Source organism: Salvelinus fontinalis, chromosome 20, assembly GCF_029448725.1.
Source record: "Salvelinus fontinalis isolate EN_2023a chromosome 20, ASM2944872v1, whole genome shotgun sequence".
Lineage (NCBI taxonomy): Eukaryota > Metazoa > Chordata > Actinopteri > Salmoniformes > Salmonidae > Salvelinus > Salvelinus fontinalis.
In genome coordinates, this window is record NC_074684.1 from 15987527 (window position 1) to 16255994 (window position 268468).

General features: G+C 43.1%; 12 protein-coding genes and 1 pseudogene across 27 annotated transcripts; 4 read left to right on the plus strand and 9 right to left on the minus strand.

Moving 5' to 3' along the window:
• Positions 1-379: 379 nt before the first annotated feature.
• LOC129817380 (alpha-N-acetylgalactosaminidase-like) lies at positions 380-4392 on the minus strand. The gene is made up of 9 exons (XM_055872543.1): positions 4283-4392; positions 3277-3433; positions 2962-3102; positions 2429-2640; positions 2197-2291; positions 1898-2059; positions 1560-1757; positions 1282-1422; positions 380-1157 (listed from the first exon to the last, which is right to left on the minus strand). The coding sequence occupies exons 2-9, from the start codon at positions 3429-3431 to the stop codon at positions 960-962; spliced, it is 1302 nt and encodes a 433-aa protein (XP_055728518.1). The 5' UTR covers positions 3432-3433; positions 4283-4392; the 3' UTR covers positions 380-959.
• A 427-nt stretch (positions 4393-4819) lies between these two features.
• Positions 4820-7152, plus strand: LOC129817919 (uncharacterized). Its single transcript, XM_055873518.1, has 2 exons — positions 4820-4885; positions 5624-7152. Exons 1-2 carry the CDS (start codon positions 4867-4869, stop codon positions 6973-6975), a joined length of 1371 nt encoding a protein of 456 aa, XP_055729493.1. The 5' UTR covers positions 4820-4866; the 3' UTR covers positions 6976-7152.
• A 1316-nt stretch (positions 7153-8468) lies between these two features.
• On the plus strand, positions 8469-30274 carry LOC129817106 (adenylate cyclase type 3-like; annotated as a pseudogene).
• A 1166-nt stretch (positions 30275-31440) lies between these two features.
• Positions 31441-47291, plus strand: LOC129817381 (WD repeat-containing protein 26). 2 transcript variants are annotated; one of them, XM_055872545.1, is made up of 14 exons: positions 31441-32166; positions 34354-34453; positions 35008-35064; positions 39136-39272; positions 40057-40154; positions 40357-40531; positions 41165-41303; positions 41476-41616; positions 42382-42501; positions 42877-43022; positions 43374-43452; positions 43658-43787; positions 44069-44263; positions 44378-47291. In XM_055872545.1, the coding sequence occupies exons 1-14, from the start codon at positions 31880-31882 to the stop codon at positions 44401-44403; spliced, it is 1830 nt and encodes a 609-aa protein (XP_055728520.1). In that variant the 5' UTR covers positions 31441-31879; the 3' UTR covers positions 44404-47291. The 2 variants fall into 2 exon arrangements, with proteins under 2 accessions (XP_055728520.1, XP_055728521.1); XM_055872546.1 differs by having other exon boundaries at positions 40357-40513.
• An 885-nt stretch (positions 47292-48176) lies between these two features.
• On the plus strand, positions 48177-62364 carry LOC129817382 (fasciculation and elongation protein zeta-2-like). 2 transcript variants are annotated; one of them, XM_055872547.1, is made up of 9 exons: positions 48177-48628; positions 51323-51431; positions 52839-52955; positions 53084-53225; positions 53511-53776; positions 54333-54413; positions 58548-58623; positions 58756-58821; positions 59637-62364. In XM_055872547.1, exons 1-9 carry the CDS (start codon positions 48324-48326, stop codon positions 59651-59653), a joined length of 1179 nt encoding a protein of 392 aa, XP_055728522.1. In that variant the 5' UTR covers positions 48177-48323; the 3' UTR covers positions 59654-62364. The 2 variants fall into 2 exon arrangements, with proteins under 2 accessions (XP_055728522.1, XP_055728523.1); XM_055872548.1 differs by lacking the exon at positions 54333-54413.
• Positions 62365-71463: 9099 nt separating this feature from the next.
• Positions 71464-120090, minus strand: LOC129817384 (estrogen-related receptor gamma-like). Of its 2 annotated transcripts, none has more exons than XM_055872552.1 (8): positions 119765-120090; positions 96981-97226; positions 96726-96883; positions 95927-96043; positions 88161-88271; positions 87073-87255; positions 73934-74203; positions 71464-73724 (listed from the first exon to the last, which is right to left on the minus strand). In XM_055872552.1, the coding sequence occupies exons 2-8, from the start codon at positions 97211-97213 to the stop codon at positions 73480-73482; spliced, it is 1317 nt and encodes a 438-aa protein (XP_055728527.1). In that variant the 5' UTR covers positions 97214-97226; positions 119765-120090; the 3' UTR covers positions 71464-73479. The 2 variants fall into 2 exon arrangements, with proteins under 2 accessions (XP_055728527.1, XP_055728526.1); XM_055872551.1 differs by lacking the exon at positions 119765-120090 and adding an exon at positions 110829-111134.
• A 1426-nt stretch (positions 120091-121516) lies between these two features.
• On the minus strand, positions 121517-128794 carry LOC129817383 (G patch domain-containing protein 2-like). 2 transcript variants are annotated; one of them, XM_055872550.1, is made up of 10 exons: positions 128586-128794; positions 127768-128011; positions 127034-127569; positions 126742-126806; positions 125437-125613; positions 125062-125182; positions 124881-124920; positions 124694-124758; positions 124463-124551; positions 121517-123883 (listed from the first exon to the last, which is right to left on the minus strand). In XM_055872550.1, exons 1-10 carry the CDS (start codon positions 128633-128635, stop codon positions 123714-123716), a joined length of 1557 nt encoding a protein of 518 aa, XP_055728525.1. In that variant the 5' UTR covers positions 128636-128794; the 3' UTR covers positions 121517-123713. The 2 variants fall into 2 exon arrangements, with proteins under 2 accessions (XP_055728525.1, XP_055728524.1); XM_055872549.1 differs by having other exon boundaries at positions 127031-127569.
• Positions 128795-129324: 530 nt separating this feature from the next.
• Positions 129325-155617, minus strand: LOC129817385 (centrosomal protein of 170 kDa protein B-like). Of its 8 annotated transcripts, none has more exons than XM_055872554.1 (20): positions 155175-155616; positions 152713-152850; positions 149189-149278; positions 146376-146456; positions 146185-146241; positions 145899-146016; positions 144557-144673; positions 143906-144424; positions 142544-143781; positions 141998-142186; positions 141668-141809; positions 139791-141572; positions 134318-134573; positions 134018-134189; positions 133706-133744; positions 132990-133127; positions 132670-132758; positions 132437-132530; positions 132287-132338; positions 129325-132075 (listed from the first exon to the last, which is right to left on the minus strand). In XM_055872554.1, the coding sequence occupies exons 2-20, from the start codon at positions 152815-152817 to the stop codon at positions 131819-131821; spliced, it is 5535 nt and encodes a 1844-aa protein (XP_055728529.1). In that variant the 5' UTR covers positions 152818-152850; positions 155175-155616; the 3' UTR covers positions 129325-131818. The 8 variants fall into 8 exon arrangements, with proteins under 8 accessions (XP_055728529.1, XP_055728530.1, XP_055728535.1 ...); XM_055872555.1 differs by having other exon boundaries at positions 141668-141791; positions 155175-155615; XM_055872560.1 differs by lacking the exon at positions 155175-155616 and adding an exon at positions 152492-152616 and having other exon boundaries at positions 152713-152802.
• A 948-nt stretch (positions 155618-156565) lies between these two features.
• Positions 156566-199674, minus strand: LOC129817386 (RAC-alpha serine/threonine-protein kinase-like). 2 transcript variants are annotated; one of them, XM_055872564.1, is made up of 14 exons: positions 199517-199674; positions 186021-186206; positions 167921-168049; positions 167568-167679; positions 164310-164436; positions 164043-164174; positions 163875-163940; positions 163689-163757; positions 162952-163077; positions 162735-162863; positions 162361-162575; positions 161604-161691; positions 161214-161316; positions 156566-160348 (listed from the first exon to the last, which is right to left on the minus strand). In XM_055872564.1, exons 2-14 carry the CDS (start codon positions 186064-186066, stop codon positions 160269-160271), a joined length of 1422 nt encoding a protein of 473 aa, XP_055728539.1. In that variant the 5' UTR covers positions 186067-186206; positions 199517-199674; the 3' UTR covers positions 156566-160268. The 2 variants fall into 2 exon arrangements, with proteins under 2 accessions (XP_055728539.1, XP_055728537.1); XM_055872562.1 differs by having other exon boundaries at positions 167568-167682.
• Positions 199675-205834: 6160 nt separating this feature from the next.
• LOC129817388 (adenylosuccinate synthetase isozyme 1 A) lies at positions 205835-212699 on the minus strand. Its single transcript, XM_055872569.1, has 12 exons — positions 212248-212699; positions 210410-210472; positions 210205-210255; positions 209813-209879; positions 208849-208956; positions 208659-208740; positions 208256-208382; positions 207801-207955; positions 207511-207635; positions 207187-207284; positions 206888-207037; positions 205835-206785 (listed from the first exon to the last, which is right to left on the minus strand). Exons 1-12 carry the CDS (start codon positions 212252-212254, stop codon positions 206733-206735), a joined length of 1086 nt encoding a protein of 361 aa, XP_055728544.1. The 5' UTR covers positions 212255-212699; the 3' UTR covers positions 205835-206732.
• Positions 212700-212799: 100 nt separating this feature from the next.
• LOC129817387 (inverted formin-2-like) lies at positions 212800-241581 on the minus strand. Of its 4 annotated transcripts, XM_055872566.1 has the most exons (22): positions 241398-241581; positions 230151-230566; positions 229936-230051; positions 229513-229672; positions 228131-228164; positions 227819-227960; positions 227600-227732; positions 226557-227375; positions 226261-226400; positions 226044-226105; positions 220111-220213; positions 219853-219938; positions 219660-219760; positions 219479-219549; positions 217771-217949; positions 217551-217674; positions 217232-217396; positions 216908-217010; positions 216290-216442; positions 215526-216068; positions 215353-215409; positions 212800-213699 (listed from the first exon to the last, which is right to left on the minus strand). In XM_055872566.1, exons 2-21 carry the CDS (start codon positions 230545-230547, stop codon positions 215354-215356), a joined length of 3687 nt encoding a protein of 1228 aa, XP_055728541.1. In that variant the 5' UTR covers positions 230548-230566; positions 241398-241581; the 3' UTR covers positions 212800-213699; position 215353. The 4 variants fall into 4 exon arrangements, with proteins under 4 accessions (XP_055728541.1, XP_055728542.1, XP_055728540.1 ...); XM_055872567.1 differs by lacking the exon at positions 215353-215409; XM_055872565.1 differs by lacking the exon at positions 215353-215409 and having other exon boundaries at positions 212800-215332.
• Positions 241582-254787: 13206 nt separating this feature from the next.
• Positions 254788-257416, minus strand: LOC129817389 (cdc42 effector protein 3-like). Its single transcript, XM_055872570.1, has 2 exons — positions 257086-257416; positions 254788-255730 (listed from the first exon to the last, which is right to left on the minus strand). The coding sequence occupies exon 2, from the start codon at positions 255632-255634 to the stop codon at positions 255002-255004; it is 633 nt and encodes a 210-aa protein (XP_055728545.1). The 5' UTR covers positions 255635-255730; positions 257086-257416; the 3' UTR covers positions 254788-255001.
• A 3191-nt stretch (positions 257417-260607) lies between these two features.
• Positions 260608-262028, minus strand: LOC129817920 (GTP cyclohydrolase 1 feedback regulatory protein-like). Its single transcript, XM_055873519.1, has 3 exons — positions 261856-262028; positions 261489-261583; positions 260608-261174 (listed from the first exon to the last, which is right to left on the minus strand). Exons 1-3 carry the CDS (start codon positions 261889-261891, stop codon positions 261042-261044), a joined length of 264 nt encoding a protein of 87 aa, XP_055729494.1. The 5' UTR covers positions 261892-262028; the 3' UTR covers positions 260608-261041.
• Positions 262029-268468: the final 6440 nt, after the last annotated feature.

Consider the following 268468-nt stretch of genomic DNA (forward strand, 5'->3'; position numbering starts at 1 on the left):
CTTCACAGTGGCGGTTGCATAGAAATAGAATCTCATTTTAGTTCTATGTGCAATTGGTCTGTGACATCATCCACTGTCAGAGCTAGATGGAAGGATGACTAGTAGTAGGACTGTACACAACTTTAATGTGACCTTGTATTTCTGTGTCCTCTACAAACAAACTGCCCAGTCACTGTCTCCGTACCTTTCAATTTTGTGTAGACCTTAATTATTATTACTACTGCATGTAGGCCGTACTTGGCAGCTCTCTCCGTTCCAATCTCTCTCTGTACTTGGCAGATGAATTACAGTACACAAGTAAAACAAGTGTAAAATAATCTAAAGAAAGTCAGGACTGCTTCAGTGAGTAGACTAAAGGAACAAAGAAAAAGACAACACACACTGGAAAAAAAGTGTTTATTGGTTTTTGAACACTTAAGAAAATACAAAAACCATTCACAGCATCAATCATTTAAAATTAGCTATCTGATATTTATCTAATCATTTCCTGATATTCATTGAAAACATTTCCCACCAGAGCCCTTAAATCCAGAACATTAAAAACTAGTGCAATGAAAATAAGAATACCTTTTAAATTAAAACTTGTAAACATAAGAAACTACAGTGCAGTGGCAGTGACCAGCATCATCATGGTTACTGTCAATTGCATAATCAGAACATTCCTGAGTATTGAGTGATGTCATCTCAGGGAGACAACTGTCATCTTTGTGGGACAACATTAAAATAGCATTTGCTCTGTCCATTCTGGAAAGATCTACTTTCCTCCCTTCCTTGAGGTATTCATTGATGAGAATGTTCCCGGGACTACCCATACGTAAAATGTATGCACGCATGACTAAGTCGCTTTGGATTAAAAAGTCTGCTAAATGGCATATATTATAATGTTGGATTAGTGAAAAAGTAGAGCTGAGAGAAAGCAAGTATCATCTTAAGGAGACATCAAAGACAATGGGGGAAGGTTACAGTACGATGGGTGAGATACCGTTGGCGTGGCGCTGGAAGGCAGGTCCCCTGAGCTTTCCCCCGATGTGGGTGTTCTCCTGGTCAGCAGGGGCTGAGATATACCACATGACCACACCCGAGGGGTTGATGGACACAACAAAGTGTGTGGAGTCCTTCAGTGTGGGCATTTCCCGCTCCGCAAACACATCATAGATCTGGAGAAAGGGATGGGAAAGGAAGGAGAGACAGTACAGGACATGAAGGAAAAAAGGAGATATGAAATGGCATGATTGAGGCAACGCCAGCAATATGACTTAGAGAAACCGGGACCAGACTGACCTTATAGCTGCCAGTGGTGTAGTTGAGTTGTCCCAGGGAGGCCTGGTAGCGGTAAGGCATGTCAGTACGACGACTGAAGAACACTAGAGCACTGGCCTTATCAGACAGAGGGCGCCAGAACACCTCAATACCGCTCTTCTCCTGAGAATAAGACAGGAAGCAAGGTACAGAGAGAGAGAGAGAATAATAAGATTGAGGACATTTAGATTCAGCTCAACAACACAACTCAGGAGGAGTATTTGACCCTGATAAAACTATAGAATATATGTGGGTCTTACCTTGATCAGGCGTCTACCCTGGATGCCCATGGGGTCCTGGCTGATGCCGATGGCCACCTTGTTCTGCAGGATGGTGCGTGCCCCGCTGCTAATGGTCCTCAGGTCGTTGGACATGAAGAGAGGAGCAGCCATGATGGCCCACAGAGCCATCTGAGACCGAGACTGATCCATGCTCAGCCCGAAGTCCCCGACCACCAGCTAGAATACACAGTCAGTTCAGCCAGAAGCTAAAACATACTCGGTAATCTCCTCACGCTGAATATGCACGACAAATTGGTTATTTCATTGCATAGCAACGTTTCCTCTACAGTGAAATGGAGAGTTTGACAAAGACAGACCATGTCAGGGTCATTCCACCGGCCAGGTCCAGCTGCAGGCTGCAGGACGTCTTGGTTGTTGAAGAACCAATCAGCAATGCTCAGCACACTATTCCACGAGTCCTCTATGTCACCATAGTTACGCCACAGGTTACAGATCTCTCCCAGTTGGGTGTAGTTCACCTGAGAAACAAATGTAGAAGAGGTCAACTTAGAAAATATTTAAATATGATCTGTATATAAACTGGATTGACCTACAGCAAATATTAACCCCTCTTTATTACAAAAATATGTAATCATTTAAATGAAATTTGATTAACCTTGGGTGGGAGTCCACCCTGGTAGGCTGGCCAACTGCAAGAGTAGCCAATGGGGCGTCCGGTAGCGTTCAGAGCCTTCGACATGGCAGGGTAGCCTATAAGAAAGAACAGTGTCTGTGTCAAGCAAGCAGCTGAGGGTTGAGTAAACCACTTATCTCCTGTTTCAACCTTCAGTATGTCCATCCACAACTCTCCCCTTACTCATGCCTCCAAATCTCCCCCCCTTCCTCACCCTGCTCCTGCTCCGTAGCGTTGGAGTAGCAGCCGTCAAACTTCAGCATGTCCACTTTCCAGTCAGCGAAAGTCTGAGCGTCTATAGTGATCTTGTCCAGGGGGGTCCCAGGATACCCTCCACATGTGAGTGTGCCCATGTCCCCGTAGATACCCAGCTTCAGCCCCCGGTCATGGATGTAGCTCGCCAGGTTGGGGATCCCACTTGGGAACCTGAGAGAGGAGGGTATAGATACACAGGTTAGACAGACATGTAACACATATTCATACAGACACAATAGTTTGAGCACAATAATGCCAATATACCCCACCTGAGAGAATGGGCTATATGAGTATCATATGACTGACAAGTCAGTGACCTCAATATATTGGTACAATATATGTCAACAACCTCAATATAGATATATTCCACCTGACAGTAGACAATATGGCAATACATAGATAAGATACATGAGATACAAGTGCAATAAAGTTGTAAACATTAACAGTGCTTGTGAGAACAAAACATGTGTGTTACTCCGTTCAGCAGCCTACCGCTTAGGGTCAGCCTGCAGGCGTCCATTACTGTCTCTGTCCTTGGAGGCCCAGCAATCGTCTATGTTGACGTAGACATATCCCAGCTCCCTCCAGCCGTCCTCAGCCAGCCTGTCTGCCATGTCCCGGAACAGAACCTCACTGTGGGAGGACGACGCAGAGGAAGAGAGGAAAATGTCAGGAGTTCTTATGGCCTATATTATAAAAAAGTGTCAATGTTGGCTCTGAAATCTCTTCCTCACCTTGTCTCCTTTCCTTGTTATGAAAAGGCATTCCCAAGAATGGGAAGAGTTCAGAATCATATTTTTGTTTTACCTGATGCAGTTCTTGGGGTCGTTCTGACAGTCGATGTCACAGCGGAAGCGTTCCCATGCCAACCAGCCCATAGGAGGGGTCCTCATCAGACCATTGTCCAGGGCAAGGGTGGCCACAAAGAGCGCCAGCACACACAATGCTACTGCAAATCGCATTCCTGAAAGAGACAGACGTTTGTTACAGTACAAAGTCACTAAAACTGGGATGTAGCATCCAGATGTGCCCAAACACAAGGAATGCACGTAAATCGCTTTAATTTTAAAGTATCTGCTTCTGTACAGGCATAATGAACATGACCCTGGTGGACATTCTGCATAACTGAATAGAGTCAATGTGCAGTGTGTATTGATACACCTGAGTGTCACATGACTGACTGGGTGTGCCAACTGCCAAAGGAGGTGGGAGAGGAGGAGGGGTGGGAAAACAAAGAAGGCGTGACAACACTAACCTGTTTAACCTTTTACCATTATAAGACAAACACTACACATGAATAATACCTGAACTGTACAAGTCACCTGACCATAACTGAACTCAAGGAATGATTACCTTGTGCATATGCACAGTGCATACATTGAAACACAAGCAAATACCAGGATACAAAATAAACCAGGAAACAAAATAAAACTTAAATGACACAATATGGCCCAGAGCTAGGCAGAAAAGACAGATAAATAATAGTAATGCCATGATAATCTGACCATTAGCCTACATGAGAAAATGTTAGCTGGTTTGACGTATTTATATACATTTCAAGTAACGTACAGTAAGTATAAAGTCATTGGATAGGAAACAGCGACTTGAATTGCTACTGTAGCTACGCATCACTTAGCAGAACACCGCAGGAGTGATACATTGTAACAATTGACTGGTTCTTCAAAGGGAGTCTAGTAACTTTAGCCTGATACAGATACTATGCAACTTTAGATGCAAATATATTTAACAAGAGTCGACTTTCAATGAGCACAAGTCCTGTATCAAAATATGCAAGAATGAATTCAATACTCACTGGGTTATTTTTTTTACAGCTTGTAAAGCAGCGTTCGGTTAGTGCCTCAAGGGTGTCGCCTATGCTCTGCTTTGAAAATAATACAAACCACATCTGATCACACATTTGAGGAAGCGGTTATCACATGATCCAGCGCGTTGTTGTCAGCTGACAATAGAGGGGTGGGGACAGAGTGAGAAGGAAAGGAAGCAATGACGGTTATGAAGGAACCTAAACCCTGTTAGAGTATTATTCAAATAAATGTATCCTTCCCTCCTTTCCTTGAAATACAGATGTGACACGTGACATACTCACTGCTCCACACAAAATCTTGAGAAATGAATTTTGAAAAACATATCCTAGACATACTTGCATTGCAAGTTCTAGGATGTTAAGAGAGTCTAAGAATGAGTTGTAGTAAAACAAATGTGTCAACTTGTCATACATTAATAACAAGAATGACAGTAATAAGGTCACTAAGAAAAACGATATATATATATATTTTTTATGGGTTAGTTACTGGAAAAACTGCAGTGCTTGTCACATGTCATGAGAATCCTAGAGGTGGAGCTAAAGACAGGAAGTCAGTGGATCCACTTGCTGTTATGGCAGGAACAGCCCATGGTAAGATACTCGTCTGTAGTAGTTTAACACTCAAAGTAACTTGGATTTGTAATTTTACTATGTATGTTTTCTGTCTCCGTGTACCTGTTAGCACATATTCTATCCAATAGGTTTAGTAAGAACCTGCTTTTTTAATATCCTAGGGAGCTTGCAGGCATGACAGAGTTGAGATAAGAGCAATAAACTCTTGAGTAGAAACACCATTGAATATTGCAGCCAAAAATTTGTGCGTCATAACGTTACACTATGGACAGAAATGGTCTGTTGAGTTTAGTTTGTTGACTTTTCGGGTAATTCAGTCACTCTTTCAGGTTTGAATTTCAGCGTGTTAAGAGACCGGGTGCATTGTGGTTTCAGTTTCCATATACCGTGACAGAGTGACTAGTCTTGACAAGGAAGGAAGAGTGCATTACTGACAGTTTTGTTGTCTGGCCTGTTTATTAACAAGTTTCCCACACGTCACTGCATTCCATAGTGATACAATATCTATTCACATTATAGCTGTAACATCTGCTAACCATGTGTATGTGACCAATTTGATTTGATTTGACTGAGCTTTTTCATCTGTGACAGTTCGTTCTCGTCTTGGTTGTTCTACTCTTGTCCTTCACTGACACCTGGTGGACAATATGAGTGTTCTCTGTCTAGACTCGAGGTCTATTCACAGTGGGTATAGATCTTCCAGAACTGTTCATACTCACAGTGGTAAAGTAGAGAATCATGTTCTGTCTCTCCTAGGTGTGGTTGGAATGGTGGAGGTGGTCCTGAGGAGCGTAGCGGCTGGGTTCGCCATCGGAGAGACAGCTCTGGCTGCAGCCGAACCCTACTTGACCACAACTGGACCACTTATGATCACCGCCGCCCGAGCAGCAGGAGAGGTTGGCGTGGCGGGGGTGGGAGCGGTAGCCACGTGCCTGGTGTTCACTACGGCGTTGGTATCCATGGGAACCGGACTTCTCCTCGCCTCCATGGTGATGCGACTGATAGGGAGGGAAGGAGGAGGTGGAGCTAGAGCGAAGGCGGCGGAGGTGGCTGGAGGGGTCACCATCACGGTGGGAGCCGTGGCAACTGGAACACTAGTGGGCGCACTCCCCGTGTGGGGCCACTTCCTGGTCCAGTGCATCATGGTCCTGCTAGTGTACCCTTACACTTACGTGAATGAGATGACCGCGGTCCTCTCTGTTTTTTTCTCTACTCTCTACCTCAGTGTGGCGATGGGCCGTATGGGCGTCATCACAGGACTATTTACTATGGCCATTGCTATCTCGTCCCTCTGTGTCCTACTGAAGGCCCTATCAGAGAGAAGAACACAGCAGAGAGCCGAAGGAAACAGCAAATGGTCAGAGAGGTTACTGCTATACTCAGTTGTTGTGGCAATAGTAGGTTTCCCTATGGGTGTGGGGGATGCAGGTGGGTCAGGGTCAGAGGTGACTGTGATGCTGGGGTCGGTGCTGTGGGTGGGGACCCTGGCTGCAGGACTGCTAGGAGCTGCTCTGGGAACAGTGGCTGTGGTGAGTTTGGGACCAGAGGGGGCAGCGAGGGTGGCGGTGGGGGCGGCAGTGACATCTTCTTGTACCCTGAGACTCATTCTCCCAGTATGCTCTTTGCTGGGGTCGGGGGGCAGCATAGGGGGTCTGTTAGGGGGAGCCACGGCTGCAGGGGTGTCACTGGGGGCCGCGAGTGTTGCTGCTGGACCGGAATTTAGAACCAGAGCGACGACACTAGTAGTTCTAGGCTCTGTAGCAGTAGGTGCGGTGCTAGGCTTCTGGGGTTTAACACTGGGAACTGTCATTCTGGGACCAGCAGAAATAATAACAGTGACCTTTGTTGCAGTGGGGGCCTTTATACTGGGTGCACCAAAGAGTCCGTTCCACACTCAGATTAAACTGAGGGGTGAGGTCCTTACAGGGACCAGCCTGATAGGAGGAATCGGCATGGAAACAGTAACCGCGGCTGCTGCACCTCTCGGAGCTGGGGCACTGGGAACAGCAGCGCTAGGAACTGCTGCACTGGGAAGACTGGGGACAGTAGGAGTACTGGTGGCAGCAGTAGTGGCACTGGGAAAAACGACATGTGGATTGGGAGCCTGAGACAGTCTGCTGCTGGAAGCCACTATCTCTGCTAATTCTCTGTGTGTGTGTGTGTGTGTGTGTGTGTGTGCACGTATTTGTACGTTACTGAGACTTTACAGAATACATTGACATTATTTGCTGACAATGGCAGGTTATTGACCTAACAAATCCCAATAAACTTGAAGTATAAATCAAGGTGTGTATCATTTGTCTTTGATTATGAGGATGGTCATCAGGAGGCTGCAGGACTGGGTTTGGGTTTAATTAGGGATGTATGAGAACTACCACCCTCTCCCTTCTCTCCATTCCCTGCTCCATCCCTTCCCCAAGACACAGATGACTCAGGAGAATGTTCAGCAACAGTCACGTCGGGCATGGGGCAGGTCATACGCCTGGCTGCTGCGTGTGCCTGCCAAGTGTCATTCGTCTCACCTTTGCGCTGAGTCCCTCGAACAGCTCTGCCAGGTCTTCTTCTGACGGCAGCAACAGCAGTGGTGGAAAAAGTACCCAACTGTCATACTTGAGTAAAAGTAAAGATACCTTAATAGAAAATGACTCAAGTAAAAGTAACACAGTAAAATTCTACTTGAGTAAAAGTATGATTTAAAATATACTTAAGTATCAAAAGTAAATGTAATTGCTAAAATATACTTAAGTATCAAAAGTAAAACAATTTAAAATTCCTTATATTAAGCAAACCAGACGGCACAACATTTTTCCCCCCTCAATTTACGAATAGCCAGGGGCAGACTCAAATACTCAGACAATTTACAAACGAAGCATGTGTGTTTAGTGAGTCCACCAGATCAGAGGCAGTAGGGATGACCAGGGATGTTCTCTCGATAAGTATGTGAATTGGACCATTTTCCTGTCCTGCTAAGCATTCAAAATGTAACGAGTACTTTTGGGTGTCAGGGAAAATGTATGGAGTAAAAAGTACAATATTTTCTTAAGGAATGTAGTGAAGTAAAAGTAGTCAAATGTAAATAGTAAAGTACAGATACCCCCAAAAAACTACTTAAGTAGTACTTTAAAGTATTTTTACTTAAGTACTTTACACCACTGAGCAACAGGAAACTATTTTTGTGCTGGTGGTGTTTTCCGCGCTTCTCAACTGCTGACCTCGTCATGTGTGCGACGGACAAACTTGCAATGGTCGTGGTACTGGCAGTTGGCCTTGCGGGGGATATTGTACTCTACACGCTGTGCTGGCTGCGCAAGCTCCCTGCGGCATCTGTTGCTTGCGCTAAGGTACCATACCTACTCCTGCTGATGATAGCCGTGCTATCTGGGGCTGAACTACCAGACCCTGGTTCCTTTCACTGACCCTGGTCCATCTCCTGCTGCTCACACACACTGGTGCTGGGGGTCATCATCGTCGCACAGAGGCAGCCTGCAGGGAACCATGCTGCTCAGACAGGGAGAGGTGGATGTGGGTAGAGATTGGGAGGGGTGGGCAGAATGGGAGGTGGGTGCTGGTGTAGGTGAAACACTGGCCGGTAAGAGAAGGCATGATACAGGTGAGAAGACCTGAAACATCACACAACACTCTCCTCTTTGGTACTCTGGGAATTCTCTCTCTCTATAGGGCCCATACTGTTTGCTCCACAATAGTAGCAGTCAGGGACAAGCGTAAGAGAGGATAGAGGATGGAGGGCACGATAATTGTCTCATCAGCTGCAGTGACTTCAGACTGTAATTCGAGCAGCACTGAGTGTTCCAGCACATTGCTAACAGCAATAGGTGACAGCACACCTGTAAAGTGGTAACAGGTCAGTGGGGAATCAGGCCACACACACACACCTGCTGGGTACATAGCTGCGGGAAGTAGTTTGGGGGTGGGGCTGCTGCGATTTCTTTCCGTAGATGAGGGGAGGACAGTGACTGCACACAGGTACAACACCCAGTTAATCAGGAGCTGGGGGAGAGGGGCAGATAGGGGGAGGGATGAACATATCAACATGCTGCTGAAAAGGAAGTCGTGACTGACAGGTTGTGAGGGGTGCTGTGGGAGCATTGTGATGCTCAAAACCAATTTATGATTGACCCGAAAATGTGGCCAGAGTCATATGTTAACATTGCCTAAGCAAGTGAAGTCTCCTTGTGTTGTTCTCTCCCTCTCCTCATCTCTCACGCCAATATGATGTTATGAGACTTTCACACTCATCCGACTTCCTTGTGCTGTTTTTAAAATACAGTTTATTTCTCTCACAAACACACACAGCTCATGACATACTGTACATTCATATGTCTGTCGTTGATTCTCTCCACCATCCCCCTCCATGCAGCAATACAACCAGTTGTGTATCAAGATCCTGGGAGACTGTTACTACTGTATCTGTGGCCTGCCTGGTTACCGTGACGACCACACAGCTTGCTCCATCATAATGGGCCTGGCCATGGTGGAAGCCGCCTTGTTAGTTAGGGGAAGGACAAGAGTGCGTGCGTGCACGTGTTCTTCATACGTGTCCACATCTCCCAGAGGACCATGGAGAGTTTGACCTAGAGCTGGGATACTGAGGGAGAGGTATAAGTACCTGCTGGAGAAAGGCATAGACACATACCTGTTGCTGGTACCCAAGGAAACCACCAAAGGTCAACGGACTCAACGGGGTGGTGAGAGATGACCTTTTTCTGTCTGGCATGGTTCTGTAAATGAAATGTTTTATATTCCTCTCCCTCTGCCTCCCCCCTCGTTTTTCAGAACGGAAACTCTCCCCAGTTGATTAACACCACATAGACCAATGGGAGCATTGGCTCTGTCCGGGCCACGCCCATAGAGTGCAAACAGGAAGACACACAGGTACACCTAAGCCGTAGCCCTTTCCTGCAGTCAAATGACTAGTGACCTCATGGGTGGAATGTTATTCATATTTTTCATAATTTTATAATAAACATTATTTAAAAAAAACTGCCAAAAATCCGGTGTTTCTATGTCAAACGGTTTGGTTATATTTCAGTCTTCTGTGATGTACATAACTCAAAATGTAATACATTTCAACATTTTTAATCCCATAACCATGTGTGTGAGGTGTATACTTCTGTTTCAAAGTAGATTTGTTTAAGTCTACCAAGAAACACTCTGTGTGACCCTGATTTTTAAATTTTTCAGTTTAAGATTTCCTTTAGATTTGACTAAATGTGTGAATTTCACTGTGAGCCTATTTATGACCTTTGACCTGTGATGCCTAAGTGACGAGCCCTCAGCGTCAGATAAACAAGAAGACGGACGCCAGGGAGTGTGAACAGGAGCTGAACAGACTACTGAACCTGGAGCTGCTGGAGAGAGAACGAAGAGACGTAAGTGAGGAGGAGAAGAGGAAAGAGTGGATAGAATAGGGGGTTGCTCCGAGAACCCCAAACACTACAGCTACATGGCGGTGCTGTCGCTCGTGGCGACCACCATATACTGGTGCGGGTCAGCCAGCTGGTCAAGCTGGGGCTCATGCTGCTGGTAGTTGTGACAACGGGTGTCGTCAACATCTACAGCTGGAGGGACATTACGAACTATATGACTTCATACGATTTACTAGCTACAGGTGAGGAACAATAACCCCTCAAGTGGTGCTAAAAACATGCACTGAAATGGTAGGTAGGTAAAGTGTAAATCTGTGGATACTCAATATGTCCCCTCTCGCTCTCCCCCATCTTCTCTCTGTCCTCAGGACATCTGTAGTCCCTTCCAAGTCCCTGATGACAGTGATGGTCATTATCATGAGGATAAGCTTCTACTACTTTGCCAGACATGTGAGTCACCTCCTCCTGACCATCCTCACAATCACACCTCAGAACCAGATTAAGTCAGACCTCAATGAGCCTCAGCCTGTAACTCGTAAATAATAAGAATAATAATCTTGTTACTGATTCCCCCAACAACAATAGTCTGTAGGAGCTTCCCCCACACTCTCCTCTTCCTCACCTCTCTCTTTCTCACAGACATACACCTAGGTGGAGAGGCAGTCAAATAAGCTGTTCTTGTGAAAGATTGAGGTGCATGACCAGAAGGTTAGGGTGTTTGAGATGAATCACTGGTCACCAACATGCTGCCTGAACATGTCGCCCAACACTTCCAGGGCTCTAAGAGAGGCGAGGTGAGAGAAGGAATGGAGAGTAAAAAGATAGAGGGAAAATGAAAATACAAACAAGAAGGGAGAAAGGGTATGGGAAACAAATACAGCGAGTTGTAAACGTTTTTCTTCCCTATCAGTTTTGTTTCTCCTCTGTAGGAGCTGTACAGCCAGTCAAATTATGAGAAGACTACATAGCTGTGGGAAGTAGTTTAGAGGTGGGGCTGCTGCGATTTTTTTCCGTAGATGAGGGGGAGTCGGCGACTGCACACAAGTAGACACACTTGACAGTGTGAGTCATCTTAACCCACTGTGTGTGTGTGCGTGTGCGTGTGTGTGTGTGTGTGTGTGTGTGTTTTAGTACAGTAACTGAATAATTGGATAACATGTGGCTTTCTCATGGCTTAGTTTAGGAAAATAAATATGAATTAACTGACTTATTTTGGAAAGAATTTTCAACATATAATATCACATGTACAGTTGAAATCGGAAGTTTCCATACACCTTAGCCAAATACATTTAAACTCAGTTTCACAATTCCTGACATTTAATCCTAGTAAAAATTCTCTGTCTTAGGTCAGTTAGGATCACCACTTTATTTTAAGAATGTGAAATGTCAGAATAATAGTAGAGAGAATTATATATTTCAGCTTGTATTTCTTTCATCACATTCCCAGTGGGTCAGAAGTTTACATACACTCAATTAGTATTTGGTAGCATTGCCTTTAAATTGTTTCACTTGGGTCAAATGTATCAGGTAGCCTTCCACAAGCTTTCCACAATAAGTTGAGTGAATTTTGGCCCATTCCTCCTGACAGAGCTGGTGTAACTGAGTCAGGTTTGTAGGCCTCCTTGCTCGCACACGCTTTTTCAGTTCTGCCCACAAATTTTCTATAGGATTGAGGTCAGGGCTTTGTGATGGCCACTCCAATACCTTGACTTTGTTGTCCTTAAGCCATTTTACCACAACTTTGGAAGTATGCTTGGGGTCATTGTCCATTTGGAAGACCCATTTGTGACCAAGCTTTAACTTCCTGACTGTTGTCTTGAGATGTTGATTCAATATATCCACATACTTTTCCTTTCTCATGAAGCCATCTATTTTGTTTAGTGCACCAGTCCCTCCTGCAGCAAAGCACTCCACAACATGATGCTGCCACCCCCATGCTTCACAGTTGGGATGGTGTTCTTCGGCTTGCGAGCTTCCCCATTTTTCGGCCAATGTGAAAAAGGGGTGACTCCATGACCTGGACACAGCGCGAACTAAGCTAAGGGGAAATCAATCTCCTAAAAAAGAAAACACAATCACTCGAAAATCATTCCCGTGAATTCAATGTGCGGGTCATATGACTTGAAACTGGTGTGGAAGTGGGCAACCCAACTTCCTTCATGACCAATCATTTCTATGAACTGTTTTGTCAGGAGAAGCAAGGCGCACGGGTCCCCTCCGGAACAGATCCCAGTGTATGATCGTTGGAATCCACAGTTTTTAAGTCAAACGGCAAATTGTTCGCCTCAAAGCGGAACCGGGAGCTCTTACTTATGTGGAGAAGAGGACCAGCATCTACCCAGATCTGAGTGCCGAACTGCTGAAACAGATGACGACCTACAGTATAATGAGGTGAGATCAGAGCTATGCAAGCTAAACCTGAGATGCGGCTTTATCCACCCGGCAAAACTCATCATAACCTTCCAGCATACAACACACGTTTTCCACTGCCAAGGAGGCTCAATACTTCCTTAAGAAACACATCAAGCCCAACACACAAAAGGGACGAGCCGACAGATATATTCAGATATTCTGTCCATGCACAATCATGCAGCCTAGCCTATGGCTGTGATGCTGCCCTCAGCATAAAACAACGAGGACACCCTTCAATTGGGTAAAAGGAACACTTATTATTATTATTGTTATTGCTGAGCATTGGACTTCATTCTCATTATATTGCCTATGGTCCAGGACATTTAGATAATGATAACTTCACACCAATTAATGAACAATGGACAATATATTAGTGTCATACAGACTGGGGCTGCTTCCTTGTGGGGCTACAGCGCATTACATGGGCTAAACTGTTTAGAATAGATGGCCAGTCCCAAATACTTTATGTTTAAAGTCATTTAGACCATATTGCTAATAATAATGAAGATAATGGATCAATTATCAATCAAAGCTATTACTCCTACAGCCATCCTATTTGACTCTTTAGCCTTGCAAATCTGTTGTTATATCTAGGCTACTTATTTTCTCTTCTTCTTTTCATCAAGTCTGCAAACTTACATTTAAAGGTCTGAAGGGGTACATGTTTACTTATTTCATGTTTTAGTTTCTTTCTCTCTCAATACCTTAAGATCCCCCCAAAAAACGCTGCTTAAGAGAGTTAATATTTAAGGAAGTGGGGGAATGGTTCACAGGGGGGTTCTGGGTGGGGAACAACCAATGGGTGGGTGTCCCTGTGGGTCATGCTTTTTGTTTCACATAAATGGGCTTATTAACACTAAAGATAACAATTACATCATTAATAATACATGAAAAAATGGTTTAACAATGGCAACGCTAGCTATTCTCTCTTAGAATTTGAAAGGCCTAAACTGTCCTATTAAACGTTCCAGCTGTCTTGATATTCTAGAAAGAAACCATGTTGATATAGCAATGCTCCAAGAAATACACCTGCTCCAAGAAACACACGTGCTCCAAAAGAACTCACAAAGAATAGAGAACCATTTGTACAAACTGGATGCTTTTTCATCAGCCCCAAACAAAACTAAAGGTGTAATCATAATGATACATAAGGAACAAAACATCACCATCTTCGGTAAAGACCAAGAAGGCAGAATCACTTTCCTGAAAGTTAACCATAATGAAAAGAAAATTGCCTTTATTAATATGTACGCTCCAAATTCATAAATATCTGCAATTCCATCTGGTTATTGGGACAGACATGAATGCCATTTTGTACATGCGAGACAAATCTAATAAGAACAACAATAATCCACAAGCAACCAAGGCTCTCCAGCATATACTCTCTGATTACAACCTCATTGAAGCCTGGTGAGCTCATCACTAAAGCAAAATAGTACACTTTCTACGCAAACAGGCATAAATCATTCTCACAAATCGATTACATACTATTATCTACAAGTCTATTTTCTTTAATCAAGCAAATAGAAATTCGACCAACGCGCTTTACTGACCACCACACTTACTACTGCCAACTTCAAATTTCAGAATCTCCTGAAAGAGCCACAAGATGGCATTTCAATGTTTCATTACTACAAAATCCTACATTCTGTGATCAATTTGAAATTGAACTAAATAAATTAATAATGATCAATAAAAAGTCAGTGGATGACCCTCGGATTCTATGAGATGCCACCAAAGGTTTTATTTAAAAAAAACTTGTATAAATCACAATTAAAGAAGATCAGATTTGGAAATGTTTGTTAAGTGCATTGTTAAGTTCACAACGAACACTGTTTTCAGACCTGGTAGCTATTACTCTTTCCAAAGTCAAGACAGAACTTAATTTATCGATAAGACAGAGAGCAGAATTTGCCGTCCATCGAGTTAGACTCAACCATTATGTCCATGGTAATCGTCCCAGTCGTTTACTGGCCAACAAGGTATGCAGTAATGATCAATTAGCTGATATAGCAACTATTGAATCTGAAACAGGGAACTACGATCAGAACCCAAATGAATCAAAGATTCTCCCGCTTCTATAAAGAACTGTACACCTCTGATTTTAAATCCACACCAAGCCAGACTAAGTCCTTTCTAAAATAATTAAGAACTCCTCTTCTCTCAACAGAGGAAGACACCTCGCTGGGAGCCCAAATCTCTTTAAATGAACTCAAAAGGGCATTGGATAGCATGAATAAAGGCAAATCACCTGGATGGGCCGGTATTCCTCCTAAGGTCTATTTACAATTAGGTCCACTATTGCTCAAAATGATTAATACAGCTGTTCACAAGGTTCATTTGGGAGAGATGTGGGAGAGATTTGGGAGAGATTATAAAAATTAAAAAAAGGTAAGATGCTACCCAGTGTTCTCACTATTGCCCCCTATCTTTGATAAACACAGACATTCATTTGTTTTCCAACATATTTTTGTCCAGTCTGGAAGACTTACTTACTCAAATTAGTCCACACGGCCCAGCGCAGGTTTAAAAAAAAAAAAAAAACTTATTCTCTGTTGACTGTCACACTCTGATCTGTTTCACTTGTCTTTGTGCTTGTCTCCACCACCCCTCCAGGTGTTGCCAATCTTCCCCATTATATTTATACCTGTGTTCTATGTTTGTCTGTTGCCAGTTTGTTTTGTGAAACCTACCAGCGTTTTCCCCCTTGCTCCTGTCTATTCTAGTTCCTGTTTTCTAGTCGTTTACGGTTTTGACCTTTCTGCCTACCCTGACCCTGACTGCCGTTCTGTACCTTGCCTCACCACACTGGATTATTGACCCCTGCCTGTTTTTACATATCTTGCATTACTCATCTCATTTGTATATAGTGTATTCTATACTATCTATTGCATCTTAGCCCATGCTGCGCTGACATCAATATATTTATATTTATATATTCTTATTCCATTCCTTACTTAGATTTGTGTGTGTTAGTTATTTGTTGTGGAATTGTTAGATATTACTTGTTAGATATTGCTGCACTGTCGGAACTAGAAGCACAAGCATTTCGCTACACTCACAATAAATAACATCTGCTAACCATGTGTATGTGACCAATACGATTTGATTTGATTTTGATTTGATCCAAAGGGAGAAGACGCATGTTTCTGAGGACTTTTTATTGTCAACAGTAACACGAATGTCTGAATGTCATCAAAATGTCATCAAAAATGTCATCAAAAAATGTCATCAATGTCAATGTCATCAATGTCAATGTCATCAATGTCAATGTCATCAAAAAAAAGAAGGGTTTTTTTTGTTAAAGTTTTACATACTGTGTAGGGTACTAGGGTGTAACTATCCCCCTGGGTAACTGCCCCACGCCCCCTGTATTTCACATAAAAACCACAATATGTCACCAAATTATTTTTCCAACACTTTCCCTGGCTGCCACTGCTCTTGCTCAACGAAAGATTTCCTTTGTGTCATCACAACTTTGGGAGATATTTCAACAAAACTATTTTGTGGTAAGTTTATCAATTTAAAAAAAAATGTTTTTAGTTGTAGATATAATCCAATGAAGTTATATCTATAATTGTTTTTTAAATATACAAGTTGTCACGTCTGCTCCCGCTCTTCCCCCCCCCCCCCCCCCCTGGCGCTTGAGGGCGCCAGAATGCCTTGCATCACTCACTCCTGCTATCCATCACGTACACCTGCCTTTCCTCGTCACGCGCATCAGCGTTATTGGACTGACCTGGACTCTCTTATCATCTGTTCATTTTCTCCCCTATATGTGTCAGTTCCCCAGCTCTGTTCCCCGCTTCTGCATTGATTGTTTTCTGTTTGCTAACGCTGTTTATGTCTCGTTCCATGTCCGTTATTTATTAAATGTTACTCCCCGTACCTGCTTCGTCTCTCCAGCGTCATCATTGTGACAGAATGCAGAAGCCATCACACGAAGCATCGGGGAGTACTGGCGTTCTGGTTGGTTTAGTGGCATCGGCTCTGGGTCACCACCGATGGAACCGGGGGTGCCTAGCCTGCTCGTCGGGCTTCCACGCCCTAGCAGGCTCGAGAGGTTTCCTTGCCCCGGTTGGCTCGGATGGCGCCCATCCCACGTCGGGCCTCAGCTGGATCGTCAGTTCTTGTCTGCCCAGCCGGTCCAGGAGTTTTTTGTTTGTTTGTTTTTTGTTTTGTCGGTGACGTCGGGGGTGGATTCTGCTGCCGATGGAACCGGGGGTGCCTAAGCCAGCCCGTCGAGCTTTCATGCCCTGGCTGGCTCGAGAGGTTTCATTGCCTCGGTTGGCTCGGTGGCTTCCCATCCCACGTCACACTTCACCGGATCATCGGGTTTCCTCAGCGCGATCGACAGGCGTCTTGACTCAGCCGGATCGTCAGGCTCCCATGCCTCAGCCGGCTCGCCAGGCTCTCACGCTCCTGCCGGTTCGTCGGGCTTCCACGCCTCAACCGGCTTGCCCAGCGCCCATGTCTCGGCCGGTTCGCCCAGGTGGGACGCCGGGTGGCGCCCCTAGAGGGGGGTACTGTCACGTCTGCTCCCGCTCTTCCCCCCCCCTGGCGCTTGAGGTCGCCAGAATGCCTTGCATCACTCACTCCTGCCATCCATCACGTACACCTGCCTTTCCTCGTCACGCGCATCAGCGTTATTGGACTCACCTGGACTCTCTTATCACCTGTTCATTTTCTGCCCTATATGTGTCAGTTCCCCAGCTCTGTTCCCCGCTTCTGCATTGATTGTTTTCTGTTTGCTAACGCTGTTTATGTCTCGTTCCATGTCCGTTATTTATTAAATGTTACTCCCCGTACCTGCTTCGTCTCTCCAGCGTCATCATTGTGACACAAGTAGGAAAGCCTTAAGATAAATAATCCACTAATGCCCAGTTAGCGCCAGTTTATGTTAATTTGCTAGCTAGCAACCTCACTAGCAGTAAATGCTAGCCAGCTAGCCAGCTGCAAGGAGTGCTAGCTAACAACCTTACTACCAGATCATCTGAGGTAAAATACATTAAAAAGATAATGTAACTAATTGAAGTGGTAAATGTTTCCACTAGTGACTGATAGCTTTACAGTTAATGTTACTTTAGAGTCTTTATGCTATTTTACACAGCATTTTATGTCATATTGCTGGATAGCTAGCTAGGTTTTTAAGAGACAGCTTTTCAATTGGCATACATCTTCAAAAAACATCCGGCGCCGACAGAGATGGCCGCCTCGCTTCGCGTTCCTAGGAAACTATGCAGTATTTTGTTTTTTTATGTGTTATTACATTGTTACCCCAGGAAATCTTAGGTTTTATTACATACAGTCGGGGAGGAACTATTGGATTTAAGAGCATTGTCAACTCACCAACATTACGACCAGGAATACGACTTTCCTGAAGCGGATCCTCTCTTTGGCGCACCACCCAGGACAATGGATCGGATTCCAGCCGGCGACCCAAAACAACGGCGCTGCAGAAGGGGCAGACGGAGCGGTCTTCTGGTCAGGCTCCGTAGACGGGCACATCGCCCACCGCTCCCGAGCATAGTATTCGCCAATGTCCAGTCTCTTGACAACAAGGTAGACAAAATCCGAGCAAGGGTTGCCTTCCTGGAGAGACATCAGAGACTGTAACGTTCTTTGTTTCACGGAAACATGGCTCACTCGAGACACGCTATCGGAGTCGGTACAGCCACCTGGTTTCTTCACGCATCGCGCCGACAGAAACAAACATCTCTCTGGTAAAAAGAAGGGCGGGGGTGTATGCCTTATGATTAACGAGACGTGGTGTGATCATAACAACATACAGAAACTCAAGTCCTTTTGTTCACCTGACTTAGAATTCCTCACAATCAAATGCCGACCGCATTATCTACCAAGAGAATTCTCTTCGATCATAATCACAGTCGTGTATATTCCCCCCAAGCAGACACATCGACGGCCCTGAACGAACTTCATTTGACTCTATGTAAACTGGAAACCACATATCCTGAGGCTGCATTTATTGTAGCTGGGGATTTTAACAAGACTAATCTGAAAACAAGGCTCCCTAAGCATAGCATATCGATTGCGCGACCCGGGCTGGCAAAACCCTGGATCATTGTTATTCTAACTTCCGCGACGCATATAAGGCCCGCCCCCGCCTTCCGTTCGGAAAAGCTGACCACGACTCCATTTTGTTGATCCCAGCCTATAGACAGAAACTAAAACAGGAAGCACCCGTGCTCAAGTCTGTTCAACGCTGGTCCGACCAATCGGATACCACGCTTCAAGATTGCTTCGATCGCGTGGACTGGGATATGTTCAGCATAGCGTCAAACAACAACATTGATGAATACGCTGATTTGGTGAGCGAGTTCATTAGCAAGTGCATCGGTGATGTTGTACCCACAGCGTCTTTTAAAACATTCCCAAACCAGAAACTGTGGATTGATGGCAGCATTCGCGCAAAACTGAAAGCACGAACCACTGCTTTTAATCAGGGCAAGGTGACCGGAAACATAACCAAATAAAAAACAGTGTAGCTATTCCCTCCGCAAGGCAATCAAACAAGCTAAGCGTCAGTATAGAGACAAAGTAGAGTTGCAATTCAACGGCTCAGACACGAGAGGTATGTTGCAGGATCTACAGTCAATCACTACAGACTACAAAAGAAAAACCTGCCCCGTCGCGGACCACGATGTCTTGCTCCCAGACAAACTAAACAACTTCTTTGCTCGCTTTGAGGACAATACAGTGCCACTGACACAGCCCGCTACCAAAACCTGCGGGCTCTCCTTCACTGCAGCCAACGTGAGTAAAACATTTAAACGTGTTAACCCTCGCAAGGCTGCAGGCCCAGACGGCATCCCCAGCCGCGTCCTCAGAGCATGCGCAGACCAGCTGGCTGGTGTGTTTACGGACATATTCAATCAATCCTTATCCCAGTCTGCTGTTCCCACATGCTTCAAGAGGGCCACCATTGTTCCTGTTCCCAAGAAAGCTAATGTAACTGAGCTAAACGACTACCGCCCCGTAGCACTCACTTCCGTCATCATGAAGTGCTTTGAGAGACTAGTCAAGGACCATGTCACCTCCACCCTACCTGACACCCTAAACCCACTCCAATTTGCTTACCGCCCCAATAGGTCCACAGACGACGCAATCGCAATCACACTGGACACTGCCCTAACCCATCTGGACAAGTGGAATACCTATGTAAGAATGCTGTTCATCGACTACAGCTCAGCATTTGACACCATTATACCCTCCAAACTCGTCATTAAGCTCGAGACCCTGGGTCTCGACCCCGCCCTGTGCAACTGGGTCCTGGACTTCCTGACGGGGCGCCCCCAGGTAGTGAGGGTAGGTAACAACATCTCCACCCCGCTGATCCTCAACACTGGGGCCCCACAAGGGTGCGTTCTCAGCCCTTTCCTGTACTCCCTGTTCACCCATGACTGCGTGGCCATGCACGCCTCCAACTCAATCATCAAGTTTGCAGACGACACTACAGTGGTAGGCTTGATTACTAACAGCGACGAGATGGCCTACAGGGAGGAGGTGAGGGCCCTCGGAGTGTGGTGTCAGGAAAATAACCTCACACTCAATGTCAACAAAACAAAGGAGATGATTGTGGACTTCAGGAAACAGCAGAGGGAGCAGCCCCCTATCCACATCGACGGGACAATAGTGGAGAGGGTGGAAAGTTTTAAGTTCCTCGGCGTACACATCATGGACAAATTGAAATGGTCCACCCACACAGACAGCGTGGTGAAGAAGGCTCAGCATCGCCTCTTCAGCCTCCTGAGGTTCAGCCTCAGCCTCCACCAAAAACACTAACAAACTTTTACAGATGCACAATCGAGAGCATCCCGTCGGGCTGTATCACCGCCTGATACGGCAACTGCTCCGCCCACAACCGTAAGGCTCTCCAGAGGGTAGTGAGGTCTGCACAACACATCACCGGGGGCAAACTACCTGCCCTCCAGGACACCTACACCACCCGATGTCACAGGAAGGCTAAAAAGATCATCAAGGACAACAATCACCCGAGCCACTGCCTGTTCACCCTGCTATCATCCAGAAGGCGAGGTCAGTACAGGTGCATCAGAGCGGGGACCGAGAGACTGAAAAACAGCTTCTATCTCAAGGCCATCAGACTGTTAAACAGCCATCACTAACATTGAGTGGCTGCTGCCAACATACTGACTCAACTCTAGCCACTTTAATAATGGAAAAATGTATGTAATAAATGTATCACTAGCCACTTTAAACAATGCCACTTTATATAATGTTTACATACCCTACATTACTCATCTCATATGTATATACTGTACTCTATACCACCTACTGCATCTTGCCTATGCCCTTCGGCCATCACTTATTCATATATTTTTATGTACATATTCTTATTCATTCCTTTACACTTGTGTGTATAAGGTAGTTGTGAAATTGTTAGGTTAGATTACTTGTTAGATATTACTGCATGGTCAGAACTAGAAGCACAAGCATTTCGCTACACTCGCATTAACATCTGCTAACCATGTGTATGTGACAAATAAAATTTGATTTGAGTGTAATGCCATTTTCCATTTATTCATGTACATATATATACACATTGCATAGTTATAACCCTTATCTAATACTTTTTAAATGTGTGCATATCTTTGTCTTATAAAACTGCAGCAATTCCAAGTCGTCATTCGGATTACCAAAATCATATAAACATCTTCAAATGGAAACGTGTGTGTGTGTGTGTGTGTGTGTGTGTGGTGGTGACTATCAAGAGTACAGTGATGGGCCTCAACATCATCTTATAACCGGACAGCACTATAGAAGGCAAAACCAAACCAATCAGTTATAAGTATATAGCGGGTGAGGGTATTCACAGCCGACCGCTCAGAAAAGGTGAGGGCATACCAGCCAACCGTTTTTACATGGTCCTTCTAGCTGGATTTAGTGACCAACAGTTTTTTACATGGTCCATCATTTCTCCAGATTTAATAGTTTTTACAAAAATACTGTATACAAATCCCTCAGCCATAGTTATAACAGGCAATCCAACCTCAGTAGGTGGAATAATATCCCAGTTGCTTTGTCACGATCGTCTAATGAATTAACGGGCCAAGGCGCAGCGTACGTAGAGTTCCACATGTTTAATAAAATGAAACTAACAAAAACAACAAATAAGAACAAACAATACGTGAAGCTCAAGCAGTGCTCGCAGGCAACTACACAGAAACAAGATCCCACAAAAACCACCCACCCACCACCCACTTGGGAGCTAGGCCCACCCACCACCCACTGGGGAGCCAGGCCCAGCCAATCAGAATTCGTTTTTTTCCCCACAAACGGGCTTCATTATGGTCAGAAATACTTCCCAGTTTCGGTCTTAGACAATCCTGCCAGTGAAGAAGCCGGATGTGGAGGTTCTGGGTTGGCATGGTTACACGTGGTTTGCGGTTGTGATGGATGTACTGCCAAATTCTCTAAAACAACGTTGAAGGTGGCTTGTGGTAAAGAAATTAACATTACATTCTCTGGCAACAGCTCTGATGGACATTCTTGCAGTCAGCATGCCAATTGCACTCTCCCTCAAAACTTGTGGCATCGTGTTGTGTTTGACAAAACTGCACATTTTAGAGTGGCCTTTTGTCCCCAGCACAAGGTGCACTTGTGTAATGATGCTGTTTAATCAGCTTCTTGCTATTCCACACCTGCCAGGTATATGGAATATCTTGGCAAAGGAGAAACGCTCACTAACAGAGATGTAAACAAATGTGTACACAACATTTTAGAGAAATACACTTTTTGTGCGTGTGGAAAATTTCTGGGATCTTTTATTTCAGCTCATGAAACATGGGACCAGCATTTTACATGTTGCGTTTATATTTTAGTGTAGTATGCAAAGAGGGAAAGACGTAGGAGGACTATTCGTACCGAACTTTAAAATTGTATTTCCAGTCACTAGCATTTCGCCCCATCTTAAATTGGTTTAGACTCTGATTATTCTGCTCCCTTGCTGAGTATAGAGAGAAATATGATGTCTCCTATTGCCCTGGAAGAGGTGGTCATCACTGATATCCCTTAATCACCTTTAAAACAATAATTGCCTAAAATGACACACCCAAATCTAACTGCCTGTAATGATGTACACTGAGAGTCGGGAAGCGAGTTCAGGGAGTGAATACATTTAAATAATAAATGAACAAAACAAGAAATACGAACAGCGCACCGACATGAAACAGCAACAGAAACAATGACGACTGGTGTGCGCCATAACGAGCAGCCTGGTGACCTAGAGGCCGGAAAGGGAGCACACGTGACACTGCCTGTAGCTCAGGATATGCGTATTCTTGATACCACTTGAATGGAAAAAGTTTGTGGAAATCTGAAATTAATGTAGGAGAATATAACACATTAGATCTGGTAAAAGATAATACGAAACAAAAAACATGCGTTTTCTATAAATAAATCAAATAATCTTTGAAATGCAAGAGGCCATAAAATCACATAGGAGTTTAAGCGCAATATAGATTTTGGCCACCAGATGACAGCAGTGTGTGTGCAAAGTTTCAGACTGATCCAGTTTACACTATGCCCTAAACGGACTTGCGCATGCGCCATCGTGTGCAAATTGATTTTGTCCCCACACACCAAACGCAGGTTGAAATATCAAAACGAACTCTGAACCAATTATATTAATTTGGGGACAGGTCGAAAAGCATTAAACATTTATGCCAATGTAGCTCGCTAGCTTGTAGTTTCTAACTAATTTGTCCTATTTAGCTAGCTAGCTTGCATCTAGATGGCAGGGTGGGTGTGGGGCCAGAAAAATCAGTTGTTCAAACTGTAGAACCCAGTTCCTACATTTTAATTTAATTTACCTTCAGAGGTGAATGTATCAAACCAGTTGCCGTGATAAAAGTTATTTATTGTTGTGCACTCTCCTCAAACAATAGCATGGTATTTTTTCAATGTAATAGCTACTGTAAATTGGATAGTGTAGTTAGATTAACAAGAATTTCAGCTTTCTGCACATATAAGACTTGTCTATGTCCTGGAAAGTTGGCTGTTACTTACGTCATTCTAGTGACATTAGTGTACGTTAGTAACAACCTTCCCGGTATAGGGACACCGATCCCGTAGAGGTTATTAAAGCTGAAATATGTAACTTTTTGGGCGACCCAACCAAATTTACATATAAATGTGAATTATAGATCTGTCATTCTCATTGAAAGCAAGTCTAAGAAGCTGTATATCTGTTCTATGTGCGCTATTTTTATGTGTCTTGTGCATAGGTTTAGTTTTTGCATCTTTCACTTTTGGTTTTGTACACCAGCTGAAAATACAATATTTTGGGTTATTGAAAATGTTTTTCACAGTGGTTTCGATGGTACAATGGTTCTCTACACTGTACATTGCATGTTTTGTCACATAAACAGAAATTAGGCAAAACTATTAGAATTTTTGCAACCTGGAAATGGCAGAGCTATTTCTGCATATTGCTTTAGTCCTATTATTATTGCTAACACGATTTCTATTTGGCTCAAAATGAAAAAATAAAAAATTTAACTGAGAATCAACATGGCAAGCCCATACTCCAATATTTCACAATAATGCTTTGTGATCTGGAGGGCGGCCTTTTGCATCCCTCCCATTGGTCCAAATGTGGAATCGGTACCCTTACCGATGTCATGGACAGTCATGGTTGCAGAACATTCCATGATTTGAAAGATACACATTACCAGGCAACTCCTTTTTTCTATATTTACAACTTAGGTCAGCTATGCTGGCCTATGGAGTCCCTTGCGAAACCCAACTACCGAACCATCCAATGATGGTATTTATAAATAAATTATCTGGGTTCACAAAAGGACTGATCTACATTTAAAAAAAGTATGGTCCTCAGATCTAATTGAATCTGAACAACCCCTTCAACTGGAACAAAATAATGAAAAATATGACCTTTGCATCCCAAAATCCAAACCATAAATTTATACATTTTAAGTTTGTTCACAGATGGTATTTAACAACAAGGAAACATTTTAGGATGAAATTGGCCCCAACTCCCAACAGTTCACTATGTCCCCTAAATCAGGTAGGCACATTCCTTCATATAATGTGGGAGTGCCCTGCAGATAAATGCTTTTGGGGCAAAGTTACAAAATGTATTTCAAAGTGCATGAATTTAATTATGAAATGCTTTGCATCTATTATGTTACTTAACGATGATAGCCCCTTGAATCTCTCAATTAATCAGAGAAGATTACTACTGGCAGGCAGTACTGCTGCGAGAAAAAAATAAATGTTGGCTCTAAGATGGCAATCACCTCACTCTCTCCCATTTAATCAGTGGATACAGTTACTATTACAAGTTATAACATTAGAATTATCTCCAGTGAGAATGAATGGTTCTAGTCAAGGAACAATTGAGGGCTGGACAAATACTGTATACTTGACTCTGTAAAGAACAGTCTCTGCTGAAGCCCCACACATACAAACCAATAATATATATTTATTTCGACTTTTGTTACTTTCTTTGCATTCAGGCCCACGAGGAAGGGGTGGTACTTGGGGTCTCTGGTCTTTGTGGGGGATGGTGGGGGTTGTAAGGGGAGACTCAGGGGATGGATGGTTGGGAGAGGGACTGATAAACAACCTTGGTTGCTGGGTGGGATGGGAAGGGGTGGGAGGAATGGTTTCTTTGGGTCGGGTTGGGGGGGTCTCTGTTCTTTGTATGGAGTCACACTCGAGAGCAATACAAACAGATCCGGTAACCACAGCAACTGATAACACTGAGCTCAATATATAGCATGTCTCATCAAGCTCAATGTAGGATCGGACCCCTTTTTTCAATTTTCACCTAAAATGACATACATAAATCTAACTGCCTGTAGCTCAGGACCTGAAGCAATGATATGCATATTCTTGAAACCATTTGAAAGGAAACACATTGAAGTTGTGGAAAAGTGAAATTAATATAGGAGAATATAATACATTAAATCTGGTCAAAGATAACACAAAGAAAAAAACATGCCTTTAAAAAAAGAGTATTTGAAACGGAAGAGAAAGGCCATTATTGTAACGGTATTCCTCCTCCTCTTCAACCGAAGAGGAGGAGTAGTGAATGAACCAAGGCGCAGCGGGTTGTGATGACATATTTATTTACAGAAAAGACGAAAACACGAACTTGACTATAAACTAACAAAACAACAAAACGGAGTAGACAAACCTGGACATGCGAACTTACATAAACACGAAGAACGCACGAACAGGGAAATGACTACACAAAAGACCGAACTTACAAACAAACCGAACAGTCCCGTATGGTGCGACAAACACTGACACAGGAGACAACCATCCACCACGAACACTGTGCAACAACCTACCTAAATATGACTCTCAATTAGAGGAACGCCAAACACCTGCCTCTAATTAAGAGCCATACCAGGCAACCCTTAAACCAACATAGAAACAGAAAACATAGAATGCCCACCCAAACTCACGTCCTGACCAACTAACACATACAACAAACTAACAGAAATAGGTCAGGAACATGACAATTATATGACTTTGGACTCTAAGCACAATTTAGATTTTGGCCACTAGATGGCAGCAGTGTATGTGCAAAGTTTTAGACTGATACAATGATCCATTGCGTTAAAATCAAAATGTTGTATCAAGTCTGCCCAAATGTGCCTAATTGGTTTATTGATACATTTTCAAGTTCATAACTGGGCACTCTCCTCAAACAACAGCATGGTATTCTTTCACTGTAATGGCTACTGTAAATTGGACAGTACAGTTAGATTAACAAGAATTTAAGCTTTCTGCCCATATCAGATATGTCTATGTCCTGGGAAATTTTCTTGTTGCTTACAGTGTCGTGCTAATCACATTAGCGCACGTTAGCTCAACCGACACGCGGGGGGGACACAGATCCTGTAGAGGATAACAGCATTGCTAATGGTGTTGGTGGTGTTGATGATGATGGTGTTGATGATGATTGTGATGAGGATACTGATGAAGGCTCTATTGCTCCTCTAGGCATTGTTAGAGCTTTGGCAGCACTTAGCTGACCTGGCAGACATTGCTCTGGCCATGAAGGTCATTCTCACCAAACTCAACAACCAGTCTTTCAACAGCTTCATGCTTCGCATCTAAATGTGTGTGTGTGTGTGTATGTGTGTGTGTGTGTGTGTGTGTGTGTGTGTGTGTGTGTGTGTGTGTGTGTGTGTGTGTGTGTGTGTGTGTGTGTGTGTGTGTGTGTGTGTGTGTGTGTGTGTGTGTGTGTGTGTGTGTGTGTGTGTGTGCCATAACACACCTCTCCCCCTTAGGTCTGAATAAGGGCTCTGTGTTGACTGTAGTGATCTGTGCTCGTAGACCTCACTATGACGTCTGGGGCAACACAGTCAACATAGCCAGCAGAATGGAGTCTACAGGGGTGATGGGCAACATTCAGGTAACACACATTGTCCCATTTCCTCTCTCTCTCTTTCCCCCTTCTTTCTTCTCCTTATTATCCTATCTTCTTCTCTCTTTTATCTTGATATACAGTGTGTCACGTTCGTCGTTTGGATGGAGAGGAGGACCAAGGCGCAGCGTGATAAGAATACATTCTTCTATTTATTTAACGAAACGAAGAACACTTAAACAAACTATGCAAAACAACAAACGAACGTGAAGCTAATTATTAAACAAGTGCAGACACAGGCAACTTACATATAGACAATAACCCACAAAATCCCTTAAGAATATGGCTGCCTAAATATGGTTCCCAATCAGAGACAATGATAAACAGCTGCCTCTAATTGAGAACCAATCTAGGCAACCATAGACATACAAACACCTAGACTAGAAAACACCCCATAAACATACAAAACCCCTAGACAAGACAAAACACATAAATCCCCCATGTCACACCCTGACCTAACCAAAATAATAAAGAAAACAAAGATAACTAAGGCCAGGGCGTGACACAGTGTTTTCATTCTAACCCTTCTAAAACCTTATCATGGAGTGACGTCACATGGGTCGTACTGGTACAGATTTTAAGATCCCCAAAAATCTGCTGTTGGCGCCCATTCAAATTAGCCCCACGGCTGTCTTGTTAGATCTTAAATTAAATATCATGACTGTTTTCTCATTAGCTGGGAATTTTGTTAGGAAGGTGTTCGATTCTCCATTATCCGGGAGAGAGGCTGCTAAGAACCTACTCCAACTGCGTCGAAACCGCGGAGTACCTGGACCTCTGGGAGGCCTTCAACATGGTCCCTTTACTCCATGTCGGGTCCGGAGACCAAGGCTATGGAGGAGTACATTGAGAACTCTCTCGCTGCAGGGAGTGTTCGTCCATCTGCCTCTCCCGCCGACGCAGGGTTCTTCTTTGTGGAGAAGGACAAAACCCTGCACCTGTATATCGACTAACGGAGCCTAGGCTTTCGACCCTCTTCAGGGAGCGACCCTATTCTCAAAGTTGGACCTTCGGGAACGCCTACAATCTGGCTGGGATACGGGAAGGAGATGAGTGGAATACAGCGTTAAACATGCAAGCAGGCACAATGAGTACTTGCTTATGCCAATTGGACTGACCAACGCTCCCGCTGTGTTCCAGGCCCTGGTGAATGATGTGCTCCGGGACATGCTGATCCGGTTCGTGTTTGTCTACCTCAACGACATCCTTGTCTTCTCCTGTTAAGCTCAAGAGCACGTCCTCCATGTCTGACAGGTCCTTCAGCGTCTCCTGAAGAAACAGCTTTTCGTTAAAGCAGAGAAGTGTGAATTCCATCGCTCCACCCTCGCCTTCCTAGGATACGTCATCGCTGCAGGACATATACAGATGGAACCAGACAAGGTGAGAGCGGTGGTGGATTGGCCTCAACCCACATCCATAGTGCAGCTGCAAAATTTTCTGGGATTTGCTAACTTCTACAGCCACTTCATCTGGGGTTAAAGCACCCTGGCTTCCCCCCTCTCAGCACTCCCCTCTCCCAAGGTTCCATTCACGTGGTCTCCAGACCAGGTGTTCTCGGACCTCAAGCATTGATTCACTACAGACCCCATCTTAATCCATCGACGACCTGTCCCCTCTGTTTGTGGTGGAGGTCGACGCCTTGGATGTCGAAGTCGGGGCTGTCCTGTCCCAGCGTTCTGCCCAGGACCAAAGGCTGCACCCCTGCGCTTTTCTCTCCCATCGTCCTACCCCTGTTGAAAGGAACTATGATGTGGGTAATCGAGAACTCCTCGTCATCAAGATGGTGTTGGAGGAGTGGAGGCACTGGTTGGAGGGGGCGGAACACCCATTCTTAGTGTGGACTGACCATAACAACCTGGAATATCTCCACACCGCCAAGTGCCTCAACTTTAGGCAGGCTCGTTGGGTCCTGTTATTCACCCGTTTCACCCATTTTATTCCGCTTCCCACGTTACCCTCAGCCAAGGATTCATGGACTTCCGGTCGACATGGTCTCCGATCGTAGTCCTCAGTTCTCGTCCCGGTTCTGGAAGACGTTCTGCACCCTCATAGGGTCGTCGGCCTGCCTATCCTCTGGTTATCACCCCCAATCTAATGGCCAGTTGGAGTGAGCCAATCAGAACCTGGAGACGGCTCTTTGTTGCTTCATCTCTGCAAACCTCACCACCTGGAGCCAGCAACTTGTGTGGTTGGTATACGCCAGTAACGCCCTTCCCTACTCGGCCACTGGTCTCTCGCCCTTCGAGTGTTCCTTGGGATACCCTCTGCCCAGATGATCGTCTGCCGCTGTCGCCGTACCTGGAAGAGAGCCCGGGTCGCTCTTCTAAAGACCATATCCAGGTATCGGCGACAGGCGGATTGCCACAGGGCCCCTGCTCCCCGCTATCGGCTCGGGCAGAGGGTATGGTTTTCCACTCCGGACCTGCCCCTCCGGGTGGAGTTGCGTAAACTTCCCCCCCGTTTCATCGGCCCTTTCCCCATCTCTGAAATCCTTAGCCCCTCTGCTTTCTTTTGTTGCCCCGCACCCTCCGTATTCATTCCACTTTTCATGTGTCTAGGATTAAACCTCTGCCTCACAGCCCTTTGTCTCCTGTTTCCTGCCTGCCGTCCTGTACCAACTATGAAATAACACACATGGAATAATGTAGTAACCAAAAAAGTGTTAAACGAATCAAAATATATTTTGCATTTGAGATTCTTCAAAGCAGCCACCCTTTGCCTTGATGACAGCTTTGCACACTCTTGGCATTTCTACAATGTAGAAAACAGTAAAAAAATAAAGAAAAACCCTTGAATGAGTAGGTGTGTCCAAACTTTTGACTGGAACTGTATGTGTGTTGTTATTGCTGGAATTCAGGATTTACTGAACAGTTTTAGGCTGAACTGCTTTCAATGGGGAGAGATTGCTTCCGTGGTTTTCATTGAAAGCGTAACTTTCTCATATAGACCCGTGGACAATTTTTATCTGTCATTACCCTATGATGTACTGCCCCTAGGTGGTGGAGGACTGCTATAACATCATGAAGGAGTATGGATTCCGCTTCGTCCGGAGAGGGCTATCTTTGTCAAAGGGAAGGGGGAGCTACTAACCTTTTTCATGAAAGTAGCAACAGCACTGGTCCCACCACCACTACAGCCCTGCCTCACCAAGTAGTGGACCATTCCTGATCCACACAAACATAGTACAGATTACACATGGAGTCATCATTCTTATGTACATGAACACACTGGAGACATGCTTTAACAGCTTAAATTTAAATGCCATGGGCAAGCGTACAGTTAAAGCATAGGCAAGCATACCATTTAAGCATGTTAAGAAAAACAAAAACACTCACTTTTGTACTCCAATAGCCGCATCTGGATTCTCTGGCAACTGATAGTCCAAGTGAAAAAGTAGAGAAACTAGGCCTATTAACTAATACACCTTTATAATCAGCAGCACAGCTTGCTCTCTGAAAGATGAAATCATACATTTTTTACATTGATGGGTACATGTACAATATGTTAGCTACTGTGTGTATATTCAGATATAGGCAACTACTTCATAGAACAACATATGTCACTCCACCCAAAGTCCATATTATGACTCCAACTAAACTAGTGTGACAGGACTTGTTTTGCCTTGAGTATGATTATCCTTTATGTTCTATTATTGTTTTCAAACAGTTGAGCTCAGGTTTTGTAAGATAATGCCACTTGAAATATTAGGTATGTATAATGTGTTAATTAAAAATGTTTTAATTTCCTTTTATTAGGTCTGTGTGTATTTGAACCTAGTACAGAACAGTATTTCCAGCAATCCTCAGCACAGTGAAATGACTGTGAGTTGCAGTATTATTTCTGGTCTGGTTTCTGGTGTATAAAACTCAAGTTCTGCCACTGAGTGCAAGTGATCATCTCCTCTGAATATGGATAGTGACTTTACAAATTACCTCGACTAACCTATACCGCCGCAGGTAGCCCCTACATAGCCTCGTTATTGTTATGTAATTTTCTTGTGTTACTTTTTGATTTGATATTTTTTTAACTTTAGTTTATTTAGTAAATGTTTTCTTAACTCTATTTTTTTTAACTGCATTGTTAGTTAAGGTCTTGTAAGTAAGCATTTCATGATAAGGTCTGCACCTGTTGTATTCGGCGCATATGACAAATACAATTTTATTTTATTTGAATATAAGCCATTGCGACGCCTCCAATAAAAAAAAAAAAATTTGCCTGGCATTTTAATATAAATTCTTTAAAGCTATCATAAAACCATGATCAATATGCAAAATTGGTCCCAATGCACCAACCATGGATTATATAATTCTACCGGAAGCAGGGTAGTATAGGAATTTCCGGTTACGTCAGCGTGTCTGGACTCCATTAGGGGGTTGCAGCTGTTGAGAGAAACAACAACAAAAACGGAGCGATTGACGGAACTATCACGGAGTCAGTGCGTTCTCAGCCGGGTTACGAAGTCTAAATTCTGGGAGCTAAAACCTCCTTTCCCACCCTGGGCTTCGCCGGCTTCTAACCACGGCCGCTCTCGGTGAGGAAACTCTGGCCTCCGCTTCCTCCTCCTCCGACTCGGACACCGGCGGAGCGTCGCCGCCCCCACGGAAGAAACACCGAGCCTCGGCGGCGGAGGGAGCAGGAGAGTCCGGGGATTCAACAGTTGCGACAGGCCTTTCTGGAGTTGTTTTGGGAATTGCTACTACTTCTCCACATCACCAAGCCACCTCTGCTATTCACTTTAACCGGACCCTTGTCAACAATCTCAGCGGCAATAACATGCAGTCAAACGGGGCAGGACAGGGACAGGATTCAGAGCTTTCCTGCCTGAACAGCGCGCAAAACGGGGAGTCATCCTCGGCTGGGGGAACGCACTTCAACGGGCTTCTGGTCAGCACAAACAATGGGAATAGTGTCGGTACCAATAACGGAGCCGGACCGGGCTCAGGGACTTCCACAGCCTCTGGTTCGGAGGTCAGCTCCATGAAAAAGAAGAAACGTCTTTCGCAGTCGGAGGAAGATGTCATCCGATTAATAGGACAACATCTCCACGGGTTAGGGCTAAAGTAAGTTTACACGACGTGTCATTGGAAGGAAAAAACCCTAACATGTCAAAGCACATGATTCATGACATATAATTTATTTTTGAGTTTTTTTCAAATAGCGAACTGTGTGGTGGCGGTTGATAAAAACGGAATTCTGCGTTTGACAGACAAACATGGGGGAGGGGGTAGTTAGCAAGCTAACGTTAGTCGGAGGAAGAAGGGGTCCATTTTGCACAATACGGAGTGGCTAGGTCGATAGAACCACTGGTCTTCGTTACGATTGTTATTCTGACCTTTTATACAGAATAAAAACTCAAGACAGTTCACAATTTGGTTGGCTACCTTGACCCCACACAATAACTTTTTTTCAGAGTAACCTTATAGGGCTAGTTGAATTGCGTGTTGTGAGTTGTATATATATTTTGTTACACGGATGGAAATCGCATTACATCACCTTGAAATCCAGCGAAAGATGCTGCAAAATATATATTGACTTGTGGCTACTAAGGATGTAAATGGCCATAGCTTGTTGTTTGAAATGACCTTATAGATTTCGCCTATTTTATACTATGGCGGCACCGTGTTACGTTAGAATAGTTGTCAGAAATGAAATGCCTGCGTTTTTAGAGGATTGCGCAAAAGTGCGTAGGGAGAACAACTATACCCTGTTTGACAGCGTCAATTTGTTTTCATTCTCCCATGTTTCCCATATTTGGCCCTTTCGATGGCTTGCGTGTTTTCATGACATTGACATTTGGTGTTTACAAAGATAACGTCGATAAAGGAGTTTGCTTGATACATTGCTGTTAACTAGAAAAACAGACTGGGTCAGTGTTTCTTTTGAATCCTTTTGAGCGGCAGGCGTCTTGAACAACAACCATGGTACAGCCTCTTAAACCAGTGGTTATATCTTTCTAACCGCTTATATTATTCTGACGTTGCTATTTGCAGACAAATAAATATGACAGTCTGTCATCCATGTCAACAATGGCAGTAGTGTAAATATGGACACAATCACCATTTATAGCCCCATATGCAAAGTCAGATCACCATTTATAGCCCCAGATGCAAAGTCAGAGCGATGTTTAACTCGTATCATTATTGGTGGTAGTGAAGAAAAAAATATTGGTGGTAATGGTGGCTCGTGAAGTAATCAGAATGACTTCCCCACTAGGGTATGATTTCATGGCGGCTGTGGAATGCGCGTCTATTCAGCTGTTATAGATTAGAAACGTTGATTGACTCTAATAATAGATAGGAGGAACACAATATTTTGAGCCCTCCATGGCTAAATTGGCCCATGTCACCATCATAATGGACTGTTAATGCAGTGTTTGATAGACCCAGCCTGCTACTGTTCGCCAGTGGAACTGCCATTACAGGAGCTGCTAAGAGAGCCTGTTTGGGTATGTTTATATGGGGGATAAATGCATGCATTGTCTGCTATGGAACTGACGCCCCTACATTTCAAATGTGGAATGGTGTCCGAACTCAGCAGGGTGACGCTGTAAACACTGCTGCACCACTCTCTTCTTTGATACATGAGGATGATGTCATCATGCTATGTTGTCAGTACAGCCCCACTCCATTTTATCACAGACACCTTTTCAGCACACTTATAGAGATTTACAGAAAAGGTACTCGCAGTTGACAGGTCTAGTTTATAATTATAACTGATTATTACTAATGCATTATAACTTATTGCTGGATATGGTTTAGATTATGTTATGCCTGTCTCTCCCTGTCTGTCGGTCCGGTATAACATATCAGTTCCATTGGCTGTCTTCTTGGCCAATGTTAATCTGTTTGCTATGAACGTTTAGGCAATTCATGTTTAATTCGTCTCTCCGTGGTCAATTGATTTTGGGCTGACATTTCAGTTCCTTTACATCTGTACGTTAATGTCCGTCTCGTTCAAATGTTCAGCTAACGTTTGCTGTGAACATTGAGGTAATATTTTTATGGCTCCCGAGTGGTGCAGCGGTCTAAGAGGTGTCACTACAGACCCTGGTTCGATCCCGGTGTTGTATCACATCTGGCCATGATCGTGGGACCCATAAGGCTGCTCACAATTGGCCCTGTGTCGTCCTGTTTAGGGTTTGGCCGGTGTAGGCTGTCATTGTAAATACTAATTTGTTCTTAACTGATTTGCCTAGTTAAATAAAGGTCAACAAAAATAAAAATGTTTCCCCACTCTCTTCTCTACAGTCAAACAGTGGACCTGCTAATGCAGGAGTCGGGCTGCAGACTGGAACATACCTCAGCCACAAAGTTCCGCAACAACGTCATGGACGGGGAGTGGGAAAAGGTGGGTCCCACCTTACCATAGTTACACCTCACCTTTAATGTTAGGCATAGCCTGCACACATCTACTTCAAGAGAGTACCTTTAACATGGTTCTGTTACTAAGTATCAATCACATGTACAACACCAACATTAAGCTACATATGGAATACATAAACAGTGCTGTTAATAATCATTTGTGCCAATCAATAAAATATTGGAACTTGTTGATGAAATATAGGTTGCTAAGTTCCTAGTAGGGATCTTAAAGAGTTAGTGTAATTACTTTCTCTTCTACATTGCCACAATACTCCCTTTCCAAGAGCCTTGGGCTAATAAGGCTTGTAAAAAATATCTTAATATTTTTTAAATTCCATAAATGTACAGATATTACTGTGCATTATCTGAACTGTAGCCACAAAATGGCTTCACACACCATGACAATGACAGTTATTGACTTCCTCCACTGAGAAAGAGTGTACTTATTGTAGTGGTCAACTGTTTTGATTTGTCGTTTTTGTGGCTTGAAAGTGCTGAGCCAACTATTTGTCTCCCCTCTCTCTCTTTGTTTTGGTCCAGGCTGAGAATGATCTCAACGAGCTGAGGGCACTGATGCATTCTCCCAACGCTATTGTGGTAAGCCCAAACCTGACCTGAATGACAGTCATCAACGCAGTGAAAGGGGACCACGGGTTCTAGAACGGTTCCGTCCCCAACCTGACTGTTCTAGATTAGAAAGTCCCTCCTTTGTGAGGCGGATCCATTCTGACTGGAATTTCAAGTGTTCCGGAATACCTTGGACGGACTGAATGGAATGTTTACAACAGATATCCTCATATATGGGGGTATAGTATCCTGCATTTAATAATTTGCTGGTCAGATGCTAAGTGTATGGAATGATTATCAGTAAAATGTTCCACCAATATTATTATTCAACAAAAACACAGTTGTATAATCACATTGTTGGTGTTTAAAGAATTTTGCATTATTAGTAGCTAGGCTTCATCTAATTGGTGACAGATTTTCATGCAACTATTCAAAAATCTGCATAAAGAAAATATGTGAATTTCCCCACTAGTAGTGTGTTTCCATCGAACTGACTTGTTGCAGATAAAAATCAGTGCGTGATGACTTAGTGCTCACAAAATGTACTTTTTCGCTTAATTTTCATGTACGGAATAAAAATCTAATGTTCAATGTGTTTCCATCACATTTTCAACTCTAACGATAGTTTTGTCACAAACTGTTGCGTTAGATAGCAAATGTGCCTACTCTGGTCTTGGCATGTGCACTGTAGCCAACAACTCGCAGATACAGTGCAGGTAGGCTAGTCTACATAATGAGATTATGGATAAGAGCTACAATATTTTTTATTTGTCAAAGCGGCAGTTAAGCATTCATCATCATGTCACCAGAATAAGACCTGTGACATTTTATTGGAAGGGAGCATTGAACTCATACCATGCACTTTCACTACCCTGTGAAGTTCATAACTTTTTTCATCTGTAGCCTAATTTAAACTGCATGTTTTCCCGAGTCGTAGTGGGAGAACACCATGCCATGGCGTGACGCTGAGTTTACTTCGATATGATGGTTATATCAACATCAATATTTGCTCATAAAGGTGTTTCCACTGCATTTTCTTGAATAATTAATTTTAGACAAAGATCCCACCATATCGAACAAATAAATTATGTTGGAATTTATACAATTTTAACGTAACTTCCTATTTCCACAGCTGTCGTGATATTTGTTAATACGGTATGAGTTTTGTTGCATAAAGACTGTAGATGGAAATGTGGTTAGTGAGTTCATTGTAGATTTTCAGTCAACTGTATGTCTTGTACATTTTATTGTTTTTCTATATATCATCTAATATCCATACATATTCTGGTGGAGCCCTGAGATGGAGCTCATTTGTCATTCGGCTATTCTTCTGAGATGGTAAATGAGGGGAGTCGCCTCTACCACGGGTACAGAGCGTTCAGATGTCATCTAAAGAACACGGAGGACTGCAGCTAGGCTAAATTATGATGATTAGACCTTGCTAGCTCATTAGGAGACAGGATACATTTGAGTCAGACACTCTTATCCAGAGCGAATTAAGTTAGTGCATTCATTTTAAGGTGGTTAGGTGGGACAACCACATCTCAATCATAGTAAGTACATTTTTCTCAATGTAGAATGAAAAGGATAGATCTCAAAATGGTCTCCTGTAGCTTAGTCAAGCGCCTGTGGAGTTTTATTCTTGTGAACCAAAGGCTTGTTATTGCACAATTCATTTTAAATCGAGGTAAACTATATCCTGTTTTATGAATGTCTAAAAATGAATAGTCGTTTTCTGCCCTGCCATATAGCAAGAAGGTATGCAAGTTATGTCAAGCTGATTATGGTGGACACTTAACGATGGTAATTTTATATACCAGAGTCATGGTTATAATTGAAAAGGTCAAACCGTGTTGGTCCTTCTGACAGGTTGTGCACTTGGGCACACGTCTGTCTATGTTAGGGTGCGTTAACTCGTCTGTTGGGCTGTGGCAGGCCCAAGATAAGATGGATTCCTTTAATAATAGGGCTCCCGGGTGGGGCAGCTGTCTAAGGCACTGCATCTCATTGCTAGAGGCATCACTACAGATCCTGGTTTAATTCCGGGCTGTATCACCACCAGCCGTGATTGGGAGTCCCATAGGGCGGTGCATAATTGGCCCAGCGTCATCTGGCTTTGGCCAGGGTAGGCCATCATTGTAAATAAGAATTTGTTCGTAACTGACTTGCCTAGTTAAATAATTTAAAAATACCATAAATGTCAGCACTGACCAAAATACCCAGACTGGTTAACTCTCTTGTTTGTGGTCACAAGTATTAAGTTAACGAGGAAGTGGCTAGTTACAGCTGGCACTGTGAGGTCTCTGGGGTTAAGGCAAGGCCTACCATATGACACCAAGGCCAACCAATACCCCCCCAGTTCACTGTCACCATGGTAATGCTGCCTGTCACTCAAATGATATCGGTATGCGCAAAGATGATCTATGTGGGACTGACAGCTCTAATAATGGGCATAAATCTCCACGAAGGCGGAAAGCATGCAGGACGAGGCGAGAACATTCTAGCCAACCAGTTTCACGTTTTTTTTGTCGTATGTACGGGATACACATGGTATGCATCGTCCAACGAAATGCTTACTTGCAGGTTCCTTATCGACAATGCGATAGGAAATAAAGTAAATGGCAGTAGAATAGAATAACATTTTTAGCATAAGGATAATACAGGAAGGCACAATTTATACTCCAATATTTACATGTGTTTTGGGGGTGGGGGGGCAGTGTATAAACTGAACAGTATAAAAAGAGTCTGGTGTGCGCTAAGGTGAGGCGAATCAGAGCAGGTGGTCAGTCCAGCTCAAGTGTTCAGCAGTCTGATGGCTTGAAGATAGAAACTGTCTCTGAGCCTGTTGGAATCAGACCTCATGCTCCGATACCGGCTGCCCCATGCTAAGGGAGAGAACAGCTTGTGTTTGGGGTCCTTGATGATGCTGCGTGCCTTCCATCGGGCACCGTTTTGAGTAGATTACCTGGATGGGTTGGAGCACGGTCCCAGTGATGTACTGGGCTGTCTTCACCAGCTGCTGGAGGGCCTTGTGGTTGTGGATGGCGCAATTGCTCTACCAGGCCGTGATTGTCCAGCTGTAGTAATTAGAGATGACCTGGGTCGGCATGCCAGATTTCTTCAGCCGCCTTAGGAAGTAGAGCTGCTGTTGCGAGTGGTGGTGTTTCATGACAAATGGACGCAGAGGAACTTAACTTGTGACTCTACCGTTGATGTGGATCGGGGCATGTTCCCTCTGCTTCCTGAAGTCAAAAATAAACTCCTTAGTTTTCATGACGTTGAGTGAGAGGTTGTTGTCATGACACCACAATGCCAGTTCACTTACCACCTTTTATAGGTTGACTCGTCATTGTTGTTTATCAGGTCAGCAAACTTGATGTTTGTGTCGTTTAAAGCCACGCAGTTGTGGGTGAACAGGGAGTACAGCAGAGGACTGAGGACACACCCCTGGGGGGCCCCTTTGTTAAGACTTTGTGTAAACAACAGGCACAACTCTGATATAATTTTTTTTTTTTCTAAGTTGCCGGAATGACACGTATATAAATGCATTTGTAACAACCTAAATATGGAACTTCTATCCGATCAAATAAGTCTTGCGTAGGAAATTAGCAATAACATTTTATGTTGACCAAATTAAACTCTGTCATTGACCTCCATACCAATAATCCCCACTTCCTCTGCTTCTCGCTGTATTTTCGCTCGGACAGATCTTGGGGCGGAGTCAAGCCTCTCACTTTGCCTCTTTCTTTCTGGTATGAGTGCCTGCACCCTTTGAAGCACAGGATCAGAGGCGTTATATTTTGAAATTAGTTAATTAGTATTAATCTGAAATCTGTTGGTCAGGATTCTGGGCTTCCGACGCTTTTTATGAAACCCTTTTATCGCCACTTGCTTACTTCATTTGTTTCTCCTCTCTCTCCTTTTTACTCATCTTTTTCTTCCCCCTTTTCTCTCTCATCCTTTCCCTTTGTCTACATTATCTATCAACCCCCCCTCCTCCCCCTCTCTCAATTTCTCCCATTTCTTCGGCTCTCTCCACCTCCTACTCCACCTTTCTCTCTTCTCCTTCATCTACCCCTCTCCCTCCCTCTTTCTCTGTAGCGTATGAAGTTCCTGCTCCTGCAGCAGAAGTATCTGGAGTACCTGGAGGACGGGAAGGTTCTCGAGGCTCTGCAGGTGCTCAGGGGAGAGCTCACGCCGCTCAAGTACAACACGGACCGCATCCATGTTCTCAGCGGGTACGCCATTACCTATCAATCACTTAAATCATCGGATGATTCAAACGATCAGTGAACACACGTGCTCCACACAGTCAGTCAGTATGGCATTACTGTTTCTACCAATCATATCAATCCGCTGTCTGATTAATCTGTGCAAACAGCATCCTCAGTGGGTTTGCCTGTCTATCAATCGCACCATTTACATAAGTCAACACGTAAGTCAATCATCAACTGTTACTGTCGAGTACAACTCGGGACAGGATCCAAATATTCAGCGGGTAAATAAAATAATCCGCATGCTCACTAAGTATGCCAGTCTGTCTCTCAAGCAGTCAGTGGCAACCTACATTTATCAAGAAAAACGAACAACCAAATTTGCGTCAGTGGTTGATCAGTCACATTGTCAAATCAAATTTTATTGATCACATACATGTGATTAGCAGATGTTACTGCGGGTGTAGCTAAATGCTTGTCCATCTAACTCCGACAGTGCAGTAATATCTAACAAGTAATATCTAACAAATTACACAAAATATACCCAATACACACAAATCTAAGTAGGAATGAATTAAAACTATATACATATAGACGAATGATGTCAGAGCGGCACGGACTAAGATAGTGGAATAGTATAGAATACAGTAAATGCATATGAGATGAGTGAGTTCAATGTGGCTTTGGAGTAATAACCAGCGTATACAGGTTAATATTATGTTAATATTACTGTTATTAGAGGTCATGCATAACAAGTATTTGCCCAGTGGAGTATGTTGTAGTCTGACTGTTTTTTTGTTTTGTGTAGGTATCTGATGTGTAGCCATGCAGAGGACCTGCGCGCCAAGGCAGAGTGGGACGGCAAAGGCGCAAATTCACGCTGCCGACTGCTGGACAAGCTACAGAGTGAGAATACTGGCCACATTCCACCACTCACACACACATTTCATATAAACACAAAAATACACACGCTACGTCACATACAGCCTCATGACACCGTATACACAAAGTCAAACAGGGCTTCACAGGGGTCTAGGGATGCACTTCAGACTGGATTATAGTTTGACTCCTGTCTCTTGTCCTTCTCTCCAACCCACTCCCTCTCCAGCGTACCTGCCCCCGTCGGTGATGCTTCCCCCACGCCGGCTGCAGACCCTGCTGAGACAGGCTGTGGAGCTGCAGAGGGACCGCTGCCTCTACCACAACACCAAACTGGACAGCAGCCTGGACTCTGTCTCCCTGCTCCTGGACCACGTCTGCAGCCGGTCAGCAACACACTCAGGGTGACATTTTCTGCCAAACACAGCTGAAATGTGCAAAAAACTAAACCTGAAAACCTCTCCTTTTTACGATGCCTACTGTAGACATCGGTAAAGATGGAGGCAATAATTTATGCGGATATAAAGAAAAGCATGTGTTTAAATACAGGGTCTTTGTGTGTGATACAGAGCTTTCCTGACCTCTTGACCTGACCTGGAAAAACTCAACAGCCCAGATCAGTTGCATGTAATGCAATAGCGATCTGCAATATTTTTGGAATGCTATGATGTTTTTTGGTTTCAGAAATGTTGCGCACTGCAAGAGTCGTAAAGTGAACAGAAAAGATCACCCTCAATCACTTACTACATACATTTATCTGTCACATGCTTTGTGAACAACAGGTGTAGAAAAACAGTGAAATGCTCACTTACGGGTCCTTTTCCAACAATACAGAGTTAGTTTAAAAAAGATATGTTTTTAATAGGGACACAAGGAATAAATTACCAACGCCCATCAGTAGCCTCTATCCTCTCTTCTTCATTCTTTACCTTGTTCTCTCTGTCCCTCTCCACTGTCCTTCATTTTCTTCTTTCTCTCCCCTTTTATTTGACCGATTGACCTTGGTTGACCTCTCTCCTGGTTGGCACTGTCCACAGGAAGCAGTTCCCGTGCTACACGCAGCAGATCCTCACAGAGCACTGTAACGAGGTGTGGTTTTGTAAGTTCTCCAACAACGGCACCAAGCTGGCCACCGGCTCCAAAGACACCACTGTCATCATCTGGCAGGTGGACCCTGTGAGTACCACACTGAGCCCATATTCCCCACACCATCTGCTGTGTACATTCCCATTATATGCCTTATAGGAGTCATCTGCTGCATTAATGGCAAAGATGGTCACCATCTACTGTCTTTCCGTTAGTGCTTTACGCTAACCCAGAGCCTGGTGTCTGTGTGTGTGCTGTCTAGGAGAGCCACCAGTTGAAGCTGCTGCGGACCTTAGAGGGCCATGCCTACGGTGTGTCCTACCTGGCCTGGAGCCCTGACGACGCCTACCTAATCGCCTGCGGACCCGATGACTGCTCCGAACTCTGGCTCTGGAACGTCCAGGTATGGCAACACACACACATACGTACACACACACCCCGGGTGGAAAAACAGTATGTTAGTGCAGGTAAAAAAAATCTGTATAGGCATAGACTCCAGCCGTCCAGGACGGGCAGGTTGATTGAATTAATTAATTAGTTAAATAAATAGAAACACATCAATTAATGTAATTTATTGGTCAGAGTCCCTGATTTAGATGGGCCTGCTTTTTTTTAACCTTTTTCTCCCCAATTTCGTGATATCCAATTGGTAGTTACAGTCTTGTCTCATCGCTGCAACTCCCGTACGGACTTGGGACAGGCGAAGGGTGAGGGCCATGCGTCCCACGAAACACGACCCAGCCGACCCACACTGCTTCTTGATTCAATGCCCCCTTAACCCAGAAGCCAGCCGCACCAATGTGTCGGAGGAAACACCGTACACCCGACGACTGTGTCAGCGTGCACTCCGCCCGGCCCGCCACAGGAGTCGCTAGTGCGAGATGGAACAAGGACATCCCTGCTGGCCAAACCCTCCCCTAACTCGGACGACGCTGGGCCAATTGTGCGCTGCCCCATGGGTCTCCCGGTCACGGCCGGCTGCGACAGAGCCTGGACTCACACCCAGAATCTCTAGTGGCACAGCTAGCACTGCGATGCAGTGCCTTAGACCACTGCGCCACTCGGGAGACCCATGGGCCTGTTAAAAACAGCCGTGCAGTAGACATCCAGGCTGGGAACTCTTCAGTGTCGTGTACTGACTGAGTGGTATTTGTGCCCTGGTGGGTAGACGGGCGAGTTGCGGACCAAGATGAGCCAGTCCCACGAGGACAGTCTGACCAGTGTGGCCTGGAACCCTGACGGGAAACGCTTTGTCACCGGGGGACAGAGGGGGCAGTTCTACCAGTGTGTAAGTATTGTAAAAGGAGTATGTGTGTATTAGTGTGTTTTACCAGTTTGCTGTGTGTGTGATCTATCCACCAGATATACCAGTGTCAGTTGGTTCTTCCAGTTTGTCCTGCCAGTGTGTGAGGAGTGGGTAAGATACAGGACAGGAGGAATGAATTATACTGCAGCGAGGAGGGACTAATACAGCACAGTAAATGGACAGAATACTTTTAGATATGCACCTTCACTTCTTATTGATTAGCTGACTAGACAAGAACCTGCTGACCTTCAGAACAGAGACTGTCAGGATCTTGTATATTACAAACTGTGTATTTGTGTGTCTGAATCTGTCTGTCTGATTTTCTACCTGTTTCTGGCCTGTGTGTGTGATTGCCAGGACCTGGATGGTAACCTGTTGGACTCGTGGGAGGGCGTGCGTGTGCAGTGCCTCTGGTGTGTGGGGGACGGCAGGACGGTGCTAGCGTCAGACACTCACCAGCGGATCCGGGGTTACAACTTTGAGGACCTAACGGACAGAAACATGTGAGGGCTGCGGTTTCTCCCCGTACCAGATCACAATTTACCCTCCTGACTATTATTCAGTTGATTAACAACAACAAAATGGTTCAGAAGTCTTAGTAATAAATGGTTTATACATTCATGGTTTATACATGCATAATGAATACATGAACAAATTATACATGAATTACTAACTGTTACTACTTGTTATTCATGTTTTATAAATAGATTATTAACAGACCTAAAGGAAGCGTTACTGGACCAAGTAATACCTTCAGGATGACTTATCTTAATTATGAAGTTGTCTATATACAGATATCATTGAACAGAACACAGATCAGTGATTGATCTCTGTTGTGAATTCCTCTTTTACAGAGTTCAGGAGGACCATCCTATCATGTCTTTCACTGTTTCCAAGAACGGAAGATTAGCTTTGTTAAATGTAGCAACTCAGGTGAATGGGGAGAGGGTGCTATACTTGAATACTGAAAGGACTGTACCAGCGGTATTCTGTGTGTGTGTGTGTGTGTGTTTGTTTGTGGACTAGTGTCTGTTTGTGTGAGGGAGATGGAAGAGAATGTACCAGTACTAATGGCTGTGTTTAGTGTCTAACTGCTCCCTCTCCTTCCTCCCCTCCTCCCTCCATTCTCCCCCCACAGGGAGTGCATCTTTGGGACCTGCAGGACCGAGTGTTGGTGAGGAAGTACCAAGGTGTGACCCAGGGCTTCTACACCATCCATTCCTGCTTCGGAGGCCACAATGAAGACTTCATTGCCAGCGGCAGCGAAGGTACCACCCACAGACCCAACAGCAGCCATTTTAGGCACTCCTCAAGTTTAGGATTAGTGTTGTAGTTGTTGAGCCCTACAACAAACGTGTTCACCACTGTGTCCCTCACTATGGGTGTGTCCCAATTATCGGGGATCAACCCATGTCTCCATCTCTCACATGCATAAGCACACAAATACAGCAACCTTTTCAGCATATCATAGGAAGGTTGACATAAGGCTGATATTTTCTATATTAATACCATTGTACCCCCCCCCTCTTACACCCCCCCCCCCCCCAAGACCATAAGGTCTATATCTGGCACCGACGCAGTGAGCTGCCCATCGCTGAGCTAACAGGGCACACTCGCACAGTCAACTGCGTTAGCTGGAACCCCGCCATCCCAGGCCTCATGGCCTCCGCCTCAGACGACGGCACTGTGCGTGTCTGGGGCCCCGCACCCTTCCTCGACACACAGGTGGTCGACGGGCTCAACGGTAAATACCGCTAGCATTTTGTTAGTTCAATGACCGTAGTAAGGCCGTAAGTTCAATGGCTGTAGAAAGGCCAAAAGTTTTACAGGTAATTATGTCATTCTCATCTCTCCCCAGAGAACTGCAGCAACATGGACAGTTGATGGTGACGTTGGAATGGAAAACTTATTCTCTTTTACAACAAGAAATAAAACCAACCAACAACAAAGAAACATCAAAACGAGAACGAAATCCAAAACCTGACAAAACAAAACAGAGAAAAGTAAATCAATTGTCTCATGACCGGGCAAAACTATGGAGGTGAGGATGAAAACACTCTTACAAAACTAGGTCTTCATCCAAAACCAGAACCAGTGACTTGGAAGACCAGTGACCTGGGAAATCCATCTGATCCAATACTCCCTGCTGGCTTCCTCCACCCCACCAAGGCCACAGCAACACCAGGGGCTCTCCTCTGAATATTCCTCTGGAAACCCACCTCTTCCCTGGGCCTCAGGCCCAGCATCACACCCCTGATCCCTTCAGACAGCCATTACAGACCATCTACACGGATTGGACCGCGTCTGTCATCTGTCTCTCTCACCTACCCGTGTGTGTCCATGGGGAGGGTGGTGGGGTGTTAAAAGGGTGGAGGGGGTTATAGCAACTCTTCCGTTTATTCGTTTTTCTGTTCTCCTTTCGCTCCTTTCTTCGCACTTGAGTTGTTGGACGAAAGCAGAAAATCAACACAAAACCAACCAACCGACAAAGAAAAACTCAAAGGCTATGCTTACTTAGGATTTTTTTACGATAGTCATAGCATTCTTATTGTTATCATTTAACAGGTGAATCCTAGGTTTGAACTAGGAGTAGTGGCCGTGGAGTGCTTTAGTGTGAAGAATACTCTCTCTCAATTTGGAAAAGCTATTTTTATCCCTTGTTTGAAGTCTAACACGGACACACTCGCGCCAATGTCCCCCGAGTCGCACCCTCTGACTCCCCCTTCCGAGCTTAAGCTATGAATCGCACAGCTCACAGTTCCACTAGATCTGCCTGTTGGGTGGGGGTAAAGGTCAGCTGTCAAAGGTGAGAGGTCAGTGGTAGCTGGTGTAGTGTGGTTGCGTCACTGCTGTAGGGCCAAGTGTGATGCAGTCCTCGTGTTGAGTATCTCTAAGAATGACATACTCTTGGATGTAGAGGTCTGTACATGCAACTATTGCCGTACACTGAGGACTGCACCTGTCCTTCCTGTGTGTGGGTGAGCGAGCTTGTGTGTGTTGGTGAACTTCTGTGTGTTTGTTTAGGTGAGTGAATGCAAGGGCATGCACACCAGCAGAAGATCATGCTTTCCCCTCCTCCCCCAGTGAAATTATAAAGAGGATTTTAATCCCATTCAGAATTAATCCAAAACCCCAGAGCGACCTCTATCTGTGGAACAAAGAATACTTGAGAGCCATTTTGTAGAAACAATTTTTTTTTTTTTTTACTTGGGCTTTTCTTTTTACATTTGACTTTGCTTTTTTAAATATTTCTCCTTAACAACACCTACCATTGGAATGGCACTGAGATACCGGAGTTGGATCAATTTTGTGGGAAAATTCACAGAGTTCAGACTTTACAGAGTTTTCCCCTTTACACAAACACCCTCGCCTGTCCCCCCCAGACACACCCCCACATGTACACCCAAAACACGCCGCTGAGGTCTACCCCTAGTCGCACCTGCAAATGCTCAATTCCAATATAACCTGCTCTTAGCTCCCACTTTGACAGAGCTGGATAGGTATAGGCAAGGTTTTATGGGTGGAAGTGATCATATTGGAATCTAGTTCACGCCACACTTCCATGCACCCTACACAGTACACAGTAGTACACCATTCTTAATGTTAAGCATACAGAACCAAACACATCCTCCCACATATACACAGGCATAGCTGCTCCATCTTACATAGGCTTACAGCCCTTACTGAGCAAGACTGATTTCTGCACAACACCCCTTTCTCTCCAGCCAAGTTCTCCTTTTCAGTGATGAAGGCACCATACAGAGCTTTCTTCCTCCCAATTCGGGGTATGTAATGACTATTTGCTATGGACTGATATTAAATGTTTAAAAAGAACGCTTTTCTGTCAGTTTTTATGAAATATTTTCTTACTTTCATTTTTTGTTCTCATATCATTTCATTCTCTCTCCCTGTATTATCATATTAAAATATAACCAGACAACTGGTGTCCTATATTTTTTTTTAAATTCATCTTATGATTAGTTTTGTCTTTTGGGTTTCATTTTTATTTATCCACTACTTCTTACATATTAATAGTGAATATGCACAGTAACACTCATGCCAATATGAGTGGGGTGAGTTATGTTTTGGGAGTGTGTTACCTTAAGAATCAGGTTTAAAATGTCCACCCCTCGCCTTTTAAAAGTGAGACATTGTGCAGTGATTCAATACCCGTGTCTCTGGAATATGTCCAGGACAGGAAAATTCTTGCTTTTTTTGTGCCACTGTTGGTTGCGTTTGCCGTTTCTACCCCTACCAAAATCAAAGCACTTGAGACTCAATAGTGGCTCTGTAGGTGTGTGAGATTCCATGATCTGTGTTTCACATTCTGGAATGGTGCTTTTCCCATTCTAGAACCTTCCATCTCTTGGACCCCTGAATGGACTTGAACTGCCCATCCACACCTTATGTCATGTCTGAGGAGTTGAGGCAAATAAAAAGTGAAGAACCCAAAAGCTTTCACAAAGTTATAATTCACCTGCTAGTGACATATGCTATGTCTGAATGCAACTTGGTGTCTACTCTTCCTTTGTCTTGGAGTTTCTAGGACTGTTTATGATTTGATACTAATAACTATCTTATTTCTCTCTCTGGAGGTGGTGGGGCTGGGTGGGGGAGTAAGCGTTTACGGTAGCAGATTAAAAGAGTAATTGGGGGACGGGGATCTGTTTGCGTTGTTTTATTTACAAAAGTGATTGTACTGTTTTGTATCGATGTGTAGGAGAAGTGTTGTGTGGATATTTTCAATAAAGCTTTCAGGGTTTTGAAAAAGAGCTGTGGCCCAACATGGAAGTATCAAGGGGCTGGATTACAGATATGGGATCAGTTTACATTATCCAATCCTATCCACAGTTCCACATAATCATGAGGGAGTACAGAGCTAAACTGACCTTTAGGTTTGTGTAAAGAGGCAACATGTCTCGACAGACTTTAGAGGAAAGTTTGAGTTCTCAGACTGAAAGGAGCTTTCCAATTTCCTGTGTTTAACTTTGTTTGTACTGTTGACTGGTTCACACACTTGAACATTTGATGACATTTGGTGTAATTCAGAGAAACAGCATGGCAGCAAAGAGGCATAGTGTGTGCATCAGAGGGGATCAAATGCCAAATTTGGGGATAAACAAGAACTGTTACCAATAAATTGTGACTATTTTAAGTTAAAAATCTTGTTTGAAATACATTTCTAATTTGAGGTGCCTTTGAAGTCGTTTTCTCCACGTATTATACAGGCCATAGAGAAATTGCATAATCTCCAACTATAGACCTTTGTCTTCATTCCTCTTTACATTAGCTCACCACCGCCACCAGGTGGGAAATTATATGCTTGCAATAACATTTAATGGCATTTTATTTACATAACATAGCCTACATTCAACAGTCTATGGTTCAATGCTGAAATACTCAAGACAATATTCAAAGATTATTCATTTGTTTTACCTTTTCCTCCAGTTTGAAACCATAGGTGAAATATGCCAAATGTGCATTTTAACTAAGAATCCTGTAAGGCAAGCTACTGACCACAGTCACTTACATGAAGATTAAAGAATACAATTGCATCGTTTTAAACAGTCTAACAATATAATACAAATTTGAAAAACTATCCCCCCCAAAACCCCATGTGTGTTTTGCTCTTCAATCGAAGAGAGGGAGGGATACCCACCACGCGTGACGTCAGCAGAGGTAGAGACCACTAGCTTCTTCATCAGTCTTCTCCATGTTCATCATCATCAGTGGCACATTCGTTATAGCCGAGGATAGAGCATCATCCAGGGGTAGGGCAGCCGAACCGAGTCCCTGCGGTAGTCATGGCGGCGCCGTTAGCCCACTTCGATGAAGACTGGCAGGATTTCAACGAATTTAAGTCGGCCTCAGGGTCGCCGAACCGACTAGACCAGCTGAACTCGAACGTGGCTGACACGGGCCTGGCGGAGGATTTCTCGGACATCGACAACAGCTTTTCGGGGGAGATATGCAGCTTCAAATCAATGGAGGACCTTGTCCACGACTTCGATGAGAAGCTGACAGTTTGCTTCCGAAATTACAACACTGAAACTGAAAACATAGCCCCCATTAAACCTATCACAGAAGATAATTTCCTCAAGGACGACGAGTGAGTGTGAATTATGCTACTTTATTACTTTAGCATTGTTAACCTATCATCTGAAATCTGGTTTTGCTAAACTAGTTAGTTAGCCTACCATTGCTAAGGTTAGCCTGCTGCTAGCTAGGCATTTAAAAACAGGGTTGTTAGCTAGATAGCCATGGTTGTGTTGAATGCACGTGACACGTAAAGGCAACTTAAGAAAACCAGGACTTCAAGACCAGAGCCTTCAAGAGGTTACATTTGTATATTGTTTCTAGCACTTAGCTATAACTCTAACTGACCTGTGTTTTCAATGTAGTTAGCTACCCAACTTTAGTTTGTAAACAACTTGATATTTGCATTGCATGATTTCCTAAACAGTCCCTCCTTTCACATAAGTTACTTCAAAATATTAGACTGTGTGTCTCGTGCATTAGCTATGTGCACTGCAATTAATTTTCCCAATTCCGGCACTGTAGCTAGTTATTATACTGACTTTCAAGTCATCTGAGTCTGTCTAAACTCAGGACAGACGGGAGTCTGGGCTGTTCTCTATTGACGCACTGCTGATGAACCACATCGTCATTGTGACATTTAAACAAATGAAACGCATACATCGAGGTACGTAATTGTTTTTGAAAGGGCACGCTTCAGCTCAGATTATGTGATGGACAGCGTTTATAAAACCAGTGATCTGTAGAGGACATCTGCGCTCAACCCTCCTCTTCACCCCTCAACTTGCTCTATACACGCACATACAGCCTACACATAGTCATATGCACACACCGAGATCGTGTCTTTTGAAATTGGCAGCCTTGTATGTTGCTTTTGAGTCAGGTCCAAAGAATCTTGGGGGAAACACTGTACCCTTTTACAATAAAATGCACTCCCAAATGTAGGCCTAGCCTAAACAATCCCTGTTGTCTTAGAATGGTGGTCTTTATAATATTATAAACCAGGTGGTTCGAGCCCTGAATGCTGATTTGGCTGAAAGATGTGGTATATCAGACCATATACCATGGGTATGACAAATTTGTTTTTACTGTTCTAATTATGTTGGTAACCAGTTTATAATAGCAATAAGGCACCTCAGGGTTTGTGGTATATGGCCAATATACCACGGCAAAGGGCTGTATCCAGGCACTCCGGGGTGCGTTGTGTAAGAACAGCCCTTAGCTGTGGTATATTGGCCATATACCACACACCCTCGGGCCTTATTGCTTAAGTAACACATGCTATAACAAAGATAGCTAGGCTATCACTATAATCAAGACTTGTGGAGATGGCAGAGGATCTGTTAGCCTGTAATGTTGGTCTATGTATGACTCATCAGCATGCTCTGACTACAGAACAGCCAGTGTCATCTCCCTAAAATGGTCTCCTGGGCTGTCTCACTCAATACAGATACAACCTTGACGATGTCAGCTCCGCTTTGTTCATAATATCAATTTCCAGGGAAAGAATTAATTGAATTCACGCATAAATACACACACACAGAGAGAGAACATGTATACACAATACACACATACCTAGTTTTGCAGTGCCGCTATTGGGACCAGGGTGAGGAGGATGTGTGTGAGGGAAGTGGAGGGGGGAGTTTGGACAGAAAGAGCAGTGCACTGAGGGCAGCGGAGTCCTTTCATGAGTGACTGCTCATTTGGAGGACATGCCTTGACTCCTAACTAGCTCTGTAGTTGGCTAATGGCCTAACTCCATGCAGAGACACACAGCGAGGATGACAGGAAGACTGGAAGGAGTGTGTGTGTTTTTATATTCCCTAATGTGCTTTTGGGAAAAGTTTCAGGATCAACTTCCCTTGGCATAGGAGGACAGAAGGAGAACTACTCATGAAGCTACACAGACCCACTGGCCACAGAGAGGCTTGTTTTATGCAGGGTCTGTGCATTGTTGAGAATAGCAATGCCATGATCAAAGGCTGACACAGAGACGGGGCCAAAGCAGGTCCTGCCGGCATTGCTCCATTTTTAGGGAACCTATCCCAAAACTGTATGTTGTTAATGGTAATAATGCTGTGTTAGTGAGAGAGCAAGAGGGAGGGGTTATGCGAATAACACATGTCTATTCATTGGAGTGTGTGGGCAGCAATCTCTCTGATGCAAAGCCTATCTGACGCATGGGTTCACAATGCCCATCCTCACATTGCTCGCAGCAGTCAGGGTCAGACAGACGCACACACACACTCATACTCGCATGTATCTTACGCCAAACATATTCTCTTCCTCGCATGTATCTTACACATGCTCACTCCAATTGTGTAGCGGTTTCTATGTACAAAATGGAAGAAAGGTCCATGAAAATGTATTCTGTATTTTCCTGTAACTTAAAGCAGAGCCCTTTATAAGAAAATACTTGGACAATACATTTGGCATTGAGAAATGCTAGATTCCTGTGCTGTTAGCAGCGGGCAGAGAGACGCGAGCTGTGTCAAAGACAGAGACAAGTGGTGTGTGGGTGGCTGGTGAGAAAAGAGGATGACAATCTACTGCCAACTAATGATGTGTCAGTGTGGAAAATCGTTTTTTTGTGCTGTGAATGAAAATGTTCTCTTTCTTCCTCTTTCTTTCTCCCTTCCTCATTTCTCACCCTCTTTCGACCTCACATTGTTCTCCATTAATTCTCCCCCACTTACTCTTCTCTTGTCATTCTCTTCATTCCCCTCACCATATTCCTCTTTCACCGTTCTTTCCCTCTCTCCCTCAGCGTGTGGAATGCTCTGACCGATAACTACGGCAATGTGATGCCAGTGGACTGGAAGACCTCTCACATTCGCTCCCTGCACCTCCCCACTCTCAATCTCTGTGAGCAGAGGGTAAGACACACACACACACACACACGGTCTGCACCTCCTAGTGCTTAAATATATGGCCTAAAAATCATATCTAGATTTTTTTCAAACAATATACATCTCGATAAAAATAAAAAATAAATATATATATATATATATATATATATTTTTTTTTTTATCGATATGTATATTGTTTGAAGAAGAAAAAAAAAGTGTATATATATATATATATAATATTTTTTGTAAACAAGCTTGTTGGACAATTTTTAAAGGTCAAATACACTGCATTTCAAACAGTCAGCAATAATGTAATGAACTGAAGGCTTGTGAAATTGTACCTAGGATTAATATAAGCCTTCTACAACTACAGGACCCACTAATAATGTAATCAAAATAGTATCACCTGCTTTTTTTCAATCTGGCATTCAAGTCTATGAAAATCCCTTTTTGTTACAAATTTTACCAGGACCATACATAATGCACATTCACTAATAATGACTTCTTGTAGCAGGCAGTATAGAAAATGTATACAAGTCTCATAAACCAGCTCTCAAGCACAAGCCTACGTGCTAGTGACTAGCCAGCTAAGTTTTATATTTCAAATGTAGCCAACTTGGATCTATTTTCTATCTAACAAGGTAGAACAGTTGAATTGTTATGAACACACCCTTCTGTCTGTCTCCAACTGTTTGAACAGCATGTTAGCCTGTCCACTTTGTTCACATGTGGAAATCAAGTGGCCTGCCTTATTTCTCATTAATGAGAACGAGATGACAATTCCTTATAGAATTGTTTTATGCTTATTGCAGATTTATAAAACACAGAATAGACAGCTAGTAAAGCAGTCTTTGGCTAAAATGCTGCTAGTGGTACGTGGTAACGCAATGCCACACACAACAAACTGAGCATACATTTCCCAAATCAACGTTTTTTGATATTCGTGTTTTAGTAGTGTCTGCTCTGTGTGCAGTATAAGGAGTAGAGACATATAAAAATGATATAGTTAGAGAGGGTTACTTCTCTATTACAGTAAAAGAATGTCTCCATGTGTTTTGGTGACCATATGACCCATTCTGTTGGACCAAACCTCAAATGCACATTGTGAGTTGAACCAGCTTGTCAGAGAGGAACAAGGATCTCTCATTTTTGGGAGGGGCTTGGCGTGTGTGTAAATGGGAAGGTGCACTGCGCAGAAGGAGCGAAGGAGACGAGACCAAAAAGACAATATGAAACCAAGTGGACATAAACGCTCATTTAAAAAAATACAGGCATTTGGAATATCATATCAATATCATATCAACATTTTATATATATATATATATATATATATATATCGCCCTAGCACCTCCCCACCAAGCTGACTGCATCCCCCTTTTTTGCTCTCTCTCCATCTCTCTCTGTTTCTCTGCTCCCTCTCTCTGTGATGGACAGAAGCTGGACAACATGCCACTTGACCTGTCTGATGATGAGGAGCTGAGGGAACAGATGGACATGCACTCCATCATCGTGTCCTGCATCAACGACGAGCCACTCTTCACCGTCGAGCAGGTACACACACACACACACACTCGCGCTCTCTTTCTATCACGTCTCAAATACACCTTACACACTCCTACTTACAAAGCCACACCCATAACACATAACCATGTGTGTGTGTGTTTGTTTGTTTGTTGCAGGTGATCGAGGAGATTGAGGAGCTGATGGAAGAGTCTCCAGACCCAGAGGATGATGGGAGCCCGTCCCAGTCAGACCTGTCCATGCTCTCCCAAGACCTCAGCAACCTCAAACGCTCCAGCTCCAACACCAGCTATGAGGACCGTGAGTTACTCCTAACTCTCATATAAATCCCTATCAACTCAAGTGTTAACAGCTCCTTCCAGCTAATTTTTACAACCCGTACATATATACAACTGGATACAACTGGACAGCAATTGCTGCATGTTTGTTATGTAACTTGTAAATGCACATCAAATCAAGGCTTAATGCAAACATCTGTGACTGACCTTGTAAGTGTATGTTAGTATGTGATACCCCCCCATGTGTAAATGTGATTTGTCAAGCCCTGTTTAAGTATGTGTTGGTATGTTCTGCGTCGTCTGTCAGGCCTGCATCGTCTGTCAGTCTCAGAGCTGAGCGAGGCCTTGGAGGAGGTGGAGACTGCCATCAGGCGCTACAGTGAGGAGCTGATCCAGGCCCTGGCCCTGAGGGACGAGCTGGACTTTGAGAAGGAAGTGAAGAACAGCTTCATCTCGCTGCTCATCGACGTGCAGAATCGGCAGAAGGAGCACCGCGAGCTGCTCCGCCAGAAGAAGAAGACCAGGCCCACAGGCAGCGCTCCGAGGGCAGACAGGACACACGTTCCTGGGACGGTGAGAGAGACAGATGTATACATTGAAATCCATATAATGCATGTTGTGATGCAGACATGCGCGTATAGATATGTGTGTTGTGGACACTCCCTCATTCATACACGCACCACAAGGGAAGATGCATGCACTGGAAACTATGGGGGGAATGCACATGCATGGAAAAGCAACAAAACACACCCTGCAGTGCTGTACTAACTCCTGCCACACTCACCCTGCAGACCCTGTTGGGTCTCTGCCCTTACGCTTTATTTTACAGTCAGCTAGTTCCTATGTACATGGTGACATTTTGACATGTCTTAGTAAACACCAGCTGAAAACAGGAATGTCAAATAAAGCAACCTGGCGGTCTGACTTCATCCTGCCATTGTTTTTGTCCATTCTGAACTGTTGATCTTCCGTGTGGATAATCTGTCCTTTTCAGAACCTAAATTGATAGAGGGTTGAATCCAGCTCTATACCCCTCTCCTGCTCTCTGGGGTGCTCATGTCTTTTTGGAGGGTTTCTCATTCTTTGGTAGTTTTATCTCTCTCTCCCTCCTTCCGCTTCCTTCTTCTAGCTCTTCACTATGGAGGGACTCTCCACTGTCATTCAGAACGGCCTCCGTCAAACTTTCGGCAGCACAGGAGGGGACAAACAGGTGCCCCCCTCTCTCTAGCTACCCGTCCTCTTTTTTTCAGTTTCCCCCCAAAATTTGACAGTTCTTTTCTCTACAGCTTTTGCTGCTACTGTGTTCTCAACATGTTCTCTTTATTTTACCATCTTTCTTTTTCAGTTTTTTATACTATTTCTTAAGCCCTCTGCTGTCTTATCCTCTGGCTCATTCTGTGTCCATCAAATACAAATTAAGCATCTCTGCTTCTCTGCTTTCATATCCTTCTCTTTTTGTGTCTCTTTTGTTTCCTATGATTTTCCTGTAGTATACTGTAATATATAATAATATATGCCATTTAGCAGACTGTTTTATCCAAAGTAACTTAGTCATGCGTGCATACATTTTTACGTATGGGTGGTCCTGTTTGTTGAACTGAGCGTTGTGTCTTGAGATTGGCAGGAACTTGATGCTGAATCATCCAATAGTGTGCTCTTTATTCCTTGCAAACAAGCGTTCCCCTATTACTATGGGTGTGCTCGTGGGAAATGGGAAGTCGTAAGTCCGACATTGTGCTCACGTGCCTTTTTTGAAGTTGGAACAATTCTTTAACCAATAAGATTGTACATTGCTAATAATAAAGTTAGCTAGCTTGTGTAACATTGACATATGGTTAGCCTCTACTTCCACACAATCCCGGATCCGGGAGCACCCCCATCAGTAAAAAAGCTGACTAGCATAGCCTAGCATAGCGTCACAAGTAAATACTAGCATCTAAATATCATTAAATCACAAGTCCAAGACACCAGATGAAAGATGCACATCTTGTGAATCCAGCCATCATTTCTGATTTTTAAAATGTTTTACAAGGAAGACACTATGTAAATCTATTAGCTAACCGCGATAGCAAAAGACACAACTTTTTTCCCCACCATTTTTTTCCTGCATAGGTAGCTATCACAATTTCGACCAAATAAAGATATAAATAGCCACTAACCAAGAAACAACTTCATCAGATGACAGTCTGATAACATATTTATTGTATAGCATATGTTTTGTTAGAAAAATGTGCATATTTCAGGTATAAATCATAGTTTACCATTGCAGCCACCATCACAACTCTCACCAAAGCAACTAGAATAACTACAGAGACCATCGTGTATTACCTAAATACTCATCATAAAACATTTCTGAAAAATACACAGCATACAGCAAAAGAAAGACAAAGATCTTGTGAATCCAGCCAATATTTCAGATTTTTTAAGTGTTTTACAGCGAAAACACAATATAGCATTATATTAGCTTACTACAATAGCCAACCACACAACAGCATTGATTCATGCACGTTAGCGATAGCGAATAAACCAGCAAAAGATATTACATTTTTGACTAACCTTCTCAAAACTTCATCAGATGACAGTCCTATAACATCATATTACACAATACATATAGAGTTTGTTCGAAAATGTGCATATTTAGCGGCACAAATCGTGGTTATACAATGAGAAAAGTAGCCAGGCTGCCAACAATATGTCGGGAGAAATCTTGGGAGAGGCACCTAATCTAATCGATAACTAATCATAAACTTGACTAAGAAATACAGGTTGGACAGCAAATGAAAGATAGATTAGTTCTTAATGCAATCGCTGTGTTAGATTTTTAAAATTAACGTTACTACAACATACAGCGTGCGTTAAAGCGAGACCGCACCTAGATTAATGGCAGAATATGAGTTCTACATTTTTCAACAGAACAACGAATTAACATCATAAATACTTCTTACTTTTTGATGAACTCCCATCAGAATCTTGGGCAAGGTGTCCTTTGTCCAAAAGAATCGTTGCTTGGTTGTAGATTGTCCTCTTCAACGTTCGAATTAGCAGTAAACATTAGCCATGTGGCAAAGACGTGTCCGACTCACTAAAACGCAGTACAACTAGATATCCGAAAATCGCAATATACCGATATAAACTGATATAACTCGGTTTAATATAACAACATTATGATGTCTTTAACACCTATATCGAATAAAAACAGAGCCGGATATATCTAAGGCCTATAACCGGAGCGTTCTAGAACCACAGCCAGAGCTCCTTTCTGCGTCAGGGCGAAGAGGACAAAGGCCGGACCCCACATTGCCAGCCCATTTATAACCTCTCAGTTCTGCCTAGCAACTCCATTTCAATTCTCACTATTCGCTGACACCCAGGGGAAGACGTATGCAGTGCATCTCAACCAATAGAAGACAGGCAGATTTATAAACAGATCTCAGAACAGCCAGCAGATTTCAGCATTCTCACATCCTCATAGGAAAATTGCTCTAAGTCCAGTTCTGTTTTACTCACAGATATAATTCAAACGGTTTTAGAAACTAGAGAGTGTTTTCTATCCAATAGTAATAATAATATGCATATTGTACGAGCAAGAATTGAGTACGAGGCAGTTTAATTTGGGAATGAAATTATTACAAAGTGCAAACAGCACCCCCTATTGAGAAGAAGTTTTAAACTAGCATTCTCCATATTGATAAGGTTGTAAATGTCAAAAACTGATTTGTTGACGTCTCTTGGTTGAAAGGGTCAGTGGTGAAACGTCGCAACTCGGGTAACAACATATTCTGAGTTTCCCACTTGCAATTCTGACTTGGAGGGTCATTCAAGTGAAATTTCCCACTGGGAACTAGGACCTTCCGATCAGTTGACCAATGACTCTCTCGCTCTCACAAATAATCTGTTTCTTGACTTGGAACAAATGCAAGTATTGCCTGGCTGCCTAAACTCCTTGCTCTGGCCAAATGACACGCCACGCCCACGGTAGTTAGTTTCTACTCCGCAATGAGTCTGGATCTGAGTGTCTCCCTGACGATTTCTAGAACGCAAACACATTCTAACCATTCTGATTGGTCCCAGAAACCGATGGGTTGGGCAAGAGCCAGAACACACGAGTAAAGCTAGGTTTTGAAAATGTGTCATTGGCTTTGATACTCTGATTGGTTAGAGATGATCCAATCGCTAATGACATTGTTTTGTACAACACTCCTCATTTTGACGTCACCACACACACACAACTTTAACGATGGCAGTCTCTGACTGAAGTATGTAGCGAACGATAGAGCAGTGGAATAATTCATTTTGATTAGTCAGGAAAATACAAATGGTGATGGTAAGGTTTTAATACTTGAGTTCTTAAGTTGTTTGTATTGTTGAAATATACACTAAGTGGCCAGCTTATTAGGTACACCCATATAGTACTGGGTCGCACCCCCTTTGCCTCCAGAACAGCCTAAATTCTTCAGGGCTGGCGTTCAAGTGTGGCTCAATTGGTATCAAGGTACCTAACGTGTGCCAGGAAAACATTCCCCACACCATTACACCACCAGCACCAGCCTGTACCGTTGACACCAGGCAGGATGTGGCCATGGACTAGTGCTGCTTACGCCAAATCCTGACTCTTCCATCAGCATGACGCAACAAAAACCGGGATTTGTCAGACCGGGCGATGTTTTTCCACTCCTCAATTGTCCAATGTTTGTGATCGTGCGCCCACTCGGGCCGCTTCTTCTTGTTTTTAGCTGATATGAGTGGAACCCTGTGTGGTCATCTGCTGCAATAAACCATCCAAGACAAGGTCCGACGAGTTGTGCGTTCCGAGATGCTGTTCTGCATCTCCCCAGAAACTGTCGTGTGTGAAAAGCCCAGGAGGCCGGCCGTTTCTGAAGTACTGGAACCAGTGTGCCGGGCGCCAACGATTATACCACGCTCAGTCGCTTAGGTCACTCATTTTGCCCATTTCTAGCATTCAATGGAACAGTAACTGGATGCCTGTCTGCCTGCTTTATATAACACGCCACGGCAATGTAGCTCAATGTCTGTAGGAGCAAACCATTTTTGTGAATGGGGTGGTGTACCTAATAAACTGTCCACTGAGTTTACATACCTGTTATGAGTTTTTTTTCTTCTGTGTCTTTTTATTAGTCATTATTCTCAGTTTCTCTTGTATCATGGTGCAGTTTTCTCCTTTTCTTTGTGTTAAACCTTTTCCCTTTTCATCCCCCCTCTCTCCTCTACCTTCCCTCTCCCCTCTGCCTTCCCTCTATCCTCTGCCTTCCCTCTCCTGTGTCTTGTACTCCCTCCCTCTCCTCTCGTTCTGTGTTTGTGACGGGTTTCTCTCTCTCTCTCTCAGTATCTGACCACAGTTATCCCTTATGAGAAGAAGGCTGGCTCCCCCTCTGTGGAAGACCTTCAGATCCTCACCAAGAGTGAGTACTGCTCGCAAACCACACTTGCCTGTCAACTAGCAAGTCACCATGAAAGTTTAACTGTAATGTCATAATAGCCGTGTTATAACCATAATATTCACTCCCAAATCACTTTTATGCTCTTCCCTGCAGTTTTGCATGCCATGAGGGAGGACAGTGAGAAGGTACCCAGCCTCCTAACAGACTACATCCTCAAAGGTACTCATTCTCTACCAGTTACAAAACTCTTACTCCCATTCAAAAGACCACACACGGCGATGTACATTCTCAAAGGTACTCAATTCCTTTGAGAAAATATTACTCCCATTCAAAACAGCACTTTTGTCCAGATTGACTGTCTCACTACCACCTAGTGCCCGAGGAAGATACTGCAGGACACAAGGGTTAGGACATTTTGTTAGGAGGGTCTACTTCCAGTGTTTTCTTTGTTCCCTGAAGTGTGTCATACTAGGCCTGCAAGGTTGTTCTGAGCCTTCCATCTTGACCTTTACCCTCCTTGCCTCTCGTCTCTGCTGCGCTGCTCTCTCGCTAGCTCTGGTATGAGAGGGCTGGACGTGGAGGTTTGTGAGGCACACACTCACACAATCATAGACACACACGTGTGTATATACATACATACACACACACACACACACACACACGCAAAGTGTCAAGAGCCCCCTCACACACCTCCTTCCAGACGACACCCTTCAATGGGTTTGTGCTGTATACTCGCCGTGCTTGTGACTATGGTGTACATTCACTTACCCTCTGTCTTACACGCACTCCCTCCTAGACTCACACACACTCTTGCTCACTCCCACTTCCCGCCAAGCTTCTAGCACTATAGAGCTGTTCACGTGAGTGCTGTTCTGTCCACCTAAGTGAGTCACTCTCTACTTTCTCTTTTACAAACCTCTCATCCCTTAGTGGCTCTTCTCCCTGTGCGATGAATCCTCTTTTACGCACATATTTTCATTTGGTGGATCATTTATTGGGTGACAGCTGTTTTCTGTGTATTCTTGTCCCTGCAGTGCTGTGTCCCACATAGACCTAGTGGAGGAGCCCCCTGTTCTAGAACATTCTGACGGAACACTCAGGAGCTGCAGATTTCTGGAACATACCAATGGAAGGAGAGCCCCCCACCCCTCGAATAAGGTGGACTCTTCCTGTTGGAGTTTTTCCCCTGCCACATCTTTTCCCTCGACTTATGAGATTCACATTTTAATACCTGATGTTTTACCTTACACTTAAAAATTACACGTAAAAAGGTGTTTTAATGTTCTAATGCTATAATATCACGTTAGTTTTGTCTTCTCTGCATGTTAGCGTCTCTGTTAGCCTGTTGGCAGTATTACTCTCCATTGTCTTAAGTGGATTTCTGTACTTATTTTCTATCCTCTGTTTGCACTAATGTAAAATAACTTGAGAGGGGAAACTCATTCCTGTCTCTACATTCACCGGTCTGTCTTTTCACATCAGTAAGAAATAGGGTGAGGAGACAAGGAGAAGTCACTTGACCATTGGAATGAGTCTTTCCTCTGTTAGACTGGCCAATGCCCTCTGACTGGGGTATATAGGAGGGATGGGGAAATAAGGCTTCTTGAACCTCTATGGGTGGGATCAGTCATGGAGTCCAATGGGAGCTCTCCACTTTAACAGAGAGATCCTATGGATCAGAGCAATTAATGATTGACAAACTATGGTATTAGTGGGATTCAGAAGCCTTGTTTTTTTCCCCCCATCTCTTTTTCGTTTCACAAACCCTGTCAGTTTGTCTTTGCAAGCTGGTACATAGGATTAGGGAGCTACACCAGTGACATGTTATAAATCATTATTTTGTATACTACAATGGGGAAATTGCACAAATAGAACATGTATTTTTAAGTGATAACTTTTTGAAAAAGGGAAAAAAATAATGACAGAAGTTAGTTAGAAGGTAACCCGAAAGAACAAACTTGTACAGCTTTTTATTTTTCTGTAGTTTTAGAGAAATTAGGGACTTTTTGCTGCCAGTAGTGTGGCCACTTATGACATCACCATTGTTATGTAAACAATAGCTGCCAACCTCTGACCCCTCCTAGTGACATGTTACATTATGACATCGCCCTGTAAACTTGCCTGCCTCATACCTCACCTCTTAGTATGTACTGAAAGTTTAGGGTTATTATAGTATTTCAGTGTATATAACACTAATATTAGGATGATGAAATAATGGTGTAATTGCTGTGAGTTGATCCTACCATGTTGTTTTTAAAACCAATAACTCTTTGATGTTGTGTTGAGGATCAAGTGATGATGTAATCAGTCGGTGATCTGTTCTTGTCCAGTGGATGTAGCAACAGTAGTAGAACACTAAATCGTTGTATGTACTTATGGAGACAATGTAACGGAGGCAGGGAGGTTTCTGTTCAAAGACAGGAGAGAGCCTTCAAACACCAACATTTCTATAACCTCTTGTCTACATCCACAACTGCCAACCTTCATCAGCACTATCTGTCATAGCAACGCTATGCTTGGTACGCCACAATCCTGTCAAATCGTCAGCAGGTAACTAAGCTCAGTGCACAATAATTGCAGTCGCACACAAACCGATCAGGTTCAGTCTACCACTACTCTACACCCAGAGCAGTGGTTCCACAGTAGTAGAGGATTATGGATTGCGTTAGGATGAAGAGTGGCGATGTTGTTACTCTATGCTTGGGGGATAATGTTTTAGCTACTCAAGCCCAGCATCCTGCAGCTTGAGTAGCCATGTAGTAGTATAATGACATCAGTGACAGATAAGTATAGGCTAGAACCTGAAGACCTAGCTAAGTGGTTGTTGTAGGAACTCTATAGTAAAACTACTGTTGTAGTAACTGCTGGACAAAGTATTTAGAAGCCGCCTGACACCTATAGACAGCAACTAGACATCCCAGGTCAGAAGTCCACGGTAGTGCCAGTTCTGTCCTCGCGATTAGAAGTCGAATCATGGTGTCTAATGGAAGCTTTTCCCTGGATCAAAGTGTCGTGACGAGGTAATGGGTTTCAGTTGAATGTCTTCGAAGGTAGATTTCTTAAGTAAGGGAAGCCAGCAGACCTCTAGGTACTGTACAGAATCACATGCAACTATCTTTCAATTGTAGCAAGCTTCAAAAGCATTCACAACCCCTAGCATGTGCTGCATGCACTTTTATCTACTTTTACTTCAGATAAATCAAATGAATGGTAAGCAATAATGTCACACTAAAGGAATCCCAAGCATTGAACCACATTGCAATGAGAAAGTTAAGCCGAACTGAAATATATACTAGCTAGGGTGGGGTTTGGACTCCTTGAAACTGGAGTCAAATTGGGTAGTATAATTTGGGTTGTCTTGGAGCGGCACGGCGTTGTCACAGAGATCAGAGAAGGTTGTTGACTCGGATGAAGCTCTGCCCCTTTCGTCGCCTGGTCCCTCTATTTTAGCAAACATATCAGCGTATATCCACACTTTATCTAGAGAATTATATTTATATAAACACAAGCAACAAAAAAAGGCTGCCTTTGTAAATGCCTGAAATTTTGGGTATATATAATCTCATTTATTTTTAATGCACTATACTTCTCCCATTTGGGGTTTTTATGTTTACTTGTCTTGTCATGTGGTACTACAGTACATTAATTTATTGGGTAAGTGTTTTTGTTTTGTAACCATATTATTGACTAGTGGTACAAACTTTTTGGGCCAGAATTGCATCTGGAGCTCATTTCAAATAAAATGATGATATGTTGACTTTACTTTGGTGTCATGCTATTGGTTTGTAGGGTGCATCCATGATCAATAATTGGTATTAAATCCCCTTTTTACTCTTAAGTTACTATCAAAAATACATTTGTCCACACTTTTATTAGATACAATCTGTACACAGAAATTGTGCAGCGACTTATCAAAAGGCATTCTTACATTCAGAGAAACAGCAAGTCAATATACAAATATGTTTATATAAAATGAAAACACTGTTCTCTTTGTATTTTAGGTCAGTGTAGCTATAAGAAATCCCAAAACAAATTTCAATATAAATGGATGCCTTGATACTGCTCATTGAGACAGGGAAATGTTCTCAGTGAAACTGTTTATCTCTCTATCAGTTCCTCTACCTCATCGGGAGTCTTCTCTTTCATGGCGACATTTCTGTCCCTGAATTATGATCAAATAGCCTGGCTCGCAAGACAAGTCCTTTTCTTAGATTATCTTCAGTTTTGCACTTTTATTTTTTGTATTCCATTTTTTTATTTAATCCAAGAGTGCTGTTTGGTAGGTCGGTTGCAGTCATAGTCCAATAGGATGTTATTAGTGAATGTCTATGACTTGCTTTGTGTACCCCTCCGACCTCCCTTTGTGAGGGGCTGCCCCTCCAGTCGACCTGTCTGATCTGACAAGGTGAGGGGTGGACTTCAAAGGTCACAGCAGGTCACAGGTTAGTGTCGGTAAACATGGTGTGTTCCTTCCGCACAGTGCTGAAGCCTTTAATAGTGTCGACAAACTCCTCGTCCTCCATAAACTGGTGGAAGAAGGATGATTGATGGAAAGGGGGAGAAAGGAGGAGTTAATAATAAACAAAGAAGAAAGAAACGTCCTCTAAACAGGGCCTACATTTTGGGGTTTCTCACCATCCCGCTGTCGTGGCCTTGAATGTGAGAGTCCCACACTTCCTCCTCCCCTGTCAGCGACTTCCTGTCCATCATCTGGCTCACACTGCGCCGCAGAGAATTCTGGGAGTGGGCAGAGCCATGGATAGCGGAGACGTGGAGGCTGGACACATTAAGGATACCCAGCTCACCCTCCGGAGGGGCGTCGCCACCTGCCCAAAACTTACTGTCCTCCACTCCCTTGGGGCACAGATAGGAGACAAGGCAGCAAGTTACTGTTGTCCAAAATAGACGTGTATGTGTCTGTGGGAGAATTTCAATTGCACACTCCTAGTGTCCTCTCATCAAAACCCATTGGAGAAGATCAGAGGGGAGGAACCTCTGGCTTTCTCATCTAATGGGTGTTGAGAAGGAGGAGAGAGGACGCGGGGAGTATGCAATTGAGATTCTCCCTGTGCCTGCCTGGTCTCTAACCTCCAGGTGCATGGTGAACCCTTTGAGTGTGACACTGTTGGAGGAGCTTGTTGTGTTGGGCACTGTGTCAAACTGAGAGGAGAGAGAATGTGTTACAGAGCGAGACATTTGAGACATCAGAGACATCATGTTTTCTACTGAGATAGTCCGAATAAACCCCATCTTAGATAAAATATTCCACCATGTTGTATGCAAACTCATCGGAATAAAGTAAATTTCTATATGCTATGAAAGTGAAAGCATCATTAAAGTTGAATGACCCATCTCTTTCATAGGATGTTCCCACATACCCAGTTGGGCCGTCTCACCAGGTAGGAGTCGCTGGGGGGATACACGGCCATGGGGCTCCTCTTCTGCAGGGGCAGGGCCACCAGAGGGGGGCGCTCTCTAGTAAAGGGGGTTCTTTTCAGGGCCTTGTGCAGGATGATCCCCAGAACGATAGCTAGAACCACCAGGGCTACCCCTGTCATCAGCACAATGAACCACAGCTCCCTGTAGAAAAGAGACCCGTCCCCGTTACCCCCCTCCGCCCGCTCCCCACCGGGAGGAGTGGGCTCCACCTGATCTAGAGGGGGAGAGGGACGGGTAAGAGGAACGGAGGCAACACAAGTGTACAGCAGTCGAATCTGTTTAATTGGGAATAATATCCAACTTGCTGTCTGATTCTTCAATCCTAAAGACGTCATGCACCCGCCACTATCACGTCTGGGACAAACCTACTCATCGTCTTTATATAGCTGTTTCTTTCTGTGTACTAATGGTCTCTTTATCAGTAAATGCCTTTGTGTCCCAGGCTTACTCTGAGTTCTAGGGGCTACAGCTCAAAGTAATGGGCCCAAGTCAACACTCTTTTTAGAAAGGTGATCACACAGTGAGAGAGATGAGATAACCAGGTAACTGGAGACGCACTTGTTGGCGTGGCCTATTTTCTATCCCTCTCTGATCGCACTCCTTAAGCAGCCTCTCTCATCCAACCATCTCTTACTGACCCACTGCTGTGATATTTCTGTCCTTTGTTTGCTAGCTCTCTGAACCAGAGTATTTGTGGGGTATTCACAGCGCAAAATGTTTGTTTGACACACCATACTTTCTATGCACAATGACTAGAGTTTTCTTAACTCCTGGTAGCATCAAACCCACATCTTTATAAAACTACATTTCATCTGATATATGTTAGTTTAGAAAGTCACATCTAATGTAGACATCATGAAGGCAATGACAGTTGACAGGACAGAATAGACTAGAGGGAGGTATGAAGACAGGGAAAGAGAATAAGAGCAGGTTGACTGGCCAGTCCAGAGCCTCACCAGTGCTGGTGTCCGTGTTGGGGTGTGTGGCGGGGGCATAGACACCCCCTCTCCGTGAGGTGCATGTGATCAGGGGGGCAAGGACTGACCGACGGTAAGGGATCACACCTGTTGCCCCATCAATATTTCACACCGCTGTTTACCTTGGCTGATACACACTTTGCAACACCCCACAAATGAGCGCAAATGTCTTCGGAAGGTTTGAAAATTCTAAGTACTCTGTTGTCTTGTCCACCCTGCTCCCCTGCAGTTTGGTCTAGTGGTGTGGTCAGGATGCGGTCAATGAAAAAGCGAGGCAATAGAGAGATGCAACTTCTGAGTGCTGTTAAGGTGTCCTCCTCACCTCAGAGATCTCCCATCAACCCCTGCTTCCACCCAGCAGCGTCATGGCAACAGTCAGGTGTCAGGTATCAGCTTGCCTTGAGAGGCAGGGTGACGGCCAGTCAGAGTACCATGCCGCTCTAATACACGCATTACAGTAACTACCTAGATCTTGTTCCACCTCACTGGAAAAATAGCTGTAGTAGTAGTAGTAGTAGTAGTAGTAGTAGTAGTAGTAGTAGTAGTGGTAGTAGTAGTAGTGGTAGTGGTAGTGGTGGTGGTGGTAGTAGTAGTGGTGGTGGTAGTAGTGGTAGTGGTGGTGGTAGTGGTAGTGGTGGTGGTGGTGTCTTTATGATTCACCGGAGTTGGCATGTTCTGGTGAAGGCCACTTTCACTTTGAAAGACACTTTTAAATGTCAACCCTGATCTGTATGGATTTCGAGGTGTGTTCCAAAATGAAAACTAAATGAGTGGTAGTATTACATGGATGGGGCCTTGGCAGGCGTAACACAACAGATCCAAGTCATAGGGACATTAATGCAGTGACGCCTGCACTGAATTATTTTGCCACATGGTGGTGCTAAGTAACAACTCAATATTACCTCATGGCCCGCTACTTTGCAGTACCTGCTCTGTGTCCTGTAGTATTCTGTGTTCCATTATGTCATGTGGAAGATTGTGGAACACATTGTGCAACACATTGTCTTATTAGCAAAATGAAAAGAAGCCCACTAAAAGTACTGCACGACATGAGAGTGTAAGAGATAAAGCTACCCTATGAATTATGTAGATGCATATGAAAGCCTAAAAAGTATTGTTTGCTGTTTGAAAAGACTGAGACATCACCGTGCAGGTGTTATGTTCTACTGACTTCCTTCTGGTGGCTTTGGTTATTGATGGATCGTGGTCTGACTATAGTTGGAAAAGGCCCTTATATCAAACCAAAGCTCGTATTTAGATGGGAGGGAGCGCCACTCATCCTTATAATACTCTAATCAGCATTCATACCTTGCCGGGATGATTAGGGACAATGGCTTTTTATTGTGGAAGTGATCTCATTGCAGAGTGGCAGAATCAGCCTTTTACAGCCCATCTCCTCCAGAACCCATCCATCAAAGGGTGTCTGGGAGACTGAGATGGTAGACACACACTAACTCACTTAGAGAGAGTGACATATAGGGATGTCACTCACAAGGTAACTCACTTAAGGTAGGTGATATATTGGGACGTCACTCGCCATCACTAACTCACTTAGAAGCAGCCGATGAGGCGAAACGTGTTGGATGCCCGACTTCCATCATGCCCCTTTTCAGCTTGAATGACTGGTAAATAAACCGATGGATGATTTTTGGGGAGATGTCGGCTACACTCATTCATTCATCCATCCATCTTGAGTATGCTTTGTGCAATTAGTCTCACGACTGACACTTTGACCCAACGCCGCCCTCCTCTCCTGGGGCCTCATTTATCAGCCGTGCCTAGGGTACTAGGGGGTAACTAGTCCCCCCTAAGAACAATGTTTAATTGCTGACAAAAAAAGCAATGTTTGGAAATAACATTGGTATGTGGATGAAGGTCATGCTCAGGCGAATAAACTAAAGGGAAATAAATGGCTACAGTTTACATGGGGTACAGCCCCAGTTACCCCGGTAGATTATTATGACATAGGGTTTCACAGAAGTGTGTTAAAATCCATTGAATCATTTTTATTTAGAAATTCTTTAGTAAGCAATACTTAAAAGCTAAGTCTAGTTGTCTTATTTTAATGATTTAAATCAAATATGGGGGGGAAATGGTGTTGCACATGTCACCATTAATATTTTTTCTGCAACTAGTCCGTTTGGTGGAAACACACGACTGGTAGGAAAATGCACATATTTTCTGTATGTAGATTTTTTCGGTCGCATATTGAAATTCGGGCGCATATTGGATGGAAGCCTAGCTACTGACAGTCACTCAATTAGCCCATGTCAGCTAACATTTTTTTGGGGGGGTAGGCTAAGTTAGTCTAGCGGCCAGCTATCTTAAACTTGTAGTAATCGTGGTCGAATTACCGACCAGGGGCCCTCATAGATTTTGATGGTCACTCTCACTCAAATATAAATATAAATATTAAAAACTGCAAACATTTCTCTCCGCCCCATGGCAAAATGTGTAGAATTGTCACGACCGTCGTATGAATAATTGGACCAAGGCGCAGCGTGAGTAGAGTTCCACATTTTAATGATAGTGACACTTCCAAAACAATATTGGCACTCAAACTAAAACAATATCCCACATAGCAGGTGGGAAAAAGGACACACTAAGTATGATCCCCAATTAGAGGTAACGAATATCAGCTGCCTCCAATTGGGAACCATACACACACACCAACATACCATACACACGCACCCGCTCAGACCGCGGATCCGGCCATGGAGCCGGGCTTAACGCCATGCCTGGACTGGGAACTGGCGCAGGGGAAGCCTCCGACCATGGCACCGGCGCAAGAAGCCCCGGGCCGTGGACCTTCGCTGGAAGCTCCGGGCCGTGGACCGTCGCTGGAGTCTCCGGACCGTGGACCGTCGCTGGGGTCTCCGGACCGTGGACCGTCGCTGGGGTCTCCGGACCGTGGACCGTCGCTGGGGTCTCCGGACCGTGGACCGTCGCTGGAGTCTCCGGACCGTGGACCGTCGCTGGAGTCTCCCGACCGTGGACCGTCGCTGGAGTCTCCGGACCGTGGACCGTCGCTGGAGTCTCCGGACCGTGGACCGCCGCTGGAAGCTCCGGATCGTGAGCCGCCGCTGGACGCTCCGGACCGTGAACCGTCGCTGGACGCTCCGGAGCGTGAACCGTCGCTGGAGTATCCGGACCGTACACATGCACTGGAGGCCTGGTGCGTGGAGTCGGCACAGGTTGTACCGGGCTGATGACACACTCTTCAGGGTGAATGCGGGGAGCCGGCACAGGACATACCGGGCTGGGAAGGTGCACTGGAGGCCTGGTGCGTGGAGCCGGCACTTGTTGCACCAGACTGATGACACGCTTTTCAGGGCGAGTGCGGGGAGCCGGCACAGGACGTACCGGGCTGGGGAGACGCACTGGAGGCCTGGTATCAGAATATCAGCTGCCTCCAATTGGGAACCATACACACACACCAACATAGAAATATAATAACTAGAAACCCCCCTAGTCACGACCTGACCTAAAACACCATGGAGAACCCCGAGGGCTCTCTATGGTCAGGGCGTGACAAGAATTGTAGCAAACGTGCTTTAAAACTGCAATATTTTTTCTACACCCCATGGCAAAATGTGTAGAATTGCAGGAAATGAACAAAAAAAGAAATATCTCTCCGTTGTCAAGAGTGGATCCACTAAAATGTTTTGCTGTTATGGCCCCCAAAACATGTGACTGCATATGTGGGTAGAAGACATACGAGCCACTGCGGACCCTCATGATGATTTCAGATTTTTAGTGTCCCCACCCCCATGAAAGTTGCCCATCCCTGCTCTAACACTATAAATGCATTTGACTTGGTGAAAATCCGTTTTTTGGTCTTAACTTCCTTACCACTTTTTCCATGTGATTTCCTCCTTCACAGACTCCATGAAATAATGACTTCTTCCTTAATATTTGGTCAAATTATACATTTTGTATAGGCCTATGGTTTCCTAGAAACAAAGGGGGTCAACATACTACCCCTTTGGCTCAATTTACCCCAATCTACATGTTTTCATTGATAAATCAGACCCAAACTATATTTATCAGCTCCTGAAGGAGAACCACAACCCCGCCTGGAAAACGTCCTCCATTCACTATTTAAGGTAACAACGCCTTATTTGCTGTATGATTTGGAGGTGTTGGAACTGGGCCATGATAGTTGTTAAAAGAAAGCACACTGGAAAATGTGATCACATTTCTGTAGAGGTGTGGGCTGAATGTTTTAATCTTTTGCATTGACTTTTTAATTCAAAAATATCCTTGCCGCAATAGCGAGTGCCAAACACTGGACGCACATTCTGATTGTTTGTTTATTGAGCAATTTAAAAATAAATGCTGCTTACAGCCCACACTTCTATACAAAATGTGAATTGTTGTTCAATATTTTGTTTATCAATTCACGATTGTTTCTATTTCCTGCCTTGGTATAGAGCCCCACAGTGGAGGTTTCATAATACCCATAAAGCAAAGTGGTCAAACAGGGAAACGGTTCTAATCGTTTTTCCACCATTCATTTTTCCCATAGGGGATTTTATAAACACTTAAAATCAAGGCTGTGTTTCTATAAAAATCACCTTGTCCTAGAGAGATTTACACAGTTATCAAAAGGTCACGCCAGGGTCAGCCTACACAAAACACAGCCCTTATTTGAAGCGTTTCTAAAAACCGCTATGGGAAAAATGATTGGAACCATTTCCTTGTTTGACCGCTAGGTTATATGGGTATTATGACTCATACTGTGGTACTCTAAAGGCTCTGAAATTAAAACGGCTATGATGTCAATCTCCTATCGCAATATTGTAGCCTGCCCATATGCTTACAATACAGTTGATCAACCACTAGAAGTTGTGCGTTGGCTAGATATAATGAGTGCCAACTGTATTTGTGTAATAACCAGCAATGATATATTTATATTGAAAGCCATGCAGCTGTAGCGAATGCTTCCCATATTGACTCTGAACACAATCATTGAAAGGTTTGCTCCAGTCGTCTGTACTCTGAAAAACCAATTGTAATTCTCCAATTTCTTTTTTTCTGTAATAAACGTCTATACTCATCCTTTTGAGTGTTGATTTGTAATTAATGTAGTTACATTGAGCTGTATCAAAAGCATTAAAGCATTAATTAAAGCATATTGAGAATGGTTTTACTAGGAATTCAATTAGTTTTCCTTTGATGGAATTATGATGTCATTGAGGTACTTACAACTCAGAACTAGCATTACAGATTTGTATTTTTTTAAATTCAACTAGGCAAGACAGTTAAGAACAAATTCTTATTATACAATAAGTGCCTACCCCGGCCAAGCCCTCCCCTACCCCGGACGACGCTGGGCCAATTGTGCGCGGCCCTATGGGACTCCCGATCACGGCCGGTTATGATACAGCCCAGGATCGAACCAGGGTCTGTAGTGACGCAAGATAGGTCTCTATCAACAGAGACACATTTTCATTATTATAAAAATCTAATAAATCTCCACCATATAGAAGCTATACCCCTCTTACTCCCCTCAGTCAGGATTATGACAGGATTATTGCCTTTATGAGGCAGAGACTATCACAGACTGTGTATTTTATAGCACAAGCACAAGGCACAAATAAGACCATAATCCTTGAAATATTTTAGAATTGTTTCTTGAAAACTTGAAATGCAAAACATTTTGTGACTGAAGCAACAGTGGACTAATGAATAAATGTGCGTTATATCATTTTTGAGCGGATTTTTCCTTTAATGTCAATCATTCCATCTTATGCTTTTGTACTGAAGCAATTCGAAATCAGCTTGATATGTCAAGGACTATTTTTTTTCTTTGTGCCTAGTTTTCCCTGTTAGGTTTGTGCTGTAAGACACAGAGTTTGTGATTGTCTCTGCCTCATAAAGGCAATAATCCTGTCAGGCAATCACAACCTTTGACTGAGAGGAAGTCAGGTCCTTGCGTTCAACAACCTTGACAATCTGTTCCCAGCAGCGCTTTTAGACTTCATTAAAATAATGTCGTTAATTATGGATCCTCTCTTATGAGACCATCCCCCTACCAGCCCCGACACTTCCTACTCATCTGTCCAATAGACACACCTCAAGCCAACATTTATGGCCACCTTGAGAAACGAGGCGCCTGTCATAGACAATCGTTCAAAGTGACAGCAGTCTGTTATCTGAAACAAGCCACTGCGGTAGCATGTGGGTGTCCATAATTTATTGTAACGTCAGACAGAGTGCCTGCAACTTTCCTTACTCCACCTCTCTCCTCCGCGCTGATCTTCTCTTGATTCGTGTCTACCCCTCTCCATTGCTTAACTATTTCCCCATTCTCTTCCCTCCTTTCATTCCCCCTCACTTTATCAATGAGGACGTCTCCCCTTCTGCCTCCCCCTTTCCCAGAAGTCTGACTGGGACATATGATTGTGTCATAAACCTATAATAGATAGAAAGATGAAGACTCTTTCTGGAACTGGAAGCATCTTTATTGCCCTAGAATCGTCCTGAGAATGGTAGTAGTAGTGTACATCTCATCTGAACATGGGTTACAACTCAGTTGGCGCTGGACTTTATATACAGAATACATACATTTACACCCCCTTCACACAGTATTGCTGGATCACACTTTATGATATACTTTGTCACAAAAATATACAGATTATTCCGCACAGCTAGAGCAAATAAACATACAGTTGTCCGTAAAGTACAGCGAGTTAAAAGCTGTTTTCACATTCCTACCGATTTAGTTTCCATTAATTTGACCATTTATGATTCTCCAAGATTTCTACTCTCTGAAACAGAAACAGAGACACGTTTGAAATACCACCACCAGATGTTCATCATAAGAAAGAAAAGAGGTTCTTTGCACAGTGTGTAATCTACAACTCAATGCAAAAAAATGCACGGTTCAATGTCAAGTACTGTACATCACGTTATTATATTGCCTTAGATGCTATGGTATAGTACAGGTATCAGTGCCATGAGTGAAGTAGTGAAGCTAGTACAAAATCTTTTAATTATTTATTAAAACAAAATGACTTCATCTTTAGAAAATGATCTGTATTTATTCCTTTAATATTCTTCGTTAATGCCACACTGGTAAATAAAAAACAAAACAACAAAATAATCAAGCCAACAATAAATACATTTTAGGGCTCTATTCAATCAGATCTGCTTTAGCTGACATCTGCGTAGCGGCTGTTTTGATGGTGTTGGAGATGGAACTGCGCTAAGAGCTGTCAAATCCACAAGTGGCTCCCGGCATTATACCTAAATCGGACACTGCCATTGGCTGCACCGAGTCACATTATCTGAAAACCCATGCAGCCTTCTTTACAAGTTCAACACTGGAATGTGAGATGTAATCTACACCTCCATTAGGATGATAGAAACCCTCATTATTTAGTTGAAGGATTTTTACATTTGAGCATCATTATTTCTATATAGCTTTCTACACGTTTTATTTCTGAACTTCTAACGCCAGTGGGTGTGGCTTCGTGGCAATGATCGGAAGAGCAGCTGCTCACCGATTTGACAGTTCCATCTCCGACTCCACCAAAACATCCGCTATGCGGGCGTCTGCTTTCGCGGTTAATTCTTGAGCTGATTGAATATGGGCCTTTTTTCAATATCTCCCCTCACCTTCATAATCATTGGGGCGGCAGGTGGACTAGTGGTTAGAGTGTTGGACTAGTAATCGAAAGGTTGCAAGATCAAATCCCCGAGCTGACAATGTAAAATTCTGTAATTCTACCCCTGAACAATGCAGATAACCCACTGTTCCTAGGCCATCATTAAGAATTTGTTTTTAACTGACTTGCCTAGTTAAATAAAGGTTAAAAAAAATTAGTTACGGTTACTTAAAGTATTTCCTTGAAAATATTTCAATTTAAATCAAGTTCCCTAACTTATTATAGGTGAGTGCCTTACATATGTTATTGTGACCGCTTGCTGCATCCTTTGACTAAGTGTGTCACACCGTTCTTTGGCAAGCCTGTCCACAGTTCATTTTATATAAAAAAGAAAAGTTATTCAAGCACTACAATGCAAGATGAACAGGCTTAGAGCTGGTTTCACACAAATAATAATCCTAGAGGATCTTCAAGTTTTGGGTCTTTCTTCATTTCACTAGCACTGCTTAAGTTTATATTAAGAACTGCCATCAAAATCCCTCATAAGGCAGTTATCCCTGTCACTTAGGTGATGTCAGTCCTTTCTCCTCTCCTCCTGAGTTTGTAATGGCGAGCAGGGCTGTGTTAGCCTTGTCAAACTCACAACAGTCCCAGAATGACATAAAGAAGGATTGGACAACAATTACTTAATAGTAACTTCACAGAGGAGCCATTTTGTCTCCGTTCAGGTCCCCTCATTGCTGTTCACTCTGTTCTTCCAGCACAGTACCACTTCCTGCATTAATCTTGACCTTTATGACATCACTACCCTATCCTTCCTCTATGTGATCCTAGTCCCACGTGGCTGGTCAGGCCCTGGCCTCCAGCAGTTCCAGGAACAGTTTGTGCATGGGCACACGGCCGTCCTGCTTGATGCTGCAGAAGTGCTGCACAGCCCTGGCGGCCGTCTGCCGGAGCAGGGGCAGGGTCATGATGAGCTTGCCTGCCCGCCGAGGGTCCTCCGTGTGCTGGGCACTCTCGTAGTCCTGTAGGGCCCCATGGAGCACATCCTGGAGACTCTGGACTGCCTCCACGTCTTCTATCTGCATGGAGTCTGTGGAGAGAGGGAGCGGGGGAGAGAGGGAGCAGGGGAGAGGGGAAGGCAGATGGATAGGGAGGAACATAGATAGGGCCGGGGAAGGATGATATTGTGAGATGATGTTGGCATATATGCAGAGATTGAACGCCAGAAAAGACAAATAGCCATTGGAAAATACATGCTTAACTCAAACTCGATTACACCAACACAGTGAAGTTCCATACCTGAGTTAGCCAGTGAGATTGCCTTGAGGACAACAAACTCCTCTTTGTCAATCCTCATGGCTTTGTATTTCTTCACCAGCTGCAGTATGGCGTTGTTTAGGTCCAGTACACCTGCCAGTTTGGACTGCTCCTCATCCATGATGTAGTCCTCAGCATACACCAGCTTATCCTCTAGGGCCAGCGAGCGAAACACCACACGCAGGATCAGAATCTCCATCCATCCACTCTGCAGTAGACTCATCTGGTCTGCCAGCGAGAGCAAGGGGAAACCTGAAGAAAGGGGGATGGAGGGGAGTTTTTAGTTTTAGCTAGGTCTAATTAGGGAGGCCAAAGAGGGGAAGGACAATTTTAAAGACATACATTCATCGAAAAGATACAACCCAAAAATAAAAACATTGGCATTTGAAAATAGAATTGTGATGCTTTTAGTCAGAATGGCTGGACCCATTGGAATTATTAGACCAAGGTCAACCGAAGGGTCATTGGATGAGGGGTCAGTTGAGGCTAGAGGGGCGGAGGCAGCGGTGTGGAACAGCTGAATAGTGAAAGCCCATAAGTTGTCAATCCAATAAAGACACTCCCTTTGACAAACAGATACACCCCCATGTGAGCATGATTAGATCCACTCAATCTGTAGTCTCCTCACACACACACACACACACACACACACACACACACACACACACACACACACACACACACACACACACACACACACACACACACACACACACACACACACACACACACACACACACACACACACACACACAGCATAATTAAAAACCAGAAGATTAGTTTTACAGAATGGAGGGAAAGGAAGAGGAGGAGGGGAAGGCTTTTTCTTATTTTTTTTACACCATCAGTGATTCTTATCAGGGTCGGGTGCTTTTACAATTGCCATGTGGAAGCCTGTGGCTCCCGCTCCTCTCTTATCTCTCCCAGATTGATTGGAACGCTGTCTGCAGACTCTTTCATTGGTTGATAGGGATCAGCATTCCGGTACAGAATGATCGCTCAGCAGAGGAGAAGGAGAAGCATTGTGTGAGTCTGTGTGTGTGTCGTTGTCTTTGAGGACACCTCTACATGGACACACACAAGGGGACACATAAAGGAGCATCAGAGACGTCCTCTGTCCCGCAGAGACAAGACAAAGCCGGCAGAGACAAAGAGGTTCTCTTACTTAACCCAGAGCAGTTAGTCCATGGGATGTCATTCTCAACGCTGTAGTTAAGGGTTAGGGTATGAGGAGCGCTTGGAACAATGATACAGGCGTACAGGCTTCAATTTGAGAGGGTTATCTGGGCTGGAAGGATTCAGCTGTGCCCCTACAGAAACACACACATAATAACTTCACAGCCAGCTTACAGCAGCCTAAAAAAGGCCAAAGTGTGGTGTGAGAGAGGGTCTTAAGCCAAGCTCATCTTCTCCCAGCATAGCCCTCAGACAGAATCAACGTCAGTCTCCATGACAGGACCAGACAGGGGAAGGGGCGGGGGGGACAGGGTGCTGAGTGGCCGAGCTGGACTAACCTCCCCCAGGGCAGTAGCAAAGACAGGCTGGGCCCCTCTGCCAGGACACTGGTTCCCCCAGCCATGGGCCGCAGCCTGCCACTCAAACAGAGCTGATGTGACACCCCCATTACGGTGCTACCAGGGGTCTAGAGCTGAGACTACTTTCTCTCTCTTTCTCTGTCCCTCATCACTCTGTCCTTATCTACTGTATCTCTCTCCCCCTCTCGCAACATCTCGCTGACTCTATCTCTCTCTCTTGCCTTCTTGCTCATTCGCTATCGGCCTCCCACTCGCTCATCCTCAGTTTCTCTCTCACGCTCTCTCTCAGTTTCTCTCTCTCCATTATCCCCTCAAGTGGGTCCCTGGTGTGTCTGTGTCGGTGGTTGTTTCCCATGGCTGCTCCACTCCTCCAGACAGACAAACACTCCACTGGCAAAGGGCTACAAATACACACATCCATGTGACTGACTAGGTTAGACTCCCACTCTGACAGTAAACACTGGTGACAAGCAGAGAAGAAGAGTTTCAAGGCATTCAGGAGGGGAACGCTTTGTTGCTCTTCGTTCTTTGAGAACGAAGAAAGTGCTGATCATGAAAGACACATACACACGCACGCACGCACGCACGCACGCACGCACGCACGCACACACACACACACACACACACACACACACACACACACACACACACACACCTGCTTAGGCAGCTTGTTGTGTAAGCATTACTGGACAAGCGTTAACAAAAACACAGGTGTTTCCCTGGTGATGTTTTGGGTGTGAACAGGACATTAACTGCTGATAGAGCCAAAATACTTTCATCTGAGTGAGAGAGAAAAAGCTTGGGGAAAGAGATACTGGAAATATGTGATCGAATTCAGGACCGGGGGTGTTTGACGCCATTTCCTACTTCACAGTAGGGATGTTAATTATATATACAGTACTAGTCAAAACTTTGGACATACCTACTCATTCCAGCGTATTTCTTAATTTTTACTATTTTCTGCAATTTAGAATAATAATACATATGGAATCATGTAGTAACCAAAAAAGTATTAAACAAATCAAAATATATTTGATATTTGAGATTCTTCAAGGTAGCCACCCTTTGCCTTGATGACAGCTTTGCACACTCTTGGTGTAACATGTGCGCTGAGAGTCAGAAAGTTCAGGTAGTGATGGTTTAATAAATAAACACAACTAAATACAAACAAGAAACACAAACAACACACAGACATGACACCGGAACAGAAACAATGACGCCTGGGGAAGGAACCAAAGGGACTGACATATATAGGGAAGGTAATCAGGGAAGTGATGGAGTCCAGGTGAGTCTGATGACGCGCAGGTGCGCATAACGATGGTGACAGGTGTGCGCCATAACAAGCAGCCTGGTGACCTAGAGGCCGGAGAGGGAGCACACGTGACACTTGACATTCTCTCAACCAGCTTCATGAGGTAGTCATCTGGTATGCATTTCAATTAACAGGTGCGCCTTGTTAAAAGTTAATTTGTGGAATTTCTTTCCTTCTTAATGCATTTGAGCCAATCAGTTGTGTTGTCACAAGGTAGCTACTTTGAAGAATTTAAAATATAAAGTATATTTTGATTTGTTCAACTGTATTTTGGTTACTACATGATTCCATATGTGTTATTTAATAGCTTTGATGTCTTCACTATTATTCTACAACGTAGAATATAGTAAAAATAAATAAAACCCTTGAATGTGTAGGTGTGTCCAATCTTTTAACTGGTCCCGTATATATAATTTCTGACATAAATGTTTTCTTGAAAATGTGAACTTTCCTATGCCTTAATTACAAACTTGTATGGGATCCATAAATGTGAATCAAAATGCCTAGCTAGACCTAGTAAATAGCCTAGTTTAGCCAAGGAGAAAGCACCGAGCTACAGTATATCGGGAGAAAGGCAGGATCCATGATTAGCTGAGATAATGGAGGGGGATATTAGACAGACTACTTTCTGGATGACAATGCCATGCTCACTCATGTGTTTACATGTGAAATCTTAAAGAGATGGGTGTGGCTATGGCTTAAGAGGGTATGAATGATCCTGAATGGGCCGGAACAAAGAAGGGCTCTCTAGAAAACGTAAAAATCACTCAAGGGCAATTTGTCTCCTACTTGTCTCAAAAGTGCGATAACAAGTTTAGCTCATTTACATTTCCCCCCTCAACTACAGTGTATGATATACCATTTTGAAGCTCTGAGTTTGTACTTTTATAAAATGTTACAAAAAAATGGCAATCTTGAAAATTCGACATACATGTAAGTTCACCTTCCTGAATTGAGCCACATATGGCCATATCTACCTCCACTGCTCTCTACTTGGCTGTCATCTTTCTGGGGAAAGTCATTCGATTTCTAAATGCTTGTGTACCTTGACAAATTATGTAACAGTACTTACGTAAGGAAATTCAACTGGAAAATGAAACATACCTAAAGTATATTAAAAGGGATCTGACGTTGTTTGGCCAACAGAGGCAGGACAGTTAGACAGTTATCTGAGCCTGACTGTCACCATGGGTGTAGTTGTGGGAGGGGCTAGTTTACCCAGTTAGCCCAGATCAACACAACTGGCCGACGCCCAAGGGCCTTTCCAAAACAAAGACTTACCAAACCGAGAGAGTGAGAGAGAGAGAGACAGAGAGAGAGAGAGAGAGAGAGCGAGAGAGAGAGACATAGAGAGAGACAGCGAAAGAGAGAGAGAGACATAGAGAGAGAGAGACAGAGACAAATGTAAATATACATAAATAAAGTGACAGAGAGAGAGACTAGAGGTCTCTCACAAGGTCATCCATGTATCCACAATGTACATGTATACTGTACATCAAATCAGAGGGGAGGAGAGAGAGACAGACAGAGATTTGCAGCAATATTTGTGAACTGTTGCCACAAGAAAAGGGCAACCGAAAGAGCACAAATACCATTAGAAATACAACCTGTATTTAACCGTTTATTTATGTTCCCTTTCATAATTCAATTATTTGCACATTGTTACAACATTGTACAGTGCATTCGGGAAGTATTCAGACCCCTTGACTTTTCCCACATTTTGTTACGTTACAGCTTATTCTAAACTTAATTCAATTGTTTTTTTCCCTCATCAATCTACACACAATAGCCCATTATGACAAAGCAAAAACAGATTTTTAGACATTTTTGCAAATGTATTGAAAAAAAAAATGGAAATATCACATTTACATAAGTATTCAGACCCTTTACTCAGTACTTTGTTAAAGCACCTTTGGCAGCGATTACAGCCTCGAGTCTTCTTGGGTATGTCGCTACAAGCTTGACACACATGTATCTGGGGAGTTTCTCCCATTCTTCTCAAGCTCTGTCAAGATCCTCTCAAGCTCTGTCAGGTTGGATGGGGAGCATTGCTGCACAGCTATTTTCAGGTCTCTCCAGAGATGTTAGATTGGGTTCAAGTCTGGGCTCTGGCTGGGCCACTCAAGGACATTCAGAGACTTGTCCCGAAGCCACTCCTGCATTGTCTTGGCTGTGTGCTTAGGGTCGTTGTCCTTTTGGAAGGTAAACATTCGCCCCAGTCTGAGGTTCTGAGCACTCTGGAGCAGGTTCTCATCAAGGATCTCTCTGTGATTTGCTCTGTTCATCTTTCCCTCGATCCTGACTAGTCGCCCAGTCCCTGCCGGTGAAAAACATCCCCACAACATGATGCTGCCACCACCATGCTTCACCGTAGGGATGGTGCCAGGTTTCCTCGAGATGTGACACTTGGCATTTATGTCAAAGATTTCAATCTTAGTTTCATCAGACCAGAGAATCTTGTTTCTCACGGGAGTCTTTAGGTGCCTTTTGGCAAACTCCAAGTGGGGTGGAGTGCTGCAGAGATGGTTGTCCTTCTGGAAGGTTCTCCAATCTCCACAGAGGTACTCTCGAGCTCTGTCAGAGTCACGTCCCTGACCAAGGCCCTTCTCCCCCGATTGCTCAGTTTGTTCGGGCGGACAGTTCTAAGAAGAGTATTGGTGGTTCCAAACGTCATCCATTTAAGAATGATGGAGGCCACTGTGTTCTTGGGGACCTTAAATGCTGCATAAATGTTTTGGTATCCTTCCCCAGATTTGTGCCTCGACACAATCCTGTCTCGGAGCTCAACGCACAATTCCTTCGACCTCATGACTTTTTGCTCTGACATGCATTGTCAACTGTGGGACCTTATATAGACAGGTGTGTGCCTTGATGACAACGTTGCACACTCTTGGCATTCTCTCAACCAGCTTCATGAGGTTGTCACCTGGTATGCATTTCAATTAACAGGTGCGCCTTTCTTTCCTTCTTAATGCGTTTTAGCCAATCAGTTGTGTTGTCACAACGTAGGGGTGGTATACAGATTTGGTAAAAGACCAAGTCCATATTATGGCAAGAACAGCTCAAATAAGCAGAGAAAAATTACAATCCATCATTACATTAAGAGATGATGGTCAGTCAATCTGGAAAATGTCTATTACTTTGAAAGTTTCTTCAAGTGCAGTCGCAAAAACCATCAAGCGCTATGATGAAACTGGCTCTCATGAGACTGCTACAGGAAAGGAAGACCCAGAGTTACCTCTGCTGCAGAGGATATGTTCATTAGAGTTACCAGCCTCAGAAATTGCAGCCCAAATAAATGCTTCACAGAGTTCAAGCAACAGACACATCTCAACATCAACTGTTCAGAGGAGACTGTGTGAATCAGGCCTTCATGGTCAAATTGCTGCAAAGAAACCACTACTAAAGGACACCAATAAGAAGAAGAGACTTGCTTGGGCCAAGAAACACAAGCAATTGACATTAGACCAGTGGAAATCTGTCCTTTGGTCTGATGAGTCCAAATTGGAGATTTTTGGTTCCAACTGCCGTGTCTTTGAGTGCTGCATCAGATGACCTGGCCTCCACAATCACCTGACCTTAACCCAATTGAGATGGTTTGGGGTGAGTTGGTCCGCAGAGTGAATGAAAAGCAGCCAACAAGTGCTCAGCATATGTGGAAACTCCTTCAAGACTGTTGGAAAAGCATTCCAGGTGAAACTGTTTGAGAGAATGCCAAGAGTGTGCAAAGCTGTCATCAAGGCAAAGGGTGGCTACATTGAAGAATCTAAAATACATTTGAAGTCGGAAGTTCACATACACCTTAGTCAAATACACTTAAACTCAGTTTTTCACAATTCCTGACATTTAATCCTAGTAAAAAATCCCTGTCTTGGGTCAGTTATGATCACCACTTTTTTTAAAGAATGTGACATGTCAGAATAATAATAGAGAATTATTTATTTCAGCTTTTATTTCTATCATCACATTCCCAGTGGGTTAGAGGTTTACATACACTATATCAGTATTTGGTAGTATTGCCTTTAAATTGTTTAACTTGGGTCAAACGTTTCGGGTGGCCAACAAGGGTGTAGGGAGCCAGTCTGTTTTGATTTCAGTTGAGGTGTTATGAAGAAATGTATAACATTCTTCCAAAATAATTCTCTCCATGACCTTGAGTTGGTGGAGCTTTGTTGAGTCTCTAATATGTTCAACCATGTTTCATCAGTTATTTCAATGCTAAGTTCCTCCTCCCATTTCTTTTTAATATAGTTTGTAGAATGTTTCTTTGAGGTTTGAATACCCAAGTAGAGATTTGAAATAGTTTTTTTGTTACTCCCCAAGTTGTATGCGTTAGTGAATACTTGGATTAATTTTGGAGGTGCTCGAGGGTCAGTCACTTTTATGTCCCTTAAGAAATAGTGTTGATCTTGTGGGTATCTGTAAAAATGTTGTTTATCCAAGCCATGTTTTTTTACTTAGGTCCTGGAAGTTATCTAGGTCCCCATTCCTTATAATTGTACTGAATGATGTGATGCCTTTCTGCGTCCATTGTTTAAATCTGCTGTCCTGAGTTGCAGGGATGAAGCTGGGGTCGTATGCGGGCCAACTCAGCAGGTTTATCTCTCTGTCTAAATGATTTTGCTTAACTACCCTAAACATGTCTTCAGAGAGAAATTAATCCACTGATTTAGTCTATTGTATATTTCTATTACCATGTCCTTATTTCCCAAAACTGGCTGTATGGGTGTCTCTGTCAAAATAGTCACGATGTCTTTCCATTTGGATTCGTATTCTGAATTGCACCAACACACCAGAGGTCTCAATTGGGCTGACACATAACAATATTTTAGGTTTGTTACGGCCATACCCCCACAGTTTCTTGGTAATTGTAATGTTGTATATCTAATTATTGGTCTCTTACTGTTCCAGATAAACCTTGATATCCGTTTATCACTAAACTGTTTAGGCGGGATTTCTATGGGCAGTGATTGGAACAAATACAGTAACCTTGGCAGGATGTTCATTTGGATTGTTTCAATTCTACTACTAAGATCTGTGGGAAGTGAATTCCACCTGTCTAGGTCATCATATATTTTCTTGTTGATGTGATCGTAATTCATGTCATAAAGTTTGGGTGTATCTTCTGGTAGGTGTACTCCAAGATATTTAATGGATGAAGAGGTCCAGTGGAGGTTATACCTGCTCTTCAGCTCTTCCTGTGGGGTAGAATTATATACTAGGCCTTGGGTCTTGTGTACGTTAAGCACATACTCTGAATATGTTCCAAATGTTTGTAAAACATCCATCAATCTAGGTACACTTGAGCCTGGATCTTTAAGGAATAACAGATCATCAGCATACATGCATATCTTATGTTCACTGTCTCTTATTGTTATTCCCTCTAAGGTTGAGTCCTGTCTTATTGCCTATGCTAATGGTTCGAGGTACAAGGAGAAGAGCGTGGGTGGAAGATTACAGCCTTGTCTTGCCCTTCGCTCTAATTTTATCGTTCGTGTCAAATGTCCATTTATCTTTATTCTAGCGGTCGGACATGAATACAGTTTTTTGATGCACTGTATCAAAATGGTATTCTGTGCTTGTTGTTTCCTGAGTCTCCATGCTAGTAATTTGGTTGCCTTTGAGCCTGCTTCATAATATTGTTGTTTCAGGAACCTAAGCTTTTTCTCTACTTCTTCTCTATAAATCTGGTCCATTTCCTGTTTTACCCTTTGAATCTCTGGTAATATAAGAGGGTCTTTGTATTGACTATGAAATCGTTCTAAGTTTCTTAGGGTTTCCTGTAATTTCAGCAGTTTCTGTCCTTTAATCTTTTTCTTGAGAGATGATGTGGCTATGATCTTTCCTCTAATAACCGCCTTAGCTGCATCCCACAATGTAGCAGGAGATACTTCCCCGTTATCATTATTCTCCAGATAGATGTTCAATTCTGTCTTTATTGATTCCTTGAATGCTGAATCATTCAGCATGCTTGTATTAAGTCTCCATATAGTATTTATTGGATTGCTATCAATGTGTAGAGTAAGGTAAACTCCCTTATGATCTGATAAGTCGCTCTGCCCAATCCTACAATCCTTAAGCCTGTGTCTATCTGCACTGTACATAAAAAAGTAGTCTAACCTGGAGTATTCAGTGTGGCGGGCTGAGTAAAAAGTATATTCCTTATCGGTCTTGTGGGTGTCAGTCCTAGATCCTGCACCATATCTGCACCATATTTGCCTGCTTATCATGAGCCTAAAAATGAAAATTCAAGAACGATAATAAAGTAAACCAAAGTTGGAAAGTACTTTGGTATTTGGACTCCCATGTCAGAGGACTGTCTCTTGCCTCTGGGGTTTGAGGGGATGAGCCTGTCCGCAGGATGGGCCCCTCGCTCAGATATGAAAATGCGTGACTTAGTCACAAGCAAGACCTGGTGGAAGTGAAAATAATAAGGCGCCTATTTCGTCGCGTATACACATTGGTTAATTACAAGTGAAAACTATATCGGTCATGCGTGCATATCATGAGTCCTCCCCTTGATATGCCCTTCTGTCGCCCCGTTGTCAATGTGTCATTAATCCTTAGCTAATATATATGTTATTAACGTGACGCTACTTAGTGTGTTCATAAAGAACACATACTTTTGGCTACTCACCCTTGTTCAGCATTGGGGGTAAATAGGGGAGCTATTTTACCTATTGCAATGTCAACCGTAACAACCCAAAATCTTAACAGCTCGCGGTAACTATTAATTCTGTTAAATCCGATTCAGTGTCTTCCATCTTCCGGTTGGAAATGCCTGAGTCTCTCTCGGATGTGAATGTCCTCCCGCCGAGATGGTTTCCCTCTTTCTCCATGACCCTGCTTGTCGACAACGATCCATGGGAGAGCCTGCTCGAGTCTTTCCGCTGGTGATGTCGCCTTTCTCCTGGCGGTATACTCCACTGGGAAGCCCCTTGACTTCAGGTCCTCAGCCGCCTCGTCTGCATGCTCGTATGTAACCGGACCATTTTCCAGAAATACCCGCATTTTTGCCAGGTATGGTGTTTGGAAGCGAATACCCTTCTCTTTAAGTGCTTTCTTAATGGGGGTGTATTCTTCCCTTCTTTTCAGTATCTCTCCCGCGTAGTCATGATCAAAGAAAACTCGTTGGCCTTGGAAGTTAACAGGCTTTTTCCAGGTTGCATGTAAGACTTTCTCTTTGACTGAGAATTTTAGGAACCGTATTACTATGGATCTTGGTGGGGCGCCGCTGGGGGGTTTTGAGGCCAGAGCTCGGTGTGCTCTCTCAATTCCCAGGTCAGTGTCGTCTTCAAGTATGTCCTTGAATACACCCTCCACAAATTTGGGCATAGAGTCTTTTTCTGCGCCCTCTACTACATTATAAAGTCTAATGTTGTTTCGACGTGAGAAACCTTCGAGTTCTGTCACTCTTGTCTGTAGTGCGTGTTGGCTTTTCAGTGACTGTTCAAGATCCGTATTTCCTTGACTGCGAAGTTCCATGTGTCCGTTTCCCCAATGCGCTGTTCTGCGTCCCCCATTCTTGTAGATATGCTGTGAAGTTCTAATTTGTTTTCTTCAAGTTTCTGGTTAATGTTCTTCTTGAACTCATTTAGTTATTTTCTTACATCTTCTGGAAGTTCCTCTCGTAAGCCTGTGTGTGAACCTCGCGCAATTCCTCCTTCATCACCTCATGAAATGAGGGTTCTTTTGCTGCTGCCATCTTATTTGCGCTAGCATTAGCCATCTCGGGTTCATCGACGATTATATCTTCTGCTGTCTTGTTATGGGCTGTTGTTGTAGCTCCACGACCTTTTCCTATTTTCCCCTTTTCCATTTTGCGTAAATTATTATAGTGCTCAGAGTAAATACTTGAATTTAGGGGGGGAAATACCCAACCGATGTGCAGTATGAAAAACTAGGCAGCCATTTCCTAAGTTGCGTCACCGGACGGATCGGAAATAGATACTTTTGTTCCTGTTTCCTCCAGCATCTTCACAGGGTCCTTTGCTGTTGTTCTGGGATTGATTTGCACTTTTCACACCAAAGTACATTAACCTCTAGGAGACAGAACGTGTCTCCTTCCTGAGCAGTATGACGGCTGCGTGGTCCCATTGTGTTTATACTTGCGTACTATTGTTTGTGCAGATGAACGTGGTACGTTCAGGCGTTTGGAAATTGCTCCCAAGGATGAATCAGACTTGTGGAGGTCTACAATATTTTTTTTGAGGTCTTGGCTGATTTCTTTTGATTTTCCCATGATGTCAAGCAAAGAGGCACTGAGATTGAAGGTAGGCCTTGAAATACATCCACAGGTACACCTCCAATTGACTCAAAATGATGGCAAAACTATATTTTGTTAACAAGAAATTTGTGAAGTGGTTGAAAAAAGAGTTTTAATGACTCCAACCTAAGTATATGTAAACTTCCGACTTCAACTGTATAACATATATTTTCTATTTGTTTAACACTTTTTTGGTTACTACATAATTCCATATGTGTTATTTTATAGTTTTGATGTCTTCGCTATAATTCTACAATGTAGAATATAGTAAAAATAAATAAAAACCCTTAAATGAGTAGGCGTGTCCAAACGTTTGACTGGTACTGTATATAAATAAGGTATTTAAGTTGTTTATTTTTAATGCATTTGCAAAAATGTTTAAAAACCTGTTTTCTCTTTGTCATTATGATGTATTGTGTGTAGATATATGGGGAAAAAATTGATATTTAATCCATTTTAGAATGAGGCTGTAACGTAACAAATTGTGGAAAAAGTCAAGAGGTCTGAATACTGTCCGAATACACTGTAAATAGCCAATAATATAACATTTGAAATGTCTATATTGTTTTAAAACATATGTTTATTTCCCTTGTGTATTTCCCTTTTTGTTTATTGGCTATTCCACTTGCTTTGGCAATGTAAACACACGTTTCCCATGCTAATAAAGTCCTTTGAATTGAAATTAATTGAATTGAATTCAGAGACAGAGACAGACAGAGAGAGAGAGAGAGACAGAGAGAGAAACCAGGGGGCTGTCACAAGCTCAACCATGGATCCACAGAGTGGAATGCAAACTAAACGAAGGGGCTGAAGATATATGGCCTCTTTCCTCTTTATCTTCACCATCAGTGTGTGTGTCCGATGGTTCATATGTGTGGTCAATACATAACTAAACCATAGCTTAATCTTAATAGGCTTAAACAGCTTCTCTTGCTTCCAACGCTTCCATCCAGGAGAGCCCTAATCCTGAAGTTCAGCTTCTCTTGGTTCAAATGCTTCCATCCAGGACAACACTAATCTAGATGTTCAGCCTCTCTTGCTTCCAATGCTCCCGTCCAGGAGAGCCCTAATCCTGAAGTTCTCCCTAAAGACTTCTCTTAGCAGCGGGGGGAATATCCTTTGGGACGAAGGGCAGAAACATTAAAGGGGTAATTCAGACCCAAGATGAGCAGGCGTAAATGGAACTTAATTCCATTTGTGTGCACTTTTCTCTCTCCACATATTCTGACCTTGAATTTAAGCATGAGAATAGCATGCTATTCACCCGCTATTCATTTGGGGTGGAGGTTTAATAAATGAAGGTCTGGCGGAGGTGTGTCTACAGATACGCTGTGTTCTGACCTTGACCTAATTCCCTAAAATTTCAACACCTTCACACGTGAGGAAACCATGAATAAGGTCTATCGAACCTGCCGGTTCCAAGTGGAAAAAGCATCTACTATCTTTTTTTCTGATATAATCTCCATGCACTGTAATTTATACATTGATAAGGGCTATCGATAAGAGCTAGGTAAATGAGTAATCCATTTGGAGAAAGGGACTGTAAATACACATAGCAATTGTTTTATCCTATTTTTCCGCAAACTGAAAATCATAACAACATGACATGTTTTGTGGCCTCTTTTCCACAGTGACGTCTGGCCCGAAGAGTATTTAAGAGTATTTTTGTCAAAAAGATGGCGACACTACCACATTAAGGTTTTGAAGGAAACTTCTGCTAATACTTTCAGGTAGCACTAGACTCTGGCGCATGTTCAAGTATCACATTCTTACCTTTGCTTAGCAAACCATAGACACACACACACAACCACAAACACACACACACACACATACACACACACACACACACACTGTTTCTGGACTAAAGTCTTAATCCAACACAGGGCGCAACAATCTCCACTCTGAGCTGATAAGAGTCTTATTGAAAATGATGCGTGTTTATGCCCGTGTGTGTGTGTGTTTGTGTGTGTGTGTATACCCATGTACTTGTGTCTGTGTGTTTTCTTACCTGGGATGTGTTTGGCCCAGCCGATGTTGACCACCAGTTCGCGGTCGGCAAGGTCACAAAGTGTGGTCAGGGCTTTGATGTCACTGTCGGGGACGGTGGGGTCCGGCATGGCAAAGATACTCTCTGGTTCAGCCACCAGCAGGAGAGAGACCACCTTATTCTCTGCCAGACCACCTAGAGGAACTGAAAAACAGAGACAGAGAGAGAGAGAGAGAGAGAGATTGAAAATATACTTGATTAATATCTAAACGCACAAATGTGAGAATGTCATTAGAGACAAAGACAGTGAGAGCAAGCGAGAGAGTACAAAAGAAAGAAAGGAAGAGTGTGTTTAATTTTCTTGAAAGTACTACTTAAGTAGTTTTTTGTACTTTACATTACTATTTATATTTCTGACAACTTCTACTTTTACTCCACATACACTTTTTACTCCATACATTTTCCCTGACACCAGAAAGTACTTGTTACATTTTGAATGCTTAGCAGGACAGGAAAATGATCAAATTCACACAATTATCAAGAAAACATCCTTGGTCATCCCTACTGCTTCTGATCTGGCAGACTCACTTAACACACGCTTCATTTGAAAATGATGTCTGAGTGTTGGAGTGTGCCCCTGGCAATTGCTCAATTTAAATTAAGAAGGAAATTATGCTGTATGGTTTACTTAAAATAAGGAATTTGAAATGATTCATACTTTGGTATACGGGACATACTTTGGTCCCGTGTGGCTTAGTTGGTAGAGCATGGCGCTTGCAACGCCAGGGTTGTGGGTTCAATTCCCACGGGGGGACCAGGGTTCAATTCCCACGGGGTTACCAGGATGAATATGTATGAACTTACCAATTTGTAAGTCGCTCTGGATAAGAGCATCTCGTAAATGTACTTTTACTTTTGTTACTTAAGTATATTTTAGCAATTACATTTACTGTTGATACTTAAGTATATTTCAAACCAAATACTTTTAGACTTTTACTCAAGTAGTATTTTACTGGGTGACATTCACTTTTACTTGAGTAATTTTCTTATTTAATCTTTACTTTTACTCAAGTATGACAATAGGGTGCTTTTCAGCCGCTGATTCTTACATGTTCTCTTCTGTGGCAGGCCGTGTTGAGGGTTGAGGTAGGGGCTGTTCTCAGAGTCTATCCTTCTCTTGTACTTCTGTCTGCCCCCACGGACCCGGTCCAGACGCACACCTGAGTGAGACAAAGAGAGAGAGAGCGAGAGAGAGAGAGAGAGAGACACACATTTAGGTACGTTTAACACACACACACACAAATGTACAGTCGTGGCCAAAAGTTTTGAGAATGACACAAATATAAATTTTCACAAAGTCTGCTGCCTCAGTTTGTATGATGGCAATTTGCATATACTCCAGAATGTTATGAAGAGTGATCAGATGAATTGCAATTAATTGCAAAGTCCCTCTTTGCCATGCAAATTAACTGAATCCCCCAAAAACATTTCCACTGCATTTCAGCCCTACCACAAAAGGACCAGCTGACATCATGTCAGTGATTCTCTCGTTAACACAGGTGTGAGTGTTGACGAGGACAAGGCTGGAGATCACTCTGTCATGCTGATTGAGTTTGAATAACAGACTGGAAGCTTCAAAAGGAGGGTGGTGCTTGAAATCATTGTTCTTCCTCTGTCAATCATGGTTAACTGCAAGGAAACACGTGCCGTCATCATTGCATTGCATAAGAAGGGCTTCACAGGCAAGGATATTGCTGCCAGTAAGATTGCACCTAAATCAACCATTTATCGGATCATCAAGAACTTCAAGGAGAGCGGTTCAATTGTTGTGAAGAATGCTTCAGTGCGCCCAAGAATGTCCAGCAAGCGCCAGGACCGTCTCCTAAAGTTGATTCAGCTGCGGGATCGGGGCACCTCCAGTACAGAGCTTGCTCACGAATGGCAGCAGGCAGGTGTGAGTGCATCTGCACGCACAGTGAGGCGAAGACTTTTGGAGGATGGCCTGGTGTCAAGAAGGGCAGCAAAGAAGCCACTTCTCTCCAGGAAAAACATCAGGGACAGACTGATATTCTGCAAAAGGTACAGGGATTGGACTGCTGCGGACTGGGGTAAAGTCATTTTCTCTGATGAATCCCCTTTCCGATTGTTTGGGGCGTCCGGGAAAAAAGTTTGTCCTGAGAAGACAAGGTGAGCGCTACCATCAGTCCTGTGTCATGCCAACAGTAAAGCATCCTGAGACCATTCATGTGTGGGGTTGCTTCTCAGCCAAGGGAGTGGGCTCACTCACAATTTTGCCTAAGAACACAGCCATGAATAAAGAATGGTACCAACACATCCTCCGAGAGCAACTTCTCCCAACCATCCAGGAACAGTTTGGTGATGAACAATGCCTTTTCCAGCATGATGGAGCACCTTGCCATAAGGCCATAAGATAACTAAGTGGCTCGGGAAACAAAACATTGATATTTTGGGTCTATGGCCAGGAAACACCCCAGACCTTAATCCCATTGAGAACTTGTGGTCAATCCTCAAGAGGCGGGTGGACAAACAAAAACCCACAAATTCTGACAAACTCCAAGCATTGATTATGCAAGAATGGGCTGCCATCAGTCAGGATGTGGCCCAGAAGTTAATTGACAGCATGCCAGGACGGATTGCAGAGGTCTTGAAAAAGAAGGGTCAACACTGCAAATATTGACTCTTTGCATCAACTTCATGTAATTGTCAATAAAAGCCTTTGACACTTATGAAATGCTTGTAATTATACTTCAGTGTTTCATAGTAACATCTGACAAAAGTATCTAAAGACAATGAAGCAGCAAACTTTGTGGAAATTAATATTTGTGTCATTCTCGAAACTTTTGGCCACGACTGTACACTAAAACACAGTACTCCTGTTTATCAAACTATCTTAATGTCAAAACCAGGAGAGTGATGCACTATTCAAGTTCATTTGATTGACATTTCTCCCTCGTGACATCTCTAAGATTATAGGGAGCCTTAGAGAGAAGTCACATTGCTGGCATAGCAACATCAACCCTGTAACACAATATGTTACAGGGTCAACTTAACAAGCTCAGCGGTAACCTTATCGCCATGGAGATGAGGAGCTAACAGCAAGGTTAGGGGGTAAGAAGGGAAACATGGTGGGGGCTGGTCACAGCGGTCCCTTTACATACACACACCAACACACACGGACACGCACATACATGCACATACGCACATAGTTCAAGTTTCAAATGTTTTATGTCACGTTCACTAGTACAGGGAAATTCCTTTCTTGCTTGCTCTTTCCCAACAATGCAGTGGTACTATAACAAAAAAGTAAGGTAGAACAAAAACACACAAGAAATAGAAAGAAAAAGAACATGAGAAAGTAAGTAAGCTATATACAGGATCAGTTCCAGAGTCAGTGCCAATACCATACTCACATTCCACCATCCAGTGATACCCTATACGCCTCCAAAGAGAATCTTGACTTGAGAGAGCTTTTATTAGCATGAGGGGTAAGGGTTAGGGTTGAGGTTAGGGTTAGGGTTGAGGTTAGGGTTAGGGTTACGGTTGAGGCTAGGGTTAGGGTTGAGGTTAGGGTTACGGTTGAGGTTAGGGTTACGGTTGAGGTTAGGGTTACGGTTGAGGCTAGAGTTAGGTTTGAGCCAGGATATGGACGTGAAGCTAGAGTTAGGATTGAGGCTAGAGCTAGGGTTGAGGCTAGAGTTAGGTTTGAGGCTAGAGTTAGAGTTGAGGCTAGAGTTAGGGTTGAGGCTAGAGTTAGGGTTGAGGCTAGAGTTAGGGTTGGGGCTAGAGTTAGGGTTGAAGCTAGAGTTAGGGTTGAGGCTAGAGTTAGGGTTGAGGCTAGAGTTAAGGTTGGGGCTAGAGTTAGGGTTGAGGCTAGAGTTAGGTTTGAAGCTAGAGTTAGGGTTGGGGCTAGAGTTAGGGTTGAGGCTAGAGTTAGGGTTGGGGCTAGAGTTAGGGTTGAAGCTAGAGTTAGGGTTGAAGCTAGAGTTAGGGTTGGGGCTAGAGTTAGGGTTGAGGCTAGAGTTAGGTTTGAAGCTAGAGTTAGGGTTGGGGCTAGAGTTAGAGTTAAGGCTAGAGTTAGGTTTGAAGCTAGAGTTAGGGTTGGGGCTAGAGTTAGGGTTGAGGCAAGAGTTAGGGTTGAGGCTAGAGTTAGAGTTGAGGTTAGAGTTAGGGTTGGGGCTAGTTAGGGTTGGGGCTAGAGTTAGGCTTGAGGCTAGAGTTAGGGTTGGGGCTAGAGTTAGAGTTGAGGTTAGAGTTAGGGTTGGGGCTAGAGTTAGGGTTGAGGTTAGAGTTAGGGTTGAGGATGGAGTTAGGGTTGGGGCTAGAGTTAGGTTGAGGCTAGAGTTAGGGTTGAGGCTAGAGTTAGAGTTGAGGATAGAGTTAGGGTTGGGGCTAGAGTTAGGGTTGGGGCTAGAGTTAGGTTTGAAGCTAGAGTTAGGGTTGGGGCTAGAGTTAGGCTTGAGGCTAGAGTTAGGATTGAGGCTAGAGTTAGGTTTGAAGCTAGAGTTAGGGTTGGGACTAGAGTTAGGGTTGAGGTTAGAGTTAGGGTTGGGGCTAGAGTTAGAGTTGAGGATAGAGTTAGGCTTGAGGCTAGAGTTAGGTTTGAGGTTAGAGTTAGGGTTGGGGCTAGAGTTAGGATGGAGGCTAGAGTTAGGGTTGAGGCTAGAGTTAGGGTTGGGGCTAGAGTTAGGGTTGGGGCTAGAGTTAGGGTTGGGGCTAGAGTTAGGCTTGAGGCTAGAGTTAGGGTTGAGGCTAGAGTTAGGGTTGGGGCTAGAGTTAGGCTTGAGGCTAGAGTTAGGGTTGAGGCTAGAGTTAGGGTTGAGGCTAGAGTTAGAGTTGAGGATAGAGTTAGGGTTGGGGCTAGAGTTAGGTTTGAAGCTAGAGTTAGGGTTGGGGCTAGAGTTAGGCTTGAGGCTAGAGTTAGGCTTGAGGCTAGAGTTAGGTTTGAAGCTAGAGTTAGGGTTGAGGTTAGAGTTAGGGTTGGGGCTAGAGTTAGAGTTGAGGATAGAGTTAGGCTTGAGGCTAGAGTTAGGACTGAGGTTAGAGTTAGGCTTGGGGCTAGAGTTAGGCTTGAGGCTAGAGTTAGGGTTGAGGCTAGAGTTAGAGTTGAGGATAGAGTTTGGGTTGGGGCTAGAGTTAGGCTTGAGGCTAGAGTTAGGTTTGAGGCTAGAGTTAGGAATGAGGCTAGAGTTAGGGTTGGGGCTAGAGTTAGAGTTGAGGTTAGAGTTGAGGTTAGAGTTAGGGCTGGGGCTAGGGCTAGAGTTAGGCATGGGGTTAGAGTTAGGTTTGAGGTTAGAGTTAGGTTTGAGGTTAGAGTTAGGGTTGAGGCTAGAGTTAGGGTTGAGGCTAGAGTTAGGGTTGAGGCTAGAATTAGGTTTGAGGCTAGAATTAGGTTTGAGGCTAGAGTTAGAGTTGAGGTTAGAGTTTGGGTTTGGGCTAGAGTTTGGGTTGAGGCTAGAGTAAGATTTGAGGTTAGAGTTAGGGTTGAGGTTAGAGTTAGGTTTGAGGTTAGAGTTAGGTTTGAGGTTAGAGTTTGGGTTGAGGTTAAAGTTAGGGTTGAGGTTAAAGTTTGGGTTGGGGCTAGAGCTTGGGTTGGGGCTAGAGTTAGGATTGAGGCTAGGGTCAGGGGTTTCATATTCCTAACAAATCAATAGTCCCTCAATAGTAAGATAAGAGGGGCGAGGGTTAAGGGGTGAGGGGGGGTATTAAGGATTGGACACGGAGGCCTGAGGAGATGAGAGGTGTAATTAAGGATTGGACAGATGGGTAAGCTAGGACCCCTGAACCTTTAGTGATGTCAGTCCTTCCACTGTGGTCAGAAACACAGTCTGGATAAGTCTAGCGGTTGGCAGGAGCTCCAGTTTGAAGTTTGTGACGGGTGATGAGTGTGTGTGTATGGAAGGATTTCACTGTGTTGACACACATTGGATTATATGAAAGCAAATGAGCAATAGGTGTATTAAAGGCAGTAAGGTTTGTTCTGTCTGTCTGTCCGTCCGTCCGTCCGTCCGTCCGTCCGTGCGTGCGTGTGTGTGTGTATGAGGATGGTCAAAGAGTTACTCATAGGCATCTGAGCTAAGTGTAACTCTTCAGAGAGGAATGTGCTGACAACCAAAGGGACAAGAATAGCCCTGGAGGATAACAGTGTACACACAGACACAGACACAGACACACACACACACACACACACACACACACACACACACACACACCTCTCTGTGTCGGAGAGATCTGAGGGTTCCGATAAGGTGGCGGGTGTTGGGTCACCCCCCCTCCCCCCTCTGCCCTCACCCCTGTTTGAAGTCCCCCTGCACCTTTCGAAGGGGGCTTTACACATTCCCAAAACACACCCAACGGGATCAAGAGCACGGATATCCACTGAGCACAAGAGAACAGACCCGGATCGTCATTCTACATGACATCATTTCCCCTGGGAGAGACCTGACACATAGCCATCTGCATGTACTGTATGTGTAGTAGCTAAGCCACTGACAGGCGACTATCCTAAGCTGCCTCGGATAATGGTCTGATGTCAACGAATGCCCTTACTTATTAGCCTACTGCAAGCTTGTTAGTCAGGCACTGGGTCATGAAAGGATGTCAAAAGCTCTTATTCTTTAAAGAGATAAACAAACTAAAGAATGGAGCTATTTTTGTGTATATAATAAGACCTTACCTAATAAAATTAAAAATCGACTCATTCTATTTCAACAGTGTGCCCAAAACTTATATTAAGTCTTCCATGTGATTAGTGCTATGTGATATGATTAGCTGTCATATCCTCGTCGACACACAAGGAAAAACCTGATAGATGCACACTGCTCAAAGTCATTTTTCTGATTCAACCACATGAGGTAAGAACAGTGTTCCAAGTAGTGGAACAATTAGAATGTTTGTTAGTCCACTGCCCTACTGAATTGTGAAACAGAACACTGATTCCGTGCTCAATCCAATTTTATTCAGGTCTCCATTCTAGACCAAGGGTCTCTGTCCTTTAGCTGTGTGTTGTGCTGACATGGACCTCTCTCTCTGTTATAAGTCACACAACCCTGTCTCTACCTTTACTGCAGCCCCCCAGAGGAAGAGGGGCGTTACCAGGCACGATGAGGCACGTTGCGAGATCCACTACCAGGGGGGTTACGACGGGAGTTACGAGGCGCGGTTCACATTTCATGGAGGTCCAGAAATCCCACAAGGCATCTGGAGGAATTTACGAGGGGGTGGGGGGTGAATTGCTATAGGAGCCAGAACTGGGTGCTGGAGATGCCCTTCCCCTATTAAAAATAAGCTAATTAAAAAAGGAGACACACACACACAAACACACACTCACACACAAGGGCTGACTATAGACAGATGCTGGATCTTCTCACCCTGGTTGAGGGGCTGATTAAATCAAAGCTGGTGAGCTGAAGGGGGAGGGAGCAGGTAGCAGTAAACTCTCGTTCCTTCTCTCTCTCTCTCTCTCTATCTCTCTCCTCTCTCTTTCTCTCTCTCCTTTTGATAAACAGCTGTCAGTTGCTCACACGCAGCCTTCAATAAGTGGTTCATACAGTGAACCTTTGCCTTTTTGGGTCTCTTCTATTTTTGGCCAACAATATGTCACCGGCAGCCACACACTCCATGAGACCGCTGCCCCAGACACTCACCATAAAACTCTCCAGAGACTCTAGGGGCTAAAGATGTAGAATGTAAGATATGTCTGTTGTTCCAGATCATCTATTTCTATTCTGCGCATGTGTGAGTAGTGTGACACATCGGAAAAGAGACTGTATGTCTGAGAGAAAGAGGATAGAGACATGTTCACACACACATACTCTGGCAGATAGCCATTTTCTATTTCGGAGGTACCGTAACCAGTAGCGTCCTATAAAGATACTGGGCATTGTTCTGCTAACACCATACATGAAAACTGAGCAGTAATGCTAGCAGGCACTAAGGGGCTGGACCTGTTAAACAGGCAAAGCGATTACATTTCCCTCTGAAGTTAAGACAACAGGTCTCCATATGTTGGCAAATCTATTTGTGTAGAGGGAGTCTGGATCCACAAAGATATTCTAGATCTTGATTTGTAGTTCTTCTTCATTGAATTAAAACACTGTTATAGTACTGAACAGATAAAGATCCACTGGGATACAGAAACATTATGAACACCTGCTCTTTCCATGACATAGACTGACCAGGTGAATCCAGGGGAAAAATATGATCCCCTATTGATGTCGATTGTTAAATCCACTTCAACCAGTTTAGATGAAGGGGAGGAGACAGGTTAAAGAAGGATTTTTAAGCCTCGAGACAATTGAGACATGGATTGTGTACACTGAGTATATCAAACATTTGGAACACCTTCCTAATATTGAGTTTCACCCCCCTCCCCCACTTTGCCCTCAGAACAGCCTCAATTTGTCAGGGCATGGACTATACAAGGTGTCAAAAGTGTTCCACAGGGATGCTGGCCCATGTTGACTCCAATGCTTCCCACAGTTGTGTCAAGTCGGCTGGATGTTCTTTGGGTGGTGGAACATTCTTGACACACACGGGAAAGTGTTGAGAGTGAAAACCCCAGCACCATTGCAGTTCTTTATACACTAAAATCGGTGCACCTGGCACCTACTCCCATACCCCGTTCAAAGGCACTTAAATCGTTTGTCTTGCCCATTCACCCTCTGAATGGCACACACACACAATCCATGTCTCAATTGTCTCAAGGCTTAACATTTTTTCTTTAACCTGTCTCCTCTCCTTCATCTACACTAATTGAAGTGGAATTAACAAGCTTTTCTACGCTCAGTTTATTTTTAAAGGTACATAGAGGAGTACATTTATTTGGCTTTGAGGAGTAGAGAAGTTCCTTCCTCACCTTCTCTCATCATGCCCACGTTGAGACACTTCATGAAGCGACAGGCCTGGCACGACTTCCTCCTCCGCTTGGTGATCTCACACTCACTGGTGGCCGGGCAGCTGTACTCAATGTTACCTGTGGGTGGGAAAGAAAGGAGAGGGGGGATAGATAGAGAGAAATATAGAGAAACATGTAAAGACAGAGAGGTGAGAGGTAGGGAGGGAGAGATGGAGAGACAAAAATACAGTCAAGAAATGGGACAATTTTGTCTGTCACTTCTAAAACCTTTCATTCAACCACTCAAAAACAAACAAGATGCTGAAAAGACACAGGAAACTCCAACGAGGAAAAGTATGAATATTTCCTGGAAGTCAGCAAATCAGCAGCACTCTGAGCTGCCACATACTATTAAAACCAGGACGCATCTGATTACCTGATCTAATATAATAAAATGATCTGACAGACATCCAGGTATGAACTTTGAGCCTGGGTATGTCTATTTGCATGTGGAGGAGGCTTAAGGAGCCTAAACTACACGAGGGCCATGACCCTGGAACAGGCACAGTCACAGACAATCACGTTAAAAAACCCACACAACATGCTGCAAACATATGGATGAGACACACATACAAACACACACTGTAAGGAAACCTGTAAGCTTGCGTCCTTAGAGTTGATCAGGTGTTGATACTAAAACAGGAACTAGGAACTTATCAGCCTACTGGAGGTTTACCAGTACAAAGCCATACACCTCTGGTGTCTGTCCATATATACTGTAACACACAAGTGTTCATGTGAATTATTGTAAGTGTCTTACCCTGGATGGTCCTCTTGAAGAAAGCCTTGCAGGCCTCACAGGAGGCCACTCCGTAGTGGTACCCTGACCCCACATCTCCACACACTAGACACAGCCTCTTAGCCACAGAATCCAGCAAGAACTCACACTTCACCTGGCCATCCTCACCACCAAACCGCCTGATGGAAGAGAGAAAGAGAGAGAGAGAGAGAGAAAGGGGTTAGACACACATACTGTATGGTACATGCACCCAAGCATAAACCCCTACACACACACCTGTTGGCTGTTCCATTGTTCCCCATGCCCGCTGTGTGTCCGTAGAGCCCTGGTGAGTCCAAGCCGTTGTTGTGGTTGTGACCCTTGCCCAGGAGACCAAAGCTGGAGTTGGTGTCTGAGGAGGAACCTTCAGGGCTGGGTTGGGATGGGCTGTCCCCCTGGAAGCTGGGGCTGGGGCTGGAGGGCTCGCGCTTTATGGGGGGACAGGAGCTGTCCAAGCCTCTCACCGACATCCTGCCCAGGAGTCTGACAGGAGGGGGGGTGCATAGGATTAATTTATGGTAACATCTAGTAACATAATGGGTGGTACATTGGCTTTGATGTGTGTATGATGTCCTTTCTGTCTAGATCTATCGCAGCTAGAAAACTTGACATCTATGCAGACCTACACAAATACACCCACCCATGCATACCCATACAACCTCATACCTGTTCTGACCACGTGCACACTGATAACCAACTGTCTTCCAGCTCCAATTATTTACCAAAACCTCCTTTATCCCTCCCCTTTCCCTTTCAAAAAGAAAAAGGGTAGGAACCATCTTCCCCTCTCTCCATCCTCTGTCACTCTCTCCCTCTTCCTCTGTGCCTCCTACCCCTATCCCCCTCTCCTGATCCGTTTATCTATCCATCCATCTCCACGCTCACCCACCCAGCCGTTTGCAGTTTCCCACATATGCAAAGCTGAGGTCTATTAGACCAACTTGTTATGACAACAGGAGATTGCGTAGGCAAACATATGGAAATCAAAACAAAGATTCTGGCTCAGAGGTTTATTCTCACAGATCTCTTGTGATGTAGTAGATATTACCCATTGTGTTCAGTTACCAGAAGCCAAGTCCTTTTATCAGAATTCCAGCTCTGTCAAGTTTAAAGTTGTAGAGGTATTCATTTTTGGAATGTAATGTGTTTCTATGCTAGTGCTGTATGTTAATGGCATTGTTCAAACTGTAAGTCATGTGTTTTCACATTCTACTGTATGGATTTGTGTTCATCCCCCTACATTCATGCATGTTAATGTACAGATGAGCCTGCCCATGTGAGAGATAAGAGTAGAATAGACACTAATGTTGTTATGTGTTTCAGGAACTGGGCACACGTATAATTATTGTAGACTAACTGATACCTACAGTGCACGTGAAAGAATTCCAAAATGTATGGTGTTTACACGCACACTTAAATGCTGTGCTGACCCATGTGGCCGTAGGTTAGCACACACACTACGTGTTGCCATACCCACTCTTAAAGAGCCACTGAACACGCCGATTGGCAATTGTGTTTTTCTGTTGCTCAGTAGAAAAACAAGATTTCAGTCTTGGAAGTGTGTTTCCTGACCGATTCTGCATTTGGTTATGGATGTTTGTCCCCCATGAGAGTCGACGGGGGAAGCCTATTTCACTTCCTGAAAATCCCCTGAATAATGCCCCACAGTGGAGGTGTCATAATACCCATTAAACCTAGCGGTCAAATTGTTTCCCACAGTGAAATTTTTAAACACTTAAGATAAGGGCTCTTTCGTGTAAGCCTACCCTGGCGTGACGTTTTGATAACCATGTAAATCTCTCTCGGACAAGGTGACTTTTATCAATGTATTTGGCTCTATTTACTCTCAAATTCTAAATTGCTCATTAGCATCAAAGTAGGCATTAGATAGTTAATCCAGAGATTCTTACCTTTGCCTCGATTCGGCAGTCTCATCCAGATCATAATGGCATTTGTAGTTCTTTATGATAGCCACATTAGGAGCTAATTAGCATTTCATTTTTGGGGGGGGGGGTAAATACAGGCAAATATATTGATAAAAGTCACCTTGTCTGAGAGAGATTTACACAGTTATCAAAATGTCACACTAGGGTAGGCCTATACAAAACACAGCCCTTATTTTAAGTGTTTCTAAAATCCACTATGGGAAAAATGAATTGTGGAAAAGTTATTGGAACCATTTCCTTGTTTGACCGCTAGGTTTTATGACTCATACTGTGGTACTATATGAATCTAAGATAACTCAAGAAATCTGTAATACATTTTGATGTTTTTGCCGAGGATGTTTTAGTTGAGAAATTTGACATCTAACTAAGGTCTTTGGTGCAGTATTCCTTAAATAAAGACATTTGCGAAGTGTTGTCTTCTATAAACAAAGTCAGAGCTGCTGGGCAGGTCTGCCTCACTGTCTATGCTACTGGATTGTGAGCAATCACCACAGCTGTTCACCCCATATTAGTGGGCAAATGGACATTGTCAAATCAAAACCCAACCTTCATTTATACATTATGACACATGGATGTTCAAAACTCCGTTTTAGATGAGACCGACTTCATGACCAAAATTATCCTATTTACACTTTGTAGTCAATTTTGACACTAGAATAAATGTTTCTGACTCATATCGATGCCACATAGGCCGTTTTCAAAGGGATTTGTTGATTTTCAAAGGAAGTGGCTCTTTAAAATGACTCCGACACTCCCTGTCTCTGTGGTGGAACCCAAGCTCTGTTCCTGCCATGTAAATCCACACGGTAATCACCACCACTCATTTGGTAGGCAAACTGTCTGGCTGCCCTAAACATCACTAGAGTCAACCATGACCACGCTCTATCGCCCCTTGAAATCCACAGAGAGAGTGATATTGAAAGAAAAAGAGAAAGAGAGATATTGAAAAAACGAGAGAGAGAGAGACCTCTGTCATTCTAACTTCAACCTTATTCTACTTCAGCTCTAAATCGGATAAATTAATATATTGTTGCCTCTGAAGTGGTCCAACAAAGCTGGCAGAGGACAATGGACTGTGAAGAGACCTGTTTGTTCTCTCATCAGCTATCCATCACACAGGTAGATATTGCTGTGTCAGCCTCCCATAGACCTGAATTATGGCATTCTCCAATTACTTGGTGGCCATAGATTTTTCTTTCAAAAGGCCCGATTCAGACTTAAGAAATGTACGCCTTTCCTACACATGCCTTTCCTACACAATTCTCAGTAGTTGGAATTCCGACTTACCTTCTGAAGGTGCTTAACTGGCTTTGCAGGCATGGTTCCCTTGCGTGCGCTGAATACATTTAATTAAACCACTGAAAACCCTCCTACTTGCTGGCCAACAGATTTTCTCGTGGAGTTTTCATTCAATAGGGTTTTAGTCAATTTCATCTAAAGCCATCCCTTTAAATTTGGTGTACCTTGAATTTTCTCACTAGAATATATGGAGAGAACGGTTCAGAATATTAGGAATCAATGAAAGAAAGCTATATAAAAACACACATATTTGTCTCCTTTTCAGCACCAATTGGTATATTTAAAAATACTTTGATCTTACTTCTTACTTTTTAGGGTTATGAAAGTATTTATGGATAGGAAAGTATTTATGAATAAATAAAAACAAATAGTTTGGAGAACCTTTACGCATAAATTATATTGGTGAATCAAAAATAGTGGTTTGACTCATCCTGTAAATTGTCATATTCAATTGTTACATCCATTAAATATTGGAAGGTGAAAAAAAGTCTACATGTCCCAAATTATTGCACAACTTTACGCGACCCCCAGGAACAACTGCACGGACATGACATAGGAAAGAAAGGTAAATGGAATGGAACAACGCAAAATGTAGGCTACAAAATGAACGAAATGAACAATAAAGTGACACTGATAAATGCATGTGGGTATTACTGATGGAGGCTCCCGATAGTGGCAAATATTAACATGATAGAAAAGCCAGGGCATATATAACTATAACATTTGAATATGTTCGGCCCTACAGAAGCTTATAGCTTGGGTCTCCTAACCACTCCTATAGAAATGGTAGATTATCAGATACTCAACAAGAAGGTCTGATTTCATTATTACTGAAACAGGATCCATGTTGTAAATATAAAGATCCAGTCCATTTAAAAAAACAGGCCTGGTACTCATGGCTGATTTCGAAAAGGCTTTTGATAAAGTACTACTGGAATTTCTATATAAATGCCTAGAATCTTTCAATTTTGGAGAATCTCTTGTAAAATGGGTTAAAGTTATGTATAGTAACCCTAGGTGTAAAATAGTAAATAATGTCTACTTCTCAAAAAGTATTAAACTGCCTAGAGGAGTAAAACAAGGTTGTCCACTATCAGCATATATATTTATTATGGCCATTGAAATGTTGGCTATTAAAATCAGATCCAACAACTATATCAAGGGGTTAGAAATCCAGGGCTTAAAAACAAAGGTGTCATTGTACGCTGGTGATTCACGTTTTATTTTAAATCCACAATTTGGATCCCTCCACAGCTTCATAGAGGATCTAGATACTTATTCTAACCTCTCTGGATTACAAACAAATTATGAAAAGTGATATTACGTATTGGATCACAAAAAAATACAACTTTTACATTACTGTGTAGTTTACCAATAGAATTGTCTGATGGTGATGTGTACATACTCGGTATACATATTCCGAAATAAAAAAATTATCTCACGACAATAAATGTTTATAGAAAGTTAACAAAAACAGATAAGATCTTGCTGTCATGGAAAGGAAAATTCCTGTCTATTTGTGGAAAAATCACCCTGATGAACTCTTTAGTCATATCAAGCCAGACAAAATTAAACAGGCCTATTTATATAATGAATATAAATTTGAAGGGCAGAAATGATTAAATATTAAAGCATTAGACCTCTCACTAAAGGTGTCAGCCATACAAAAGTTATACTTAAACCAGAACTGGTTCTCTAGTAGATTAGTAAGAATGTCTCACCACATGTTCAAGAATGGCCTTTTCCCCTTTATTCAGATTACAACCTCTCACTTTCGGTTATTTGAAAATGAAATAATCTCCAAAATATCACTATTTTTAAAACAAGCCATAGAAAGTTGGTTGCAATTTCAGTTTGATCACCCAGAAAATAAAAAACAAATAATAAAACAAATATTGTGGTTAAACTGAAAAAAACGAATTGATCAAAAAAACATACTTTTTTGATAAAAGGTAAAATAAATAATATAATCTTTGTAAATTCTATCATAAATAGGACTGGTGGAATTATGTCACACATGCAGCTAACAAAATTAGATGTAAATGTCTCTGTATCCAAAATTACAACCAACAAATTGCGGCATTACCGCACAAATGGAAGAGGCAAGTGGAAAGTGTCACGCTCTGACCTTAGAGATCCTTTTTATGTCTCTATTTTGTTTTGGTCAGGGTGTGATTTGGGTGGGCATTCTATGTTCTGTATTTCTAGGTTTTGTATTTCTTTGTTTCTGGCCGAGTATGGTTCCCAATCGTTGTCTCTGATTGGGGATCATTTTAGGCTGCCCTTTTCCCTCTTTCTGTGTGGGATCTTGTTCTTTGTTTGTGTACAGGGAGTTTGCACATCGAAGCTGGTCGGTCGTTGTATTCGTTATTGTTTTGTCCTGTTTTAGTTTCACTTCGTGATTAAATTATGTGGAACTCTAAGAACGCTGCGCCTTGGTCTCTTCCGACGACGACACCCATTACAGAAAGGGATGAAAGTAAGGAAATTGTCTGTTGGCCCTGCATTAACAGACCAAAATTAGTTAATGAAAGTTGTGATAAATAAAATAAAATAAACATTTTCATTTAATGACCCAAAATGGACATATAGATTCCAAAATAGTTGGGAAGAAATTTTCGATGTACTGATTCCATGGTACATGGTTTATGAACTGATAAACAAAACGACACCGGATTCAAAACTAAGAATTCTTTCTTGCAGCCAATAGAACGTTAAATATATGGGGGATACAACCATCTGAACTCTGTGGATTTTTCTGCTAAGAGACAGAATCATTAGATCATTTGCTTTGGTACTGTCCATATGTAGCTTGTTTTTGGACGCAGGTCCAGGAATGGCTGAAGAATTGCAACATTTACCTGGAGCTAACTCTGCAGATAGACTACTGGGTGATTTGAAAAGTAATAGTCAATCGATCAAAAATATAATAATATTTTTAGCATAAATGTTTATCTTTAATTTACAATCTGTAGAAACTATGAGAATAGAAAGGTTCAGAACTTTTGTGAAACAATCCAATATGGATGGTGTTGAGAGACAGATGTGAGGGATTGAGTGGAGCTGAAGGTTGGGACTGATAACAGGATAACTAATGTAAAATATACTGTGTCCGTAAAATGTATATAGGTTCAGAACTTCTGTGAAACAGCACAGTTAAAAATATATGGCAAACAGAAATCAAACTGGATGGTGTTCAGAAATAGATGAAAGGGGTTGAGGGTAGCGGAAGGATAGGAGTAAAAACAAACAAAAGATAACTATCCTCTCCCCTGTAACTATTCCCCAGGTCGTTGCTGCAAATGAGAACGTGTTCTCAGTCAACTTACCTGGTAAAATAACGGTAAAATAAAATAAATAAATAAAAATTTAAGCAATAAGGCATGAGGGGGTGTGGTATATGGCCAATATACCACGGCTAATGGCTGTTCTTAGGCAGGACGCAATGCTGCAATATTACATTTACGTAAGTATTCAGACCCTTTACTCAGTACATTGTTGAAGCACCTTTGGCAGTGATTACAGCCTCAAGTCTTCTTGGGTATGACGCTACAAGCTTGGCACATCTGTATTTGGGGAGTTTCTCCAATTGTTCTCTGCAGATCCTCTCAAGCTCTGTCAGGTTAGGTGGGGAGCGTCGATGCGCAAATCTTTTCAAGTTTCTCCAGAGATGTTCGATTGGGTTCATGTCCGGGCTCTGGCTGGGCCACTCAAGGACGTTGAGAGACTTGTCCCGAAGCCACTTCTGCGTTGTCTTGGCTGTATGCTTAGGATCGTTGTCCTGTTGAAAGGTCAACCTTTGCCCCAATCTGAGGTCCTGTGGGCTCTGGAGCAGGTTTTTATTAAGGATCTCTCTGTACTTTTCTCCGTTCATCTTTCCCTCAATCTTGAGTAGTCTCCCAGTCCCTGCCGCTGAAAAACATCCCCACAGCATGATGCTGCAACCACCATGCTTCACCGTAGGGATGGTGCCAGGTTTCCTCCAGACGTGACGCTTTGCATTCAGGTCAAAGAGTTCAATCTTGGTTTCATCAAACCAGAGAATCTTGTTTCTCATGGTCTGAGAGTCTTTTAGGTGCTTTTTGCCATGAGCCTTTTACTGAGGAGTGGCTTCCGTCTGGCCACTTTACCATAATCACCTCATTAGTGGTGTGCTGCAGAGATGGTTGTCCTTCTGAAAGTTTATCCCATCTCCACAGAGGAACTATGGAGCTCTGTCAAAGTGACCATCAGGTTCTTGGTCACCTCCCTGACCAAGGCCCTTGTCCCCCGATTTCTCAGTTTGGCCGGGCAGAAAGCTCTGGATCAATGGAAACAGGATGCACCTGAGCTCAATTTCAAGTCTCATAGCAAAGGGCCTGAATAGTTATGTAAATAAGGTATTTCTGTTTTTTTATTTTTGATCAAATTTGCTTTAGTCAAAGAATCCTCCATTTGCAGCAATTACAGCCTTGCAGACCTTTGGCCTTCTAGTTGACAATTGGTTGAGGTATTCTGAAGAGATTTTACCCCAGTCATCCTGAAGCACCTCCCACACATTGGATTGGCTTGAAGGGCACTTCTTAAGAACCATACGATCAAGCTGTTCCCACAACAGCTCAATAGTGACTGTTCTGGCCACTCCATTATAGACATAATACCAGCTGACTGCTTTTTCCCCAAATAGTTCTTGCATTGTTTGGAGCTGTGCTTTGGGTCATTGTCCTATTGTAGGAGGAAATTGTCTGTTTTGCGTGTACTATTTAATGAAGCCGGCCAGTTGAGGACTTGTGAGGCGTCTGTTTCTCAAACTAGACACTCTAATGTACTTGTCCTCTTGCTCAGTTGTGCACCGGGGCCTCCCACTCCTCTTTCTATTCTGGTTAGAGACAGTTTGCGCTGTTCCGTGAAGGGGAGTAGTACACAGCATTGTGCGAGATCGTTAGTTTCTTGGCAATTTCTCGCATGGAATAGCCTTAATTTCTCAGAACAAGAATAGATTGACGAGTTTCAGAAGAAAGGTCTTTGTTTCTGGCCATTTTGAGCCTGTAATCGAACCCACAAATGCTGATGCTCCAGATACTCAACTAGTCTAAAGAAGGCCGGTTTTATTGCTTCTTTAATCAGAACAACAGTTTTCAGCTGTGCTAACATAATTGCAAAATGGTTTTCAAATGATTAATTAGCCTTTTTAAATTATAAACTTGGTTAAGCTAACAATGTGCCATTGGAACACAGGAGTGATGGTTGCTGATAATGCATTGGCCTATGTAGATATTCTATTAAAAAAAGCTGCCGTTTCATCTATGTTAATTCATAGTTTTGATGTCTTCACGCTTATTCTACAATGTAGAAAATAGTCAAAATAAAGAAAAACCATTGAATGAGTAGGTGTGTCCAAACGTTTGACTGTTACTATACAGTTGGAGTCATTAAAACCATTTTTTCAACCACTCCAGACATTTCTGGTTAACAAACTATAGTTTTGGCAAGTCAGTTTGGACATCTACTTTGTGCATGACACAAGTAATTATTCCAACAATTGTTTACAGACAGATTATTTCACTTATAATTCACTGTATCACAATTCCAGTGGGTCATACGTTTACATACACTAAATTGACTGTGCCTTTAAACAGCTTGGAAAATTCCAGAAAATTATGACATGGCTTTAGAAGCTACTGAGAGCTAATTGACACTATTTGAGTCAATTGGCGGTGTACCTGTGGATGTATTTCATGGCCTACCTTCAAACTCAGTGTCTCTTTGCTTGACATCATGGGAAAATCAAAAGAAATCAGCCAAGACCTCCACAATTGTAGACCTCCACAAGTCTGGTTCATCCTTGGGAGCAATTTCCAAATGCCTGAAGGTATCACGTTCATCTGTACAAACAATAGTACGCAAGTATAAACACCATGGGACCACGCAGCCGCCATACCGCTCAGGAAGGAGACGCGTTCTGTCTTCTAGAGATGAACGTACTTTGGTGCGAAAAGTGCAAATCAATCCCAGAACAACAGCAAAGGACCTTGTGAAGATTCTGGAGGAAACAGGTACAAAAGTGTCTATTACCATAGTAAAACAAGTATTTTATCGACATAACCTGAAAGGCCGCTCAGAAGGAAGAAGCCACTGCTCCAAAACCGCCGTAAAAAAGCCAGACTGCGGTTTGTAACTGCACATGGGGACAAAGATCTTACTTTTTGAAGAAATGTCCTGTGGTCTGATGAAACAAAAATAGAACAGTTTGGCCATAATCACCATCATTATGTTTGGAGGAAAAAGGGGGAGGTTTGCAAGCCGAAGAACACTATCCCAACCGTGAAGCACGGGGGTGGCAGCATCATGTTGTGGGGGTGCTTTGCTGCAGGAGGGACTGGTGCACTTCACAAAATAGATGGCATCATGAGGGAGGACAATTATGTGGATATACTGAAGCTACATCTCAAGACATCAGTCAGGAAGTTAAAGCTTGGTCACAAATGGGTCTTCCAAATGGACAATGACCCCAAGCATACTTCCAAAGTTCTGGCAAAATGGCTTAAGGACAACAAAGTCAAGGTATTGGAGTGGCCATCACAAAGCCCTGACCTCAATCCTATAGAAAATTTGTGGGCAGAACTGAAAAAGCATGTGCGAGCAAGGAGGCCTACAAACCTGACATGGTTACACCAGCTCTGTCAGCAGGAATGGGCCAAAATTCACCCAACTTATTGTGGGAAGCTTGTGGAAGGCTACCCGAAACGTTTGACAAGTTAAACAATTTAAAGGCAATGCCACCATATACTAATTGAGTGTATGTAAACTTCTGCCCCACTGGAAATGTGATGAAAGAAATAAAAGCTGAAATAAATCCTTCTCTCTACTATTATTCTGACATTTCACATTCTTAAAATTAAGTGGTGATCCTAACTGACCTAAAACAGGGGATTTTTACAAGGACTAAATGTCAGGAATTGTGAAAAACGGAGTTTAAATGTATTTGGCTGGCCTCGCGGGTGGCGCAGTGGTCTAGGGCACTGCATCACCAGAGTCTCTGGGTTCGCCCCCAGGCTCTGTCGCAGCCGGCCGCGACCGGGAGGTCCGTGGGGCGACGCACAGTCGTCTGGGTTAGGGAGGGTTTGGCCGGTAGGGATTTCCTTGTCTCATCGCGCTCCAGCGACTCCTGTGGCGGGCTGTGCGCAGTGCGCGCTAACCAAGGGGGCCAGGTGCACGGTGTTTCCTCCGACACATTGGTGCGGCTGGCTTCCGGGTTGGAGGCGCGCTGTGTTAAAGAAGCAGTGCGGCTTGGTTGGGTTGTGCCTCGGAGGACGCATGGCTTTCGACCTTCGTCTCTCCCGAGCCCGTACTGGAGTTGTAGCGATGAGACAAGATAGTAATTACTAGCGATTGGATACCACGAAAATTGGGGAGAAAAGGGGATAAAATAAAAAAATATATATTTTTTATTTTTATTTGGCTAAGGTGTATGTAAACTTCCGACTTCAACTGTATGTATGTATTTATGTATATATATACATTTACAAAAATATATATTGGGATTGGAAATTATGCAGACAATTACATTGATGGAAGCTACAATCTATCTGCAATATTTTAAAGCTGATCTACCCCCTAATTTTAGTTTTACAAATATATAGATATAACTTCAAAGAGCTCCTTTACTAAGGTACCTATGCATGTTCGTCCACTCACAGCATATTTCCAGCCACCAAACAGTGGTGAATGGAAAGAGACATCATTCACACAAAACGTGTAGGCCTAATGACATTTGACAATTGTTATTAGGCTATAATTTATGCGTCTACTGTTTTTCGTGCGTCTTCTTATCGGCCACTCATCTCTGCCTTGGCAAAATGTCAGTATTCATGTCGAACCACATTGCATTTTGGTGCGTAGGCTATAGCACCTGTTTTCAAGTCCATTCATATATTTTTCATGCCTCTGACATGCGGTGATGATAAATTATAGTATAATAACTTACAGTTTTCTTGACATTTTGTTTTAATTATTGTGTTTTATGTTTTACTTTCACCCCTGGTTTGCTTCAATATGACTGGTTTCACATTCGTCTCCAGGGATCGTAAAGAAAAATCATCTAAAACAATTGCTATGTGTATTTACAATCCCCTTCTCCAAACGGATTACTCATTTACCTATCTCTTGTCAATAGCTCTTATCAATGCATACATTACAGTGCAAGGAGAATGGTATTATTTCTATCGGAAAAAAAGATAGTAGATGCTTTTTCCACTTAGAACCGGCAGGTTCGCTCGACCTTATTCATGGTTTCCCCGCGCTTAAAGGTGGTGGAGTAATTATGGAATTAAGTCAAGGTCAGAATACGGCTTGATCTGTAGACACACCTCAGCCACACCTCCATATCCGGGATCTCCACCGCAAATGAATAGCGGGTGAATATGCTATTCTCATGCTTAAGTATGCATAGAGAGAAAAGTGCATAAAAAGGGAATTACGTTCCATTTACTCGCACTTAACTCGGGTCGGAATTTCCCCATAATGCATTAGCATTACAGTGGAATGGTAAAACATGGTGTGTTATCTAACCTGACAGATCTATAATCTATAGCTCTTCAAAAAAGCTCATCAAAGCCCTGTTAGCGCAGTTCCCATAGACTCTGGGTGTAAATCACAGACTCAGAGGAACAAATATAAAGCAACAGGCTGTGTGTGAGTGTGTGTTCGTATCCAAAACAACTCTAATTGCACCTTGGAAACAAAGAGCAAAATGCAGCGTGAAACGACTGACGGTCAGACAGAAAGATGGGAGCAGACAGATAGAGAGAATGTGAAAAACAGAGGGAGAGAAAGAAAGGGCTCAATCGCTGGGCCATTAACCCGGGGTGTGTAGAAAGAAAGAAAAAAGAAACGAGAGGAGGCAACACTCACTCTCAAATGAGCAGTCACAATACAGACGATGACCAAAAGGACAAGAGAGCCGGGGACACACACAGGGAAGGAAAAGGGAATGTGGGAATGTGGCAAATTGTTTGCAGGACTAAAAGGCAGGTAGAAAAACCGTACATTCAAGTCTTATTAAAATTATTATTTGGGTATATTTTGTTTTTGTGCCCATTCGTTTAGTAGTCTGTTTTGAAAAAATATATATAACACATACCTAAAAGATGATCAAAGATGTCAAGTATAGGTATATGTGGATTTAGGTTACACTAGCTATGCGTCCTCCTTAACTTGTCCATTTAGCCTCTAACCCCCTGGTCAGTGATTTGAGTCAAAGGAGTCTTGTGCATGGTGATTCCTAATGGGCCAATAGGAGATAAGGTATCAGGCTGGAGCTGAAACACTAGCATCACTGATGACTCTTAGTTTAAGTGTGTAAAGGGCTTGGGTCAAATCAGTTGGTGCTGGAGATGTTGGGTTAAACCAGTTAAGGGCTGGACCTGTTGGGTCAAAAATTCTTATTTACAATGACAGCCTATGTCTTGACAGACTGGGGAAGGGGATAAACATGGTAACACTTCTCCTATACCTGTATATTATATATGCCATTTAGGAAACAGTTTATGTATGGGTGGTCCCGGGAATCGAACACACTATCCTGACGTTGCAAGCGCCATGTTCTATTAAAGATGCACTATGCAGAAATCGCTCCACCATTTCCTGTTTGCAAAAAATTTGAATAGTTCACTTAATTTCAGTTTGTGACAAAACAAGCAAGCATACTGTAGAGAATCATTGTACCATCTAAACGGTTGTGAAATATATATTCTATAACCAAAAATATTGTATTTTCAGCTGTCTGAATTTGGTGTACAAAACCGAAAGTAAAAGAGCTAAAATGTAACTTAAGAACGGGGAGCATAGAAATAGTGCACATAGAACAGATCTACCGCTTCTTAAACTTGCTTTCAATGAGAATGACAGATATATAACACACATTTCTATGTGAATTTGGTCGGGTCACCCAAGAAGTTATACATTGCAGTTTTAACTGAGCTACAGAGGACCACATATTTTCACTATAATTACACTATCAACAACACATAGTTACACAAAACATAAAATTGTGCTCTGTTTCTGCATCCTCTACTCACCCCTCTCACCCCTCCTCCATCTCCCTCTCTCTCTCTGTCAGTCAGTCTCCCTCAATGTCTAATATCCTGTTATCCTCCGGTTAGGGTCTTATCTGAGTTGTTGTCTAGTTCTGTATTATCACAGGGTTAACAGGATTTGCTTTTCAGTGTTGCAACAAATAGCTAATAACACCAACCTACAGAAGCGCACCTCTCTCTAGTTTATGGACCCTTCCTGATCCTCACTGCTCTGCAGGGGGTAAGATACCACACATTTCACTGCTTTCCTCACCTCATCTCGCTCTACTTCCTAATCTTCTTTCTCGACCACTTCCAACTCTCCCTTTTCTTCTCTCACATTTTCACACCCTGTTGCTCCTCTCCCTCCCACCTTCTCTTTCCCTCTCAGACCTAGTCCCTCAGCTCTGCGCACACAATGCAGGTATGTGGGTTTCATCCATCAAAGTTATCCTCTCATTCAGACACTCTCTTTTTCAGTAAAAATCCAAGAGGTACACTTGTTCCCTAAATAACTACATATGACAGCCCACTACCTTTGTTTCACACAGGTGTGCTTGTGCTGACATAGAAGATATGTCAGTACAAGATATACCAAATAGCAAATAAAAACACCCAAACTAAGGTCTTCATTTGAGAATGAGACAGCAAGTCGTAGTGCACATGCACACTGTTCAATGCTTACCATTGCCTAAATAACATCACTGTGCTATTTAACTTTCTTTACACTCCACCGACAGTTTGTATACATACAGAATATGGATCAGAATAGTCCATGTACTTACTCAGTGTCAGGGTGATAGGTGAAACACTCAGGGAGGTACAGCTCTACTAAATCCATGTGCTCTTTGACACCATACTCCGAGGAGCAAAGACCCTGTCAGCTTCCTCTTTCTTTCTTTAGTTGGTCTTTGTCTCCCTATAACTCTCTTTCTCTGTGTCTCTACCAATCTCTGTTTTTCTCTTATACACACACTTTCACTGGAGCAACAGCCTCTCTCGCTCTCTCTCTGTTTCTGTGTGTCTCTCTGTCTCTATTTCTCATGCGCTCACTGACTTTCCCTCTAGCAGCAGTGTTGACACTCCAGCCAGTGAGGTCTTAACTGTTGTGGCTCGCTCTATGATAGAGCACTCTAAACTAGGGCTGGCCCTCATGAATATCCAGGAACTATTTAGCATGCCCCTCCCTCTGTACCACAATGTCGGCATTTGATTGGCCACCGTCTACTCCAATGAGAGCCGGCCAGACTCTAAATCGGAATTTCTGGTAAGGATATCTTTCTTTGTCCTAATAAAAACATTTTCCATTAGTACATTACAGCCTGGGAGGCTGACCATTTAAATTAATTGTTGCATTTGAATAGAGTTGCAGTTGAGATGTGTGTGTGTGTACTAGTGCGTATTTGCAGGGTTGGGGGGTAACCGATTACATGTAATCAGTTACATATAATCTGATTTAAAAGAAAATGGAATCAGTTACATTACCAGCATAAATATTGTAATCAGTTTACAGATACTTTTGAAAAATGTGATTATTATATCTTGGATTGCTTTTAAATTGAGAAAGCATACTTGCAATTTTTTTGAACCTTTCTGTTTCCCAATGACATTGAATTCAGCATTCAAAAAAGCACAAGTTTAAGTTTGTGTACTACCACTGTGCCCAGTGGGTAGTAACTGTATCAGATTACATTTAGAAAGTAACCTACTCATCCCTGCCTGTTTGTAGTGAGGCCAGTGAGTTCTGAAAGCTTTTGTCCTACTGTGATGATACCTGATCCTTAAGGACATTCTATACATACATCTATCTAGGTTGTGTCCATGTCCTACTGAACAACAGGTGCCACAGCACTCCCTCCAACCACCCCTACCCCCAAACACACACACAAACACACACACAAAAACACACACAAACACACACACAAAAACACACACAAACACACATGCATGTTGATTTCCTTTATTTAAAGCCCTGATTGACATAAGTTAAGTAACTCAATGATGCAAGCCTCCCTAACTGTTTAACTCACAGATCCCCGGCACCAAACCTGGATCTGTCACTAAAATGTGCCTAATCTGAAGCTCTGACCTCTCTCTGACTGACACACACACACACATATGCACACACACACACATACGCACACACACACACACACACACACACACACACACACACACACACACACACACACACACACACACACACACACACACACACACACACACACACACACACACACACACACACACACACACACGCTGGAGTGTGGCTCTGGGCAACTTGCCACCTCTGGCACACGAGCAGGTATCAAAGAGGAGCAACAATGTTCAAGGGGTGAAAAGGGGTGTTAGAATTCCCACTGGAGCACATTGACTTGATTTGAAAAATAAGACCATCATCAACACATTACTATGCCTTCATGCTTACAGCATACTTTGAAGACACTCCACTCATGTCTTCTCTACAAGGCACATATTTTCATTTTCTTTCCTTTACTAAAGAACTCAGGACCCTCTTTAGTCCTCAGCATGTCCCGGCTGAGTCTTAGGAAATCTCTGATCATTGGATGGTGAATCACTTAACAGAGAGATTGCCTGCGATCAGCCAGCGGCCAAATCACCCCACAAAGCCTCTCAGCTGGTTTACTGTATCAGAAAGGCTTAGAGGAAAGAATATAGAGAGAGGAATACAAAAACACAAACAAACGCACGCACGCACGCACAGCCAGCCAGCCAGCCAGCCAGCCAGTCAGCCAGCCAAAACCACAGAAAGAGAGAGAAGGTAAGAGAGAGAAAGAAAAGGGTACAAAGAGAAAGACGGATGGAGAAATAGAGAGGAAGAGGTGGAGGGTACGTCCAGATTACAATGACTGTTTCCAATTGTCTTTTCTAATTTCATTAGCTGGTCATCTAACACAAAGGAAGGTGATGCAGGGGTGAACAGCGTAAGTGTGCATACAGTATGTGTTTCTGTGGTTTTGATATCAAATCAGTGTAAACGGACACTTCAGATTTAAATCTAGGTAGTCTGAGTAGTGTTCCGTGTTCTGAAGTGAACCTCGCCCCACCCCCCTCTCTCTTTCATACGCACATGCTATACAACACACAATATCATGTTCTGAAGCGACCCCTGGAAAAACAAACTTAAGCAAGGAGAAATCGCTTTGCTTATCTGCTTTTTTCTAAACCCCAAACACCAGACTCCATGGAGTGGTTCTTATCACACAGGTAATGAGCTCCACATTAAACACCTCACTCACACACACACACACATATGACGCATAAAACTCCTCACAAAACACACACACCTGCACATATATACGCATACAATGTACAGTGGGGTTCGGAATTATTGCGTCCCTTGATAAAGATGGGCAAAAAAGACCTGTAAAATAAATAACGTGAATAATGAGCTATATTGTATGCTCAAAACATTTTAAAAATACATATTTTTATACTAATACAATTTCTCAGAGAAAGATATTTTGTTTTTGTTTAGCAAGTAATACAAAAAAATATTGGATCCCCTGTTTTCAATGCTCCAACACTGAGCCTTTTCCTAAAATATTTTATGATATTGGACACATTTGGCTGGATCTTAGACCATTCCTCCATACAGAATCTTTCCAGATCCTTGATATCCATCGTCTGCACTTATGGACTGCCCTCTCCAATTCAAACCACAGGTTTTCAAGTCCGGAGACTTGAGAAGATGGCCATTGCAAAATGTTGATTTTTGTGGTCAATTAATCATTTCTTTGTGGATTTTGATGAATGCTTGGGGTTATTGTCATGATGGAAGATTCACTTGTGGCCATGTTTCAGCCTCCTGGCAGAGGCACCCAGGTTTACGGCTGAAATGTCCTGGTACTTGGTCAAGTTCATGATTATGCAACTGATCTTAACAAGGGCCCCAGGACCGGTGGAAGCAAAATAGCCTCATAACATCAAAGATCCACCACCATATTCTACAGTAGGGATTATGTATTTTCTACATATGCATTGTCCTTTCGAAATGCCAAACCCACTGCTGATGTGGCCAAAGACCTCTATTTTCGTGTCATATGACCATAGTGTCAAAATATCTGTGTCTGTGTTCAGTGTGGCTATCATATACAATCACCAAATCTCAACCTAATCCCCAACGTAAATGTAACATGTGAAAATAATCTTCACAGGGAAATGATCTTCAATAAACCATTTAGGAAGAATACGGTTTACGTATGAGAAGTTCCCCTAATAGCTGTTCCTACCAATAGATTCTTTATAGCCTGAACCAAGTTATTGTGCTGTTTCATTCGGTCGTACATTTTGGCTAATTCAGGTACAAACCCATAAACAAATTGAATACGGAGAGGAGAGCAATTATGATTTATTTGATCAGTTAAGTCGTTGTTTGAGCAAGATTGACATTTTCCATGGCATAAAGCAGTCATGTGGGGATGGAATACAATAATAGTGATACACACAAGAGCAGGGCCACAGTGGCGTCTTGTTAGCCACTTGAGTTTAATATCACAGGAAATGAGTTTGTTCGCTTGCTCTAATGATAATACCTGCATTACCTTACCAGACCGTTCCTTTTAACTTTGTGATTTCAAGACACTCATGTATTTTAATGCATTTCTGAATAAAAACATATGAAACAAACCCGGGGTACTGTTCTGTATTTGGTGCCCTAAGCTTAATGTAATTTTTGATGAGCTTCATGAAAATGGATGTCCAGCATATTAAATAGATTGGCTTTTTCAAGGAAGATTGGCAAGACTTTTGTGGAATCTATTAAAATAAAGATCCCACTTTCTCATGTTCGATCAGCTCTCTCCCCAGAGGTCGATGCTATGCAGCCTACCTTCTCAAAGCTCTGAAAAGGAGAGACCTGTAACACAAAACTAAGCAGTCAGCATTGACCATAGTATGGATTACTTCCGCTTTTCATAATCTGAGAGAGTTGGGGAAGCAACCCTCAAACCTCACACAATAAAAATGGCAGAGTCAATTTTACTTTAATTGAAGAAGATTTAACTGTGCTACAGATAATATTTGGTCCCAGTCTAAAAAGAGTAAAACATACTCTGGCAACAGAGTAATTTTTTTAGAGTTGTATCTGCTCATATTTAGTGTTGATATTTAACTCTGCGTCATTGGGTTTCACTCTGTACGGTATTAATGGAAAATATCTCTGTGACTTTTTTAACTCTCTGCAGTGTTGATCAGTATTCTAGAGTTAATTATGTAGGGTAACTTTTACTCTCACAATATAATCACAACAGTTAATTCAACTCCTATTGAGACAAACTCAACACTATTTTGGGGGTTTATACAGTCCCATTTGAGGTGAAAAGGTATAAAGTCTCATTTACATATTTCTGTGTCATATTATGGTGGTTTACAATATGACATCCAATCACTATTCGTATCCATTTCAGAGGGAGGCTATCCAGCAATCACCCAGGACTTACACTCAGAATGCATGTCAGAGGAGGGACGAGAGGACTGAAGTTACAGACTACCTACAGTACATCATGTAAACTGGAACAGCCTTTTCAGTAAAGGTTCCAACAAATCCAACCACTTATTAAGATTAGTTTAGTTAACAAAATGTATGTTACATATCATTGTGTCAATCATTACATATCATCACAATCAATGTAGAAAACACAGATATTGAAACAAACCGTTCAAAAAAATCGACCTGAAACAGAGCATGCTGGGAAATATGACAATGATGTCCCTCCTACATATGTGGATACTCCATAGTTTTAACTCCCTGTCTCTGGTTACTCTTAATGGAGTTAAAAGTACTCCGTCCCATTCAATTTCAGTTATCAACACTCACTCCAGTGGGGTCAATTTAACTCAGTGATTTCAACTCACCTTGATTTACTGTACTCCCTGCCCAATCCCAGCACCCTCTCCATAAGGACAGCTGTCAGATTGAGTTCTAAACCAAGAGCGTCTCTCTCTGGTGTCCCCAACCCCCTACTGTCTCACCTCATCATTCTTCCTCTGGTCCTTCTGACATCACCATGCGAGACGCACTGAGAATAATCAGTTTAGCTATCGTCTAACTCAGTGCAATCCATCAATTACGTAGACATGTTGTAGGCACACACTATCGTCTCACTGCACAGATATAGTACATGCTAGGGACAGAGAGATAGACAGCCAGAGAGAGAGAGATAGAGGGAGGGGGACTGGAGGAAGGGGTAAGGAGTAGGAGAAGAGAGAGGGAGAGACTATATGGATGGGTCTTTGGATAGATAGACTGACAGATTGACAGTTTAGTGCCAGGAAGAGCAGATTGGTCAACATATTGATCAGTCACTCACACATTAAATATTGATCAGGAAACAGGATGTATTCACTATCAGAGCCTTGCCACCAGTGGCTGTTCCCTCCCTGTGTGGGAAACTGTAGTAGAACCTCTGGGACCACCTGATCACGCCACTGACCATAAAACTGCTACTTGGTCTATGGTGACAACCAACTACTCAATGGTTTTAAATGGTTTCCACTGCTCACAAGACCCTGTATGGTCCCGTTTGGAATACAGAGGGAAACACTGTTGGGTCGCTGCGGGACCATAGCCAGCCTATTGCTGCTGTCCCTAAACACTTTGGTCTGGATTGCCCTCTAGTGGAGTCCTAAAAAGTCAACATACATTCTTCCTCCCTTCATTGGAGTAATCACTGATCTGAAACTATAACGTAGAACACTTGCTTTCACCTATGATAGGTATAACCTCTCTCTCTCCCTCGCTCTCCTTCTATGCCCCACCTTCTTTCTCTCTCTTGCCCTCTGTCATTGTGTTTAGCAGATAACCCACCAACCTGTATTTTCAGCTGGTCATGTAAGCAGACCTTTTTTAATCACTGGAGGATTACAGACGGGATGTCCTCTCAGCAAGGAGTACAGGATTAACAAGTTCACTTCCCTTCTCTTTATCTATCTCCCTATGTACAGATACACTATATATACAAAAGTATGTGGACACCCCTTCAAATTAGTGGATTCTACTATTTCAGCCACACCAGCTGCTGATAGGTGTATAAAATCGAGCATAAAGCCATGCAATCTCCATAGACAAACACTGGCAGTAGAATGGCCTTACTGAACAGCTCAGTGACTTTCAACGTGGCACCGTCATAGGACAGCACCTTTCCAACAAGTACGTTTGTTAAATTTCTGCCCTGCTAGAGCTGCCCCGGTCAACTGTAAGTGCTGTTATTGGGAAGTGGAAACGTCTAGGAGCAACAACAGCTCAGCTGCTAAGTGAGACCACACAAACTCACAGAACAGGACCGGTGAGTGCTGAAACGCGTCGCACATAAAAATAGTTTGTCCTCCGTTGCAACACTCACTACCGAGTTCCAAACTGCCTCTGGAAGCAACGTCAGCACAAGATCTGTTAGTCGGGAGCTTTGTGAAATGGGTTTCCATGGCCGAGCAGCCGCACACAAGCCTAACATCACCATGCACAATGCCAAGTGACTGGTGGAGTGGTGTAAAGCTCGTCGCCATTGGACTCTGGAGCAGTGGAAACGCGTTCTCGTGAGTGATGAATCACGCTTCACCATCTGGCAGTCCGACAGACAAATCTGGGTTTGGCGGATGCCAGGAGAATGCTACCTGCCCAAATGCATAGTGCCAACTGTAAAGTTTGGTGGAGGAGGAATAATGGTCTGGGGCTGTTTTTCATGGTTTGGGATAGGCCCCTTAGTTCCAGTGAAGGGAAATCTTAACGCTACAGCATACAATGACATTCTAGACGATTCTGTGCTTCCAACTTTGTGGCAACAGTTTGGGGAAGGCCCTTTACTGTTTCAGCATGACAATGCCCCCGTGCACAAAGCGAGGTCCACACAGAAATGGTTTGTTGAGTTCAGTCTGGAAGAACTTGACTGGCCTGCACAGAGCCCTGACCTCAAAATCCATCGAACACCTTTGGGATGAATTGGAACGCCAACTGCGAGCCAGGCCTATCGCCCAACATCAGTGCTCGATCGAACGAATGCGCTTGAGGCTGAATGGAAGCAAGTCCCCGCAGCAATGTTCCAACATCTAGCGGAAAGCCTTCCCAGAAGAGTGGAGGTTGTTATAGCAGCAAAGGGGGAACCAACTCCATATTAATGCTCATGAATTTGGAATGAGATGTTTGACAAGCAGGTGTCCACATACTTTTGGTCATGTAGTATATCTCTCTAAATTACATATATTTTTGTCTCTGTCTTCCTGTCCTTCCTAATTCTTAATACTCTTCCTTTTCTCTCTCTTTCTTTGTATCTCTCTTTCTTTTCTGCTCGCCTTTCTCCTCAAATGATGAACAGAGATATGGAGAAAACAAAACAAAAAGAGGGAGGGAGAAGATTCACCAAGGTCACCACGGCTCTTCACACCTTATCTCTGTTGTATTCTTTGTCATTCTCATATCTGGCCTTTTCTGCATACACACACCTGCTTCCCAGGCCTATCACGGGGCACATCTCAGGTGTGAAGCCACCAGGGTGGTGCTTACACAGGTGGAATACTGTTAGTCAGCACCTGACCCTCTCAGCATGATGTCTCAAACTCAGACACCTGCTGACGACAGCAGGAACCTCACATACACACACACGCACATGCACGCAGATAGACACGCAGGCAGACAAACAGGCAGACACACTCTAAAGATCGGATTACCTGGCCTACCACCTCACAGTTAACCTCTCTCTCCACAGGTGGTATAATCTTACTCTGTCTGGCAGTCGACTTAATACACAGTTTTTAGGTGCAAATTTCCTCCCACTTCATCCCACCTCTCTTCTGTTCTTCCTCTCTCTCACTCTCTCCAGTTCCTATACCCATTCTCCTTCTTCCATTTTCTCTCCCTCATTATCATTCTTGTTCTCTCTATCCCCTGTCCTCTCTCTGACTCTCCTTCTCTCTCTCCAATTCCTCTCCATCTTTCTCCTTTCTCTCCCCTCTCCTGTCCCTCCTACTTCTCCTTCTCACATACCTGTTCCTCTCTCTATGCCCTCTACCTCTCCCCACCCCCCTCCCTCTCCCTCCTATAAAGGTGGATTGGTTGAGCAGCAGCCAATCAGCCAGACCAGTGGGTCTCAGCTACACCTGGAACACCACTCCAAGATTACACATGATAATGACTGGCTTTGGAGGACCGCCCTAACTGATGTCTTCCAATTATAGATGTATAACTATCGATCTGTCAACACTAGAGAAAGGGAGGCAGTAGAGGGATAGAGGGATGGGGAGAGTAAAGCTCTGTAAAGAAATGTTTACTTAACCCATGCGACATGGAATGAAGGATGAACATGTATTGTAAAAATGACAGAGAACAACTCATCACTGACCAACTTGACCTTAGAATGCAGGCGGAAGATTGAGGAATGCAGTAAGATAGCTATTCTCAAAACTAATTGTGGGTAGTGGCACACACTGTTTTGGGAGAGCAGGAAGCCGATAGAAACCTAAGTTAGGTGGGTATACCTGAGTACAGGACAGATCTCTCCCACCTGGACAAAGGAAACACACACACACACACACTCACACAAACATTTCTATCCCAGCCCAAATGCCCTCTAGTCAACTGCCCTGGTCAAAATACCCCACTATAGATACACACTTTCAAATACCCTCTAAATGCCCCCAGTCTAAATACCCCACAACAACATATCTTAACATCCCATCCAGCCCCTGCTCAGTCCGACTCAGTACTCACTCTCCGTTTCCTCCAGAGCCCTGCAGCCAGCTGCAGTCAGTCAGTCTCAAGGACAAACGCCTTCAGCTCTACCCAGCTCTCTTCCTTCCTCTCCTCTCTGTGGCTCAGCGATGCAGCAGCACAGACTTTTCTCTCCTCTCCTCTGGACCAGCGCTGAGTTCACATACCCCACTCAGTCCTGAGTGTGTGTGTGTGATAGGGGAAGAGGATAGAGAGGAAGTAGAGGACACAGCTCTTCTGCATTGCCATAGATACAGGGATCGCTGTAGCAGCCTTGCGAAGGGGAGGGAGAGGAAGGGAAAGAGAGAGGCAAGAGCATCACGTTTTAGTGAGGTTCTCTGTCAGCATGTGAGTTTGATGCAAGTACACTACATATACAAAAGTATGTGGACAACCCTTCAAATGCATGGATTAGGCTATTACAGCCACACAGTTGCTGACAGGTGTATAATCGAGCACACAGCCATGCAATGTCCATAGACAAACATTGGCAGTAGAATGGCCTTACTGACGAGCTCAGTGACTTTCAAAGTGGCACCATCATAGGATGCCACCTTTCCAACAAGTCAGTTCCTCAAATTTCTGCCTTACTAGAGCTGCCCTGGTCAACTGTAAGTGCTGTTATTGTGAAGTGTAAATGTCTAGGAACAACAATGGCTCAACCGCGAAGTGGTAGGCCACACAAACTTACAGAACGGGACCGCCGAGTGTTGAAGAGCGTAAAAATCGTCTGTCCTTGTTTGCAACACTCACTACCGAGTTCCAAACTGCCTCAGAAAGCAACGTCAGCACAATAACTGTTCGTCGGGAGCTTCATGAAATGGGTTTCTATAGCCGAACAAGCCTAAGATGACCATGTGCTATGCCAAGCATCTGCTGGAGTGGCGTAAAGCTCGCTGCCATTGGACTCTGGAGCAGTGGAAATGCGTTCTCTGGAGTGATGAATCACGCTTCACCATCTGGCAGTCCGACAGACAAATCTGGGTTTGGTGGATGCGAGGAGAACGCTACCTGCCCGAATGCATAGTGCCAACTGTAAAGTTTGGTGGAGGAGGAATAATGGTCTGGGGCTGTTTTTCATGAGTCAGGCTAGGCCCCTTAGTTCCAGTGAAGGGAAATCTTTACACTACAGCATACAATGACATTCTAGACAATTATGTGGTTCCAACTTTGTGGCAACAGTTTGGGGAAGGTACTTTCCTGTTTCAGCATGACAATGCTCCCGTGCACAAAGCAAGGTCCATACAGAAATGGTTTGTCGAGATTGGTGTGGAAGAACTTGACTGGCCTGCACAGAGCCCTGACCTCAAAATCCATCGAACACCGTTGGGATGAACTGGAACGCCGACTGCGAGCCAGGCCTAATCACCCAAATTCAGTGCCCGACCTCACTAATGTTCTTGTGGCTGAATGTAAGAAAGTTCCCACAGCAATGTTCCTACATCTAGTGGAAAGTCTTCCCAGAAGAGTGGAGGCTGTTATAGCAGCATAGGGAGGGACCAACTCCATATTAATGCCCATAACTTAGGAATGAGATGTTCGACGAGCAGGTGTCCACATACTTTTGGTCATGTTGTGTATATCAATCGAGTTTGAGAGAGAACTATTGATGAAGCGTGTTTTTGAAAAAAAGTAATTTTGATGTTTTCTTAGGGAGTTTTTTTCTGTTGCTTTTTGCTTGAGAGAGCGAGAAAGAGAGACATGGTAAGACAAACTGAACCCACAAACTGAATCTGCTCATAATACCAGGGGGATTGTTTCACTCAGGCCTTCAAGTTTAATGAACATTACATTGGCAACAGTTTATTTACAAACCTATTTCAGTTGGTATTTACCAGACTGTAAAGTGTGAACAATATCATTTTTTCAATTTATAAAACATGTTACTGTCTACCGTACACACTGGGAATCGTTATTGTAAAGACATTGCCATGAGATGGTTGCTACACATACCCAGCAAGTACAGCATGATTGGGAAACAGTTAGACATTTGTTAGGCTTCTTTTTAAAGCCCCCATGCAGTCTTTTTAAAGTTACGTTTAAATCATCACTGTATGTCTATTAAATCACTGTGTATTTATTTCATGAAAAATAACTACGCCTCCTTTTGCCATTGAAATGCTCAGTCTGATCGCCCAACAGCCCTGATTGGCGGATAGGATCGTCTAGGCCAGAGCCTACTCCGCTAAGCCCTTCAAAGTAGGATAGGCACACAAATAAAAGATGACTGGTCATTGGTCAGAATAAGCAGATCAGATTGTAATGTCATGATCTTGTCCAATAACTCCACACCACCTGAACAGGCTGAAATTCCAGGAATTATTTTTCAAACAGCTCTATAACAAAAAGGACAATATGATATTTGTCACAATTTCCAAGTGTTATTTCAATGTCATAAAAAAAACAGGAAATCAAGTTAACTGCGCTGCCTTTTTAATAAAATAAACAGTATTCTGGAGTGTTAAGGGGTGAACATTCTACTTCAATACCATACATACAATGATTTGAATTCAAGATTCATTTCCTGAATTATTCCCACTTCCATCAGGAATACCATCTTTACGGCCAGGACAATTACCATATATCTGACGGTTATGGATGAACACCATCATGAAAACAAAATAAAAGTCATAACCTTAAAAAGAAAAAAAAAGTCATAATGATGAGTTGGTTGTTTGAAACAGCTGTGTAGTGCTAGGGCAAAACCAAAACGTGCACCCGGGGGTAGCCTAGGTAACGCCCCCTCCCTGCAGCAGAACACATAGAAATAGGATGAATAGAATGTTCTTGGAACCACTAACCCTGGCAATTTGACTTGCGGTGGCTGCCTGGTACTGAATTCAATCATTTCAATTGTGATGTAGAACATTCATTGAATTTATGTTAACTGATGTGGCTAACTCAATGGAATGTATTTTTTTTGTAATCAGTTGAGTTTAATCAAAACAAATCGCACCACAAATTGATGGGTACACTTCCTACTTTGCTCCTATGGGTACACTTGCAATGCCAGCCAGTCAACCCATTGACTTGAATGGGGACGCCCATCCAATTCATTGTGTTTCTATGGGAGCACATGCAGTCATTAGCAGAGGAGAAAATTGGCGTCTGAATTTCTTTTTATACCAATAACCGTCATCTACAATCCAACATAACTGCCCAATATCCCAAAAGTAACCATATGATAATTTAAAGACATTTAAAAAAACATTTGCCAGTTACATTAAATTAGCGTTATACCAGAGGAATTACCTTTACCTAATGCAGTACTTAGCTAACACTTCAGCCATCTCCTTTTCGTACTAAGCCACGGTAAAAACTAGCTGCATGTTATTCCATTATAATTACCCTTCAATAACACCAATGTAATGTAGTGTCGCAAAACATATTTAAAAACAAATAAACTTCCACCACACACATTATTTTGATGCGTACAATGATATTCACCTAAAATATATTTGTCATACTGTGCAATATCAGAACAACCATTGATTGAAGAGAAATTATATTCTTGTGAAACTGAGCCTTTTAGTGTGCTGTGCAGTACACACAGTCCAACTACACACCCTGGCTAGTCTCATACAATCAAACTCAACTACAATGCCTCGGTCTTTATTTCCATTCCTTCTCATTTCCCTGGTAGAAACGTTGGACATCCCAACTACAAATGTGAGGTGGGAACCCCAACGCTCCATGCACTTCCCCTAACCAGGGCCAAAACTTCACTTATGAGTTTAGGCCCTGGTTAGAGTGGAAGTGCATTTTCCTTTCGGTCTTCCTATTAGTTAAAACTGTTCTTGCTGACTTGCATCCGTTCCTTCATCCAGCTCTGCTGCTCCATCAGAGTTACTTTCCCAGAGAGAGTTTCCCACAGTCCTCCCTGCTCTCAGTAGGGTCCATCTCCATCGAGGCCTACTGGCCTGTTCAGTTGGGGCCTAAAGCCTGATGCTCAGTTAAAACCCAGACCCGCTCCCTTGGGTCTCTGTGTGGCACGAACGGGCTCGGTGATGCCCCTGCCCTCCGGACCCAGGCCCATGCCGGGGCTCCAGCCCATACTCTGCAGCATCCGGTTGCCCATGTTGGTCTCTGGGATGGGCCCTGCACTCTCACCTACCAACCCTAGAGAAGGAGATAAAAGAACAGGAACACAGAGTTACAACAGAGAAAAGGACACGGAGACACAAGAGAAGGAAGAGGAGACGGAAAGAGATACAAGCAGATGATCTTGATGAAGGCTTATTGATTTGGATCAATGGGCTGACGGAGCTACAGTATTTAACCCCTGAACTCTACCACTCCAACCCAATGATTTAGCGTCGGCCTGCTCTACAATGACTGGGTCACAATAGACATCTCGTCTCTCTCCCTTTCCCTTTGCTTCCTATTGTAGCCATTGGTAAATACCTAGATATCCTCTTCCTGGAACCAAGATGGGTACCTGGTTATGACCCACTAACCCTTTAATTCCTCATTCTCATCAAACACACTACTTAACAGAGGTAGAGGTGAAGGGTGGGGAACAGGTGTGGTTTGGGATACACAGCCGTCATTGGCTTAGAGTTAATTTGGTATCTCTCTGTGACTGCAGAGCCTGCCAACTGACTGCTGTCCCATCCAGATTAGAGAGGTGGGTTGAGAGCCAAAGATGGATGGGTGAGTCAGGAGTGTGTCAGTACAGTGGTGTGTCAAAGAGTTTACCTGTGGGCGGAGGTAAGCCAAGGGGTGCTGCTTTGCGTCTCCTCTTGACGTCCCCCGTACACAGAGACCCCAGGTGACCACTCGTCTGCCTGCAGAACCACAACCAGGAAATAAGCCTCACTCATTAGCATCCATCTGTTGGCAACATTCTAGAAACAATGTGCTGTTGTGGATGGAACAACTGTATCATGTCTGTTAGATCCTTCGCTGATTGGACCATTCCTCGTGTACCTGCTGGCCGTCTTCACTGAGCAGCTCCTCCGATGGCCTCTGTCTGACCGTGAGTCCCAGTGCATCTAGAGAGAGAACAATTGAAAAGCCATTAGCAAATGTAAAATCCATCTGGGCATTATCAACCACAGATGTGTAATAGGCGGTACTATTCTGAAAGTGCAGCTAAGTGATAAACATGTCTTACCTGTCCATGTTCTCTTCTAGATCCCGGACTAAACCATGGGCTGTGGAGGAGACAGGTTTGTTTAGTTTATTTGCGCACAGTCAATTCAAAAGAGAGAAAAATACAGAATGAGGGAAAAATTAAATGTATAGACAGATATTCTACAAGTCGGGTGACTGCGGGGGACGTAAGGGAGACTGACTCGTGTGAGTGGGGGTCCTGGTGGTGTCGTCCCAGACGCTCGTTGAAGGTTTGTCCTGGGCTGCCTTGAGAAGCCTGGCCCTGGGGCCCCCCATGAAGCCGGCTCAGCCTGGCCTGGAACCCTGACACAGGAGAGGCAGCAGAGTGCACACATCATAGACTGGAATAGGAGAAACACTATGGCAGCTGTATAGGCTACATGATAAACCCTGTGCAGGAAATGCCCCCTACTGGCCATACAACTCTTTGTATAAAACTAATTCTACAATCATGCAAAGAAAAAGAGAGAAGCGGGACAAGTAATCAAAATGGTACTGGGCCCAGAGATCCAAACAAACAGGCAGACATATAAACAGACAGGTCTGGGTCCAGCTACCTCTCTGTGCCCCGGGGCTCATGATGGGGAAGGATCCGGTGAGGATGCTGTTGAAGACCGGGTCAGCCAGGTCCAGTTCCTCCCCTGCCTCTCTCTCCCACCAGGGAATCACCCCCGCCACCCCACACGCCCCCCCCGGCTCCCCCTCATAGAACCAGTCACTCTGCTCATCATCACCTGGGAGACGGGAGGGGGCAAATGTTAAAGGTCAGGGCTGAGAAAATAGGTTCCATACAAAACATTTACTTATTTAGATTTTGGACTAACCTTTTTTGAAAGACATGTTTTATTCTTGTTGATAACACTGCTATAAATGACATACATAGTGGAAGGTAGTCTAGTGGTTAGAGCGTTGGGCCAGTAACCGAATCCCAGAGTTGATAAGGTAAAAATCTGTCGTTCTGCCCCAAAGCAAGGCACTTAAACCAATGTTCCCCGGGCACTGAAGATGTGGATGTCCATTAACACAGCCCCCCACACCTCTCTGATTCAGAGGGGTTGGGTTAAATGCGGGAAGACGTTTCAGTTGGAAGGCATTCAGTTGTACAACTGACTAGGTATCCCCCTTTCCTTTCCCCTAGTGGGTGCGGGAAATGTTTTTTTAAAAGCCTAATTTAAAATGTGTTTCTGCTTATAAATTTCAGATATTTGGAAGGATATTTGTTTGTCAACTTGTTTATAATTAGACACATGCAGCTTGCCTTCGGTCATAACTTGCTGACCTATAAAAATCAGTACTCACAACAATAAATGTCATGAATTGATAGAATGAATGCATCAATAATATAGTTGACGTCAGTAAAGTTGTCGGATCCATTACTGCTTCTCTCACAGCATGAGACATCTAAGGAATGGGAGAAAAGCTCTAACACAAGGTAATGATTCTTCCCTTGCTGAAGGCTGTGCAACGATCCAACATGTTTCAAATTAGATTTCCGCTCGTCTTGGATGCATAATGTTGTGATTTTAATACGGTCTGCTTTTATGAAAAGTGTCAATTGCATATAACGTATCAGCCCACTTGCATTCGCTCAAGAGATGCTGAAAGATATCATATTTCAAAGTTTCTGTTCCAGAGACAAAATTAACATTACGTGTGTCACTGCACTGAAAGAAATACTTAATTCTGCACGAGTTCATTTTAGATGAGTCTACATGTGAGAGGTTATAGGCCTACAGTCACTGTCCATATTTCAGTTAATGATGAATCTCAAGTTGAAAGGTGAGGTAGACCAGTGGGTGCTGCCGCACCTCTTCTTCCACCAGTCCTGTAAATGACAAGATTTGGTCAAATAGATAATTTACCTTGCCTCCCCTCATCATTGGTGTACAGTCCACCATCACTACTGTTGCTCACACTGCTGGTCTCACTAATAAAAGAGAGATAGAAAGAAAGAGATAAAAGGAGAAAAGATGGGAGTGTAAGGAGAGATGAAGGGAAAAGGGAGAAGTCTGAAGTCAATTTTCAGTGTCCATCATACAGCGAAACCTCTGAGGTAGGAGACCTTAAACAAGCCTTCTAAACACTGCTTTCAACCAGGTGAGCGTACCTGTGAACGTACAGGCATACACAAAGGAGCAGGGAAACACTAACCACCTGTCACTCATGTCCTCGTCCGAGCCCTTCTGCTCCTCAAACTCCATCTTGTCCTTGGGCCCCGCCTGCCGCATAATGGCGTCCCCACGCTCCACCACTACCCCCTCATCAGTCGTCTCCAACCCGAGCCTGTGGGCTGCCAGTTTCCTCTTTTTCACCCTGCACTTCCCTCCAACTCCGCCACCAGTGAGCTCCATCCCGGCCCTGCCCTCAGCCGCGCTCGCCCCAGGGATCCTGCACCCCCCGTGGGGCTTGGGGACAGGCGGGGGACCTAGCATGGGGGTGGTGCTATTGGAGGTCACTGCCTCCAGAGGGGGATCGACGGCCATGCGTTTGACCTTGCGGCGGCGTCTCAAACTGCGGGACCCCTCCGCGCTCCCCACTCCAAGGTCCTCCTGCCAGAGGGGGCGCTTGCCACGTCCTGTGTCAGGGTTCAGGGGGGTACGGCGCTTGGGCCCCAGCTGCTCGTCAGAGTCGCTGTTGTCACGGGCGTGGTTGTTACTGCTGGCAACGCTGCCTGTGGTGGCACGGTAGTCCTGACAGGAAGGGAGCGAGGGAAGAGAAATAGATTAAGACAAACATTTACAACACATACTTAGATAGTTAAACTGACAGTATCTGTGCTCTTAAGGAATCTTCTTACTGTACAGTTACCAAGATACTGTTCCTTTACAATTACAATAAGATATGTGAGGTTCATTGAGGACCTGGACCGTCCGAGACCACCTCCCCACCTTGTGTTCGTCCAGGCTGGACTCGGAGCCCTCACTGAGGTGGCCAGTCTCCCAGGGCGGGTGGGGATTGTCAGAGCGTCTCTTCCTCCCACGGCGTTTCCGGGCCTGTCTCTTCAGCAGGCAGCCCACAGCCAGCGCGTGGTCCCCCCCATCCCCAAAACCCCCCCGCGCCGCCTGCTCCGAGCTCTCCTCCAGCGCCGACACCAGGTCATGGACCAGCTCGTCCATCGTCCGGCTAAAGTGCCTGGGGAAGGAGAGAAAGGAGGTGTGAGTGTGTGTGGTACAAACAGTGAAGAATATATGAATTTGTGTGTGTATAGCCCAAATCGTATGTGTGTACACACTACTATCCTATATTAACATGTCAGTTTGGAAAACTGTCCCATAGCATGAGTATAAGACCTGGCATCAATCTAATAGTAGTATCTGTGTACCAGTGTACATACCATCTTAACGCCAGCTAGCTATTGCCTAGGTAAGTATTAACTGCAGCCAAATGTTGGATGAACTTCCATGCAGAGCTTGTGCTAAACGGCCCAGGCACTGCCAATGTGTTAATCCAATCCATGGAGATCTGACCTACATTTAAAAGCTAGCTAGCATAGTTGGCTAAACCAAAAAAGAAAAGCAAGCTAGTTAGCTGACACACTATTTATTAGCTAACGTTAGTGGCCCATTTTGCTGTCAAAATGTAAACATCTGATAACTAGGTAGCCGATTAACGTTGTAATGTCTTCAAAATATAAGCAGCTGTCCAGTCAGGTAACTAGCTAGGCTAATCGGCTGGCTAGCTAGCAATTTTCTCAGAAATCACTTACCAGCTGGTTCCCGCTTTACTAAAGGTCTTTAAATTAGCTGCACCTGACATTAAAGCCCCCCAAAGCCTGTTACTTTTAACCAAAAATGACGGGAACACGTCTAAATAAGGGAGTAACCATTCTTACAAAGCTAGCCTAACAAATCTGCGAAAGCGCAGAAGAACCACTTTTCTTCTGTGGTGTTGTTGTGGTTGGCTACCAACATTAATGGTGCATTACGGCCACCTACTGGACTGAAGTGTTTCTCCAGCAACTTTGTGGAAGTACATGCTTTGTACACCAGAGGCAACATTAGGCTATTCATTCTTGAAGTTCTTGACAAAATTGCAAAATCTGATTGGTTGGGGATCATTGTTGGACAGCAATCTTCAAATATTGTCACATAGCAGAAATGTAGAGACTTGGTGTGGGTCTGGTTTACGACAAGCCACGTGATAAGCCACAGTGAATAAGAATAGGAACAATCTAAGATTTTACCTAGGCTTTGCTCTTTTGTTCCAAACTCTTCACTCCTTCTCAAAGCTAGGCTTACCCACAACGTGACAGTCTCGGAAATCCCAGACCTAGGGCAGCAATAGCACTGTTTCAGCACTATAAGCTCGAACAGTATTTGGTACATTGTGGGAGGCAGCCCAGCTGTCTAGAGACTAACACCATGATGCAGCAGTAGTGTACAATTGTTCTGTAGGTCATCATTTTTTGTTGTTAAATATCATAACATCTAGAATAAAATAAAGCATTTATGACTGAAATCAGTTTATTACAAATTATATAATGGTCCAAATCAATGTTCATGATGATGCACAAACTGGTATGTAAAGTCCATGGCATAACATCTGTAAATATATTCAGTACAACACAAATATTAAATAAATAATTTGGAATAACAGTGTGAACATAACCTCAAAGTCATTAAAAAAGAAACATGTTTTTGATGTATACCAACAGATATTCACACAGTTTGGTTAGCACTTTGCAGTGTTTTTATACACTTATACTTGAGTTACATGCATTGTAGCAAAAACAAAATTAATATTGAGAAGTAGCCCAAAGCTGACATCACCCTTAGCAGCAGAGGTGACATAATCAGACCAATAGCCAGTCAGATGTCTGTTCTGGGTAGGTGACAAATCCATACATTCTCAATAGCTTTAGGGTCAGTGAACACCATGGCACCATTGATGACTGTAAAAAAAAAAAGCTTTGCATTTAGCATAGATAGGATCTGTTGTAGGCTTTAAGTACTTGACAGAAATCATACTGATAAGCGATACTCTAAAACAGTCTGTTAAACCTACATTTCAGCTACACGTCATTGTTTTTACTGCTTAATTAAACATAGTGCTTTATTTTCAGTTCCACGCATGGCTTATGAGGTGTATCTCAAAATGAAAAAGTGCACATTTGGCAAACTAGCCTGAACTCTCACCCAACTAAACTATATAATTATGTTACACATGCACTTTCACAAAATAGTTTTAAAATAGTTTTTTTGTCCGTTCTTATTCTTTAACATAAATCTATACAGGATTCCTCACACACAATCCCACATATCCCTGCTGCCTTTGCAGATGGAGTAAACTGTGACATTGGCTTAGCCCACAACAGCTACATAACTCACAGGCGCTCTTAGTGCACACACACACACATACAGTGGACAATAAGGAACTGCTCCATTCTACCTTTACAGAGCTAGCACACTACAATACAGTCAATTTAGGAGACAGCATACAGTCAACTTGGGCCAATTTACTAATTTTAAGCATATACACTACCGTTCAAAAGTTTTTAAAAGAAAAGCACATATTTTGTCCATTAAAATAACATCAAATTGATCAGAAATACAGTGTAGACATTGTTATTGTTGCAAATTACTATTGTTGCTGGAAATGGCAGATATTTAATTGGAATATCTACATAGGTGTACGGAGGCCCATTATCAGCAACCATCACTCCTGTGTTCTAATGGCACGTTGTGTTAGCTAATGCAAGTTTATCATTTTAAAAGGCTAATTGATCATTAGAAAACCCTTTTGCAATTATGTTAGCACAGCAGCTGAAAACTATTGTTCTGATTAAAGAAGCAATAAAACTGGCCTTCTTTAGACTAGTTGAGTATCTGGAGCATCAGCATTTGTGGGTTCGATTACAGGCTCAAAATGGCCAAAAACTCGTCAGTCGATTTTTGTTCTGAGAAATTAAGGCTATTCCATGCGAGAAATTGCCTAGAAACTGAAGATCTCGTACAACGCTGTGTACTACTCCCTTCACAGAACAGTGCAAACTGTCTCTAACCAGAATAGAAAGAGAAGTGGGAGGCCCCAGTGCACAACTGAGCAAGAGGACAAGTACATTAGTGTGTCTAGTTTAAGAAACAGATGCCTCACAAGTCCTCAACTAGCAGCTTCATTAAATAGTATTCGCAAAACACCAGTCTCAACGTCAACAGTGAAGAGGAGACTCTGGGATGCTGGCCTTCTAAGTACGCTCTTTACCCTCTTTCTGATGCTGTATAGTGTATACTGCATTTATTTGGGATCTGGAACATTGGATGACACACCATACTAACATTCTGTACGCACAGCATTCACATAGAACAAATCTTAAGCATTTTCACAATATCAGACAATCAAGTTGAGAAAAGGGAGACTGGTGGTCAGTCAGTTCATTCAGCAGCTTTTTTTCCAAGCAGTAAAATATCCAAGTCATTCAGGAACATTCAATGAATCATATTTTACAAGACAAGCACAAAACACTGCAAACACCCTCTCTAATGCTGCTGTTTTACCATGTCATTGAAGTAGTCCATCACATGTTCTCATGGACACCTAGGATTGTTTTCATCAGGATTATTACTATGGTAACAAAGTTGGTGCAAGAATGTAGCCTGTCTTATCTTGGGCATCTGGCCAAGCCTACAGTACTGAGCTACTACACATTGTACAGGACAAGTAGACAAGGCATATGGACATTATTTTGTACACAATCCACATATTAAAGCAACAAGTTACAACTTATTTTACTCAGCTTTGCCTACTTTTAGTTGAGCTTGTACAAATGTGGAAGAAGCCATTCTAAACAGTGGTACTCAGTTACAGCAGTACTCAATTACAGTACACCTTTACCAGTCAAAACAGATACAGTATATCATGATAGTATTACATTACAAATGACAGTGTGGTGAGGGGAGGCAGTGGCCACCAGCAGATGCTACAGAAACCTGGGAACTCTGATCAGGCCATAAGGTTTGCCCCTTTGGGGCCTCGAGTGGTCCTCTTGGTGCTTTCGTTGGCGTTGGGTTTGGAGGTGGTGGGGCTGGTTGAAGGGCCAGCACCACGCTGTCTGTCCCCAGGCCCAGTGGGCTTACTGGGGGATTTCTTCTGCCGCGAGGGGGACCTGGTGGCCTGTCCTCCTGAAGCAGCAGTAGCCACTGCTGCCACCTTAGGGTTCCCACTGCCAGCTCCACCGGGTTCCACAATGCTGTTGATCACTACAACAACAACAAAGGGAACATTCCATGTTCTATTAGATTCCGTAGGCCTTCAGCTTTATTTAGATGTCCTGAATAGGTCATGCAGACATGAAGTCGTTCAGGAAAAGCAATTCAACATTGCACTCCCAGTACATTTTAGGAAGATTATTATTCATTTTTTAACTACAAAGAAAAACCCATGTGTTACAAAGAAAAACCCACCCCTTACTTTCTAGTTGTTTCTGTACTCTTCTCAGCTCGTTCAGGATGGAAGAGATTTCCTGTGACAGTAAAATTATTACGATTACACATTTTCCCATATAAATGTCCTCAGTTTTACACTATCAATGTAAGATGTTACTGGCTACCAATTCTGTACCTTATTTGATGTTTTCAGGATGGGGACTTCGTTTTCAGCATTGATCTTCGCTTCGATCTCCTCCCAGGCCTCAGTCTTGTTGTGGAATAAAACCCTGACAGAAGAAAAATACTAAATACTGTATAATCCTTCAGAGCCAGGCAGAGAGGAATATATTGACTAGCTCTTCTCCATTTAACATACAATGCTAAAATTACACAAGGTAAGAGCCAAGGTACATTAAGTTCCCTTACTTCATTTTCTCAGCCAGCTGTTCTGTGTTCTCCCGAATGGCCTGAGAGAGCTGAGAAACAGGGTTCAACATCAGATTGTCCAAAATCACCTGGAGGGAGAAAATGGTGAATGTCAAACACCCAAAGTGTTTGCAAAGTAGTTTCACATACATTAATATACTTTAGTCTAATTCCCAGAAGACCAAAATTAACTGCAACAGCTCATTTTGTGTAGCCGGAGTGCCAGTTTGTTTCTGCGTGAGCCTAGGTTTCCAAATCATTGATAATTAGTGAAAGTACAATTCTTAAGGGAGGAGAAACAAGTGTGACAGGAAAGTGACCTCTTCACGGTTCCACCGTGGCTTAGAGCTTGGGTCTTGGTCATTCATGTTAGGATCCAGGTCCATGACAGCGGTGGAACCTGGCGATAGTAGAACCTTCTGGTAGTTTAAGCTGGCCTCAGGAATATGTTGGACCAGCTGGAAAGAGAACAGAATCAGTGCATAGTCCGCACGTTCTGAACAACTGACATGACCATGACTACTGAGGGACTCAGTGCCTCAAGGCCTTCTACTGTACTTCAAGCACACAGTGAGAATACGAAGCTACAATATCTTTGGTCGATTTTTCTCTAGTACAGAATAACAGTGTGACTAGTGCTTTGTGATTGCATGCACCAAGGCAACATGCAGGAGTGAGAGCAGTTGAACTGTGAGCAGTGAATTTTAGTTTTGCTGGGATACAAGCCCATTAAATAAAGTGACATTAGTGGAAGGTGAAAAGGTGTCTGTTGCAGTGAGAGTGAAAGTCTGTAGTGAGCCAGTGGCAAGCAGTTATGGTCCAGAAAATCTGTCACCATAAAAACTCATTAAGAACACATAGAACATCCCAGTTTGATAAAAATAAGAATCTGTAGCATGACAATCCAACAGCATACGAGTGTTTGGGTTAGTGATGATAGTCTGAAGAGTGTGGGAGGTGAAGGAAACAAATATAAACCTTTGCAAGAGACAGACACAGAGACAGACACAGAGACAGACGTATCTGAGGTATGCACCTGAGATGGGAGGACCCCTCGCAAAGATGTACATGGCCTCTGTACAGTAGAGAACAGAAACATGCTCATGATAATCTAAAAAATGATAAGGGATCCTTTGCACGCGTCACTGGACCTGTACATCATTTTGATGTAAGAGCTTAGTGGCACATGGTTCAAATAACTTATAGAGGTAAGAAAATTCCCATAGGCTCCAGTGCAGTTGTATTATGCATTAGAACATTACAAAGGGATGGAAATAACTGTACATAGCGTGAGGCGCAGGTCAAGGGGGCATGTTTGAAGTGTATTATGGGTAGTGGGCGGGCTCACCTCTTCCCGGCTAGAGATGGGGATGGTGGATGCGGGCCCGGGCGTGTTGGGTGCAGAGCTGGGGGAGGGGTTGGTGCCCATTCCAGAGGAACTTTGAGAGTCCCCGTCCCCCGCCACGTCATGGATCTCACGAGCCAGGATGGCAAGGTCCTTGGCCAAGTCCTGACTGAGCCTGGGAAGACAGAAACACAAGTCACGACCACATAAAATAATACATACGTACAGAATGCATGTTCTACAGCTGCCAATCATAAGGCTCAATATGTGGTTTCAGCCAGGTGATCCATTGTATCACCCTACTTTGCTATCTCGGCACTGTGTGTGGTCCAGTTCTGGTAGTGGTCATCCTCATTCTGGACCTCGTCCTCCTCCAACTCCAGTGAGCCGGACTTGGACCGGGCAACTTCTGCAGCAGCTTTCTCCTTCTGGGCCCGGGGGGTCTGTGTGGCAGCAGACATGTGGGAGGAGCGTTTGTGTTTGGGGGTTCCAGAGCTGGCCTCATATTCCTCTTCAGATGTGGAGGTGTAGTCTGAACCCTTCTGCCTTTGACGGGAACCTACCAGATAACAGCACGGTTTTTCATTTGATCCATATCTCATGCAGTTACAGAATACATACAAAGAAAATGTTGTTTTAAAGGGTCAGCCATGAAGTGCGGCAACCCTAATTTGCTCCGGGGGCAAGTGCCTTGCACAAGGGCAAAAAAAGGGTTTAAAATAAATAAAAACATTTTTTTTTATTGTTTTTCTGCAGAAATAGGGCCTCCCAGCAGCACCACCTTTATAATATGAACAACATTAGTCATTGACAGACCCTTGGGATTACAAATACTACGCCACAATACTGATAAGTAAAAATGCAATACACCAGCACTCCATAATATGGGCCATTCATTTACAGTGCCTTCAAAAATTATTCACACCCCTTGACTTTTTACATGTTTGGCTGTGTTAGACTTAAATTAAAAAGACTTAAATTAAAAATGGATTAAATATAGTTTTTTTTGTGCCACTGGCCTACACACAATATCCCATAATGTCAAAGTGGAATTGTGTTTTCAGATTTTTTATAGATTAATTCAAATGAAAAGCTGAAATGTCTTGAGTCAATAAGTATTCAACCCCTTTCTTATGGCAAGCCTAAATAAGTTCAGTAAAAATGTGCTTAGTAACAAGTCACATAATAAGTTGCATGGACTCACTTTGTGTGCAATAGTGTTTAACATGATTTTTGAATGACTACCTCATCTCTTTACCCCACACATAGTTATCTATAAAAAGGTCCCGCAGTCGAGCATTGAATTTCAAACAAAGATTCAACCATAAAGACCAGAGAGGTTTTCCAATGCTTCGCAAAGGGCACCTATTGGTAGACGGGTCAAAAAAATACACCATCCAATCATTACAAAGATACAGGCGTCTTTCCTAACTCAGTTGCCGGAGAGGAAGGAAACCACCCAGGGATTTCACCATGAGGCCATTGATGACTTTAAAAGTTTGAGTTTAATAGTTGTGATAGGAGAAAACTGAGAATGGATCAACAACACTGTAGTTACTCCACAATATTAACCTAATTGACACAGTGAAAATGAGGAAGTCTAAAAATAAACAAAATATTCCAAAACATGCATTCTGTTTGTAACAAGACACTAAAGTAATACTGCAAAATATGTGGCAAAGCAATTCACTTTTTGTCCTGAATCCAAAGAATTATGTTTGGGGCAAATCCAATACATTACTGAGTACCACTCCATATAAAGCATAGTTGTGGCTGCGTCATGTTATGGCTATGCTTGTAATCATTAAGGACTAGGGAGTTTTTCAGGATAACAAATAAACGGAATGGATAGGCACAGGCAAAATCCTAAATCCTAGAGGAAAACCTGGTTCAGTCTGCTTCCACCAGGGTCTGTGTTTCTATTGAAACGGCAGCAGGCAGCATCACACTGCTTCGTAGCAACTACACTGAGCTCCTACAGGACAAGCCAAAATACAGCCTACCAGCATGCATCTCAAAAGGGAGACTGAGTCACATTCACTATGAAGGGTGGAAAAGGTCACTTTAACTCATTGTCAGGCCCTGTTTCAATTCTCAGTGGCCATGTGTTTTTATGTGCACCTGAATTAGTTTTCAAATCTTAAATTTGATCATATACAGTCCCGTGAAAATGTATTTGCCCCCTTTCTGATTTTCTACATTTTTAATACTGAATGTTATCAGATCTTCAACCAAAACATAATATCAGATAAAGGGAACCGGAGTTGACATTTTTTAATACTTATTTAATCTAATTAACAAAGTTATGCAACACCCAATAACTGGATGTACCACCTTTAGCTGCAATGACTACAACCAAATGCCTCCTGTAGTAGTTGATCAGTCTCTCACATCACTGTCGAGGAATTTTTGGTCCACTCTTGCATGTAGAACTGCTTTAACTCAGCGACATTTGTGGGGTTTCAAGCATGAACTGCTCGTTTCAAGTCCTGCCACAACATCTCAATTGGGATTAGGTTTGGACTTTGACTAGGCCATTTCAAAACTTAAAATGCGTTGCTTTTTAGCCATTTTAATGTAGTCTTGATTGTGTGTTTTGGATCATTGTCTTGCTGCGCTTCAGCTTCAGCTCACAGACAGATGGCCTGTCATTCTCCAGTAGAATTCTCTGGTACAGAACATAATTCATGGGTCCTTCCATTAAGGCAAGTCATCCAGGTCATCCAAGTCATCCAGGCAGCAAAGTATTCCCAAACCCTCACACTACCACCACCATGCTTGACCATTGGTATGAGGTTCTTAAATGTGGAAGGCAGGGTTTGGTTTTTGCCAGACATAATGGAACCCATGTCGCCTCAAAAGTAGACTCAAGTTTGCCAAAAAAGCACCTGGATGATCATCAAAACTTTGAAGAATGTTCTATGGACAGAGGAGTCAAAAGTATAACTTTTGGCCTCCCGGGTGGCGCAGTGGTCTAGGGCACTGCATCGCAGCGCTAGCTGCGCCACCAGAGACTCTGGGTTCGCACCCAGGCTCTGTCGCAGCCGGCCGCGACCGGGAGGTCCGTGGGGCGACGCACAATTGGCCTAGCGTCGTCCGGGTTAGGGAGGGTTTGGCCGGTAGGGATATCCTTGTCTCATCGCGCACCAGCAACTTCTGTGGCGGGCCGGGCGCAGTGCGTGCTAACCAAGGGAGCCAGGTGCACGGTGTTTCCTCCAACACATTGGTGCGGCTAGCTTCCGGGTTGGATACGCGCTGTGTTAAGAAGCATTGCGGCTTGGTTGGGTTGTGTTTCGGAGGACGCATGGCTTCCGACCTTCGTCTCTCCCGAGCCCGTACGGGAGTTGTAGCGATGAGACAAGATAGTAATTACTAGCAATTGGATACCACGAAAATTGGGGAGAAAAGGGGATCAAAAAAAAGTATAACTTTTGGGACAACATGGGTCCCATTATGCCTGGCAAAAACCAAACGCTGCAAACCCAAAAACATTACAGGAAGCGTTTGTTCACGGTCATTGCAGATAAAAGGAGGCACAACCAGTTATTGAGTGTAAGGGGGCAATTACCTTTTCACACAGGGGCATTCGGTGTTGCATAACTTAGTTTATGAAATAAGTATGTCATTGTGTTATTTGTTCACTCAGGTTCCCTTTGTCTAATATTAGGTTTTGGTAGTAGAACATTCAGCATGAAAAATATGTAAAAGTAGAGAAAATTTCACAGCACTGTATGACTTTCAAATCATGAATTACAATTCATTAGTGTAATGTGAAAAGGTGTCTGTTGCAGTGACAGTTGCAGAGAAAGTCTGTATTGAACCAGTGGCAGGCAGGCAGTTATTGTCCTGAAAAGCGGTAACCTTAAAACTAGAGGTCGACCGATTAATCGGAATGGCCGATTAATTAAGGCCGATTAAGTTTTCATAACAATCGGAAATCGGTATTTTTGGACACCGTTTTGTTACACCTTTATTTAAACATCAATGCCTTTCTTAAAATCAATACACAAGTATATCTTTTTTAAACCTGCATATTTAGTTAATATTATCTGCTAACATGACTCGTTGCGAACTGTGAAGACTATTTCTTCCTAACAAAGACAGCCAACTTCGCCAAACGGGGGATGATTTAACAAAAGCGCATTTGCGAAAAAAGCACAATCGTTGCATGACTGTACCTAACCATAAACATCAATGCATTTCTTAAAATCAATACACAGAAGTATTATATTTAAAACCTGCATATTTAGCTAAAATAAATCCAGGTTAGCAGGCAATATTAACCAGGTGAAATTGTGTCACTTCTCTTGCGTTCATTGCACGCAGAGTCAGTGTATATGCATCAGTTTGGGCGCCTAATTTGCCAGAATTTTACGTAATTATGACATAACATTGAAGGTTGTGCAATGTAACAGGAATATTTAGACTTAGGGATGACACCCGTTAGATAAAATACGGAACGGTTACGTATTTCACTGAAATAATAAACGTCTTGTTTTCGAGATGGTCGAATCCGGAAACTATCATATTAATGACCGAAGGCTCGTATTTCTGTGTGTTATTATGTTATAATTAAGTCTATGATTTGATAGACCATTCTGACTGAGCGATGGTAGGCACCAGCAGACTCGTAAGCATTCATTCAAACAGCACTTTCGTGCGTTTTGCCAGCAGCTCTTCGCTGTGCTTCAAGCATTGAGCTGTTTATGACTTCAAGCCTATCAACTCCCGAGATTAGGCTGGTGTAACCGATGTGAAATGGCTAGCTAGTTAGCGGGGTGCGCGCTAATAGCGTTTCAAACGTCACTCGTCTGAGACTTGGAGTGGTTGTTCCCCTTGCTCTGCATGGGTAACGCTGCTTCGAGGGTGGCTGTTGTCGATGTGTTCCTGGTTCAAGCCCAGGTAGGGGCGAGGAGAGGGACGGAAGCTATACTGTTACACTGGCAATACTAAAGTGCCTATAAGAACATCCAAAGGTATATGAAATACAACAGAAACAGTCCTATAACAACTACAACTTCTTACCTGGGAATATTGAAGACTCATGTAAAAGGAACCACCAGCTTTCATATGTTCTCATGTTCTGAGCAAGGAACTTAAACGTTAGCTTTTTTACATGGCACATATTGCACTTTTACTTTCTTCTCCAACACTTTGGTTTTGCATTATTTAAACAGGTTTCATTATTTATTTGAGGCTAAATTGATTTTAATGATGTATTATATTAAGTTAAAATAAGTGTTCATTCAGTATTGTTGTAATTGTCATTGTCAAAAAAATGTAAAATCGTCCGATTAATCGGTATCGGCTTTTTTTGGTCCTCCAATAATCGGTATCGGCGTTGAAAAATCATAATCGGTCGACCTCTACTTAAAACAGTAATTAAGAACACATACACAACATCCCAGTATCATAAAAATAATAATTTGTATCATGACAATCCCCAGTCAGTCTTATATTTGATCATACTGTATACACTTCTAGAAAAAAGGGTTCTTTGGCTATCCCCATAAGGTAACCCTTTTTGGTTTAAAGTATAATTATTTGGGGTTCCAGGTAAAACCCAAAAGGGTTCTTCAAAGGTTTCTCCTATGGGGACAGCTGAAGAATCCTTTTAGGTTCTAGATACACTCTTACAAAAAAAGGTGCTATTACTTTTAAATCATGAATTACAATTCAAGAAAAAAAAACGTGTTCTCTGCGTTGCTTTGTGCAAGCAAATAACATGGCTATGCAGATTGAGAAGTTACTCAATGGTAACTTCAATAATACTCACTGGTTGTGCTGGAGTATTTAGTCCCGCTGGAGCGTGTGAAGGGCTGCTTCCCAGGGGCTCCGGACCCTCTTGTGACCCCCTGCTTTGCCCCTGCTTCACCCACTGATGTCTTCCTGACCGGCCCAGTTGATTCTGCACTCCGGTTGGAGAAGCCAGGCCGGGTTGAAGGGGTGGTGATGGAGGACTCGTTGTCACTAGGCGTAGTGAAGGAGCCTGCTCGCTTCCTGGGCATGGCCAAGATGTCCAGCCTGGAGAGGAGCTTCTTCCCGTCAGCAGACACCTTGGAGGGAGCACCGATGTGGTCTGAGTTCTGGGATCCCCGGTCAGTCTCTGTACCATCATTGTCAGAGGTCTCTTCCAGGCGTGCCCTGCGCAGCATGGAAGCTCTGGTGGGCCGTGGTGCTGACAGGCTGTTGGAGCGGATCAGCGCCTGCTGTGCTGCACTCTTGGCGGTCTTCCCATTGTCCTCTTTCTGTAGGGGAGCTATGAGCTTCTTGTTGCGGCTGGCGGGCCGGGAGCTGGTCTCATGGTCAGAGGCCGTGTCAGGCCAGTGCTGGCCAGAACTCTGCTGGTCCTCTGATAGGTCCAGGGAACCGCAGTTCCCCGTGCTGCGCCGCATCTGGAAGCGCTTGGCCTGCTCGGCCTTGCTGCTGGAGTTATCACCGGCAGCTGCGTGGCTGCGGCGTTTCTCTGACAGGCGCTCGCGGGCTGTGGGCTGGCGGTGGCCCTTCTCCTGGACAGACGGACTGGAGGAGGACCTGGCGGCAGTCCTCTTCTTGGGGCCTGTGGTGACGGGGGTGTTCTTGTTGCTGACCAGGCTGACGGTGCTGGCTGTATCCACATCGGATTCCCCAGACAGAGAGTCGTCCATGTGACTGGAGGAACCTCCTCTCTTAGAACTGTGTCCAGAGCCTGAGGAGGGTAACTTGACCTCCAGAGAGGAGAGAGAGGCGTCTGCTGCATCCCGGAGGAAGGGCTGTGGGTCCTTTGCAGTCTCTCTCCTCTGCTCCATGTCCCTCAGGGTGGGGTGACTGGAGATGTGGGGGAGCCTCTTAATCTGGATGTCGTCACTGGGTTGCTCCTTGGTGAAGCTCTCCTGCCTGACGAACGAGGAAGTCCCTAGAGAGTCTTTACTGGGGTCTTTAGACTCCTTGTCCTGCTGGGAGTGGAGGTTGGGGGCTGAGCTGTTTGGCTTGATGCCCAACCTCCGGGGCTCGTGGCTGCTCAGGTGCCTGATGAGGACGGTGGTGGGGGAGGTTTTGGCAGGGATGTCTCGCCCCCTCTCAGGCCCCTGAGACAGAAAAGGGCTTCGGGCCAGGTCCGGCTTGACTAAGCTGCATTCCTCAGAACCAATGTAAAAAGAGGTGGACTTGGTAGGTTGAGACGGAGACAGCTTATCTTGACCCCTATAGTGAGGTCCAGTGTCCCCGGGCGAGGTAGCGCCACTCGTCCTCTCCTGGCTCTTCCTGGTCCTCTCCAGTACAGAGCCATCGTCAGAGCGGCTGGCATCACTCAGGCTGTCTGGGTCTACATCGTCCTGGACGCACAGCCTCTGGGTGGAGTCCTGATGCCGGGGCGTACCACTACTCCTCTCCAGGGGGGTTTCGGGGCCTGGGTAGGGGGGTTCATGGCGGATCAAGATGCTGGGGGTGGGGCTTTCTGGCTTGTCTTTGTCTCCAGGGGGAACCTGGGGAAGCAGCCTCCTGATCCTACAACTCTGGCTCGCCTCTGACTCAGAGTTATCCACGCTGTGGCTAGGCATCAACCGACTCAATCGTAAATCTAGGAAAGAGAAACATATTTTAATTCAGCCTTTTTCCCCAAAGTTTGCTCACATAAGTTCTGAGCAGAGCGGTTGGTGGGTGCAGACGACTCACCTCCCTCTGCAAATTCCCCTTGAGGTGGAGTAGAGCCCGGTTCTGCACAGCTGTCTGCCAGACTGGCCCAGCGAGAAACCCACTTAGGCCCCTCCTCCTGTGCTGCAGTGTTAGAAGACGGCACCTGAAACAGTGGAGGAAACTATGAGGGGTTAGATGCAGCAATACAGAGCACAACGTCGAAGGATACCCACCATTATAATCTCCTTCCAAGAACAATCCTTACATTGTAAGGAGAGGCACTGTAGAAGCCAAAGGGAGTAAAGGAAGGACAAATAATAAACTTATTAAGTCCCTAATTTCTCCAGTAGCGTAGGACGGTGAGGTTACCTGGAAGGGGCCTGAAGGGGCCCCACTGAGAGCGGCTGGGTTAAAGCCATGCATAGACACTGCTTTCATTTGATCCACAGTGCTAGCGTCACTAGGCCGGAGCATTGCCGGCTCGTCCTTGCCATCATTAATGATGGGTCTATACACTCCGGCACCACTGTACTCCGGTGAGTCGAGGACACCAAACACCTGTCAGGGAGGGACAGAGCATGCATGAGGTAGGTAGGAGAAGAGAAGGGACAATGGGACTTTGCAAGGGGAAGAAGGACAGGTGGGGTGGAAGGGGGTACTGGGTAAGGAGAGGAAGTTCTCAGCATGCGTTCCTCAAGGTATTCCTATTCAGGTATTTGATTGTTTATTATAGAACTATACCACTTGTTAGAATTGTAGCATTTAACGTCAGAATCCAAACAGTGGAGACGATACAGTACAATAATTACACGCAGCATGTGAAAAGGTCCACCATCCCACCAAAGAAGTCATGGTGGTGACAGACTTTAAAAATGGAGAATGTTTAAAGTGAACCTCCGGCTGCTACAATCTCACCTGGTCGATCATGTTGCGTGCCTCCTCCACCTCTTTGTCCTGGGACTCTGTTTCGATGGTGTACGTGCCGGCATCACTCAGACTGTCCTCTTCTTCGTTCCTCACCACCCCCAGACCCAGCGGCATTAGAGGGGTCGTGGAGGGGACGGCTGAGCGAACAGGGGAGGCAGTCTGGACAGGGCTGCGAGACGGGGGCTGGGAGAGGGCTAGGGCTGGAGAATGAGGGGCAGGAGTTGGAGAGTAGGAACGTGGTGCTGTGGTTTGCAAGGGGGTGGAGGGATAGGAAACAGAGGAAGGGGGGTCTAAGGGAGACGGAATGCGGGTGCGAGAGGGTGACATCATCATCACTGGGGGAGCGGACATGGGAGGAGACGTCTTATCTCTGGTGGGGGACAATGCTCTGTGGGCTGCATCCTTCATCAGGAATTCTGCTGCAAACTCCTGGGCCAGCTTGGACTTCTTCCCCACACTGCCAAACGGCTTGATGGTGATGCCAGAGGAGGTGCGAGAGGAAGGCCCAGAACCGGAGGAAGAGGAGGCACTACCTCCACTCAGGGGCTCCTCTGTCTTCTCCCTCTTCAGGGAGCTCGACCTCAGGGGCCCGCCATGGCCCTTCAGAGGAACAGTCACCTGCTGGGTGGGGGGCATGTGTCCGTGCATGGAGTTTGGCCTCTCCCCGCCTTTCCGCCGCTCCAGCTTGGCCTTGAGGGTGGAGTAAGAGTCTGCGTGGGCGGGGTTGGCCGTGAAGGACTGGGAGCGTTTTTTGCGCGGGTTGTCAAAGAACTCTATGATGAATGCTTGCTGGCTGAGTGGCTCCTGGGGGTTGGGCTTAGAGCGGCCCATGGTGGGGGAGCCAACCTCAGGCGGGCTTTCAGACAGGGGCCTCTCAGGGACCACAGGAGAGACTGGGGTCAGTTTGGGCGGAGAAAAGTGAGGCTGGAGTAACATTTGTGATGGATCTGACTGGACTGTCTGGTGTGGTTGGACTGACAGCACTGTCTGTTGTGACGGCACTGACTGGTCAGACTGAATTGAATGGTGCGACTGGACTGTCTGCTGTGACTGAACTAATTGGTATGACCGCACAGTCTGTTGTGACGGTTCTGACAGCTCTGACTGGGAAAGCTCAGACTGGATCGAATGTTGCGACTGGATCCGGTGGTGTGACTTGCGTCGCTTCCCTTTCCCTAAAACCGGGTCCTCAGAATCACTCTGGGTCCCATCGTCATGGTGGTGTCCTAGAAACAGTTAAATTCAAACCACAAATGAGGGACAGAAAACACACACGCAGCCCCTTCCCAAACCTCCCAACACCTTACAGAATTCTATGAACGTTTCTTTTTTAAAGTACCACTCTCTTACCTTTGAGGCTCTTGATGTTTACAGCCTGGTCACTCTTGACACTGTAAACATCCTCACACGTGGGACGCCTTCTCATCATTCTGACATCACTGTGCACCAACCAATCTGCTACCTTGCACTCGGCTGACATCACCTCAGTGGGCGTGGTGGCCAGAGTTTTGCCGGATACCTGCTGCTGTTTCCTCTGGCGCGAGGAGAACTTGGTGACATGGTCCTTGATCTTGATCTTGCCTGGGGTGCAGTCGTCAAACTCTATGGTGAAGGAGGCGTGGCTCTGCACCACGGGGGGAGTGGGCGAGGTGGGGGTGGGAGGGGCATGGGGTGTGTCCGTGTCCTTGGTGGGGATCTCGTGGAGCTCTGCCCCCGGGGACTTGGGATGCAGCTGAAACTCCTTGGTAGGGATCTCAAAGTAGCTGGGCTCCCGATGGTAGGAGAAGCTGGACTTGCCCTGAGCGTCCCTGTACTCTAACAGGGAGCCATTCACCTCTGAATCTAACGCTGAACCTTCTTTTGGAATCTCTGCAAATGGATTGGTATGAACGCACCAATGAGGCTACACAAGCAAATTAAAAGACAAGCATAAACCATTCTTTGTTTATTTTTACATGATATTTCCTAAATGAAAATGGTGTGAATCGAAGATTCACTGACCTGGGTGACCCTCCTCTGACCGGTGTCCCTCACTGTGTTGTCTTTTGCTGGCCGCATCCTCCTCCCCCCACCATGAGGGCTGGCCATACAATGGAGTGGGCCGGGAGGTTGGAGTCTCTGAACACACAACACACACGAGAGAGGACTCATTTCTCTGCAGCAGTCCTCATCTACTATTGGTCCACTGGGAGTTCAGAGAAATAATATTCAAGGTTTGTCTCTACCCCACTAGAATACATCAAATCACACACACATAAAGCTTGTTATTATTTACATAGTATTTCATCCAAAGTGTCCAACACATCCAGTTGATCTCGAGGCAATGTTTTTACTGCAGAGGCTACAGTAAACGAGGAGAATAATTCTGTGTTGATTTGAGTGAGGATTCAGTTGTTATCCACTGGATTATACTTATGCCGTCACAGCCTCGCAAGCAAAAAGTATCAGGGAGTCATCAGCCGGAGAGGTCACAACACAGGCAGCCTATAAAGCTGCCTTTAGTCGATAGATAGTTGATCCTGACCTATTTATGGCATAAGGATTACTCTCTGGCAGAGCAATTGACAGTGGGGATGCCAGTGTGAATTACACAGAGCAAAAGAAATCAAGCAGGCCATCGTTGCTGAGCTGAACTGTGACTATGGGTGCGGTAGCCATCACCATGGAGACCGCATGCAGCCGCCGCCGAGGGAGAGAGAGGGGTGACAAAGAGGGGGAGCATGTTCTGACTGAAATTGGATGAGCTGATGCTGACATCATGGTCGAGGGACATTTATTTATTATTGAGGAGCAGAGCAAAGTTCAAATACTCATCATCCTCACACACCATATCATTCCAGGTATTACTGAGTCACAGTTTATAAATCAGAATAATCCAGGATCATTCAACCAAGTTAAAACAGCTGTGTTAGTATCATCCCCCAAAAATACAAAAACACACCATGTCCCTCCACCGCAGATGCGGAGGGGCGACATCGGCGGATGCAGTGGATTGAGAAGCAGCCCAAAAACAGATCTCTCTAGCTTAAACTGACGGATTTCGATGGGGATTTTTGTATTAAATCAAATATTATATTCATTAGATTGATGCAATCTTAAGGATTAATCAGTGAGATAAATGAAAAGAGAGCAACCCACTATGTCCCAATTCCCGGAGTTGTCATGAGCTCAAAGCCTCTACCACATCATGTAGTTATCCAAACAGGTCTATCAATATGAGCACTACATGTATCTAGACCTCCTACTAATGAGCTTTGTTTTATGAGAAGAAAAAAAACACATTCCGTGGAAATATACGGTGGAAGAGCATTTAAACAGGTTTGAAGCCTTCGCTAACGCTTACCCTGAGACAGAGATTTCCTGTCCGTCTTCTCTAGCTTGGACTTGTCATCCAGGTGCTCAGCCCTCTTCCCCTCTGAGGCTCTCAGACCCATCTGCAGCTGGCTGGTATACTTCTCATGCTGAAACAGCAGGAGGCGCAACACAACTCAATAAACAACACACTAAAGTTGCCTAAGAGAGCTCCAGCTAAATGATGTGATGGTAGACCAGTACTGTCTGAAAAGCTAGTCCAGGTTAGGGTTTATTGTTTAATACAGTTGAGGTTTGCATTAGCATAGAAAGCTGACCTTGAGTGCCTCCTCTGGGACTTTGTGTTGGCTCTTCTCCAGGACGTACACATGAGAATGTAAATACTAGGTTAAGGCAATAGCCAATCACATCACAGACAAGCACTTCAATCAAATTCCAAAGCAAATGTTGATTACGGATATATGGCACAAGAATTATGCATTGATGACGTGAGTGAGAAAAAAAGGATATCATATCCGAAGCGAATGACATCAGATAGCTTGAGGGTCATGTAAATCTGGTCTGGGATCCTCAGGTCATTCACAAAGGTCTAGAGGGGAACACAACACAGTTGGTTACTGTAAACAGGAGATGTTGAAGGATGACATGTAACACGAGGTCCTGGGATAGACACTGTGCATCACTCATCCACCAGTCAGCTGCACAACAAACAGTTCAGTGAACTATATAACAGCTAATCTCCCATTCCGACCCAACAATTTCCCATCTCACAGCACTATCCGGAGGCCTTTACAATTTAAAAGGAAAATAGTTGCTAGACTACTCAGTAAAATGGCCTCAGCAGCACTTTTGGGCCACAGTTGTCATGCTTCATGTCATTATGAACTGGGTAGTTTGGGTCCTGGATGCTGATTAGACAATATACCATGGGTATGACGCAAAACACTTGTTTAGTGTTCTATTTATGCTGGTAACCAGTTTAGAATAGCAATAAGGCATCGTGCCTAAGAACAGCTCTTAGCCTTGGTACAGTGCCTTTGGAAAGTATTCAGAGCCCTTTTTCCACATTTTGTTACGTTACAGCCTTATTCTAAAATGTATTAAATTGTGTGTGTCCCCCTCAGCAATCCACACACAATATCCCACAATGACAAAGCAAAAACAGTTTAGAAATTTTTGCAAATGTATTAAAGATGGAAATATCGAATTTACGTACGTATTCAGACCCTTTACTCAGTACTTTGTTGAAGCACCTTTGGCAGCGATTTCAGCATTGAGACTTCTTGGATATGGCGCTACAAGCTTGGCACACTTGTGACGAGATATGACGAGATTCTCCCATTCTTCTCTACAAATCCTCTCAAGCTCTGTCAGATTGGATGGGGAGCGTTGCTGCACAGTTCTTTTCAGGTCTCTCCAGAGATGTTCGATCGGGTTCAAGTCGGAGTCACTTAAAAAAAAAATATATGGCTTTACGTTACCTGTCATCACATGGTTGGAGAGTTACTTATCCAATATAACTCAGTATTCTTCAATGGAAGCTTCTCTAACATCAGATATGAACAGTGTCGGGTCGTTGTCCTGTTGGAAGGTGAACCGTCGCCCCAGTCTGAGAGCAAGCTTTCATCAAGGATCTCTGTACTTTGCGCCGTTCATCTTTGACTCGATCCTGACTAGTCTCCCAGTCCCTGAAAAACATCCCCACAGTCTGATGCTACCTCAACCATGCTTCACTGTCGAGATGGTGCCATGTTTCCTCCAGACGTGACGCTTGGCATTCAGGCCAAAGAGTTCAATCTTGGTTTCATCAGACCAGAGAATCTTGTTTCTCATGGTCTGAGAGTCCTTTAGGCGCCTTTTGGGAAACTCCAAGCATGCTGTCATGCGCCTTTTACTGAGGAGTGGCTTCTGTCTGGCCACTCTACCATAAAGGCCTGATTGGTGGAGTGCTGCAGAGATGGTTGTCCTTCTGGAAGGTTCTCCCATCTCCACAGAGGAACTCTAGAGATCTGTCAGAGTGACCATCAGGTTCTTGGTAACCTCCCTGACCAATGTCCTTATCCCCCGATTGCACAATTTGGCCGGCGGCCAGCTCTAGGAAGAGTCTTGGTGGTTCCAAACTTCTTCCATTTAAGAATGGAGGCCACTGTGTTCTTGGGGATCTTCAATGCTGCAGAAATGTTTTGGTATCCTTCCCCAGATCTGTGCCTCGAGCCAATCCTGTCTCAGAGGTCTACGGACAATTCCTTCAATCTCATGGCTTGGTTCTTACTCTGACATGCACTGTCAACTGTGGGACCTTATATAGACAGGTGTGTGCTTTTCCAAATCATGTCCAATCAATTGAATTTACCACAAATGGACTCCAATCAAGTTGTAGAAATGTCTCAAGGATGATCAATGGAAACAGGATGCACCTGAGCTCAATTTCGAGTCTCATAGCAAATGGGCTGAATACTTATATAAAAAAATGTCTAAAACCTGTTTTCACTTTGTCATTATGGGGTATTGTGTATAGTAGATTGCTGAAGAACATGTTTTATTTAATACATTTTAGAATAAGGCTGTAACATAACCAAATGTGGAAAAAGTCAAGGGGCCTGAATACTTTCCGAAGGCACTGTATATTCAAGCAATGAGGCACCAAGTGGTGTAGTATATGGCCAATATAGCACGACTAAGAGCTGTTCTTAAGTGAAGTGCCTGGATACAGCCATTAGCCGTGGTATATTGGCCACATACCACAAACCCCCAAGGTGCCTTATTGCTATTATTACCTGGTTACCAACATAATTAGTAAAAAAGTACAAATATTTTTGTCATACCCATAGTATACGGTCTGATATACTGTACTTTGGCTGAAAGCCAATCAGCATTCAGGGCTCTAACTGCGCAGTTTATAAACACCCATGTAAAATTGATAACCAGCTTAAGCAAGCACTTAGTAGATACGTTCCATTATGCTAAGCTTAGAACTAGCATTTACATTGTCACTGCATAGTAGACTACATACAGCATGAGCAGATAGAAAAACAGAAACTAACGTCATAGGACAGAGCTTAACCATTCATAATTCTCTGCTTCTTTTAGCTAGCATTAACACACCCGTGTAAAATAGATAACCAGCTTAAGCAAGCACGTAATGGCACTTATCTACTGTGCTAAGCTTAGAACTACTTAACAGAACACTGAAACATCTAGGGCCTTTTTTATCTCTGTGTGTAGTAAGGGGAGTCCTTGTACCAAAGACAGTTGAAGTTTCTATTGAAAGTATTTTAGCTTGTACCTTCCTCTTTACCCCTCCCTCCCCTGGGTACTCACTCCATTGAGGCTGCCCAGGTCTTTGACCAGGTGCTCATCGGTAGCAGGGTTGTAGTTGATGACGGCATGCTGCTTGTCCACACTTCGAGACTGGAAAAGGAAAGGAGAAAACCATGGATGGTTTACTTCAACTGTGCCCTACAATTACAATCTCTGTTTAAATACATTTCATACTACAGATGTAGGATCTTAATTTGATCACCCTGTTGCATGATACATTTCCTGCAATGCAGAAAATGTAAAACTTGTAGTGCATTAGAGGTTTAAAAAGTCTTCTGAAGTTTATAATTACTACTTTGAAATTTCAGACTTCAATTTCCGTTACAAACAATGTACCAACTCCTACAAAAATGTCTATGAATTATAATCCACATTTTATATTGCTACAATATTGTTTTCCAGCTGTAGAAAACTGGCTCAAATTAAGATCCTAAATCTGTACCTTAAGAAGTACCATTACTACAAATGACAGACAGTGACTGTAAATCCTATAATTTACATTCTGCAGTGATGCAATTTGCAAGACTACTTTCAATACCTCCATTACTCATATGAAGTAAGCAACATGTCAATACTGTGTATGATACTCTATACCCTCAGGCGCATATGTCAAATACTTGATTCAGTCCCTACGGGAACCAACGGAACAGAACCAGAAGGTCAAACTCGTGCCAAGACGACATGTAGCCGAACTCCTGTTGCTCAACTACATGTGAGGGAAAGACTTCACTAGCTAAATTCAATACAGTTCACCATAAGACGCCTCAAACTAAGCCACGTGGCTTCCATTAACCACACGTGCCATTTCCTCGTGGGACACAACTACGCAAAAGTTAGAACACTCTCACAACCATAACACCATTTAAAAGACGAATAATTCAAACATACCATACTATCTAAAAGCGTCTGTCTCAAGAATCTGAGCGATGCATGTCCAACAGGCCTCTATAAAAAAGGCAAGTGAACTGGAGGATGACTCACTAGATAAGTAATAGTATCTAGTTGTAGAATTGTATGAATGATGAGCAAAAAAAAAAAGAAAGTACTTTACATTCACATCCTCCTACTCACTACTGCCTTGAACATGTCTGTGCGGAGTACACTAACACAATGGCAGGCTCTGCCTTGATAGTCACTCCTAAAGAGCAGTGTTTCTCTATCCATTTCTCAATACATTTCCCACCCACAAAACAAGTTAATGAGTACAGTTACTAAAACGTTGGCCATGTCAGTTGAAAAGGATTTCCCTACTATGACAGGCGAGAAGGCTAGACAGTGGAAGGAAGAGGGAAATGTTCCAATGTGGTTACATCCGGGAAGTGAAATGGGTCAGAGACTAAACTCAACCACATCATGACAGGAGCCACCATCCAGACAAGTGCTTCAGACAGTGACCAAAAGCATTCTGCCTAGCCAAGTTGCTAGGCTAGTTCAGTGCAAAAATCACTGTTAAACACATAATGATGAAAGACCTAGTGATACTGAAGCCTGATACAAGAGACATAGGGTGGTAGTCCAACTCAGTCATGAACCACCTCAGGTGGGAGCCCCATACCACTGAACAAAATACTCTATGGCAGTAATGGCTAAGGGCCACAATGGCAGTCTACTATCAAAACAGTAGCTTTGTACAAGCATTGTATCCATTTTCAATTAATAATAACATCATGACGAACAATCCAGTTCAGTAAATGGTGTAGTTGCACCAGTGTCATATATTCAAAATAGTGTTTGGAGCTACACAATACCATCATTGTTGCCAGATGTATGAGGTAACTTTCACTGCTAAACAAATAAAAAAAGGTGATAAATAGTGCTGGAATCAGAGACACTGCTGTGGCTCGGCAGTTAGGAAGGACAAAGGCCTGTTATCTGTGGGCAACAATATGGAGGGAGTGTAAATTACACACAACACAGAGAAGACAAGACCTTTGTCCCCTTCAGAGGGCTTCGGGAGGATGAGGAGACTGACTTTAAAGTGCAGGTATACTAACAAATTGGGTTTAGATTGAAGGAGCGGGTGAGAAAGCATTAGTCCTATAACACAATATTGTTCCGGGATGGCAACAGGCCACCCATTCGCCGTGTGAGGGAAAAAGTCCATCTCTGCTGTTGCTATTGGCAACAGATGGCCACATCGGAAGACACTGTGGGGCAGACAGCTCTGCATCATCAGGATCTCCGAGCTGGCGCCACGGCAACTGGTAGGAACTATATACAGTATACTGTACATGACATTTAAAAAACAGGCCACATTTTGGATCGTGTCAAGGTTAACAACTCCCAGTGCTCTAAAAGGCCTCTTTTTCACTGCAGACTTTTGTTGATAACTGATGTCTTCCTCTAGTAGCAAATCAGTGTATCTAGCTGTTGCTTCTTGTAATATCAAGGGCTGAGGCTTTGACTGGCCAAAGCCTGACACCAATAGTAGATAGCCAGTTGTCTTTTTCAGAATAACGTTACAGTCATCTGAACTATGCAGTGAAATGGTACATCAATGTGGCTATAACTATCTGTATGTAAAATGACGTTGCTGTTCCACCCACACATCAAGGAAGGTAGTGATCTCCAGCCGACAGACAGAGTGCTAGCCCTAACCAGATGACAACCTTATCGACATACCATCTCATTGACCATCCCAAAATAAGAGACCTTTGTTGAGAGGCGTCTGCTTCCTTCAGTGATTTCTGTGATGTTTGACATCCATTTCCCCTTTATGCCACCCCTTCCTACTGTATGGTAGCCAATCAGATTGTCCTAAAAATGTGCCTTTACCATTACAAATAGTCAGCCAGTGTTTCTGGAAGGATTCTCAGGAGGTTCCCATTTCGTCTTAGCCCAGCACTAACACACCCGATTGAACTAATCAACTAATCACTGAGCCCTTGATTAGTTGAATCAGGTGGGATACAACAAAAATTGGGCACCCCCTGAAGGCTCCTCTGATTGGATTTTAAAAATACTGGTCTATGCTACTGCACTGTAGAAACCCTTGCACAGGTCCTCCAGACAGCAAACTCTGACATGATCGGATAAAAGTGAGCATGCTTTCAGAAGGAGGATAGATAGACATATTTTGAATGTTGATCAATTTGTTGTCTTTCATGCTACACAGGAAAGAGACAGTGGCTGAGGCAGGCTGAAGAGGATTTTCTGACTGGGTGGATGACTCACTGTCCCATGGGCACAACTACCTTCTGCTAATGGTGCCATGGGACAGTGAGTAAACTACCCCATCAGACAACCCTCTTCAGCCTTTCTCGCTTTCCCATGTAGCATGACAGACAACACAGTTTTACTTACTGCCCTACTCCAGCCACCATCTCTGAATGATCTTAGTAGTCACTGAGTTTCACTCACAGACTTCCCCTCTTCCTCATGAAGAAGATGACTACATGGTATACAATAATATCTCTAGTTATCTGCGCCTGAGGATAAGATGATGCATTAGATTAGAGAGTAATATCAATATTAAGCTTTTTAAAGGAGGTTGTCAGGGTCAGGGCCAGGGTCACGTCACCTACTTGCAGCATCAGCTCACAGTCCTCCCGGCCCACGAAGATCATCTCCCGTGGAAGACGGTGGCGGGTGCCAGAGCTGCTGACCAGGAACCATGATGTCACGCTCATCTTCTCAGGCCCCCCGGGAAAGCCCTTTGCATCCTGGGACACACAGGAGACGCATACAGTATGTCAGGGTAGGACACGTGCAACGTACAGTATGGTATCCATTCAGGGAGGTAGCCGTCACCATAATCATGAACGATCGATCATACTGACCAATTGTCCCTTAAAATATGTTTAAAAAAAATTGACATCATAAAATTCATCCAATGGGCAGATCTCTCCATTAGATAGACATTTTGTGGCACATAAATATTTACATTGCTCCAGTGTTGTGGTAACACAAAGTCCAGCACACTGCCAAGTCTTGTAGACACATCAGCAAATAGAGTTAAACAATGTCTAGAAAACATCAAAGAACCGTAACCTATTCATCAACTCAACCAACAAACTATCAACTGCTGATTTCAATGCTGTCACTATCCATTGCACATCAATCTGCTCAACGTAGGCCTTGCTATGGACACCCTTGAGGGAGCAGGACATGAATTGATTGACCTGTTATTTGAGTTCACTTGTTCACTCACAGGACTATTCATACTGCAGTCCCAACATGCTGAGCAGGATGCTGATTCACAGGAAATAACATGAGAAAGGGTGGTGGTATCAGTGAAAAATCAAAGGCAGGCTTATGCTTGGGTGGAAATGAGATTGAAAGCCTTTTTTCAAATGACACTAATGAAGCATTCCGTGAGAATGATCAGTAACTACTGTCAGTGTGCCTTTGCAGTGGTTCAATGTCACCAACAGGGAATGGTACTGTAGCTAGGTCAGTGGTGTAGGTAAGCCCATAGCCCTCTGTTTAGAAGTCAGCGCTGCTATGACACCGCAAGCTTTGGGACTGGTGGCAAGGGATGTGAAACTGAGAGGGCCCAAGATGCTACGTTGTAACTAAAACACTGGAACCACGCCCTAGACTAGGGACAGCCAGCCCTCTCCTAGAGAGCTACTGGCTGCTTAGGCTTTTGTTCCAGCCCTGCTCTAACACGCCTGATTTAACTCATTAGCTGCTCATCAGGATGCTGAATCACATGTATTAGATCAGGGGTGTTAAGGACAGGGGGATACTGCTAGCACGGCGATAGCGATATAGCACAGCCTTATAGCACTGAAATGAAGAGGGGCTTTAATAGCAGCAAACAGCATCGCAGGCCTTTGATCTGTAATCTGAATGCTTGTCTTTCAACAGGGAGGTTTAAGCTTAAAAGGGCCAATGTCCTGCAATGGACAAGGGTGGTGTTGCTCTGATACCAAAACGAAGGCAATAATGCTCACATTAGAAATAAATGGAGAGAGGAAGATGGAGAGGTCTTTATAGCAGCTATAACATCGATGTAAGAGTCCCCTGCCCTATCCCTCCAGCATTGTGATATTATTTCTTAAGACCACGGTTTTGTGTAATATCACATTTCATAGACGTTTCTCATATTCAATAGTTTGTCCCTAACTAGAATCCTCACTACAATAGCTCCGTGTTACAGTGAACACCAGAGAAAATGGTATTGTTGCTAAGTAAGCCTTACAGACACCCAAAACCAGAGCTGCCCATACAAAATAACAATGTAGACCTATGGTGATGAATATTATTACTGCATAATAGGTAGCAGCATACTGACTATAAGAAAGCAAATGTTAGGCTCATCTCAAATGGAAACAATGAAACATATTTCTGAAGCAAATCTTAAATGATTCATAAACACACGTATTATTCATACTAAGAATAGGCATCGCATCAATTTCCACACTCCATTACAGGCCGGTGTCAGTAGCCAATAAGATGCACGTGATAGCCTACAGAATGTCTGCATGCCCTCTTTGAAACATGCACCGTTATAGGATAATTGAAATCCCAGTTACATTCAAGCTCAACCTAAATGTGTCCTTGAGGCGACCTGACTCGTTTCTTCAATAGTTTCTCCAACGCCTTTAATTTGTTCATTAAATAACCCGATCATACAGCGCAGCTGGTGCTGGATGCTCGCGTCAGTGAGAAGCCAACCCGACTGGATGATGTCTGCCTTATATGCCCAGCCCAGCACTATTGTTAGTTCATATAGTCCTACTACGATACAACGTATACAATTGATTGGGCGCAATAGCCTAATAGCTATAGGCAGAGGATGCAACTGTCGATACTGCCATGGACAGAAAGCTACAATTAATGTAGCTAACATTAAAAATGTGCGTTTAGCGCCAAAAGCCTTGAGTAGGCTACTGTCCCATTCAGTGAGGCACGGACGAGCTAGATCTTTATCGTTTTAACCCAAAATATATAGCCGTCGACCATACCAAATAAGATGGGTCTAGGCCACTGGCATGATGAAATAATGTAATTTTCTAATATTGAAATCCTCGCGACCTACCTACAATATTCCAGATGCTGCTCCCCACCAAAAAGCAACAAACGATGTCACCATCAAATAGACAGCACCAGCCTTGGCGCAATCCTTTGACAATTCAGTCTGTGGTCAAATGTGGCTTCAAATCGATGTCGTTACGCGGGTCCAGGTGAATATCATGCACTTCGGGTGGTGATATCGATGCTGCTGTTATGGCATTTCTGTCTGACCAGCGCGCCGCCTCCAAACGCCCAGCAGGACCAACGGCGAATATCAGATGCTCAGTTATCTGGTGGTGCACCTGCTCTAATGTATGCCGAATGCAGGATTATATAGCTATGTCTATCCCGAATAAATATGAACAAGCGTTGTCTAACGAAGATTTTGTTACAGATTCTTGTTGAAATATTTTTGGATATTGAAAATGTGGTTTCAAAATCATTCACGTGAGGGGCATTGGACACCGTTATGTGATGACGTCACGTCTTTTGTTTACATTATAATTTAAAAAATGTAGTGTAGGCTAACAGCGAATTTGGAATTGCTGATACGAATTAAAATGTTGCAAAAGTGTGTTATTATTACGGATATTGACTGTGCCTTCTCATCCCATTTACCAGGTAGGCCTGGTAAACTACATGTCTATACCTCGCGCTTTTGGATAGCCTGTAAATCCACGCCCTTGATTACATAGTAGCCTACAGGAGGCTATTGAAATTGGTGTAATTTCTGTTAATGGTAAATTATAAATAAAGAATTCAAATCAGCTTCCTGTAAAACTATCATGTCATGGATGATTTAGATGCTTAATTTGTCCATTATGTGCCCCAAAAATCTAATGCTTAACCTTTCATGTGTGTTCTTATTTTGTGATCTTGTTATGATTACACTTTATCCAAGATAGGCCTATCTTGATTAGGATTAATGGCAAATAATGCAACCTTCACTATTTACTATGTTCAATAATAAACTGCATAGCCTTTTGAGCCAGAAGATGGCGCACTATACATGTCAAATATGGCTTTGCTGAAATAGAGTTTCCTTGAGGAACTAGCTGAAGAAATAATCTCCCAAACATAATGCAACATGTCCTTCAAATCTACAGGATTGTTTTTTTTAGGATAAGGGCTAGGGGCCAATTGAGAATTCAGCAATTGGCTGTGTTGCTCCCTCCACATGGAGCTCGGATCACAGCTGGACTCCGGAAAACCTGGGTTTGTCTCCCTGGACCTCTGCTCCCTATCCTGGGCTGGCCTGGGCAATCTGCACTTGGCTCTAGGCTGCCATTGTCAGCCCAATACAGAGTTCCAGTGGATGAGCCAAAAAATTATGTCCTAGACAATATTTGTAGGCTACTTGATATACTCTTTATACAAGTGGGGAGCTTGAGTGAATTGAACAAATCAAAATCATAATATTTGTCCAAAAAGTCTTTATTTCTGAATCCCAATGAAAATAATGCCACATTTTTGCCCACACAGCAAAGGAAAACATTCTTTGCACAGGAGGTTGGTGGCACCTTAATTGGGGAGGATGGTTTGTGGTAATGGCTGGAGCGGAATCATTAGCTCCATTCCAGCCATTATGAGCCGTCCTCCCTGCAGCAGCCTACACTAGTTCTTTGTTCACAAAAGCTGGAGCATTCAATTGTTCAGTTTCTCATCTACAAAGGGGGCATCAAAAGGAATGAAATAACTTAAATATAAATTCTTTAACATTTTCTTACCCCCCCAACTTACATGGTGAATCACCAGGGAAGGACCGGTCGATAAGTAACAATTAGGTCAATGATTTCAAAATAAGGAAGTAAAAAAATAAGTAAATATACAAAACTGGAATGGGTCAACAAAATTAAATATATGTTTTACATTCATTTATAATTTCTTTAACATTAATTGTATTGTTCAGTGAACATTTTGAACCCTTTCCTAAATAAATAATTTATATTCAGAGGGGTTTCAACTAACTTCAAATTAAATAAGGCCTTAACACTTAAACCTAGAATCTAGGGCATCTGGACACAACGTAAATTACCATCAGCAAAATGTGGATATCCTCACTTGGATTCAATTAAGACCATTGAGGTATTTACGTCTCAAATATTTTTGATTTAATATGTAAAAAGGTAAGATTCTCATTTGTTTTCCTTGACTAACATACCATACATAGCCAGTGAGTTTTTTACAAATCACTGATACAAATGCATTGAATTGTTGGCCTCACAGACCTGTCCGCACAATCGCTTGTGTACACACACACACAAATACAGTCATCCTTCCTTGATTGTGGATATAGTCACAGCCTGTTTGGTGTGTTTCGCTGCACCAGTAACTGTCTATGTACAGTAGCTGTCTGTCTAAAAGGATTGAGTACTGTAACAGTGACCTCAGTGAGGTGTTGCTGAAAGCATTGGGGAGAAAACACCCAATAACTGGAAAGGATCGCAAAACAATAAACAATTAAACGTACAAACAAATAACAGGCTACCTGTTGAGAATCGAACAGCAAAGAGAAGGTCAATTTGTTGGTAGAACAGAACATTCACACCATTCATTTTGTACACTCAATTCTAAAGGTTCGTATCAGTACATGAGCATGCCTTTCAGATGATCATATCCCCCAGTTGTCAGTCAGTGCGACTCCGGTAAGGTTAAGGGTCAGGGCGAGGTTGTAAATCTCACACAAACTAAACAGGACTTTGGTCACAGTTCTAGCTAAAAGAAAGACATTCATTTCAAACCATTCATTTTGTATCAGCATTGCCCAGCCCTTATCCCATCTACCCTCACGAGGATTCCAGTCACAAATATGTTTGCTCCTTCTTTCCTCTCATACCACAGCCCTATGTTATTGCACAATTACATTTACTTAGACCAGGTAGTCTTCCCACAGTATACAGAAACTGTCCACCAAGCTAAGGGTCTTCAGAATATGTACTGGAACATGGCTGGTAAGAGTTTTGTTATACATTGTTCGGACTGTGACCTGTGCTCTCAATACCAGATAGTTGTGGAGCAACTGCTTGGTTGGTAAATTGTTTTAAAATCTTTACAGGCGAGCTTCAGACTCTTCCGTTGTTTAAGCCATGCATGTGTCAGCATTCAATGGCATGCTGGTAGAAAAACACATTTGTTTTTTAAAAGTTGATTTCTATTATCAACATGTAGCTACCAGCTAACAGGTCTACGAGCATGGTTCTCTGCTAGATATAAAAAGTAACTTTTATTAGCTAACTCATCTCAATGTACTTTGAAGTTGTATATGTCTATAGCTTTGATAGAGAAATATAAACCAACAAAAGGGTTCCTTACACATGATTTCAACAGAGCCCCTTTGTTTAATGGGTAAATGGATATAGTGGCCTTTCTAACAAAACAAGTACGTACATCCAGTCATTTCACCATACAACCTACTGTGGTCGCAGCAGCAACTTTTGCCCGCTGTGTTGTACCGGAATACCAAGATTGCTATTCGCATGAAAACAAGCTATTTCCCAGATCATAAAGGTAGCCAGATACACCAACTCCCACAAAACATGTCCTTTATAATCCACACACCGTTTTGTGAATTTCCCTCTGCACCATGCCAATTTACAGATGGTGTGATCCCGTACACCAAACTTTCACTGTACTGTAGTCACTCTAACTAAGGAAAGCTTAGGCCAGAAGGCGAGGGAGGCCAGTAACACTGAAGAAAAGTAGAATAACAGATCATTCTATAGACTCCATTTCAGTACTCTAGTCCTCACTGCTACTATAAAGGTGTGTGTGTGTGTTTGGGAGGATCAACATTTGAAAGGTGAGAGACAGCAGGGTCATGTTCAGAAGTCACAAAATAGGAGAAAGCAAACAGGAAGTGCTATTGCAGGGATGAGCAACTTTCCAAAAACAACGTATCTTATTGTTTAGAGTAAGAATAGTAGAATACACAAGGTGCAATTTTGAAATTTGGTTGTGCATAAGCAGTTTCTCTTGTTATGTCAGTCACTGACAGTCCCTCAATTAGCCCATGTCAACTAAGATATTTTAGATTGGTAGTTATTCTAGCCAGCTATCTAAACTTATAGTAATTATGGTCAATTTAACGGCCGGGGGGCCCCCATTGATTCTATTAGTCACTCTCACTCAGATATATTAAAAACTGCAAAACTGCATATTAAAAACATTTCTCTCCACCCTATGGCAAAATGTGTAGAATAGCAGGAAATGAACTGCAATTCTAACTTAGGGCCCCCCAAAAGGCTAGGGCCGGACTGACTGCATGCGTGGGTATGGCCCCTCGTGATGAGTTCTGATTTTCTGTGGCCCCCACCCTCACCAAAGTTGCCCATCCCTGTGCTACGGGAACTTGTTTAATAAGAACACATATTTTCATTTTCGATTTCAAAACATTTTGCTTTGTGGTGCCCTACTGAACACAACCCAGGTGTGGAGCTTTAGTGTTACCTCTCGCAAACCTCTGAATATCTGTGAGAGTCTTTGAGAGCACAATGGCAGTGGTGGCTAGTAGAAGAAGATGGGAAGAAGGAGGACTATTTCTAAAGATCACGCTATGATGTTTCCTTTGCTCCCTCAAAATATAAAGCTAATAATTTGTAGAAATAGATAGTGTACCGTTTAAAAAGCTCATTTTCAGAGATTGTGTATAACTGTGCTTCTCTTTTGAGGCTAGCTGCATATGTATCATTGACAGGAAATCATGTTGCCATGAAGAATTAGGTTGGCCTGTCACCACTGTATCTTAGTGACTTTTGACCTCTAGTCCAAGTGTTTTCCTATTGGCAGGCAACCGACTCCTCCCCTCTAAGCAACACAAGTACAGTATTTGAAACACTGGTGACACCAAGGGAGACTCAATAGTCGAAAGTGGCCATCCACTCCTCGTCTCCTCTCCTCCCCTGGACTCATCTGAAGAGGAGAACAGGCTAAGAAGCCAAACTAGACAATTGAGATGTGCCCCAACAATTACAGAACAAACAGACAAAAAAGAAGATAAACATGAGTGAGGTCATAGATGGCCTATGAGGATGAGGTCTGTTCAGAGATTGGGGCATTAGGGTGAGAGCAGTATGGTCTGTAAGAGGGTGAGGAGAGGGTAGAGGGGGTCTAGGCTTCGGTTTCAGGCTGTCCCACTGGCAGAGTAGGAGAACTGGGGGAAGTGGGGTCTCCTGTCGCTGTCGAAAGACTCCATGCTGTCATCTGGGAAGGAAAAGGAGGGCAAGTTAGAGAAAGAGAGTTAAAGCGCAATTAATTCAAAACTGACATTCACGTTCCAAAATAATAAAACTCAACAACAAAGCAATTAAGTCAAATTGTGGTTTAACTAGTAGTATGAAAGCTACTAAGCCCACTAGGGGTAGTCAGTGTGCTATAAATCCATCAACTCTTTAAAGCGGGGGCACAAACTACTGCACTCAGTATCAGAAAATAGGCTGATCCTCTTTGAAGTCTTGTAGATCGATGCATTGCACGTTTTTTGTTTATACAGCCTTTTAGCATAAACTCCCACCGTACCCCACTTCTCTGTTAACCTACAGAAATACAAGATATCAGACACCGTCTCAGGCTACCTCTGGAGATCCCTTTGATCTCAACAGAGTTAGGTAAATCTGCCTTTAGCTATTTTGCACCTTGCGGAATGGTGTACAGAGTTTGCTGAAATTGGATGAATTAGTGCATCTCAAGCGAGAAGCGGGCAGGCGAAGCAAGCAGAGAGGTGGATGAGAAGAACGGGATAGGCAGAGCATTGACTGTATTCTAGCAGGATAGTCCATAGCTCCAATCATCTTCGCTGATAGCGATGTTGTCTTTCCATAAGTGGATTTATATTTACCTTTATTTAACTAGGCAAGCCAGTTAAGAACAAATTCTTATTTACAATGACGGCCTACCGGGGAACAGTGGGTTAACGACCTTGTTCAGGGGCAGAACGACATATTTTTACCTTGTCAGCTCAGGGATTCGATCCAGCAACCTTTCGGTTAATGGCGCAACACTCTAATCACTAGGCTACCTGCCGCCCCATATGCTTAACATACAAAATATATAAGGGGAGGGAGGGTACCTTGTCCTGGAGGCGTGATGGTGATGGTCTGCCCGGTGAACTCCACATCAAAATAGCGGGTGTCTGTTTCCGAGGTGACCTGGGGCTTGAAGGGCGGGACCAGCTGAGAAGAAAAGGAAGGAGTCATGATAGTGGGCACCTACATGTCATAACACTTGTCATAACCATGAGAACAATGAGAACTAGTGGAGGCTGCTGAGGGGACAGCTCATAATAATGGCTGGAACGGAGCGAATGGAATGGCATCAAACACATGGAAACTCTGTGTTTGATGTATTTGATACCATTTCACTTATTCCGCTCCAGCCATTACAACGAGCCCGTACTCCCCAGTTAAGGTAGCACCGACCTCCTGCGATGAGAACACATAGAAAGCTACGAATATGATACCTTCTTCTCATACACGTCTTGCCACTCGATCCCAGCGAAGAACTTGTGCTGCATTATCTCCTTGGCGTCATCAGGCCCTCCACCTAACCTAAAGAGAGGCACACACACATACATTAATTTATTGAATGACCTTTGTTACAAGCAAGGTGTTTTGAGGTTGTACTTTCAATCAAATCAATCAAATGTATTCATAAAGCTCTTTTTTACATCAGCCGATGTCACAAAGTGCTACACAGAAGGGAGTACACCTTTAGCACGTATTGGTCGTTAGCACGCAGGGCGCTCCGATTGGTGTTACCTTAGTCAGTGTTACACCTGTGCTGGTTGCCATCTTGTTAGTGGGAAGGCATTTCATCTGTCCTGGCTCAGGTGCTATTTAAGAGTGGCTGGCCCAGCGCTCCAGTTGTCTTGGGATGTGGAGGGTCAACACCTTTATTTGGCTCTGCCTATTTGATTTCTAGAAAAACATTAATTTGTCTGATTTCCCTGATCTAATTTTGCTCCACATTTTTCGTTTGCTTCCTATCTGTAAGTTTGGTGTGAGATTTTCTTTTTGCCTCTTCTTGGGCAAATTTAGTGGACGTCTTTTAGGTTCCAGTTGTTGTTGCTCCTAAACCCCCCGTTTCATATTGGTTGTTGGTCAATGACTCTTTGTTAGTTCCCCCTACTGTTTAGCGCCATTTTTTGTTTTCTTGCTGGGGAATGTAACGCCACCACATACACATGCAGAAACATACTTCACACACACCCGTCTTACCTCTGCTTGGGGTCCTTCTTGAGCAGGCCAGAGAGCAGGGACTTTCCCTCGGGCCCCAGGGTTCTAGGGAAGCGGATCTCCTCCATCAGGATCAGCTCAAACAGCTTCTCATGGTCCTGGTTGTAGAAGGGCAGCCGACCGCACATCATCTCATACATAACCACACCCAGACCCCACCAGTCCACAGCACGACCGTAGTCATTGTCCTCCAGCACCTGTGTGTTAGGAAAGGGGGAGGTAGAACATGAGCGTACAGGTGGGTGGTAGATCCTCTGGAAGGGCTTTCAAACCCTTAACTTCTATGTTAGTGGTTCTGATTCACTGATGATAGCTTTCTATCAGTGGAAGAACAGGGTTGATGGGTAGGTGTTTACCTCGGGGGCCAGGTACTCTGGCGTCCCACAAAAGGTCTTCATGGTGGCCCCGTCCTTGATGCCCTCCTTACACAGGCCAAAGTCTGTGATCTTGATGTGGCCGTCTTTGTCCAGCATCAGGTTTTCCAGCTACAGTAGAGAGAGGGTTAGGGAGGTTCCAATAAGAACACATGTTTTTATTTTCCATTGCGAAACGTTTTCCGACTCCTTAACTTACCTTCAGGTCCCTGTAAACCACGTTCTTCTCCGAGTGGAGGTAGTCCAGCGCCGACACGATCTCCGCTCCGTAGAACCGGGCCCTCTCCTCGGAGAACACACGGTCTCGTGATAGGTGAAAGAACAGCTAGGTGGAAGGAGATGGCGATTGTGTCAATTACATTGTCACGACTTCTTCCGAAGTCAGTTCCTCTCCTTGTTCGGGCAGTGTTCGGCGGTCAACGTCACCGGCCTTCAAGCCATCACCGATCCATTTTTCATGTTCCATTTGTTTTGTCTTGTTTTCACACTCACCTGGTTTCAATTCCCTAATTACATGTTGTATATTTTCCCTCTGTTGTCCCCCCATGTCCTTGTCGGGAATTGTTCGTTGTATGTATTGGTGCCAAGTATGTTATGGTGTGCGACGGGTTTATACCCACTTTCTTTATTTTGTATGTTGGTTTTTCGAGTTTTTAAGCAGTTATTAAATAACTCGGTTTATACCAATTTCGTTCTCCTGCACCTGACTTCCCTGCCACCAGCACGCACCCTATTACATACATTTACGGTCACATAAATCCAACCCATTTCCCTTCACCCTTACCGGTATTAAGTTCAGTCCCATCAATTGTCTTACATGTAGATTAAGGAACCATGTCTGTTCTATTCATTACAGTTCATCTGCAAGGTTCAGAGTATTTCCCCTCACTGATAAGGCGTATGTATACCTCAGGTAAAATGCAACACAGTACTCACCTCTCCTCCATTGGCATACTCCATGACGAAACACAAGCGGTCCGGCGTCTGGAAGGAGTACTTCAGACCCTTAATGGTAAGGAGAAGGAAAACATTTAAGAAACACAATGCTACCCATTTATATTAGGATAACAGTAAACAGAGGGAACACATTTGCTGATGCACACCAATGGAATGGTCGCTCACCGTTAAGAAGGGGTGTTTGGAGTTCTGCAGTACTCTGTTTTCAGTGAGTGTGTGCGCTACTTCATCCTAGAAAAGAGTAAGGAGATGAGCATGATCCAAGTAAAGGAAATACCAGTATGTGCAGACACAAACTGAGACAAAGACACACGCACACACTCGTCTACTCACTTTTGCCACAATCACTTCTTTCTTGAGGATTTTCATAGCGTAGTATTTTCCTGTGGCTTTTTCCTTCACCAGGATAACCTTCCCAAAAGTGCCTTTTCCCAAGAGCTTGAGGTATTCAAAGTCGTGCATAGTCTAGGAGTTGAGAACAAACAGTTGGATGAACTTTATTTGACCATATCTAAAACCCTGCCGCTGGTATTTGTCTTGTATTAAAGTAACAAGAAATGCTGAGTAGAAAGGGTTAGGGCTAGGGTTGGGTGTACGCACCACTTTAAGTTTGGGTTTGGTGAGGTACATCTCCATGTCCATGGGGTCTGGTGAGGAGTCCATCCTCTCCTCCTCCTGTTTCTGCAGCCCATCAGCCACCTCCTGGATGGCCTTCGTCCACTGCTCCCTAAGGATGGAAGGAACCAGAGGGGGATGACTCTACGGGCTCTATTTTCGCCTGGTGCTAAGGAAGCGCAAGTGTCAAATGAACATTAGTTTTCAATTTCGTCAAGTAAAAACTGACGCACTTTCATTTTCCACCCCTTTGGCCAGGTTTGGTAATTTACCTGTCTCACGTCAGCTCACTTGCGCTGAGGTGGGAGGGATGGAAATATTTAAGGTGCGCCAATAACCCAATTTTGGTCAGCAAAAAAAAATAATACAAAAATAATAATTCAGTCAGTGAAACTAGGGCTATTTAAGGCCAACCAAAATCTGGTCTTAGCATTAACTCAATTGGTTACGGCATTGATTTTGCCAGCGGAGGTACACACAGTAGCCTTACATTAGTGTACATCACTAATGTTTTATTCAAATATCAGAGCAGCAAAACAGTCACAGAACTTCCCCTTTTTATTTATTCTGAACATTCTTTTTTTTCAGCTTCAGTGAAAAGTTTGGACTCATTATGTGCGATGCGCATGAAAGGTGTCAGTAACTGTAGGAAGCCTGTTTAGGAACATCAAGTTATTGAAAAAGACTGCTTATTGTTTTTTGTTGATCAAAAAATCTTCCACTTTCCTCTGCCGGACCAAACTGTCAAATTGTGGGCGATCTAATCGCTGTCCATGGTGCTTAATCCGCTTGTAGGCTATATTTGCCCGTTTGTTTACCTTTCACATGGCAAAGCATATCAACGGCAATGGTAGGCTATAGCTATATATACACATTACCGGTCAAAAGTTTGGACACGCCTACTCATTCAAGGCTTTTTATTATTTTTACTATTTTCTACATTGTAGAAAAATAGTGAAGACCTCAAAACTATGAAATAACACATATGGAATCAAAAATTGTTAAACAAGTCAAAATATATTTGAGATTCTTCAAAGTAGCCACCCTTCGTCTTGGTGACAGCTTTGCACACGCTTGGCATTCTCTCAGACAGCTTCATGAGGAATGCTTTTCCAACAGTCTTGAAGGAGTTTCCACATATGTTGAGCACTTGTTCGCTGCTTTTCGCTGTTGTCCAACTCATCCCAAACCATCTCAATTGGGTTGAGGTCGGGTGATTGTGGAGGCAAGGTCATCTGATGCAGCACTCCATCACTCTCCTTCTTGGTCAAATAGCCCTTACACAGCCTGAAGGTGTGTTGGGTCATTGTCATCTTGAAAAATAAATTATAGTCCCACTAGCTCAAACCAGATGGGATGACATATCGCTTCAGAATGCTGTGGTAGCCATGCTGGTTAAGTTTGCCTTGAATTCTAAATAAATCACAGACAGTGTCACCCGCAAAGCACACCATCACAACCAACTGCTCCATGTCATCACAAATGGGAACCACACATGCAGAGATCATCCGTTCACCTACTCTGCGTCTCACAAAGACACGGCAGTTGGAACCAAAAATCTCAGATTTGGACTCATCAGACCAAAGGACAGATTTCCACCTGTCTAATGTCTATTGCTCATGTTTCTTGGCCCAAGCAAGTCTCTTCTTATTATTGGTGTCCTTTAGTAGTGGTTTCTTTGCAACAATTTGACCGTGAAGGCCTGACTCACAGTCTTCTCTGAACAGCTGATGTTGAGATGTGTCTGTTACTTGAACTCTGTGAAGCATTTATTTGGACTGCAATTTCTGAGGCTGGTAACTCTAATGAACTTATCCTCTGCAGCAGAGGTAACTCTGGGTCTTCGTTTCCTGTGGCGGTCCTCATGAGAGCCAGTTTCATCAGAGAGCTCAATGGTTTTAGCGACTGCACTTGAAGAAACTTTCAAAGTTCTTGAAATGTTCAGCATTGACTGACCTTCATGTCTTAAAGTAATGATGGACTGTCATTTTACTTTGCTTATTTGAGCTGTTCTTGCCTAATATGGACTTGGTCTTTTACCAAATAGGTCTATCTTTTGTATACCACCCCTACCATGTCACAACACAACTGATTGGCTCAAACGCATTAAGGAGATAAATTCCAAAAAATAAACTTTTCACAAGGCCACACCTGTTAATTGAAATGCATTCTAGGTGACTACCTCATGAAGCTGGTTGAGAGAATGCCAAGAGTGTGCAAAGCTGTCTTCAAGGCAAAGGGTAGCTACTTCGAAGAACCTCAAATATAAAATATATTTTGATATTATTTCACACTTTTTTGGTTACTACATGATTCCATACACATTATTTCATAGTTTTGATGTCTTCACTATTATTCTACAATGTAGAAAATTGTTTTTTTTTAATTAAGAAAAAGCCTTAAATGAGTAGGTGTGTCCAAACTTTTGACTGGTACTGTATATTTGGGAGCAGTATAACGGTGAGTGGACATTCCCACTTTCTCCTTATAGTTGATCTTCTTCCAGCTCCTATGAAAAGATTGGATGTGTGTAAAACCCTCCATAGTCTATGTCGTCTTAGGCCTAATATCATATGCCCACGTGGAACAATTATGGTGCCTGTAACTGTATTTAGACAGCCTATTTAAAACAAGTTGTTGTTTTTTGTTGACATTTTTATTTTATTTTAAATTTGAATTATTCAGTCTTTTTAGGTCTCATCAATAATTAATTTAATATTGATTATTGACAATGTTTGGCATGTCCATGGCTCAGACATAATGCATTTTACAGTAGGCCTATTTCAGTGTGAATCCATTTTAAAGCCGTGCAATTTCTTAGTACAATGTACACTGCAAATATGCTCAACATATTTAGCAAATATGGGACAGGCCTACATTTCGTTTTTTTGTTTCTGTAGGCTATTTAACAAACTAGGCTATAACAGACTAACACTCGAATTGGAGTTGTGAAAACACAATACATAAAATCCTTTACATACACAACTTGAAGCAACCACATATTTAGCCATGGAGCACATTCTGGTTGGCCAGCGAGGGATCAAGTCTAGACACACCCACAACTTTCTTATTAATCAAAACCCAGTCCTTTCGCGATACTGTCAGCTACTGCGCCCATAATTCTGGTTGTGAAAATAGCTCAAGTATTTCGGACATACCCCTGACCCAACCACCAGCGCTAAGATTTACCATTATGTTAGGTTCGTTAAAATAGAGCCCTGTGTGTGTACGTGTGTAACCTACCTCTCCTCCGGGCTATCCACGTGGAAGGTGCGCTCTATGACAGTGGTCCACTGCAGGCAGCGGATGATGAATGTGTTGGGCTTAGGACGCTCTGTTTTCATCAGCTGACATTCTGCTGGTCATAAGGAAGAAGGAAGAAAGAGGGAGGGAGAGAGAGGGGGAGAGAAAGACAGGGAGCAAGCGAGAGATATGTCATGCGGTCAAGTGAAACATCAGGGATGCAGAGTGTAGTGCAAGGCTAGAACAAAAATGTGGAACCTCGGAGGAACTTGAGGACCAGAGTTGAGAAACACTGCACAATTATTTTGTTAAATTTTGGGGTTAGGGCAGAGAGTGTCATAGGGTTGCCTTACGTGCTACTGAGAAGTTATTGAGTGGCGTCTCCAGTTGATCGATGTCTTGCGGTCGCTCCTTGTACCCGATGAACGTACCGTCGCGCTTCAGCAAGAAATACCTGGGTCTCCAAGTCTTTATGTACTCTCCTGAGAGAGCGAGAGAGAGACACAGAGAGTGAGCGAGACGGAGAGTGCATATCACATCAGAAAGGACAATACTCTGTCAACCTTGGACAGTGCAATCTTAAACCTAGCCCAGTCTGAAGAGCATTAACAACACAGCGCTATCGCTAACCCTAGGGCAGGGGTGTCAAAGTCAAATGGACGGAGGGCCAAATAAAAAATTTAGCTACAAGCCGAGGGCCGGACTGTTCGAATGTTCATTGAAAAATTTTTAAATGACGCATATAGTCTAGTGAACCTAATTGAACCTACTGAAAACCTAACAAATATATTCCAATATGATCAGATAAATAAAGCAATATTTTCTTATGGCTCTGTCAGTAATCTTTAATTTTCAACAGACACAAAAGACAAATTTCCTTTATATAAAAATCCCCATAACATGAACATTAAATGAAAGAAACCGGTATTCAAGGCACCATCAGTAGCCTATATTTTCTATTTTAGCAAAAGTGGGCTAAATTTACTTCAAAGAAAAAAACAATAATAGCAATTTTCTATCATCCACTCAACTGAAATATTTTTAAAATATAAGTGGATTGAAATACAATAAAATAAAGTGCAAAAATCTATTAATCAAAAACAACACTTTGTTTAAGGAGAAGTAACATGCAGTGAAAACAAATATTAAACTTTAACTTTTAAACTTGAACTGAGTAAAAACTCTAAATATGTGATTGCACAGTAATGTTCACTTGTTTGAGGTTGAGGGTGATACTTGGTGGTGTCCCATCTTTTCCACAAGTTCATCAATGTTCGGGGTAAGGCTCTGAGCTGAGGAAATCCTCAGAATTGAGTGGAGGTGTTCAGCAGTAAGTCGACTTCTGTGTGATGTTTTGTTCAGGTTCATCAAAGAAAACAGTTGTTCACACAGGTATGTGCTGCCAAACATAGACAACGTTTGAGCAGCCTGGATGCGCAGCTGGGGCATTGTGTCGGGGAGGAAACGGGCGAACTCCGCAGCACCCACTGCCGCATATTTTGCCCTCAGTGCATCATTGCATTGGAGGTCAATCAACTCCATTTGGAGGTTTGGTGGTGAGCTTTCCACGTCAACAGCAAATGGGTTACCGAGCAGTTCCAACCTGCTTTTTTGTGCTTCAAAGTCAGCAAATCGGCGTCGAAAGTCAGCGGCAAGCATACCTATTTTATCAGCCAACTGTGCGCTCGGGAACGCACTGGTAGAGAGCTTCTCTTTCATGGTCTGGCAGCTGGGAAAGTGGCTCAAATTTTCTTTCCGCATCTGCGTCTCCCACAGAGTCAGTTTGGTTTTAAATGCCTTCACTGTACTGTACATATCAGAGATGACATGATCCCGACCCTGCAGCTGCAAGTTCATTGCATTCAGATGACTCGTAATGTCACACAGAAAAGCCATTTCACACAGAAACATTTCGTCTCGGAGTTGTGTTGTGTCTTTCCCTTTGCTGTCCAAGAACAGACAAATCTCCTCACGAAGCTCGAAACATCTTTGAAGCACCTTTCCCTGGCTTAGCCATCGCACCTCTGTGTGATAAGGCAAATCACCATGCTCCGTTTCTAACTCCGTCAGAAATGCCTTGAACTGGCGGTGATTCAAACCTTTGGCTCTGATAAAGTTAACTGTGCGCGTGATGATGCTCATTACATGCTCCATTTTCAAGGCTTTACCGCACAACGCTTCCTGGTGTATGATACAATGATAAGCTGTCAGCTCACCTGTCGCGTTTTCCTCTTGCATCTTTTCCCGTATCTTCGCCACCAGTCCGCTCCTGTGTCCACACATCGCAGGTGCTCCGTCGGTTGTCAAACCCACGAGTTTTTCCCAAGGCAGCTCCATCTCATTTACACATCTTGACACCTCTTCATACAAATCATGCCCCGTAGTTGTGCCATGCATAGGACGTAAAGCCAAAAACTCCTCTGTCACGCTTAGGCTGGAGTCCACTCCGCGGATGAAAATTGACAACTGGGCAATGTCAGAAATGTCGGTGCTCTCATCCACAGCCAAGGAATATGCAATGAAATCTTTTCCCTTTTTCACAAGCTGCTCTTTTAGATTGATGGACAACTGGTCTACTCTCTCGGCAATGGTGTTTCTGCTCAGACTCACATTTAAAAAGAGTTGCCTTTTTTCTGGGCAAACTTCGTCACAAACTTTAATCATGCAGTTTTTGATGAAATCCCCCTCCGTAAATGGCCGGGCTGATTTAGCGATCTCTTCTGCCAAAATAAAACTGGCCTTGACAGCAGCCTGGCCTTGTGATTTGGCTTTTTTGAACAGAGCCTGTCGAGATTTGAGGCCTCGTTTTAATTCCTCTGCCTTTTGTAGCCTTTGTTCCATGTCCATATTCTTGTTTTTGTCCGCGTGTTTCGTTTCATAATGTCGTCTCAGATTATACTCTTTCAGTACCGCCACACTTTCTCCACACAGAAGACACACAGGTTTTCCAGCTACCTCCGTGAACATATACTCCGACTCCCACCTTGTTTGAAACCCCCGGTTCTCAGTGTCCACCTTCCGTTTTGCCATTTTTGATGGGTATCTGAAAGTTAATTTTACTGTGATGCTGACGACTGCTGTGCCAATAAATATTGAAATGAAGCAGCCTACTGCTCGGTGTGTCACCGTTGCATTGTGGGAAATGTAGTATTGGTGCGTGTAAAAGATCTGCGGGCTGCCGGCTTGCTGCGGTCTGCGGGCCGGTTCTAATAATAAATCAAGATCATCCCAGGGGCCGTAAAAAACCTTCTCGCGGGCCTTGACTCTGACATATGTGCCCTAGGGTGAGCTAGTAATGATAGCACTGGACATATGTGTGAGAAAGACAGATTCTCTCACAGTCTGGTTGACCGCAAACTGAGGCCTTTCTCCTGGTGGTTTCAGAGAAAACGGAACTTTTCTCATTCAGCCTTTTCCTTCTCCTTTTTATGTATTTGTATTATTGCTTGTTTATCTCCTCTTTACACATTATGGTGTGTGTTGCTAACCTGTACTGTACCTTTAAGACAGGCAGCTAGTAAACACGGGGTCTCACCCAGTTTTTTTTATTTTTATAACTGTGGCTAGAGGTACTTCTGGTAATCAACAACCAGATTCTAGAAAACAGGAAGTGACACACTATCAGCATGGGTAAACACCACAGTTAGAAAAGAACAAACCCCAATCAGGTCTAATGTCAGTGCTGCTGCTGACTCATTTGTTACCCGCTCAAAGAGGTGCGATGAGATCAGAATCCTCGGAAAACAGTTTTATTTTCACACGCACACACTGCAATGGCATGGCTAATGAATAAAGCAGCGGAGTGTGTGCATGCTACCGAGCCTGTGCACATTTCCGTGTGGCATGGACCGGATGGTGTTTTCACATAGCCAACAGCTGCAGGTGCACAGGATGCTCCTGGGGCAGAGCTAATGAACAAGCTGTTAACTTATAAAGTCAATCCATCTCTGTCTATTAAGTGTTGTTGCATGGTGCCTGTCTAGACTCACACACCAATGCCACTCATCTCCAACCCATTTCTTTACAAACAGCACATAAGCCTGAAAACATGTTTGAAGGTGCATGTTTTAAATGGGTGAGTCTATGATAATGTACTGAGCTGTAAGTACCTGTGCAGTGTGCTGCTAAATAGATACTCTAAGGACAGTGATTTCAAGTGACAGAACTGGACAGGTGAAAGCAATCCATCCATACACCTCCAACCTAATGCCAGATCGGTGCAGTTGGGGTAAAGAAGGGAAGTCGAGGAAGACGCAGTAGAAAATTGAGATGCACACTAATAATGCATAAATGACGGAGAGCTACCCAGGCAGGCAGGAAGTTCAGTTTATTGGGATCCTCATTAGCTACTATGCAGCAACTACTCATCCTGGGGTCCACAAATGTACAAATACATGACAAAGTACAGAACACTAATAGACAAGAACGACATAAGATAGTACATTAAATTCAAAATAAATAAGAGTTATATATAGGAAAGACCACAAGATTTTAAAAAAACTATTGACAGTGTACAAAATATTAGGAACACCTGCTCTTTCCATGACAAAATCACCTGTTAAATCCACTTCAATCCGTGTAGGTGAGGAGGAGACAGGTTAAAGAAGGATTTGTAAGCCTTTAGACAATTGAGACTTGGATTGTGTATGTGTGCCATTCAGAGGGTGAATGGGCAAGACAAAGATTTAAGTGCCTTTGAACAGGGTATGGTAGTAGGTGCCAGGCGCACCAGTATGAGTGCATCAAGAACCGAAACACTGCTGGGTTTCTCACGCTCACCAGTTACCCGTCTGTATCAAGAATGGTCCACCATCCAAAGGACATGCAGCCAACTTGACAACTGTGGCACGCATTGGAGTCAACATGGGCCCGCATCCCTGTGGAATGCTTTCGACACCTTGTAGAGTCCATGCCCCAACGAATTCAAATCAAACTCTATTTGTCACATGTGCCGAATACAACAAGTGTAGACCTTACCGTGAAATGCTTACTTACAAGCCCTTAACCAACAGAAGAGAAGAAGAGTTAAGAAAATATTGATCAAATAAACTAAAGTAAAAAATAATCAAAAGTAACACAATAACAAGGCTATATACAGGGGGTACTGGTACCGAGTCAGTGTGCGGGGGTACAGGTTAGAGGTCATTTAGGCTGTTCTGGTGGCAAAGGGGGGTGCAACTCAATAATAAGGTGTTTGTCATGTTTTGTTCACTGTGTATACATATTCAGTACAGTTAAATTAGATCTTCAGAAAGAGGAGAGGCTCTAAGATAAACATATTGTATCTGTTTTTAAAGTTAAACTTGCTTTTTGCCTGAGTAACCTGTGGTGGCAGAACATTCCATGATGACATGGCTCTATAGATAACTGAGCAATGCATTAAATCTGTTTTTGGTTTGGGTACAGTGAAGAAAGCCATAGTGGCATGTCTGGTGGGGTAGGTACTGTATGTCTGTTTGAAGTGTATGCAAATAGATTATGCATGTGATTAGGCATTTTCAACACACAAATTCTTCTTAAAAAATAGAGTAGTCAGTCAATTTCTCAACCATGAAAGACTATCATGCATGTATTATTATTTACTTATTTGGGGGGGGGGGGGGGGGGGGCTAGATCAGCTTTAATATTGGAGATAAACTGTGGCTTCCATCAATGTAATTGTCTGCATCATTTCTAATCGTCCAAATATTATATTTTTTATATATACAGAACCTTCCAGAAAGACAACCATCTCTGCAGCACTCCACCAATCAGGTTTTAATGGTAGAGTGGCCAGACAGAAGCCACTCCTCGGTAAAAAGGCACATGACAGCATGCTTGGAGTTTGCCAAAAGGCACCTAAAGACTCTCAGACCACGAGAAACAAGATTCTCTGGTCTGATGAAACCAAGATTGAACTCTTTGGTCTGAATGCCAAGCGTCACATCTGGAGGAAACATGGTACCATCCCGGGAGGGACTGGGAGACTAGTCAGGATTGAGACAAGGATTAACAGTACAGAGTACAGAGATCGTTGATGAAAACCTGCTCTCAGACTGGGGCGAAGGTTAACCTTCCAACAGGACAACGACCCGACACTGTACATATCTGATGTTAGAGAAGCTTCCATTGAAGAATACTGAGTTATATTGGATAAGTAACTCTCCAACCATGCGATGACAGGTGATGTAAAGCCATAGTTTCTTTTAATAACAAATGAGGATCAATAACAAACGGAACACTGAAAACTAACAATATAGCTCCAACTAACATCTTATTATCCATTTATTTTGGCCAATCATCAGTCATCTGAGTCAATGCAGTACAAGTTAGGTGCCCTTCCCTATATGCATGCTGAGCATCTGTAGTTAGCATTGTATTTATTCTAACACACTCTCCAACAGTTTACTAAGAACAGGTGTCACGTTCGTTTAGAGATGGATTGGACCAAGGTGCAGCGTAGTAGGCGTACATTTTACTTTTATTTAAATGACACCAAAAAAACACCAAAATACAAACGAAACGTAAAGTTCTGGGCTGCTCACAGGCAGCCACACAAAAACAAGATCCCACAAACTAAAGGTGGAAAAAAGGCTGCCTAAGTATGATCCCCAATCAGAGACAACGATAGACAGCTGCCTCTGATTGGGAACCATACCCGGCCAACAAAGAAATAGAAAAACTAGAATGCCCACCCAAATCACACCCCGACCTAACCAAATAGAGAAATAAAAAGGCTCTCTAAGGTCAGGGCGTGACAACAGGCAGCTGTTACAGCCAGCAAAGGGTGCTTTACCATTTTTAGGTAGAAAATACATTTCTGTTTGCATCAGAGACCTTACCTAACATCACACACATATTCTCCAGATACTGACAATTTGTACTTGGTGGCCTATAGCAGCACCCTAAAATAAGAGACTTCAGGTGTAGCAGGTGAATCTGCATCACAGCACTTCTATTTCATTTGTCATGAGAACCTCTCTGAGCTTTACAGGAATATGGCTCTGAATATATACAGCAACACCTCCCCCCTAGACATTCCTGTCTTTTCAATATACACTGAACAAAAATATAAAACGCAACATGAAAAGTATTGGTCCCATGTTTCATGCGCTGAAATTAAAGTTCCCAGAAATGTTCCACACGCACAAAAAGCGTATTTCTCAAATTTTGTGCAGAAATTTGTTTACATCCCTGTTAGTGAGCATTTTCCTTTGCCAAGATAATCCATCCACCTTCCAGATGTGGCATATCAAGAAGCTGATTAAACAGCATGATCATTACACAGATGCACCTTGTGCTGAAGACAATAAAAGGCCACTCTAAAATGTGCAGTTTTGTCACACAACACAATGCCAGAGATGTCTCAAGTTGAGGGAGTGTGCAATTGGCATGGTGACTGCAGGAACGTCCAGCAGTGCTTTTGCCAGATAATTGAATGTTAATTTCTCTACCATAAGCCGCCTCCAACGTTTTAGAGGATTTGGCACAACCAAAGAATTTCTGCACAAACTGTCAGAAACGGTCTCAGGGAAGTTCACCTGCGTCCTCATTGTACTCACCAGGGTCTTGACCTGACTGCAGTTCGGTATCTTAACTGACTTCAGTGGGGCAAATGCTCACCTCCACTGGCACGGTGGAGAAGTATGACCTTCACGGATGAATCCCGGGTTTCAACTTTATCGGGCAGATGGCGTCGTGTGGGCGAGCGGTTTGCTGATGTGAACGTTGTGAACAGAGTGCCCCATGGTGGCGGTAGGGTTATGGCATGGGCAGGCATAAGCTAAGGACAACCAACACAATTGCATTTTATCGATGGCCATTTGAATCCACACAGAGATATCATGATGAGATCCTGAGGCCCATTCATCCACCACCATCACCTCATGTTTCAGCATGATAATGCATGGCCCCATGTCACAAGGATCTGTACACAATTCACGGAAGCTGAAATTGTCCCAGTTCTTCCATGGCCTGCATACTCACCAGACATGTCACACATTGAGGATGTTTGCGATGCTCTGGATCGACATGTACGACAGCGTGTTCCAGTTCCCACCAATATCCAAAAACGTTCCACAGGCCACAATCAACAGCCTGATCAACTCTATGTGAAGGAGATGTGTCGCGCTACATGAGGCAAATGGTGGTCACACCAGATACTGACTGGTTTTCTGATCCAAGCCCCTACTTTTTTTCTTCTTCAAGGTATCTGTGACCAACAGATGCATATCTGTATTCCCAATCATGTGAAATCCATAGATTAGGGCCTAATGAATTTATAATTTCCTTATATGAATTGTAACCATGTAAAATCTTTGAAATTATTGTCTGTTGCGTTTATATTTTCATTCAGTATATGTTACATCCTTGTATTTCGACTGCTGTATCAAAGGCGCTGTCAGCCTCAGAAATGGCTAATATATTAATATTATCTCAGATTAGCAAATTACTCATCTCATGAGGCTATATATATTTATATCCTTTCTGGGGTAGCTTATATAAAACTGAACTCAATGATAAATGGGTTGTATTTCTAATAATTCTATTTATGATAATAACAAAAGGAATTAATCGATTCTTGAGGAGATTATGTTCAGCAGATGCCTGGTTTAGCTTGGCTGCTGTAATGGGTCCTATGTGTAGCTGGTGTAGACAGTCAGGCGCAGGACAGCAGATATGAGTAATCAACGTACTTTTACTCAAAATGGCAAATATACAAAGTAACAAATACACGCACACCATGACAGACCAAAAATACAATAAAAAAAAATCACTCACAAAAACCCATGGGGGAACAGAGGGTTAAATAATGAACAAGTAATAGTGGGATTGAAATCAGGTGTGTAAAACAAAGACAAAACAAATGGAAACGAAAAGTGGATCGGCGGCTAGAAGGCAGGTGACGTCGAACAAGAAGAGGGACTTTGGCGGAAGTCGTGACAGTACCCCCCTTTGACGCGCGGCACCGACCTCGGGGACGACGAGGCGCAGGGCGATCCGGATGGAGACGGTGGAAATCCCGCAGCAATGAAGGGTCCAGGATGTCCTCCACCGGCACCCAGCGTCTCTCCTCCTGACCGTACCCCTCCCACTCTACGAGGTACTGAAGGCCCCTCGCCCGACGCCTCGAGTCCAGGATAGCTCGAACAGCATACGCCGGGGCCCCCTCGATGTCCAGAGGGGGCGGAGGAACCTCCCGCACCTCAGCTTCCTGGAGTGGACCAGCCACCACCGGCCTGAGAAGAGACACATGGAACGAGGGATTAATACGATAATCTGGGGAAAGCTGTAACCTGTAGCATACCTCGTTCAGTCTCCTCAGGACTTTAAATGGCCCCACAAACCACGGACCCAGCTTCCGGCAGGGCAGGCGGAGGTGCAGGTTTCGGGTCGAGAGTCAGACCCGGTCCCGCCGCGGTGGCGGTCAGCGCCTTCTTTTTGGTGCACATGGGCGGCGGTCTCCTCCGAGCGCTTGAACCATTCGTCCACCGCAGGAGCTTCAATCTGGCTCTGATGCCATGGTGCCAGAACCGGCTAATACCCCAGTACGCACTGGAAAGGAGAGAGGTTAGTGTAGGAGTGGTGGAGTGAGTTTTGGTCCGTCTCTGCCCAGAGGATGAACGCCGCCCACTCCCCCGGTCGGTCCTGGCAATATGACCGCAGAAACCTACCCACATCCTGGTTTACTCTCTCCACCTGCCCGTTACTCTCGGGGTGAAAACCTGAGGTGAGGCTGACCGAGACCCCCAGACGTTCCATGAATGCTCTCCAGACCCTGGAAGTGAACTGGGGACCTCGACCAGAGACAATGTCCTCAGGCACCCCGTAGAACCGGAAGACATGAGTGAACAGGGCCTCCACAGTCCTCCACAGTCTGTAGGAGACGGCAGGACTTAGAAAACCGATCCACAACAACCATGATCGTGCTGTTGCCCTGTGAGGGAGGAAGATCCGTCAGGAAGTCCACCGACAGGTGTGACCACAGCCGTTGTGGAACGGGTAGGGGTTGTAATTTCCCTCTGGGCAGGTGCCTGGGAGCCTTGCACTGGGCGCACACCGAGCAGGAGGAAACATAAACCCTCACAACCATGGCCAAGGTGGGCCACCAGTACTTCCCACTAAGGCAACGCACTGTCCGCCCGATGCCAGGATGACCAGAGGAGGGTGACGTATGGGCCCAATAGATCAAACAGTCGCGGACAGCAGACGGAACGTACAGGCGCCCAGCTGGACACTGGGGGGGGAGTGGGCTCTGTGCGTAACGCCCGCTCGATGTCCACGTCCAGCTCCCACACCACCGGTGCCACCAGGCAAGAGGCCGGAAGTATGGGAGTGTGATCCATGGACCGCACCTCTGTGTCATACATCCGGGATAGTGCGTCTGCCTTAGCGTTCTGGGAACCTGGTCTGTAGGATAGGGTGAAAACAAAACGGGTAAAGAACATAGCCCACCTTGCCTGGCGAGGGTTCAGTCTCCTCGCCGCCCGGATGTACTCCAGATTGCGGTTGTCAGTCCAGATGAGAAAAGGGTGTTTAGCCCCCTCAAGCTAATGTCTCCACGCCTTCAGAGCCTTGACAAAAACCAACAACTCCCGGTCCCCCACATCATAGTTTCGCTCCGCCGGGCTGAGTTTCTTCGAAAAGAAGGCACAGGGGCAGAGCTTTGGTGGCGTGCCCGAGCGCTGAGAGAGCACGGCTCCTATCCCAGCCTTCGGACGCGTCCACCTCCACTATGAACGCCAAAGAGGGATCCAGATGAGCCAGAATGGGAGCGAAGGTAAACAGAGCCTTCAGGTGACCAAAAGCCCTCTCCGCCTCAGCCAACCACTGCAGCCGCACCGGTCCTCCCTTCAGCAGTGAGGTAATGGGAGCTGCTACCTGACCAAACCCCCGGTAGCAGTTGGCAAACCCCAGAAACCGCTGCACTTCCGTTACCGTGGTGGGAGTCGGCCAATTAAGCTCGGCTGAAATGCGGTCACTCTCCATCTCCAACCCTGAAGTGGAAATGCAGTACCCTAAGAAGGAGACGGACTGTTAGAAGAACAGACATTTCTCAGCCTTGACGTACAGGTCATGCTCGAACAGTCAACCAAGAACCCTGCGCACCAGGGACACATGCTCGGCACGTGTAGCGGAGTATATCAGAATGTCATCAATATACACCACTACACCCTGCCCATGCAGGTCCCGAAAAATCTCGTCAACAAAGGCCTGGAACCCGTACGGCATGACGAGGTACTCATAGTGCCCTGAGGTGGTAATAAATGCCGTCTTCCACTCGTCCCCCTTCCGGATACGCACTAGGTTGTAAGCGATCCTGACATCCAATTTTGTGAAGAAGCGCGCCCCGTGCATTTACTTCGATCGCACTGGCGATGAGAGGCAGCGGGTAGCTGTACCTCACAGTGATCTGATTGATCCCTCAATAGTCAACACACGGGCGCAGACGCCCATTCTTCTTCTTCACAAAAAAAGAAACTCGAGGAGGTAGGTGAAGTGGAGGGCCGAATGTATCCCTGCCCCAGGGATTCGGAGACATATGTTTCCATAGCCACCGTTTCCTCCTGTGACAGAGGATACACGTGACTCTTGGGAACTGCTGCGTCTACCAGGAGATTTATCGCACAATCCCCCGTCGATGAGGTGGTAATTTAGTCGCCCTCTTCTTACAGAAGGCGAGAGTCAAATCGGCATATTCTGAGGGGATGTGCACGATGGAGACCTGGTCTGAACTTTCCACCGTAGTCGCACCGATGGAAACCCCCACACACCTCCCTGAGCACTCTCGTGACCACCCCTTGAGAGCCCTCTGTTGCCACGAAATGGTGGGATCATGATAGGCCAACCAGGGTAAGCCCAGCACCACGGGAAACGAAGGAGAATCAATAAGGAAGAGACTGATTCTCTCCTCATGACCCTCCTGTGTAACCATGGCAAGTGGAGCGGTGGCCTCCCTAATCAGCCCTGACCCTAATGGTCGACTATCTAGGGCGTGCACAGGGAAAGGCATATCCACAGGAACAAGGGGAATCCCTAAACTATGAGCAAATGAACGGTCAATAAAATTCCCAGCAGCGCCTGAATCTACTAGTGCCTTATGCTGGGAATGCGGGGAAAACTCAGGAAATGAAACAAACACATACATGTGAGCAAAAGGGGGCTCTGGGTGAGCCTGGTGCCGACTCACCTGGGGTGACACGATAGTGCCCTGCCTGCTGCCTCGACTCCCTGAGGAACCCCTCCAGCACCAACCAGCAGTGTGCCCTCTGCGGCCACAGATGGTGCAGGGAACGGCCCCTCCTCCGGTCGCGCTAAGTGCAGCACCTCCCAGCTCCATGGGCGTCGGGGGGGAGGTGCTAGTGGATGGAACTGACAGGTCCCGATCCGGATGTCCACGGGCAGTCAGGAGGTTGTCCAGCTGGATGGACAGGTCCACCAGCTGGTCCAATATGAGGGTGGTGTCTCGGCAGGCTAACTCCCGACGGACGTCCTCGCGCAGACTGCACCTGTAGTGATCGATCAGGGCCCTGTCGTTCCATCCCGCGCTGGCGGCCAAGGTCCGGAAGTCCAAGGCGAAATCCTGCGCGCTCCTCGTCCCCTGCCTCAGGTGGAACAGACACTCACTCTGCGTAATAATCCAACACCGCATCTCCCTCACACCATAAGGTGTTGGCCCACTCCAGGGCTTTGCCTGAGAGGCAGGAAACGAGGGCGGACACACTCTCACGCCCCGAAGGAGCCGGGTGGACGGTTGCCAGGTAGAGCTCCAGTTGTAGTGGAAAACTCTGGCATCCGGCAGCCGTCCCATCATACTCCCTCGGGAGCGCGAGTCGAATCCTGCTGGGACCAGGGGAAAGCGGTGTGGACAGTGGGACCTGTTGTAGTGGGGCTGGTGGAGGCGCTGAAAAACCTCCTCCTCTCTCCAAACGATCCATAGTCTGCAGCACGCGATCCATGGCAGTGCCCAGGCGTTGCAACATGGTCGCGTGCTGCTGAACTCGCTCCTCCACTGGAACAGGGAGTGCGTCTGCTCCTGCTGACTCCATTCTTATAGGTGAGTGATTCTGTAATGGGTCCTAGGTGTAGGTGGTGTAGAGAGTCAAGCGCAGGACAGCAGATATGAGTAATCAACATACTTTTACTCAAAATGTCAAATATACAAAGTAACAAATACACGCACACCATGACAGACCGAAAATACAATAAACAATCACTCACAAAAACCCATGGGGGAACAGAGGGTTAAATAATGAACAAGTAATAGTGGGATTGAAATTAGGTGTGTAAAACAAAAACAAAACAAATGGAAAATGAAAAGTGGATCGGCGGCGGCTAGAAGGCCGGTGACGTCCGGTGACGTCGCCCGAACAAGGAGAGGGGCCGACTTCGGCGGAAGTCGTGACAGCTGCAGCACGGTGCTCTATTCTTCGTTCCACTTCTGGACTGTTGGTCCCTTCTGATTGAGGTGTTGTCCTGTAAGCTTGGGGGTAGTGGGATGGGGGGGTGCTGTCCAATCTGGAAGGTGCCTGATGGTGCAGGGTGTTATTGGCCGCTCTGGATGGGGCCCGATGGTGCAGGGTGGAGCTGGATTCTCTGCCTGCGGCCCGATGGTGCAGGGTGGAGCTGGATTCTCTGCCTGCGGCCCGATGGTGCAGGGTGGAGCTGGCTTCTCTGCCCGCGACCCAATGGTGCAGGGTGGAGCTGGATTCTCTGCCCCGCGGCCCGATGGTGCAGGGTGGTGTTGGCCGCTCTGGATGGGGTCCGATGGTGCAAGGTGGAGCTGGATTCTCTGGATGGGGCACAGCCTATAGCCAGCTCAGCATTGTTGCAATGAATAAATGTGGAAGGGCACATCTCCACGTAACAACAGGGTGGACACAGTGATTTTGTGTTAGTTAATCCATCCAACTCTGGCTGCCACTTGCTGCATTGCAGGATCTACATGTCTTCTCATTGCCATCAAATCATTAGTAGCGGTGTGAATTATAATACGTTTGACCCCATTTAATGTGTTGCTTGGCAGACTGACATGCCTGTAGTGCTGAAATTTTAGTGTTTTTTAAGGTCGGTTCGGTTTCAGTTCAATCGTTAAAAAAACAATCACGGTTTCTGCAAAAAAAATTACATTAAATTAATTAGGAAATAATTCTATTAAAATTATTAGTGCTTTTTCATGGAAATAACAAAGCCAAAAATAGTGAACATTCAACTGCCAAAACCTTGAAAATTCTCCATTGTCTCAGTCAGGGCCACATAGAAAAGTAGGAAATTACTATTAAATAAAATATATTTCAATTGTGTATATTACTTAGTTTTATTTGATGACTTTATAATTTTTCATTCCTTAAAGTAATCATCTCATCTCTGCTCAGGCACTAGCAGCCAGCCAGCCAACCATCTAACATCATCTCTGTTCTCCCCATACTATACTGTCTTTAGTCATCCTATTTAGCTAGGCTAGCCTGCCTAAGTATGCTGCAGAACGGTCTGATAATCATTTTACTATAAATTATTTTACTACTATAAGTCATCCTTTAATGAACTCTCTATCCCTTCCTCTCATCGTTGTGTTGTCTACCCTCCTCTCATGTGCCGGCGTATGTGGTGTGTGTGTATCTAACCTAAAGTAGCAGGCGTAAAAGTGTATCCATCTGTGTCCGAGCCAGAAAAGAACAGGCGCAATGGATTATGGTTAGTGTAGTTAATTGCCAAGTTTATTTGCTGAACTTGGTTGAATATTTGCTCAAGTAAAACAACTCCCTTCAGCCCAGCGTCCCACATAGTTCTTGACTTGAATTTATCTTGTGAATGATTTGATTTCTCTCCAGAGAAACGGCTCATTGGGCTCACAAAAAAAACTAAATGGAACTCAAGTAATTGATCAGACGTCGGTCAATTGGCTGTTTAATAACCGGAAAAAAACATTTGGTTAAACACTAAGCACTACATGCTAGGGAAAAGCAGTGTCTCTGAGAAATGTGTCATTGGAGTCACAAAATTAAAAAGCCATAGGGTGCTCTGACTGTGCTGCTGTTGTGGGCTCTGGTGTCTGGAGTGATGTTCTTTGGAGTGGGGTGGTGACCACAGGTGGCCTTTCCTTGTCTTCCTCTCTCCTGAGGGTCCCAGCATGGCTCCGCTGACACTCTGGGACTGGGATGTGAGGATCTAAGGGAGGTCTGTTCAGACCTATCTGACAAGGGGAATGTGCTGGTGTGGGTAGTGAGGAGTTGCACTGGGTCTGGTTACTGACCTCTTGTGCTGAATGTCTGAATTCTGGGAGGTCCACTATGAGAAGCTGTGGTACTGCTGATGAGGGGATGTGAGGGTGTGGTAGTAAGGGTTGTGGTAGGCCCCAGTTTTTCTCTCATAGGGTGGATGGCACTATAGCAATTCTATGACTGCTGACATAAGTCAACAATGGCTGAGCATGGTGGTGCAGTGACAGGGAAGATAAGAGATACCAGTGCAGTCTGGGATAGGAGGAGGATGTGGTTTCAAAGGAACTGTGTGGCTTATAATAAGAATCCACTTCCTCCTGTACCTCCCCCACACATACACACTCGGAAACACACACCCACACACACTCGCTCTGATACACGCCCACTCGGGGACACACACCCCCACACACACACACACACACACACACACACACACACACACAAAGGCCTAATCTAATTCAGCTCAGCCTACAGTGTGGTAACCAGGCCCCTCGAATAGGCCGTTTCTTCTAAAAGAGGCAAACACTGTACACTATTGTGTTGTATGCATGTGAATAGCTACAACAGCAGCAACTCAAACTAAGTACCGCCACCTTTATAGTAGGATCGATCATCCATGTATGTGTATATATATATATCACTGTGAAAAGAGTATGACATGCAAATTGCTTGTGAGCAGAATGAATGCGAGGGTAGACAGTTCCTGTCTACACTTTGAGATAGACAAGTAGGTCAAAACATCAGTCAGATGTCATACCTGTCTCTAAACTCTTCCATTCAAGCACAAGCACAGACGACAGAGTACGCCCGTCGTCTTCTGGTCAGCGGTCCCATTTGCAAGCAACTATGAACCTTATGCTAGGCCTAGGTAACACAACAACGTGGTACAGTAAGTGCTGTGTGTGTGTCCCTTTGATAACTCGCCACACATTTCTCATCCATATGTAAGTGTTAAGAGGAGCCACCACTACCAGTATGTCTCTGCCTTACAGCCACTCCTCAATATGCCTCACCTGACCCCGTAGTGTGCTCAACCACACTGGGTCTGAGGAGGCTTTTGGTAAGGAAGGTACCGGTTGGCCTGGCTGACACATGACCACCCTCCCCCCAACCTACAAATCCTCTGCACCAAATGTAACTGCCAATCTCCACAGACTGATCCCGGTGTACCCGTCTCCTCTGCAACGTTTGCGAACGGAATGCTTTGATCAGGCAAGAGTGGCACAACATCGCAAGCCACATAGCCGCAGGCTAAAGGGTGTGGCTACTTTGCCATATCAGGAACCAACCAGCTGCCAGGACACTAAACAGTATTTAGGCTGAGGCTGGGATTTAAGAATAAGCCTTTCCAGTTGTGAATTTTGAGTCCAGGAGTCACATCCAAAGCACATTTTTCTCCTACCTCGTGTATGACTCATTTGCTTGGAATCAGAGGACTCCTAGCCATGCTGAGATATTGGCAAAAAAAGAGAAAGGTAGATGCGTTCCAGGGAGTCCAGATGTTTTCCTCAGAGCAGGCTTTTCCAATGGTTGACTAACACCTTGGTTGGAGCCCCTGCCATGTTTCAATGTGAAGAGTCCCATGGAGGTCGTCCTAGCATCCATCCGTGGCTTTGATTATCCCTGGAATAGTGGGAAAGTCCAAACTCGGTCTGCAGTGATGGAACCAATGCCCTTCAGTAACCGCTTAAACCCAAGTAGTTGACTCACTTCACGCTAAAATACAGCCCTATCTGATGAAAGCAAGAAACCTGGCATAATCGGGTCATTCAGGCTACATTTATATACCTTGCTTCCATTACATACAAACCAGTTCAGCATATTGTCATCCATACAGAGGAGACATGATGCACGTTGGCATGTTTAAATTAGGTGACTGGCATACAGTGCTTGAATGAGCATGACCCTCCTAAACTAAAGTTGTTGTATAAAGTTTGAGAGTGACAGGTGGGCAAAGCATGAGCATTTTAAAAATGCACCCTGAGCTGAAAGAGCCTGACAGCACCACCCTGCAGCCTTTATGGTTTCCCATGGGTGATGTCACCATGGCCACATCGAGAGAGAAAAAACATCTCCCCCCAAATCCCTTGTGGGCAAAACAGGCTCGCCGCCACACTAAGCGGCACAAATCCAGCATCGGCTGCCTTCCTTTTGAACAGGGCCCAGAGCCATTCCGGGTGGTGTCTGTCTGCATAGCTGAACTGGGATGACCCCCAAACTCCTAGACACGGCGCTACACTGTCCGACTGTCCGAGGCTGGAGGGAGGGAGGATTCTCCAGTAATAACCCATTGGCCTTGCAAACTCCTCGACCGTCCAACTTCCACAGAGTGTGTAGGAGTCTTACTGCTGCTGTCGCCCTCCACCACACCCTTATCCCTGCTCCATTGCAGAAAGTTAAGTTGCGCCTCTGTGATTGAAAAGGGTGTTGTACACAACCCAACAACAGAATTCACTCTGAAATATCCAGCGTAGGCAATTAGAGGATTTCATTTGTGAAAACAAACATAAGTGGCTGAAACCATCGTTTGTCATTGTCAGTCATTCTCTGAACTCCTTAATTTTGCAATCCGTTCTTCCCTGTGGCTACAGCTGTGTCGAGGTGAGGCGGTGTGCGCTGGCAACTGTACAGTCATACAGTGGGGGGTGTCATCCTCTTTGTTTATAGAACACAGAAAGGGTCAAAGGTGAAGCAGGTGCAAGTGGAAAACATGCATGAGGTTTGGCTTGGGTCACAGCAGAGACCCAGAGTTCAACCTACACACAGACTAATCCAAAAGTTAATAGTTCATTTCTATCCAGAAAAGGGCAAAGTCCTGATATAACCGCTACTAGTGTGTGTGCGCACTAACAGGTTTGTTATGAGGATGTATTCACAGGCCTTAGGTGTTGGGAACTAACATTTTATGGACCATGAACATTCGTAGCGGCCATTAAATACTTCAGAACAGTAAACATTCTTATAGACCGTAAACAATATTGAGGACCATAAACATTGCATCACTTGCATTGTAGACCTGGTTATCTATGAATGGAGCTGAAACAACAGGAAGCAATCTCAGGAATTTGTGAGACGACTTTATCTGCCCATTTAGGTCAAAAGACAACAGGTTGTCTAATTGAAAAATATGCCAAATCTACAAAGAAATCTACACTTATTTCATATCAAAACAGAGGAAGAATCAATGGAAGATTGTGTGATTTCCAAAGCCTTAGGTAAGAGGGTGTGGGAGATGGAGGGAATATGTATTTACCTCGTTTGTGAAGCCATCCCTCCTTCACAATGACTACTTCGCCCATGGTGGTCTGCGGAGGAATGGGGGTAAGGGGGAGGTTCTGTCTACTGAGGGAGTCCCACAGAAGGAGAAGACACTCTGGTCCCCTTCACTCAAATCAGAAGTGGTCTAGTGCTGGGGAACGTTTCAGCCAGCACTGGTTACCTATTGGAGTAAGACAAAGAGACAGGCTGGATTTGAACTAGGACACCCTATTACACATTCTTCAATGCTGCAAATATTAACACACCACAGGCAGTGATAAAGCAACATTAAGAGACAAAGAAACAAGGACTACAAATGGCAATCAGTTATTATTCCAGAAAAACAGCTCAAGTCATTTACTATACAATTACAAAATAATTACTAAATCACTATGTAACAAAATACAATGTTAGAGTAATTACAGTTTTACTACACACGAATAAGGACAAATTCATGTAGTGTTGCCATTTCTATCTGTATTTTCTGTAGCGTTGTACCCTACTGAACAAGTGTCTGGTATTCGTTATTATAAACTGGGTGGTTCGAACCCTGAATGCTGATTGGCTGACAGCCGTGGTATATCAGACCGTATATTTGTTTTTACTATTACGTTGGTAACCAGTTTATAATAGAAATAAAGCACCTTGGGGTTTCTGATATATTGCCAATATAGAAGAAAAAGAAACGCACACCTATTTAGGCGAGGTGCTGGCTAGCGGAGTAGAAAACGTAAAAATAAAGGAGAGCCGCACACTCTAGGAAAAGGCACGAGGAGGTGTGGTATATACCACAGCTAAGGGCTGTGTCCAGGTACTCCGCATTGCATCGTGCGTAAGAACAGCCTTTAGCCGTGGTATATTGGCCATATACCACACCTCCTCGTGCCTTATTGGTTAAATTAGAAGACCGGGTCCTTACTCGGATGGCACCAAGACACAGAACTATGCAGACCGTTTAGCAGCTGTCAAATCTACCTTGTACCTTGTCAAATCTACTACCTTGTCATGGCTACCACCCCATGTATCCCTCCATATCTATCAACAGTGGAAATATTGCACCAAAATTGTCCCTTGGATATATAGCCTACTTTGTGCAATGCCATATAAGATCATTTAATACGTTTAAGTGATAATGAACACCCTCGAAGCCGGTGTTTGAAGGATACATTGGCACGGGTGTTGTTAGGCCCGAGACAAAGTCGAGGGGAGGCAAACCGTGCCAATATATCCTCCAAACACCGGCTTCCAGGGCATTATCACTTTTATACAACGTGTTACCAACATATTCAAAGAAAGATCGACATATTTTCATGAAAAAATATATTTTGATAAATGTATTCATACTATTTCATCCTTCCACAAGATATAGTCCCGACACAAAACTAGAGTTGCTACCCAAGCCAGCTGGTTGTTCGTTCTATCGGTTTGGTTGCCAGAGACGCAACTCAGTCGTTCAGTCTTTTTGTTCTGTATCTATGGACGCGACCCAGTCGTTCAGTCTTTTTGTTCTGTATCTATGGACGTGACACAGGTCTTCGTTCTAAATGTTCCATTGCCATACTGGCTGGCAACATTCTTATCCCTTGCTTGCTAGCTAGCCAACTACAGCGAACTTACAGTCATGTCAAACAGTGCAGCCAGAACAGTAGCTGCATTTGTTTAAGCTGTTTCCTAGTGACATTTATTTGGATGCATCCATAGGCGCGATTTTGCCTGGCACAGAAAATGTGCTTTCTCATCAGGACACTGTTGTTCAGAGGAGCTAGCCAACAACACAACTAACACAATCACTTCAAACTGAAGCTGGAAAGACTACAAACTAGCGGCACTTTGTTTCATTTTTCTTTTTTCAATTGACATTTCTTTGTGTATATATATCCATAAAAATGATGCCAGCTGATTCATGATTTCGAATGGCTAAGAAAAGCTGCCTGCCTGTCTGTCTCATCCCGACACGTTCATTACTATGGGACAGCTTCAGATCGAGTGTCAGAGAGCCAGACAGCAAGGTTAATACAAACCTCCGCTGTAGAAAACGAAGTGTTAGTCTAAAAATAAAATGTGAGATAACGGATTTTTATAGTGGAGATAAAGCTTACAAATTGCCTGGCTGGGCTGATGAGACAGTGGATTGTGCAGTCAGATGGAACAGAGTAAATAGGCATTTTAACGTTATAGATTTAGCCAGTGGCAACTTGGGGAAAAGACACCAGCTGGAATGCAGTTTTAACCAATCAGCATTAGAACCACCCTTTGTATGAAATGAAATAATAATCAAGGTGGTTCACAGGTTGGGTGTTCTGCTGTTGGACCAAACTAAATCAGGTATATTCAAAGAATGAGGGAAATTTCAGATTTCCATTGGTAGGCCTAAAAATTATAATATTGTACTATAACTACACTATAATCACCATTATTAATATTAGTGCTAGGCTAAAAAATAAAGAGAACCGTTGCTGAGCCTTGAAGAGCTTTATTTGCCCTAATCCTCTGGTTGTTGAAATCCTGCCCCTTGACTGCAACCCAATGATATTATATTAAATGACACCCCTGTTCATCAGAATGATATGACTAGCCATGAAAAGAGCTTATGAATGCATTGGCAGAAGATCTGTAAGATAGAGAGAGAGGGGTTAATGCAGGTTCACATTATTTAATATGGCTTCAACAGACAGCAGGTGCTGTCTAGCACAGCAATATGCCAAGTGTTTCTACTGCTACTGTCAAGCTCTGTATGGAAATGGATGCATTCCAGATATACATTTTCTGCACGTCTATACAAATTACAGGACGGTTATAGCATGTTGATGTGGTTGTGCTGAGATGGTAAAGATCCAATGACTTCAAGGCAAAGGCCTGAGGAAGGAGGCAGTAGTTCTGTAGACGAAGCCCAGACAGAACACCCCTCCCCACTGCACAACACTACATGCTCCATCTAGCAGCTAATTACATAAAACAACCTGAAACTGTCTTTACTATGCAGCTTAATGTTTTTGATCTACCAATCAAGTATCATTTCACCTAGGGAAAAAATAACAGATGCTCATAGTGAACTGTTCAGAAGCCCAAAACAAATAGACATGAAAGACAGGAGCAAGTACGTTTACAAAATGGCCATTCACTAGACCGTAGCCCACCAGACTATTTGTTTTTGTTTAACTAACTAGCTGCTAGCCATGTTCTGATTTCTTCATTTGAAGACCTCTCTCCAGGCCTATTGCAACCATTGGTGGTCACCAAATTATATCCAGGGGAGCTCCCGTTAAACCATCAATAAAAGTGCTAAGTAACTGTCCAGTGAAAATATACTTTTAAAAGTTCTTATTCTGTTAACTCATACCCACATTGTAACGGTAGTCCTCCTCCTCTTCAACCGAAAAGGAGGAGTAGTGATGGAACCAAGGCGCAGCGGGTTGTGAACACATAATTTATTTAAAGACAAAACGAAAAAACACGAACTTCACTATAACAAAACAACAAACGGAGTAGACAGACCTGGACGACGAACTTACATTAAACACGAAGAACGCACGAACAGGGAAAATAGACTACACAAAATGACGATGTACAAAAACAAACCGAACAGTCCCGTATGGTGCGACAAACACTGACACAGGAGACAACCACCCACAACGAACACTGTGAAACAACCTACCTAAATATGACTCTCAATTAGAGGAACGCCAAACACCTGCCTCTAATTAAGAGCCATTCCAGGCAACCCTTAAACCAACATAGAAACAGAAAACATAGAATGCCCACCCAAACTCACGTCCTGACCAACTAACACATACAACAAACTAACAGAAATAGGTCAGGAACGTGACACATATAAATGTTGTTGACTGATCCTGTATTTGTGGCCAAAGCATTCATTGAAGAAAAACACACACAAAAACACCCTAAACTGTATATAAAACAGACCATTAAAAAATGCTTGCTATTTCCTCATAAAGTATGATGTCATACTCCTGAGGAGGATGAGCTGGCCAATCAGCCTACTATCAGGATAAATATTTTTTTATGACCAGTATACGCCCACACCATTCTGTTGTTTGGATATGCCCACACTATTCCAACACGGAAAAGCTGCTTTTAACATACGTAATTTCAAAAATGTTGGTAAAGAAAACTATTTCACGCATATTGTCATTATAAGTCATACTTCATAGAAATCTGGAAACACTGGACAATTACTTTAATAATTTGTATTAATAGTAATTTCTTATCAAGAGGGGAAAATAAAACATCCCTGAACTGTCCACATCTAAAATGTGTAATGAAATCAAGCAAACATGAGATCAACAGATATGCAGGTTTACTCTTGTGGGTTTTTGGTTGCAAGCAAGGCTGCTTAAAGGCTGTCATCTCCCATTGGTAGTTTGAAGAAATCCTGCACTATTGCAAGGTCGTTGCAATTGGCCAGTCAAATATAACTAGTTAGGCTAACACACAACAACAACAAAAGGTGAATTGCAAAATATTAGACATCTACACATGGTATTCTCTAGCCCTGGTAAGGGCTTCAATCTGTGCAGTACAAAGGGGCAAGCCAAGGGTCAAGAGGTTGTGTGTATGTAATGTCTCCTGTAATGAGTTGCCTGTAGGAGAGAGCGAACAAACCCGGAGGGGTTCACCAGGAGGTCGTACACAGCTCCCAGAGAGGCATGATTTGTCTGCGTTGAGGCAAACATGAAGTTACAGACCTTGCAGTGACCTTTTTTGCTTGCTGCCTTGCAGTACATAGAGCCCCACTGTCAAACCACACTCGTGTTGCACAGCACAGAAAGAATGCTGACAGGACTAAGCAGAGGTTAAGGTGAGGAAGCCAGGAAGGGGGAGATTGCGAGACAGTGGTTTTTCATTGCTTAGACTTTGTGGGAAACTGTCCGTCAACATAACACGCACATTTCCATAGGATGTACAAACTCAGCGAGCCACACTATAGGTCAGACTACATCCGTTGTGATGTTTTAAGGCGCATTGAAGACATACGTAGTCTTCAACAAAACAGACAGACCCCTAACTGTACAGTTGTGGCCAAAAGTTTTGAGAATGACACAAATATTAATTTCCACAAAGTTTGCTGCCTCAGTGTCTTTAGATATTTTTGTAAGATGTTACTATGGTATACTGAAGTATAATTACAAGCATTTCATAAGTGTCAAAGCCTTTTATTGACAATTAAATGAAGTTGACGCAAAGAGTCAATATTTGCAGTGTTGACCCTTCTTTTTCAAGACCTCTGCAATCCACCCTGGGATGCTGTCAATTAACTTCTGGGCCACATCCTGACTGATGGCAGCCCATTCTTGCATAAACAATGTTTGGAGTTTGTCAGAATTTGTGGGGTTTTGTTTGTCCACCCGCCTCTTGAGGATTGACCACAAGTTCTCAATGGGATTAAGGTCTGTGGAGTTTCCTGGCCATGGACCCAAATATCAATGTTTTGTTCCCCGAGCCACTTAGTTATCACTTTTGCCTTATGGCAAGGTGCTCCATCATGCTGGAAAAGGCATTGTTCATCACCAAACTGTTCCTGGATGGTTGGGAGAAGTTGCTCTCGGAGGATGTGTTGGTACCATTCGTTATTCATGGTTGTGTTCCTAGGCAAAATTGTGAGTGAGTCCACTCCCTTGGCTGAGAAGCAACCCCACACATGAATGGTCTCAGGAGGCTTTATTGTTGGCATGACACAGGACTGATGGTAGCGCTCACCTTGTCTTCTCCGGACAAGCTTTTTTCTGGATGCCCCAAACAATCGGAAAGGGGATTCATCAGAGAAAATGACTTTACCCCAGTCCTCAGCAGTCCAATCCCTGTACCTTTTGCAGAATATCAGTCTGTCCCTGGTGTTTTTCCTGGAGATAAGTGGCTTCTTTGCTGCCCTTCTTGACACCAGGCCATCCTCCAAAAGTCTTTGCCTCACTGTGCGTGCAGATGCACTCACACCTGCCTGCTGCCATTCCTGAGCAAGCTCTGTACTGGTGGTGCCCCGATCCTGTAGCTGAATCAACTTTAAGAGACGGTCCTGGCGCTTGCTGGACTTTCTTGGGCACCCTGAAGCCTTCTTCACAACAATTGAACCTCTCTCCTTGAAGTTCTTGATGATCCGATAAATGGTTGATTTAGGTGCAATCTTACTGGCAGCAATATCCTTGCCTGTGAAGCCCTTTTTATGCAAAGCAATGATGACGGCACGTGTTCCCTTGCGGGTAACCATGATTGACAGAGGAAGAACAATGATTCCAAGCACCACCCTCCTTTTGAAGCTTCCAGTCTGTTATTCGAACTCAATCAGTATGACAGAGTGATCTCCAGCCTTGTCCTCGTCAACAGTCACACCTGTGTTAACGAGAGAATCACTGACATGATGTCAGCTGGTCCTTTTGTGGCAGGGCTGAAATGCAGTGGAAATGTTTTTGGGGGATTCAGTTAATTTGCATGGCAAAGAGGGACTTTGCAATTAATTGCAATTCATCTGATCACTCTTCATAACATTCTGGAGTATATGCAAATTGCCATCATACAAACTGAGGCAGCAGACTTTGTGAAATGTAATATTTGTGTCATTCTCAAAACTTTTGGCCACGACTGTACATTTGATTTGACATCATGTTTTTTCACCCAGAATGGGATGTACAGTGTAATGAATCTCAGACGGACCTATAGGCAGACCAGACGAATTGCTTTGAGATGATCCGGTGATCGCAAGGGGGGTGCAGCAAGGGCCCTATTGACTGGGACTACCCAATGAGAACAGAGATGGTAAAAGGTAGACTAATTCCAGAGAAAAATCCTGCTGCCCCCAGCATACACCCCTCTTCCTCCTTCCTTTCTCCTTGCTACACACACACCCACCACCCATCAATGTCTGGTAGGGGTGGGCATGAATAATCGAGTACTCAAACAGACGTCAAAACTCAATATTTAACCAGAGATTTTTTTTTAAATTAAAGAAAGTCCAACACCGTAAAACTATTTGGTCAAAATGTTGTCTTGACCAAAACATTCATTTACTTTGACTCTAGTGTTCCATTTGTACCTGTGCATTTGTGGAACACAAGAAAAAACAAACCAAGCCAAGCATCACACATTCGGCTACCTAAAAGCCTTTACCCCTCTGTGTCTCACTCAATTGTGTTCGGAGCGCTCCCTCTACACACTCTACAGAAATAAATGCCTTTAAAAAACATATCTAACTGATGGGATGACGACAGTTTTATCACAAATGTAAAATGGACTGGTTGACTGAAGTAGCAAAATATGTGTTACAATAATGAGCTGCAATTTTGGAGCAATTGCGTAATTTCCCGCTTCAGCTACTTTGTGGTTGTCACTAGCTGCCAGTCACAAAATCAAAGTCTCTATATTAGAAAAACTCATGAAAGGTTGGGCATAAGGTTAGCAGTGTGGTTCAGGGTTAAGTTTAAAATCTGATTTTAAAAAGAGAAATTGTAGAAACAGGCACGGTTTATGATTAACGACTTATTGTTTATGACTTTGTGGCTGTGGTAACTCGTGACGACCCTACTTTGCAAATTGCTAGTGCCATTTAGAATTGGTTAGCCTAGGGTATAACCACCCTAAATAGACAGGTTCCAGACTGAAAATATGCAAAAACATTATTTTGATAAAGACAAAGATCATATTTTCGTCAGAATCATTAAGAATAGACCTACTCACCAAACACTAGGCCGTAATTCCTCCCATGTGGTGTCCAATGTGGAATTATTAACAGTCAGGATAAACGAAATCAAAATGTCTGTATATCGAAAAGAAGACCGAATTTTGGTTTGTACCCCTGAAAAATATTTTTCAACTCTCCAAATTGGGCCCAGTTTCAAATGATCACTGTTTGAGAATAAGTGTTCCAGACAGGAGATGTGCATCACTTCTGTTCTATTTTTACTATAAAATGTGTGTCGACTGTGATAAGGGCTCGGGAAATAAGAGCATCTTGTCTGCTAAATTAACAAAACAAGGCTATGCCAGTGCACAGCCATAGGCTCCTACAAACAAGCACCACACTACTGAAGGTTCAAATGATTAAAGCTTGATGATTAGTTGAATCAGCTGTGTAGTGCTAACGCAAAAACTAAATGTGCACCCCTTTGGGTCTCCAAGACCGAGCATGGGAAACCTTGGCATGTAGACAAATTCACCACAAAAAAAATCCAGTGCAGGCATTGTGTTCTAAAAATAGCATTTATTTATTTATTATTAAGAGTACTCGAAAAAAGAAAAAGTAGTGCGAGTACTCAAACAGTTCAAAAAGGTCAAATGTCCATCCCTAATGTCTGGCTCCTCAAGAAATGAAGTAAGCTTTATGCGACATTCTTTAGTGCAGACCCATCATACCCTTTGCTTTCTGAATTCACAGATTTTACACATCAACCAAACTTCTGGGAGAGCGCGATGGTCCCTTTTCGATTTCCTTGGTATGCACAGAAAGAGACCACAGTGTTCCTGTGAACGACAGAAATCTTTAACAACAGCCCTCTTGCCCATGTGGTTAACTCCCCTGCCCCAACTTGCAGCACAAACACACACTCGTATTATGCCAGCAGAAGCACATGGATGCACAAACACACACTCGTATTATGCCAGCAGAAGCACATGGATGCACAAACACACACTCGTATTATGCCAGCAGAAGCACATGGATGCACAAACACACACTCATATTATGCCAGAAGAAGCACATGGATGCACATAAAACAGCTAACACTATCATCCAACGACAGACATACAAAACATGTAAGAAACAGAAACACTCCTCACACCTGTCAACAGCATGCAGTCCAACACATGGGAGCACATAGAAACATGTGCAGTAAACACATTCTCACAAAAACACCTATAGGCTGATACAAATGGTCATGTCATGCACACACCAGACTAATAACTCTAACAAATGTTACCGTAACAAAACCACACAAAAATGTCTCATACATGCAACACACATGAATGCACACATACACACACTCACACTGACATCTCCTCCTGGTTCAGGCACACTCCTGCAGCCCAGAGCGCTCCTCCCCTCCCAAAGACGCCTGCACGTCCCCCCCACCCCACCACTGCCGGCTGGCTGCGGAGGGGAAAAGAGACTTGGCCCATGGCCAAAACACTCGCTCCCTCAGACACACACACACACACACACACACACACACACACACACACACACACACACACACACACACTGCAGCACTCGAATGAACCTAACGCCCTCACAGCTGGTCACGTGACCAAGCCAGAGAGGGAGGGGAGGAGAGGGAGGGGAGGAGAGAAGGAAGAAAGAAAGAAGGAGAAAGAGTAGGAGAGAGAGAAAGACCGATACAGAGGGAGGGAGGGAGAACGAGAAGGAGGAATGGGAAATGAGGGAGGGAAAGAAAGAGGGAAAGAGAGGAAAAAGAGAGGCCCCTTAGGGCTGCCACCGCCACGCCTAGTTCGACATTTGTGGCCTCGTCATGGTGGAGTGTGCACCACGCGCCCCAGTGTCAGGGAGCCAGGGAAGCTGCTGCAGAGGAGGGAGGGAGTGTATAAAATACAGCAAGAAAGAGGATGGACTCTTCTTCATGCCACGCAGCTGCACATCCACAGCTGAGATTTGTGGGATGTCAGTGGACATGCCTTGACATTAATTAACATGTGAAGTAGCAGGGTTTTATGGTGAATAGGGTGCATCCCAGCAGCGGCTCTGTGCAAATGTGCCTTTCAAAGTACAGGAGACGTTGGCCCTTGAAAAGGATGATAGGAGGCAAATAAACCTGCAGTTTTGTCAATGGATTGAGTTAACAGCACACAAAGTCTGCCAGGCCAGAAACTGCAGACGGTAGATAATGTGCATGAGCCAGTGTGTGCAGTGGAAAGGCTGAGGGAGGGCTTTTGGGTGGAATCACCCTTAATCCTAACGACTCATACATGTAGCAGCTGTTTCTGCCAGGTACAGTTGCTAACAGGTAGAGTTCACCAGGTTCATTCCACTAAATGGGTGAAATGATGCAAATACAAGAGTCAGCCACGTTGTCCATACTAGACCTACTATTTTGTTTGCTGTTCTGTTTGGTTACTAACCAGGTGACCACTGACCATGTTTGCTAATGATCCCTTACCTTCTAGTACACAATATTCTAAAGAAAGACCCCCAATCCTGTGTGGTGCGACTTTCTTCAGATTGACTGTTGTTTCCAATCATGTCTGGCAACTTTGAATAATCTGTCAGAATCAATTGAGACAGAAATGTGACAAAAGTTACTCATGTAATCAGTGTGGAGGTAACTTCTAAGAGTTGTTTAAAAGAGGCTGTCAATATCCTCACATTCAGCAGGCTGTCAATATCCTCACATTCAGCAGGCTGTCAATATCCTCACATTCAGCAGGCTGTCAATATCCTCACATTCAGCAGGCTGTCAATATCCTCACATTCAGCAGGCTGTCAATATCCTCACATTCAGCAGGCTGTCAATATCCTCACATTCAGCAGGCTGTCAATATCCTCACATTCAGCAGGCTGTCAATATCCTCACATTCAGCAGGCTGTCAATATCCTCACATTCAGCACGCTGTCAATATCCTCACATTCAGCACGCTGTCAATATCCTCATATTCAGCACGCTGTCAACATCCTTTGCGTTAATTGCTAATGTTCGGGAACAGGCTGAGCAAAAGGGAACAATGAGTGGGTGAATAGCATAGAAGGAGCATTTACAGGACCCAAATATAAAACTCATTTCCAGATCCATTCCTTGAATTCTAATGACTTTGGACAGGGTGGTTCGCCTCTGAATTACAGTGTTTAGATTGTTGTTTGTTTTTATGTTAGGTAACTAAGCAACCACCACCCCCCTTGTTTTCAAATGGACCACCTTGAGTGAGTAGCCACATTTTTTCTGATGAGCGTGAAGATGGGTAAAAGAGTGCTTATTTATGCAATTAGTGTACAGCATATTTTACCTCCCTGTAAAACATAAGCATATGAAATACACTTAGCTTAGTTAGGAGAGACTATTACTGGGTGTAACAACTAGGCTGGCGCTGTAAGCTTGACTGGATGTCTATGCGTGAGAAAGAGTTCAAAAGAGACTGACTATGGATTGCAAACAGAAGTGTCTGTTTTAAGGTGGTTGTGGCTAGTTCATTTGTAAACCCTTGAGAAGTAGCCATGATTAGACGTTTCTTCCAGACCTCATCTGTCTAGACAATAAATTGGGTTGAAAGACTCAAATACTGACATGTTGTTTGACTGATATCCTTCATGCTGCCCCACTCCTTGACCTCTGATGGGATTCAAAGGGTTATCTTTCTCAAACACACAGAGACAGTGAAATGCTTTGAGAGTTGTAAGAGGTGAGGGTGGACCCCTTGTTAAAATGTCATGAGATCTGGAGGTTGTGTGTATGTGTGTGTGTGCGCGCGGTTGACACAACAACTCCTCTTGCCATTTGTCTGATTGTACATCTGAACCTCTTGGCTCGCTGACTGGCACAATACGCTTGTCTGTGCTACAGCAGCAGATTCCAGAGACATTCCTCATATTCAGGCTACGACCAAATTTTAGGTATTTACATCCACAGGGCAAACAGTTCACACTACTGCTTACTTCAAAAAGTTGTCACAGCCTGTCTCTTACACTCTCCATCCTCTGGTGGTTTTTTTCAGTCTTTGTATTATGTTTTAGGTCTCCTGTTCCTCAAAACAACCCCAGGCACACACATTATATGTGAGATGTTCGTAACCATCTCATTTTTGGCTTTAAAATTATTTATCTGCCATGTTTAGCAACAACTGTGAGTATTGACCATGATCAAACAAAGATATTGGCATTTAGTAGAGAACTGTTTCCAACTGCAATGGATTATTTTCATGGCAACTTGTTTGTTTTAAGCCTCAATATGCTCCCCCTTCCTCCTCCGAAAAACTGTCAGTGGTACCCTGGCATCACCACAAATCTGCCTTGAATCCTGTCTGACCTCCTTGTTAGTGTGTGCTCTCTCTCTTCTCAAGGTAATCCACACACACTAGATTTTAGGAGCATGTCTAAGAGGAGATAGCAGTTGTGTGAGAGAGACAACGTGTCTGGTGTCTGATTTAATAATAATTTGCGTGTTATTCATTATGCTCACAATAACCCTGCCCTTGGCTTGGACTCTGGTATCGAAAGATGCTGAGTTGGGTACCAGAGGAAAGCCTTGCTACATTTTCACCCGTCACTTTGTCAGTGTAAGGATTTTAAGTCATTTTTTCTGTTATGTAATTGTAGTGTTTTGAGAGGTATTTTTGCTGTAAGCATAATTTCAGCTCAATTATTCCTGGAGATTGAAAATGAATACTAGCCTCTGTCCATCACATCTTGTTTTTAAATGCTTCAACACAAACACACAATCTCACTATCTCCTAAACTTTCTATATTTTGTTCTATAAGTAATATGGAGTAAAAGTACAAATAAAAATCATGGTGATTACTGCACTTCCTCACGTGTGGCAAAATCCATAATTGAGAATAGGCAGATGCACTGTAAATCTGACAGTTTAACATCACATCATTTTTGCAAATGGCATGTCATGATACAAATCTATAACACAAAGATAGTGTGAAATAGTTTTTTTTTTTAATGCAGTAAAATAGGTAATTTAGAACTTCATACAGTGGTTGCTTTTCATGAAATACATTTTGTAATCATATCACCGTTTGAATACAACGTTTCAGACAATCTTTTAGGGTTGATACACGAGTAGCCTATGTGGATGTAATGTTTCCACACTATAACGCAATAAGTGGGGGCCATTGTTACAGTCGGGTTACAGCACACGTGTTAGCCTACTGCAAAAAACAGGTTCCCTTGTTCTCTATGGTTAGCCTACAATGTAGAAAATATATCAATGGAACAACCTTCAAGTCCCGGTCAGTTATTTTAGGTTCATCAATAAAATAATTCAACTAAGTTTCAACTAAATTAGGCTACAAGACAATACTGAGTGGATAGGCTGAGCTTCACCAAAGAACAAAAAGATGTTGGGAAACTTATTGGACTTGTCACTAATAACACTGTACGGCGGATTTACACTCCTTGCTGTGGCCAAATGATGCCAAGCGGCATAAAGCAAATGTACTACTAACATAACAACTAATGACAGGGAATTGACTTTAGTTTCCCGAGCACTGTGACAGACACCTAAAAAAAATAAGATTTTATAGTAATTATGTGAACTCTTCGTAAATATAATGTAAGAAATGTAATAACGTGCATAACTGTGGAAATTAGCTATGCGTCACAAAGCTACACATTACACACAGTCGGCTAAGTCGAACAATATCCCGAATTGTAAATATTTCTCATATTTTGGCTCGTTTTTTTACAGTTCTAGGCCTAGCAGCAGATTGGGTGAAGAAGATATCCGCATCCCACTGACTACAATGGGAACTACCCTTTCTGGCATGACTGAAGACTGAAACAACAAAATAAGAAATCAAACACAGTACTTTACCTTAACCAATTCAAATGTTATTCCGGGCCATTGCTTGGACTCTTTGACAATTTATCAGCGGATATGTCCATGCGTATTCGTTAATGTATCCTCGTGCACTAGAAGTCTAGCCTTTCTCCCATTAAACCAACCGAGCCTTATGTCTGAACGACATTTGAATCGCTCCTGGGTCCTAAAGCCGACCCAATACCTGTACCGTAACCTCATTTGCCTTTTCACCCGTTTCAAGAGTTCATACTCATTGTGTCACTCAAGATGCAAAATGCCACGTTTTCTGGGACTGTGTTGTTAAACTAGAACGTTATACGGGATGATGATGATGCTAAAATTGAGAACTTTACTGTAGGCAGAAACAACTTGCTAATGTATCTAATGTATTTACGGGTAATTGAGAGAATATTATATTTCATTGAGAGAATGTTCTATCATCGTTATTGCTAAAATGAGAATTAATACCTATTGTAACTCTATAATTGATGCAGAAAAATATCCATTAGTTATGTAAGCTAATTACTTACAGTATACAGTATAGCAAACCATTAGTTGGGCTCTTCTTTCTTAATAGGTTACATGAATGGCACATATTTAACATAATGATTGGGAGGGAGTGCATTAGAATTATGGAGCAGCGTTTGTGTGTGGGGGGTGGGGGTTGGGGGGGGGGGGGGGGTTAGTGTGTGTGTGCCTACTCATATTACACATGAAAGTGTGTAATAAAGGTGTAAGTGTGTAATAAAGGTAATGCCACAATGACAACACTTCAACACAGTTTCGGTAAAAAGCCTCCGTGATGAGGTTTAGGGATTCTTTTTTTGCCACAGAGGAAATCCCCTGTCAGAGCCTCAGCCGGTAAACAAGAAGTCAGAGCAGAGTGGGTCTGCCAGCAGGACAAAAGGCCTCCATTCAGCTGGCTCAACTACGAGAAACACACACACAGCCGCGCTTCATGAGCTATTTGTTATTGGAAAACTACTCGGACACTTTCAGTGTTCTGTGACACCACTTTGGTTCATTGACCTCATTTGGAGTAGTTATATGCTTAACTAGGCTACTGCTGTCTAACTGTTCTGTCTCACAGACTTTGTCTCAAGAAGAAACTATATTTCCTTAAATGTCTACACTTTCATTATCAGTCATGATTTGTTTAGTTATGAGATCAGGAAGCTTATATGTAGCTTGTTTATTTCCATACCTCTTTACTTTGTGACAAAGAGAGTTTGGCTTTTATAGTATTACTGTTGTATAAATTAATCAACAGAAATGGATTAACGAGCAAACCTTTACTGTATATTATACTGTATATTGACCCCCCTCACTCGTTCTCTCTCTTTCTCCCTCTCTTTCTCTCTCTCTCTCTCTCTTTACAGTGCATTCATAAAGTATTCAGACCCCTTCACTTTCTCCACATTTTGTTACATTACAGCCTTATTCTAAAATGGATTAAATAAAAACATTTCCTCAATCTACACACAATACCCCATAATGACAAAGGGAAAACATTTACCTTTTTTAGCAAAAAACTGAATATATTATTTGTATAAGTATTCAGGCCCTTTGCTATGAGACTCGAAATTGAGCTCAGGTGCATCCTGTTTCCATCGGTCATCCTTGAGATGTTTCTACAACTTGATTGGAGTCCACCTGTGGTAAATTCAATTGATTGGACATGATTTGGAAAGGCACACACCTGTCTATATAAGCTCCCACAGTTGACAGTGCATGTCAGCGCAAAAGTCATGAGGTCGAAGGAATTGTCCGTAGACCTCTGATACAGGATTGTGTCGAAGTGCAGATCTGGGGAAGGGTACCAAAACATTTCTGCAACATTGAACATCCCCAAGAACTCAGTGGCCTCCATCATTCTTAAATGGAAGAAGTTTGGAACCACCAAGACTCTTCCTAGATCTGGCAATCAGGGGAGAAGAACCTGATGGTCACTCTGACAGAGCTCCAGAGTTCCTCTGTGGAACCTTCCAGAAGGACAACCATCTCTGCAGCACTCCACCAATCAGGCCTTTATGGTAGAGTTGCCAGACGGAAGCCACTCCTCAGCGAAAGGCATATTACAGCCCGCTAGGAGTTTGCCAAAAGGCACATAAAGGACTCTCAGACCATGAGAAACAAGATTCTCTGATTGAACTCTTTGGCCTGAATGCCAAGCGTCACGTCTGGAGGAAACCAGGGACCGCTCATCACCTGGACAATACCATTCCTACGGTGAAGCATAGTGGTGGCAGCATCATCTTGTTGGGATGTTTTTCAGCGGCAGGAACTGGGAGACTAGTCAGGATCGAGGGAAAGATGAACAGCGCAAAGTACAGAGAGATCCTTGATGATAACCTGCTCCAGAGCGCTCAGGACCTCAGACTGGGGCGAAGGTTCACCATCCAACAGGTCTTTGAGTGGCCCAGCCAGAGCCTGGACTTGAACCCGATCGAATATCTCCAGAGAGACCTGAAAATAGCTGTGCTGCCATCCAAACTAACAGAGGTTGAGAGGATCTGCAGAGAAGAATGGGAGAAACTCCCCAAATACAGGTGTGCCAAGCTTGTTGCGTCACATTCAAGAAGACTCATGACTGTAATCGCTGTTAAAGGTCCATCAACAAAGCACTGAGTAAAGGGTCTGAATAATGATGTAAATTATATATTTTTATATATTTTTTAATACATTTGCAAAAATGTCTGAACCTGGTTATGGGGTATTGTGGGGTATTGTGTGTAGATCGATGAGGGGGGGGAAACAATTTAAGGCTGTAACGTAACAAAATATGGAAAAAGTGAAGGGGTCTGAATACTTTTTGAATACACCCTCATGGAGTCTGTTTCTGACCGTTTGAGCAGACCCATGCACATTTGTGGCCTGCTGGAGGTCATTTTGCAGGGCTCTGGCAGTGCTCCTCCTTGCACAAAGGCGGAGGTAGCGGTCCTGCTGCTGGGTTGTTGCCCTCCTACGGCCTCCTCCACGTCCCCTGATGTACTGGCCTGTCTCCTGGTAGCGCCCCCATGCTCTGGACACTACGCTGACAGACACAGCAAACCTTCTTGCCACAGCTCGCATTGATGTGCCATCCTGGATGAGCTGCACTACCAGAGCCAATTGTGTGGGTTGTAGACTCCGTCTCATGCTACCACTAGAGTGAAAGCACCGCCAGCATTCAAAAGTGACCAAAACATCAGCCAGGAAGCATAGGAACTGAGAAGTGGTCTGTGGTCACCACCTGCATAACCACTCCTTTATTGGGGGGGTCTTGCTAATTGCCTATAATTTCCACCTTTTGTCTATTCCATTTGCACAACAGCATGTGAAATGTATTGTCAATCAGTGTTGCTTCCTAAGTGGACAGTTTGATTTCACAGAAGTGTGATTGACTTGGAGTTACATTGTGTTGTTTAAGTGTTCCCTTTATTTTTTTGAGCAGTGTATTTATAAATATATATATATATATATATATATATATATATATATATATATATATATATATATATATATATACACAGTGCATTCAAAAAGATATAAGATATATATATATATATATATATATATATATCTCTTTTCCGGTAAGAACCCCCCAAGCAAAGGTCAGATTGCCAAAGCATCTGGCACTTTCTTCTCCCCTGAAGTGTTTTTCTTACAATTACAGACAGCCAGAAAAAAATAGAGCTCTTAAATCCAATTAATGAGAAGATAACCGTTTCTCCCTTGGGTCTTTGTGATGACACATTTAGTGATGCAAGGTTTTGTTTTCTCTAAAAGAGAAATACGGTATTGCCCAAGGCAACAGACACCTGCCGAGAACTGTTTTAGGTGTCATTTAACACTTTAATTGACCACGGCTTTCACTTTTACACATCACTATCTCTTCAAAAAGGAATTTCCATGGCAAAACCACAATATGGTTACTGTATGTTTTAACTCAAGCTGCAACAAATTATTTTTCACTAATATCTGTCAGGTCTTTGAGTGTTATTATGACTGGATGTTTTCCCAGATGAAGCAAAGAGAGAAAGAGAGCGAGAAAGCAAGAGATAGAGAGGGGGAGGCAGAAAGCAAGAAAGAGAAAGCAAGAGGGAGAGTGAGAAAGAGAGAAAGCAAGAGTGAGAAAGAATGTGAGGTGAATAGAAAGATAGAGCAACAGCAGAATTGGAGGCAGATGGTGTGACAGAAGACAGCGACACCCCTACTGTGCAAAATGCTGAGTGCCAGTCTGTGAAAGAAAGCCACACACAGCACCTTTTCTCTTCAAGCCCAATCTGTCTTTGCTGTGTTGCCCACTTATAGTGAGGGTCCTACTGGGAAAGTTATTGTAATTGAGCCACACCTACAGTATCAATCTACAACAACGATGTAATAGTAATGCAACTACAATCTAAAGTAATAGCAATGTAACTCACCTCAATAAAAGTATTGTGCTTCAACTGTTCAAGTTCTATGTGGGATTCAATGGCTTTGTTTGAAATCAGAGCCATTTTAGATAGTACATTTCTCTCTGAGGTGCTGAAACCCAGACTTTAGCATGTTGTAAATTACATTACAAGAAATAAAGAACGTGGACATCCTCCTCAATATCGGCAATTAAAAGTTATCCAACAGCCAGTATAAAACCAAAAGCAAAGATAAGACCTGGTTTAAACTTTACGTTAGTATTGGCCCCTGCTGGACCAGAGGAACACAACAGGTATAACAACTAACATCCAGAAAAGAAGGCAAACACATAAATATAAATGTACAAGGAGAGGAAGAGATGTTAAGTAGCGAAACAGGTGAAAAGGCCTCCTGTTCCTCCCCTGCATGGACACAGTTCCAGGAACATTTTCTCATAGCAACTATGGATTTAATGTCAGTAAAAGAGACAAAATGGCCCCCTGCTAACCGGATGAGAAACTCCAGCAGGCTTGTATCTAATATGCCCTAACCTTCTCATGACACAGCCCATCCCTGGGTCACGGTCTCTGGCTATTTTCAGGGAAGTGACAGCGGGTGGCGGTGGCCTTCTGGGGTGACACTCAGGGAAGGGGGGAGGGTCATGGGGACCAGGTGTGGTAAAAGGGACAAGTGGCTGTGATTTAATTTCAAAGGGTTTTAATCTGATAACCTGAAATGGCCAAACAGGAGCCTCATTGCCACTATTTCAGCAGTGAACGGCGGTGCGGTCGTACCGGCCTCTCTGATGAGACTAAATAGAGACAATGTTCCCATCACCACTGACTCACCAGCAGGTTACTATCCACACCGCTGCCAAATAAATAGAGGGATTTCAGGTTCTGACAGGAGGAAAGAAAGTCCATTGAATGACATTTTCCTATGTATTATGTCCACCTATTGTGTTCTCAGAATGGTGCAGATAAAGGTAAAGAGATAGAAAGAGAAAACCCCTTCAGACTGTAGAGATGTGCTGCCAATTTAAATAATCCAGTGCGGTACATGATGTCAATTCCCCAGCATTCGCCAGAGTTGTGCCTACTGTTATCTTTTCTTGACAAAGGGGTGAGCCAGAGATGTACACTACCGTTCAAAAGTTTGGGGTCACTTAGAAATGTCCTTGTTTTTGATAGAAAAGCACATTTGTTGTCCATTAAAATAACATAAAATTGATCAGAAAGACAGTGTAGATATTGTTAATTTTGTAAATGACTATTGTAGCTGGAAACGGCTGATTTCTTATGGAATATCTACATAGGCATACAGAGGCCCATTAACAGCAACCATCACTTCTGTGTTCCAATGGCACGCTGTGTTAGCTAATCCAAGTTTATTATTTTAAAGGCTAATTGATCATTAGAAAACCCTTTTGCAATTATGTTAGCACAGCTGAAAACTATTGTTCTGATTAAAGAAGAAATAAAACTGGCCTTCTTTAGACTAGTTGAGTATCTGGAGCATCAGCATTTGTGGGTTCGATTACAGGCTGAAAATGGCCAGAAACAAAGACCTTTCTTCTGAAACTCGTCAGTCTATTCTTGTTCTGAGAAATTATGGCTATTCCATGCGAGAAATTGCCAAGAAACTGAAGATCTCGTACAACGCTGTGTACTACTCCCCTCACAGAACAGCGTAAACTGGATCTAACCAAAATAGAAAGAGAAGTGGGAGGCCCCGGTACACAACTGAGTAAGAGGACAAGTACATTAGAGTGTCTAGTTTGAGAAACAGACGCCTCAAAGAAGGCCAGCGTCCCGGAGTCGCCTCTTCACTGTTGACGTTGAGACTGGTGTTTTGCGGGTACTATTTAATGACGCTGCCAGTTGAGGACTTGTGAGGCGTCTGTTTCTCAAACTAGACAAACAAAACATAGATAATACACAACAGATCAATGTATGTGATGTAACAGATTTATTTGCATATCAGATTTCCACTTGTAAAAGTGTTGCACTAGAAAACTTTTGGGGTATAACAGTGTCATTTTCTTAGCTGTTACAGTACAGTGTCAATGGGGGACATACTATTACTGGGAAAAAATCTATTTGACTGGCAAAAAAATCCATGGAAACCGAGCTCTAATTGCTACAACAATACATTTGTTTTATATAATCAAATGTGTCACAGAAGCAAAGAACAGGATCCCTGTGATTTTTCAACATAGTGTGGACAGCAAAATACAGTATTGCACTTCAGTTCATGGACAAGTATCAGGACACATGATTTCCACCTTGACCACATGTCATACAACTACCTAATTCTGGCCATTGCACATTGCATTGTTCAAAATAGTTTTACATATCAGCTGTAGTTCTAGCATGCAAGTACTATGTTAGACATCAGATACTGGCCAATGTTAATTCAAGTCTTAACAACGTAGGTTAGCTGACATGACAGCAATATCAAATCAAAACAATATTCAACAAAATACGAAAATGCTGTATCAGTGCAAAGAACGGAATTGGAACATAAACAAGTCTATTTGAACTCACCTAAGACAATTTCATGGTTTGTAAATTGCAATAGAGAAGAACTACTGTGACACAATCAATATAACTATTATTTGCTCACTTTATTGTGCTTTTTGAACCATGTATAGTAGAGCATGGTGGTTGCACAAACTCTCATTTGAACCTGTTTGTTAGTCCAGGAGTTGGGGTCTGTGCAGCTGCTGCTGCCCCTTAAAAAAAAAACATTTTCAAAACAGAAGAAATCTGACCAGAGCAGATAAAGCCATACCACCTCAATTCACCTTCATGGAGAGAGGAAGGAGGAAGGACAAAGGTCTTGTTGTGTCCTAGAACATCTGGATCATAGACTCCCTGGCCTTGCCCACTCCAACCCATTTGACTGGAAAGAGAAAAAGTTAAGAGCTATTGAAAAATGTTTCCGTATTGATTTATTGAATTTTAAAATAACATGTAAGTCCTGCATTTGGAATAGAATACTTACTGGGTACACCAACATGGTTCTCCACAAAGCGAATGTAGTTCTGGGCTTTGACTGGCAAATCTTCCCACTTCCTACAGGCTGAGGTGTCACTCTTCCAGCCAGGCAGTTTCTCATACTCCACCTCCACTTTCTGCAGGACGTCCATGTTAGCTGAGGGGACATGGGTCATACAGAATATAGAGAAAGGTTTTGTGTTAACAATTTCCAAATGAATCTTATAACGCCAACATCATCTTCTTTGTTTGATTCACCACGTATACATGTATGAAGAGAATATGTACACTTGCAGTCAGTCTCACCTGGGAAATAGGGAATCTTTTTGCCCTTGAGTTTATAAGACACTCCCACTTTGATTTCATCCATCACATCAAGGATATCAAGTTTGGTTAATGCAAACCTGTGATTGAAAAAAACACGGTACAAATTTAACATACATCGCTAATCTCTTGTCAACCCCTAATTAAATAAAGGTTAAATAATTATAATTTTTTAAAATAAAAAAATGGCATCTAAGCTAAAAGTTCCCAATAAGATCCACTAGGTGGCAAAGTAGCCCAACTTTTCTATAAAAAATACAGGACTGCACAACTGTAGGGCAGAGCAAACCCTGCAGTGAAACTCACGCCGTGAAGCCGTTTATCATGTTGGCGTAACGCAGGATGACCAGATCCAGCCAACCACAGCGTCGTTTCCTCCCTGTGGTCACGCCCACCTCATGGCCCCGCGTCTGCAGCAGCTCCCCAACCTCCTGTAAGGACAGATGACAGCAGAGAAGCTGGTCTGAGCAATCAGACCTTCAACTACTCTATTCTGTGTAGACTTGACTACTTCGAGTTGAATTCTAACATCATGTTCTACAAAATAGATCTCCTCTAATTTGTATTTAATGTATCATGTTTGGGGTTCGACTCACATTGAGTTGTTCTGTGGGGAACGCCCCGATGCCCACCCTAGTGGTGTAGGCCTTCACCACCCCGTACACATCACCAATGTTCAGAGGGGGGATGCCCAGTCCTGTACACACACCACCCACGGTGCAGTTTGATGATGTCACAAATGGGTATGTACCTGGGAGACGAGCGCAAGATTTTAAAGGAATGCATTTGTGATAGCCTCCTGGATATGCACCAGACCCAGAACTATTGGGCAATGTCTACTTTTGAAATGTCCTTATTCCATTATAATGACTATATGTGGTGTCAACAGGTGTAAACAAGGACTGTGTAGACCCAAACACAAACCTACTCTAAGGATACATACCATGCCTATGTACATACCATGATTCTCGGGCCAACAGTGCTTACTCATATTCATGCGTCTATACCCGCCTCGTACGGTCAGCCATAGGGGAGTATAGTATTTCCTTACCAAAGTCAATGTCAAGCAGGGCAGCGTTCGCGCCCTCCACCAGAATCTTCTTAGGGGGTCCATTAATAGCGTCGTACATGAAATAGACACCGTCTCGCACCATGGGTCTTATCCGCTCAGCATACTCCTAAAAGGTTAGACAGGGTGCTTAGGCGAGATTTGTTCCTACTGTATGGATCGATGGATCATGAGAGCAGAGCTACTGTAATTGTCATCTGCTTCTCCGATGCTAAATTTAGACTTCACCCCATGATGTGGTGATGATGATTATGATGAGTTAGGAGTATGCCCAATTCAGACTGACTTTTTCTACTAGCTGAAGGGGGGTTGTTTACCCCATCGCCATGTCAACACATAGTGTACACAAACAAACACGTAAAAAAGCGCACCTCATGAAACTCACCTTTAATTTCTTCAGCTGACCTTCAACATCTACCACCAATGTGGGGAACATGGCCTGGTACTGCTGAGCAAGATTCTTGAATCTAGGACCAAGCCACCATCAGAAGAACATGAATATACTGTTATTTTCATAATAAATGTTCCTATTGTCCAGAGAGGCAAATGCCAACTGGTACTCCCCATAACCTTACCTTGTAGAAAACTCTTTGAAATCATCTAGGAGGTCACAGATACGCAGCCCTGTACGTGACGCTTTACTTGAGTATGTCGGTCCGATGCCTTTCTTTGTGGTTCCAATACTGTATGAAGTAAATGTTGAATTATAACACTAGAATTGAGGAATATAATATTTCAACACTACAGGAATGCTAATAAAACACTTAATCTGGTAACACTTTACTTAAAGTCTGCAGGTAATGCTTAATAAGACATTACAAGCATTGTATGCCTTTGTAAGTCTTACAATGCATTATTCAATGGTGTCATGTAAGTACTAATTATGTTTATTTTCTGGGATATCTGCACTTTACTTTACTATTTATATTTTTGACAACTTTTACTGCACTACATTCCTAAAGAAAATAATGTACTTTTAATTTCATACATTTTCCCTGACACCCAAAAGTACTTGTTACATTGTTCATGCTTAGCAGTATAGAAAATTGGTCCAATTCAAGCACTTATCAAGAGAACATCCCTGCTCATCCCTACTGTCTCTGATCTGGCGGATTCACTAAACACAAATGTTTCGTTTGTAAATTATGCCTGAGTGTTGGAGTGTTCCCCTGGATATACGTAAATTAAAAAATATATATAATAATTGCTTAATATAATGAATTTTAAATGATTTATACTTTTACTTTTGATACCTACAGTAAGTATAGTTCAGCAATTACATTTACTTTTGGTACGTACTTACGTACTGTATATTCAAAACCAAATACTTTTAGACTTTTACTCAAGTAGTATTTTATTGGCTGACTTTCACTTTTACTTTAGTCATTTTCTGTTAAGGTGTCTTAACTTTACTCAAGTAATGCAATTGGGTACTTTTTCCACCACTGGCATAATGAATGAATCTCAATGCATTACAGCTGCAGGCTTTAGTAGTGTTGTTTGAGCCCTGCAGAAGAAGGTGTAATTTACTGTTCTTACTTTTTCCCCTCCTGTGCTTGTCTCTGTACTTCCTGGAGCCCGTCGACTGCCTGGTGGAAGTCAAACACTGTCCAAAGGGTAAACAGGTTATTTCACGCCATGGACACATAAACACAACAACAGAACATGTCATTGGAACATGTAAGCAACATGAGAGATTATGGGATAAATGTATCTCCATGTTCTATAATTATCTGCAACAACTGTTGACAAACTGCTGTCACAACACCAACGACATGAAGTACAAACATATACATCAATTAGCAATTGATTTGCGAACAATCAGCAATAATCACATCCGTTACTGTGCTTGTTCGTCTGATTAAAGTGCTATCTGAACTACATGTCCTCTCTTTTAAATGCAGCTGTTTTCCCATGAGACAGTTAGTTACCAATGTGGGCCCTGTCTGAGATGATCAGTCTCTTCTCCCAGTCTTTAAGGCCTGTGGGAAGGAAACATAAAAAAGTTAGGCAAAAACACTCTGTCCTCTCATCTGCTGACTGCTGTTCCTTTCTAAAGAGATGATCAATGTGAACATTCTAAGACAAACTATAGGCTAATTACTCCACTTAACATTGACACCTGAATCTTCCAACCTTTCTTTTCATTTTTTTCCGCTTCTTCTAACAAGCCTGGCAGATGAATGACCACACCGTTGCCTGCAGAGACAGAAGGGATGTGTTGTGTAAAAATAGATGCGATTTGATATGATTTTCATATACAGTACCAGTCAAAAGTTTGGACACACCTACTCATTGCAGGGTTTTTCTTTATTTTGACAATTTTCTACATTGTAGAATAATAGTGAAGACATCAAAACTATGAAATAACACACACGGAATCATGTAGTAACCAAAAAATTGTATTTTATATTTGAGATTCTTCAAAGTAGCCACCCTTTGCCTTGCTGACAGCTTTGCACACTCTTGGCATTCTCTCAACAAGCTTCATGAGGTAGTCACCTGGAATGCATTTCAATTAAAAGGTGTGCCTTGTTAAAAGTTCATTTGTGGAATGCCTCTCCTTCTTAATGCGTTTGAGCCAATCAGTTGTGTTGTGACAAGGTTGGGGTGGTATACAGAAGATAGCCCTATTTGGTAAAATACCAAGTCCCTATTATGGAAAGAACAGCTCAAATAAGCAAATAGAAACATTACTTTAAGACATGAAGGTCAATCAATGAGGAACATTTCAAGAACTTTGAAAGTTTCTTCAAGTGCAGTCGCAAAAACCATCAAGTGATATGATGAAACTGGCTCTCATGAGTACCGACAACACAAAAGAAATACCCAGAGTTACCTCTGCTGCACAGGATAAGCTCATTAGAGTTAACTGCACCTCAGATTGCAGACCAAATAAATGCTTCACAGAGTTCAAGTAACAGACACATCTCAACATCAACTGTTCAGAGGAGACCGCATGAATCAGGCCTTCATGGTCGAATTGCTGCAAAGAAACCACTACTAAAGGACACCAATAATAAGAAGAGATTTGCTCGGGCCAAGAAACACGAGCAATGGACATTAGACCGGTGGAAATCTGTCCTTCGGTCTGATGAGTCCAAATTTTAGATTTTTGGTTCCAACCGCCGTGTCTTTGTGAGACGCAGAGTAAGTGAAAGGATGATCTCCGCATGTATAGTTCCCAATGTGAAGCATGGAGGAGGTGTGATGGTGTGTAGGTGTTTTGCTGGTGACACTGTTTATGCCTTGAATTCTAAATAAGTCACACTTAACCATCATGGCTACCACAGCATTCTGCAGCAATACGCCATCACATCTGGTTTGCGCTTCATGGGACTATCATTTGTTTTTCAACAGGACAATGACCCAACAAACCTCCAGGCTGAGTAAGGGCTATTTTACCAAGAAGGAGAGTGATGGAGTGCTGCATCAGATGACCTGGCCTTCACAATCACCCGACCTCAACCCAATTGAGATATTTTGGGATGAGTTGGACCGCAGAGTGAAGGAAGAGCATCCAACAAGTGCTCAGCATATGTCGAAAGTCCATTAAGACTGTTGGAAAAGCATTTTTACAGGTGAAGCTGGTTGAGAGAATGCCAAGAATGTGTGCAAAGCTGTCATCAAGACAAAGGGTGGCTACTTTGAAGAATGTGGGTGGGTCTTTCAACCCAACATTTCACGGTGCTGCGTTGAAATAGTTAATGCCCAATCTGCTTTCTCTCATGCGCCTGGAAACAAAGTTAACGTTAAGGCACTATGAATCAATAGATACAGTTTTCACAATGGCACCTACTTTACACTGACTGACATTGCATAGTTGTACAGCGGAGCAGCTGGAATTGTTAACAGGTGCGTAAAACAATGTGTCCAAATAAACATAAAGGTGCAAGTGCAAACTTCTCAAATAAAGAAAAACGCAGACACATAAAACAATGAGTACATTTCTTTATGTATTTTTGTTTCCTCACCTGGCATCTGCAAATGATGTCCGACTCTGTCGCCAACAAGTCGACCACTTTTCCCTTCCCTTCATCGCCCCATTGTGCACCAAGTACAACTGTCACCTTGTTCCCCTTGTCGTTTCGAGGTCGCTTCCCCCCTGTGCCAGGGTTTGTATAACAACTTTTGTGAGACATATTTATCCTGACAACTCGTATGTGATGAGAAAAATGTCCCCTCTGCTCAAGAAGAGTCCGGTCTAACCAAAAACGGGTTTGCCGCCTGATGTCGAGGGGGCACACCAACCGAAATCTAGACTGCACATGATCTCGTGTCTATATTTACCGTCAGACCCTTATCAGTTATTCAAGACTACCACGAAAGCGAGAGCCAATGAGAATTCATAGTGTAGGCCTAATCATTCTCGGAGCGCTAGTCTAGTTAGGATAAAACTACTCGCACACGTTGCGCGCACTATGTTGAACCAGTGGACCGGCCATATGCAACCATTTTAACTGTGAACATAGCTATTAGCACACACATATAAAGGAGATAGACAAATCGAATAAAAAAAATGCATGGAGTGTATCAGATTATTTTATTGTATGTAGAGTATTTTTTATAGCCTACTAAATCCCTGATTAGCGGAGCTTTTTTTAAATGACATTGTTAATGCAGAGTGCAATAAGAAACAATAACTGTTACTGTTAAAAAAGAGACTATAGCAAATTATCACTATAACATTGTTGTGTCTGGAAAAACAGGTGAGTTTATTATTATGGTCTATCTATGCTGTTACCTTGTCAATATTTAATGGCTAACTGATCATGAACCAATATTCATTACAGTCATTACACCAACGCTTGGCTGTAGGCAAGAGGCCCTCTATTTGCCAAATTAAATGAGGGGCCCTCTATTTGCCAAATTAAATGAGGGGCCCTCTATTTGCCAAATTAAACGAGAGTCTGTATCAACAAGTAAACATAACATGTAGACCTACTGTAAACATTTCTCTCAGTATCAAATTGAAACATTCTATACATAGACATGTTGATTTTCGTCAAATAATGTATAATATTTCAATGAAATTGTGTCAAATACATTGAATGTCCATGATGAAATTGTAACATGCAAATGATCCCATCATCATCATCATCATCCATACTTCCTGGGGCTGGTTGCAAAGCAGTTCCTGTCATATCATTGCCAAATCCTGTTATTGACATAGTAAATAATACAAAGACCCCACTATAGGGGGTGCAATAAGGAAGTCTCCATTTTGAAAAACAAGCATCACCTAGGTTCGTTAGGTAATCCTTTGAAAAAAGTGGGGAAAACATGCATGGCTGATATAGATATTTGTAAGTACAGTATAATGTATACCATAGTATTTGTTTGGCAGACGGGTGGAGCACTGGAAAATGGCGTCAACATTCATGGTTTCTTTTTGCCTTTGGCCTTGTCCTTCTTCTTGCGTCCACCTAGAAATAGAGATACAAGATAGAATCAGTGATGTTGCATATACCAACCACACAGCTATAGCTAATTTAATTTCACCCAGAATACAAGAGGATAGACCATTGAGACCCGTTGCTACACTAGGAGCTGAAAGGAATAAGTAAAGTAAATCAACAAGATGAGAGCGCATGGAAAGGAAGCACCTCCAAACAATGGAGACAAGGACACAAATATAGCTTAAGCTTGACGTTGTGGGATTTTAGTGAAGCTGTGTACGTTCAGGTGAAGTATGTAGAATTGTCCCCTAACAACTGATCTAGGGTCAGATATTTGAATTGCCCTAACGATAAATGGTAATCTGTGAATAAGGGCAACTTCTGCCTCGAGTGTTTACATAACAAGGAAAGTGTATTGAGTGTCAGACCCATAGCAGCCCCTCTCTCCAGACTGCACACTGGTGGTTAGAAGATAATAGACCCATAGACCCCAAATGTCATCTTCAGGGGACAACTGTGATTTTAACATCCCTTAGCAGAGTGACAAAGATTTACAGCACATTGACAACAAACTGCTTCCCTGACATGTTCATTTATAAAATAAAATAAAAATGGGGGCAAAAATTCATAAAAGAAACAACAAATGGGGGAAAATCTGGTAAAAAGGATTAGTTTGCAGTAGTAAATTCCCACGGGGCTCACACTGGTTGAATCATTGTTGTTTCCACGCCATTTCAATGAAATTACATTGAACCAATGTGGAATAGATGACGTCTGTGCCCAGTGGGTTGTTTTTACGTCAAATGCAACGTCATTTTTATAGAGGCCTGTTCCTTGTTAGACACTACATGTAAAATACACAAAATGTTGCTCAAACCGAGTGGATCAATAACAACCTAGAAATGACCCACAAAACCACTGGCCCAGATCTGATCTAACTCAATGATTTACTCTGTGTGTGTGTGTGCACGTGCATGTGTTTGTGTGTGGTGGTGGTTGTTGGTAGGGAGAACAGGCAGTTCGGCTGAGGTCCTGCAGTGTTCAGTAGGTCGGTATGCGTTCCGCCAGGCGCGAGGTGTATCACATCTCCCATCATAAGGTCACCTTGGGTACTGGGGGGATCCAATGATGGCAAGCCTACAAATCTCCAACCACCCAGTGCTAGCTGACAGACAATATACACCAACAAAAACCCCCTGCGAGTCATCCATAAAGCACCAACCAGCCAGGCTAAAAACACCACATACCCCCCAGACATGGAAGAGAGTTGAAGCAGGAACAGTAACTGCAAGTGGCGTATGAAAGGTCACTGAGGAAAGGGGAGGGATATGCAGGATGGACAAGACATAGAATTGAAAGGAAACCAGTGAAACAGGACCCTTAAATCACCAATTTTAAAACTTTTTTTTTTAACTAGGCTAAACTAACTAAGTCAGTTAAGAACAAATTCTTATTTTCAATGATGGCCTAGGAACAGTGGGTTACCTGCTTGTTCAGGGTCAGAACAACAGATGTTTACCTTGTCAGCTCAGGGATTTGATCTTGCAACCTTTCGGTTACAAGTCCAGAGCTCTAACCACTAGGCTACCTGCCACCCCACCAATGACTTGGTTAGATCCATGCAGGATTAGTGGATGGTGTTTCTGGGATTCTGAAAAGCCTGAAAGGAGGAGAACCTACCTCAATGTAACACACAACTCTTTTTAGGTTTAGTGTGGCCTTTTCCATAGCTCATGTCTGTTTTTAGGGAATTAAAAACAAGAAACAAAGTTTTCCTTACAGGACAAAAAAAATCAAGATAAGCAAGAATGGTTCATTTTCTATCGAGATGAGGCTAGTTCTGAAGACATTACCTTCGCTATGTCTCTTAGTATCCCCCCGTTTCTGTGCCTGTTGTTTGGGCTCTGCGTCACCAGCAGCTGTGTTTGAGGGGGACTCTGATGATTGACTCTCCTCTAACCCCTTTCCATCAGCCCCACTTTCCTGGTTCCCATCTATCTCTGTGTCTCCGCTCTTTGGACCATCCCCACCAGCTGAGAATGCCTTCCTGTTCACATCCTCAACCTCTGAATCATCAGCCTTAACCCTCTCCACCTCTGGGGACTCCTCCTCGACCAGGCGGTCAGCCAAGGAATCCACCCCAGGTTTGAGGTCCTCACTCTGTGTGTGATCACAGGTTCCCTGGTCCTTGGTGGTGGTGGTATGGAGGTCTGAGGGGCCTAAGGTTTCGGCTGAACGTGATATGAGTGAGGGGTGTGTGGGGAGGCCGGATGAGGACTCCCCTACGACTGAATCTCTGTCTTGTTGTCTTTGGTCATTGGGTGATGTCACCTTTTCAACTTCATCTCCATCTTTAGCATCTATAGCAGACAATCCCTCAGGCTGTGTGCCCTGCTCTAGGGGAGGAGAGAGAGGAAAATTATTCATTAAAGATATTAACATAAAGCACAACTAACTACATTTACCTCCTCTACATTCTACATGCAAGCCTTTCAGATCTACACAAGTGCCTAGTGCTTAGAGGTAAGAGGGTGTTTCTGGACAGGGCCTTAGTAATATCTTTCAAACAGCTCGAGGCAGCAGCAGAATCAATGGCCAGTCCCATCCTCATGCTCACCCGACAGACTGCTGTCCCTTTTCTTGCCTGCAGAGGGCAGGCTTGTCCTGTCGGCCTGGGGCCTGGTCTTCCTCAGTGCATAGCCCTTCCTGATGTCAGACAGCAGGTGGTCGATTATGCAGCCCTCTTCCTGGACCGGGGGGGCTTTACGAACTGGGATTGAGAGAGAGAGAGTTCATCTCAAAACAGTCCACCCTGATACATGCAATGCTCTGGTAGTGCGTTTGAATTTGGACTGGTGAACTGCAATTATCAAACATGCACTTATAGGTGTCAACTGTCCTTAGAAAGTGGCATAATTTCCTAGTCTCCTTTCCTTAATCTGCACTGAAAGACTGGACAGTTAAAGGCAATGGAACCTTCTATTTTGTGAGGAATGCTTTCATCTCCCCAGTTCTTCTAGATAGATCAATGCAGATGAAGGAGGAGGAGACGGGGAAAGGGATCTTCTGAAGACTATTGAGACACAGCCAGGGAGAATCCCTTTCAGAAGCTACAAATGATCCATGTATGATTATGATGTTGGTAATGGGACACTGTTGAGTTATGACTATAGTCACCAGGGAGTGCCTTGAGGTAACAGTGTTATTTGGTGTGTTGGCTGGCGGTTAGACTCACTTATTTTCCCGTTATCCCCTCTTGGTCGCTTGGAATCCTCCTCCTCCTGCTGTTTCTTCCTCTTCTCTGCCTTGATGGCTTGCTCTCGGCGGGTCTGATTGTCCTGGGATTTAAAAAAGCAAGAGAAAACACACAATAGTACAGGTATCCAGAATGTGAAACCATAGCAATGTGGTATTAAATATCGGAACAGAATTGGAGGACCTATACAGTCAAAATGTATGACCCGGTTTGTGGAATAAACACAGAAAGATATACTTTGAATGGTTTTACTTAGGAACGTCAATAGGTGAAGGAGGTCCATTAGTTATTTGTTTCTCTCACCTTGAGAGCTTTGATGAAGAGTCCCCTGAAGGTCTTTATAGTGCTGAACAGCTCCTCCAGAGAGAGACGAGATGAGTCCTCACACAGATACAGTGCCAGGTCCTCCTTCTTCCTGTCAATGGAGAAAAACCTCTCCTCCAGCTCCCTGCAGGCCTCCAGGCTTCCCTAGAGTAGACAGCCAATTCAGGGGGATTTATTTCGTTATGATCTGGCAACAATCCCGATGAAGTCACAAATCTCTAACACCATTAAAGGGGAGCTTGTACGAAACTACAAAGTCACCTGCTCTCTGGTGGTGAGGAGAGGTTTTGCAACCCACCTGCATTGCAGTTAGATACTGCTCCTTGATGTCCTCCACAGAAGAGGAAGCCACCTTCTTCTCTGAATCTGTCAACCGCTTGATGAGCGAGCTCACCTCTGTCTGGATAGACTCCAGATTCACACTGTGGAAGTAAACAATAAACTTGGTAAGGTTAGCATAGCCTCCGTGTCAAGCTTTGATTAGACTCCACAATGTTGTATACAGCTTTATACAATACCCAGCAGCCTTTTCACAGATCTCTAAATCATCTGGAAGGTTCAACAGGTCATCATGGTTCTGCTCAGCATCCTGTAGGATGTGGTGGAGCAGCGTAATGCGACTTTTATTGGCCTTGGTCTCAGTGAGCTTCAGCAGGGTTCCGATCTTGAAGCCCTCAGCGTTCCCCGTGTGGCTCCCCTGTAGAACAGAGATAGACAGACAGTTCTCTCACTAACAACTAACAATGTTGTTATGAGACCATCATTTTTGTGTTTGGTTATAAACTCAGCAAAAAAAGAAACGTCCCTTTTTCAGGACCCCTGAAAAAGGGACGTTTAATTCATAAAAATCCAAATAACTTCACAGATTTTCATTGTAAAGGGTTTAACACTGTTTCCCATGCTTGTTCAATGAACCATAAACAATTAATGAACATGCACCTGTGGAACGGTCATTAAGACACTAACAGCTTACGGTAGACAATTAAGGTCACAGCTATGAAAACTTAGGACACTAAAGAGGCCTTCCTACTGACTCTGCAGACGTGGCCAGGGCAATAAATTGTAATGTCCTTACTGTGAGACGCCGAAGACAGCGCTACAGGGAGACAAGACAAACAGCTCATCGTCCTCGCAGTGGCAGACCACGTGTAACAACACCAGCACAAGATCGGTACATACGAACATCACACCTGCGGGACAGGTACAGGATGGCAACAACAACTGCCCGAGTTACACTAGGAACGCACAATCCCTCCATCAGTGCTCAGACTGTCCGCAATAGGCTGAGAGAGGCTGGACTGAGAGCTTGTAGGCCTGTTGTAAGGCAGGTCCTCACCAGACATCACCGGCAACAACGTTGCTTATGGGCATAAATCCCCCATCGCGGGACCAGACAGGACTAACAAAAAGTGCTCTTCACTGACGAGTCGCGGTTTTGTCTCACCAGGGGTGATGGTCGGATTCGCGTTTATTGTCGAAGGAATGAGCGTTACACCGAGGCCTGTACTCTGGAGCGGGATCAATTTGGAGGAGGAGGGTCCGTCATGGTCTGGGGCTGTGTGTCACAACATCATCGGACTGAGCTTGTTGTCATTGCAGGCAATCTCAACGCTGCGCGTTAACAGGGAAGACATCCTCCTCCCTCATGTGGTACCCTTCCTGCAGGCTCATCCTGACATGACCCTCCAGCATGACAATGCCACCAGCCATACTTCTCGTTCTGTGCGTGATTTCCTGCAAGACAGGAATGTCAGTGTTCTGCCATGGCCAGCGAAGAGCCCGGATCTCAATCCCATTGAGCACGTCTGGGACCTGTTGGATCGGAGGGTGTGTGCTAGGGCCATTCCCCCCAGAAATGTCCGGGAACTTGCAGGTGCCTTGGTGGAAGAGTGGGGTAACATCTCACAGCAAGAACTGGCAAATCTGGTGCAGTCCATAAGCAGGAGATGCACTGCAGTACTTAATGCAGCTGGTGGCCACACCAGATACTGACTGTTACTTTTGATTTTGATCCCCCTTTGTTCAGGGACACATTATTCAATTTCTGTTAAGTCACATGTCTGTGGAACTTGTTCAGTTTATTTCTCAGTTGTTGAATATTGTTATGTTCATACAAATATTTACACATGTTAAGTTTGCTGAAAATAAACGCAGTTGACAGTGAGAGGACGTTTCTTTTTTTGCTGAGTTTAGTACTATATGGCATCACATGTTATGGATTCTTACGTAGTTAAGGAAGTTTCCAACGTCCAGAATGAGCTTGCAGAAGCTTGGCAGTCGAGTGCTCACCCTCAGACCTTATAGGATAGAAATAATAACCGATTAAAGAGAATAAACTAAAAGGAATTTTAATTAGTCGTAGGGGTGATGAGAGTGGTAGGGCAGCCAGCCTGGTGCCTGGACTTACTCTCACATGCCTTATCCAGCAGCTCAGCTTTAGGTTGCATCATCTGTAACACTGAGCTGATCTCCTCACACAGCAACATGCACTCGATCCTCAGGGCGTAGCTGGGGTCAAACACATACACACGACCACGGTCAACATCCAGGATGAATCTGTCCTAGCTCATTGAACGCTATTAAGCTGTGGAGAACTTTACCATGGAACAGCTAGGAGCTGGAGATAAAACTGGTCCACACCAGCTAACTTCTTTCTCTCTCCTTGGTAGGATGTGAGGTTATCCATCTGAGTGGTGGGGAAAAAACAACTTTCCTATGAACATAAACTGAACACAAACATTTGGTTCCCAACACTATGTCGCTATTGAAAACGGAAAATGTATTTAGATCTAGAAATACAGTGTGGCCGCTTGAAATTAACCAATGAACTTGGCAGGGATTCCTGTGCCGGCACGCACCTCATGCTTCTCTGGTTGTAGCTTCTGTAGCTGTTTCAGCACCTCCACATCGAACTTGGAGCGGTCCCCTTTTTGGATCATGGCCACAATGTCCTCATGTGAGCTGTTAGGGGACATACAAATTACAGTGTTTTCAGAAAGTATTCATACCCCTTGACTTATTCCACATTTAGTAGTGTTACAGCCTGAATTCAGCATTTATTAAATTGACTTTTTTCTCTCTCACCCATCTACACACAATACCCCATAATGACATAACATGATGCAGCTACCACCATTCCTGAGAATATGAACAGTTGTACTCAGTGATGTGTTGGATTTACCGCAAACATAACGCTTTGTATTTGTATTTATTAAGGATCCCCATTAGCTAATGCCAAGGCAGCAGCTACTCTTCCTAGGGTCTGGAGAAATTAAGGCAGTTATACCATTTTTAAAACATTAAAATGCATTCATTACAGAATTCACAACACATTAAGTGTGTGCCCTCAGGCCCATACTCCACTACCACATATCTACAACACAAAATCAACACAAATATAATGTGTGTATGCATGTGTCTGTGCGTATGTTTGTGTTTCTTCAAAGTCCCCGCTGTTCCAGAAGGTGTATTTTTATCTGTATTTAAAATAAATCTGATTCTACTGTTTGCATCAGTTACCTGATGTGGAATAGAGTTCCATGTAGTCATGGCTCTATGTATAACTGTGCGCCTCCCATGGTCTGTTCTGGACTTGGTAACTGTGAAGAGACCATTGGTGACATGTTTTGTGGGGTGTGCATGGGTGTCTGAACTGTGTGCTAGTCGTTTAAACAGACAGCTCTGTGCTTTTCAACATGTTAATACCTTTCAAAAGTCCCTCTTTGCGGCACCTGACCACAAGACTGAACAGTAGTCCAGGTGCGACAAAACTAGGGCCTGTAGGACCTGCCTTGTTGATAGTGCTGTCAAGATAGTAGAGCAGCGCTTTATTATGGACAGACTTCTCCCCATCTTAGCTACTGTTGTATCAATATGTTTTGACTATGACAGTTTACAATCCAGGGTTACTCCAAGCAGTTTAGTCACCTCAACTTGCTAAATTTACACAATGATTTGTCCCACATACAATGCCTTAAGTTTTTGAAATATTTAGTACTAACTTATTCCTTGCAATCCATTCTGAAACTAACTGCAGCTCTTTGTTTTACTCAAAGCCAGTGGTACGTCGTTAGTAAAGATTGAAAAAAGTATGGGTCCTAGAGAGCTGCCATGGGGAATTCCTGATTCTACCTGGATTATGTTGGAGAGGCTTCCATTAAAGAACACCTTCTGTGTTCTGTTAGACAGGCAACTCTGTATCCACAATATAGCAGGGGGTGTAAAGCCATAACACATACGTTTTTCCAGCAGCAGACTATGATGGATAATGTCAAAAGTCTCACTGAAGTCTAACAAAATGGCCCGCACAATCTTTTTATCATCAATTTCTCTCAACCAATCATCAGCCATTTGTGTAAGTGCTGTGCTTGTTGAATGTCCTTCCCTATAAGCGTGCTGAAAGTCAGTTGGCAATTTGTTTACTGTAAAATAGAATTGTATCTGGTCAAACACAATGTTTTCCAAAACTTTACTAAGGGTTGGTAACAGGATGATTGGTCGGCTATTTGAGCCAGTGAAGGGGGCTGTACTATTCTTAGGTAGCGGAATTACTTTTGCTGCCCTCCGGGCCAGAGGGCACACACTTTCAAGTAGGTGTCACGTTCGTCGTAGTGAGGAGACCAAGGCGCAGCGTGATTATAATACATACTTCTTTTAATAAAGAAATATACTGAACAAACTAATACAAAACAACAAAACGAACGTGAACGCTATAAACACTGAGTGCAGACATGCAACATCACATAGACAATAACCCACAAAACCAAAATGGAAAATGGCAACCTAAATAGGATCCCCAATCAGAGACAACAATAAACAGCTGTCTCTGATTGGGAACCAACTCAGGCCACCATAGAACTACATTTACCTAGACAATACCAAACCCCATAGATATACAAAACCCCCTAGACAAAACAAAAACACCCATACCACCCTCGTCACACCCTGACCTAACTAATATAATAAAGAAAACAAAGATAACTAAGGTCAGGGCGTGACAGTAGGCATAAATTGAAGATATGGCAAATAGGACTGGCAATATCGTCCGCTATTATCCTCAGTCATTTTCCATCCAAGTTGTCAGACCCCGGTGGCTTGTCATTGTTGATAGACAGCAATAATTTTTTCACCTCTTCCACACTCACTTTAAGGAATTCAAAATTACAATTCTTGTCTTTCATAATTTGGTCAGATATACTTGGATGTGTGGTGTCAGCGTTTGTGGCTGGCAAGTTTGCCAATGAAAAAAATATTAAAGTAGTAGGGAATATCAGTCGGTTTTGTAATGAATGAATCTGATTCAATGAATGATGGAGCTGAGTTGGCCTTTTTTCCCAGCATTTCATTGACAGTGCTTTTTACTATCATTCTTTATGTCATTTATTTTTGTTTCATAGTGTAGTTTATTCTTCTATTTATTCAGTTGTCACATGATTTCTCAATTTGCAGTACGTTTGCCAATCGATTGTGCAGCCAGAATTATTTGCCATTGCTTTTGCCTCATCCCTCTCAACTAGGGTTGCAAAGGGTCGGAAACTTTACTGGAATTTTTACAACATTTTCCATGAGAAGTTAAGCCCTGGAATTTGGTACATTTTGATTAAATTCCTCAAAAAAGCTTATAACAGTGAACCTTTTTTAAGGCAATTCTAGGTCTTGTGGCATATTTTGGTTAAACTATCCCCAATTCAATGGAATTGCAACCCTCTGCATGCACAGTGCATTCTTCCATCACATGTGCAGTGCACTCTTCCATCACATGTACAGCTGATCTTTAAGATCTTCCACACTAATGAGATGCTATTGAGCCCACACTACTACACTGTCTAAGCCAAGGACTACATGCTTTCTGGTAAGTTTTGATTACAATACTGGGTGGGGGGAATATATTTTATGTTACATACATAATTTTTTCTTAACTAGTAAATAGTAGGCTACAGCAAAGTGTGTTTAAATTATTTCTAACTTGTTAACAATTTCTGCTAGTTAGTTTTTGCTACCATGTGGGTTCTAGCTTGCTTGAGCCTGCTAACTGAGGAGTGTTAATTCACCTGTTTCCATACATGTTTCATTTGAAAACATTTATCTTACAAAGGAGTTGTTTAATCTAACTGCTTAACTTTTTATCTGTACATGGAATTGTATTTGGGTTTTTTTACTCATTTTTTTCTGATCTTTACAGGAAAATGCCACGGGCACTATCTAATGTGTGGAGACATTTCACTGCAGCCAATGTAGAAGGAAAAGCTGTGTAATTTGCAAATAGTGTGACAAATCCAATGTGAAGAATACAACAAAGATGCGGAATCATCTGGCCAAGTGCATAAAGTTCCCTCAGCGCTTACAACAAGCAACCTCTGACAAAAGTCCCTCTACTTCTATTTGAGGTGAAAATTATGAATCAGACACCTTATCGGTAGCAACAGTTCATGGTCCTCCTGGAATCAGAAATATTTTTTGACTCAATGGAGGAACGTAGTCAGAGAAATGCTGATGAATGTCTTGCTTGAGTTGTGTATGCAACTGGTTCACCTCTGATGCTCACAGGCAATGTGTATTGGAATAGATTTCTGAATGTTCTTAGCCCAGCATACACCACTCCAACCAGAAATGCTTTATCTACTAATTTGCTGGATGCAGAGTTCAACATAGTTCAAGTGAAGGTCAAGCAAATCACAGAGAAAGCAGACTGTATTGCAATCATCTCTGATGGGTGGTCGAATGTTCGTGGGCAAGGAATAATGAACTACATTTCCACCCTTCAACCAGTATTCTACAAGAGCACAGACACAAAGGACAACAGACACACTGGTCTCTACATTGCAGATGAGCTAAAGGCAGTCATCAATGACCTTTGACCACAGAAGATATTTGCACTGGTGACAGACAATGCTGCTTGGTCTAAAGTGGAGGAGTCCTACCCTCACATCACACCCGCCCAAGGACATCATGGCACTGAAAACAATGGATACACTCTACAAGAGAGCCAAGGATATGGTTAGGTATGTGAAGGGTCGTCAAGTTACAGCAGCAATCTACCTCACCAAGCAAAGTGAGAAGCATTAGAGCATCACATTGAAGCTGCCCAGCAACAACTGTTGGGGTGGTGTTGTCATCATGTTTGACAGTCTCCTGGAGGGGAAGGAGTCTCTCCAAGAAATGTCCATATCACAGTCTGCCGATATGGACATCCCCATCAAGATAATCCTCCTGGACGATGTATTTTGGGAGAGAGTGGTAAGCAGCCTGAAACTCCTGAAACCTATAACAGTGGCCATTGCACGGATTGAGGGAGACAATGCCATCCTGTCTGATGTTCAGACTCTGCTTGCAGATGTAAGAGAAGAAATCCGTACTGCCCTGCCCACTTAACTGTTGCTCCAAGCAGAGGAAACTGCAGTTCTGAAATACATCAAAAAGTGTGAAGACTTCTGCCTGAAGCCCATACGGAATAGGCACAGCGGCTGCAGACACAGGTAACCCCAGCGACGAAGGTGCAGGAAGATCAGGCTCCAGGGCGGCGAAACTATTCGTTGTTTGTTTCCACTCCAGGCCTCTCATTGGGAGTATAGTTTGCTTTGCGGCAGGCCGCTGTCTTCGGCTTACACGGCTCGTGACATGCGACCATTGTTGATTGCCATGCTCCTCTTGCTGTGCTCCTTCGACTCCGCTATCAGATTGGGGAGGAGAAGCAGGAGATGGCTCCCCTGGCGAACGAACTCCGGGCAACACCGGCCAGTCCGATAAGGACAAATGACAAGACGGAGATGCATCCAACATGCGCGGAAGCCATCCAGCAACCGGCGTAGAAAAGGTAAACATTCCACTCTGCGTTTTCCACAATTTCTTACGTAGGCTGGCTACCTGCATGATCAAGGAAGCCACCTCAAGCCTATAATCCTCAGCAAACAAACAATTGCCGCATTGTAACTCTGAGTGATCCAGTTTGTCCTAAAACACAGAATAATAGATACAACTCCTACAGCGCTGGAACCGTTCATTTACCTCTCCAGACAAAGAGGGCCCCATTGGAAAACTCATCTGGGACTAACTTTGTTAGCTTTATGGCTAACGTTAGCAGCTTAGCTAGGTTAGCGGTTCTTTCAATCAGACTTTAACCTGTATTCAGGACATAAAGTTAATTTATTTGCCATAGTTTTTGCAGTTTTACTTTAGTGTCTTATTGCAAAGAGGATGCGTGTTTTGTAATATTTTAATTCTGTACAGGCTTCCTTCTTTTCAATAGGTGCCCTTCATAGTGAAGCATTGGAAAACTGGTCTTTGTGGTCTTTGTGGTTGAATCTGTGTTTGAAATTCACTGCTCGACTGAGGGACCTTACAGATAATTGTATGTGTGGTGTACAGAGGTGAGGTAGCCATACAATAATCATGTTAAACACTATTATTGCACAGAGTGAGTCCAATGCTACTTATTATGTGTACTTGTTAAGCACATTTTTGCTCCTGTTCTTATTTAGGCTTGACATAACAAAGGGGTTGAATACTTATTGACTCAAAACATTTCAGCTTTTCATTTTGAATTCATTTGTACAAATTTCAAAACCAATCATTCCACTTTGATATTATCGAGTTGTATGTGTAGGTCAGTGACATAAAATGTAATCCATTTTAAATTCTGTCTGTAACACAACAAAATGTGGAAAAAGTCAAAGGACGCGAATACATTCTGAGGGCACTGTATTTCAACACTCTTCTACTGTACCTATCAATTCTTAAGTTGCCTCCTTTACGAAGACTCTCTTCTTCATATTTCTTGCCTGAAAATACTCACCATCTGAATTGTTTTAAGAATATGTTCAGGTTAAGATTTTTCTTGGCATCGATGAAAGAAATCTGTAGGTGGAGAAAAAGTGTGATGCTTGAAATTAAAACAGGGGATGTGTTAAGGAAAATGACAATAATGATGAAGGGAGAAGAGAGAGTGAGATTATAAGGCCATTTCAAAGTCTAATGAGATGGGGTAAGACCACATTGATTACTCTCTCTACCTCTTTGGGCTCCTGTTTGACCGCAGGGGCGCTGCCTTTGGCCTTTGAATCAGTCACTGGCAGACAGAAGAGCTCCTCAATACTGGAGTAGTCAGGCTCCAGAGAATCTGACTGTACCGATGTCCACATGGAGTGACTGTCTGGAGCAAAAGAACAAAATGGTGTACAGTATTTAAATTATGACTTATACACTACACTCTTGAAATATATCCAAAATGTATCCAATTTGCACTTGTCAGGGTCAACTGTATTTGTTGTTTTAATTCAATGGTGACACAATCTGACAGGTCCCTTACCAGTCACCACTCTGGATGGCAGCTTCTGCCAGTTGAGCTTCTTCATGCGTAGTGTGGGGCAGCGGCCCGCCTTGGGTGGAGGGGCATAGTAGGATCGGCCCAGTGTCTGCACACTCTGGGCCATAATCATGTCACCGCCACCAGGGGGAGGTGGGGGGCCCATACCAGGCAGTGGTGGTGGTGGTGGGGGACCCATCCCAGGCAGGGGTGGTGGTGGTGGGGGACCCATCCCAGGCAGGGGTGGTGGTGGTGGGGGACCCATCCCAGGCAGGGGTGGTGGTGGTGGGGGACCCATCCCAGGCAGGGGTGGTGGTGGTGGGGGACCCATCCCAGGCAGGGGTGGTGGTGGTGGGGGACCCATCCCAGGCAGGGGTGGTGGTGGTGGGTAGGGACCCATTGTGCCAGGTAGGGGTGGTGGTGGGGGGGGACCCATGCCAGGCAGGGGTGGGGGAGGCGGTGGACCCCCATGCCCCATCCCTGGTAGAGAAGGTTGGGTAGGAGGGAGACCGGGGAGAGGCCGGGGAGGGGGCAGCATCCCAGACAAGCCAAGAAGTGGTGGGGGTGGAGGTTGGGGTGGGGGTGTGCCGAAAGCTGCCATGCCTTGTAGTGGTGGGGGTGGAGGAGGAGAAGGAGGGGGAGGTGCAGTGGCAACAGGGGAGGTAGATCCTTTAATGAGGACACCCAAATGATCGGTCAATCTTTCTCTCAGGTCTATCTGAACGCCCCTGTCTGTGGTCTTGACCTTGACCTTAGGTGACCATTGCTGACCCTTGGAGGACACCAGACGTTCCATCAAGCGCTCAGTGGAGTCAACTTCAGCTAAAGAACACACACACACACACACACACACACACACACACACACACACACACACACACACACACACACACACACACACACACACACACACACACACACACAGAGACAATGTCAGAGTGACATAATATAAACCAGCCAAAACATGTCAGCGTACATGGCCACAATAAATAAATTGTGAAAATTATGTTTTTATGGACTATGAAGGTGATTGATCTCAGACTCACGTTCCTGTGCCAGCATAGTAGCACGGTCAGCCAGGGCCTCCAGGGCCAGCCACACCTCGCTGTGTTCCGGCCCCAACAACAACAGAGCGTGCAGGATGGACAGCAACTGCACCGAGGCAGGGGAGCTACTCACCTGGAGAGAGGGGAGGGGGTTATATTACTTGTATTATCTGCTGTGGGTTTTAATTACAAATAAATACACCCTTAATTGGTGCTTACTTTGGTGAAGAGTGTGGCGAAGACTTCCTGGTGATTGCTCATGTCAATACCTCCGTACATGCTCTCCATCTCAGCATCATCATATGCCATGGTGTCCTCAAAGGTCTCACACTGGATGTTCAGGTTCACATCATCCGTCTCCCTGTAACAGACACACAAACATACATGAATACGTATTTCCACAGGAAAAAAAGAAGTAGCAGTGTGAAAGAAAATTGGTGTGCTGTGCATAACAGAGCATTTGCTTATTCTGAAAAAGTTTACATATATTTGAAATAAATAAAAATGTATTATGCAAAAGACTCAACTTACCTCAGTTTTGGAAGTAAATCCAGTAATTGTAGCCCTGCGAGACAAAGAATAAGTCACAGTTAGACATTTTCATCCAGTTTGACATGTCCACATAGAGATTATATCAATTAATAGAGGGGCTATGTTACAAATCCTAAAAGTTCTACAATGGGGTGAAAATGGCAGCCATATTGGTCAGGGAGAAATCCTGATCATAATCCTGATTTTACTTATAAAGTAAGGCATGTGATATATATCATAAATTGTGTAATAGAATTATTGTCAAACTAAAATATTGTCATATAATTATAAATACTGTTTAAACAGGTTTTATACCAATTTTCTGTATAAAAAGCATCTCAAATATATTTAAACAGAACATGTCAACATGCTATTGTGTATACAGTGTATATATAATACATCTAAAAATTATGTTGAACTATTTTGCTGATAGGTGCAGTGAAATGTGTTGGTTTACAGGAGCAGCCATAGTAGTACAGCGCAAATTAGGGTTAAATACCTTGCTCAAGGGCACATCGACACATTTTTCACCTTGTCGGCTTGGGTATTCAAACCAGCGACTTTTCGGTTACGAATCACGCTGCGCTAACGGCTAGGCTACCTGCCGCCCTATTATTTGATACAATATCAGCAGGTGCTGCATTTACAACTTGTCTAAGTCCTTTCATCTACTGATTTCCGCCAGCGTATGGCTGTGGACTGCATTGTTTGGATATTGGCAAACTGGCAGTTAAACAAATGAATGGAATCATTCCTCTAAAACTGGCTGGCTATCTAACTAACAAACATACAGTGCAGATAAATTCTTCAAATTCATTATTTTACACAATATCTTATCGCAGCACTGGCAAACCATGGTTGACCAACTCCCTGACCAAAATGGCTGACCTTAATGCCATCATAAGAAGGTTCATGACAATTCTAGTACTCTAATTCTTAATTCTATGAATGTCCATCTCCATTTCCTGTATTCAAGCCATTGTTTATAACGATTGCAATATCTTCATCATTATGATAGATTTTTCAACATATGAGGCAGTCCACACCATGTAGGCTTCTGTATATAAGCATTATTGTGGTACTTCTTGATACTGGTAATCAATTTGTACATGGTTGATCTTTAAAGGGTACAGACAACCCTTAAGCCTCTCCGTTTCCTGGGCAACAGTATTGGAAGGTCAAGTAGACATATACATGGCAATGGAAACTTTCTCAAGAAACAATAAGTGAGCCTAAATACTAAAAAGCATTATTGGGAAGATACACAAAACTAAAATTGGAGGTAGTGAAAGCATGGTCTCCTTGTTTCTTTTCTTCCATTCACACCCGTGCTTCTCTATGTATGTGAGTGTTGAAAAAGCATGATGAAGAAGTAGTGATACCGATGAACTCCTTGCGTAGTTTGTCCCTCTTCCTCAGGTCCTGTACCCTGTAGATGATCACGTTGACCACACTCATGAGGATGACCATATACGGCACGTTGTCCGTCGCATGCAGCTCGTTCATGATGACGCTGAAGCGGTACTGGTGGATCTTCACACTCTGACAAAGATATATAGTTATGAAGATAACATAAGTCAGCATCCCTAATTCATGAAGAGCAGGGAGATGCCTTATCTAAAGTAGGGTTTCCTTATCTTAGACGAGGTAAAATACATTTTCACACTCCTCCTTTAATACTCTGTATGCTTCAGCTAACAATTGTTTTGAAAGTAAACCATATGAAAATAATTATCAGAATTTGTCTTTGTGTATATTTATGCTGTTCTGTATATAAAAAAGGTAATGTCAGGGTTACACCTTACTTTATAGTGATCCAGGGCATCCATGACCAGGTGGTGTCCCTGTGGGTTGAACATGGTGAGGGCTGCCAGCAGCTCAAACACCTGCATCTTCACCATGGTGTTGGACGTGTCCAGTGCTGCCAATCAAAAAAAGAGATCATGTTCCAACAGGCAGACAGACAGACAGGCCTTTGCCAAAACTCTTGCCACCCTTCTTTATGAGCCCTCTTTCTCACCTTGTGACAGGGTCCTGACGTATCCCTCATTGTCCAGTATAAAGTGCAGCCCAGCGAAGGAGTTCATCACTGCCTTCACACAGGCCACACAGGTGAGCTGGAGGATGGCGTCAGCGATGCGGGCACACCCACGGCCAGACAACCTCTCCAGGGCCTCCATCAGCAGATCCAGCCCATTGAGCTCCAGGAACTGCACCATCCAGTCCTGGTCACTCCCCTCCAGACGCCTCCGCAGCCCTGAGTAGTTGACCACCGTGGGTACCTGTAGCAGTCGTATGCATAGCTCTGGATCTGCATTCTCCAAGTTGGCCTCCAGGTGAGCATCTGGGTCCGGGGGGCTGCTGGTCAGGTGCTCCTTTAGGGCCTCCCACTTCCCTTTGGATGCCTTGGCTGCCATGGCAACCAAGAAAGGTGAGCTAGAGGTAGAGAAACATTGTGCAATATTCGTGTTGTGCCACATAAGAGTGAAACAGAGACCCACAACAATTGAAACAAAATTGAAAAATAAGTCTGTAAATCATGCATTGGTTTGATTTGACGGAACTACAAAGCATTATTGGAAAGATACACAAATAAAATTGGAGGTAGCGAAAGCAGGGTCTCCATTGTCAAAGACCTGCCTGAAGAGGAACTTCCTCTGAACTCAGGGGGGGTAAAAGAAGAGGAACTCATCAGGAACTGCCTGAAGAGGAACTTCCTCTGAACTCAGGAAGGGTAAAAGAAAAACAAACATCTTTTTATGCTGAAACTCTGAAAATCCTACTTGTGAACTGGGAGCGACAAGTTGTGTCCATTCACATGCTTTGAACTTGTTGAGAACCCCTAATTGGCTAATGGCAAACAAGTTGTGTCAACCATGAACTAAAAATACAGCTATCATGCTCATAACCAATTTATAGTGTTCAAAAACCATATTAATAGATGTATTTTTATAAATAATGTTTTGTTGTTGCATTTAACAGCAAAAAATGCTGTTATCGAGGTAATTTCCTTAGTATAGTAGGTACTATCTAGAACCTAAAAGGGTTTTTCGACTGTCCCCATAGGATAACCCTTTGTAGAACCCTTTTTGGTACTAGGTAGAACCCTTTTCGATTCCATGTAGAACCCTTTCCACAGAGTGGGAACCAAAAAGTCTTCTCCTATGGGGACAACCGAAGAACCCTTTCGGAACCCTTTTTTTCTAAGAGCCTAGGTGACGTCAGAGTTCATCATGTGGGAGAAGTCGGAGCTCAGGATGAAATGACACAAGAGTTCCACCTATCAATTAAGATTTGGAGGGGCATTGAAGTGGATTATTCCCAGTTGTATGTTCATATTTACGAATATATGAGATGCTATGAACGCAGCGTTAGCATTGTCTAAAATGCTGAAGTTGGTTGCTGTCGCTAGTAGAGGTCGACTGATTATGATTTTTCAACTCCGATACCGATTATTGGAGGACCAAAAAAAAGCTGATACCGATTAAATCGGACGGTTTTTATATATATATTTGTAATAATGACAATTACAACAATACTGAATGAACACTTTTATTTTAACTTAATATAATACATAAATAAAATCAATTTAGTCTCAAATAAATAATGAAACATGTTCAATTTGGTTTAAATCATGCAAAAACACAGTGCTGGAGAAGAAAGTAAAATTGCAATATGTGACATGTAAAAAAGCTAACGTTTAAGTTCCTTGTTCAGAACATGAAAACATATGAAAGCTGGTGGTTCCTTTTAACATGACTCTTCAATATTCCCAGTTAAGACGTTTTAGGTTGTAGTTATTATAGGAATTATTTATCTCTATACCATTTGTATTTCATATACCTTTGAGTATTGGATGTTCTTATAGGCACTATAGTATTGCCATCCTAATCTCGGGAGTTGATAGGCTTGAAATCATAAACAGCGCAATGCTTGAAGCACAGCGAAGAACTACTGACAAACGCAGGAAGTGCTGTTTGAATGAATGCTTACGAGCCTGCTGCTGCCTACCACCGCTAAGTCAGACTGCTCTATCAAATATCAAATCATAGACTTAATTATAATATAATAAACACACAGAAACACAAGCCTTAGGTCAATAATATGGTAAAATCCGGAAACTATCATTTTTGAAAACAAAACGTGAATTCTTTCAGTGAAATACGGAACAATTTCGTATTTTATCGAATGGGTGGCATCCCTAAGTCTAAATATTGCTGTTACATTGCACAACCTTCAATGTTGTCATAATTATGTAAAATTCTGGCAAATTAATTACGGTCTTTGTTAGGAAGAAATGGTCTTCACACAGTTGCTACGAGCCAGGCGGCCCAAACTGCTGCATATACCCTGACTCTGCTTGCACAGGACGCAAGAGAAGTGACACAATTTCTCTAGTTAAAATAAATTCATATTAGCAGGCAATATTAACTAAATATGCAGGTTTAAAAATATATACTTGTGTATGGATTTTAAGAAAGGCATTGATGTTTATGGTTAGGTACATATTGGTGCAACGACAGTGCTTTTGTCACGAATGCGCTTGTTAAATCATCACCGTTTGGCAAAGTAGGCTGTGATTCGATGATAAATTAACAGGCATCGCATTGATTATATGCAACGCAGAACAAGCTAGATAACTAGTCATATCAACCATGTGTAGTTAACTAGTGATTGTTAAGATTGATAGTTTTTTATAAGATAAGTTTAATGCTAGCTAGCAACTTATCTTGGCTCCTTGCTGCACTCGTGTAACAGGTGGTCAGCCTGCTACGCAGTCTCCTTGTGGAGTGCAATGTAATCGGCCATAATCGGTGTCCAAAAATGCCGGTTACCGATTGTTATGAAAACTTGAAATCGGCCCCAATTAATCGGCCATGCCGATTAGTTGCTAGTTGCTAGGGTGTATTTTGTGAAGTGCACCAGTCCCTCCTGCAGCAAAGCACCCCCACAACATGATGCTGCCACCCCCATGCTTCAAGGTTGGGATGGTGTTCTTCGGCTTGCAAGCCTCCCCCCTTTTCCTCCAAACACAACGATGGTCATTATAGCCAAACAGTTATATTTTTGTTTCATCAGATCAGAGGACATTTCTCCAAAAAGTACAATCTTTTTTATGGGGGTTTTGGAGCAGTGGCTTCTTCCTTGCTGAGCGGCCTTTCAGGTTATGTCGATATATGACTTGTTTAACTGTGGATATAGATACTTTTGTACCTGTTTCCTCCGGCATTGTCACACGGTCCTTTGCTGTTGTTCTGGGATTGATTTGCACTTTTCGCACCAAAGTACGTTTATCTCTAGAAGACAGAACGTGCCTCCTTCCTGAGCGGTATGACGGCTGCGTGGTCCCATGGTGTTTATACTTGCGTACTATTGTTTGTACAGATGAACGTGGTACCTTCAGGTGTTTGGAAATTGCTCCCAAGGATGAACCGGACTTGTGGAGATCTACAATTTTTTTCTGAGGTCTTGGCTGATTTCTTTAGATTTTCCCATGATGTCAAGCAAAGAGACACTGAGTTTGAAGGTAGGCCTTGAAATACATCCATAGGTACACCTCAAATTGACTCAAATGATGTCAATTAGCCTATCAGAAGCTTCTAAAGCCATGACATAATTTACTGGAATTTTCAAAGCTGTTTAAAAGGCACAGTCAACTTAGTGTATGTAAACTTCTGACCCACTGGAATTTTGATACAGTGAATTTTAAGTTAAATAATCTGTCTGTAAACAATTGTTGGGAAAATTACTTGTGTCATGCACAAAGTAGATGTCCTAACCGACTTGCCAAAACTATAGTTTGTTAACAAGAAATTTGTGGAGTGGTTGAAAAACAAGTTTTAATGACTCCAACCTAAGTGTATGTAAACTTCCGACTTCAACTGTACCACTTTCAGTATAAGATCAAGATTAAATGTAAATTAAAGTTGGGTGAACTATCACTCCCACTTCAGTTCTGAGTGTGACTGTTTGGACTTTACAGAGTTCTATAGAGGGCACACTACTAGTAGGCCTATGCCCTGTCCCAGACAGCAAGCTCAAATATCAGTCACTATCGCTGTGTCTTTCACTGAGGTCGTAAGATCTGACTGCAGGTCATGCAACTGGAGATGGATGGCATGTGGCAGAAATTAAGCACCATGGGCCACCACAAAAAGGAGGTGAAAAGTTATAATGGACGAATGTGAGAAGAGGGGCATTTACTAATAGACAAGACAGTTAATAGACGATCACCAGGTCTTCCTCCTTTGACTTTGATTGAAAAAGTTAAAGGCTTTTGTATATGTATATGTTCAATTGAAAAGCCATTCTGTAAAATGTGCTGCATCCCAACATTTAGTGTCATACTTGCTGAATTTGCAACAGCTTTGTGAGTATACTGATTCATTCCCATTGTTGCTTGGAGCTGCGGTTTAAAGAGTATTCAGTGCCATTGGGACATAGATTAGTGACTGACAGATTGGCACATTTATAGCCACTCAACTTTGTGAGGACAGACAGACAGGGAGTGACCTAGGCTTGGGCGGTATACCGTATTTGCCGTATACCAGGGTATTATAAAATACCGATGGTATGATTTTCAATACAGTCAAGCTTGAGTTATAAGCCACTGCTTATAACTAACTATAAGTTAACTATCTATAATGTGCCAAATCTATTATCTCCAGCTCAGGCCTCCAACTATTTATTTGGTTTGCTAACTTGCTAGCTAACTTGCAAGATTGGTTACAGTAGAGACAATCAACCCCCTCCTGGATGAAGATCCCTGATGCCTATTTTTTATGAAATGTTTTCTTTTGGAAAGAAATAAGCCCCTTATGTGCACTGACGGTAATACCGTATACCCCGGTATGCTACAGGAACAGTATAAAGGTATGAAAATATGGATACCTCCCAACCCTAGAGTGACCCAGTCAGCTATTCAGGCCTGTTAGCCAATACAATCACATCCCTGGCAGTGAATCTGATATGAGTGCTCCGTCTCTCTCTCCCCCTCACACACAACATTTTTGTCCTGTCTGTCTCTCTCTTGGACACTTCCTACTTTATATTTCTCTTTCTATGACTCTTTTTCCCTGACCCTCCCATTTTTTCCCTCTCTCACTCACCCTTTCTTTGTTTCTCAACTTTGTTAGAAGCCGGAGTCTTTCCAAACCAGTAGTAACAAATAGGAACCTCAGGTGGTATGATATCTTAAACTGTCAATGGGTGTGTTTCATAGATTAAAGCAAGTGTCAGACTCTTACCGCAATGAGGTATTTCTCAAGTGGAGCTGCACCAAATTGTGCTACTTTTAACAATTTCCACTGAAGATTTACCAAAAACATATTTACAGGAAAAACTGTGCAGATACAAAGTTCGGTAACAGAATAAAACTGTTACCAAACTTTTTTTACTGTGTAAATTGTTCAAATTAGTCATTGTGCATAGAGTTGTATGGTTTGTTAAACTTTGAAATCAATGGTTTTTGCTTGGAATACATTTTAAAGTGAAAAATCCGTCTCAATGTAATTCCTTTAACGTGGAATTGCCCTATGCTAGATAAATCCACATTCCAGTGATTGCACAAGAATGCAAAGAATCCATGCCAGACTTGTTGGTGAGGTTGAAGTATCCTCTTTCTAGCATAGGGAGAAGCAAATCAATGAAGTGCTCCTTTAAGAGACCATGGTTCTGAGAATGGGTGGGGTCCACATGAGCAGAAACCTCAATGTGCAGAATGCCTTCTGCATTCTACACTACGGAGACATCCTACTGAGGAAATGTGACTCATACAGTTCATGCTAGTGAATCATATCCTCCTGCTGTAGTCTGTGTTGTGTCTACTCTATTACAATGCCTTTAAACTCTGCATCCGCTCACATTGATTATCCAAGCCAGGCTTGAAATATACTACTGACAGAAACAAATTATTCATGAATAAACTCTGAGGCAACTGTTTCCAACAGAAGCTACATTATGACATCACGTGTGTGTCTATTTGAAGTTGTGACATCAACTTCGAGGTCAGTTTGAAGGTTTTTAATGTGGTGCTTTCCAGTGGTGCTGGAGTAGAGAGGCTAAGATTTTCCATAAACACAAAATCCTGATCTGTGCTGATGTCTTTTTTCCCTATTGCTGCTCACTAATCCTCAGGCTTCCTGTTCAACAAAGAAGCAAATTACTATTTCCATTGAAAAATGTACGTTTTGGAAAGGCTACTGGTCTGGTGCAACATTGAGATAAAAAAAACGATGTACAGTATGACCAACCGGAATGACACCATACCTCTAACTTAGCCCCGTATGCATGTTCTAACAAGTAACAACCAATCCACACTCAGTGGCATTATAGGAAAACAGTCTTGCCATGTGACTGGAATGTTCATGCTTCAAAAATGTCCTCAGCTAAGCACATAATGACACATTCAACAAGATGTGGAATTTCGGGAGCTACAACGACATAGTCTTGAGAACACATTACCGTGGATACAGGAATCCCTGGTCTGAAAGGGTACATTATTTGAACAGGCTTCTGCTTCTATGCTGCCTGGAAGGGATCGGCTGAAGGAAACAGACAAATTTCCTGCAGCTTAAGATGGGATGGGGACAGACAGAGAGACAGAGAAAAAGACTCTTTAGGAAAGAATGATTAACTTTTGTTGTGTTATTCTCTCAATCACATTCCTCCCAAAGTTGACCTGGGGTCATCTATATGGTTTGCTTGATTATATTGACAGAGATTTCTGAAAGAGCCCAGAGATCATTATTGGTTCATATAGAGGCCTCAATGGTAATACAGTTATCAACAGGGTTGGGTTCAACTGAATTAAATCAATTCAGGAACTTTTCTGTCCCTTAGAATGTGTAGCATGACATTCCTGGAGTGCTGGATATACTGTACAATGGGACTTCTTGTCAACATCAACATCATCCAGACCAGCATGACCCTGGCAGAGAGAATCTTCCTGGAGTCATGTGAAATAAGGAACCAGGCCATGGGCTATGCAATGTGACCTCCTTAAATGCTTACAGAGCAACTGAGCAATCTATGCAGTTTATGATGATGGAATCACTATAAAAGACCTAAATAAAGATGTTCAGTAGCCATGGAAGTTTGAAACATGATAAACCTTGGCTCATCTCATGCAAAGGAATGGTTTTATAACAATACCATATCTGGTGCAGTCAGTGGCAGACTTACTATTAGGCAACTAAGGCAATTGCCTGGGGCCTCGCATCATCAGGGGCCTCGTGAACTTGCCATAATTTAGTTTAATAATACATAATTTCTCTGTTATCTTGCCCTCCTCCTCCACTTGATGCTTTCCTCCACTTGTGAGTTACCTCCGAGGTACGCTATTAGCAGTAAACGGAGTGGTTTCTGTTTTGTTCCTAAAAATGTATCTTCTGGCGCATCTCAAATTTTTTTTATTTTCTTTGAATTTGGCTCCAGCTTTTGAACGGAGGCTATTACCGATTGATGAGACTCACTCACGGTTTGATGCAAAAAAAGTGAGATGGTTTGGGATGAGTTGGACCGTAGAGTGAAGGAAAGCAACAAGTACTCAACATATGTGGGAACTCCTTCAAGACTGTTGGAAAAGTATTCCAGGTGAAGCTGGTTGAGAGAATGCCAAGAGTGTTGCAAGCTGTCATCAAGGCAAAGGGTGGATACTTTGAAGAATCTCAAATAAAAAATGTGTTTAACACTTTTTTGGTTACTACATGATTATTTACTACATGTTATTTCATAGTTTTTATGTCTTCACTTTTATTCTACAATGTACAAAATATAAAAAAATATGAAAAATCCTGAAATGAGTAGGTGTGTCCAAACGTTTGACTGGTACTGTAGGTATTGGCCAGAATTTATATCCACCATAGAGATGGATAGATATCACTACTTGGAAATAACCCGTTTTTGATTGGACATTGCCATTGAGAGCTTCCACCATTTTGAAGTAGTCAACTGGGTGGAACTTCCTATGGGTTAAGGAAGGATCACATGATCCCATCTAGGTCATCAGGTGGGCTCAGCCAATGAATTCTACTTGTGAGCATTCCATAACTGCAGGTGGCAGTAAATCACCAACCTTGACATTATACCTGTTCAAACAACAAACTCCAGGTGGCAGTATGTACCATTTCAGTTTTTTTACCAACTCATAGAAGTAGTAGAAGAAGAAAATTGAGTACTTCAAAATGGAGATGGCCTCAATGGTGCTGCCCGGTGCTCTCACAGACACCATAATGGGACAAAAGATGAGTTGTCTATGGTCCCTAACTTGAACACCTAAAACTAAATAGAAAACATGTAGAATGTTAATGGACTTATCTATTTAAAAATAACTTCCCTTTTCTGGCCCGCAAGTTGCTTTTGTTTAACAAATGGGTCCGGAACAAAACTGAAATCCCGATGTGACCCTCGGACCAAAATGATTGCCCACTGCTGTTCAATATAGTGATACAAAGACCTTTACTAGTGAAGGGCATTTGACATTTTTTTCGGTTAGCCTTTTCATTTTGGTTCATTCATCTAAAAGAGCTGGCTCCGAAAAGCTCTTCATTCCGTAGCCATGAATGCGTTTAATAGACATGGGCAGGGGCCTCAGACTGGCCTCGGCCTAGGGCCTCCAAATCACTAAGTCCGCCCCTGGGAGCAGTAACATAATCAACAGCTGTTGACCTTCTAGCTAGCTGCATGTGCACCTTTGTCAGCAGAGGATCTCCACTAGCAGTTCCTCTTCCCTATAAATCCAGGGCATGACCCTCTGGGACCCAGTCAGCAGATTGTTAGTCAGCATCACCATGCCAACACTAGTGCTGCCCGGGTCAGCTGTTTGTTCACCCGCACCCTTCCACAATTGCTAATAACCCATCCTCAACCACCAGATTATATGTGATGAAGTGAAAATCTGAGGCCAGCACCCGGCCCCTAGCCCACTAATATAGAAAATGCGCTGTAGTCTACAGTCAAAGACAGCTGAAGATTTAACCCATCTGAACAGTAAGCTACAGTTCCCTTGAATTTCTTTATTTGAAGTCCACATCTTGTGACTGTTGAATTTGTATAGCTCCTCACAATCATCACATATAGGCCTAACATAGCCGGCACTGCCATCATCCTCTTTAAGCCTACCATTTCACCAAATCTTTCCCAAACATTTACTTTTCTGGCCCTCTCTCTGTTCAACTCTCCATTTCACAGCTTTTCTCTAATTAAATTGCGACATTGTCCATTTTGCCTCCGTGGATTGACGCCATTCCCAAAAACATGTGGCGATTGGCGTGTAGACTATTTGGCACGCCTACAGTTAGGCCCTAAAGCTTATAGGCTTACGCACTAATGCCATTTAGCCTAAAATAATTTAAGAAAAACCTAAATGTACCTTATAGATATAAATTGCCCAATAATTATACATTTATGGATTTTTTAAGGTATTTGATTCTCTTTATTCAATCCGCCCTTCATCCACACAATATTTAATGACCCTAAACCCATCTGCCCAGTGGATATAACTGCGGGAACTGCAGGGTATGAGTCAACCCGTGCCTCACTAGCCAACACAACACAAATATGATTCTGTATGTAACTGTGATTAAACACCCATTTGTCTTGAGCTTCCTAAATAGCATAGTCCCTATGTAAATAAATCGTATAGCCTTCTTAAACCTATCGAATTTCATTCTAAACTAATGGGCCATCCTGTCTTATTAACAGCAACATCAAACAAGAGTAGTTCAGTGAATGACGTGACCTTTGTCTTCTGATCAAATCCGATCAATGATCTACATCATTGATTTTGAATCAAACACATACATCTAATTGGCCGCATTTGTGTGGCAGTGTTTTATTTTGTTTACAGAATGCATGGTTGTGCCGCATGCACAACTGCATACAACACATAACGCACACACCCCTTCTCATCTGATCTGTAAAGCCCATGTGCCTGTAGAAACACCAGACTGTCATGGTCAGCTGTGTATGTGAGATGGGCATGCCATGGTGGCACTGACCGCCCTCTTGTGTCCCTCCCTCTGTGTCACTCACACATGTAAACAATACATCGCCATAGGAACAAATGAGTCCCTCTAGAGTTCAGTGGACATAGCCCACTTACATAATCCAGTCATTAAACAGACATACACGTCACACTATCACCTAGCCATATCTATGACTAAAAAGAAAATACATTTTCTAACCTGAGTTCTTTGTATCTCTTCTTAGTCAAAGATATGGCTAACAATCACCAAATGTGAAGTGCAATGTCAGTTCTCTAGGAACAGACAGAATCCCATACTAACATTTGTACATATATTTTTATCTTTACTACCAATTGGTAAATTATTAGTAAAGAAATAGGATACCTTGTGACGCATTGTGCCCATTGCCATCTTCACAAGCCTGACACAAAAGTGGCAGAACATTAAAGGTTGGCATTGGAACTTCACATTTGCCCCAGCCTGGTCTCTCACACTAGATGTGACATAATACATGTACATCTAACACACTCAAATTAGTATAATATTTTAGGTTTGGTTACATAAGACAGAAGGTTACCTAAGGCAAAAAATGAAAGTAAGGTGGTTGGTCAGGATAGGCATATACAGTATAAGGTGAACGTCTAGCAACCCAATGGTTCGTGTTTGAATCACATCACAGACAACTTTTAGCTAATTTAGCATTTTAGCTAATTTGCAAATTTGTAACTATTTATTACTTTTTAGCTACTTTGTGACTACTTAGCATGTTAGCTAACCATAACCTTAACCCTTAAACCTAACTCCTAACCCTTGACCCGTAACCTTAACCCCTAGCCTAGTTAAAGTTAACCACTTTGCTAATGTAGCGTTAGCAATCTAGCCACCCTAACTAACGAGGGCTACAACAAATTGGATTTGTAACAAATCATACGTTTTTGCAAAATTCTTAATATATTGTACGAATTGCAATTCATAACATACCATACGAAATTGATGATGGACGTCATCAAATTAGTACCAATGGAATTTAACACACAGCATCATACTAATTGGAGTATGTATCCCGGATTAACATTTACTATGTTACGTCTACCCCTGAGTCTAGGTTGTTTGCCCAGGCTATGAACGAGCAAGACAATAGAATTCGCATCATGATACAGTATACAACTATCTTATGTTGGACAAAAAGTTATTGTTAATGAGTGATGTGGTTCTCTCCGTCCAAGTGCTTAAGTTGAACAAATTACAGATGTTACCATTTTTTCCCATAAAGTCCTCATTATGAAATGTGTTACTCTTACGTTACTGAGTCCCTTAGGCTGCACGAAGGACGAATTCCACAGCAACTCGAAGGCAACACTTATATCGAAAAGTAGCCGCTTTCCTACAATTCCTGCGGTCTAGTAGAAACTATGGAATATAGACAGACTGTTGTATCCAAACCCTGCTGCGCTGATCTCTGCATCTCACGGACTGCGCGTGACGAAAATTGTGAGGGTAGAGAGTAACATAGCTCCGCCTCCTCACCCACACATCTGGATGTTGATGAATTCAGCGAAATGGACCAGTCCGGACCAGTCGTCCTGTTAGTTGTTCAATGTCTCAAAACTCTTGTCATATCATTCATCTTCTCAAATGTTCTAGCCTAGGTAATATGAACAGGGTTGTCATACTGAGAGAAAATTTGTTTCATATTGGATATTCGTACCTAATATTTGATCTCATCATAATATGGATAAGTTGTTTCCCACTAATTATTTGCCTACTTTAGCAATGTCATCATATTTCCATGCCAACTTAGACGAAACAGTCACATCAGCCTGAGAGGTGCAATGCATGTCTAGGGCCAAATAAATATTGGATCCACCTATTGTGGAACAAGCTAACTCAAGCTTTACTACAACAGTGTACTAACTAGCAGCAACAATCTCAAACCCCCCCAAAAACGCCTTCATCTTCCCCTGATTCAGAATATACAATTTGCATAGTCATGGCACGATTTATGTAAGTTCTATTGAAGGTTGAAAGCCGAAAGAGAAAAAATAAAATTAAAAAAATATAGAAATAAAACTAAAAAGTGAATTTTTCCCCATTCTTCCCTGATTCAGAATGTCAAATTTTTTATTATGTATTTATTTTGGATCCCTATTAGCTGCTACTCTTCCTGCCCTGTTCTGAGCCAATTGCAATTTACCTACGTCCCTATTTGTGGCACATGTCCACATGACTGAACAGTAGTCCAGGTGCGACAAAACCAGGGCCTGTAGGACCTGCCTTGCTGTTAAGAAGGCAGAGCAGTGCTTTATTATGGACAGACTGTTGTATCAATATGTCACCTCATCTTGCTCAATTTCCACATTACTCATTACAACCCTAAACAACCCTACAACCCTAAACCTTTAGTTGAGGTTTAGGGTATAGTGAATGATTTCTCCCAAATACAATGCTTTAAGTAAAACTATTTAGAATTAACTTATTCATTGCCACCCATTCTGAAACCAACTGCAACTGTTTGTTAAGTGTTGCAGTCATTTCAGTCGCTGTAGTAGCTGACGTATATAGTGTTGAGTAATCCACATACATAGACACACTGGACTTACTCAAACCCAGTGGCATGTCGTTTAGTAAAGATTGAAAAAAGTAAGGTCCTAGACAGCTGTAGTGGGGATTTCCTGATTCTACCTGGATTGTGTTGGAGAGGCTTCCAGTAAAGAACACCCTCTGTGTTCTGTTAGACAGGTTACTCTGTATCCACAATATAGCAGGGGGTGGAAAGCCATAACACATACGTTTTTCCAGCAGTAGACTTTGATGGATAATGTCAAAAGTCTCACTGAAGTCTAACAAAACAGCCCCCACAATCTTTTTATCATAATTTTCTCTCAGCCAATCGTTGTGTAAGTGCTGTGCTTGTTGAATGTCCTTCCCTATAAGCGTGCTGAAAGTCTGTTGTCAATTTGTTTACTGTAAAATAGCATTGTATCTGGTCAAACACCATTTTTTCCAAAAGTTTACTAAGGGTTGGTAACAGGCTGATTGGTTGGCTATTTGAGCCAGTAAAGGGGGCTTTACTATTCTTAGGCAGCGGAATTACTTTTGCTTCCCTCCAAGCCTGAGGGTACACACTTTCTAGTAGGCTTAAATTGAAGATATGGCAAATAGGAGTGGCAATATCGTCCGCTATTATCCTCAGTAATTTTCCATCTAAGTTGTCGGAGCGGGGTTTGCCTTTTTGCCCAAAATTTCATTTAAGGTGCTCCAAAGCGTTTAACTATCATTCTTTATATAATTTATCTTTGTTTCATGGTGTAATTTCTTCTTCTTTTTATTCAGTTTAGTCACGTGATTTCTCAATTTGCAGTATGTTAGCCATTCGGTTGTGCAGCCAGAATTAGTTGCCATTTCTTTTTCCTTGTTTATTTTAATTTTATTTTATTTCACCTTTATTTAACCAGGTAGGCTAGGTGAGAACAAGTTCTCATTTGCACTGCGACCTGGCCATGATAAAGCAAAGCAGTTCGACACATAAAACAACACAGAGTTACACATGGAATAAACAAGAGTACAGTCAATAACACAATAGAAAAAAAGAAAGTCTATATACAGTGTATGCAAATGGTGTGAGGAGGTAGGCAATAAATTGGCCATAGTAGCAAAGTAATTATAATTTAGCAGATTAACACTGGAGTGATAAATGATCAGATGATGATGTGCAAGTAGAGATACTGGTGTGCAAAAGAGCCGAAAAGTAAATAAAAACAATATGGGGATGAGGTAGGTAGATTGGGTGGGCTATTTACAGAAGTACTATGTACAGCTGCAGCGATCTGTTAGCTGCTCAGATAGCTGATGTTTAAATTTAGTAATTGAGTCTCAGAGATAATCAGAATATGAATGCCGTCTGTTACTAGCAAATTATTAATTTAATGAACCTTGTTTCTTCTGTTACATATGTTAATGTGGGCTATTTTTAGCACTTTTCTGTTTTTATTGCTTTACTGGGAAGCTTAGCAGAGGTAGACATGCTCAGGTTATTTATGTTAGTGCAGGGTGAGCTGCACACAGTGGACTTCCTGCTCGGGGACACCGCCTCATTGTCAACAGTATAACTCTGGTTCATAGGCACGTGATTACTGCATACAATAGCTGTAGGATCAGCAGAGGCATTTAGGACAGTAAGAGGGACATACATTAGGGTACTTACATGAAGTCTTCCAGCCCCTCTGGGATAATGTACATTTGCTGAAGCATTATGACAACTCAGCGACACAATGGTAGGGCTTAAATGAGCTGGGCTTGTGTCATTGATAAGTCATTGTTTCAACGCAGCCTTAAATTGCTGTGAAAGGATCCAGGAGTCCAAATGATGTGGGTGGATCCCATCCTCCTTATAACATGAGCTTTGTTTCCAGAAGGTATCAAAAGTGTCAATAAATGTAACACCCGCAGAGATGCAATAGTCTCATAGCCAGTTATGGAGGGCTAAAAGTCTGCTGAACCGTTCAATGCCACGATTTAGGGATGGCAGAGTGAGCCAATCAATTCTTTCAAATATATCTTCAGCTGTTCTTAGCTGCCCTTTGTAATGTCATTGAATACCAAATGAACTATGAAAGACTCAATTTCCTGATGCTGGTTTAACATATTTGGGAGCAGCTTATTGATGTTCTGTACTCGTGCTCCTGGATAGCACAACGTTTTTGCTCCAGGGACTGAGACATTTCTCACCATTGAACTGTTCAATACAACAGCCGGAGAAGGGAATTCCCACCCCTCACACAATTCGTTGAGTCTTTCACTGGCCCATGAGAAGCAGGTTAGCATATACCCGCTGCTCCCGGCGATCGGTCCAGAGCTCGTGGCCCTAATCCTACCCCTGTCAGAGCCAATACTTACTCACCGGTGGGTCGGCTGTGCAAGCCACCGGACAGGCTTACTCTGCAAGAGACTTAACTTGTTGTCTGTTATTTATTTATTTTAAATGTAAAAAAAGGAAGATGACAACTGAAGTAAAAAGAAAATGTCATGCTTTTCAATTGTTATGACTTGACTGTTAAGAACTCAATGTTATGCCGTTATGTTTGCACTTTCTATTGAAAAGGATGATGTTACGGAGTCTAGTTGATAGGTATTTGACTAGCCGGACTATTCCCCAGACTCCACGCGTAGGGATTTGTACAATGCTTAACAAGGCTATTGAACTTGACATTGGTGTCTGTCTTTATTCCCTTATCCAACATATCATACTGTAACAGGCAGTGCCCCGTCAGATCGAGAGAGCGAAAGGAGCCGAACTCGACGACGAAGCCGCTGCTGTAGTCAGCGTAGTTGGAGTTAGCACTGCCGTCGCAGACACAGGCAGTCCCAGCGATGAAGGCGCAGGTAGATCAGGCATCAGTGCAGCGAAGCTATTCCTTATGTCAATCTGCTTCGAACCTCAGTCACTCCCATCCATGCCGCTGCTTTCAGTTTCCACAACTTGTGACATGGGACAAAATAACGACATTTCATCAACAAGAAACACCTGTGGATTTTTTCCCATCCGCCCCATATTCAGAATATGTCATTTTCATTGTCATAGGTCTCTGTGGAAGAGCTATGGAAGGTTTAAAGCCCCCCCCAAAAATATTTTGTTACGTTACAGCCTCATTCTAAAATGGATTAAATACTTTCCCCCCCTCATCAGTCTAAACACAATACCCCAGAATGACAAAGTGAAAACCGTTTTTTTGAAATTTTGGGACATTTATTGCAAATAATAAACAGAAATATCTTTGTTACATAAGTATTCAGACCCTTTGCTATGAGATTTCGAAATTGAACTCAGGTGCATCCTGTTTCCATTGATCATACTTGAGATGTTTCTACAACTTGATTGTAGTCCACCTGTGGTCAATTAAATTGATTGGACATGATTTGGAAAGGCACACACCTGTCTATATAAGGTCCCACAGTTGACAGTGCATGTCAGAGCAAAAACCAAGCCATGAGGTTGAAGGAAGTGTCTATAGAGCTCCGAGACAGGATTGTGTTGGGAAAGGGTACCAAAACATTTCTGCAGCATTGAAGGTCCCCAAGAACACAGTGGCCTCCATCATTCTTAAATGGAAGAAGTTTGGAACTACCTAGACCCTTCCTAGAGCTGGCCGCCCGGCCAAACTGAGCAATCGGGGGAGAAGGGCCTTGGTCAGAAGAGAAGTGACAAAAGCATGAAGTGACAGAATTAGAAGTGACAAAAGCATGGATACATTTTTCTGCATAATTTTTGGATAGAAAGTTTCTGATTTTTGCAAAGTTACAAAGACACGGTTGGATCCAAAAATTGCCAATTTGGACTCGAAACCAAATTTCCACCAGTCTAATGTCCATTGCTCATGTTTCTTGGCCCAAGCAAGTCGCTTCTTAGTATTGGGAAAGGATAGTCAGTTGTACAACTGAAATGTGTCTTCCGCATTTAACATAACCCCTCTGAATCAGAGAGGTGCAGGAGCCTGCCTTAATTGACATCCACGTCTTCAGCTCCCAGGAAACAGTGGGTTAACTGCCTTGCTCAGGGGCAGAACGACAGATGTTTACCTTGTCAGCTCAGGAATTCGATCCAGCAACCTTTCGGTTACTGGCCCAACGCTCTAACTACGAGGCTGCCTGCCGCCCCTGCTGTCCTTAGTAGTGGTTTCTTTACAGCAATACGACCGTGAAGGCCTGATTCACACAGTCTCCTCTGAACAGTTGATGTTGAGATGTGTCTGTTACTTGAACTCTGTGAAGCATTTATTTGGGCTGCAATTTCTGAAGCTGGTAACTCTAATGAACTTATCCTCTGCAGCAGAGGTAACTCTGGGTCTTCGTTTCCTGTGGTGGTCCTCATGAGAGCCAGTTTCATCATAGCACTTGATGGTTTTTGCGACTGCACTTGAGGAAACTTTCAAAGTTCTTAAAATTGTCCGTATTGACTGATGTTGATGTCTTAAAGTAATGATGGACTGCTGTTTCTCTTTGCTTATTTGAGCTGTTCTTGCCATGATATGGACTTGGACTTGGACTTGGTCCTATTTGACCAAATAGGGCTAACTTCTGTATACCACCCCTACCTTGTCACAACACAACTGATTGGCTCAAATGCATTAAGAAGGAAAGAAATTCCACAAATTAACTTTTTAACGTGCCCTCTCTTTTTAAGAAGGCACACCTGTAATTGAAATGCATTCCATGTGACTACCTCATGAAGCTGGTTGAGAGAATGCCAAGAGTGTGCAAAGCTGTCATCAAGGTAAAGAGTGGCTATTTAAAGAATCTCAAATATAAAATATATCTTGATTTGTTTAACACTTGTTTTTTAACACTTGTGTTATTTCATAGTTTTGATGTCTTCACTATTATTCTACAATGTAGAAAACAGTCAAACATAAAGAAAAACCCTTGAATTAGTAGGTGTTCTAAAACTTTTGTACTGTATATGAATTTCAACAACAAAATAAAGCAGCAGGATTTTTCTCCATCCTCCCGATTCAGAATATATAATTTTCATAGTCATGCCATGCTTTGTGTAAGCGCTATTGAAAATTGAAAGCCATACAAATAACACAATAACGACATTTCAACATCAACAACAAAAAAGCTGGGAATTTTTCTCTATCCTCCCCTGATTGAGAATATATCATTCTCATAGTCATGCCACAATTTTCTGTAAGAGCTATTGAAGATTGAAATCCAAAATCGTATTTAATTTATTTTCACACAAATAAAGGTAGATTGTTTTCCATCAACCCCTGATTCAGAATATACCATCTTTATAGTCATGGCATGCTTGGTTCAATAGCTATTGACAAGAGAAAATCGAATATCCAAGATAAAAATAATTTTACCCCTGGTGCTTGACCTCACTATTCACACAGTTGCATGTTAAGTGTAGGAGTACACTTGATAAGTTTTAAATGTCTATAAGGATGTCTTCAACATTATTCTAGGTGGAGAAGTATGGGTTGTATAGGTTAAGATAAAGGGTGAAGTGTCTAGGTCTACATGAAAAGTAAAGCCGTCTGATAGTCAAATCCACCCAGGCTAGGTCACAGGAGGGTAAAGTGAGAACAGACATTTCAAAACAAGTCTATACATGCTCATGCAGGCGATGTGCTCTCCTTACCTGACACGCCTTGTACGCAGGGTTATAACTACATATGAGGACATCGAGGTCCGGAGCGTTGTCATTTTTTAAAATTTTCAGCCGTTTTCCTCATGTTAAACCTGTATGTCACTCACTGACTGTCACGTAATTAGTCCATGTCAGTAAACAATTTTTAGATTAGTAAATTAGTCTAGCCAGCAATCTAAACTAGTAGTAATCATGAGCCAATTACCGATCGGGCACGCAGGGCATGTGTTCATGGGCCCTGAACTCCAGGGGGCCCCAATTTATTTTGTTAGTTACTCTCACTCACATATCATATTAACATTGCATAAGTCATGGCAAAATGTGTAGAATTGCAAGGAAATTAGCTGTAAAACTGCAACAAAAAGTTATGTAGAGCTAACTAATTTGTTAACTTTTTGTTAATTAAACAGTTTTTTTGCTAACAGATCCCTCTATGAATAATTAAATTATATTTTTTAATCCCGGTGGTGAGTTAATGTGAGTTCATGTGTAGGGGCTAATTGTATAGCTAATAGGCTATGTGTTTGTAGATCGACTGAGGTGAATGAAGCTCCAGCAACCAATGTGATAATTGCTGGGGTTATTTTTGCTTGTTTTTTCTGTTCTCCAAATAGCATTTTAGAGTTTTTAAATGATATAGAAATGCAGTAAATTAGCTTCAGTGAGCCACCTGTTTGGACCTCACTAAAACTCAGACCCTGGTTATGGCCATGCTTTTATGTACCACGCCCAATGCATTTCCGGTATTACCACCTGTCATTGGAATGCCAACCATGCATAGATAGACACCCACCTTTAATGATAGATAGTCAGAAAGAAGCAATCCTCATCTCAACAGTCCGTAAGGTACACTCTATCCTGTTGCTACAGGCTACCTGCCAGTGTAAATCTAGCTCATATACAAACATGCTTATGCCAGTTGTGATAATGGATAATCATTTTGTTGCGACTGGGTCAGTTAATGCACATTACAGGAAGATGTCCCTCAAAGCATAGGCCTACTTAGGCACCTTGCCGTTCTCCTTAAAACAGTAAAGTGATCAATGACAAGGAGTGGGCCACAATGCTTTAGCTCAGCGGGTTAACACATTCTTGGGGCACACAGACGATTCAAGTTCAAAGTCAGTCAATCACACAGGCAGACTGGCTAACAAGAGCAAACATGACTCTCCAAATATAAATGTTTTATGTGGTTGTCCTAACCCATGATATATTGAAGAATGCGGCTCTTATACAGCCTGTGATGGGATCTGTATTTGGAACTTTAGTTTCAATGCTCCTCCAAAAGGTACAATAGTTTAGCTTCCAAATTTGATTAAAGCTGAATAGATTTTTCAGCCGTGGGTGTGCAAACATTGAGTCATGCTGACTGCAATCGTTATCTCTCACACATCCGGCATTTAACTAAGTCGATAAAAACAGACTATAACCCTTAATCAGTTACCTTTATTTCGATTTTTAAAGAACGGAAAATTAAGCGAACCCAGATGATGATAAGACTGTGGCGTGGATTAATTATTACAAAACAATGACCATGTCAACAAATACAGCAAATGTTTTTGGAACAGTGGAGGTTTGCTAAAGGATAACCTATGCCATGCACAGGCTTCTACCACACCTGTGAAGGAGACTGCGTAAAGGGAGAACTGTCAAGAACAGCTGTGGGTTTGAATGAGTCAGCAGTAGTGGCTTCAGCCCCGGATGTTTTCGGTCCAGCCCTGAACCTTTTGATGGTCAAAAATATATAGATTTTATATAGATTTCTTCAGTCTGATATGAGTTTCCATAACCACAGATCACTTGCACTATTCAGTATATAAGAAAAAAAATGTTTACTGACAAACTTATGACAAAAATAAACAATACAGAATACCGTGTTAGGCAGGTAGCCTAGCAGTTAAGAGTGTTGGGCCAGTAACCTGAAGGTTGCTGGTTCAAATCTCTGCGCTGATTAAGGGAAAAAGCTGTTGATGTGCCCTTGAGCAAGGAATATAACCCTAGTTGCTCTGGATAAACGCATCTGCTTAAATGTAGTAGGGTTGTCACTACTTAACAAAGTCATAGATATGGCTAAACCCCACCCATTTCCACAATTCATATTTTTTAAATCAGATTTTAAACCTAACCGTAACCACACGGCTAACCTTATGCCTAACCCTAACCTTGAATTAAGACCACAAAGCACATTTGTGTAGCCAATTTTAACTTTGTGGCTGTGGATTCTGACTTTCTGGCTGTGTTACATAATGGAAACCCAGTAGTAGGCACTGCAAGAAGCCTTTGGAGTGACACGGTACATGCTGTGATATGTCCCTGGTTAGATGTCAATGTCATCATTCAACAAAACGCCTGTCTGTAGTATAGCACAAAGCATATGGCTATTCAGAACTTCTTCCGAAAGAGAGGCAAAAAAAGCTACCAGGTTGAGCACAAGCAGGCAGTGGTGGAGAGGGCAGAACATGTTCCAGTCTGCGATAGCAAAACAGTCCTGTAGTTTAGCATCTGCTTCATCTGACCACTTTTTTTATAGACCGAGTCACTGGTGCTTCCTGCTTAAATTTTTGCTTGTAAGCAGGAATCAGGAGGATAGAGTTGGGGTCGGATTTACCAAATGGAGGGCGAGGGAGAGCTTTGTACACGTCTCTGTGTGTGGAGTACAGGTGACCTAGAATTGTATTCCCTCTGGTTGCACATTTAACATGTTGATAGAACTTAGGTAGAACTGATTTAAGTTTCCCTGCATTAAAGTCTCCGGCCATTAGGAGCGCCACCTCTGGGTGAGTGGTTTCCTGTTTGCTTATTTATACAGCTGACTGAGTGGGGTCTTAGTGCCAGGATCTGTCTGTGGTGGTAAATAAACAGCCACGAAAAGTATAGCTGAAAACTCTCTAGGCAAGTAGTGTGGCCTGCAATTTATCACAATATACTCTACTTCAGACGAGCAAATCTAGAGACTTCCTTAGATTTCGTGCACCAGCTGTTGTTTACAAATATGCACAGACCGCCCCACCTCGTCTTACCGGAGTGTGCTGTTCTATCTTGCCGGTGCAGCGTATATCCCGCTAGCTGAATATCCATGTCGTCATTCAGCCACGATTCCGTGAAACATAGTATATCACAGTTTTTGATGTCCCATTGATAGGATATTTGTGATCGTACCTCGTCTTGAAGGAGTTCCCACATATCCTGAGCACTTGTTGGCTGCTTTTCCTTCACTCTGTGATCCAACTCATCCCAAACCATCTCAATTGGGTTGAAGTCGGGGGATTGTGGAGGCCAGGTTATCTGATGCAGCACTTCATCACTCTCCATCACTCTCCTTCTAGGTAAAATAGCCCTTACACAGCCTGGAGTGGTGTTGGGTCATTGTCCTGTTGAAAAACAAATGATAGTCCCACTAAGCGCAAACCAGATGGGATGGCGTATCACTGCAGAATGCTGTGTTAGCCATGATTGTTAAGTATGCCTTGAATTCTAAATAAATCACAGGCAGTGTCAAGAGCAAAGCACCCCCACACCATCACACCTCTTCCTCCATGCTTCACGGTGGGAACCACACATGCGTAGATCATCCATTCACCTACTCTGCGTTTTACAAAGACACGGCGGTTGCAACCAAAAATCTCAAATTTAGACTCAAGGACAGATTTCCACCGGTCTAATGTCCATTGCTCATGTTTCTTGGCCCAAGCAAGTCTCTTCTTATTATTGGTGTCCTTTAGTAGTGGTTTCTTTGCAGCAATTCGACCATGAAGGCCTGATTCACGCAGTCTTCTCTGAAGAGTTGATGTTGAGATGTGTCTGTTACTTGAACTCTGTTAAGCATTTATTTGGTCTTCCTTTCCTGTGGCGTTCCTCATGAGAGCCAATTTCATCATAGCGCTTGATGATTTTTGCGCCTGCATTTCAAGAAACTTTCAAAGTTCTTGACATTTTCCAGATTGACTGACCTTAATGTCTTAAAGTAATGATGGACTGTCGTTTCTCTTTGCTTATTTGAGCTGTTCTTGCCAGAATGAAAGACTTTCCACAAATCAACTTTTAACAAGGCACACCTGTTAATTGAAATGCACTCCAGGCGACTATCTCATGAAGCTGGTTGAGAGAATGCCAAGAGTGTGCAAAGCTGTCAAGGCAAAGGGTGGCTAAGAATCTCAGTATAAAATATATTTTAATTTGTTTATAACACTTTTTTGGTTACCACATGACTCCATATGTGTTATTTCATAGTTTGGATGTCTTCACTATTATTATACAATGTAGAAAATAGTAAAAATCAAGAAAAACTCTGAGTAGGTGTGTCCAAACTTTTGACTGGTACTGTATGTGTTCCAGAATAGAGAGTGTTCCAGAATAGAGAGACCCAAAGTAGCTACTGTAATTGAGTACTGGCAGTGTCTGCTGTGGCAAGTGCAAGTTTCCTGAAAAAGATCTAATCTCTCAATGTTCATCTCAAAGTGCACCAAATTCATGCATTTAGCTGTTGAAATTCCTTTTCTCTTGCTGGGGAAGGACGTCTCCGGACCCCCCTACTGGTTTTGGGCTAAGCCCCCAATGTCTTCAAATCCTAGAAATTTCCCTGGTCAGCAGTGGGATGTAGATCTAGCCTGACATAGTGATTCTGGCCCAGACAAAAGCTGATTCATGTTATCTCACACACAGATGTGGAAGAGAATCAATGGTGCGGTTGTGCCTCAGTCCCATTGTTGAGATTTTCTGAATCCCAAGAGTAGAGTGAACAAAATGGAGGATATTAAATAGGATACAGGGAGGAGAATTTGCCAAAATCTAACTGTCTGAGTGTGGTAAAAGCATACTATAAAGATGGATGGCCATATTGAGTATAGAGCTAATAAATTCTTCAGTTTCTTATTACATTTGTATTTGTTATTGGGCAAATTAGATGTATGGATTATTCTTGATTTCAGTTTCTGTCAAAGAGCTTGAGGGAGATAAATAAAGCTGTGTCTATCTATCTATCAAATAATCGCCATGGATGACTGGACCATTAAATAATGAAGTAAGCTACATGCCACCCAATAAAAGGCTGTGAAATACTACCATCGGGTGGTGAGGAAAGACAAACTGATGTGATAGTTGTTAGAAGATAGGGCACCAGTAGGTGGCAGTGTTGTTAAAGAATAAGATTGGCTCAGCGATGCGAACGATGAGACATCTTACTTGGCTTTATGGTTTTTATTTTACAAATGAAAGTTTACGCTACAGATTTTGCACAAATGTGATTTCCTTGTGCCGGGCAGAGTTCATGCTCCACCTTAGCCAAAACAAAATTATATCTAAAAGATTATGATATGAGGAACGAGAGGATTGTCGGTGAGCTTTGATTTTCTAAAGACATTTATTATAGACTGATACTGTTCACAGTTATACCATAAACCATGTAATAACTTATAATAGACTTATACAGTTTTATATTCCTAAAGATTTGAACTTTCTCCTTGACTAGTTGGTAAGAAAAACAAGAACTATAAAATATCCCTATCGGTAAACACTCTAGTGAGTCTGCTGGGTCGTTCTACGAAATAAGTCCCTTTTGGGTAGTGCAACTTGGTCCCCCCCAAAAATAATATTTTATTTCACCTAATTTTAACATTCTGTAATGTAACAGGGTTGACGATTTCATCTTAAATCAGCCATAAATCCCCTCGTGACATGAGGAATGGAAGCTTGTTGTGTGCAACAGGAGGAGCAATTGAAATCAAGCTATACAAAAATGTGTAATTGTCAATCTATGGGTAACAAGTTTGACGTGTTATGCTTGACCCACTCAGTATTTCAACACAAAAAAACTGAATTTACATTATGATTTAACTATTAGATGTTCAATGTTTTTTTTTAAAGTAACAGTTTCACCATATGAACACAAGAGTTCAGTTCACGTAACAGGGTTGACCTTAAAATGAGGGACACCGTTTTTTTAAAACCTAAAAATGAATCACTAATCACATGAAGAAATGACTTTGTCGAAGCAACCAAACAGCTAGGGCTTTACAATGATGGTGACAACTTGGAGAAATGTTGGGGTTAAGTGGGTTAAAATCTTCCTAGAAGTCACAGAGGGTGCATAGATTTGGCACTTTAGCAAGTATTGATTCATATAAAAAAAAAGGCTTTTAAAATGTTAGATTGGTGCACAATTTAGACTTAAAATATCAAAGGGACGCAAAAGGGACTCATTTCGTAGAACGACCCAGCTGCTGTCCTTATAGCTACTGCATATGTCTGACTATGGGAGAGCTAGTGTTCATTGTCCCTGTATAGTAGGCCTAAACATTGAAAAGCAAAACCCACCAGTCTTATTTCAGTGTTTCACAGTGTTTCACATAAACATCTGCCTCACAGCTATGTCTCATACGTAGTTTACTGTCTGTCTTTCTTTCCTTTCACAACATGTCTCCTCTATACACCTGCGTTACAAAAGTCACATGATCCAGGTGGAGTGTCATTGAGCACAGAGCTTTCACCTGAGAAAGGCAACCTTTCAAAGCGTTGACCCAGATATGACACATTGCTCTAGTTAGCCAAACTAACAACAGTAATTAAAAATAAATGTGCCAATTAGCATCCTGGCAATTGAAAATAGTTTAGCCCATTTTCCCATCCATGACATAACCCCTTTCAATCCCCATTAGAAAGGAAGGAACTTTTAGTTTTTCTCCCCTATATATGTTGGGTTTCTTGAAAGGCCCTTAGAATAAAATATATTACATGAGGGCCACACTTCCCAAAGTCTCACTGGTGAAGCTTGTTCATCACTTGCAGCACATCTTCTAGTATGGACGGCCCCAAGTCAAGGTTCAGGACAAAAGACGAGTCTTCATCGACCCCTGGAGGGACCTCCACTGGGGGACAAGGAGCCTGTTGGGGGGCCGTGTTCAATTCGGATCCATCCGACCCCATCGTTAACCCTCCCTCCTCCTTTTCCTGCTCCTGCTTTACCTCTTCTTTGTGGTGCAACCTGTCATCCTCCATTACCTCCACAACATCCAGTAAAGGCAGGAAGAGGGACCTCTGGTTTCTGGAAGCCTGGGGATGGGTTCTGGCTTTGGCGGCATGTGAATCCATCTCTTCTGCCCTGAGGAGGCGTGGGGGCTTGGGTGGAGGTGGGGGGGTCTCATTGGGGGTGATGTTGGAGTAGAGGTCCTGGTGGCTTTGAGAGCTGTGGAGGATGAGACTACCAGTCCGCTGGAAGGTTGCGAGGTCGCCGAAGACATCCCCGTGGGCATCCAATCCGATGTGGGAGAGGTGGCGGAAGTCACCTAAGGGTAGGCTAATCATGTTGACTGATAGCAGCTCACGGCGCTTCTGCTTGCGGGGCCAGCGCATGCTGGCTGATTTGAGGTATAAGGTGGTCTTCAGAGGCATCTTGGACTTAATGGCGTGTACCGTCAGTGAGTTCAACACTTTTAGGCTGAAGTGGAGGTCACTCAGTTGAAGGGTCCAGTTGACCTTTAGGCAGCTCTGAACATGTGAGGACAAAAAAACAAAGTTAAGAAAACTCACTTCAAATGATTTGATACTCATTCTTGTGTTTATTTTTTATTTTGGCATTTCATAGCTACACAACCTAATAATGCCAATGCTAAACAACCTTTGCCACAATTGTTATGATCATCATGATCATTTGCCACGATTGTCATGAAATTGGATTCCAGGTTGAGATGGGTAGCTAGCAATGGCCTTATATGGACTGGTAACTGCAGCCATGACTGTATAATAAAATAACCTGTTTTTCTTGTATGCATGTCTAAACAAACACACTGTAATAATATTCTAACTTCACACACATAGCTTGCAGCACAAAGGTTTTGTCATGGGTGTGATGTTAATCTAGTAAGAATTGATGCCTAAACAGTGCTGAATGCTGAATTATTTGTCTCGTAGAAGGAAAAGTCTAAAAAAACTATTGTACTGGAAAGTGAACACTGAGGCACATTAGTCTGTTAATAAGTAACCTTGGAGACTTGTTTTATTTCAGGGCCATTACTTTTATCTCTGACCTGACCTGATAAAAATGCTTTTTTCTTTGACTGTTGGTGTTTCTGTGATTGCTTTAGCTTTGGTTTCACTCGTTGTCATCGTTCACACGATGTTTATGTGTCTAAAGCTACTTGAACTTATGAGACAGTGTTGCAATCATGGCTTGTTGTAACTGGTAGTATCACATTTCTTCTCGTGAAGAAGACGAGTGTTTTTCCCCAGGGCAGTGTTTCCTGTTACCTGTAATGGAACAATACCTTGAGAATTCTAAGGACAATTGTTTACTCCTGACTGGAAGACAACCTGGTTAGGGACTTTCCTAATTTGCCTAAAATGTGAAGTTGATGCTGTCTTATTTGTATTTTATAGTCATAGCAAAAAGCATCTGAGGAAAATGCTGCTGTTAAGGAATTTGGCCTATTTTTCAGACAATGTTGAAATCCCCAAGGTGGGCTGTTTGTCTGTATAGTTAGTACAAGGTTTTATAATCTTCCTGATAGTTCCCATCATGGATCCTCAACAATTTAGTTCCAATGGATCTACAATTATTTCGTTTTTACATCTAAGATTTGTATGGGGCTTTAAAGAGACAGCCATGAGGACAATGTGTCAGAGATACTGCCTCAGGTAAGCTGAGGTAGCTGGCACGATTCAAATGAACAGTAAAACAGCCAACTTGTTATGTTATGTGCAGATTGAAATAATAATTTATTTGGACAATTAGTTGGTCCACTGACACTAAGTCAAGACGTGAACCACTAACTAAAGCCATTACAGTATATAGGCCACACATTGTTTGTTCATTCACTTATTGCTTAAAAGTCTTAAAAGCTTACCGGTGTCTATCTTTGTTTCCACACAAGTGAGGTGATCAGGAAGCAGTCTTGCTCTGCATTCTCAGTATATTTGCTCTTCTCGCTCTTCTCTGCAGTTTTTAGAACATACAGCTCTCTAGACGTTCCATGTGCGAAAAGCGCCCTTGTCTCTGAAACACTGACATGGTCTACTACCCTAAAGCACAGACACAAACTGAGCTAGACTGCCTTATCAGCTCACCTGTGTCTCTGGGTTGTGTTAGTTTAAAGTGATAAACCTTTGGTCCCTCCACCCTGATTTATCAATATCTCTGTCTGTGTGTCTTCTCTCTTGTGACTATCTTCTCTCAGGTAGTCCTCTAGTCCCAATAATCTCTGGAATAGAGGGTCAGCTCTTATTGTGGAGGTGTGACAAAAGAGGAGGGGTGTATGACGCTCAGGTGAACTCTTCACTGCTAGGGTTTCTTCAACGAAGGTAGGGAAAGGGGGAAGTGTTCTAGATTATATCACTTGCCCTGTGGGTCTCAATTTACTGTTGAGAGTTAGAATATTACAATACACAAGGTGCAATTTGGTAGTGCATCAGCAGTTTTTCTCTCTAGAAAGTTAGTTTAGCCAGCTACCTACACGTGGTAGTCATCATGGCCGAATAACTGACCAGGCTTGCAGGGCATGTGCCCAGGGGCCCTAACCTCTAGGGGGCCGACATTGATTTTGTTAGTCACTCTCACTCAGATATCATATGAACATGGCATAAGTCATGGAACAACGTGTAGAATTGCATGAACATTTTGCAGTTTTAAAGCTAATTCATATTCACCCCATTGCACAATGAGTAGAATTGCATGAAATTAGTTTTAAAATTGCAAAATTTTATCTCTGCCCCATGGCAAAATGTGTAGAACTGCATAAAATGTGCTTTAAAACCAAAACGTTTTCTCTACGCCCCATGGCAAAATGCATAGAATTGCGGGAAATTAGCTTTAATAAAACAATTTTCTTTCTCTCTGCCATCGAGGGGTACCACTAAAATGTTATACCCCAAAAAGCTAGGGCCGGCCCTCCCTCCTCTCCAAACACACACCACCTCTGTTTGCTCAATCCACTCGGTATTCATGAAAAAGTTATTCTCTGCTCAGCTTGCCATAATTCAATGTTCAGCTTGCCATAATAGTCCTAAAGGTGAATTATGTAATTCATCTCTCACTACAATGATAATGGTATGCTACAAACACTGACTCAGAGCATCTTATATCATGCACTGATAAATGTCTTTCTCATTTTCTTGCCAATTTGTGGATTTGAGCATTATTATAGACTTTTATGGTTGTTTCTGAATTGTGCTTTTTCAAGGCGCACAACATTTTGGTTTGCGAAGTAAATTATCAGTCTGGTCCTAGACTTTTACAGGTCATGACCAGTGGAAAAATGTACCCCTCCAATATTAAAAAGGAATTGCATTACTAAATCACCAGCTGAACACCTTTATTTCTTAGAGGCGGCTGTTAGGTACACATGGTCAGGGGACTTGCATTCCAAACCCTGTTTGCGTCTCACATTCATTAGATAAGGACTTGTTGCATAATCAGCTTGATCTAATATGCAAACAAACTCTCTTTCTCACACCTAAAGAACATGCCGTCTCTCTGAAGGGTATCAATCTAATATCAACCAAAATGAATATATAACCTACCATTTAAGGACCGTTTAGATTCTATATGCATTTCTCCTTAGCAGCAGAAGGAAGGAGATGAGCAATGCCAAATGAATCTGAAGCTTGTGAAAAATGCACAGAGCACTATGAGAGGCAGATTCTCACACATTGCACTCCATAGACCTGCTGTAGCCAATATGGAATGCCAATCACCAGATAAGCTCTTTCTTTCACTTCTGTCAGTTACTGCTTTTGTGGGCTGTGGAAAGAGAGCAAGCAAACAACCAAATAACAAAACTTACTTTGCCAGTGACCAATGTTCCCTCTCATTTTTTTCAGCACTGAGCAAATTTCAGGTCTGCTGAGGCAAACTTGAATGTTGTGAAAATTCTGTGCAACTTCCAGCGCGCATTTACTGTGAACACTGTACCCGCTTTAAGTTTCAATTTTAACAGTGTTCAAGTAGGTTACTGTGGCTAGTTTATCATAATGTAGGCCTACCAGAGTGGCCTACCATCAAAAACAATGGAGAAAATGCATCCCATAACATTTTAACATGGAAATAGCTGTTCTATCATTCAGCCTACAGTAGCAGCCAATGTGTGGTGTTCAATGTAGGCCAACAAACATGCAGGGCTTGACATGAACCTGTTAATCCACTTGTTCTTCAGACAAGGAGGTGACTGAAAATGTTTTTGTGATGTTTGATGCAAGAAACCACTTTACAAAATAAAATGCATTATTATTCCCATACCATTATCAGAATCAGACAAATGATGCTATCCTCTTCATATTGGCTATTTAGCTTATTCAAGCCTAAAAATAAAACAGTGCTCCTTTAAGACCCCAAAAAGCTCTTTACCTGACTCGCTTTTCAAAGATATCTAGAGATGTACACATTTTGTGCTCTTGTAGAAAGCCATCACTCCCCTATTGCTGACTACAAAGTATATACAGTGCATTCGGAAAGTATTCAGACCCCTTGACTTTTTCCACATTTTGTTATGTTACAGCTGTCACGACTTCGACCGAGGCAGGCTCTCCTTCCCGTACGGGTGGCGTTCGGCGGTCGTCGTCACCGGCCTATTAGCTGCCACTGATCTTTTTCTCCCCCCCTCCCTATGTGGTTATTGGGTTCACCTGTGGTGTATTAGGGTTAATTAGTTGGGCTTATTAGTCAGCCGGCCCACATGTTTCTTTGTGCAGGATTGTTTGCTTGTAAGTAGTGGTGTTGTTTGTGTGCTACGTGTTTCTGGACTGTGTTCCTTTTCCCCGTGTCTGGGGTTGGTTATATAGTACACCCAGTGTATTAATAGGGTGGACTAGATGGTCCGTGTTCATTAAAGAACATTTTGGATTTGGCACCTGCTGTTTCCTGCGTGTTGACTCCACACTCCGACACCCAGGCCTTACAACAGCCTTATTCTAAAATTGATTAAATTGTTTTTTCCCCTTCAATCTACACACAATAGCCCATAACAGTTTTTTCGAAATGTTTGCAAGTTGTGTAGAGGCACAGATCTGGGGAAGGGTACCAAAAAATGTCTGCAGTATTGAAGGTCCGCAAGAACACAGTGGCCTCCATTATTCTTAAATGGAAGAAGTTTGGAACCACCAAGACTCTTCCTCGAGCTGGCCGACCAGCCAAACTGAGCAATCGGGTGAGAAGGGCCTTGGTCAGGTAGGAGACCAAGAACCCGATGGTCACGCTGACAGAGCTCTAGAGTTCCTCTGTGGAGATGGGAGAATCTTCAAGAAGGACAACCATCTCTGTAGCACTCCACCAATCAGGCCACACGTTTGCAGGAGGAATACAGTAGATTGGAACATTGCCGTCATAAAGAAATAGCATTTGATGAGAAAACATATAACACAAAAACACAACTGGGCTATTTTTATTTTAGGATTTATTGAGGCCTTAAAAAATACATGATACCAAATGTGCAACATACTATAGGATTTGTCACAAGCAACAATTTAGTAACATAGACAGAGGACTGTATGTACAGTAGTGAATGTAGCTACATCAAAGTGCAATTTGTTTGAATGTCTCCAAATGATATTTTACTGTAAATACACTATGACATCAGTACTGCAGGCACATCAAATACTGTAGCCACGTCATATTATATAATCAACAATTAAATTACACCGACATATGTTCTAGAGAAAAAGCATACAGTATATCCTTACCCAAGTTATCACTGACCATAGACACCCCTCCAATCAACAAACACACAGTGAATGCAATAGTACAAGTCTAACTGACTGGTGAAAACACTCATGCATTGTTGCAGCGAGACCAAGTGGTTAGTAACAACTTTCACATGATGGTGTCCTTGTTTAGACACCAAACCAGTGTTGACCCAACGCCTGTCATGGTCACCACAGAGAAGCCCACCTTCTCCAGCTTGTCCAGAACCACCCGGGGAGGCTCGTCCACATGGTACTCCCAACTGGAAATGCAATGATCTCGTTATTATTTGCCTGAGAACACATTGCATTAGTACCATACATTTGCACAATGTAAATCCATGGCAGCTGAAGGTTTTACATTTATAAACCAACACTGTGGTGTTTGGGTATTTGTTGTAAATTCATACAGAAATTCAGTAAATGGAGTAAGCATAGTTAGGGCCATGAAGTAATAACACTAAGGAATTTGTATGCCCTTTGAAGGGTATGTTGTTAACACATTTTTTACACTACACATTTTCTGTAGATTCTGAGCTTCTTTTTTAAAAAGCAGTAAATTATGCAAATTACTCACAAGTTGTTCCCCAATTTGTTTGTCTTTCTGGCTCCTAAGTAGTTTATTATGGATGGGTCTGAAAACTCATCACCAACCATTGTTGGACCCGTCACCTAAAGCACAGTGATAACGCAAGGCCAACTTCATTTCCAATGCCCTCCCAATTGGACTGCAACATGATTTGTTTTCTATGACCAATTACTGTATATCTTGTACAAATTGTAGAAATAAAGCAAGGTAAAAGATGTTTGTCACAACTCATCTTTACATTATATTGACATAATTGTGCTGCTCTACTTAATTAAACCAACACATTGTTGAAGACATACATGTCTCTCTCAACATATGCAAAATCAATGGTGAAAATAGAAAATAGGCTACTGACCAGGCGGAGTAGTGTGTTGATGAGAAGATATGGCATCCTTACAAAGCTTCCCAGATGTTGGACGTTTTGCTGTCTCTCTGTGTGGCTAAATAATGTTCTGTGGTTTGGGGATGCTTCAGGTGATGGAGCTGGGTGAGGTGTGTGTGTACTGACTAAAATCAGCAATTTCCTGCAACACAGATACTATCTTTAATATCCTCAAGGCTGTGCTACAGAAAAAATGACAGACAGATTTAACAAACTCTGTCTGTAAACTTGTCATTCTGTGCAGACTGCAGAGCAATATTAATGGACATTGGAAAACATGTTTTTCTAGAACCCTTTCATTTCACGCAACAAATTAATCAATGGAATCACTACAACTATGGGAGTCTGTTGGGACATGGGGCTGACTTGTTACCAACTATGGGAGTCTGTTGGGACATGGGGCTGACTTGTTACCAACTATGGGAGTCTGTTGGGACATGGGGCTGACTTGTTACCAACTACAGGAATTCCTCCACAGAGTTGCAGCAGACAAGTTTTTTCAATTAACCTCCGTCTTGCTATGCTTTCGTACTTAAAAATGTTTTTTTGTCGGTGGTTTTATTTGATTGTTTTATTAAACAATTATTAATTAGCAAACAAATAAAACAACAGAAGACAAACATATGTACATGGTACGAGTTTAAGAATTTACATTTTATAAGTATCAACGCATAGCGACTCGGAGGTTCATTTAAAAGACTTTAGTCTGCGCCCAACTCCGTGGAGGAGTTGAGGTACTTGGCAAATATTAGTATCCTAAAATGTATGATAAATGCCCAAAAAAAGAAGAACCTTGCCTATCGTAAGACTGATTTATTTGCGATAATAAATAAAATAACTGGGAAACATAATTTTTGGTTGCATAATCTATCATTTCCCAAAAGGGTCCTTGCTATCTGGAATCCTTGGGACTTTTAGGAACCTGTATGGAAACGTTGTTCCCCGAGGGAATTATTATTAATCAACACATTTTAGGGAATCCTGCATTTGTGATTCTTCCCAGAGAGGAAGAGGAAAAGAGAGGCCCAACTGGGTGGAAAATCTGTCTCCCTCCAACAAGAAAGGAGTTGTTGTAAGGACGTCAGTCAATGAGAGTGTTGAATTTGGTGAACAATTTTTTTGGGGCTTATTTGAAATAAACAGTACCGTCTCCCAAAATGAGTACCGGCACCTATTTCAGTCCAAGTCAAGCACTGACAATATGTCAGTTTGATGGAAACACATCTCTGGTGGGAAAATGCGCATATTGTTCTGTGCAGATTATAAAATATTATTATGAAAATCTGTTGCAAATTGGATGGAAACCTAGCTAATGTCAGGAGTAAACATGTTGCCTAAAAAGCTTGTTGGTGAAACCTAGCCAATTTAGTGGGTAATCTTTTGGGAAGATAATTAAATGTCAGTGCAAATGTAAGACCTCCCAACTGAAATACCAAATTGATTCTGTATTGACCAAACATATTTTTAAACAATTGAGCTTAAGTGTGTCATCAAAATCCAACACTTCCAGACCTCCTTCAGATCTTTTATTTGAGAGTATAGACTTTTTTAATTTGAGAGATGTAGCAGTGTGATGTTGTTCCCCTAGATTACGCACCAAATTGCACACAAGGACCAATTCAAATAGGCTAGGTCAAGAGGGGATGTTAATAATCTGGTAATAATAATAATAATTCAGTGTATTTTTTTATTTAATTACAGCTGCATAGCTAATGTTTTTATTTGGTGTACAAACACTTTTTCATACCAATATTGTACATACAAGTGATTGTAAAAGTTTTGTATATTTTGGTTTGGCCCATCGCGGGTTATCTGTATCCCCATACCACTTTATCATTCTCTTTTGCCTGACCCTCGGCTAGCAAGGTATGTTGTCCTTGGCTCCGAAACTGTTTAATATAAAACCGTCATAAGGTTATACAATGTACTGTTTTGCAACCATACGTTTGTTATAGCGTGGACAGTGTAGGAATTTATGTTAACAAGTTTCACAGAGCTCACTGACTGGGGTATCTGTTGTAACTTCTAAGTACTTGTGACAGTGGTTGAGTGAGTGTACATGTGCTCGCGCAGGTGCCGGATAGCTGTGACTGCACCAAGGGTAACGTGTGTGTTGTCTCTTCGTGTGCAGGTATGTCTTTTATTTTGTCAGAATTATGTTCTGTATAGTTTTACTTGTATATGCTGTTGTGCAGCGAGTGTGCACGCAGCACCTGTTAATTCCTTTTGGCGCTCTTTTGCCTGACACTCGGCTAGCAAGGTGCCGGATAGCTGTGACTGCACCAAGGGTAACGTGTGTGTTGTCTCTTCGTGTGCAGGGCAAATAAAAAGATTTCAACGAGCAGACCATCAGTTGTGGCAGCGTCTTCATTAAGAATTACACAACGCAGAACGAACCACGCTACAGAGACTTAATTTTACAGATGAAGTCAAGAAAGATCTTGTTAATCTCTAAAAGTAGAGTGATTTACAAATAAAGACAACAAGGGGTACACAAGACAGACAATCCCTCTGCCTTGGACAGAAGCACTCTCCCAAGTATAGATAGATCACTTTGTATCCAGTTATTAAAATATGATCTTGATTTTCTACATTTTAGGAGAGAAATGTTGTCTGCCTGAGTGATTTTTAGATGTATTCCTAAATATTAAAAGTAGTTCTATGAGAGGAATATTTTCTATTCCTTTATCATCCGAGTCATAAAAACATAAGATTTCACATTTAGAAACATTCAGTTTGAATCCAGACGCAATAGAGAATGCAGTGCTGGCATTAAGGGCATGGTCTTTGTCATTAAAAAAAATAGTAGCATCGTCAGCCAGCGGGGAAATTTTGATTTCTCTGTCAAAAGTTGTAAAGCCATTATTCAGAATATCTAGAGATAAAGTCCCACTACCAAAATTTGATATTTTAGTATCACAAAACTATTTATATCTCTGTAAAACATGCAAATGACTTTGATAACATTTTCACCAAAACCAAACATGTTCAGATACCGAAAGAGAAAATAATGTTCAATTGTGTCAAAGGCTTTACAAAAGTCTAGAAACAAAATAACAGCATCTGAGTCAATTGCTTCTGAATAGTCCATAAGGTCCTAGTGTAACGGATGTGAAATGGCTAGCTAGTTAGCGGGTACGCGCTAGTAGCATTTCAATCAGTTACGTCACTTCCTCTGAGACTTTAAGTAGGGTTGCCCCTTGCTCTGCAAGGGCCGCGGCTTTTGTGGAGCGATGGGTAACGACGCTTCGTGGGTGTCAGTTGCTGATGTGTGCAGAAGGTCCCTGGTTCGCGCCCGTGTCGGGGCGAGGGGACGGTTTAAAGTTATACTGTTACATTGATGCTGTTGACCCGGATCACTGGTTGCTGCGGAAAAGGAGGAGGTTGAAAGGGGGGTGAGTGTAACGGATGTGAAATGGCTAGCTAGTTAGCAGGTACGCGCTAGTAGCATTTCAATCAGTTACGTCACTTGCTCTGAGACTTAAGTAGTGTTGCCCCTTGCTCTGCAAGGGCCGTGGCCTTTGTGGAGCGATGGGTAACGATGCTTCGTGGGCGACCGTCGTTGATGTGTGCAGAGGGTCCCTGGTTCGCGCCCGTGTCGGGGCGAGGGGACGGTTTAAAGTTATACTGTTACACTAGACTAAAAGAATGTTGGAACTTATGTTGAATTTTTAATTTTATCTAATCCTTTCTTTAATCTTTTGGCATAAACCAGAGCAATCATTGTAATCAATATTTAATAAAGTGATTGGTCTCCAATGGTCAATGAGAGAGGGGTCTTTATCAGGCTTTAGAACCAGTGAAATAAGGCCCTGCTTCATAGTGGAAACCATTTCACAATTTTCAATGCAATCTTGAAACATATTAGAAATAGGGTCTTTTAGTAACTCCCCAAAATACCTATAAAATTCAACTGACAGGCCATCAGGGCCAGGTAATTTCCCTTTTTTCTCCTCGACTCCTTGACACAAGTGATTCGCAAACTGAGTGGAAATTGTGGTGGAAATTCATCACCGTGTCATGGAAATGACCACCAGGGACACTCATAGTCGATCTTAAAAGAATAATCCGTTATTATCAGCGCACTGGAGAGTTTCCAACCTACTCAATCCACCATAGTACACATGTCAATCAGGAGCTCTGCTGGGGCAGTCCCAGCAGTTGTCTTATATACGGCTATACACAGACAAGTTATATTTGCATGATTTAGATTAATTCATTCATCCTTATCGTTTTGTTTCATTCATGTGACTGACCAATACTGGTTCATAACATGTGACAGACCAATACCTCACTAGGCTTCTTCTTTCTAAACTGAGACCTTGACACTGAGATATCTTTGGTTCTCAAAACAAAGGTCTGGGCGTACTGCCAAATTGCAGCTACTGATAGTGAGGATTCATTTAGTCAGTCACTTGCATGAAAACAGAAAACGGTTATTAGAAAAGTCATGAATAACACATGAATAGCACATGAATAGAACACTGAAATTAGTTATTAGAAAAGCACAAACATAAAAAATGTCCAGCACATTCCCTCCTCTTATAACCTAATCAATACATTTTAATGTAAGCATTTAGATTTTAGCTTCTATATCAAAATACATAATTATAATAAATCATAATAAAGGTTATACTTCAACTAATGGGAGTGAAATCAACACATAAAACCAAACGCTTCATCATTTCAAGCCCTTCATTCTGGGTTATCATCAACAGTGGCAATGTGTTCGGTGAGATCAGTCATTTTAGAAGAGTGATCTAGGACAAAAGTACAACGTTCATCGCTAATGATTGCACAAGTGCCCCCTTGACCTGTCAAAAGATAGTCAAGAGCCTCTCTGGTTTGCAGAGCCAATTTACGCAGTTCTTTAAGCATTGCCAATTTTCTCTGTCTCTAGAGATCTCCTGAATTTGGTCTAGGGCACATGCATATTGACTTTCACAGGGAATAGAGAGAACACGTGTTATAACAGTTTCACACTAACCTTAATAAGAATGAGATTGGGGCAAGGCTAGCCCAAGCTACAATCTAGTGTCTCTCCTCACAATTTAGGGGCATAGGTTTGTGTCTAGAAGCCTCAGTATTAAGACTATTGGTAGTAGTAATAATTTGTCAAACAATAACTAATTTGTCTGGATTTCCTGAATCCAGTAGTATTAATAATTTATCATACAGTAAATCATTTGTCTGGATTTCTTGAATCAGAAATGCCCTAAACTGTTGTTTTGGTCTCTCCTCTCTCGAGGTTATGGTGAAGGTGACCACAGATGGTGTCTAGATGCATGGAAGGGATAAATTGACTAAGAACAGTGTGAACCTCAACACTCCCTCTAACCGGCTGAAGTAATGGCGACAATTGCGTTCAGTATGGTCCTTCACCACTTCTACTGTGAGACCTGAGTCCAAGCCAGCAACCTGTACACAGCATCCAGTCAAAGCTATCAACTGCCTTTTCCCTCAGGAGTGCGACATGAGTCCATGTGGAGTGAGCATGGAGAGAGATCCCGTCCAAACTTCTCTCATGCTGCTGGTGTACTGGTAGGAAAATGTACAAAGACATAATGGACTGTAAAGGACAGTGGCGGCTCAGGTGAGAGACATTATCAAGGGCCATCCACTTTGAACATGTGCCATTGGGAAGACGAACTGAAACACTATCTGAAGAAGAACATGAAGAAACACCAAAAGGATGAGTGCCGGGAGGGAGGGGGGTGGTCAACCGTGCCCGTAATTGATTTAGGCTTATCCCCCCCAAAATATTTGGGGTATCAGGTTGATTGTGGAGGTCTGCACAATGTGAAATGTATAGTCATTTAGATTAATAATGCATTGAGATACCAATCTGTCATTACCAAAAGTGATGAGAATAGTAATAAATAAATAATAAAAATAAGATGAATATACTGTATGTCAATATAAATGTATATTTTGCCTGTATCGGTGTGTTCTAAGTTGAGGGTCTTACTAAATTGACTGTCATTCTAAATTTGAGTTGGATAATGTATCTTCTAAAATATCCTATTTTCATTGGTAACATTAAATTGTTAACCAAATATATTTTTGTGAGTTTAGATTTGGGTCGTGGAAGTAGATGGGAATTCTTCAAATATAAAGTCAGAGTTTTAGCAATTAAACGTGGCAGAGCTGAAGCACCTTGAAGAAAATGATTTAATGAGCAATCTTGATAATCTTCTAAAGAATGATACATTATCTCAAGAAGAACAGTCTGTACTTAAATCTTTACAACTAGAGTTAGAACAGTTTTACACAAATCTGGCAAAGGGTGCTTTTGTCAGATCAAGAGCAAAATAGATTAAAGACGGGGAAAGAAACACCAGTTATTTCTTTGAACTTGAAAAGAGAAACTAGTTCAGACATGGAAATACTATCTTTCACATTTTCTCAGGTGGACTTTTGCTTGGGGTCTGCGAGGTAAAGAGGTTAAAAGGACCTTGTCCTGGTCCATCTTGTTCTTTCTCTTGCTTGAGCTCACGGCATCCTGTGTGTCCATCCTGCTCTGGCTCTTGTCGTTGCTAGCTAGCATGCCTGCTGTCTTCTGTGAGACTTGGCTATGTCATCTTCT

Excerpts from the sequence above, each read along its gene's own strand:
- LOC129817380 (XM_055872543.1), bottom strand. The coding sequence starts at position 3,431 with ATGCGATTTGCAGTAGCATTGTGTGTGCTGGCGCTCTTTGTGGCCACC. Across the intron at positions 1,758-1,897 it reads GGTGGAATGACCCTGACATG|CTGGTGGTCGGGGACTTCGG; the intron begins GTCTGTCTTTGT and ends TGTGTATTCTAG. Across the intron at positions 1,158-1,281 it reads ACACCACTGGCAGCTATAAG|ATCTATGATGTGTTTGCGGA; the intron begins GTCAGTCTGGTC and ends CCCTTTCTCCAG.
- LOC129817381 (XM_055872545.1), top strand. The coding sequence starts at position 31,880 with ATGCAGTCAAACGGGGCAGGACAGGGACAGGATTCAGAGCTTTCCTGC. Across the intron at positions 41,617-42,381 it reads TCTGGCTCTGGAACGTCCAG|ACGGGCGAGTTGCGGACCAA; the intron begins GTATGGCAACAC and ends CCTGGTGGGTAG. Across the intron at positions 44,264-44,377 it reads GGTGGTCGACGGGCTCAACG|AGAACTGCAGCAACATGGAC; the intron begins GTAAATACCGCT and ends ATCTCTCCCCAG.
- LOC129817382 (XM_055872547.1), top strand. The coding sequence starts at position 48,324 with ATGGCGGCGCCGTTAGCCCACTTCGATGAAGACTGGCAGGATTTCAAC. Across the intron at positions 51,432-52,838 it reads TCAATCTCTGTGAGCAGAGG|AAGCTGGACAACATGCCACT; the intron begins GTAAGACACACA and ends TGTGATGGACAG. Across the intron at positions 53,226-53,510 it reads CAACACCAGCTATGAGGACC|GCCTGCATCGTCTGTCAGTC; the intron begins GTGAGTTACTCC and ends GTCGTCTGTCAG.
- LOC129817384 (XM_055872551.1), bottom strand. The coding sequence starts at position 110,884 with ATGGATTTAGTAGAGCTGTACCTCCCTGAGTGTTTCACCTATCACCCT. Across the intron at positions 96,044-96,725 it reads CTTCAAGAGGACCATCCAGG|GTAACATTGAGTACAGCTGC; the intron begins GTAAGACACTTA and ends TCCCACCCACAG. Across the intron at positions 87,256-88,160 it reads CCTGCCACAGAAGAGAACAT|TTCCTCTAGGTGGTCTGGCA; the intron begins GTAAGAATCAGC and ends TCTGTTTTTCAG.
- LOC129817383 (XM_055872549.1), bottom strand. The coding sequence starts at position 128,635 with ATGTCAGGTGCAGCTAATTTAAAGACCTTTAGTAAAGCGGGAACCAGC. Across the intron at positions 128,012-128,585 it reads AGTAAAGCGGGAACCAGCTG|GCACTTTAGCCGGACGATGG; the intron begins GTAAGTGATTTC and ends CTCCTTCCCCAG. Across the intron at positions 124,921-125,061 it reads CAGGACCCCCACTCACACGA|CCCATGGTTTAGTCCGGGAT; the intron begins GTCAGTCTCCCT and ends TCTCCTCCACAG.
- LOC129817385 (XM_055872554.1), bottom strand. The coding sequence starts at position 152,817 with ATGAGCGTGACATCATGGTTCCTGGTCAGCAGCTCTGGCACCCGCCAC. Across the intron at positions 143,782-143,905 it reads AAACATCAAGAGCCTCAAAG|GACACCACCATGACGATGGG; the intron begins GTAAGAGAGTGG and ends AACTGTTTCTAG. Across the intron at positions 132,339-132,436 it reads TCCTGAAAACATCAAATAAG|GAAATCTCTTCCATCCTGAA; the intron begins GTACAGAATTGG and ends TTACTGTCACAG.
- LOC129817386 (XM_055872562.1), bottom strand. The coding sequence starts at position 186,066 with ATGGGCGAAGTAGTCATTGTGAAGGAGGGATGGCTTCACAAACGAG. Across the intron at positions 163,941-164,042 it reads AAGAAGTGATTGTGGCAAAA|GATGAAGTAGCGCACACACT; the intron begins GTGAGTAGACGA and ends ACTCTTTTCTAG. Across the intron at positions 162,864-162,951 it reads TGGTTTACAGGGACCTGAAG|CTGGAAAACCTGATGCTGGA; the intron begins GTAAGTTAAGGA and ends TCTCTACTGTAG.
- LOC129817388 (XM_055872569.1), bottom strand. Across the intron at positions 207,285-207,510 it reads ATGATAAACGGCTTCACGGC|GTTTGCATTAACCAAACTTG; the intron begins GTGAGTTTCACT and ends TTTCAATCACAG. Across the intron at positions 207,038-207,186 it reads AAAGATTCCCTATTTCCCAG|CTAACATGGACGTCCTGCAG; the intron begins GTGAGACTGACT and ends ATGTCCCCTCAG.
- LOC129817387 (XM_055872565.1), bottom strand. The coding sequence starts at position 230,547 with ATGGCAGCCAAGGCATCCAAAGGGAAGTGGGAGGCCCTAAAGGAGCAC. Across the intron at positions 217,950-219,478 it reads TTGGAAACTTCCTTAACTAC|GGGAGCCACACGGGGAACGC; the intron begins GTAAGAATCCAT and ends TCTGTTCTACAG. Across the intron at positions 217,675-217,770 it reads ATCTGTGAAAAGGCTGCTGG|TGTGAATCTGGAGTCTATCC; the intron begins GTATTGTATAAA and ends TTACTTCCACAG.
- LOC129817389 (XM_055872570.1), bottom strand. The coding sequence starts at position 255,634 with ATGCCTCTGAAGACCACCTTATACCTCAAATCAGCCAGCATGCGCTGG.
- LOC129817920 (XM_055873519.1), bottom strand. The coding sequence starts at position 261,891 with ATGCCATATCTTCTCATCAACACACTACTCCGCCTG. Across the intron at positions 261,584-261,855 it reads TCAACACACTACTCCGCCTG|GTGACGGGTCCAACAATGGT; the intron begins GTCAGTAGCCTA and ends ACTGTGCTTTAG. Across the intron at positions 261,175-261,488 it reads AACAAATTGGGGAACAACTT|TTGGGAGTACCATGTGGACG; the intron begins GTGAGTAATTTG and ends TTGCATTTCCAG.